Source organism: Leucopleurus acutus (genome assembly GCF_964270905.1).
Source record: "Leucopleurus acutus genome assembly, chromosome: 2".
NCBI lineage: Eukaryota > Metazoa > Chordata > Mammalia > Artiodactyla > Delphinidae > Leucopleurus > Leucopleurus acutus.
This window is the reverse complement of record NC_139143.1, coordinates 46,188,059-46,476,416: the sequence shown is the minus strand read 5'-3', so window position 1 is coordinate 46,476,416 and position 288,358 is coordinate 46,188,059. Positions and strand designations below refer to the sequence as shown.

The 288,358-nt window shown below is 36.5% G+C and overlaps 1 protein-coding gene across 2 annotated transcripts; it reads right to left on the bottom strand.

Moving 5' to 3' along the window:
• Positions 1–59,861: 59,861 nt before the first annotated feature.
• On the bottom strand, positions 59,862–277,144 carry SYT14 (synaptotagmin 14; the record flags this gene model as incomplete). Of its 2 annotated transcripts, XM_082832664.1 has the most annotated exons (8): positions 277,102–277,144; positions 208,988–209,152; positions 202,082–202,297; positions 132,278–132,549; positions 127,410–127,859; positions 64,022–64,211; positions 61,424–61,480; positions 59,862–60,175 (listed from the first exon to the last, which is right to left on the bottom strand). In XM_082832664.1, exons 2-8 carry the CDS (start codon positions 209,097–209,099, stop codon positions 59,862–59,864), a joined length of 1,611 nt encoding a protein of 536 aa, XP_082688790.1. In that variant the 5' UTR covers positions 209,100–209,152; positions 277,102–277,144. The 2 variants fall into 2 exon arrangements, with proteins under 2 accessions (XP_082688790.1, XP_082688791.1); XM_082832665.1 differs by lacking the exon at positions 61,424–61,480.
• Positions 277,145–288,358: the final 11,214 nt, after the last annotated feature.

Below are 288,358 nucleotides of genomic sequence, written 5' to 3'. Positions count from 1 at the left end.
GCAGTTCATTTTATCACCTACTCATTTGCCTATTCTAGAATTCTCTGACCCAGTGCTCTTATCTGCCCTGCAGCATTCCAGGACCTGAAGACACTCCCAAGATCCCCAAGCACCCAAATTGTTTCATGCTGTCCTGCCTTCATTGAAAGTCCCCAGTACCATGTTTTCATCCAGGTGGGTGCTCGTGCTCTGGACCAGCCCTCCTTTCCGCCAACGCAGATTTCCATCCATTGCCAAGGTGCTTGTCCTAAGCCGTAGTCTTCAGGTTACAAAGTATGTAAAGTTGCTCTCCAGAACCCTGTAAAGTCACTTCTTGGCAAAGCCACCCTTTCAGAAGCCAGGAACTCCTCTACTGTCTTTTTCATCCTCCATCAAAACTTGCTAAGAAACCTTCAATAATTATGTGCATTTTATATGCGAGCATTGAGCTAGGAACTGCAGGTGAGGTAGAAATGAATAAGACACTGTTCCTAGACTCAGGGAGTTGTCAGTGTAGTGAATAGCATAAGACAGGCATAAAAATAATGATACTATTTAGTAATTCAGGGAATAGTGGCTGCCATGGGAGTTCAATGGTGGGACAGATCACATCCAGCAGGGGGGCACTCCAGAAGGACTTATTGAAGAAAGCGAAATTTGAAGTTGACCTTGAAGGATAGGCTCTTAATGGGTGGAAGTGGAAAATGGATGAAAGTATTTCAAGTGGAGGAAACCATTTGAGGCACATAGGTTGGAAAGCTAAAGGCATCTTCAGACAACAGTGAGTATTCCAGTTTTACTAGAGGGGTTAAAAAAAAGCATGTGAAAGTGGAAGGTAGATGAGGCCATAAGTTAATAAACATTGAAAACCAAGATGAGTTTGATTTTAATTTAATGGGCAATGGGGAGAAATAAAGGGTTTTGAATTGGAGAATGACACAATCAAAGCCCAGCTTTAGGAAGAGTAGTGTACAGTGCAGAGTGGTGTTTCAGCAGCCCAGGTGAAGGGAAATGGGGGTCTGTGTTACAATGGGGGTCCCTGGAGAGGAGGAAGGAGACAGGTACGAGATGTTGCAGTGTTGGAATCTTTAGGATATTATCATTGATTGGTTGTGGGGAAGGGAGGAGTGAAAGATGACTCTGACGTTTCTGCTTGAGTTACCGTGTGGTTAAGTGAACCCACAACAAATGAGAAGAGGCAAGTTTGAAGAGAATAGAATGTGTTGCCTCTGCTTATGTTGCATATGAGATGTCCAACAGACAGACATCTGAATATTCTGGTCTAGCTGAGGATAGAATTTGAGAGCAAATTATAAAAATTTAGGATGATTTCAATAACTATGGAGGTGGAAGTCTTAGGACATGATGAGGTAATTGAAGACATTACAGAGAATTTAAGAGTGAAAGGCTTGGGTCAGCACCTTGAAGAATCTGATAATATTCAGAGGTTAAAATAATGTTTTGGCCTAATGTGTGACCTCTTTCAGGGATATTTGTATTTAATGGTGTACTAAGACCCTTTTGGCTTAAATTTAAAAGAAGAAATTTGGGATGGGTTGGTGGATGGGGGGGGGGTAGCAGGCAATCTTTCCTGACTATCCTGACATCACAACACAGAAGTGGTTATATGCTGTGCTTCCTCGTGTGACTGAGTCTACTGATTTGCCATCACAGGTGGAAAGGGATTTGATATTTCATCAAAGAATCTTGAGAAAATCCCTGAAAAGATGTAAATCATTGATAACAAGCTTGGAGTGTTTTCTCTCAGGGATATTTGTATTTTAATAGGAGTCTCCTAAATACCACACAAATTTTAATCAAAGTAATGAATAATTAATGACATGATTTCAGATATAACACAAGCCAATAAGTATTATTTCTGAATGGAAATCACACAACGTATATGATCCCTTGTTCAGCGTACTCTTTGGGGGCACCTATATTAGTGACTAGGTAGGAATGGTTTACAGTAAACATACCAATTATCTGTAAAGAGATGTTCTTCCAACATACTTGGTAATTTTTGCCATTTAAAAATTTCTATTAAAACACTTTTAATGCTGTGAATCTTGTATTAGCTACAAGAGTGTGGTGCTTGGGTGTACATCACCCTTACTATTCAACCCAAGTCTTCAGGAAAAAGATGCATCCACGTGAGGCATGAAAGTTGGGTGGGACCTGGATAACCAGAGATGGGGAGGGAGGAACGCCCCATGAGGATTATGGGCAAGTGCTTACATGGTGTGATCCAGGGATGAGGGACTGGACGGATAGAAGCCAACTCTAAGGTTTAAATCTTCATATTTGGAAAGATGGCAGTGCTGCTGTCGGAAGGAAGAATTATGTGAGCAAGAAATGGTCAAAGTGTGTGTGTGTGTGTGTGTGTGTGTGTGTGTGTGTGTGTATTGGGGGTGGGGTGGGTTTAAAGTTAGTACAATATGAACTTTTTACAATATTCATTTAGTAAATAAATAAATGAAAAATGGTGATATGAATACTTTCTGGGTATATCACCTTTTTCTGTTAAACTATTTTCCTTTTTTTTCTTCCAAGGAGATTTCCCCACCCATATTCCTTTCCTTCCTTTGGGATCAAGGGCCTGTACAGTTTTTTCTTGACCAAAAACTTAAACACATGTGTTCACCTGTGGCAGAGCACTGGTTCAGAAGTCTGAGTTACTGAATAAAGAGGTGCGGTGTTTCATCTAAATCCCGAAGACAGATTTTGGCGAGGCCAGGGAGAGGCTAGGTAGGGTTGCAGGAGGGGATGCAGAGCTGGCCAGCAGAGTGGACCCCAGTTAATCTTAAGCCTGAATAGAAATCTCACCACATAAACAAGGGTAGGATCCAAAATTCACAATTTTGTCATCCTTTTTAAAAAAGACATAAACCAAGGGGAATGAGACCCCAAAAGGGGGCAGTCTGTGGAGAAACTGTAGCTACTTGCAATTTGATTTCAAAATCCCTTTCCTACTTTATCTACAGATAAGTACATTGTTGTAAAACAGATAAGCTGAACATTTTATGAGGCTTAATATCAGAACAGCAGGTTATATTTATGATACTATGTCATCATATCAAGAAGCATTTATTAAGTCACTAATAATTGCATTGGCACATAGAGAATTAATACAACATGGTTCTTTCAGGGGCTTGAGGAGTTGGCAGTATTTTCTTGGACTCGCCTTTTGTCTTATACATGTGTAATTTCTAGAGGTCTTTTCATCTTGGTGCATAGCTATTCTATTTTTTTTTTTTTGCAGTTTTTAAAAGATTAAAGCCTCAGAGAAGAGTTTTGGTAGCTGACGAAGGCAAGGATGTAATCTGATTAAGTAAAATTTTAAGCTATATAAAATTATAGAGATTTAAGTGTGACCCTAATTACATTTATTAAATATTACCCAATTTGTTTTAAGTGGTATGCTGTCTCTTTACTGAATGAATCAATACTGGGTTTAAGTGAAATATGTGTGCTTTTCACAAGCATGTTTGATTTCCACAGGTCAAACATTCTATAACAGAGACTAGGAGAAGGAAATCAGTATTGTGAAGGCATAAAGCTCTAATTAGGATGAAAATGTAAGGGAAATACGTGGTTATCATTCTGCCCGTCTGTAGGCATTAGCTTGATTTCGATCTACTTCATATAATGTCCATGTACACAGTGCCAATAGAGTAAACCAACTGTATCAATAACTAGTGTCAGGAAAGGGGAATAAGGAGTCATGTTTCACCAGGGGGATAGTTGAAGACAAATTTGTCTTTGAGCATTTTGTTTTGTATTCCTAGTTTCTGAGTGATATAAAATGCATAGGCATATCAAAATTCATAACAAAAACTGCTTATGCCACCAGGAAGATGTATTTATTTTCAATAATGTAAAGGGAAAAGCATACAATTGAGGTGGAGAGAGAGAGACAGAGACAGAGAGACAGAGAGACCTGCAGCAGACATCACCTGAGTGGGAAATTACACATCCTGCACGCACACGCCCGCTCTGCACACACATGCACAGAATTCATCTCTGACAATTTAATTGTTTAATGGTAGGACTAACAAGGAATCCTTTCTAAAGTAATGGCATATAAAGGCTTCCTAGTGAACTTAATATTCCTGCTGCATTTGATGGGTGTTTCCCATTTGTGCAGTTCTGCCCTAACAGACTCCTGGCGTTTGATGGGGGGGAATCAGGAAGGGTGGCGTGTCTGTGCTCAATTGCAGAATCTGGAGAATGCCTTAGCCTGTGACCTTAGCCTCGAAAGCAATACATCCGAGGCCATGATTGGCACCAGAGCAATGGCTCCCATCAGTTGTAATGTCTTGGCTTGCAGTCTGAGGATCTGGTCTTCGTGGACTGTAGGCTGGGTGTTTTGGGCACAGGGCCCTTGCTTCTTATGTAGTTATCTGTTTTCTCTTAGCTCACTAGAACGAGGATTTGGTAGCCATTTGTGCTGAGTTTCAGGACGCCGGTTTGACCAGTCTTCCAGATAATGAAATGCATGATGTCTCAGATGCTAGGGTTTGAATCCTCATCCTGAGCTGCAGTCTCTTCTCCTCATATTTCCTTATGGTTCAGCCTGGCTCATTTAGGCGCTTTAATTGGATCCCTGGGTGGCCTTCCTGTTACAGCAGTGTACACAACACAGATGCTCTGCGAGAGGAATAACTGTGTCTCAAGAAGCATAAAGTTCTCAAAGCAGACCCTAAAATGTTCTCATTCTGTAGCTTCCATTCTTAAATCAATACATTTTACATTTATTACTCTGGTTATTTAACTTCGAAAAAAAGTTTCATTGCCTACACCAGAGAAACCCGGTGGTGGTGGTGGAGATAGAGTTTGACAACAATAGAGAAGCTGGTTTGTTGTGGAGCAGCGGTTGCCCTTTGGTTGTGGACTGGGTCCCAGGCTGCCTGCTTCTCTCCCCGAAGGTCTGTGTCTTTCAGTCTAGGAAAAAGCTTAGTAGGCAGAGTTGAAAATGACAGACTATTTTAAACACACGCTTTATATCCCACAGTTCTGGTTCTTACTTCTATTATCATTACTTATTCATAGACTTTTATTCCCAAATATCATTACCCTTTACAGTAATAGGATCAGCAAAGCGACCACTTAAAACAAAATAAACACACACAGGAATCCGAGGCACAGAAACATTTCCCCCCTTTTCTCCAGCTTTCTTCCTCTCTCTGACTACCTGGGGGAGAAGCAGTTCTTACCAGGCACTAAGAAGCTCTGCTGCTTCAGAAATACCAATGTAATGGGGGCTTGGCAGTGGGAAATGATATGAGGCCTCCAGCAGTCTAAGGGAGCAGCAGAGAGGTAATGAAATCAGAAAAAAAAAAAAAAAAGAGAGAGAAAGAAAGGAGTGGAGGAAGGTGGAAATCAGGAAGAAAACTAAGAAGAATATACAGTGTGCATCCCTTAAACTCAATTTCAGCAGAGGAAAATCCCCCTAAAACAGATCCCATTTAATTTAGAGCGACTCTAAAGTGGGATCACTTACTTATTCCTTGTATAGTAAGAATAACCACAGTACACTGAGGGCCTACTACATGCTCAATGCTTTCTGTATGTTATTTGATTTGTACAGCTGTTAATAGCGGGTGTGATTATCTCCATCTTACAGTTAAGGAAACTGAGGTTTAGAAAGGTCAAGTGACTTGTCTAAAGTTGTATGCCTCAATCTGGTGGGCCCAGAGCATACATTTAGATTTTATGAGTCTAAAACTGCTCACTAGAGTTTTTTCATCCCGACTCCCACTATGTTATATTGCATTCTATTTTATTCAGTCATTTGTCTCTCCACTCATATATTTATTTACATATATACCAACTTGTTCCAGGAAAGATTTAAGATGGTGTAAAGGCCTTGGAGCTACACACATATCTAGGCAGCTTGCACGTGGTGAGGACATTCTACTTATTTGTTGATTGAGCTGTAGAACATCAACTGTCAAGAGTTCAGAATTCTCTCACTGTGGAGTTCCCTTCCTTTTTTATCTTTAAAAGTAGGCCAGCCAGAAACCCATCTGTGCAGGATGGCTTGGGCCCAGAAACTGAGCTAACTAATCTCCCCAAATCTCCTCTACGTCTATGCTTCTATAAAGGACTAGATTAACATGCTGTATGGGAACTATTTTTTTTTCTTTAGTAATTAATTACAGAGATGTAAAAATTGAGTTGTTAGAAGGAAAAAAGAGTAACTTTACCATGATGTAACCTGACAAAAACTACTTCAACCAGGTGATCAAGGTCAACATTAAAAGTGTTAAATCACGCTGATAGTAGGTACCCTTGATATGATGTGATAAAAATGAAACTTTATCTCTGTAGTCTTCCGCCCCCAAACTCATCGCTACCGTCCAATCATGAAAAAATATCAGACAGATCCCAACTGAGGGATTCTAAAACTGCCTCACCAGTATTCCTTGAAACTGTCAAGGTCATCAAACACGAGGAAAGTCTAAAAAACTATCACAGTCAAGCGGAGCCTAAGGAGACAGGATGACTAAATGTAGTGTGCTGTCCTGGATCAGGAAAGGACATTAAGTAGACACTAAAGAAATCTGATTAAATGATGGACTTCAGTTAATTGTAATGTATCCGTGTGAATTCATTCATTGTAATAATGTACCACACTGACGTAAGTGTCAATAATAGGGGAAACTAAGTGCAGGAACTCTTTGTACTATCTTCTCATTTTTTGGTAAATCTGTAACTTCTAAAAAACAAAATCTATAAAAATACTTTCACACGCACACGCACGTAAATTGACCAAGATTTTTGGGAGAAGAAATGGTATGAGTAGAAGTAGAATATATGTCCCTGTCCTGAAAGCCTAACCCAATAATCAGGATGGGTGTTTCTTGGATTTTTATGACTGACTTTTTTGTTTTAATTTATTTATTTTATTTTTGGCTGCGTTGGGTCTTCATTGCTGCATGTGGGCTTTCTCTAGTTATGGCAAGCGGGGGCTACTCTTTGTTGTGGTGCACGGGCTTCTGATTGCAGTGGCTTCTCTTGTTGCGGAGCACAGGCTCTAGGCACGCAGGCTCAGTAGTTGTGTCTCATGGGCTCTAGGGTGCAGGATCAGTAGTTGTAGCGCACGGGCTTAGTTGCTCCGCAGCATGTGGGATCTTCCCGGACCAGGGATCGAACCTGTGTCCCCTGCATTGGCAGGCAGATTCTTAACCCCTGCACCACCAGGGAAGCCCTATGACTGGCTTTTGAATAACTGAAGATAGGATCAAGCTGCTAAGGAAGGTCCACTCAGTTCCTGGTTCCCAGCAGATAATCCTTGTTGAATGAATAAATGCCACTGCCACTTACACTTCATGAAGGAGCTTTTCTGGCTCTAGGATGCATATAGCTTAGCTTGCTTGGGTTCCAGACCTTCCAATGATGGTACCCTGCACCCCAGTCCAACATGTAGCTACTCCAAGGTCTCTGTCTCATTCTTCACAATCCAGCAAGAGTTGTTGAACCACTCCAGAAACCAGTCAAATAACTATTTCCATTCAAAACTCTAATACCACATCCTGTTTGGCTTACTATTTACTGGGGACATCCAAGGTCTCATATGTAGCAGTGCCAGTTACATTGTCACCAGTAGGAATCACAACCTTTTGCATATCACAGTACAGTTGTTGCAGATATATCAATTTCAATCTTTGAAATTGTGGTAGTTATTAGGTTTGCTACTGTATATTGATATTTAATGCATTAATAAAAAGCCCATGTATCACCGTATCAAACATTTTAAAATATTTTTATTTTTGATAATTGTATTTTAATATAATTGGTTTCCTTTGTAATCATATGGTGATTCTAAAATGCAATTAAAAACATTTTTCTGCGAAGGGGTCCAAAGGCTTCTGCAAATTCCCTAAGAGGCTCATGGCACAAAAAGATTAACACTTGATGTAATGGAATAAACACTCATGAGTCCTAAACTGCGTAGTCTCCATCAAGTCCTTTGACCTCTAGGTTCCTCATTTTTCTGACCGGTTCCCACCTTGGGGGAAAAATTGAGCAGATGAAATATTTTTAACAAATAGGGAGATGCTTGTAAATTGCGAACCCATGTACATATAAGGAATCATTGTTATTATTGTTATGTATGTTTGGCCATTAGATAAAAATGACTTTTTATTGAGGTTTTAAATGCAGTTCATTGCTAGGAATACTTCTCAACCAGTGATTTAGGCCATGCTTACATGAGTAAAGTGAAATGGAAAATTGATTCAATTCTCTGGATAATAATTCATACTAATAGTTTCCTACGTTTGCCTGCAACATCCAGATAATCAAAGAAAATGTGATTTTAACTTGAATTATCAGCATAGCTATATCACAATCCTCAACTCTTCTTTGAATGTATAGACTCAAGTGCCAGAATTGAAGTTCTTAATTCTAAGAGGAATAGAATCTTTTCAGGCCTTTATTATAGAGATACTCCAGTTGTGCACATTGAGATAGACCATGTGTTCTAAAGACATAAGTGGTTGACTGCACTGAAACACGTATATATCATTAATTAGAAATTTCTTCTGTGTTAGGCAACATTTTCAGTTCCATTTGTTTTCACAGATCCCTAAACCACTTGAACTTCTGTGTAATGCATATGTCTCAGGACAGTGTTGTCCAGTTAGAACCACAGTATTTTGCCATCAGAGAATATTTTAAATGGAAAGGCAGGCTTACTCTTGCCTTACAGTGTATAGATATTAAGCATTCTACACACAACTATGTGCATTCATCTTTTAAGAAAACTTACAAATGAAATGTAAACTGACAGGAATTGGATTAGGTAGAAAATCAAATAAAGAATGCAACTGGAAAGTCGTAATGATCTGATACCTTCCACCCCTGATGTAAAAATAAATGCATTTGTTCAGTTTAAAGAAATCAGTAATTACATTTTCTTCCTCTGCTATCTCACCCCCCTCCCCAGCTTCTCATACACAACTATACAAATGTAACTCTAAAAAGGAATCTAATTCAGTTGATGATGCATTTGTGTTGTGAAGATACACTATACCTATATTGACTCTTTGGAAAAGATTTGCAACAAAAAGAAAATCATCTGGGAATTAGACCTTCACTTAATAGAGAAAGCATATTACATACCGTGCTAGTTTGCCAGGGCGGCCATAATGAAGTAACACCAATTGCGTGGCTTAAGCAATTGAAATTTAATTTCTTACAGTTCTAGAGGCTAGAAGTCTAGATCAAGGTGTTGGCAGGGTTCGTTCCTTCTGAGGACTGTGAGGGAGAATCTGTTCCATACTAAGCCCTTAGCTTCTGGCGGTTGGCTGGCAATCGTTAGCATTCCTTGGCTTTTAGAAGCATCACCAAGGTCTCTGCCTTCATCCTGACAAGGCATTCTCACTATGTGTGTGTCTCTATGTCCAAATGTCCTCTTTTAATAAGGACACCAGTTATGATGGATTAGGGCCCACTCTAATGACCTCACCTTCACTACTTATATCTGGAATGACCATATTTTCAAATAAGGCCACATTCTGAGATACTGGGGGTTAGGACTTCAACCTATGAATGCTGGTGGGAGGGACACAATTCAACCCATAACATACAATGGAGTGTTCAATATATATCTGACACATTGAACTGAAGCATAATATACTTGTGAAGAGCTAGAGGGGCATGTACTTGGGAGGAGACACCTCTCAAAACCTCTGATGATAGTGTAACCATGTATATATCTTAGCAGCCAAAGTAATCCAAATCTCTATCCTTCCTTAAAGTAACTTCTAGCAGCTATTCTTAGTTTTAATTCTGACGTATCTGTAACACCAAAGAATGAACACATGGAATTTTTCCAGAAATGTATTTGAATGTTCCACCATCCTCCATAACATACGTATGTTTTCTAATACATACAAAGAAGATTTCCATGAGTTCCACCTGGGTAATCTTGACTCTCTACTGTAAAGATGGGTCATGCTTACACTGTAGTTTCTCATTCTCTCAGGAACATATTGGTTTTGACTATCATACAATTTGAGGAGGGTGTCCTTACTGCCTAAGGACTTTATGTTCCTGAGTATATGTCCAAAGCAGTGAGATAGACCCTGGGTAAGTCTTTGGTTGAAATAATTTGAAGGAATGTGTTTAACCCAGACTTAAGTTCCAAATCAAACTTAAGGAAGAACTTTCCCTTTACTACTTATTTTTCCCCCAATTTCTATTGAAGATACTTATATACATAGCTTAAAATGTCAAAATTCTGTAAGTCTTATAACTAAAATTGACAATCCCTATCCCACCTGTCCCCATCCCAAATTATTACTACCCAGAAACAACCCCTGCTAACACTTTTAGGTCTTTCTTTTGGTATTTACCTTCATATTTCTGAATAGCATTTTTATAATGTTTCTTCCTCGTGTTTTTCATTTTGATTATCATTTATCATTGATTTCTGTGTAAGAAGGGGCTTTAATACTCTCATATCTCTTTTTATTCTTCCCTCTGCTCACTTCATCTTCCTACTACATGAGTTGGCCAAAAAGTTCGTTCGGGCTTTTCCGTAAGATGTTACAGAAAAACCCAAACAAACTTTTTGGCCAACCCAATAGTTATATCGTGATTTTTGGTTAGCTGAATATTTGTTTAGATTCTTAGGACTATGTAAATACTTTGCATAACTAGCCATGTAGCGAACCTTCTTTGTAAAATAGTTTTTTTTTTCCCTCTTGTATTAATAATTGTCAGGGTTGGGTTTCTTTCTTTCTTCCTTCCTTCTTTCCTTCCTTCCTTCCTTTCTTTCTTTCTCTCTTTTGCTTAGTTTTTGATATATCTATCATTAATTCACCTCCAAACTCACTGCCAGAGCATAAATTCCTTTCAATAGTTCATCAGTAGTTCAAACCTTTTTCTTTTTTCTTTTCTTTTCTTTCCTTTCCTTTCCTTCCTTCCTCCGCTTTACACCCCCCTCCCTCAAGCGCTCCCCCGACTCTTCTCTCTCTCTCACACACACACACACGCGCGTGCGCGCACACGCACACACACACTTTCTGTCTTGATGCATCCCTCCTGGAGCCCTGTATCTTCCTGCTCCAATCAGAGATCCTGATTGCTCCCTAGGCTGCTGCCTTTAGCTGTCATTCTGGGTCTTTCATGATCATCCTTCTGGGATTCCCTTTACCTCATTCCTGTGATCAATCCCCTATCTCTTGTTTCTTGGATTTCATATATTCTTCTTTCCTAATTTACTTTCTTTTGGGGGATCACATTTTTAGTAGCTTCCTGAGAAAAGTCACTTGGGAGGTAAATATTCTGAGACGTTGTGTGGCAGTTATCAATTACTGCCTCTCGGCTCCATTGTCCTTCTTTATGGAAGTAGAGGTGGACCTTGTGAACATGTCTCCTTTTCCAGCAGTGTTAGGTTCAGTCAATAACCAGGTTCTGGAAAGACATTGCAAGGCATGGCAGAGGAAAGGGCTTCTCCTTCTAGGTCCCACGTGCAGCTGCCAACAGGTGTGCAGGGAACTCAGTGGCTCTTGCCCTCCAACAAGTTTCTCCACTCACCTCCAGTGAGTTCCTCCAGTTCTCCAACAAGTGACTTCTAGTGAGCCACCTCCCGCTTGCTCCAGTGGGTGGTCTCCTGCACACTGGCTGCAGTTCACCCCACCCCAGAGGGCAGCTTCCTGTGGACCAGCTGTGGCCCACGGTACCCTAGTGAATATCTCCACCAACTAATGGGTCTCACCAGCGCCCTCTATGATGAGGTCTGAATCTCAGCCTTAGGGAGAGGAGGCTCTTCTGAGTTTATTCCTTCCTTGGTTTGGGGTACTCTGCCTCAGCCCTAGAAGAAGTAACTGCAGCCTACACCTGATACTCCTGTATGCTTTAGGGTTCTATTTCAAGGGATCTATTTTTCTTTTTTTTTAAATTGAAGTATAGTTGATTTACAGTGCTGTTAGTTTCAGGTGTACAGCACAGTGATTCAGTTATATATATATATATATATATATATATATATATATATACATATATATATATTCTTTTTCCAATTCTTTTCCCGTATAGGTTATTACAAAATATTCAGTATAGTTCCCTGTGCTATACAGTTGGTCCTTGTTGGTTATTTATTTTACATATAGCAATGTATATATGTTAATCCCAAACTCCTAATTTATCCCTCCTCCCCTAGGGTTCTTTCTTTTCTTTTCTTTTCTTTTTTGTGTATTTTTTGTGTTTTTTTACCACATTTATTAGTTAAGCATCTTCTACTAATTAATAATTCTTCATAATAAATTTTCCTTGTTCCAGTCAGAATACCCACTTGGCACATCTAAAAATGTCTTTATCCTCTTATTTGATTACTTGGTTAGGTAGAGAATTCTGGGTTGAAAAGAATTTTCCTTAGAATTTTGAATACTGTTACATTTTTTCTACTTTCCATTGTTATTATGGAGAAGTTTGATGCTCTTCAGCTTCCTCATCTCTTGTATAGGATAGTTTGAAAAATCTGTGGAAGCTTTTAGGATCTTATCTTTATTACCAGGGTTCTGAAATTTTATGACATATCATGGCACGGTAGGGTGTAGGGCATAATCCGAAAACTCATGTCATTGAGTTCTAGGACATTCTCTTGGATTATTTCTATAATAACACCCTCCTCTTCATTTTCTCTACTCATTATTTCCAGAATACCTATTACATGGATTATTGGTTAGTCCAGACTGGTCCTCTAATTTTCCCTCTCTTATTCCACCTCTGCCTTTTTTTTCGTTCTGTGAGAGTAATTCAGCTCTATCTCACAATCTGTCTCCGCTATTGTGTGTCTTACTTAAGGACTGAGGCACTAAGAAACTGTATTCAAGCCCTTGCGTGAGTGGTGATGATGCTTCTGGAATGGTGATCTTCATCACAGGGTGACCGGGGTGGACAGTGTCATAAGTATCCTCTGCAGTCAGTATCTGTGAGTCTCTCGGGTTGGTCAATTTTCCCAGAGAAGAATCTTTCCATTTTCTGCTTGTGGGTATCAGCCTGAATGCCAGCATTCTTGGGCATCAGATTAAAGAAAGGCAATGAGATTCTCACCTTTCATATGCAGACTTTCATTACCAGCAGTGTATCCCTGTCTTTGGCTTCCTGATGTCCTATGTCCTGAGCCACCTGGTGCAGCTCCTTCAGAGATTAAACCAGTCTTCTACTGGGATGTTGAAAAGGTAGTCACTATGTGAGGTAGAAGAAGGGATTTGAGAGCTTTATTTCCTACACAGATTTACCCTGTCCTGTTTTTAGCCCCACCTGACCAGCACTTTGAGGTGTATGATACCCATAATTTCTGAGCCTTTTTGAGGTTCTGTGGAGTTCATTGTTTTGATTCTGCGTAATCCTACTTTGTCTCGCTGCTGGTTTAAATTTCAGCATTCTTTTATCTAATAAGTCATTTACCACTCATCTATTTACTTTCCAAATTCTAACATGTTATGCTGTCATATCCTTTCTCTTTCTCATGGCCTTTCTTGGTTTATGTCTTTTAAGAAATCTATTTCATGTCGTGAGGTTCTGGAAGGAAGTGGAGGTAAATATATGTGCTTAATCTGTCATGTATGATCAGAAGTCTCTTTTGCTTCTTAAAGCTCCATTCTAGGACTTCTCTGGTGGCACAGTGATTAAAAATCCGCCTGCCAATGCAGGGGCATGGGTTCGAGCACTGGTCCGGGAAGATCCTACATGCCACAGAGCAACTAAGCCCGTGCACCGCAACTACTGACCCTGCACTCTAGAGCCCATTAGCCACAACTACTGAAACCCACATGCCTAGAGCCCATAGTCCGCAACAAGAGAAGCCACTGCAATGAGAAGTCCACGCCACAACTAAAGCCCGCACGCAGCAACAAAGACCCAACGCAGCCAAACATAAATAAATAAAATAAATAAATTTATTTTTAAAAAAGCTTCATTCTAAGAGATATGGAATAGGAAAAAAGTTCTCCCATTAGGCCTCTGGGTTGACCTAGATGAAAAGGCCACATTTTCTAAATGCAAAGCTTACTACTGGGAGAACAGAAAATTTGAATCAGGATATCCTACATGAATATAGACCTTTCAGACCGCAAGCATCAACATTTCCAGCATATTAGAAATTTACTAAATTAATAGATTAAAAAATACATTCAAGATTAATAGATTAAAAATATAATCAAGATGGCCAAAATTAAAAGCAGTCTATACATTCCACGATAACATGCTTCTTGATATGAATGGACTGGATAATCTATCCCAAATCTCAAAAGATAATTGGAAGCAGAAAGTTATGCCCTTCATGTATCTAAATTGGTTTGCAACCTAAATTATTTATAAAAGAGAAAATTAACTAATTAATTTCTTTCTTTCTTAATATTCTCCATGTTTAGAGATTTTCTATCTATTGTCACTTCTCTAAAATTTCAGAGAAAGAGAGAAAGGGGTTTGGTAGAGATGAGCAGAGGGGAACAGGTTACAAGCTGTAGTAGGTGACCACTTGGACCTTTATATTCATTCATCAGCAAATTTATACTCATCAGCCACCAGAAATGTGTGAAAACAATGTATGAAAATGTCTGCTTCTCCTCACTCTCACCGATAATCTAAAATAATTTAAAATTCCTTGATTCTTTGTATTTAAAATGTTTTTTTCTCTGTACATTAGTAATAGATATAATAATTTTGAAGAATTTAAACCAATGTAGTCTTAAATTTCTTTTAAAAATGTGAAGCTCACTGGATGATGTCTTTACTCACTGAATCAGTATTTCATTGTTTTAGAGAGAGGGCAGATACCAGCTAGAAAAACAAAGTTATTGTTCAGTTCTGACTGCCATTTTTTTTTTTTTTTTTGCAACTGAATAAGAGAAAAGTCTTAAAAGCCAGGCTTGGTTTAGAGAGAAAATGTCAAGCCTTCCCTTTACTTACCAAAACCAAAGCTCAAAGATCTGAACATAAAGTTCTGCATAAGAGAACTTGGAATATGAAATAAAGCAACACCTCCTTGCCTGGAGAGGAAGTGGATGGCATTTCCAGCTGAAGGATGGAGTGGGTGGAAGGAGGAAGATTCAGAAGGCGCAAGATTAGGGTGGAGAAACCAGGAGATTCCTGAGAAAGGATCCGGCAATCATACTCCTGTGCTTAAGGGTGAGGGTGTGCATGTGAGATCAGAGAAACTTCAGATGGATTGAGGGAGACTCTGGTAATATCTAAGCTTGCACTTTGTGCTGTGAAGGATAAGGCTTAATCTATTCCCACTTGAGAATAAATAAGGAACATCATCTGCAAATAAGTGACACCTTGCAACTTGGTCTTCTATTCACAAACTGCTATTTTAATAATAATAATAGGTAATTATAAAAGCTCTTTTTATGGGTTGGACACTGCTAAGTATACTACATGGATTATCTCATTGTTGTTTCACAGTAGTCCTAAAAGAGACACTATTTCACTGAGGGGCAGTGGAGTTTAAAGATAAGTACCTTGCCCACGATGACTTGTTAGTAAGTGGTGGAAACAAGATAGGGACCAAGCTCTGGCTCTCCAAGCTCTGAATCCCTCTGCAGTGCAGCCTCTCTCCTGTGCCCCTCCTCTTCCCTTCCACCCTCCCAAAAAGGCTTTCTGCTCTCCTCAACCTCTCCCCAAACAAAAGAGGCTACGCTCTATAACCACCCATATTAGTTCAGAGTTTGACTAACTGCAGTGTACTTGAGACTCATTCACACTAAACTGTTACCTCAAACAGACACTTAGTTATTTTTTAACTTTATTGAGGTATCTTCTACATATTGTAAAACTCACTCATTGTAAGTGTCCAATTCAGCAATATTTAGTAAGCTTACTGAGCTGTGCAGCCATCCCTATAATCCAGTTTTAGAATATTTTCTTCACCACCTCAAATTCTCTTATGTCCATTTACAGTATATCCCTGTAGTCACCCTCAACCCCAGACAACCACTAATCTACTTTCTGTCTCTATAGATTTGCCTTTTCAAGACATTTCATATAAATGAAAGCATACAGTATGTGGTCTTCTGTGTTTAGCTTCTTTTACTTAGCATAGCATTTTTGAGATGCTGTGGTAGGCATCAACTCATTCTCTTTTATCACGGAATAGTATTCCATTCTGTGGATATACTGCATTTTGCTTATGTGTTTGCTAGACCTCCACTGGACATTTGGGTTGTTTCCAGTTTTTGGCTATTATGAATAATGCTGCTGTGAACACTTGCATGCTGGCCTTTGTGCAGACATATGTTTCCATGTCCCTTGAATAGGTATCCAGGAGTAGAATTGCTGGGTCATATGGTAAGTTTATGGTTAACTTTTTAAGAAACAGCTAGTTGCATTTTAAGCCTCATCTCTGAATGTGAATTTCAAGTCTTTTCCCTCAGTTAAAGGAATTTCAACCATCAGTAAGCAATGGGAACTCTGATTTCATTCTCTCTCTTTTTAAAATAATTTTAGGGGCTTCCCTGGTGGCACAGTGGTTGAGAGTCTGCCTGCCGATGCAGGGGACATGGGTCCGGGAAGATCCCACATGCCGCGGAGCGGCTGGGCCCGTGAGCCATGGCCGCTGAGCCTGCACGTCCAGAGCCTGTGCTCCACAACGGGAGAGGCCACAGCAGTGAGAGGCCCGTGTACCGCAAAATAATAATAATAATAATAATTTTAAAAACACATTTATTTATTTATTTTTGGCTGCGTTAGGTCTTCATTGCTGTGTGCGGGCCTTCTCCAGCTGTGGTGAGCAGGGGCCACTCTTTGCCGCGATGCATGGGCTTCTCATTGCGGTGGCTTCTCTTGTTGCAGAGCACGGGCTCTAGGCATGTGGGTCTCAGTAGTCGTATGTGGGCTCAGCAGCTGTGGCTCAGGGGCTCTAGAGCGCAGGCTCAGTAGTTCTGGTGCACGGGCCCCGTTGCTCTGTAGCATCTAGGATCTTCCCGGACCAGGGCACGAACTTGTGTCCCCTGCATTGGCAGGCGGATTCTTAACCACTGTGCCACCAGGGAAGTCCCTGACTTCATTCTTCTTTTTTTTTTTTTTTAAGGTTTTCAAAATAACATTTATTTCTTAAAAGTTAACGTGTGCATAATAGGAAACCAAAGAACACAAGAAGCCTGACTTCATTCTTTAAGGATGCTTTGCAGAGTGCCCCGGGCCCTCACTGAAGACAGCCGTGGCTCCCTGTGCCACACAGCTCCTCCCTACTTGGGGTCAACTGTTGAAGGCTCCTGAGGTCAAGCCTCGTTGTCATGGGGACTGCAGAGATCTCCTGCAAGGGCTGGTGCTCTACAAGAGATCCACCAGGAAGTCTCTTCCTTCTAGACAAACTGGCAGTCTACAGACTGAATTCAGCCTACAGATATGTATTGTTGGCCTACACAAAGTTTTAAAAATTAGAGTGTTTATAGATTGGTCATATATTCTTCACTTTACCTGCATTTCTTATCACTTCCCATTGACTTACACAAGAACAAAGTTGGAGGACTCACACTATCTGATTTCAAGACCCGCCATCAAGCTATAGTAGTCAAGACTCTGGTATTTGGTGAAAGAATGGACATATGGATAAATGGAACAGAATAGAGAGTCCAGAAATAGACCTGCTTTCTGCAGTCAATTGATATTTGACAGAGATGCCAAGGCAACTTAATACAGAAAAGACAGTCTTTTTAAGAAACAGCGCTAGAAATTCGACACCCATATGCAAAAGAAACCCCACAAAAACTAAACAAAACAAAACTAAATACCTCTGCTCTTCAAAAACACTGTTAAGAGAATGAAAAGAAAGTCACAGACTGAGATAAAATATTTGCAAAACACTTACCTCCTAAAGGACTGGTAACCACATTACAAACATAAAGAACTTTAAAACACAATAATAAAAAACCAAACAACCCAATGTGAAAATGGGCGAAGTGTTTAAACATATACCACACCAAAGAAGATATACAGATGGCAAATAAGTACATGTAAAGATGCTCAATACTACCGGTCATTAGGGAAATGCAAATTCACATCACAGTGTGTTACCGTTACACATCTAATAGGTGTGTAACATAGGTAATGGCTAACATTAAAAACCAAAATAAAAACTTCTTTTAATAACAAATACTGACAAGGATGCAAAGCACCTTGACCTTTCATACATTGCTAGTGGGAATGAGAAATGTTAACAAGCTTTGTGGACAACAGTTTGGCAGTTAATAAACTGTTAATAAAGTTAAGCATATACTTCCTGTAAGATTCAGAAGTCCCACTCCAAGGTACTTACCCAAGAGACATAGAAACTTATGTTCACACACACAAAATTGTGTATGAATGCTTATAGCTGTTTTATTTATAATCGCCCCAAACTGGGAACAAACCAAATGCTCGTCCACTGGAAATGGGTACGGAAACTGGTACACCCACACTGTGGAAGAGTATTCAGCCATTAAAAGGAACCGACTGCAGATAAACAGGACAACATCAGTGAATCTCAAATGCATTACGCTAAGTGAAGGAAACCAGCCTCAAAAGGTTTAACACTGTACAAGTCCATTTATGTGAGGTTCTTAAAAAGGCAAAACACAGAAAAAAGATTAGTGCACTGGTGGGTTGAACTTGGGGGAAGAGGTTGAATAGAAAGAAGCATGAGGAAACTTCTGGGGAGAGGGAGATGCTCTGTATCTTGGGTGTGGTGGTGGTGATGGACTGTGAATGTTTGTCAAAACTCACAGGACTGTACACTGTACACTAAACATGACGAATTCTACTGCATGTAAATTATTCGCCAATGAACCTGAATGCAATATAGGACTACTTTCAACTTTAGCATTTATAAGATAGTAACCTAATGGTTCCAGGTAACATTACCATATGGAGAAAGTCTCTCTCTTTTTTGGATTAATTATTAAGTTTTCAATATGAGAAGATGAAGGTTACCAAAGTTAGCTTGTATAAAAGATGCTTACAATTGTAGAGTATCTCTCTAGCATGAATCTAAATAACGCTTTTCCATTCATATTTATAGGCATGCTCACATTTTTACGTCCCTAATATAGCTGTTAAGAATGTGAAATCTTCCCAGTTTCCACTTCAGCCATGAGCATTTTTCATTAGCGTTTTCTGGTGTGCAAGCAGTATAAATTTTGTTGCGTCACTTTACACCTTTTGTTATTTCTGACTGCACCATGTGCAAATCACGTTTAATTTTGTTTGCCCAGAAGAACAACGAAATGCTCTACATATATAAATGTTTTTACTATTCACCCTTCACACTCTTATAGTAACATAAGAGCCTTAATGCACTTCTGTCCTCTGAGGAAGCTTGTGGTAAAACAGGAGAAACATTATGAATAATTAAAAATATGATATTTACTCCAGGAGGAAGATGAATCTTTGAAAAAAATCTCTGCCAGCAGAAAGCCTCACAATCAGGTACCATATCCTGATAAATAAATTGCTAGTCTTTTCAGGTGTCAAGGTATTTCACAGTCAGATACTAATGAGATAAAGATGCTCAGCTTGATCATTAGGGGGAGAAGAATAAGGATTGAGTTGCTTCTTGTTAATTCTTATCATTCTTCATTATTAGCTAACAAGTAGGTACCAGATGCTTACCTATGTGCCCAAACTAGAGTTATAAAAAGATAAGGAGGATTCTAGGTTGAAGAATTAATTCTGAGAGATTCCATTTCAAAATATTCAGAACTTAGGATATTAATTTTTCTTCATTATAGAGATCTGATGTCTTTTGTGTGATTGGCCAATGGCCCCATTATTCTTTTGTATATTATTACAGAAAAATCTCACTTTTCTCTAGGTAAGGAACACGATCAATTGAAGAAAAAAGTATTCTCTTAGTCAACCTGGCCAATAAATGGATACAGTAATTGGCTTGAACTCAATAGATTTGGGATCCAGCTGCACTGTGACATTAACCAGCTGTGTGGCTTTGGACAAGTGACTTCACCTATCTGGGTCCTGTACAATGATGCAGTTGAATTTGATAATCTCTAAAATCAACTATTGTTCTAAAATTATTGCTGATTCTGCATTCAATGTCAATATTCAAATTGTTTGAATATGATGTATAAGCCTATATTAAATACAATTAAGTCCTTGATAATTCAGAATGTATTTGAAAACAATGCAAACTTTAGAGTTGTCATTATGAACGCCTAGCAAAATTCTGGTTAAATAGAAGTTTCAGACTAATGAAAATACTTATTAGATTGGCTTTTGCAAGCATTTTACACAAATATAAAATTCTAATTGTAATGAGAAATTTACCCTCATTTCAATAAAACAAAGCCAAATTTTGAAATTAACCAAGAAAGAAAGGGATATAAATCCTCTATACATGGGTTGAGGAAGTTCACATATAACATTCTGACAATTATCAGCCAGTCCAAACTCTCTCACTAGTGTGAAAGGCAAATTATCAGCTAGTGTTTATGAAAAAATTCATACAAGAGAGAACTTTCTTTTTTTAAAAAAAGTATTTATTTTTTGGCTGCATCGGGTCTTAGTTGTGGCGCACAGGCTTAGTTGCCCCACAGAATGTGGGATCTTAGTTCCCCGAACCGGCGCCCCCTGCACTGCAAGATGTATTCTTAAGCACTGGACCACCAGGGAAGTCCCAGAGAGAACTTCCTGATGGGCTCTAGGTAGGCATCTGCAATGCATTCTATGTGGATTTTATTATAATTGACTGATTTAGAAGCCAACATATTAATTTAAAAAAGGATACAGTTGGGCTTCCCTGGTGGCGCAGTGGTTGAGAGTCCGCCTGCCGATGCAGGGGACACGGGTTCGTGCCCCGGTCCAGGAAGGTCCCACATGCTGCAGAGCGGCTGGGCCCGTGAGCCATGGCCGCTGAGCCTGCGCGTCCGGAGCCTGCGCGTCCGGAGCCTGTGCTCCGCAGCGGGAGAAGCCACAACAGTGAGAAGCCCACGTACCGCAGAAAAACAAACCAAAAAAACAGTTAACCTCTTTTAATATGATTATGTGAACTGAAATCTGTGATTCTGTAGACAAAGACCAGGTTGAAATTCACATCTCTTTCCCTCATTTCTTCCTTCATTCCAGCCTTCCTTCACTAAACCTGTATTGAATGGTTATCATACCAGACTCTGTAGCTGTGAGATAAGTCAAAAACATATAAAACAAAAATCCCTGTCCTTAAGGAAGGTCACAATCTATCAGGCAAAACATATTTTGATAATTATAAAGTGATGTGACAATTTAGTGATAGAAATATGTATATAGGCTGTGAGGGGAGAATTTACTTACCTTGGCACTGTCTCTCTCTCTCTCTCTCTCACACACACACACACACACACACACACACACACACACACACACACACACACATATTTGTGTGACATGACCATTCCACATCAAATTTTAAAGAAAAACTTTGAACCACTCTGAAGCATTTTCAGAGCACTAGGTTTACACACAAATAACACCATTCTCATTGGTTTTTTTTTTAAATTTATTTATTTATGGTTGCGTTGGGTCTTCGTTGCAGCACGCCATCTTTCTCTAGTGGCAGTGAGTGGGAGCTACTCTTCATTGCAATGTGCGGGCTTCTTACTGCGATGGCTTCTCTCGTTGCCGGGCTCTAGGTGCGCGGGCTTCAGTAGTGGTAGCATGCGGGCTCAGTAGTTGTGGCTCGCGGGCTCCAGAGCGCAGGCTCAGTAGTTGTGGCACACGGGCTTAGTTACTCCGCGGCATGTGGGATCTTCCCGGACCAGGGATCGAACCTGTGTCCCCTGCATTGGCAGGCAGATTCTTAACCACTGCACCACCAGGGAAGTCCCCATTCTCATTGTTTTTGAAAGCAGGTACAAGAGTCCATACTTAAAAAAAAAATTACTATACTTTTGTAGTCGCTATCAGTAGGAGAAATCAGAAGTAATAAAACCACATTTAAAAACAATCTTAGATGGAATGGCCATCTTGTTTTGGTGAAAATGAAGAGAGGCAGGCATTTTTCATATATTTCTGGCTAGGAGTAAAAATTGGTGCAACCTTTCTGGAGGGCAATATGGCACGATTTATCAGAAGGTGTAAAAATGTGCATACCTACTTCCAGCAAATTTATCCTAAGAAAATAACTGAGTATGAATGCAAAGATTCAGCTCTAAGTGCATACACATTTAGGATTGTTTTGTCATTTTGTTGAATTGACCCTTCTGTCAGTATGTAATGTCCAGCTTTATTTCTAAAGACTGTGGGAGAAATAAGATTCTCAGTGGAGGGATACAAATAAATCAATTCCTGTTGTAAGAAGTGGAAACCTGGAAAAATATGTTCTTTAACTTACAGTTAAAAACAGTTGCATGGATTCTGCTTGAGCCAGAGCAGGTACCTGTTAGTGATAACGTATATTTGTAGAAATAGCTTCCTATTATCAAAAGTCTGAGAGGCATGACTTCTAATTAGTCACAAAACAAAAGTAAACTTTACACATTGTTCATAATCATATTAAGGGTTTATTGTTTCTGTAAAATTCGCATGACTTGTTATCCCATTGGATAAATTTTATTGCCTTCCTATGGCTTTGTGCTTTTTCTTAATATCATTTTAGAGCATCCCTTTGAATTTATATTATAGCATTTAAAAATGATTAGAACTAAATAACTAAGCAGAATGCCAAACACAAAATAGAGAAACTAAGCTACATTGCCTTCTTTAGACCAACTCTTCCCTACCCAATTATCCAGATATTTTGATGAGAATTAATAGAATTCAAGCTTGTGCTGACACCTTGTGTCTAAATATATTTGAGCGACGTTTTGCCAAGTTAAAAGAATACGAATATGAAAACTAATGTATAGCTGTATCTGCTTCACCATTTCAATGGTCTGCATTTTTCTTAATTATAGTCAATCACCCATTTCACTTTCCACTTGCTATTTTTTTTGGGGGGGGCTGCATTGGGTCTTCATTGCTGTGCGTGGGCTGTCTCTAGTTGCAGTGAGCGGGGGCTACTCTTTGTTGTGGTGCGCGGGCTTCTCACTGCAGTGGCTTCTCTTGTTGCAGAGCACCGGCTCTAGGTGCGCAGGCTTCAGTATTTGTGGCTCGAGGGCTCAGTAGTTGTGGCTCATAGGCTCTAGAGTGCAGGCTCAGTAGTTGTGGTGCACAGCATGCTTAGTTGCTCTGTGTCATGTGGGATCTGCCCCGGCCAGGGATCGAACTGTGTCCCCTGCATTGGCAGGCAGATGCTTAAACACTGCACCACCAGGGAAATCCCATTTGCTATTATTTGACATTGCAATATATACAAATGTTCATATTCCAAGTAATGAAATCATGTTATAAAAGTAGATCTCTTTCAAACAAAGATGGCTGCAAATTCTCTGCTGTTCTTTCCATTAACAGGTGGAATCTAATTTCACTCCCATTAAATCTGGGCTGGCTATAGTGATTTGCTTGACAGATACAATGTGGCAAAAGTGACCTTCAAGGACCTTTGAGGCTATGTCATGAGAAGCCTTGCAGCTTCCTCCTGGGCCACAGTACACTCATTCTTGGAGCTCTGCGCTACCACTTTTAAAGGTCTGACTCGCAACGCTGTAAGGACACCCAAGCCAGCTCCTACTTTGTTATAGTTTCCAGCCATTCAAGTCCTACCTGCTGAGGCCTCAGACATCCGGAGTAGAGATTAACCCTCCCCACTGTTCTGTGTCTGAATTCCAACCCACGGATTCATGAGCAAAACAAATGATTGTTATCTTGAGTAGCTGCACAGCGTTGATAACTGAAACAGAATTTGGTGCCAAGAATGGGTTGCTTGTAACATTGGTTTGGGACTGGGTGGTGTGTGGAAACTGGAAGGGCCTCAGGAAACTCTTCGTAAGGCCTTGAAGGACGATGAGGAAAATGTTATCAGAAGCGGGAGGAAAGGACACACGCGTTCTGTCCTGGTAGAACAGTTAGCCAAACTGTTGCCTGTGGTAATGTGGGAAAGAGAGATCGTGAGCTTCTGGCTGTATAGATCTCCAGGTAGAATCCTCAAAGTGCTACTTGGCTTTTCCTAGTTACTTATTATAAAATACGAGAAGTGAAGGAAAAAATTAAAGATGGAACTGTTCAATTTTTGAGAATCTAGAGAACCTATTAAGGTGTCAGGACATTTTTTGTTTTTTTAGTATGAACTCAATACATATTTATTGAATATTTGAATAATAGTATGATTTTCAACTCACTTGAAAAATGTCTTCTTTTTTTTTTAACATCTTTATTGGAGTATAATTGCTTTACAATTGTATGTTAGTTTGTGCTTTGTAACAAAGTGAATCAGCTATACATATACATATATCCCCATATCTCCTCCTTCTTGCGTCTCCCTCTCACCCTCCCTTATCCCACCCCTCTAGGTGGTACAAAGCACCGAGCTGATTTCCCTGTGCTATGTGGCTGCTTCCCACTAGCTATCTATTTTACATTTGGTAGTATGTATAAGTCCATACCACTCTCTCACTTCGTCCCAGCTTACCCTTTCTCCTCCCCAAGTCCTCAAGTCCATTGTCTACATCTGCGTCTTTATTCCTGTCCTGCCCCTAGGTTCTTCAGAACCACTTTTTTTTTTTAGATTCCATATATATGTGTTAGCATACTGTATTTGTTTTTCTCTTTCTGACTTACTTCACTCTGTATGACAGACTCTAGGTCCATCTACCTCACTACAAATAACTCAATTTCATTTCTTTTTATGACTGAGTAATATTCCATTGTATATATGTGCCACATCTTCTTTATCCATTCATCTGTCGATGGACACTTAGGTTGCTTCCATGTCCTGGCTACGGTAAATAGAACTGCAATGAACACTGTGGTATATGACTCTTTTTGAATTATGGTTTTCTCAGGATATACGCCCAGTAGTGGGATTGCTGGGTCATATGGTAGTTCTATTTGTAGTTTTTTAAGGAACCTCCATACTGTTCTCCACAGTGGCTGTATCAATTTACATTCCCACCAACAGTGCAAGAGGGTTCCCTTTTCTCCAAACCTCTCCAGCATTTACTGTTTGTAGATTTTTTGATGATGGCCATTCGGACTGGTGTGAGATGATACCTCCTTGTAGTTATGATTTGCATTTCTCTAATGACTAGTGATGTTGAGCATCCTTTCATGTGTTTGTTGGCAATCTGTCTGTCTTCTTTGGAGAAATGTCTATTTAGGTCTTCTGCTCATTTTTGGATTCGGTTGTTTGTTTTTTGGATATTGAGCTTCATGAGCTGCTTGTAAATTTTGGAGATTAATCCTTTGTCAGTTGATTCACTTGCAAATATTTTCTCCCATTCTGAGGGTTGTCTTTTTGTCTTGTTAATGGTTTCCTTTGTTGTGCAAAAGCTTTTAAGTTTCATTAGGTCCCATTTGTTTATTTTTGTTTTTATTTCCCTTTCTCTAGGAGGTGGGTCAAAAAGGATCTTGCTGTGATTTATGTCATAGAGTGTTCTGCCTATGTTTTCCTCTAAAAGTTTGATAGTGTCTGGCCTTACATTTAGGTCTTTAACCCATTTTGAGTTTATTTTTGTGTATGGTGTTAGGGAGTGTTCTAATTTCATTCTTTTACATGTATCTGTCCAGTTTTCCCGCCACCACTTATTGAAGAGGCTGTCTTATCTCCATTGTATATTCTTGCCTCCTTTATCAGAGATAAGGTGACCATATGTGTGTGGGTTTATCTGTGGGCTTTCTATCCTGTTCCATTGATCTATATTTCTGTTTTTGTGCCAGTACCATACTGTCTGGATTACTGTAGCTTTGTAGTATAGTCTGAAGTCAGGGAGCCTGATTCCTCTAGCTCCATTTTTCTTTCTCAAAATCGCTTTGGCTATTCGGGGTCTTTTGTGTTTCCATACAAATTGTGAAATTTTTTGCTCTAGTTCTGTGAAAAATGCCATTGGTAGTTTGACAGGGATTGCCTTGAATCTGTAGATAGCTTTCGGTAGTATAGTCATTTTCACAATGCTGATTCTTCCAATCCAAGAACATGGTATATCTCTCCAACTTTTTTATCAGCTTTATTTTCTTTCATCAGTGTCTTATAATTTTATGCATACAGCTCTTTTGTCTCCTTAGGTAAATTTATTCCTAGGTATTTTATTCTTTTTGTTGCAATGGTAAATGGGAGTGTTTCCTTAATTTCTCTTTCAGATTTTTTCATCATTAGTGTATAGGAATGTAAGAGATTTCTGTGCATTAATTTTTATTCTGCTACTTTACAAAATTCATTGATTAGCTCTAGTAATAATTTTCTGGTTGCATCTTTAGGATTCTCTATGTATAGTATCATGTATAGTTGCAGGTTTGTAGTTCCCGTTGTTTTTGGTGTCTGCCCCCAGTGGCTAAGGTTGGTTCAGTGGGTTGTGTAGACTTCCTGGTGGAGGGGACTGGTGCCTGTGTTCTGGTGGATGAGGCTGGATCTTGTCTTTCTGGTGGGCAGAACCACATACGGTGGTATGTTTTGGTGCGTCTGTGACCTTATTATGATTTTAGGCAGCCTCTCTGCTAATGGGTGGGGTTGTGTTCCTGTCTTGCTAGTTGTTTGGCGTAAGGTGTCCAGTACTGTATCTCGCTGGTCATTGAGTGGACCTGGGTCTTAGCCTTGAGGTGGAGATCTCTGGGAGTGCTTTTGCCATTTGATATTACGTGGAACCGGGAGGTCTCTGGTGGACCAATGTTCTGAACTCGGCTCTCTCACCTCAGATGCACAGGCCTGACACCTGGCCAGAAGACCCTGTCAGACCAAGACCCTGTCAGCCACATGGCTCAGAAGAAAAGGGAGAAAAAAGAAAGAAAGAAAGTAAAAAATAATAAAATAAAATAAAGTTATTAAAAAATTATTAAAAATTAAAAAGTCATTAAAAAAAACAACCAAACCAATAAACAAATCCAACAATGATAACAAGCACTAAAAACTATACAAAAAAAAACAAACAAAAAGATGGGCAGACAGAACCCTAGGACAAATGGTAAAAGCAAAGCTATGCAGACAAACTCACACAAAGAAGCATAGACATACACACCCACAGAAAGAGAAAAAAGAAAAAAAATATATCTTTTGGGAAGTCTGAGGTCTTCTGCCAGCATTCAGTCGGTGTTCTGTAGGAGTTGTTCCACATGTAGATGTATTTCTGATGTATTTGTGGGGAGGAAGGTGATCTCCACGTCCTATTCCTCTGCCACCTTGAAGGTCTCCCATTTTTGGGTTTGAAATAAAACTGTGTTATCCCCAGATTCTTTCAGCAAAAGTTCTCAGTGTAAGAAATGACTTCAGAGAAAATGAACTCTTGATATGGATCTGGATGGATTTCACAATTACTGTGAACCAGTGACTATTAGGAGCCTTTTATTCCAAACTTCTCTGTTTTGAATGGCAGTGTTAACTGTAGTTACCTTACAGCAGATAACTTGTATCTTTATTTCCCAAGTCTTCAGATTCATACGAACTGTATTTAAGGAATGGCACCCAGGTGCTTCATCCTGATTTACACGATGAGATGCTAGGCTTTGGGTCAGTGCTGAAATGGGATGAGAGTTTCGGGAGCCTTGGGAGGGGGTAAGTGTATTTTGCATGTACAATGATTGTAAATACTGTGGCCAGAGGACAAACTATGGGAGATTGAAGATGGCTATGAATTCCTTACTACTGCCTCCACTGAGAGGCGGAGTCTATTTCCTTCTTCTTGAATCTAGCCTGGTCCTAGAGACTCACTTGACTGATAGAAAGTGGCGGAAGTGATGTTCTGGGACCTTTTGAGGCTAGGTCATAAGAAGACTTGCAGCTTCCTCCCAGGCCTCTTAATGACACTTGTCTTGGAGCCCTGACTGCCATGTAAGAAGTCTGAAAACGCAGAGGCTGTCATGCTTTGAGGATGCTCAAGCTAGCCATGTGGAAAGGCTGTGTGCAGAGAGAGAGACGAGGGGTGGGGGAGGTCGTGGGAGCTCCCGACTTTGGGGTCATCCCAGCTAAGACCTTCAGACATCATGGAGCACAGATGAGCCATTCCCTCTGTGCCTTGTCCCAATTCCTGACCACAGACTTATGAGCAAGATAAATGATTTTTTTGTTATAAGGCATTAAATCAGGGAGTTGTTTTTTATTTAACAATAATTAAGACATCCCCCTTTGCGCTTAGGGATGCCACAGCCATTTCCTGGGATCCAGACTTGGTTTGGTCCTACCTCAGTTCATCAGAAATGTTATTTTATTCCTAAGCCTCATTGGATGGCAGTTACATTCTTGCCACTTCCCCTCTCAAGGGGATGCCTCAGTCCATGCGTAAATCAATGGATGCAAAGCACTTCAGTGGAAGTTAAGCTGACTGAATCTACACTTTAGTACCTACGAAGTTGGCTCAGTTCCAAAAAGATTCTAGTAGTGACAAGGGTTAAAGAGAAGTTCCTGCCCAAATAAAATGTCCTGCTAGAAACAAACATATTTAATGAACACATAACTGGACTGAAACATTTTGAAAACAATATTCAATATATAACAAATATAGTTTAGTTCTACAATAAACATTAAAGCCAGGTAACATTTTCTAGACCTCCAGAGAACACACATTCATTCAAAGCCTGAAGATGCTTGAGAGTAAACTCTGCACCTGAAATTTTCCCAGGTGACATCAGGGTTTGGCCTCACATTCAGGCTACTTCAGAAGAAACATTTAAAGTGTTTTCAGAGGAAGGAACCAGAAAGGGTAATTCTCCCAAGTTGAGAGGAATTGATGCATAGATCCAGTCAAGGGTTATGCCGTTGGCCCTAGAGGTAAATCTAATTGATCTTTGAGGTTGTCTTGGTATGCATCTATGAGGCCTGAAAATCTGTATTTTTAACACTTCTCCCTCCCCAGGTGATTCTCAAGCACATGGAAGTCTGAGGCCCACTGATTTAAGAACTGTGATGCCTGAGGTTTTTTCCTATGCCCCCCGTCTACCACCTGACCTCCCAAATGCCCTTCGAGACATTTCACTCTGTTGCTGTCAAAGAGAGACCCATTTAGAACAAAATCAAATGCAAGGAGAGAATCAGAAATACCTTTACTGGTAACAAAATGATTAGATTTGTAGTGACAATGAGCAGGTAGATGACCATCCACTAATGGGTTTCAAGAAATAAAGACTAAAAAGCCTTGGATGGTCCAAACAATTTTTCTTTCTTTTTTATGCCTCAAGCGCTAGGCACGTGTCTCTAGTTTCTAGTGCATTTGGCATTATTTCAGTGAGCATTTCATTTTCATACCATGAACCCCAATTTGACATCTTGAAATATAGCCCTGTAACTCACATATTATTTCACCCAAGGGTTTTTATGGAAGATAACTTCTTCACTTAATATTAATATTGCTGCATTCAGAGCCCAAGTCAATCCAATTTGGCAGGTATTTTATTTCAAAACTATCATATAGAGCAATTTCCCCTTCAAGAAATTTTACTCTGTTGCTGTCAAAGAGAGATCCATTTAGAACAAAATCAAAATCAAAATGAAGGAGGGAATCAGAAATTATTGGGAGCAAAATGATTGTGTTTGTAGTGGCAATGAGAAGGCAATGACAAACCTCCACTAACAGTTTTCAAGAAATACAGACTCAGGGCTTCCCTGGTGGCGCAGTGGTTGAGAATCCACCTGCCAATGCAGGGGACATGGGTTCGTGCCCCGGTCCGAGAAGATCCCACACGCCGCTGAGCCTGCGCGTCTGGAGACTGTGCTCCGCAATGGGAGAGGCCGCAGCAGTGAGAGGCCTGCGTACTGCCAAAAAAAAAAAGAAAGAAATACAGACTCAAAAACCTTGAATATACTTTGAATAATATGAATAACCAAATTCATTTTCACCTTTTAAGGTTTCCTATAGCCTACCAGTACAGTGTTAAAGAAGGTTTATTATCTATCACCTATCATCTATCTATCTATCTTTAATAATGATTCAAAAGAACAAATTTTATTTTAATTTTTTTTTAAAAAAGAACATAAGTGGGACTTCCCTGGTGGTCCAGTGGCTAAGACTCAATGCTCCCAATGCAGGGGGCCCAGGTTCAATCCCTGGTCAGGGAACTAGATCCCACATGCTGCAACTAAGAGTTCGCATGCGGCAACTAAAGATGCCATGTGCCGCAACTAAAAAAAGATCCCTCATGCAGCAAGGAGGATCCCGCATGCCGCAACAAAGATCCTGCATGCCACACTGCTGAATAAATAAATAAATATTAAAAAAAATAAAAAAGAACATAAGCAAGGAAGTTTCCTTTGCATTCAAAGGCTGACATTAAGATTTATGTAGTAAAATCAGTATTTATATATTACTAATTAGTATGGCTAATGTTTAAGTTTACTTTTGGCTTATAGAACAATTCAATTAATTAATCAAGATACTACAATGACTCAAAATAACATTGATGCAAATTATACTTTTAAACATCTTATTATCCTTTAAGAAGTATTTCAAGTCCCACCATCTCCATAAGGCTCTCTCTCCTTGTTCTCAATGACAAAGTAAAGTCAGTTGAAGAATCAGCATCATATGACTTGGAAAAATTAGGTTGATGCCTAAATCTAGGAGAGAAAGCTGAGGAGCTGTAGCAATCCTCCTAAAGATGGCTCACATAATGTAAATAGAAGAAAAATCTGGCAGTTTCTCTAAAGTCATACTTAAACTATTTTCTAAAACAGTATTACCCCCTGAATCTATGACTATATTTGCAAATCTGATACTCTAAAGTTTGGGTGTTTCCTTTCTTCCGCAATTAGAATAGAGCAACAGTAAATGGCGGTGAGGTCTTGGTAAGAGTTACGTGGTCCCAAGTGAAGGCTGTCATTCCAAGCATGCTTATTTGACATGTGAAGATGCAAATTTTTCTTTTAAAATCTGTTTTTAAAGAAATTTTATTGGAGGATAGTTGATTTACAATGTTGTGCTAGTTTCAGGTGTTTTAAAAGTTGAACTTGTAACTATTACTAACATGATTTAAACTGTTATACCTACACAGCAAGTATGTAGAGAAAGACACTCAAGTAAAACCTGCTAATTTTCACTAAAACATAACATATTAATCACTTTTGAGTAAGAAATTTTTTTTTATTACTCATTCTGCTTCTCTTACTTTTAAGTCAAAAGTCCTGTTCAGGGTGACTGCAATGATCCAGAATATCTGTAGCCACCCCAAGCATCTCTCTTCCTGTGCTTATTTTTCTTCTGTAGCCCTATGCCTAGAGTACTCTCCATGTGTTGAGTGTCTCAAATATAGCAGAAAGGATTATATATTAAATACTTCTCAGAGGGCTTCCCTGGTGGCGTAGTGGTTGAGAATCTGCCTGCTAATGCAGGGGACATGGGTTCGAGCCCTGGTCTGGGAAGATCCCACATGCCGCGGAGCAACTGGGCCCGTGAGCCACAACTCCTGAGCCTGAGCGTCTGGAGCCTGTGCGCCGCAACAAGAGAGGCCGCGATAGTGAGAGGCCCGCGCACCGCGATGAACAGTGGCCCCCGCTTGCCACAACTAGAGAAAGCCCTCTCACAGAAATGAAGACCCAACACAGCCATAAATAAATAAATAAATAAATAAATAAATAAATAAATAAATAAATAAATTAGAAAGCCAAGCATTTGAAGCCCTTAAAAAAAAAAAAAACTTCTCAGGGATTCCCTAAAAGCCTGCATCAGTTATGTCTTCCTTTGGATACAGAATTTAGCAAGAGATCCTACAACCAACTTTTAAAAAGCTACCTCTTGGAAGAATTAAGCATACAATTAGATTGTTACCTACTCTTGGGCTATATTCACAGAAAGTATATATTAGTTGATTTTCTTCATGGAAATGTGCTAGTGGGAAAGAAAAATTAAGCATGCTAATAATTAACCGTATCAAAGATCTCATAAAATTATTCGCAGGTTTTGGGGAGCTTGGGAAATTAACTAGTCTGCCCCTTGCCAGCAAAATTTAATTCTCTTCTTGATAGTGATAATCTAACCATTGTAATTGATAGTCGAAGTAGACAATGCATTCGATTACACATATAAACAATCTATTTTAAAGGGTTGAGTTAGAATTTGTTCAAACAGTTAGACTGTTCAAACAGCCTTTCCAGTATTTTTGTTAAAAATATTTAAAAAACTCTTTGGGTATTTGAAAGCCTCCACGATATTCTTCCCAATACCTCAGTTATAGTTCCTTGAAAATGGGTTTGATCTTCAGAAATATAAAAATATCATTTGGGACCTAGACTTGTGAATGAGATAAAGTTAAAACCATAAGTTAAAGCTAAGTAATATCCCTCAACAGTAGTGTGGCAGATTTTATTTCCCAAAGATGGCTGCCACCTCATATTATATCTCCCATATTCCCTCCATTCTCACCTGGATAGACCCGTGTAACTGTGTCAACTCACAGAGAATGGAGGAAGTGACACTATGTGCCTTCCGAGGCTAGGTCATACAAATGCCACACACTTCTGCCAGTTCTCTTGGGACACTAGTTCTTGGAACCCAGACACTATGGTGCTAGGAAACAAGAAGAATTCATGTGTAAGTGTCCTAGCTGACAGCTCATTATCGACTGAAAAGAAATTGAAGAAAATGTTATTGGGAATTGGGGAAAAATACCTTTTTTTTATAGTGGTGGAGAGTTGTCCCCAAAGTCACCTACAGTAATATGGAAAAGAGGAAATGCACCCAATGCAATCAATAATCTAGTTAAGGAGATTTGCGGGCCAAGTGTGAAACTGCCACTTGACCTCTCACTGGCTCTGGATTAGAAGAGAGATAAGAGAAAGCACGGTTAAACTTAGAAGAACCCAGGAACTGCTGGGTGCAAAAATTAAACTTTCTCATTTTCAGCCTCTCCAGATGGTAAATGACACTCAAATTAAGAAATGGCTTCTAGGAAATCAGTGGTGCTGCAGAAAAATGTGGTCTAAATATGAAGCCAAGGACATGACTGGAAATTTCTTTGTTAAGATCTCAGAAAGACAAGATGGTGTTTTATGGACCTTTTCAAATGGACAAAAAATCCTTCAAGTAGCAGCCCCACAGAGGTTCCTAGGTAGAAAAGGGCTTTTCTTAAAAGCCCTTCTACATTTAATGGCAAAGGAAGGACTGCTCAGAGGGCAGAACTCTTTTTGAACAGCAGGGTTTGGAGTGGTTATCCTCTGCCTGAACCATCATTGTAGGGAGAGTCTATGTTGAGTATAAAACTTATTTCTTTAGTTCATAGTTCTTCAGAACTCTACTCAAGGAGCTGAATTCAAGGAACTGCCCCCAAGGAGCCTCAACCACACTTAGACCTGAATGGCATGACATGATGATATCTTGGACCATCAGTGAATACCATAATGGTTAGAGGCTTAGGGCTCTTGTGGGAGGGGTTGAATATACATTGTATGTGGGAGGGATGTGAACTCTTGTGGCCAGAAGGGAGACTGTGGCAGATAGCATTATCCAAAGATGGCTATCATAATATGTTCTATCCCACACATCTTACAGTGTGACATTGACACTTATGAGTCATGAAGTCTATGTGCTATTCCATTGAACCTAGATAGAACTTTATGACTGTGATGGCCAATAGAGTATAAAGAAAGCTATGCTCTGTGATTTCTGAAACTAGGTCATAAAAATTGCCACACTCCTGCCTTGTTCTCTTGGGATGCATGTTCTTGGAGCCCAGCTGCCAGGCTGTGAGGAAGCCAAGGCCCCAGCTGAGTTCCCAGCTGACAGCCAGCATCAACCATCAGGCATGTCAGTGAGTCTTCAGATGATTCCAGCCTCTAGCCCTCAAGTGACCTCCAGCCTTTGAGTCACCCCAGTTGACGCCATGTAGAACAGGGAGAAGCTGTCCCTCCCATGCGACGGACAAAGTGCAGATTCATGAGTGAAATAAATGGCTGTCAGTTTTTTAAGCTACTTAGTTTGCAGTGGTTTGTTAGGTGGCCATAGGAAACTGGGACAGGGAGGATGGATAAACAGATTGTGGGCTATCCATATAATGGAATAGTATCCAGCCATAAAAAGGAACAAAGTGCTCATACATGCAACAACACAAGTGAATCTCAAAGCTCTTATGCTGAGCAAAAGAAGCTGGACCTGAAGAGTACATACTGCATGATTCCATTTATTTGAAATTCTAGAACAGGCAAAATTAACATAAGATGAATTCAGTAAATAGTGGTTGCTTTTAGGTGCAACTGACTAAGAAGGGATACAAGGGGACATTCTTAGTAGACGAAAATGGTTTATATCATGATAGAGGTGTAGGGTTCCAAAGGTGTATCCATTGTCAAAATTGTACAGCCAACATTGGTGTATTTCAATGTATGTGAAATTTACCTTAAAAACTAAAAAATTATAAATAAAAATTAAGTGAGAGTGGGAAGTGTGTCTGAAAATATAGATGCATTAAGAACAGCAAAATGTTGATAACTATTAAATCTGGGTGAGCAGTACATAAAAGTTCATTTTTTTCTATTCTGTTGAATTTGTATATGTTTTAAATTTCCCATAATAAAACATTAAAAAAGAGGAAAAAAAGTTCTGATTTTTCTGAAAAATGAGACTTGACTATAAAACAATGAAGTTTTTTTCTTGTATGGCCACTAGGGAGGCTCTGAAAATAATACCAAAAGAATATGTTTCTAAAATGTTTTGAATAGGCAGTATTATTTATTTAAAATTAATTTTTATTTTATATTGGAGTATAGTTAATAATGTGTTAGTTTCAGGTGATTCAGTTATACATATACATGTATCTATTCTTTTCAAATTCTTTTCCCATTTAGGTTATTATAGAATATTGAGCAGAGTTCCCTGTGCTATACGGTTGATTCTTATTGGTTATCTATTTTAAATATAGCAGTGTGTGCATGTCAATCCTAAACTCCCAATCCATCCCTCCCCCCGACACTTCCCCCCCCTGCCAAGTAACCATAGGTTCTCTCTCTAAGTCTGTGAGTCTGTTTCTGTTTTGTAAATTAGTTCATTAGTATCATTTGTTTTTTAGATTCTGCATATAAGTGATATCATATGATATTTGTCTTTCTCTGTCTGACTTACTTCACTTAGCGTGATAATCTCTAGGTCCATCCATGTTGCTGCTAATGGCATTATTTCATTTTTTTAATGGCTGAGTAATATTCCACTGTATGTATGTACCACATCTTCTTTATCCATTCCTCTGTCGATGGACATTTAGGTTGCTTCCATGTCTTGGCTATTGTAAACAGTGCTCCCAGAACATTGGGGTGCATGTATCCTTTTGAACCATGATTTTCTCTGGATATATGCCCAGGAGTGGGATTGCTGGATTATATGTTAGCTCTATTTTTAGTTTTTAAGGAATCTCCGTATTGTTCTCCATAGTGGCTGTACCAGTTTACATTCCCACCAAGAGTGTAGGAGGGTTCCCTTTTCTCCACACCCTCTCCAGCATTTATTGTTTGTAGATTTTTTGATGATGGCCTTTCAGACTGGTGTGAGGTGTGATATATCATTGTAGTTTTGATTTGCATTTCTCTTATAATTAGTGATGCTGAGCATCTTTTCATGTGCCTTTTGGCCATCTGTATGTCTTCTTTGGAGAAATGTCTATTTAGGCCTTCTGCCCATTTTTGGATTGGGTTGTTTGTTTTTTTGATACTGAGTCACATGAGCTGTTTGTAAATTTAGGAGATAAATCCCTTGTCGCTCGCATCATTTGCAAATATTTTCTCCCATTCTGTGGGTTGTCTTTTGGTTTTGTTTATGATTTCCTTTGCTGTGTGAAAGCTTTTGAGTTTGATTAAGTCCCATTTGTTTATTTTTGTTTTTATTTCCATTACTCTAGGAGACAGATCAAAAAAGATATTAGTATGATTTATGTCAAAGAGTGTTCTGCCTATGTTTTCCTCTAAGAGTTTTATAGTGTCCGGTCTTACATTTAGGTCTTTAGTCAATTTTGAGTTTATTTTTGTGTATGGTGTTAAAGAAAGGGCAGTATTATTTAAATGGATAAGTAGCATACCATGTTTTAAGACTACCAGAGCACAACGCTCAATGTAACATGTAAATATTTGTTTTAAAAATGTTTATTACTTTACATGGTTCAACATGTTACTTTAACCAGCTTACAAAATTTTCATTATTTAGTTAGTATTCACTGTCCTTCCACCTAACATCAGTTATGTCCCTCCACCATGAAACATCAGTTGTAGAAACTAGTTCCAAACAGAATAAAAAACACAAACAAAAGAAAACAAAAAGCAAAGAAAAAGAACTAGTTCCTTATAATGATCTAACTGGCAGAGGGACAACAGCAACTTAAGTAAACACAACATTAATTATGGTGGCTCTTTACAATCTAGTGTGAATTTTTAGTTGTCATTTAATTTATTTGAAATCTCTTCTAATTATTTTATACTAATCCTTTTTAGCGAATGGTAGGAGTGTTTGTTAGACACTATGCCATCTTCCAATTGGGTTTAGTTTTGCCTAAATGATTTTTAAATGTTCACCCATGTAACATATACTGCTTATACTATATACTATTGGCATATAACAAACCCCATTTATCCAGACTTCAAATAATTTGAAATTTGATGAACCACAAATTCATTTCTTCACCTCAGAGTTTTCTTTTTTAAAATTTTTTTTAAAAATTATTTTTATTTTATTTATTTATTTTTGGTTGTGTTGGGTCTTCACTGCTGCACGCAGGCTTTCTCTAGTTGTGGCGAGCGGGGGCTACTCTTTGTTGCAGTGTGCGGTCTTCTCATTGCAGTGGCTTCTCTTGTTGTGCAGCATGGGCTCTAGGCACATGGGCTTCGGTAGTTGCAGCACACAGGCTCAGTCGTTGTGGCTCACGGGCCTAGCTGCTCTGCGGCATGTGGGATCTTCCTGGACCAGGGCTCGAACCCGTGTCCCCTGCATTGGCAGGTGGATTCTTAACCACTGTGCCACCAGGGAAACCCACCTCAGACTTTTCTTCTGGGCTTTGGATCTGCACATGGAAATCTTCTCTGGGATATCCTCACAGGCATCTGAAACAAACTTACCTTCAGAGAGGCTCACCCTGTTAGTAGATAGCAACATCTTCTATCCAACTGTCCAAACCAGACATGGAGTATCTTCACATACTTCTCCCTCTCTAATCCTCCATATCTAGTCACTCACCAAGGCGTGTTCTGTCTTTTTGAGTATTTTCTCTTTTTTCCCCCTGCTATTATCCTAGTTCAAGCCCCCAACATTTCTTACCCAGATTACTGCAATGACCTATTTATAGGAGGTTGTGCTTCTAGTTTTTCCCTTTGCTCAGATGCATCCTCCAAATAGCTGCAAGAATGGTCTTAAGAATATGAAAATCTCATCGTGTTACTATCTAGCTTAACATTCTTCAGGGATTCTCCACTGCCTATCGATAAATGAAACTCTTAGCAAGGCAAACACAGACCTCTATGATCCAGTACTTGCCTGTCTCTCCAGCATTATCTTTCATCCTATCATCCTCACATGTTATGCTCCAGCCATGATCAATGATGTATGGTACTCATGAAGAAGCACGCTGCCTCTGTCTTCGTGCCTGTGTTCAATCTGCTACCTCTTCATCCCAATTCCCTACAAAATATGTACTTCTCTTTTTAGAGTGTACTCACATGTTAGATCCTTGTTGAAATGCCCCCTCCCCAGATCCCAAAGAAGAACCAACCATTATAGCAGTTGTAAGCCTGGGTACCATTTATAGACTTATAGCATTGCACTTTAACAATTTTTTGCCTTGTTTGGGTTTCAGGCCCAAGTAAAAGTGGCTTTTTTTTGATGTTCTACTTTTATCAAATAATAAGAAAAAACTAATATCATAAAATCTATAGGATAGATTCAGATTATAAATGGTTAAAGTCCTTTGACAAGTATGGATATTTCTACAAAGAAAATTTTACACACATTCAATCTGTCCCTCTCTCTCACATACTCACACATGTAGTCTGAAATCCTATCCCTTGTAAAGCTGGGATTCATAATAAATATTCTAGGGTTCTGTTTCTGATTCATTAAAACATCTCCACTGAAGTTTAACATATTTTTGTTGCTTTCAAATTCTCTGGATATCTATATGTGTGTATGATATGCAATACATGGCAGCTTCCAGTTAACAAAATGTGAAAGTAATTTGGGTGAACATCTGCATTGCATAGTTTAAGAACAAATATAGCAAAATACTGCCTAGTAGTTAAAAATAATCTCAAAATTTTTGTTTTGTTTAAACAAAACTTTTGCTTAAAAAGCCTGTAAATAATTAAAATTGAATCCTCATATGTGATTCAAAAATAAAGAAAATAAGATAAGTGGTGTAAAATGTAGGGTCATAAAGTAAGCCCTTATCATGTTCTGACCCTTGATAGATAATTAAGTAGTGGTTTAGATTTCACAGATTAAGAGGATGTTAAAATAGTAGTTCAAAAAGATCTAGAGGATGGAAAAGCTGGAAAATAGAATTTATGGAAAGTATTAGTATTATTTAGAATAAAGATGGTCGATTTAATAATGTTTCTTAAGCATATGAAGTTACTATTCTAAAGCTCATGAGTTTCTTTTCATTAAGCATGAAAAGATGGAAATAAAGAAATAAAAGTACCTAAACACTTAATAAGTAAGTGCTGGATAATCCCAGTCAAGCTGCTTAAAGCTCATAACGCTGTGCTGAGTAATGTATGGTCAGGCCACTCAAGACGGCTGTTCTCTTGTTCTCTGTACCTCCCCTACCCGACCAGTGCCTGTCTCACCTGTACCCTACTCACATGACTCACATGACTGACCTTCCTACATACATGCCCCTGCCCCAGCTAGTGACTGTTCTTATCAAAGGGGTGGTGAGGGGCGTGCCCCTCTACTGGTTTCCTTAGTAACTAATGAGCCCACCTCATGCCAATGTCAATTCCCTTATAATCTCCCCCCACCACTCATCTTCCCCCCACCCACTTCGCCCCTCCCCCCCCCCTCCTGGGAGGAAAGACTGCCACCATGCCCTCCTGCCTGTCCTCAGAAGTGTAAGCTCCCCCATCCATTAAACCACTGATATATCTGTTGCTGACTCTGGGCTCTTTCTTCGGTCTCAAAGCGGGGCAAGCACAGGCCTTATAGGCCTGTGGGGTGTAGCCCAACAGTAAGTCATATCTCCAAATGAGAAAATAAGCTCAAGTGGTTACAAACCTTTCCAAGGACTTCTGGTTTTAGCTTTAACATATAGAGCTTGGAAATTGTCACATATCCTTAAAATAAGAAAAAGCTGAACAAAGTAAAAATCAACTACATTTCTTGATTTGGAACTTAAATAACATGCTTCTAAATAACACATATGACAAAGGAGACATCTCAAGAGAAATTTTAAAAATATTTAAACTAAATGAAAATAAAAAATATACTTTATCAAAATTTGTGGGATACAGCAAAAGCATTGCTTAAAGGAAAATTTACAGCTTTAAATGCATATATTAGAAAAGAAGACAGTTCTAAAACCAGTCATCTAAGTGGACCTTAGGAAACTAGAGAAAAAAGACCAATTTAAAATTAAAGCAGGCAGAATAAAAGAAACAATAAAAATTGAGCTGAAACCTAGGAAACTGAAAACAAGAAATCAACAGAGAAAATCAACAAAACCAGAAGATGGTTTCATAAAATGTTAATGACGTTGATACACTTCTAGGCCAGGCTAGTACAGGAACAACAAAAAAGAAGACACAAATTACTAATACCAGAAATGAAAGAAGGGATATCCCTATAGATCGCATGCACATTAAATGGATAATCATGGAATATTAGTAACAACTCTGTGCCCACAAATGTGATAATTTAGATGAAATGGGCAAATTCCTTGAAAGACACAAAGTACCAAAACACACGAAAAGATGTGTGTTTCTGTGATGATCTGAATAGGGCTTAATCTGTTAAAAAATCAAAGCAGTAACTTATAACCTTCAAAAAAGAAAGCACCAGGTGCAGATGGTTTCACAGATGAACTTTAACAAACATTTATGAACCTGACATTACCCCAATACAAAAACTAGATAAGGACATTACAAAGAAGGAATCTACAGACCAATATTTGTTATAACATAGATACAAAAATGCTCAACAAAATCTTAGCAAATTGAATACAACAATATATAACAAGAATTATACACCATGCCCAAGTGATATTTGTTCCAGAAATGCAAGGCTGGATCAACATTAGAAAATTAACCAATGTAATCTACTACTTAAACAGGCTAAGGAAGAATCATGTGATCAGTATCAATTAATGCAGAAAAAGCATTCGACAAAATTCAAACCTGTTCATGATAAAAACTCTCAGCATACTAGGGGCAAAGGAGAACTTCCTCAAACTGATAAAGAATATCTACAAAAACCCTACAGCCTAACATCCTTAATGATGAGAGACCAATGCCTCCCTAAGATTGAGATCAAGGCAATGGTGTCCTCTGTCACCACTCCTACTCAACATTTTACTGGAAGTCCCAGACAATATGTAAAGAAAAAGAAATAAGATATACACATTGGGAAGAAAGAAAGAAAACTGCCTTTGTTTGCAGATGACATGATTGTCTATGTAGAAAATCCCAAAGAATTAACAAAAACAAAAACCCTTGAAACTACGAAGTGAGTATAGAAAGGTCACAGGGCACAAGATTAATATACAAGTCAATTGCTTTCCAACATATGAATAATGAACAACTGGAATTTGAAATTAAAAAGACAATGCCGTTTATAATAGCACTAAAAAGAAAAGAAGTATTAGGGACTTCCCTGGCAGTTCAGAGGTTAAGAAGTCATGCTTCCAGTGCAGGGGGCAGTGGTTTGATCCCTGGTCGGGGAATTAAGATCCTGCATGTCGCATGGTGTGGCAAAAAAAAAAAAAAAATTAGGTATAAACCTACCAAAGTATGTACAGGAGCTGTATATGGAAAGTTATAAAGTTCTGATGAAAGAAATCATCTAAAGATCTAAATAAATGAAGAAATATTTTGTCTTCCTGAATTAAAAGATTCAATATTATGAAGATGTCAATTTTTCCCAAGTTGATCTTAGGATTCAACCCAATTCCAATCAAAATTGCAATGAACTATTTTGTAGATATCGACAAACTAACATTAAAGTTTATATTGAAAGGCAAAATACCTGGACTAACCAACACAGTACTAAAGAAGAACAAAGATAAGAGTACTCACTATAGCCAATTATCAAGACTTATTACAAGTCTACACTAATCAAGACAGCATGGTATTTGTGAAAGAATGGACACACAGATCAATGGAAAAGAACAGAGCCCAGAAATAAGCCCATACTAATACAGTCAACTCATCTTTGACAAAGGAGCAAAGGCAATTCAATGGAGAAAGGATAGACTTTTCCACAAATGGTGGTAGAATAATTGTACACACAAATGCAAAAACAAACAAAAAACACTTATCATATACCTTTCAAATTGTTTTTACTCAAAATGCATCATAGATACAAATGTAAAATGCAAAACTATAAAACTTTTGGAAGAAAATAAAGGAGAAAATCAAGGTAACCATGGATTTGGCAAAAAGTTTTTAGATACAAAACTGAAAGCCTAATCCATGAAGAAAATAATAGATAAGTTTAACTTTTTAAAATTAAATACTTCTGCTCTGTGAAAGACAATGTTAAGAGAATGAAAAGACATGCCACAGACTGGGAGAAAAAATTTGCAAAACTTATTATCTGGTAAAGGATTTGTATGCAAAATATCCACAGAACCCTTAAAATTCAGCATTAAGAAAACAAACCAACCAGTTTAAAAATGGGCAAAGATCTGAACAGATACTTCATCAAAGAAAATGTACAGATGGAAACCATATACCCCATCTGTAGGGAATTGCAAATTAAAACAACAGTGAGATACCACTCCATACCTATTAGAATGACTAAAATCCAAAAAACTACCAATTGCTTGCAATGGTGTGGAGCAACAGGAACTCTCATTCACTGCTGGTGGGAATGCAAAATGCTACAGACACTTTGGAAGACAGTTTGGCGGTTTCTTACAAAGCCAAACATAGTGTTAACATACAGTCCAGCAATTGTATGCTTAGATATTTACACAGTTTTAGTTTGAAAATTTATGTCCACACAAAAACCTGCACATAAACGTTTGTAGCAGGCTTATTTAAAGTTGATAAAAACTGGAAGAAACCAAGATGTGTTTCAAAAGGTGAATGTATAAACAATAGTATATCCATACAATGAAATAATAGCCAATGATAAAAAAAATACGAGCTATCGGGCTTCCCTGGTGGCGCAGCCGTTGAGAGTCCGCCTGCTGATGCAGGGGACACGGGTTCATGCCCCGGTCCGGGAGGATCCCGCGTGCCGCGGAGCGGCTGGGCCCGTGAGCCGTGGCCGCTGAGCCTGCGCGTCCGGAGCCTGTGCTCCGCAACGGGAGAGACCACAACAGTGAGAGGCCCGCGTACCGCAAAAAAAACAAACAAACAAAAAAAACGAGCTATCAAGTCATGACAAGACATGGATGATTTTTTAACGCATATTGCTAAGTGAAAGAAGCCAGTTTGAAGAGGATATATACAATATTATTTCAATTATATGACACTCTAAAAAGAGGCCCCCCTCCAAAATGATTGTAAAAGGATCAGTAATTGCTTGAGCTTGAAGGAGAGGGTTGAATAAACACAGAATTTGTGTTCATTTAGGGTGGTGAAACTATTCTCTATGGTACCATAATGGTGGATACATGACACTGCATTTATTAAAACCTATAGAAGTTTAAAATACAAAGAATGAACCTTAATGTATGAAAATATTTAAAAATTATTTAGGAAGTCAAGGAACCCCAGGATGGAATGCAGGACGTAATAAAATGATCCAACTGTATTATGAATATATAAGACAACCTCACTGAAGGGAGTAGGGAAAGGTGCTCACCTAAGCATCTTTGAAAATGGGAGGAATTTGTAAGAAAGAATAAAGGCAAAAGAAACTACTATTCCCTAGTTGATACAGTTGTTACTCATGGGGTATGGTTTAACGCTGTACACGTATACTGGAATAGAAAAGATCCCGCAAAGGGGTGGCGAATGCTCACTGCTGGAGTGGGATTTTACAGACAAGCAAGGAGAGGAGGCTAGAATGATCCATGTGGTAATGGGTTAGAGTTGAAGACAGTATGAACTCATGTTTAGCTTAATACAGATACAGATTGTTAAATACACACATTTGTAGATATATGTATACACAGGTTAGTATACACATTATATATTTCCTGCCAGCTGAGAGGGCTTGGAACCAATGATGCCCCCGGAGCAACAAGCATACCTAGTGCTCAGATATTGGTTTCTGATACCTTTCCCTAATAACAGGAACTTCTTGGAGAAATGGCTGATTCTAGGACTGGGGCCAGAAATGTACAAGATGAGCTGAGCTTGAAGCATCTCTACAGTGCCAGAAAGTAAGGAAGTACTAGAAAGAAAGAGAGGACAAGAGGATGAAAGAAAGAACGAAAGGAAAGAAGGAAGGAAGGAAGGAAGGGAAGGGAAGCAAATAATGCACCTACAATGAAGGAGGTATGTCAAAAGGACACCGGAGCCAAATGAAAGAGTTCCCAATTGCCAAAGCTAGAACATTTTGAACAACACAATAAATAGAGTAGTATATACCCAGAGTATATCTATGAGTCTATACTGATATTAAATGATTGAATAAATGGGAGAAGAGACAAATCTCCTGTGCAGAATTCCAACTAATTTAGGTAGACACTCTGCCTTCAGGAAGGTGGAGCACAACTCCTTAAGTGTTGGTGCATAGTGACTTCCTTCCGAAGAGTACAGTATACAAAGGGAAAAAAGAATAACTTTACATTGGAGAATTACATTGGAGAAATCTGACCAACACTACCTTGGCCAGGTGATCAAAAGTCAGCATCAACAGTGATAACGCGTGTGGATAGTATGCACCCTTGATAAGATGCCCTGAAAATGGCACTTTTCCTCTGTGGTCTTCCTCCCGAAAACCCATACTCTCAGTTTACTCGCGAGAAAAACATTCGACAATGCCCGGACTGAGGGACATTCTACACAATACCTCACCAGTACTACCTGAAACTGTCAAGGTCGTCAAAAACAAGGGAAGTCTGAGAAACTGACAGGATGACTAAATGTAGTGTGGTATCCTGGATCAGGAAAGGACATTAAGTGGAAACTAAGGAAATCTGATTAAATGATGAACTCCAGTTAACTGTAATGTATCAATATGGGTTCATTAATTGTAACAAAGGTGCCACACTGATGTAAGATGTTAGTAATAGGGGAAACAGGGTGCAGGGTATGTGGGAACTCTGTATTATCGTGTTATTCTTTTTCTGTATATCTAAAACTGTTTTTTTTTTTTTGGTTGTCTCTTTAATTTTTCTTTTTTAAATTTAATTTTTATTTTATATTGGATTATAGTTGATTTACAGTGTTGTATTAGTTCCAGGTATGCAGCTAAGTGATTCAATTATACATATAGCCATTCTGTTTTCAGATTCTTTTCCCATATAGGTTATTACAGAATATTGAGTAGAGTTCCCTGTGCTATACAGTTGGTCCTTGTTGATTATCTATTTTGTATATAGTGGTGTGTATATGTTAACCCCAAATTCCTTATTTATCCTCCCCATAAAACTGTCTTAAAATAAAGTGTATTTAAAATATTAATAAGCTTAGTATTAGCTTAATATTGTTTTCCCATTAACAATTATAACTATGTCAGAAATGGAATTTTTATCAACTAATGAACCAGAGATCACAGATGGCATGGGGCTTCATAAATCAAATTTCATGGTTAGACAAGAAATTTTTTCATTTCAGGTACTAGGAAATATTTCTAAAATGTATTTGTTTTTTTTTTTTTTTTTTTTTTGCGGTACGCAGGCCTCTCACTGTTGTGGCCTCTCCCGTTGCGGAGCACAGGCTCTGGACACGCAGGCTCAGCAGCCATGGCTCACGGGCCCAGCTGCTCTGTGGCATGTGGGATCTTCCCGGACCGGGGCACAAACCCGTGTCCCCTGCATCGGCAGGCGGACTCTCAACCACTGCACCACCAGGGAAGCCCTGTATATTTTTCTAGCTTTGGTAAATTTCACACATTAAATAGCACCTTTCTGGATAATTCTATTCAACTAAAATAATTACCAAAAAAAAAAAAGAGACAAAAAACAAAAAAAGAAAACACCAAAGAATCCTCCCACCCATACCTCTCAAGATTTCAAACCTCAGTCAGAGGTTCATTAATATCAGTTATGCCCTAGACACTGTTCTAGGCACCGGGAATACAGTTGTGAACCAAATGAATAGTTTCTGTCACCACAGGACTCACATTCTAGTGAGAGGATGTGTCGGCTCTTGACTCCTGTGACTTAATCACTTTACAGCTTTGCACGAGACCCAAGACACATTTTAATCTGTATCTTTTTCCTAAATTTCAGTCCTTCATTTCCAATTCATGGACATTTCCCACAGAATGTCATTTGAAAGTCAACATAGCTGAAACCAACCCTTATAAACCCAGCTTCTTTTCTGGACTCCTTTATTTGGTGGTTCCATTCCTCACTCACCTGTTCCTCAAAAATCACTCTAATTCCATCCTCTCTCAAGCACTACCCCCATCACCACTTTCAATTAGTCATCAAGTCCCAGAGACTTTTCCTTAAACAACAGTGTCTTACCAATTTTATTATTATTATTTTTTTGGCCACGCCCTGTGGCTTACAGGACCTTAGTTCCCCGACTGGGGATTGAACCCAGGCCCTAGGAAATGAAAGCACCGAGTCCTAACCACTGGACCGCCAGGGAATTCCCTCACCAATCTCATGTTTAAAAAAATATTTATTTATTTGGCTGCGCCGGGTCCTAGTTGCGGCACGCGGGATCCTTAGCGGCTGCCTGGGGTTTTTAGTTGCGGCATGCCAGGTCTTAGTTGAGGCATGTGGACTCTTAGTTGAGACATGCGAACTCTTAGTTGTGGGCACGCACGTGGGATCTAGTTCCCTGACCAGGGATCAAACCTGGGTCCCCTGCATTGGGAGCTCCGAGTCTTAACCACTGGACCACCAGGGAAGTCCCACCAACCTCACTGAAAAAAAAAACACGTTTTTTTTTCAACTTCATTTTTAAAAAACATTCTCCATCCCCCTAAGCTAAACTGCTGGTATCACCTCATGTCTAGTTATTTAACATTTGTAAAACATCTGGATTCTAAGAATAGCTTCCTAACTGACCCCCTATTCGACGACAGTTCTTAAAACTCACTCATCTACTCTAAACCTTATCTCAAGTCCAATAGTCTCTGAACTGGATTCAAGGTGTTTTTTTGTGTGTTTGGTTGTTTTTAACAATCTGGCTCTCATCTCGTCCGTCATAATGTTTTCTGGTGTCCTTGCCTTAACTCTGCTGAGTTATCTGTTCCAGCTCGATTTCCTCCTCTCCCTTACCCTGTGGTCCTCCAATGTTCTTACTGCCTCAGTTCTGTGTCTAGGTTTGATGCCTAGGTTTTAGGCTTTCCACCCGTCACCTCATCTCATCTCTTGGGTCATAGTTTAAACCCGCTTCTCTGGTCAAGCTGGAGAGGCAAGTAATTTGAATCACTCCAGTAGCCTTAAAACCTGTTCCTCAAAATAATCTCTTCAGGTAGTGCTGGCAGGCAGTGCTCCTGAGACCCGCCTCATTCCTTGGTTTGGCTCCTGAACAATCAGCTGTCAGATACTGTCCTTCCTCACATCGTATGGAAGTTTTGTCTTTTTGGCAATGGTGACATCCAGACTTCTCTCAGTTGCTAGCTTGGAACCCATGAGCTTACCTATTAGTGTAAGGTAGGTGCTGCAGGAACAAAATAGGCCTGAAACGTAATTGATATAACAGCTCACAAACACAGATGTTTATTTCTTGCTCATGTAACACGGGAAGATGGCTGGTAGGAAGACGATCTCCAAGCAGTGGTTCAGGAACCTAGGCTCCTTTCGTCCTGCGCTCCACCATCCCCTTGGGCACTCGTAATCAGCTAATGGATGGGGAAAGAGATGATGAAGGAGGCATTTGGCCTAGAAATGACATGTACACTTCCCCTCAAATTCCAGGTGGCTAGAACTCAGTCACATAGCCACAAACATTTGCAAGAGAGGCTGAAAATATAGTCTAGTGTGTGTTGAGGAAGCGGAGAACAAAGAGTTTTTTTAAATAGCTTACATTCTCCCTAAGGGAGACAACCTCAAGTTCCACCCAGTTACTGCAGTCCTTTGAAAGTCCCATATCTCTGGTGATGCGCTCTCCTTCCCATCAAATCCAGGGATCTGGGAATTTAAAGACAAGTTACCCACCCCCAACTTCCACCAAATATACAATGTGGAGCTGGAAGTGGATAACTGCAATTAAAATTCTCATTTGAAAAGGGGAACAATGAGAAACATACAGCAGTCATTGATTCATAGCAGTGAAAACACCTACTTCCCTCCTGGTAGAGGAGTTGTGATTTGCTCTGGGCTTCTTCTCTAAGAGAAACTCCCTCATCCATCATTCTCAGTGGTTCCCTGCTTTGACTTCTGGGAAGGTTTTCCTTTTCCCTCTCATGCTATGGTTTCATTGGAAGTAGGCATTGAGAATTATTTCCTTCTTGGGGGTTATACAACTTTCATAGATTGCTTCATGAGCATGTAAGTTTACCTTTTCTTTGAAATGAGGCATCGCTTTGAAAATTTTGAACTTTGCCACATGGTTGAGTCCTTTTGTTTTCTTGTGCAGATTTAATGGGTCTTTTTAACTCAAGACCCGTTTTAGTCTAATCTTAACATTTGGGGTTCAGAAGCAGCAGACTTTTCAAACCCCTAAGGGACTTTATCTCCGGGCCCTCTCCATTCCCTCCAGTCTCTGCTGGAAGACCATTTATTTATAGCCTGAGTTGACTGCTTTCTTGTAATATCTTTTAACAACAACAAAAAAATCTCAAACACACTGTTACTCTGTCCCTTCTGTCCAATTCCCCTAAACTACAGGTTCAGCAGTCACACAGACCCCCCTTCCAAGTAAAACTCATATTGCTGCTGCATAATGAATTACAGTTTTTCAGCCTGCTGTATCTATTTCCTCTCTGCTGGCTGCTTGGCTGCTAAACCAATGTACCATATTGAAGGTTTTCATCCTCACACAACACCCACTGTAAGGTCCCAATATTTGTTTTAGTTTCAATTGTTTGCAGTAACAAATGAGTCTAAAATGTGTATGGCTCAAATACAATAGAAGTTTTTCTTCTCATTTATGTTACTGTTCCAAGGCAAATATATCTGGTTGCCTGTTTTCTGTGATGTGACTCAGTGACCCAGGATCTTTCCAACTCATGGTTCTGCCATTCCCTCGGCTCTCATTTTCCTCCGCTTCCAGCCAGTGGAAAGGGAAAGAAGGCATGGAGAGCACAAAATTGTTTCTTAAAAAGCCTCCTCGAAATTGGTGCACATCACCTTCTGCTCATATTCCATTGGTTGAGCTCAGTCACACGGCCATACCTAACTTCAAGGGAGGCCAAGAAAAAGTAAGCTAGCCATATGACCAAGAAGAAGAGAAAACATGAATTTCGGTAGAGTGGGTATATTAAAAGTATTAAAAGTACTGTTTGGAAAGTTTCCCCTTAGATATATTTCCTTACGTCAACCGAGAATATGCTCTTATTTTTTTCCTTTTACTCACTGAGTTTGTGAGATCCTTCTAAAATTTGTTCCCATTTATTTGGCATTTACTTATGTAGAAGCCTTTAGTGTATTATACTATTACTATTTTTTCTAATACATGCATTCATTTCTTTTTATTGGAGTAAAATTGCTTTACAATGTTGTGCTAGTTTCTGCTGTACGATGAAGTTAATCAGCTGTATGTCTACATATATCCCCTCCCTTTGGGCCCCCCACTCCCCTCCTCCCCCCACATCTAGGTCGTCACAGAGCACCGAGCTGAACTCCCTGTGCTATACAGCAGGTTCCCACTAGCTATCTATTTTACACATGGTGTGTTTATGTCAAACCTAATCTCCCTGTTCGTCCCACCTTCCCCTTCCCGCCGTGTCCACATGTCCGTTCTCCACCTCTACGTCTCTATTCCTGCCCTACAAATAGGTATATTTCATTATAAAGTACTATTCAAACAAAATACTTCACATATTTTACTGAGACCTTTTATTTTTGAATTGGAAATGACTATTTTCAAATGGGAAACATCATGGAATATTTTGATAACCTATGGAAAGAAAAAAATTGACTTAAATATTACTTTGTATATTGAAGATCAAAGGAGTGATAGTCAATTTACAATTAAAACTTAATCTTAAGTATGTAACATGGTATGATGAATAACTAAATCTCTCTGTAACAATAAAAAATGATAGTTTATCGATTTGCTTGTTGTAATGCCGATGTGCCTATTTTCTGCTGGAATTGCATTTTATATCAATTGTAATTCTGTGAAAGACAAGCCGTGACTCAGACGAATATGACTTTTTTTGCGGTAAACTCATAAGCAAGTCTATTATTTTTCCTTCTTCAACCTTCAATGTCTTAATAATGGAAGCCCAACATGGGGGAAGGGGGGAATGCAGCAGCACGTACTGGGAAGGGATACAAATTCTGTAAACTTAGCTGGAGATCATGAGTCCATTTATTTTAAGCAGAAGTGTTTCATGTTTTCCTTGTGTTTAAGTAACGATGTCTCTTTTAAAAAGAAAAACCCTAAACCAGACCAATTGGGCACTGGTGTTCTACTCTTTAAAAAATTAACTTAAAAGGCTTCTGGTTATGGAACTAAGGATTCAAAGACACTCAGAGGTTAATGTAGCAACTTTAATTTCTGTCAGTTTTAGAGCACTAAAAGTTTAAACTCTTTTGAATATGGAAAATAGTACTTGTTAAGTCTGTTCTTATAAGTCTTTGTTGCTGGAAATAAAATGGACAAGGGAATGAAATATGAAAAACATCTAAATGCAAGGTCTTTGGGAAACATACAATAACTACCTAATTAAAAAAGAATTAAAAATCAACAAACTATTCTTGCCAAATAGAAAATGATTTTGTTAAACAGAATGACAATACTCATATGAATTATGACAAGTTCACATTAAATGAAAGAGGAGGCTAGATAACAGTGTATATGTATGCATACTGCAGCTAAAGATACTATGATCACTTTAAAGCTACTTACTTTTATTCCTGATTTGAAAACTTTAAAGGAGTTTATTTTAAAATGTTTAAATTTGTTTGTAGTCTATTTTCTTTGCATGTCAGATTTGACTTAGAATTAAAGAAAATAATATGACCCAAACATTTTGATAGCAATATTTTATAGCACATTTAAATAAGATTCCTTTCAAACTCAAGATCTGAATAACATCTACATATATCCACTTGATATCTGCTTATGGAACTGACATTATTTTATTTTGTGTAACAGTCACAGTAACACTTATTTGTCGATAAGAATTCAGGCTGATTTTTGTGTATCATCATCAGAGAAGTCAGATGCTTACTAATTCCAAACGAGCACTAAAATGTAAAGAGATTTCTTACAGAAAAGTGAAGAAAAGTAACTTGTAACCCACACAAAAATTTATTCTCTGGAAAATTAAACTGCCATTAAAATCTCCTTGGATTAATAATTTTAACAGTTTTTACATTGTTTACAGAGAGGTCAGCAATTTCTTTAAGTAATACAATTATACAAAAGGAAAAAGGCACCGAGACAATCGGTGTATAGATAGTAGAAAAGTTGACATGAGAAAAAAATGCAACATACAGCACATTTTCAATTACATGAAAATGGTTAGATATATGCTCATTCTATAAAATGGGTTGTTTCACACACACATCTGTTTATATTTTTAATCAAAAATGCAAATTAGTATGTGACAATAATACAACACTGTTGATAACCACACAGACGCTATATTAGTAAGATCCATTAATGGTATAGAATCACTAGAAAATATTTGGAGACAATTTAAGACCAAAGGAAATGTTAATCAGCAGTGCATTTCTTCAGGTTGTTTAATAGAGTATTTTGCTCATAGAGCATTTAAACTTCATCACGCTGTTATATACATTATTAGAAAAATAAGTAAGAAAGCTCTGTAGAAACTATACTATTAAGCTTCTTGCCTCAAAAAGAAAGAAAGAAAGAAAGAAAGAGGAAAGGAAGAAGGAAAGAAAATAAGGGAATACTGAATAAAAGATTCCACTAATTGTGTTTTCCATAAAAATTACATTATTTTGACAAATAAAACACAATGTAAGAGTACTGAGCAGTGATGACCATCATGAGTTTTAGAAAAAGAACAGATGCCAACATTTATCAAGACCCTTAAAGCCCATATAATAACTGTTTCTCATCAAGACTAATTGAACTGAAAAGTAATATTGATACATTTTCTTATTTCAAAATTCTAGTAAAAATCCAGCCAAAGTTTGGCTATCCCCTCTGTGACAGCTTTAAAGATTCCTCAAAATGGTTGCCACTATATTATTTTCACCACAAAAAGAAAACTCATCTCAATAAAATTATGTAGAAACATTATAAATTAATTTTGTAATGCAAGCTACTACTGGAAATTTTCTCTGAGTAAATTTAAAGTAATATTTATAATTGCAAAATACTGTTGGAAATGTCACCATTATTTCCTAGCTGTGTTTCAAATGACTGTTAAAATATACGTAAATACTAAGAGAGCCAATTTGTATGTAAAAGCTACCCTGGTCTCCCCTCACAAAACAAATGTGACATAGTTATAGAATGTTGTAAATATTTTCAATATTTATGCAAACAGAATGCCCCAACAAGAACAAGCACCCTCCCTGCCCAAAGCCTTCCAATGACACTATCTACTTCAGTTTTCCTTTTTAATTATGAAAGTGCCCAGTTAAGTCAACATGAACAATTTTAAAACCAGGAATTTAGAAAAGGCTTTCTCGCAAAATTTAAAATAAAAAGAATGTTCAAGCTAGAGGAGGAAGAGAGAAGACCAAAAGGAGAGAATTTACGATATAATGATCTAAAATCTCATTTCCAAGAAGTTGGCTTCCACTCCATTACAACTGAAATCATACGGAGGTATTAACGGGGTCATCTTATACCAGAGTGCTAAGATATTGATCCTTTACACTTTAGGGGTCTTTTCTGCTACTGGTGCTTATGTATTACTTTCATCAACATTAATGGGGGTTATGAACAGGAATCACTGGTAAGGACCAACCCTGAGGGTATAAAAGGTTTGGTTGTTACCGAAAATAATACCATCTGGAGGAGGTGAGCACACTCAGAAATTGACAAATGAAGTGCTGGCAAGAGGTTCACAGCCTTCAACCAGATGTAAAAGCCAAGAGAGACAATAAATCTCAGAGATAAGGGAAAAATCCCTATTTTCTCATTGAATACAATAGCCATATTTAATATTAACCGCTTAGATTTATGGAAATAAGCATTCAAGCAATACCTGAATATATAAACAAATTTCAGGTAATTATTTTTTCAGTGTATAATAGAGTATTATATTTCATCTGTTGGGTATTCATTTTAATCACAAAAAGTGTCAGGTGAGAGATCACATGTTAAAGGAAGAAACAGAAAGGTGTTAATTTTTTTCTTTTAAAAATAGTCTTGAATATTTAAAAGACAAACTCAAATATCAAACAGTCATCAGAATAATAAAAAAAGAGTGAAAAAGGACCCTGAAATAATAGGACAATTTGAGATGCAGACTGTCAAAATGACATTGAAATAACGTCAAACATCTTGCAAAACTACTGCCACATCAGTGACTTTGTTCTCATAATTAATTATTTAGAAATTTTTATGTACTAATTTTATGTACAATAAAATTATGCCATATTTTTGTTAGATTAATAATCAAATTTCCTTCTCTGCTCCCAACCCATACAACATGATATTAGGGAACTTCACACTATTCAAGATTAGGTGCACAGCAACAATAGCAACCATCACAAGAGATACAACAAACTTAATGACTAAAGAGGGTCATGCTTTGCTCTCTCTCTAGTCTCTGAGAAAACCTATCCAGTCCTCTCTACTATCCAGCACATGTGATTAAAATGAAAAAAGTCAGGGTATCACGTTTTGTTAGGAATTATGCAGCTGTGATGAACTCAGAATTCCAGCGTGAATGTACATGAATAGGACTGGGGAAAAAAGTGTGGGAGGAAGAAAGAAGGAACATTTTAAGCAAGATACATATTTGTCTATTAGGGGGAGAATAAAGCAAGATTCTTACATTCATTTTTGATAATGGACTAATAATTCAAGTTTATCAAACTCTTTCACGTTAAGATTATGTTAACCAGATTTCAAGCTATAATCGGACCAAACACAATGATACAGCAGCAGTCACAAAACAGCCTAATTCCATACCATATTATTTCAAACCTCAAATAACCTCATTTTTCAGTGGGTTAATCACAGATATTTGTTGGGAAAAATACTTTCAAAATGTAAAATACGTTCATGCAAAATATTACACCAGAGAAGGAGGTATGCCTACATTATAAATGAGGGGAAATAAGAACTCAGATGAACCTATATACGGCATTTATTTTTAGAGAAAAAGGAGGACTTGAGGCTGTTGTATTAACTTGTTACTTGAAATAAAAGACCCTAAGAAAGAGCCAAGCAATCAAGGAAATAGAGATCAGAGCAGAAGTGATAGAAACATTGCTATTTCTAGTGAAGAATCCAGGAATGAGGTTCATCTGATGAGTGTAATGACAATGAAGCCATTCAGGATGATGACAAAAGCCAAGAAAGCTTACTATACACAAGAATGAAAAATGCCACCACTTATGGCTGCCACTATACATACTTAAAGGTCAGCCTTATTTCATTTAGAATATTGACAGATGTACTAGGTAAACACCTTCCTCAGACTCTCTCTTTGCCTTGTGTCTATCATTGTAGAGACAGTTTGGAAGGAAATATTTGAAAATAATCCAAAGTAATTTTCAGGAATCATAAAACTAACATAATAGAATTTATTTATTATACCATGAAACATTTTGAAAAAGTTATCTTGAATGTGAATGCACAGGAGCTCATAATTAAGTATCACTTTTAATTTCTCATTAAATATCTTTCTCTTTAAGGCAGCACGCGCGCGCGCACACACACACACACACACACACACACACACACACACACACACATCAACAGCACTAATCCTAGTCTTAATCTTGCTCTTCTTTATCACTATCACACTTCAAGAACTAATCTATGGTTAGACAGCTGCCAATGATTCTATATAATGAGCTCAATATTCTATACCAGTGCCTCACAGACAGAATTTCCTGGGGAGCTTAATAAAATGTAGATTCTTGGGCTCCACTCCAGACCAAATGAAATAGAATCTCTGGAGGTGGGGCTTTGGAATACAAATTAAGCTCTCAAAATAATTCTTAAACACACTATAATTTGGGAACCACTGTTTTAAATTTTGCCCTTGGAGAGAATAAGTTCCTTGATGGGAGTCTAATCTGTATTTATTCTCTAAGACCCAACCCAGGGGTTATTTTCTCCAGGAAGATTTTTCTGAACTCCACATTGTACTCCTGTGCTAAAGTTATATCATTCTGTGGCTATCCCCACCTTAGCATGCAAGCTCCATTAGGGCAAAGACTTTGTCTACCCAATTTGTTATCTCTGCATTTGTAGCACTCAGAAAAATACATGGTACATAGTAGGTGCTAATGAAGACATAAATAAATCCATGCATAAGATTCATAAATATTGAGCCATATAACAGTATTATTGATTTCCTCCGTAGGGAATTTAGTTTAGTCAATATTTATAGTGTGCCTACTATGAACAAGGGGCACATAAAGATAACAAGATAAAGCATTAAGTACTACCGAGGGGAGAGACATATGTAATAAAATTAGCTGTAATCCAGTTAAACCTTAAGAAAGGGTAGAGAAGCAACTTAAATTGCAATCCGAGTGCAGAGGAAGACAAGTCTTTCCTTTCACCACTGGTATGGGCAAGATACGTGTTCATGGACACAGGCTATCCACTTCGTAGGGCAGAAAGGGGATCATGTACAATTAAAGTATTTTGGATTCCCAACAGTGGACAAGGAAGAGAACAAATTGATTAATACACTTTCAGCATATAAGTAAGTATAGGGTAAACTGGCAGAGTAAATTAATCCCCAAGTCTTTGAAAATACGTCATCTACAAAGTATGACACAAAAGTACCATCTGTGTCCCCAGAAGACAAAAAACCCCTCTAATCTTCTTTTCTTCTTTGCCTTGTATTTCTCTTTCCCAAGCTCTGTTTTTTCCTTCTCTTTTTCTAGTGCTGCCATCCAATTAAAGTGGGTGGGATTACTGAGGAATATAATGTTGTCCTGTTTTTTCTTGCAACTAGTAAAGAGGGATGCAATTGCAATATGTACAATATAGGTTTTAGAGTAATTTATGTGTGGGCTCTAATCCCAGTTCTATTATTTACTTACTGGATGACCTTAGGCAAGTCTGTTTAACCTCTATCCTGCAGTTTCTTCATCTATAAAATGTTGATAATATTATTTACCTCATACCACTGTTGTGAGAATCAAAATAATAAATTATTGTGCTAGACCTTACTAAATTATAGCGGTTACCATCATCATTATTAGACATTTTGGTGGATACAGATGATGTTTTAAAGTGAATTTAAGAAAAGTGCTCCATAGTATGTTTAACCTTGTGCTCAATATTGAGTTTGGTTGGTGATGATGATACTGATGGCCACCTCCAGTGTAGGTCACGGGTGAACTGGGGACAGTAAAATGGAAAAAAAAATGAAAACTTCTGAATAATAGCTATCAATGAGAAAAATCTCTATGAGTAGACTATCTAGTCTATGTAGGCAAATGGCAATTTCATGGAAGTGAATTTGTGTTATCGCTATTAACAGCTGGATAGAGACCTTGAAAAATTTGTTGGTGACTGCTGTTCTAGTTTCATCTAAAATTTACACTTTCAAATAGCCTATCTCTCAGTTCACTTGAAAAACTATGATATCATTTGATCTCTATCTCCATCTTAAAGAACACCCTCAGTTCTATGAACTCTTGCCCCACTGGTTCTACCTTCCTTTTGCAAGCATTGATTATGCTTCTGATTCACTAGATAAGTGAAAATGATGATGGTATCAAGAAAATGATTTAACATATAGCCCTGGGCTTCTGAACTAGACTAGATGAAAGTGCCCTACCAGGCCCTACACTTAAAACATGTATGTATTAATAAGGGTAGTTTAGATATTTTCTCACTGGTTTTTCTTTTTTAAAAATTGTGACTCAGTTTATTATTTTTGTCACTAAATACAACATTATTGAGAATTCACTGAATGCACAGTAAGAAAATACGCAAAGAGATTTCACACAAAATGCGAATAGTACAGAAGACATAAGATTACGGAAGAAAACTTCTTAAAGGTAAGAGAATATACTAAACAAATTCTTTTCTGATTTAAAATACACTTTGCGGGCTTCCCTGGTGGCGCAGTGGCTGAGAGTCCGCCTGCCCGATGCAGGGGAGGCGGGTTCGTGCCCCGGTCCGGGAAGATCCCACATGCCGCGGAGCGGCTGGGCCCGTGAGCCATGGCCGCTGAGCCTGCGCGTCCGGAGCCTGTGCTCCGCAATGGGAGAGGCCACAACAGTGAGAGGCCCGTGTACCGCAAAAAATAAATAAGTAAAAAATAAAAATAAAATAAAATATACTTTGCTTCCTGGGCAGTAATAAACAACTACATGTTGCAGCTCATTTGGGAGACAAATAAAACTTGTAATTCCATGCTCAGGAGCTCCCATGAATGCCAGTCAGTCGCTGTATTTGGACTATCTCATTTTATTATAAAACTTAGGGGATTTTAAGAGGAAAATAAGAAAGTGGGTTATCTTTCTCAAGTTTCTCAGACAACACCTGCTGCCCACCAGTGGGCCCCTATTTGCTTTAATTGCTAAGATACAATATTTTGCCTTTAAGCTTTCATGCAAATCCAAGCACACAAAAGAGCAGTAGTACCATCTCGTACGTTAGATTCAGTAGAGTGAGTGGGTCTCTTAAGCCCTATTTAATCTTTTTCTAAAATAAGAGACAAATTTGGGGGAGTAATTACTCTAAGCTGTGTCAATCCAAAGGATAAAAAGATATATATTTTGCTGTGTGTGGAGGAGAATGGCAGCAAATAGCACCCAAAACCAAATATAATTTCTAGTAAACATACGGAGGAGAAAAATAATCCATAAACTTGATAAATGCTTTTCTATTTAGTTATCTGAGAAAGCCAGGGCACCTTCACCTATACAAATACATATATATATTTGTATATACACACACACACACACACACATATACATATTGTATATATATGTTGTGTGTATAGGCATGTGTGTGTGTGTATACAGATACACATACATACACTTCATAATCTTTGAGGACTTGGCAGCTGGGGTGGAGGTAGGGTCTTTCTTGAAATATTTAAAAATTGTTGATTAAATTTTAGGCCATACCCGATTTGATATACTCAGACCAGATAAACCCCTAAGGATGTATCCAAGCACACACACACAATTCTGGGCATAGTCTGAAGAAAGACAGATTTAACAAATCACATTTAGTTAGTGTTCTTTTCCTTGCTGTAGGAGAAAGCACCAAGCTGGTCTCATATGTATTTGATTAGGCTTTGTTACAGCTACAGATAAGACTCTTTTTATTATTAGGGCGATCCCAGTTGTTAGCAATGCAGTTAGTTGTTTCAAAGCCAGAAAAGATACTTGCAGCATCAAATGCCTAAAACTAATTTCTCAGTAAAATCTACTGCCCCCCTTCCAATCTCTTTCCATAACTGTTGCTAAAAATACTTTCATGAGATATTTTGTCATTTGATTCATGTTTTAACTTTATAACCTAACTCATTTATAAAACCCTGGAAAATGCTCATTAATGTAATAATAAAAGAATAGATTTTTCCCTTTAATGCAACTCTCTAACACACATTCTTAAACCCCATGTCACCTGATACGGCATTTGTATTTTATCATATAACTCATATGTATGAATGCATAGAGCTGCCATTTTTTAAACTAAAAAATATTAGGAGTTCACTGTCCTTTTGGGTTTCTTTTAAGGCCTTTCAGTACAGCCAAGCTGAAGTAATAATATCTATGCATGGTTTTGTTGTTATGGTAATAACAAGTTCTAGCTTATAATAATACATAGTACTTAGTTGGGACTAGGGACAATGATATACCGCTTTTTAGTAATTGGTAAATAGTATGTTTCTAATTTAACTAGAAATTAGAAAGAGAAAAAAAATATTTTTAATATATAAAAAACATATTCTATTTAATAAAGTATATGCATAAAATTATATATTGGATAAGAAGCAAAATTAAAAAGAAAACAGCTTATAATATTCCTGGTAATCAGAGTTCCTAAATATAAAAACAACAAATGCCTTGCCATTTAAAAAAATTAGCACATTATACAACTTTTACATACTTCTGAGGAAATAAAGATCTTGTGACACTGTTTTGAGGAATCTAATCTTCACATTTATAAAAATTGAAGGCCTAATTTTGCAAATACAACTTTCAAGCTGTATGAGCAAATTTAACTTACATGGAAGGCACAGGATGACATCACGCTGAAGAACGTACCTGTAAATCTCAAAAAATCTAGTCACAAGTCACTAGAAACTTCTTAAGGAATCTCAGAACTGTTTTTAACATGATGTTCTGATTCACACTTAGAACTGGAGAGTCTTTAGATCACAAATACAAATTGAAGTAAGAGTGAAGAGAACTGTTTCTTATTTGAATGCTGCCTGCTTTATGCAGTGTTGGTTACTAAATACTCAGAGCAGATGATTAAAATTTTCTTTAACTTGAATTGTTTTCAATTTTCAACAGCTTATTCACTATATTTTTTTAGTTTGTAAAAAATGTATTTTCACGTTATTACAATTTTAAAGAGTCAACCATTGAAAGAGATTTTAAAGTGAAGTCCTGCTCTATTAGCTTCCTACATTGGAATACAAGAATACAGGAAGTGCTTTCAACAGAAAGTTACATGGTCTACAGTACAACCTGTCTAGAAGACTCGCAAGGGACCAGTACAGTAACTTGGTCTCTTTGGATCAGGCAAAATCAGAGGCAAATGAAGAAGTGGGCTTTTCTTAAAATAACACATAAAAAACATTCCCTTATGAAAATGAATACTTGCTTGCACTTAGACTTAGTGCTATTGAGAAGAACTGAGGCACAACAAAACTAAGTGCACAAAGGGAAAATATCTGAAATAAAATGATTTTCAATGTGATTGAAACCTTTCACCATTAGATCTGACTGACAACACTGGAGAATGCCTTTCTCATATTAAAGAACATTACAAACACCAGGGATGAGCCAGTCAAAATATGTCCTGTGTATATGTAGGGTGACCTAAAAGGGTGCTGTAACTAAAAATTCTGATTTTCAAAATCATTTATAATTTTGATTTTTCATAAAATTATTGGCTCTTTTGCTAGAGTAAAATTAACTTCAAACCAAAACGATGCTCTTAAAGCTCTGGAGGATTGTCAGTTTAAGAAAGATGAAAGTTTCTCATTTTCTCAAACAAGCTCTACTAGAGACACTTCTTTTCTTCATTTATGTCAGTATTAGATGTTCTTTCCACAGAATTTAAAGCATTTGGGTAGAATGTTAAAGATGATTCTTCAAAGAATAGATCCTCCCATGGTGACTAGGTAATAAGAGTAATGTTGTACTCAGAAATGATGCTGCCTTGAACTGCAATTGCTCATTAATCCTAGTCATCACGACTCTAGCAACGCGTGCCATCTACATACTTGCTGTCCTTTCGACTCTTTCATTTCAGTCCAGTGATTGAGTTCCTCTTCTCCAGAGCTGTTCAGACCTAAAGAAATCCAGCCTATCATCTCTTTTCTTTTCATGCTGCGTTTGTTATACACAGACAGTATGAGTGTCACATCAGAGAGTTGAAATAGGGCCACTTGAAAAACAAACGTTTCCTTGTATACTGGATTTGGCTGCCCTCTGCGGATGGATGTCTTGCATTTGGACATCTCTTGACCCATGGAATTCAGTAGAGTTAATTTAACATATGTATCTATAGAAAAAAACAACATACCACAGATATTTGAAACAAACTCAAAACGTCTTTCTTGTAACACTTGCTGAGAAGATTGTTTATACTTTATAAGGATATGGTGTATACCATGTTTAGTAGAAATCCAATAATTCCATTTTGATTAAATGATAATAAAATGTGACAAGTACAGAGAATGCTAAGTAGGCATCAAATCTTTTGGGGGTAATAATATCTTAACCTCACTATTTCTACATTAGAGTTAGAATTTAAAGGTATACCTCATAATCCTTCCTCCACCCTCCCACCCCCATCCTTGACCTCCCACTACCCGCCCTTCCCATCCCCACCCCCGTTTAGCTTCACTAAGCAGGACATCATAGCATTAATAAACACTTAGCAAGCTCAATTAGCCACAACACTGTAAAGCATTCCACTGTGTTTTCAGAGTGTAAGAATAAACAAACGAATAGAAATGAAGGCAAATGGTAAGGAGGGAAAGAGAAAGACAAGAATGCAAAGATGACATCAAAACAGCTTAGGATGAAATGTCAAAAAAATCTCTGCATGGATGTGGTTTTTAAATATATTTTTAAAACATTTAAGGGCCAATATGAAGCCAAATGCACTAAGGGCTCAAAGTTTAGCAAATCAAGTAAAACTTTCTCCTGGTTTCATGCAAGAATACATTTAATGTGCTTTTTGGATAGTTAAATACTACAGGATTCCTTTTTGGCACAATTTAATGTGAGATTTTAGGTATGGTATCTTAACTATTTTCATGAATTATAAAAAAAAAAATTGATGTGATGTTTAGTGTACCAAGTGAAACATAACAGTTCATTACCTGGTTACTTGGGAGATAAACCCTCTTTTCAAACAACTGTGTTTTCAAGTTCTTTAGACTCATGCAAATTATCTTCAGCATGTAGATCCATCATGTGTACTTCATATCAAAATTTCAATTAATTTTAATGAAAATTGCAATATTTCTCATGAAATATCTATTTCTACTTATGAGTCAAAATATAATGAATGAAAAAATAAACCTTTAATTTAAAAAGTTTTGCTAGTTTTATAGATACTCTGAATACCATCATCCATAATCAGAGATAAATTCTAAGTTAGTTTTCTTTAAAGTACCACAGATAATAAATGTGCATTTTTTTTGGAAATCAACATGGTGGACAGCTTCACTGCTGGCAAGTTTTAGGGTATTTTGTTTTTGCATGAAAAGACAACATCCAATTAGCCTCTACAGGAACTCACCTCGGATTATATAAACCTGTCCACCTATCAAGTGTTTTAGACAACAGAACAGTCCATCTGACAACAGGGGGTGGAAAGCAGTAAAAGAAATAATGACCAGATGTCAATTGTTGGGTGAAAGAGGGTCAAAGGTTAGAATTAAAGAGGAAACACTGTTCACTGGAGTGGAAGAACACAAAACTTTAGCATTTTAATTCAGGTAGAGGGTTGAAAAAAGGGTATGTTGGGTAAATTTCATGGAATGAGAATTTTTAAGGTCATTGTGTCATCTTAAACAAAAATTACACTGTTTTAAAGGGGGACACCTTTATAAGGATATTTTCTTGGTCTAAAGCACATTGAACATAGAATCATGCAAATTATCGGACCATAAAAGACTGAATAAAAGTCATTAAAGGATCATTATTATTATTATTTTTCTAAATTTTTAAGTTTATCCATGCAATATTTAACACTTCAAACACTTTTTTTTACTCCCAATGTAATATAAAATTAAGTTATGCAAAATAAAATAGAACTACCAAAATTTTTTTTCTTGAATGTTACCACTGTTCCTTTGGGATAAAAATTGGATTAGTCAGTCTATAACATAGTTCAAAATTTAGAACCTAGGTATATATGAAGGGTCACAATCTTATATACAATAGACAAACTGATAAAATTGTCATATTTTACTTTATAAATACTCTACTTCATATAATTAGTTTTAATGTTGACTTATATTTACCTACTAGTTACTTCCCAGCTAATACCATGAACTGTCCTACTACTGAAGATCTAATTCTAAAATAATGGAAATTGCTATAACCTATTCTTTAACCTGATAGATCTACTCTATGTTGTGGATGCAAATCTCTCTTAACTTGTTTATTGTCCATCCCTACCTCCACCCACCCCCTGCTTCATTTTAGTTCTGATTAGTGTTTCTCTGTTTCTATCAGAGTGGGTTCAGCAACAAGGACAGAAAGGCAAATCTGTCATTTCATTCTGCTGCTTTCTAGCATTTCGAGTTAAAGATTTGTCAAAAAATTAAACTATTAGCTAAGCAGGAATTGCAAACTGACAGCTTGTGGCTAAATGTAACCCCAAATAATAGACCATGTTCAAAAATCTTGAATCTGAATGTCTTAAGGCAGGGTGTGCACCCCTGCATTTATCACAGGCCTCTCCATGCTCCTTCTCTCTCATCTACAAATTCTGCTCATTTAAGTTACTTCCCAGTCCATTTGAGTTTGCATTCCTAGTGTGGATTAATGACGATAACCAAGTCACACTTCCAAAGCTCTTTACTCTAGTAATTGCTTTTTTCCACCCTCTGAATGTTTCCTTCTGAAAGGAAAAAGGGGACAAATAATAATTCCATCCTTTTTACGTGCCTTTATCTGATTTGAGTATCACAGTCACCCTGTGAGAAACACAACCTTAATTTTACATATAAGGAAACAGCCTTAGGGAAGTTAGGTCACTCGTCCCAGGGTAGAAATAGAAATCTAACTTTGGCCTTCTGATGTTTAATGAAGGGACAGATACATTGCATGATGTATGTAAGAAGTGAGGTTTCCAGTACTACTGAGGGTACACTAAATATATTTTTATGACTTTTCACTTTGATTGAAAAAATAATTTTTAGGGTATTTAGAAGTAAAGTTAATTCAAGGGTGGAAAAAGTTTCCCCTCCAACACTTATTTGATACTTGGAGTGAAATATTGCTTCAAGCAAGTCTGTAAGAAATTGTTAAACAAATTTAAGGTTGGCATTATTATTCAAGATTTCCTTTCAAATTTTGAGTTTAGGCCGTTATTAACAGCTTTAATTTTAGAGAAATAGAAAGAGGCTGCTACTTTCCCAGTTTATTTCCACAGATCACAATAAACAATTTTGGAGGTATACTGCATGACAATTTCTCTGTGCATAACCTATCCCCAGCCTCCTGAGCTGGGAGAGAGATAGGAGAGAGAAGAGTGAGAGGCATATAGACAGGGCAGAGGTATCTACACCATCTAGCCTTCCTTTCCTAGCATCGAGCATAAATATCAAACTATTCCTTATTCTGTTTGTCCTGGTAAAAGCAAAGCACATTCCATTTAAGAAAAGATTCTGCTGGCAGTACTGATTTATAATTTTAAAGGAGGAAAAATGTGAAGAAACAGTTTTTTCTTAAATTGTTAAGGGAGAAAAGAAGGAAAAATATAGAAGTACACACATTAGTTCATAGTACTGCATGCAGACAGGAAACATGACATCGATCTTCAGTTAAAAACAACAGCTATAAGCATTCGTCATCATATTTGTGGAGTGTTACTACCTTTAAAAAAAAACCTGTAACTTTTTCTGGCATTAGAAGATAATGGCTATGATAGGGCTAATTCATTCTGCAGACACAGAAAAAGTTAAAGTCTTGCCACCTTACAATTAATATTTTGGATTTCAGATCTTTCTACTTCCCAAATGGCTGGAAATAGAAAACATGAAACAGATTAGCTGATGATTAAACCATCATTGACTGGTTAAGACTAAATGATAGGACTGAAGCCCCTACACTGCGAGTCTCATAAGTACAGAAAACACTAGAATTAAGAAAAATATTTTTCACTCACTGGGTGGTCTGTTTGCTGCCAAGTTTTTGAAGTGGCTGCCTTTTATCACTTCTGCTGATAGTCTCCCAGTTGTGGCATTATAAAGCAGGCCAATGAGAATTTCTGGAACTGAGCCATGTTCAAGAGACTGACAGGAGGATGTACTTTCACTACAGGAGACTTCTGACGCGCTCATTTGGGAGTTACAGCCCTGCAATCAAAAATGAAATCTTTATAGTATTTTGTAAAAAAAGATATATTAATAGATACATTGGTAATGCCCTGTTTATTGGAATTAGGTAGATAAGTCATGAAAAAGGCAAGAGTTGTAAGCAAAATTCCCAAAACACTAGATTAGAAATGTTCTTAGCATATTTTAGTTCCTGGATCTCTTTTCATTATACAGCAGTCAAAGGAATGACAGGAGATGAGAAGGTCTCATAAATTCTTGCATGTTTGGATACAAATCAGAGAAGATAAATTTCTTAAACTCATAGGTGTCAATGAACTCTTTCCTGAATGTAAAAAAATTATTTAAAAGATGTATTGACCTTAAAACACGGACACAGATTCAGACTCAATTACATTAAATGTAAATGTCTTAAGTGTCCTTTAAAGACAAAGATTGGCAGACTTTGATTAAATAAACACAAAATCTGCTACTTATAAGTCAATATGTAAAACACTGATATACAGAAATTGAAAAAAAGAGGGTGGGAAAATATTTACCATGCAAATAATAACCAAAAGAAAATCAGTGTAACTATATTAGTATCAGCCAAGGTTAGCTTTAAGGCAGTAACTATTACTAGAGATAAAGAGGTACACTCAATAATGATAAAACTGCAAACTTACCAGGAAGATAAAGTAATTCCAAATTTGCATTATTGAATAACATGGGCTCAAAATAAAAGAAGCAAAAATTGCCAGAACTAGAAAGAGAAATAGGCAAATCCACAACCGGTGGGGTTGTCCACATACTCCTTTCAGTAACTGACCAAACAAGCAGGCAAATAGATACAGTAATGATGTAGAAGATTCGAATATCACAATAAGTAAAACTGACCTAATGGTAATATGCAGAACACTCCATCCTACAACTATAAAGCATACATTTTCTCAAGCATGCAGTGGAGTTTTTACAAAAATATTTATTAAAAAAGCAAACGGGAGCTTCCCTGGTGGCGCAGTGGTTGAGAGTCCGCCTGCTGTTGCAGGGGACACGGGTTTGTGCCCCGGTCCGGGAAGATCTCACATGCCGCGGAGAGGCTGGGCCCGTGAGCCATGGCCACTGAGCCTGCGCGTCCGGAGCCTGTGCTCCGCAACGGGAGGGGCCACAACGGTGGGAGGCTCGTGTACCGCAAAAAAAAAAAAAAACCGGGAACTTCCCTGGTGCCACAGTGGTTAAGAATCCGCCTGCCAATGCAGGGGACACAGGTTTGATCCCTGGTTTGAGAAGATCCCACATGCCACAGAGCAACTAAGCCTGTGAACCACACTACTGAAGTCCACGTGCCTAGAGCCCGTGCTCCACAACAAGAGGAGCGCACCGCAATGAAGAATGGCCCCCACTTGCTGCAACTAGAGAAAGCCCGCGTGCAGCAACAAAGACCCAATGCAGCCAAAAACAAACAAACAAATAAATAAATAAATTTTAAAAAGCAAACGAATTTCAAAAATGAATTTCAATGATGGAAATCATTCAGAATGTTTTTTGAATCAGCTAGAAATCCAAACTAAGTTCTAGTGAAGAAAATTCCTATAAATTTGGAAATTAAGGAAACAAATATAAATAATCCATGGGTAACTAAATGATAATGAAAATAAATTATTTGAAAAGATTAATAAAAATAGATGTTAGTCCAATTAAGAAATAAAAGAGACAAGGCACAAATGAAAAAATATCAGGAATGAAAAAAGACACTACTACATATTCTATAGGCCATGAAAAGATTTTAAAAAAATGAGTAAGAACAGCTTTCTTCCAACAAATTTTAAATTTTGACTAAATGGACATATTCCTAGAATAGTACAACTAAGCAAAGTGGACACAAGAAGAAATAGAATATCTGAACAGTCTTACTGAAGAAATTGAATTTGCAATTAAAAACCTTCCCAAAACCAACAAAATAAAACTCAAAAACTTTAGCCGGATGGCTACAATAGTGAATTCTAATTAATAATATTAGTCTTATGCAAACTCTTTCAGATAACAGGAAAAGAGGAAACACTCCCCAGTTTCCTGTAAGAAACTAGCAAAACCTTAAAACCAAAATCCGACAAGGACATTATTAAAAAATTACAGGATTTTCTCATTCATAAACTTAGATTTAAAACTCTAAATAAATGCTGAGCAAACCAAATCGAGCAACATGTAACATCATACTTAACTTTTTTTTAATGTTTCCCCTTTGAAATTGGGGATGTGACAATGACGTCAACTATTACCACTTCTAATCAGCACTGCACTGGAGATTCTAGCCAGTGAAGGTCCTAGCCTTATGAAAGGCAATAAAATGAAATAAAAGGTATAATGACTTGGACTGTCCTTATATGCATACTATATAGTTATGCACAGGTGAAATCTAATCAACTCCACAGAGGTATTACAGTCGCCTGCAAAGGTAAAATTTAAGAATCCATATATTGCTATATACCAGGAACAAATCTGAAAATAACATTTATTTCAAAATAACATTTATTACAATGTAAAATATAAAATATCTAGGAATAAGTGTACAAATGACATGCAAGGACTCTATACAGAAAACTATGACTATTATTGAGAGAAATTTAGAAGTGCTATATATACTATGTTAATGAATTATGAGGTTCAATTTTGCAATACTGTCTCCAAATTGATGGAATAAATGCAATCATAATCAAGATCTCAACAGGTTTCTTTGTGGAACTTGACAAGCTAATTCTAAAATGTATGCGGTATATATATACAATGAAATATCATTTAGTCTTAAAAAAGAAGGAAATCTGCCATATGTGAGAACATGGATGAACCTGGAGGACATTATGCTAAGTGAAATAAGTCAGTCACAGACAAATACTGTGTGGTTCCATTTATATGTGATATCTAAAATAGTCAGTCATAGGAGCAGAGAGTAGAATGGGGGTTGCTAGGGGCTGGAGGAGGGGGAAATGGAGAGTTACTGTTCAATGGGTATAAAGTTTCAGTTCTGCAAGATGATTAAGTTCCAGAGATCTGCTGTACAATATTATATCTACAGTAAACAATACTGTACACTTAAAATTTGTTAAAGGGTAGATATCATGTTAGATGTTCTTACCAGAATAAAAATAATAAAATAAATTACAAGATAGGGGGCTCTGCTCTACTGAGTATCAAAATTTATAATAAAGGTACATTATTTAAGACAATGTGATAAAACAATGTCTAAGAGACTGTTAAATAGAAAGTCCACTAAGTAATCCATGCATAATAGACAGTTAATTTACAACAAAGGTGGAACACCTCTGAAACACATATACTTCACAATTAGCTCAAATCCCAAATATGTAAAGAATACCTATAAATCAATAAGAAAAAGACAACACAATATAAAAACACTTGACAGATACTTGAATCAGCACTTTCACAAAAGAATGGTCAATAAATATGTGAAATGATGTTCAACTTCATTACTAATCAAGGAAAAGGAAATTAAAACCATGAGCTAACACTACACAACAAATAGCTGGGCTAAAACAATAGTGTGGTGAGGACACAGAGAAATGGGAAGTCTCATATTCCAATGGTTATAGTGTAAAGTGATATGTTTTTTTAAGATGTTAAAAATACACATACCATAATATCTGTCAATTCCATATATATACATCTCGATCAGGAATATGTGCAATGTTTACCAAGAGACATATGAAAGTACGTCCATAGTAGCATTATTTATAATGATTCCAAAGAGTGGAATGGATAAACAATTTGTGGTGACTTCATATAATTCAGCAACTATACTGTACATACAGTATATATACACTATACAGCAATGAAACTAATTATAACTACATTTACAAACATGATTTTGAGTGCAAAATGCTGAACCTAAAAGGATATTTAGCTGTATGGTTCCATTTATGTAAATTTCAACAACAAAAAACCAAAACAAAAACCAAATAAAGACCAGGCAAAACTAAACCATAGTATTTCAGATGTAGGAATAGGTGGTAAAACTATAAAGAGAGCAAGAAGGTGATTAATTTAAAAGTCAACTCTAGGGGTGGGGAGAGAATAGTGATTAGGAAGGACATGGGGGCTTCTGAGGGGTACTGGTAATGTTTTATTTCTTGACCTGGATGGTAGTTAGATGGGTTGTACATTTCTGCCTTTTACACTTTTCTACTATGTGTTTCGTTTCACAAGAAAAAAGGTTTAATGAAAGAATTACATGACACAAGGATACAACATATACAAATTAACAATAATAAAAATGTTTAGGACTTTCTTTGAACATTCCTAAAGGGATTCACTCCATGAGTTTAAAAAAAAAAGACAATAATACTATTTTCTATAACAAGTTTTTAGATTTAAAAATTACGGATTTAGATTTTTAGATTTAAAAAATCTAAAAATGTCTTATACAAGTCTTCAAGTTTGAATCTAGGTTGGCCTATACAAGTAATCAAGGAGAATTAATACATACTTGGTGACTGAATTAGCTCACGGGACTAATATTCAGAGGGATAAAAATCTCATATTTTCAAATCTAACTCTAAACCGTAGAGGAGAAAACCAAAAGGAAGATAAATCTTATATTCCTAAATCATGGGTACACAAAACACATAGTTTGGTATGTTTTCATGACAGTTGGAGGAGAAAACATAATTTTAGTAAGTTTCAATTAGGATATATCATCACTTATGAAAATAGTGTCAAAAACATGCTCAAGCACATTTGGTGCATTTGCTACATTAGGCTATTATACTAGCAGCATCTGTTAGAATACTGTGAAATACATTTTTCATAGTATAGCATTTTTCATATTAACCTACTGTCAGATAATAAGATGTGAATCTAATATTTTCTTATCAACACAGAGGTCATATTGCCGATTTTGCGCAACAAAGTGATGTCCCGAGAAAGTCTTGGGAAAGGTCTTTCTTGCTCCTGAGAAAAACAGCTAACTTATCTCCCTGCTTTACTGCTGCAAAAATGTCCTTGTCTCTAAGCCCAACAAAAAAAGCAAGAGTGATAAGATTCTTGGTGATCACATTCTATTTTAGTAAGCCCAGCTGAAATACAGTAGTATTTAACAGAAAAAACAAAAAACTATTGTCTGAAGAGTTCATTCTGAATTTATACCTTAGAAAAAGTGCTAATCTCATGGTCTTTCTATTGCCATCAATGTAACTGCCTATCCAGGGTTGGTATAGGTGTGGCAATCCAAGGGGATCACTGATTACAGCAAAAGCAGTATAGAATAACTATATAAATAGAGCAACTGCAGTAAAGACAAATTAAATACAGATACTATATACTCAAATGGCATCTTTCCTCCAACTATTCCTCAGGGCATGCTGCTCCATTCAGTGTGTATTCAGGAATCTCTACCTACTCTCACTGCAGACTCCATCATTAATTTATAATTGAGGCTTCCCTAGGTAGCAGTAACTGCAGGTGATTAACCCAAAGTCAAACAAATCCCAATCATAATTGGGTCTACTTAAAGGAATCGTCCCATAGGCTCCCTAAAGTAAAAGTATAACTTCCTCCCATCTAACATAATACTTTATTTCTTTTTTAATACTTCTTCTCTTTCCGCCTGAGTCCTCTGCCCTAGGGTGAAGGATTATAAGCAATTCTGTAAAAGTAGAAAAGAAAATATTTAATTTTTCAGAAAAGTGAATAAACTCTATATAATGTTTACCATAAGCAGAATTAGTACTTATGGCAGCCATTACACGTCCTTAATGGTGCTAATAGGTTAAAATCAGGTAGGAACTTGTAAATATAGAGAGAAAAAAGTAAGATTGAAAATACAACATAACTCCTAGTAAGTAAACGTATGGGGCTTTTTATTAATACTAAACTGACTCCACCTTACTTGTAACCACTTCTACTCAGTACTTTTAAGGTAAAACTGATGAACTCTACAATGATAATTATCATGAATTTGAATATTTCCTGTTGAATTTCTTTTTCACTGTGGCTAGAAGAAATTTTCTGCTTTTTAAGGTGATTTGACCCAAAATGCTTCCATTATACTTTCCTGGAAATGGAGCGATGAGGGCACTGAAGTGTAACCAGAGGGCAGCCACCTGCTGCAAACCTGGTGAGCTGCACCTCCAATAGCGGTGTTCGCTCCTTGGGGGGCCCTTCCCTAGCCCCAAGGCACTGAGTGCCTATCAGACAAGGTAAGGAGGAGATAACCAGAGGCAATTTCAGGAAGGAGAAAGCAAGAACAGCATAGCTGCTCCAAATCTTACCCCCCTTCCACTTCCACGCCCTCCCCAATCCAGTGTAAAGGACAGCCATTCTGTATTTTGGTAGTGGTAAAAACACACCCATTGACTCTAAAGGATAACTTACTGGGATGAGCAGTGGATGGGTGGATAGTTTACATTTCAGAGTGGTGTTGGAATCAGGATGCTTTTGGTTGCAAGTGACAGACAATGGCTACTGGCGGGGGAAGAAGTGGCCCTCCCAGGAAGGGTCTGCCCCAAAGCAAAAGGGTACAGAGGCCATCAACAGCTCCCAACCCAAAACACAGGAGGGACAGAAACAGAAAGCATCCAAAAGTAAGGACAGAGAGCTGGATGGTAGCAGCAAGCCCTCCTGCCATCTATGGGCCCCTGTACTTCCACTAGGATTCAGCCTGCAGAACATCGGTCTGTCTCCCTCCCTCCAGGGAAGCCTGGTGCTGAGAAGCTTCAGGCACTTAACCAAACTGCTACCAAATTTAACTGGCTTACAAGACACAGGGAATTTACTAGCTTCTGTAATATAACAGTTAATACAAGGGTAGCTTCAGGTGCTCACTGATCCAGGCTTCAACCCATGTCACTAGGAAACAGTTCTCCTCCAGTCCTTAGGCTTGTTTCCCAAATTTGGCTTTATTCTCAGGTAGACTCTTCGCTCCAAGTTGCCAGAGTTTTCAGTGGCTCTGAGTGTTGTGGGAAAGAGGAAGACATCATCCTGATTGCTCTCACCAAAACCCTAGAACTCACCAGTTAAGGCACGTGAGATCTATTTCTGGGCTTTGGAATGAAGTCACTTCATCCAAAGTACAGGAGCAAGTTGGTCTCCCAAGCAAAATCTGGACACTGTGGCCACAGAAGACATGGATGCTAGGCAGAAAAAACAGATGTCTACTACAGACCCTATTCAACTGACTTGTTTGCCCTGCTTTTTTTCCCCTTGGCCTTCAGTAAGGACTATCAACCCTGCTACTGAGGGGTTGCACCAACTGTGACTACTTGCCTCTGTCTCTTTGCTGGGTTTGGTCTGAGGGCCTTAGCCTTGCAAGAACCAAGGAAGAGGAAAAGATGGTTCAGCAAAAGGGAATGTTACTACACTCAGGGAACACAGTATACCTGATATACAGGTTAGCTAATGAAGAGTGGGAAAAAAAGTAGAAAATTCTCACTTTCTCTTTCATACAGAAAGTTGTTTCATATTAACACTGAAAACTATTGATAAGATTTAAAATACAGCAAATATTGTAAAACAAAACCAAAATCTTTTCTATTACTAATGTTTGAATATATCATCATGGAGAAATGGTCATAAAAACTCCAGCTTATCAAAATGGTCATAAAAACTCCTGCTCTTATCAAAACTCCTGCTCTGGGCTTCCCTGGTGGTGCAGTGGTTGAGAGTCCGCCTGTCGATGCAGGGGACACGGGTTCGTGCCCCGGTCCGGGAAGATCGCACATGCCGCGGAGCGGCTGGGCCCATAAGCCATGGCCACTGAGCCTGCGCATCTGGAGCCTGTGCTCTGCAACAGGAGAGGCCACAACAGTGAGAAGCCCGCGTACCGGTAAAAAAAAAAAAAAAAAACCCACAAAAAACTCCTGCTCTTATCAGAAGTTTTGCATGTATACACATGCACATATTATTTTTTGCTACATTCAATATGAACATATTTAAATTGGCATTTCTGCACACATGCTTGTGAGATTGGTTTATAAAAGTTTATAAAATTGGTTTAAAAAGTTTATAAAATTTTCCCCATGCTCTCAAACAACTACTGTGCTATATAAACTATTTCAGAGGATGAAAAGGAAAAGTACCCAGCTTCTCTTTTGAGCTGTATAATTTTGACACTAACTAGACAAGAAGACCATAAAATTATAAACCAATCTCACTTAGAAACATAGGCAGAAACCTCAAGTTAAACAATGTTAAATTGAATTCAGAAAAAAATGCACATATATATGTGTATGTGTATGTATATATATACACATTTCATCAAACATATTATTCCAGGAAAGTTATTTGTTCATTGAAGTTGGGTAAAACTTGCCTTTGAAACTCAACTATCTTTTTTCTTTCTCTTTCTTCTATGAGAATCTTTTTGACTACTGATTGAATTTCTTAATGGTAATAAGTCATTTCATGTTTTCTATTATTCCTAAATCAGTTTTTAGAAATTTATATTTCCAAAAAAATTGCTCATTTCATCTAAGTTTCCAAACTTGTTTTTCTAGAGTTATTCTCTTTATGATTCTGAAATTTCCACTGAATTGATGATTATGTCCTCCCTTTCATTTAATGTAATGTTTTTCTTTCCTGATCTATCTCCAGAGGCTTACTTAGCAGCAATTTAAAAAACCCAGCTTTTGTTTTTTAGACCTCTTTACTTTTCTTCTTTCATTAATTTCTCCTTGTTTTCCTTTTGTAACTTCCTGAGTTGAAGAATATTTAGCTCATCGATTTGCACTCTTATCTTCTTACAAATATCTTTAAGGCTATACATTTCCCTATAATATTGTTTTATCTGTACACCATAAATTTAATAGTGTTCTCATTTTGTCTGATTCTAAATATTTCTAATTTCCATTATGCTTTCTTCTCTGACCCTGAGTTCATTTAGAGAGTTTTTTGTTTGTTTGCATACCTAGATATATAGATTTGAGGGGTGGGAGGAGAACTGCCTCTTTTACCTTACCTCCTACTATTCTACTCCTCAGTCTTGAACTTCTAGCTAAATGGGCCTCCTTGCTCTTTCCTGAAGACAACACATCTACTCTGGGCTCTGGGAACTGGCTGTTCCATCTGCTTGCAATGTTCTTTCTCCAGATATGCAAGTGACTAAGCCTTCCTCTCTTCCAAGTCTCTGCCCACATGTTACATTGTCTCCAATGACCTCTTACTTAAATTACAACTCCTTTCCAACTAGCATTCTTGATCCTGTTCACTCTGTTTCTTTTACCCATAATACTTATAACCTTCTCACATACTATATATTTACTATATTTATTACCTTTACTGTACCTCAAGTCTCCCCTCCCCCGTAATGAATTAAATTCCATGCAGGTCAAAATTTATTTCTGCTTTTCACTAATGTACACCAAATAACTAGAACGATGTCCAGCATGTGGTATGTGTGTGTGCCACAGATATTTTTGAATGAATTTTTAATTTCAATCCAATGTGGTCAAAGAACAAAGTTGATATGATACTGACTCCTTGATATTTGTGGAGACTTCCTTTGTGGCCTGGCATATATATGGTTGACATTTGTAACTGTTCTACATAGGCTTACGTTTATTAAGTAGAGGTCCCACATACATACATTAAATTAAAGTGTTACTCAAATCTTTCATATCTTTGCTAGTAGTTTTCTGCTCGATCTATCTCTGCTTATTTAGATATTCTACATACTTAATAATCTCTCAGCTCACCATCACTTCTTCCATCTTATTTCTTCCTTTTGAATTCAGTGCTCTTCATACACAAGTATATGCTTTAGTAATTATCCCAGCAATGAGCTATGAGCGCTAAACTCTCCTGGTCTTTGACTGAAAATATCTGGAGTTTACCCCCTTCCTTAGCAATAATTTAGGTGGCTATAATATTCTAAGTTCATAGTTTATTTGCCTTGGCACCTTACAGATATTATGCCAATGCCGTTTGGTATTTAGGGCTGTTGAGAAGCTTTCTGTTAGACAGTTGTTGTTCCCTTTCCTTATCTTTTCTCTGTAGCTACTTTTATCATTTTGTCTTTGGTGTTTCATCCTATCACTGTAATCTTTATAGGTGTGGATTCATTTTTGATAATCCTGCCTATGAGCACCTGCACTTTTTCAACCTGATGATCTGTGTACTTCAAATGTTGCCTCTCACTTTTTCTAGTCTCTCACTCTGGAGTTTTTATAAGAAAATGTACTTAACATTCTCATTCTACCCTTCATTCTCCTTACCCTGTTATTCATATTTTTCATTGATTCTATTTTTAATGACTCTATTTTTTCATTCCAGAAGTTCCATATGGTCATTATTTAAATCTGCCTCTTTTCTAGTATTGTCTTGTTCTTTCCTTGTGGTTTCTGTTACTTCTTTTAGCTCTTTATTCATTTTAAGCATATTTATTTTATAACCTCTTTCACAGTGTTCTATTAGTTCATGTCCTAGAGATGCCAACCTATCTATCTTTTGGGTCTGCTGTCATTCATGATGGATCATTTCTTTCTGCTTATACTCTTTCTTAATGTGAGTTCATCTTCAAGGGGGATTGTTTTTTTCTGTGGGAATTATGTATTACCTAGGTTTGGCTACTTGAACAAAATAGGATGTTATGTAAGGAAAGAACTAAGAAGTAATGGGGACTGTAGACTGGTAGAAAATCAACAGTATCTATCACAACTTCATATCTAATATTTATATTCTCATTTGTTTAATAACTTTTAGAAACACTCTTATTCATCTCACAATCTTGATTTAATTTATTTGTGACCAGACTTCAGGCTACTCGCAAAAAAGTAATCAATAGACCAAATACTGTTTTATCTTACTGAAGGAAACAGAATTGAATAGAAACAAAACAGTTTTGGAAGTCAGCAGTATAAGAGTTTATTGAATGTCTACTCTGCACTAAGCACTGTTCTAGGGGAGAGATGAATTGATTTTAAGGCAGACTATGATGTCTTGAAAGGTTTATGCGAGAATACAGGTAGATGTGATAAACTCTGGGATATCAGACACTATATTCCTGAGAAGAGATTTTGAAGTAGGCCCCAAAAGGATTTCAAAAGGCACAGGGAAGGACGGGCATTCTAGACAGTGTGATGAGCTAAGGCCCAAAAGTTGATAGCACGTTTGGTAAATAAATTGATCTGGTGTAGCTGATGCTTGTGGGGAGAGGGGTGGAAAATGCAGCTCTAGGAAGTAAGGTTGAAGCCAAATTTTACTCACCTAACTAGGTGAACATGTCCATCATAAACTTACTATACTGCACTGTAACTGTTGCTCTGTCTTTCCTACTAGACTGTAAGTCTGTTGAGGGTAGAACCTTTGTTTTATTCATCTCTTATGTCCCCAAATTAGTACAGTACCTCTTGCTCAGCAAGCACTTAATAAAGATTGTTTAAGGAAAAGAATAAGTTGTGAAAAACATGAAATGCGGGGGTGAGAAAAACTGGACCTGCTCTACAAGCAGTGGAGAGGAAGAGAGGCACAGTGACCGGGGGGCAACATCTCAGGTCTGCATCTCAGAAAAATAACGTAAGGCCAAACACGCACATGACTGAGTGCTTGGGCAGAAGTCACAATTTACTTTGTTGGGCTAGTGACAGATAGGTCTTTCCTTGAGAAGCACTTGTAGTCTGTCTTTGTGTATACTTTACCTCTTGAGCAAAAAATTGCAATTTTTTTACCCTGGAGGAAAACACAGACTTTAAAAATATCTGATTTATTATGATTATAATATAATTTATTTAGAAATAAATTTATTATAATTATTACTGGAGATCTAGAAACATGTTAGAGTGGGCGTAATCATGTAAGATTTTTGTAACCTGACAGCTTTAGCACATGTTAAAACCTAGGGCTTTTGTTTCAAAATTAATGTAGCTGACTTCTCTGTCTTCTTACTGATCTATCATATTTCTGAAAACTGCAAAAGCTTTCTTTCTCTAAGGTATCTGAGTCATGGAAACATATATTGTATTGCTAATGTAGTACAGTCTCTGCACCCCAGAAATGCCCTCACATACATACCCAGGGGAGGTGTGAGCTTTTTAAAATTGGACACTAACCTAACAGAGTGCTAGAATCACAGTTATTCCCTATGCAAGTCAGTGTGTTCCAAATGTATTAAAGCTTCCCTTTAAATAATTTGTTTTGAATGAGATGATCTGAATCTGTGTTTTTAATAGAAATATAATTTTTTCTTTTTACTACTGGAAACTGAAATAGAATGATAATTGTAAAACAACAGCTGAAAATTATTACAAAATGCCTCCTAAGTTTTGGGTTATATTCTGTTATCCAAAGGCTACTGGTTTTATAACTGTGGTTAATGGAATCTATTGAATTTCATTTTTAAAATATATTTTTAACTATTTAAAAACTAAAATAATAGCTATAGATGCACATAAATGAGTATTAAGATAGGTGATACAGTGTACTTGTAAGGAAGGCAAACCTTGGAGTCAGACTACCAGGGTCTGTCAGTTATGGAATGTGACTTTAGGCAAGGTACTTAGCATCTCCATGCTTTAGTTTCTTTACCTAAAAAACACGGAATGATGGTCAACTTTCTTAGTAGTTACACCAATTGTTAACATATTAGACAACACCAGTGCATTTCTGGATTGGAGATTTAATTTTGTATTTTGGACTAAAGATTCACCTGCCATTTCTGTTTACTGAGAAGTATTTGAAGATTGCAGAGCAAGCTGTTTTTAAAAAGTTACCATTTGTAACTTCTTATCTGTGAATCAGACTTATTTTTTTGTTGTGTAATACTTAAGAAAGAAATAATATGGATTTAATTTCAGAGCTGAAGCAAGGTTAAAACATATTATCAGCAATTGTATAATTGTAAGTATCTGTGCTTTGAAGTAAGACAGTTGGTTTGCATGTAAACTATGACATTTTGCCATCTGTATGACCTTGGACATGTTTTAAAATTTCCTTGATACTCAATTTCCTTATTTATAAAAGGAAGACAGAAATAGTACTATCTCAAAAATGTTATTCTAAATTTTTTGTTCAAGAAACAGCTCCATTATTTTTGGTGTTTGATGTTATAAATAAATATTATAAGGTAAGATTTCTGTTAGTAAAATCACTTTATATATTTGGGTTACGAATAATATTTCATTAGAAATAAAGGATGTGAATGCTTGAAAAACTTGAAAAACCATGTACCACACTGTCTTTATATCCTTCTGTTTCTGAATGGTCCTTTCAAATGACCAAATTTTAAACATTATAAGACTGTGCTGCCCCCTGCTGACCCAGTTTCTCCAATATGTAATATTTTGAATCTTCTGAGAAGTCTAAACTTATACTTTAGTATTATAGTTAGGTAACCCTACAGTAGGCTGGAAGGCTATAATAATGCAGATGGTAAAATAGTGAATGTAGCACTAAATAATATATGAAATTTTTCAATTACTTAAGTACAAACAATCTGATAGTGGGAACAAATAACAGAATAATAGACTCCCAATTTGCATAATATTTAACAAATTTAGATATCGCATTCCAAGTAACCTCTACAATTGCTATTGTTTAAAGTGCTGCTGACACCTTGTGGAAAATTAGCAAAATTGGTACATTTTGGCTTAAATTAAATCTTCAGTAATTACTTCCCTGATTCTTTCACTGAATTAGCAATTTGAATTAGCAATTTGATCTTTATTTGCCCATGTTAGAATAGAATTTATATTCTGGATAGTTGCAATGCACAGAAATTATACTTTCTATGCTAGAAATCTTAGGCATCTTCTCTCTTTTAAATCTCACATATCCAACCAGACACATCTTGGTGGTTTTTCTTCCAGAAAGCATCTCAAAATTGGTTCATCCTTACTACAAAAACTTCTCTAAGAGAGTGTTATCACCTAGTAATGCAAAGAATACTTGACAAAAAATCAAAAGAGCTGAGAGCAATGCTACCTGTTACCAGCTCTAAAACTCTGGGTAACTTACCTATCCAGAGTCTCACTCTTCTCCATTATAAAATACAGATTCTTGTTCATGGTCTGTCCAGTTATAAGGTTATATGAGCTAACATCTGATAAGTGTTTTGAAAATAGACCACTACAAGAAAACTTTGTCTACAATGCAATAGCATCTTAGTTAGCTTTCCCCCATTCTGACGCTTCCTGTACACCATGATCTATGCACTCTGTCATGGGTACATGGAGTGAGAAATGGGGGATGTGGAGGATGGGGAGAGGGCAGGCAAAGGAGAAGTCTCCATGTTCAGTTAGGTCATCCTTCTGGTCCACTCAGTCTGTTACTTACTTTTGATTCTTTGAACTTTTGGCCTTGTAGCTCTCTTCTGATAATGTTATTAGATTTTACTTAATTGGATGACCATTTTGAGTCCACTTACCGCACTCTGTGTCACCAATCTCCATGCCAGGGGAAAGACATGAGACACTGGTAAACTAGATGTCCATAAAATTAGCTTTGACAGTGACATACTTCTACTCAAAAATACTTAAGAGGAGAATGGTGAAGTAAGGACCTCTGACAATCTGTTCCTCCATAAAAGCAATAAGAATACTGGCAAAAATTGTTAAAATCAATGTTTTCAGAACTGTAAATTAACCAAACGTTTGCAATGATCCAAAAAGTATTTATTCAAGAAAAGTGGCTGAAAACCAAGCTTTGGGGCATTTTAAATTTACCCTATTCCCATCTCCCTCTCCCCAGTTCCATGATAGCCTTGAAAACCAACAGCCTCACAACTATGGTAGCTGTGAAAACGAGCAGTCTAGCTGACACTGGAAGGGTAAGAAAAGGTTTGGAGCTTCTCCAAAGTCTGATTCCCAGAGAACTATCATTACTTGAGTTGTCTTTCAAGTCCCTGAAAAGCTCCATTCTCAGGCTTTGTTTTGATTTGACCTTACTTAGAGCCTGATATAGGTGTACAGTACAGCTGTATCCTTAGGATGTTTGTTGGAAACAATCAGTGGCAATTGTTTAACATCACAGCCTCACAAGAAAGCAGTAGCAACTAGGGCTAACAAGAGGTTGACAGAAAAACTTACAAGGAAAATCTTGGGAATGAGAGGTTCATAGGGGGATTCAATAAATTCCAACACATTCCTAGGAATCTAAAATCCATGCACATGTGTAAGACTATGCATATGCCTAAGAAAGACCTAAGAAGGTCATAAACTCTCATGTCTAGCTGACCTTGAGGCTTTGTGCGTGCATGGAGTGAAAGCTAAGACACAGTTGTAAACTTAACACTGGAGCACTGAAAGCATGCCCCAAGAGCAAACAAAAAAAAAACAAAAAAAAAACAACAACAGCAACAGCAGCAGCAGCAGCAACTTCCAAAGTTGAAACATTAAATTATTTTTAAATGTCCAGTTTTCAAAAAAAATTACAAGCCATGCAAAGAAATGAGGAAAATATGGCTCATACACAGGAGAAAAAGCAGTCAATAGAAACTGTCCTGAGGAATCCCAGATGTTGGACTTAACAGATAAGATTTTAAATCAGCTCTTTTAAATATATTCAAAGAACTAAAGAAAACTATGTCTAAAGAATTAAAGTATGAGAACAATGTCTCACCAAATAGAGAATATCCATAATGAGATATAAAATTTTAAAGAAATTTTGGAGTTGAAAAGCATAACTGAAATAAGAAATTCAACAGAGGGGTCAACAGCAGATTTGAATTAGCAGATTTGAAGATAAGTCAACTGAGATTATCCAGTTTTTATCCAGTCTGAGTGGAAGGAAAAATAAAATAATCAAGAAAAGGAAGAGAGCCTCAAAGACCTGTCAGACACCATCAAGTATTCCAGCATATGCATAATGGGAGTTCCAGGAGGAAAGACAGAAAGGTACAGAAAACATTTGAAGAAATAATGACTGAAGACTTCCCAAATGTGTTGAAAAACATTAATATACACATCCAAGAAGCTCAACAAATTCCAAGTAGGATAAACTAAAAGATATTCACACCAAGACACGTAGAGTCAAACTGTAGAAAGTGAAGTAGAGAGAACCTTGAAAGCAGAAAAAAAAAACCCAATTCATCTCGTACAAGGTATCCTCAATGAGATTAATAGCTGACTTCTTATCAGAAATCATGGAGGCCAGGAGAAAGTGTAATTACATATTCAAAGTGCTGAACTGAAAATCCAGTAAAACTACCCTTCAAAAATGATGGAGAAATCAATAAATTTCCAGATAAACAAAAACGGAGAGAATTCACTACTAATACACCTGACTAAAAGAAATATTAACAGGAGTCCATTAGGCTGAAATGAAGGGACACTAGACAGTAACTTGAGGCACACAAAGAAACAAAGAGCATCAGTAAAGGTAACTACATACGTAAATACAGAAGTCAGAATAAATGTATTTTAGTTTGTAACGTGGTAGGCTGATATAATGCTTCCCCTGGCCCTAAAAGGTCCACATCCTAATCTCCAGAACCTATATTTTACCTTATATGGCAAAAGAGACTGTAGATGTGATTAAGTTAAGGATCTTGAGATAGGTTATTATCCTGGATTATCTGAATGTACCCAACGTAATCACAAGGGCCCTTATAATAGGGAGGCAGAAGAACAAGAGGCAAAGAGAGAGTGAGCTATATGAAGATGCTATGCTGCTGGCTTTGAAAATGAACGGAGGGGCCATGAGCCAAGAATGCAGATGGCCTCTAGAAGTTGAAAAAAGGAAAAAAATAAAAAGCAAAAAGGATCCTTCTCTGGTGCTTCCAGAAAGAACATAGCCCTGCTGATACATTTTGGACTTCTGCCCTCCAGAACTGTAAGATAATATATTTGTGTTGTATTAAGTTTGTGGTAATTTGTTACAGCAGCAACAGGAATATAATACATAACTTATTCATAACTTATTCACTATCTAATTTAAAAGACATGGAATAACTATAAAATTTGTTGATAACTTATAATGTATAAAGATGTAATTTGTATGACAATAATAACATAAAGGAGAGGGGAACGGAACAGAGCAAAGTTTCTGTATACTATTGAAATTAAGCTGGCATTTTGAACTAGATTATTTTATATTAAGATGCGAATTGTAATCCCCAGGGAAACCACTAAGAATATAACTTAAAAAATAGAGTGAAAGAAACAACAAGGCAATTAAAATGGTATACTAGAAAATAACACAAAATATATGCTGTCTACAAGAATCATAAGTTAGAGTCAAAGATACAAATAGATGGAAAGTAAAATGACTGAAAAAAGATATACCATGCAAACAGAAACCAAGAAAGAGCTGGAGTGGCTATATTAACATCAGACAAAATAGCTATTAAGACAAAACTGATACCAGAGACAAATAACACTTCATAATTATAAAAGAGTCAATCTATCAAGAAGATATAACAATAAAATTATATATACACCCAATAACAGAACTCTAAAATATAAAGCAAAAAGTAACAGATTAAAAAGAGAAACAGACAATTCAACTGTAATAGTTGCAGCCTTCAATATCTCATTTTCAATACTGGGTAGAACAACTAGATAGATCAATAAGGAAATAAAAGACATGAACATTATAAACCAACTATATCTAAAAGATATCTACAGGACATCCTACCCAACAAAAGAACACACATTCATTTCAAGTGCACATGGAACATTTCTCTATGAATAGACCAGGATAGACCATATATTAGGTTAAAAACAAGACTCAATAAATTCAGAAAGACTGAAAATCATACAAATTATGTTCTCCAATGACAACAGAATTAAATTAGAAACCACTGACAGAAAGATTTTTTTGGAAGTTCATAATATGCAAATTAAACAACATTTTCATAAATACCCAATGGGCCAAAGATAAAACTATGAAGGAAATTAGAAAAAAAGTTTGAGATGAATAAGAAGAGAAACATACCATATCAAATCACATGGGATGCAGTGAAAACTAGCTTAGAGGGAAATTGCAGCAGACAATGTCTATATTAAAAAAAAAGAAGAAATATTTCAAATCAGTAACCTAACTTTCTACCTTAAGAAACTAGAAAAGAAAAGCAAACTAAACCTGAAGCAAAGAAAAGAAAAATGATAAAGACTGGAGTAGAAAGACTACAAAAAACAACAGAGTAAAGCAAAAAACTGAAAACTGATTCTTCAAAAAGATCAATGAAACTGACCAACTTTTAGCTACAGTGACCAAGAAAAAAGAGCACTCAAATTACTGAAGAAGGGATGAAAGAGGGGTCATCGTTACTGAACTTCCAGAAGATTATAAGGAAATATTACCTACAATTCAACAAGTTAGATAATCTAAATGAAACGGAAAAATTCCTAGAAAGACATAAACTATTGAAACTGACTCAAGGAGAAATGGAAAATCTGAACATCTATAACAAGTAAAGACTGAATTAGTAATAAAACAACAACAACAACAAAAACTTCCCACAAAGGAAAGCCCAGGCCAGAATGGCTTCACTGGTAAATTCTACCTGTTGTGGATTGAATGTGCCCTCCAAAAGATATGTATAAGTCCTAACACTTGTTACCTATGAATGTAAAGTTATTTGGAATCAGGGTCTTTGCAGATTTATTAAGATGTACGTTAAATGAGGTAAAAGAGAAGCATGGAACAAATTCTCCTGCAGAGCCCTCAGAAGGAACCAACCCTGCTAACATCTTGATTTCAAACTTCTTAGCCCCCAGATCTGTGACAGAATAAATTTCTGTTGTTTTAAGCCACACAGTTTGTTACGGCAGGCTTAGGAAACAAATACACTGCCAAATGTTTAAAAACCATTCCACATAACAGAGAAAGAGGGGGACTTCCCTGGCAGTCCAGTGGTTAAGACTTCGCCTCCAATGCAGGGGATGTGCGTTCGATCCTTGGTCAGAGAACTAAGATCCCACATGCCTCCTGGCCAAAGAACCAAGACATAAAACAGAAGCAATATTGGAACAAATTCAATAAAGACTTTAAAAATGGTCTACGTTAAAAAAAAACTAAAAAAAAAAAAAAAATAGAAAAGGAGGGAACACTTCCCAGTTCATTCCTTGAGGCCAGTAATACCAAAGCCAGGCACAGACATCACAAGGAAAGAAGCTACAGGTATATTTCTCTTATGCATATCACAAACACCCTCAGTTCACTAAAATACTACCAAACCAAATCTGAAACATATAAAAAGGATTATACACCATGACTGAGTGGAATTTATCCTAGGACTGTAACATTATTTAACATATGAAAATCAGCCAGTGCAATACATCATAATAACAGAATAAAGGACAACAACCACATGGTCATCTCAACAGATGCAGAGAAAACATGGGACAAAATCCAACATCCTTTCATGATAAAAACAGTAAACAAAGCTACGAAGAGAAGGGAACTTTCTCAACTTCATAAAGCACATATATGAAAAACCTATAGATAATATCATGCCTAAGTGTCAAAGACTGAAAGCTTTCCCCTAAGAACAGGAATAAGACAAGGATGTTTGCTTTCAACATTTCAATTCAACATTGTACTAGAGGATCTAGTCAGGGCAATTAGTAAGAAAAACAAATAAAAGGCTGTTAAAAATTATTCTGACACTTGTTAATATAGTAAGGAAAACTTTATTCAGGACTACTGCAATAGGTGTCAAGATTATCATAACTGGGGAGAGAGATAAGGCTCACCTCCAAATATAGCAAAGACAACTGAGGATTTGTAGCCAATGAGCAGAGTGAGGGGGTCAGTGAATGGAAAATTTCTAAGAAGAGACGTCAAGGGTAGGGAAATTCTTCTTAAACTGACTTAACAGCACTACTGCTTAAGGCAGGCCAAAGACTTATATATCAAAAGTGGGGGGATGAAGAACTTGACCAGATATCAAAGTGGGGGGATTCTCCCTAAACTGACTTAGCAGGATTCTTTGCTAAGACTGGCCTGGGCTGAGCTGGTTAAAGACAAGACCACGATCAAGGCAGAGTCCTAGTCAAAAAGAGGGCTCAGGGGAACCTGATTAAAATTTGGTCAAGGTGAGAGTCTCTGTTAAAGCATTCAGATTGGGGGAAAAAAAAGAAATAAAATTATTTCTATTCACAGATGACACGGTCTTGAATATAGTAAATCCTAACATACATGTTACAAAAACACACACAAAAAACATTAGAACTAATGAGTGTGTCCAAGCAAGGCTGCAGAATGTGTGATCAACATACACAAATCAAGTGTAGTTTGACATAGAGAATAGATTGTGGTTGCCAAGGAGGAGGGTAGGTGGTGAGGGGGGATGGATTGGGGGTTTGGGGTTAGCAGATGCAAACTATTATATATAGGATGGATAAACAACAAGAACCTACTGTATAGTTCCTACAGGGAACTATATTCAATATTCTGTGATAAACCATAATGGAAAAGAATATAAAAAAGAAGGTATATATATGTATAACTGAGTCACTTTGCTGTACAGCAGAAATTAACAGAACACTGTAAATCAACTATACTTCAATAAAAAAAATCAACTGTATTTTTATACACTAGTAATGAACACTCTGAAAACAAAATTAAGAAATAATTCCATTCACAAAACCATCAACAAGAATAGAAAACTTAGGAATAAATTTAAGAAAAGAAGTGTAAGACTTGTATACCAAAAGCAGTAAAACATTCTTTTGAAAGAAATTTAAAGACGACCTAAATAAATGGAAAGACATCTCATATTAATGGATTGGAAAATTTAACACTGTTAATATGCTAATACCTCCCAAAGCAATCAACAGATTCTATGCAATCCTTATCAAAATTCCAAAGGCATTTTTTTCAGAAATGGAGAAGCTGATTCTAAAATTCATGTGTAAATATGACCAACAAGGGGTTAATATCCAACATAAACAGACAGCACATACAACTCAGTATCAAAAAACCAAACAACTCCATCAAAAAATGGGCAGAAGACTTGAAAAGACATTTTTCCAAAGACATACAGAGGGCTAACAGGCACATGAAAAGATGCTCAGCATTGATAATTATTAGAAAAAGGCAAATCAAAACCACAATGAGGTATCACCTCACACCTGTCAGAATGGCCATCATCAAATGTCTACAAATAACAAATGTTGGTGAGGATGTGGAGAAAAAGGGAACCCTTGTAGCACTGTTGGTGGGATTGTAAATTGGTGCAGCCACTACAGAAAGCAGTATGGAGGTTCCTCAAAAAACTAAAAATAGAACTACCATATGATGATCCAGCACTTCCACTCCTGGGTGTGGATATATATGGAAAAAACAAAAACACTAATTTGAAAAGATAACATGCACCCCAATGTTCATAGCAGCACTCTTTAAAATAGCCAAGACATGGAAGCAACCCAAGTGCTCATCAACAGATGACTGGATTAAGAAGATGTGGTATACACACACACACACACACACTGGAATATTAGCCATAAAAAAGAATGAAATCTTGCCATTTGCAGCAATGTGGATGGACCTAGAGAATATTGTGCTTAGTGAAATAAGCCAGACAGAGAAAGACAAATACTGTATGATATCACTTATATGTGGAACCTAAAAAATAATACAAATGAATGTATATGCAAAACAGATCCACAGATATAGAAAACAAACTTGTGGTTGCCAAAGGGGAGAGAGAAGTGGGGAGAGATAAACTAGGGGTACAAGATCAACAGATACAAACTCCTATGTATAAAATAGATAAGCAACAAGGATATACTGTATAGCACAGGGAATTATAGCCATTATCTCATAATATACTATAAAGAAGTATAATCTGCAAAAATACTGAATCACTATGATTTATACCTGAAACTAAGATAATATTTAAATCAACTATACTTCAATAAAAAAGAAAATGTACCAGGACTCAGGATTCTGAACTCACTATTCTTAGTCCAATAGTCATTTACTACTAATAAACCTAAATTCCCATTCTGATTTTCAAAAATCTCTATAATTTGGCTTCATCTTAATATTCAATGTTATACTTTTTTTCCTGCACAGTTTGTAACATCAACGAGGTCCCAAAATTTCTGCCGAGGAAGACTGGGGAAAGCAATTATTGGAAGAGCACTGGTAGGATGGTGATGGGGATGCTGGTGGGAGAGTATCAACAGCTTATCAAGAAAATGAACACAGGAGCTGGAGGTTGTGTCTTACGCAATTCCCTCTCAAACATGGGGCTCACACCCTCTTCCCTGAGAGTTCACATTATTATTTGAGGTGCTTTTGGTGGGGGCTGATACAAAATTATGGAGTAAGCCCTCAAACCTGCCCATAACACTGAAAAAAATTTCCTTTTATAAAATTTGAGGCATATATTTTCAAAATCCCTGAAGCATTTTTGTGCAACACAGTTCTGTCCGAAGCTCCCGCCATCTGACTGCACCATCCTCTTCCCTCTCAGCCATGTTTTCAACTACTCATCATCTAGTAAGTCCTGCTCATTTATTGAAGATTCCCACTGGGCTCCCAGACTTACCCTTTCCCCTAACAACTTTCTGACTTAAGGGGAATCAAATTTCTACACAAAGGACCTTCTAACACCCATGGGCACTAAGGTATTTGATTTTCTCACCTATAATGATTTCTTCCTCCCAATCTCATTATTTCTTGGATCTCAGCATCATCAGAGGCTCTGTTAGCTTTTCACCAAAGTTACTAGGTAAAAATCCCAGCTGCTAAGCACATCCTCTTAGTCATCTAATTTGCTCATTCAACTACTACTCTCACAATACCACTACTTTGACTGGACCTCCATTCCCTTGATGCTAGAATTTTGTTCATCAGCCCGTTCCTGTCTGCACTTCCTCCTCCATCAAGATTCACCATTTCAATCATTCTCTTGCCTTAAACTTCCTTGCTTCTCTCTCTATTCAACATACTTAATAGGCTGGCAAAATACTAACCATGGATGAATTTAGTAACTCCTTCATTGTACTGGGGAAGTTATCACACAATGGAGTGGATTAGAACCTTGCCTGGGTCATTGTCTGGTTATATTTACAGTCTTGTTATACTTCCCTAGTAAATGTATTTTTCCTTTTTCTCAATGATTATAAATCATTCATTCTCCTAAAATAACTCAACACCATTTTTTTCCTCCGTACTTATCCTTGCTTCCTGCTACACACACACACACACACACACACACGCGCGCGCGCGCACACACACACACACACCCCATGTGGAATCTTCAATTTCCTGCCAAAATATCTACAAACTTTCTTACATCTGGATCCTCTCCTCCCTTCTTATCATTGTTATGAGGAGGAATCTCTTCTATTTCAGACCGATTTCTCCACATGTTGTCTAGATTCTATTTCCTCAAACCTTCTTAAAAATAGTGTATGTCTCTTTTCCTCTCATATCCTAAATATCTCTCTTCACTGGATTCTTCTCATCCATATTTAAATATGCCCAAGTCTCACTACTATTTTTAAAAAACTCTATTTGGATCCCAACCCCTCCTCCAGATACCCTATTCTCTCTTTCCCCCTTTTTCTTCCATGTTTTCCTCATTCAGTGTCAAACCTGGTTAAAGAGTTTGTCTACATTACCCATATCCTCAGCTCTCACTCACCCCGAGCTCATGTTCCTACCACTCCACCAAAACTACTTTCATTAAGGTCACTAGTGAGACCTGCATGTTAAATCTAATAGGTAACATTCAGTACAGCCAACTACCTTTCTTGTTTAAAACTCAATCCTTTGCTTCTGTGATACCTCCCTCTCTTTGTTTTTGTTTTCTTTTCCTATCTTTTTCTCTAGTTGTGACAGAGACTGCTAATTGTCCACAAGAATCTATTCTTCACTTCCTTTTGGGCACGCGGCTGCCACATTTTTTCAGCTTCTTTTGGAGTTATGTATGGACATGTGACTGACCTCTTGAAAATGGAATATAAGTAGAAGAGATGCATGCTACTCCTAAGCCCAGGCCTTAAGACATTGGACATGCCTCTTCTCTATCCTCTTTTCCCCTTTCTCATCACTTGGAATCTGGATGCAACTCAGACCAAGCTTTGAACAATCACAACGATGACACTGTTCCAGAGTAGGAGTTGGTAAAGAACAGTTTGTGGGCAAAATCTGGCCTGAAATCTGTTTTTCTATATCCTACAAGCTAAAAATGGACTTTATATTTTTTAAGGATTGCAAATAAATAAATAAAAGGAGAGGAAGAAGAAGAAGAGTATGTGACAGAGACCATACATGGCTGGCAAAGCCTAAAATACTGACAATCTGGCCCTTCATAGAAAAAGTCTACTGACCTCCTGTGCTAGGGGATATGTGACAGAGCAACACAATGAAAGAAACATGGACCCCTGAGGCACCACGTAGAGCGGAGGTTTCCCCTTTATGGGATCTGATTTGCAGGCATCCATCTGGGTCCACCTGTATTGCCCCTGTGGAACTTGAGGGCAGGGGAACTGATGCAAACATGTTGATGACAATGCTGCTTACAATGGAAAGCACAGTAAAGTCCTTTACTGCCAGCATCCACTAAACTGTGGCAGCCTAACTTGTCAACTAGAAGGAGGTTAAATTCTCAGCCTCTTCACAGTTAACAGTAACCTTGTTTTAAAGATTTTTCTTTTAAATAACATACAGGTTAAAAAAATCCATATGAGAATCTTTATCTTTCACTAGAGTAGTCAATTACATGTAATGTTATTACTGACACATCTATCATGTTCCTTTGTGCTTTCTATTTTTAGTAACTGTTCTGTTCTTTCCTTCCTATATATTTTTGATTTTTAAAAATCAAGTTTACTGAACGATCATTTCAGATACGAGATTAATGTAGCAATTTTAAGTGTACAGTTTAATAAAATTTGATAAATGTATACATTTTTGTGTAACCACTTCCCAACCAATATGCAGAACACTTAAGTAATCAGAAAGTGTTCTACTGTGCCTTTTCTCAATCAATTCTCCCATCCCAGACAACCGCTGATCTTATTTCTACCACTATAGACTAGTTTCCTTTTTTAAAACTTTATATACATGTAATCATATGGTATATATCTATCTTCTTTTGCTCAGCATGTTTTTGAGATCCAACCATACTGCCCTATCAGTGTTCATTAATTTCTATTATTTATTTGTATTTCATGGCATGACTAGTCAATATTTTGTGTATTCATCTGTTGATGGGCATCCGGGATGTTTCTAATTCTTGGCTAATATTGATAAAGCTTCTATGAAAAATCAGGTACAAATCTTTGTTGAAATGTTTTCATCTCTCTTGGATGAAATGAATTGTTAGGAATTGCTGGGATATATGTTAAGTGGAAGCTTAATAAGAAACAAAGTGATTGTATTATTTTACATTCCACCAGCAGTGTATGAAAGTTCCAGGTCCAACACAGCCTTAGCAACGGTTAGTAATGTTAGTCTTTTCAATTTTAGATATTCTAGTGATTGTGTAATAATATCTCTTTGGCTTTAATTTGCATTTTCGAAGACAGTTAATGATACTAAGAACTTCAATATGCTTATTGGTCAACTGCATTATTTTCTTTAGAAAAGTGTCTGTTCAAATCTGATGCCTGTGAATTATCATGCTGTTTATCTTTTTATTATTTTAAGAGTTAAAATATATACATATTCTTGATACAAGTCTTATTGTATTAGGAATATTTTCTTCTACTCTATGAATTGCCTTTTTGTCTTTCATTAACAGTGTCTTTGAAGAGCAGAAGTTTTAAAAATATTTGATAAAGCACAATTGTTTATGATAGTGCTTTCTCTGACTCAAGAAATCTTTGCTTACTCCAAGGTGCTGAAGATTTTCTACTGTTCTCTTCTGGAAGTTTTATAGGTTTTAGATTTTACATTTAGGACTATGATCCATTTCAGCTTAATTTTTACATATGGTGGAAGTTCATTTTGTTTCTGACACAGTCAGGTGTTACAAAGCCACTGGCTGAAAACCAATCATTACCTATTGCATTACTTTGACAACTTAGTTGAAAATCAATTGTATAAGTCTATTTAAGGACTTTCTATTGACCTATCTGGGTATTTAGCCAAGAGAAATAAAAACATTTCAACAAAGATTTGTACCTGAATTTTCATAGAAGTTTTATTAATATTAACCAAGAATTAGTCTATCCTTATACTAATATCATACCATCCTAATTACTGTGGCTCTGGTAGTAAATCTTGAGATCAGGAGCATAAATATTCCATCCTTTTTTTTCTTGCAAAACTGTTTTGTCCATTTTATGTCCTGCACATTTTTTTTTTTTTTTTGTGGTACGCGGGCCTCTCACTGTTGTGGCCTCTCCCGTTGTGGAGCACAGGCTCCGGACGCGCAGGCTCAGCGGCCATGGCTCACGGGCCCAGCTGCTCCGCGGCATGTGGGATCTTCCCAGACCGGGGCACGAACCTGCGTCGCCTGCATCGGCAGGCGGACTCTCAACCACTGCGCCACCAGGGAAGCCCCTGTCCTGCACATTTTAAAATAAATTTGTCACTTCTATTTTCAGCCATGATGGAGTAACAGGAACTAGATTTACTCTCATTTTAAACAAGTAAAATAACAGACAAAATGAATGTAAAAATAGTTTTTATATAATGGGCAACAGGCAGTGCAGGACAGTCTAGTTTACTGCTTGGAGAGAGTTTCTAAGCTGCAATGTAGGTAGGGAGAAATCAGAGACTGGGGTCTCTGTGAGTTGGGGACACAGTATGGAAAATTTGGGGAGGCCAAGGTAACTAAGATTTAACAGGGCAAAGTTTAGAGAGTAGAGAGCAGCAAAAAGAGGTCGTCAAAGATCCAGAAGTTTTCAAAAGATACACCTTGAATCTTCAGCTGAGTTTTGATTAGTGTACATGCATGTGAGGAAACGACTTATAGCCAAGGAGAGAGGCAATGAAAAGAACCAGGCAGAACAATTCTCAGAACTCACATAAGCCTGGGAATAATTCACACTCTGAACAGCCAAATGGAGAAAACTCGTAACATGTGGGGCATCAAGTTGAATAATTAGAAGGATAATGCCTGAGTTGTGGGGTTAAACTAGCCCTAGACTAAAGAATCTCTGGCTTTGTAAAACAAAACTTAAAAGGATCAAACTGTTTTCAAGTAACCTGACTGCATCCAAGAACAAAGCTCAAAAATATTAAAGGCAAAGAAATTCAGCATGCAACAACGGAAAATCCACGATGTCTGGCATTTAATAAAAAAACTATCAGCATGCAGAAAAGAAGGAAAATATAATCCATAATAAGGGAAAACAACCAAGTGACAGACCTAGAAATTACAGAGTTGATAGAATTTCTAAAAAAGGACATTAAAATGGCTATTATAAATGTACTCCCAGCATTCAAGACAATAGAAGAATGCGTGAGCATGTTAAGGAGAGATAAAGAAGATATAAAAGACACCCAAATTTAACTCCTAGAGATGGAAAAATACATCTGAGATGAAAAAATACACTAAACTATATTACCAATATAGACAACACTGCAGAAGAAAAGATTAATGAACCTGAAGACATAGCAATAGAAGCTATCCAAAGCAAACCAGAGAGAAAAAATAAAAATAAAAAAGAACAGAGTATCAATCAGCAAGCTGTGGGATAACTTCAAATGGTCTAATACATATGTACATGGGCCAAAATTAATATCTGAAGAAATAATCGCAAAAAATCCAAATTAAAATTAAATTAAAACTAAAAACCTCCATATAGCTCCATATAGCTCCAAGGAGTTTAACAAATACTGAGCAAAAGAATAATGAATAAAGTTATACCAAGTAATATAACAATTAGGTTGCTTAAATAAAAAGAGACAATCTTTAAAGTAGCCAGAGGGAAAAAATGACATTATATATACAGAGAAACAAAGATAAGAATTAAGGAGGCTTTTTGTCAAAAACAATGTAAGCCAGAAAAAAATGGAGCAACATTTCTAAGGACTGAAAGGAAAAAAAATAACTATCAACTTAAATGTCTACACCCAGCAAAATATCTTTCCAAAACACAGGCAAAACAGACTTTTTTGAGATGCACAGAAAGTGAAAGAGTTTGTCACCAGCAAACCATCACTATAAGAAATTTAAAAGATGTCTTCAGGCAGAAAGAAAATGATACCATATGGAAATCTGGATCTACACAAAGGAACATAAAGAGCACCAGAAATGGTAAATATGCAGGTAAACATAAAAGACCTTTTTCCCATGTTTTAAATCTCTTTAAAATGTAATTGACTTTTTAAAGCAAAACATAATAACAATGTACTGTGGCATTCATAGCACAGAAGCATAATGTATGACAACAGTAACAGAGACTAAAAGAAGAAAAATAAAATTACATTATTATATGGTTATCAGCCTGTACATGAAGTGAAAAATATTACTGCTGGTACAGTATAAGTTAAATATGTACACCATAATGACTACATCAGCCACTAAAACAACACAGTAACAACATCAAAATCAAAATAAAGAGATACAGGTAATTAAGCCAATAAAGGAGATAGAGTGAAATAACAAAATATTCAATTATTCCAAAAGAAGAAAGAACAAATGAGGAAAGGGGAACACAGAACCAATAGGCAACAAATAGCAAGATGACAGACTTAAACAGAACCAAATAAGTGATTGTAGTATTTATTTATTTATTATCTGGTTTGACAAATGACTTCAAGGCAGAAGTGGCTTTAGGGCTATGCTTATCTTTCTGGGCTCCAGTCTTTTCCCTATATTTGAACCTGGTAATTCTTCAAAATCTTATTACCTCTTAAGTGCTTAAGATATTTTTCCATGTTTCATCCAGCTTTATTCAGTTACATTTAGCGAAAGGGTTAATCTAGTTATCCTAGCCCACCATTACCAGCCACGATTACCCTTCTAATTTACAGTCTAACAATACTTTTAAATATCCCATGAAATATAAATGTGCAAAAGAGCCTGATGTTTAAAATTTCAGGATTTGTAAATTCAAAAGAAATTAAAGCCTAGAATAGAAATTAATCTTACTTGCAACATACCCATAGCAGAACTGCAAAATTTTCAAGCATCCTAAAGGTACCTTTAAAAAGTGTTTGCTAAGTTTTCAAGAAAAGACATGTCTGCTGGATAAAAGTTAGACAATATTATTTATAAAATTAATCATGATATTAATAATGAGATAATCCTAGAACTGGATGTAATTGGTATGGTCTTCAAAACCTGAATGATTAGAAGAGACAAAGAAGATCCTTATATAATGATAAAGGGGTCAATCCATCAAAAAGATGTAACAATTATAAATATCTATACACCCAACATTACAGCACCTAAATATATACAGCAAAAACAGAGGTAAAAGAAGAAATAAACAGCAATACAATAATAGCTGGGGACTTTCATACCCCACTCTCAACAATGGACAAATCATCCAGTCAGAGAATCAGCAAGGAAACAGCAGATCTGAACCACATTACAGACCATACGGACCTAAGAGACATATAGAGACCATTCTATCTAACAACTGCAGAATATACAATCTTCTCAAGTGCACATGGAACATTTTATAGGACAGACCATAGATTAGGCCCCCAAACAAGTCTTATCAAATTCAAGAAGATTGAAATCATACCAATTATCTTCTCTGACCACAATGGTATGAAAGTAGAAATCAATAACAGGAGGAAAACTAAATTCACAACTACACAGAAATTAAACAACATTCTCTTGAACAATCAATGGATCAAAGAAGAAATTAAAGGTGAAATAAAGAAGTTTCTTGGGACAAATGAAAATGGAAATACAACATACCAGAACTTATGGGATGTAGCAAAATCAGTTCTAAAAGCACAGTTCATAGCAATAAACATCTATATTAAGAAGCAAGAAAAATCATATATAAACAACCTAATTCTATGTCTTCAGGAGCTAGAAAAAGTAGCACTGAGCCCAAAGTTAGCATAAGGGAGGAAATAATAAAGATTAAAGCAGAAATAAATGAAATAGAGAACAGAAAAGTAATAGAAAAGATCAACCAAACTAGGAGTTGGTTCTGTGAAAAGAAAAAACAAAGTTGACAAACCCTTAGCTACACTAACCAAGTGAAAAAAAAAGAGGACACACTGGGCACCTAGAAGAAATGGAAAACAGACAACTTACCAAGATTGAACCAGGAAGAAATAGAAAGTTTGAACAGACCAATTACTAGTTAGGGGATTGAATCAGTAATCAAAAATCTCCCCATGAAGAAAACCCAGAACCAGATAGCTTCACTGGTGAATTTTACGAAACACTTAAAGAAGAATTAACACCAATACTTCTCAAATTCTTCCAAAAAAATTAAAAGGAAAGACTATTTCCAAACTCATTTTACGAGGTCAGCATCATCCTGATACCAAAGTTAGATGAGGACACTACTAGAAAAGGAAACTACAGGGCAATATCCTTGATGAATACAGATGTGAAAATTCTCAACAAAATACTCGCAAATCAAATTCAGCAGCACATTAAAAGAATCATTCACCATGATCAAGTGGAATTTACCCTGGGATGCAAGGATGGTTTAACGTATGCAAATCAGTCAATGTGCTACATCATATTAACAGAATGAAAGACAACAATCATATGATCGTCTCAATATACGCAGGAAAAGCATCTGACAAAATCAAACATCAATTCATGGTAAAGACTCTCAACCAATTAGGCAAAGGAGGAACATATCTCAACATAATAAAGGCCATAGAAGACAAATCCATGGCTAATATCATACTCAACAGTGGAAGTTGAAAGCTTTTCCTTTAAGATCAGGAACAAGACAAGGTAGCCACTCTCACCACTTCTATTCAACATAGTAATGAAAGTCCTAGCTAGAGCAATCAGGGAACAAAAAGAAATAAAAAGCATCAGAATTGGAACAGAAGAAATAAAACTGTCTCTATTTACAGATGATATAACTTTATATAGAGAAAATCCTAAAGACTCAATCAAAAAACATTTAGAACTAATCAAGGCATTTGGTAAAGTTGCAGGATACAACATTAACATATAAAAATCAGTAGCATTTCTGTACACGACAAACAAATATTCTGAAAAAGAAATAAAGAAATTGATCCCATTTATATAGCATCAAAAATAAATTTGAACAAGGAGGTGAAAGATCTCTACTCTGAAAACTGCAAGACACTGACCAAAGAAATCAAAGACAATACAAATAAATAAAAAGGTATCCTACGTTCATGGACTGAAAGAATTAATGTTGTTAAAATATCAATACTACCAAAAGCCATCTATAGAATCAATGCAAACCCTATCAAGATTCCAATGGCATTTTTTTACAGAAATAGAAAAAACATTCCTAAAACTTCTGTGGAATTACAAAAGACCATGAATATTGAAAGAAATCCTGAGAAAGAATAATAAAATAGGAGGCATCACACTTCTTGATTTCAAAATATACTATATAGCTATAATAATTAAAACCGTAAGGTACTGGCATAAAAACAGACAAACAGATCAATGGAACAGAATTGAGAGCCCAGAAATAAACCCAAGTATATACTAATATTTGAAAAGGGAGCTATGAATATTCAATGAGGAAAAGATAGTCTTTTCAATAAACAGTGTCATGAAAACTGGTTATTCACATGCAAACGAATGATATTTGACCCCTGTCTTACTACTCACAAAAATTAACTCAAAATATATTACAACTTAAATGTAAAATGTGAAACTGTAAAACTCCTTGATGAAAACATAGGGGAAAAGTTCCTTGACATCAGTCTTGGCAATGATTTTTTTGGGTTTGACAGCAAAGCACAGGCAACAAAAGCTAAAATCAACAAGTGGGACTATATCAAACTAAATAGCTTCTCCAGAGCAACAAAATGAAATGACAATTATAAAACGGGAGAAAATATTTGCAAACCACATATCTGATAATGGATTAATATGCAAAACATAAAAAAACTCACACAACTCAACAGCAAAAAACCAAACAATCCAATTTAAAAATGGGCAGAGGACCTGAATAGACCATTTCCCAAAGAAGATATACAAATGGCCAACAAGCACATGAAAAAGTGCTCAAAATCACTAATCATCGAGGAAATGCAAATCAAAACTACAATGAGAGGGCTTCCCTGGTGGCACAGTGGTTGGGAGTCCGCCTGCTGATGCAGGGGACACGGGTTCGTGCCCTGGTCCGGGAAGATCCCATGTGCCGCGGAGCGGCTGGGCCCATGAGCCATGGCCGCTGAGCCTGCATGTCTGGAAAAAACTATGGAAATTTGAGTCAGAAGTATCTGGGTCCAGGTTATTAACCATGTCCTTGAGTGTGTCATGCAGCCTCCCTGAGCTTCTGTTTCCTCATCTATAAAAAGGGCTCAAAAATTTCGAACGTGTATGATTATTGTAGGAATTGAAATAGACAATATATGTAGACATACAGGAAGCTCTTAATAAACAGTAGCTGCCTTTGTTATTAAAAAAAACTACAATGAGATATCACCTCACACATTTTAGAATAGATATTTTAAAAAAGACAAGAGATAACAAACACTGGCAAGGATACGGAGGAAAAGGGAAACCTACTGTGTTGCTGGTGGGAATGTAAACTGGTGCAGCCACTATGGACAACGGTATGGAGGTTCCTCAAAAAATTAAAAATAGAACTATCATGTGATCCACCAATTCCACTTCTGAAATCACTATCTTGAAGATATATTTGCACACCCATGTTCACTGCAGCACTATTCACAATGCCAAGATATGGAAACAATCTAAGTGTCCATCAACAGATGAACAGATAAATAAAATGTGATACACACACACAGCTTTAAAAATGAAGAAAATTCTAACAAAAATGAAAACAGACTCATTGATTCAAAGAACAAATGAATGGTTGACAGAAGGGAGGGAGGTGTGGGGTGAAATAGGTGAGGGGGATTAAGAGATATAAACATCCTGTTGTAAAATAAAGAAGCCACAGGGATGTAACATACAGTATAAGAAATATGGTCAATAATATTATAGTAACTTTGTATGGGGACAGATGGTTATTAGGCTTATCGTGATCATTTCATAATATATGCAAATCACCAAACATAATATTTTATTAACTATATTTCAATTTTTTATAAAAGGGAAAAAAATGAAGCAAAAGTCAGATAGACAAGCACTGTACAATCTCACTTTTATGTGGAACCTGAAAACATAAAATTCAAAGAAACATAGTAGAATGGTGGCTGCCAGGGGCTGAGAGGTGGGGGAAATGGGGAGATGTTGGCCAGAGGGTACAAAGTTTCAGTTATAAAATGAGTAAGTTCCAGGAATCTAATGTACAGCATGGTGACTATAATTAATAATACTGTATTGTGTACTTGAAAATTGCTATGGGAGTAAAGCTTTAATGTTCTCACCATAACAACAACAAAATGGTAAGTAAGTGAGGTAAAGGATGTACTAACTAACCTTATTGTGGTAAGCATTTCATACTATACATGTGTATTCAATCATTAAAATTTAAAACACCTTAAAGTTATACAATGTTATATGGAAATTATATCTCAATAAAGCTGGGGGGGGGCGTGGAAATCTCAGGAACAGTTAAGAGGTATAGTCAGACCTATAACAGTAGGGAAGATTCAGGCCAGTTACATGAGAATCCAAGAGACACCAGGGACTTGTCAGTACCACGGACAGTTCCATGCTGAACCAGTTTCTCTTAGGCTTTAATCCCAGGAGGCCAAAATTTATATCTAATTGAAATATTCTTAAGTTTATACCTGATGGTCATTTTATAGACACCTAGACAAGATAAATATCTCAATTATTTGTGACATAGAGTATAGCCATATGTTCTGTCTTAGTGGCCAATATAAGTTAGTTGCTATGATCAGCACAAGCACAATCATTATCATCGTCATTATTCCTGACCTCACTGAGGGCCTGGTAAAGTGTCATTAACTTTAAAAAAACCTATTGAGTCCAAGCAGGCTGAGGAGGGCATCCTCAGAGGAGTGGGCCAGCAGCCCAGGCAGGATGACGAGCATGTCCATGCTGGGGTGGGGCAGAAGATATGAAGTGGTCACTTAGCGTGGGGAGAAAGAATCCAGGTGGGCAGCCTGATGGTGGCTATCAGATCCTGAGCAGGATGAGGAGGTGTGGCCTAGCCTGGGGTGCAGAGGCCCCAGCAGGGTCCGGAAGACATCCTGCTGAGGGCACTGAGGTGTGAAATAGAATGGGCTGTCAGAGACTTAGCAGGGTGAGGGCACCTATTAATAGGATGGGTCAGTATGGGCTGTCAGATCCCACACGGGGTAGGGAGGCTGTTCCCACAGAAGGGTGATGCAATGCAGGGTGCCACAGCCAAGCCTAGGCAGGCTGAGAGATCCTCTACGCAGTGGTGGCAGTGGGGACGCAGACTGGTAGGGATGTCAGAGGACAAGCGTGATGAGGACTTCCATGCAGGAGGAGCAAAGAGACACAGGGATTTGAAGCCTGAGTCTGGGGAGGAGGGTAAGGGTATGGAGGATGTGATGGCTGCAGTGGAATACTGGTTACATATAAGAAGACTGATCAAATGAAGTTAATACGTTAAGGATAGTAGGAGGCTTCTCACTATCGAAGAAGGTACTTACAAATTAGAATGAACCCTGTGGCGCTGAACTGAAACTGGTCATCTCAGTGTGAATGCATGGCTTTCACTATAGACACAGAAATAAATATAAATATGTATATATACACATATATATTAATAGAATACTACTGCTTAAAAACAGAATAAATATTTCATGTCTTGTATCTATGAAAAAGCCATGAAAGATATTTAGGATAGTTTATATGGTACTAGTGTAAAATTAAAGCTTCCCAAATTTACATTTTCTTTCATATTTTATAAGTCCTACTTCTGTATTAATGAGACTATCCATATCAAAAGGGAAAATATTTTTAAAAATTATCCACGTAGAATGTTAACAGGGACCAAATGAATCGTGAAGATAATGAACTGTGGGTTCCTACCAAAAGAAAACGAAACTAAACTACTCTTATGCAAAAAATAGGTAAAAGCTGAGAGTAGTAGTGTAATGGTAGTAGCAATGCAGTGATGATGATGATATTGGCATAACTAATATTTACTGAGGGCTTACTAAGTCCCAGGTACTGTGTAGCTACTTTGCACAAATCTTAATGACACTCTCACTAATGCATTAGAACAATGATGATTTCAGTTTAAATTTATAAACACCTTGAACTTCAAATTTCCTTTCTTAAACTTTAAAATGGTAATAACAATTCTCTTATGCCACAAAACAGACTATTTGAAGATTAGCTCTGATTCAAAATTTGAATGTTATGAATAATTTAGTGACAAATGAAATAGCAAAATACGATTTTATATGTTCATTAAAATATGAATATAGAAGGATATTTCTGAGAGTCTTAATGGAACTTCATTCATAATGAATTCCCTAGCTATCAGAGTTATTTCACATGATTACTGTTGCTTTTGTACATATCCTCATAGAGCATTCAAAGCAGTTCCCAGGAAATGAAATGTTAACAGAAATAGCAATGCCTTTTATTTCACTTTTTCACGATGTGTACTATTTTGGAATAAAATTTGTAACGCTATTCTCATTCCCTACCTATGTAATTTTACAGTCTGAATTTCAGAATAGTCCAGGTGGCACTACACTATAAAGATGGCCTTGAGGACAGTTACTGGGCCCTTGGAATATTTTCCCAAATTCATGTTCCTAAAAGACCACTGAAACCCAGGAAATGCTGAATTTGTCAATTTCTGAAAAATTTAGTTCTAATATCTTCAGTGCCTCAATAAACTTTGTTTAAATAAACTGAATCCAAACAAAATCTAATCTATAATATTCTAGGTTTTATATATAGTGAATATTTTTGGTGACACAATTTTTCTTATGGCCATAAGGACTTTAATTCCCTTCAAAATGTTTTTCATCTTTTTCTGTTCTCAAAATATGTCAAGCTTCTAATGAGTCAAGGAGATAATTTTAATATTTTATAATATATCTGAAATACAAAGTTTTTAAAGAAACCAAAGGCAATGAAACTTAACAGTTACTAGTATGCATAACCATTTCTTCCTATTCAGCCTATTTCAAAATAATTTATAAAAATCTAATTCTCTTTACAAGTATTTAAAATAAAACTCTTTGTGTTAAAGGTGATTTTTAATAGTTGGTTACAATTTGAGCAGATTGTTTTGGAAAAATGTAGTATTAACAAGTCTTACAGTAGAGTTTTCTGAATGATATGGTTAGTTTCACATTAAATCTTATAGTCAGATGCAACAGATGTTTCAGAACTTGGCAATGACTTGTTTTAGTCCTCTGGCCATCCAGGAAATGATAGTGAAGAATAAGATGTGGAGATAAGATAGGTTCTATAGGGCAACGATAATCAATGCTGCTCAGGCATCTGGGTCTCCTGTAGAGTCTTTTAAAGATGCAGATACTCTGGCCCCACTCCTTTAAGTGTTTGATTCAACAGGTCTACATGGGGGCCTATTCATCTTTCCTTTAAAAACTCCCCAAGTCATACTAGTGTAATCAGGATTGAGAAGCACAATTTTTAGGATTTGGTACATAGTCAGTTAAGCATATCAGAAAGACACTGTGTGAAACACAGAACTCAAGATTCCTGAAGCGACACGCAAAAAGTATGCCTAATTCTGAGGTATTATCAAATTTTCTGAAATAGGATTTCATTGACGGTATGTCCAATCACTAAAGTTTTGGTGAATTTTATTTTCAAGGAATTGAAATAAACATTGTATCGGACATGAGTCAGTTATCTCCCTAGCATCCATTCACCACTTCCTTCCAGTAGTGAACGAACTCCTTTCCATTTCTTATCAAATGTGGTTTGGGAAGTGACCCACTGCTCAGCTCTAGGGCTAAAGCTAATCAGTGCAGCCCACCCCTGTAGCCACAGTGATTGGTTCTGAATGGGCATGTAACCTAGTGAGACACAAGAAGTTTCAACAGGGCCACTATATGAAACCTGATTATAAAGTTGACACATGGAAGACAGGGTAGTAGGGGAGTAGAAAGAGAAAGAAACCAGGACCTTAGTGATATTTGAATCACTGGATCAAGCCATGCCTGAAAGCAGACCTACTATCTGAACCTTCCCTTATTGCTCAAGCCATTTTGAGTTGGTTTGCATTCTCTTGAAACTGATAGAATCTTAACTCATGTATTTACTCAATGTAATCACTGGCTCTTCATGGGTAATTTCAGTTAATTAAATGAAGGTGTGGGATTTTCCAAAGATGAAACTTTTCTTCATATTTTTACTATCATTTCACTGACATTTCTTTATAATTCTACTTCCCTTAATTATTTTTGAATGTCCAAAGAACATACACTGCTAAATATTTGAAAATGAAACCAAAGGCAATAAAAGATGAAGAGATCTAATGAAATACAGAAAACAAATAAAAATATATCCTCTGAAGTTACCCCAAAGTATAAACCTTATATATTTTATTATTAACATTTTCTATACCAGTGGCCTTGAAATTTTAATGTATTTAATGACCACTTGGGGAATTTGTTTAAAATAAAGATTGCTAGGCTGCTTCCTAGTGATTCTGATTTTGCGGATCTGGTGTTGAGCCCCCAAATTGATGTAAATGACTGAGAGAGCTCACTGTGAGAAATTGCTTTTAAACTACATGAGAGAAGAGCGTTAGGTATTAGATTCGTTTCAGAACAAACATTTTAGATTTTAATTTTGCATTTTAAATATTCATTGTTTGGAGTGGCATTTATAATATGTATGTAAAAATATGAAACAAACCCACAGGTAAAAAAGTCTTGAGTTCTTATTAAAAGAACAATTAGGGTGAAGGGAAGAAATACTTTATATGAGGTATAAACTGTTGCTTGCTTTAACAGTATAAGACAGCTGTTCACCAGTGCATAAACTACATTTATAAATCCACCTTGAAAATAATTAGTGCTCATATATAGGATCTGATCATCAGATTTTAAATATGAAATACTGTATACTTGGAAAGAGGGGAGAAATTGAAAGGAGAAATCTTGTTTTACATATAGTCTTCCAAAAATGTACATTTATGTTAAAAGCATAAATGTGAACTCATGAACATATAAACTTGAAGCCTGCTACCAAAATCCCTGGTTGTAAGCCACAGTGAATCCTGTCGGTTGCCCACTCAACAGCCATTCCCAATCTCTTCACTTCTTGCTGGGAGAGCTCACCTCTCACTCCAAAGACTAAAATGCCAGGCACTTGCATTTCTAGTCTCTCTTGCGTGTGACCAAATCCTGGTCAATGGAATCTAAGAGGAAGTCTGCTGAGGGCCTCCACTTAGCATTGCCAACACAGCCTCACTTACACTGTTGCCTTCTCTGCTGGATTCCTCAATAGAGGATCTCCATTTCTAGACTGCTAGAGCCACTGCAATGGGTGTGAGGCTGAGAATGGGAAATATATCTGTCTTATTATCCAATGGAAATAAAGTCTAAGTGGTACTTAAGTTCCTCTAGAATCTTTTGTAATATTTATTAGCCTTAATCCAAACTTCTAAACACTGTCTAAACACTGACCAGTAAATGAACTTTTGACTTATAAATGCATACAGGAACACAGTGCATTCATTAGAGGTGTGTGTGTGGGGGGTGTGGGAAGACTACCAGTAAACACACACCTTATCACCTTTCCCATTTTAAACAGTCAAACCCCTGTTCTGAGAACCCATTCACCAAGGAACATACATCATCAAATGTCTCTACTTTTATATATGTAACACAATTTAATAAACTGTTAAATTGATCTGAGCTGTGAGATTTTAGGATAATGAGGTAACACATTTTTCAATATATTCTAGGGTACAGGATCATAAAAGATTCAGAAGTAAATGATGAGAAATATCCAAGAAATCTAACAGTTCCAAGAGGACCAAAGTTTGAAAAGAAATGGTACAGAGTAACAAAGAGGGAATCCTGCACTTTTTCATGAAATTATTTTGGTTATATTTCCTCAGTAGGATACCAGTGTTAATTATGAAAAAGCGTTTTTAGTTTTCATTTCTGGATCTGTTTTATATTACATTTTTTCCCTAAAAATCACAATCTTGACATTTTAGAGATTCTAATTATTACATCTAATAAAAACAAATTTCACGGGAGTAAAGACATTCATAATTTAAAGTTGGTTCTATCAACATTCCAAGAAAAATCCAACCCTCTTCTAGGTAAAATTTAGTCTTATGATGTACTTATGATAAAATACAGAATAACTAAAAACACAGACTGTGGAGAGACGTACTGAAATCCCCACTCTGTAATTTACTAAGTGTGTGACCCTGGGCAGTTCAGTTAACCTATCTATGCCTGTTTGCTGTAAACTGAGGCAAACAGCACCTGTTACCTATTTCAAAGGGTAACTGTCAGGATTAAATGACATCAAGTGCTTAAAACTGTACCCAGCACATGGAAGCACTATTCAAGTTGAAGAAAGTAAATGAATGTTCCTTTTCTTTAACCTCTTTTACTGGTGTAATTATTTTCAGAAATTATATGTTAAAAATTATTTTAACTAGAATCAAACCCTAGTTACAATTGACAGTGTCCTGGTACAGCACGGACTACCTAGATACAAATTTTAAAACCTGAAAATTTAAAATCTAAAATCTCAGACCTCTTATTCCAACATTAACAATAAGCCTTTACTGTGAACTGTGTCAGTCAGGGTTCAGTGAAGGAAACAGAAATCACTTCAGGTATTTTAAGAAGAAGATTTAATTCAGGAAATTAGGTGAGTACAGAATTGTGGGGAGAGCTGGAGCAGCAGGGTCCAGGCTGGTCCTGCAGGAATGACTCCTAGAACACGGAAAATCTGACTCACCAAAGAATCTACTGTACTTACCAAGAAGGTGGGGAGATACAGTATGAGTTAAAAAACATAACTATTTTAGCTTCATCAAGGGATCAGGAAGTCATCACTGCCATTGCAATTACTTCTTAGCATCCATGAAGCTGAAAACTAGCTATTAGAATGTTGCTAGAGGTAGAAAAACACCTTCCCTTGAACGTGCCTGCCTGGGGCAGCAGGAAGGTGGCCTCTGTCTCACTTTCACCTTGCAAATCTTACGTGAATGCGTTCAATTGGGGGAACCTGATTAGCATTCAGAACTCTAGGGAATCTGGGAAGTGTATTCCTCTGAAGCACAGGAAAGAAACTAGAAAAGGTTGGGAATATTTACAGATTGCCAAGCAATCAAATGTAAAACAGTGACACTGGAATAGTCAGTCACTAAAGTGCATTTTTCTCATCTGTAAAATGGGGATAAATAATGATACCCATAATAGAGTTATGATGAAGATTTAAGGAGCTAATACATACAAAACACTTCATACAGTGAAAATTACTTTCCTTTGCAATTTTGAAGGCTTAAGCTTCTAGCATCTAGCATTGTAGCTGAGAAGTCTGACGCCATTCTGATCTTCATTCATTTTTATGTGACCTGGGCCCATTTAGGATCTTCTCTTTATCCGTGGTGTTCTGAAGTTTCACAATGATGCGCCTAGTCTGGACTTTTTCATTTATTGTTCAGGTTCTTTATTGGAAACTCAAGTCCTTCAGCTTTGGCAAATTTTCTTGTATTTTAATACAACTTCCTCTCCGCTGTTTTTGGGTTTTTTTTTTATGATTCACTATTTAGTCATATGTTAAATCCTCTTAGATTGTCTAAGTCTCTATTTTTTGTCTTTACATTTACCTTTTCTACTCTATTTTTCTTTTCTATTTCTGGAGATTTCTTTTCATTTCTATCTTCTGAATAATGGATCAGCAGAATTTTTCTGTAAAGAGCCTGAGAGTAAATAATTTTGGCTTCATGAGCCGTATGATCTCAGTCACAACTACTCACTCTGCTGCTGTAGTGCAAAAGCAGCCATACACAGTATGTAAGCATATGGGCATAGCTGTATTGCAAGAAACCTTTATTCACAAAAACAGCTGGTGAGCTGGATTTGACCCACGGGCCATAGTCTGCCAATCTTCCAATCCTTGTACTGACCCGTCCAGAACATGCTTTATTTTGGCAATCATATTTGTAATTCACAAAAGCCCTTTCTTCTACAATTGTTCCTTTTTCAGAGTATTCGTCCTCTTCTAAAAAAGTGTATATGTATATAATATCTTATCAAATCTTTCTGAAAATTCTAATTTGAATTCGTTTTTAATTTTCTTCTCATCTCTACATTATGTACTCTTCCCTGAGGCTAATTTTTAAAAAAATGTTTATCTTTGGTTTTCTCTTTCCTGGTAGAGTTTTTCCCTTGGTGTCTCCTGAGCTATGATTGCCTGTTCATATTTAAGAATGCATCACCAAAGAGCTGATCGAAAACTCTATACTTTTAAACATAATTTGTTCACTGTCCATCATAAATGTGTGGGGGACCCCTAAGTATCAGCATGAGGTGGTCTTAGCTTGGACCACTGAGTTTTCCCTGAGAAGTAATGATATGATATGTATTGCCCAGCTCTAGGCACAAGTCTGCCACTATTCTTCATGCCAGATGGAGATACAACAGCGCATTTTATAGACTTTGAGAGATTCTCATTTTTAGTTCCCAGACTCACACTATCCTCCGCTGTACCTAGTATTTATGGTTTTGTGGGTCAGATTAGTTCTCTCCTGCTTCTATGTTCACTTTTCACTAGGTTCCTCCATCCACACTGTCTTCCAGACACTAATCTCTCACATCTGCTGATGCCCTCATTCCATTTCTCTTTGACCTTGTGGGTACAAATGTGCATGTGTATGTGTGTGTGTATTTAATTCTTTAACCAAGATACTATCAGTTTAGTGGATCACAGAAAGAAAAGGGAATAAGAAAAGGGAATAAACATATGTGGTTAATCCACTATGTTTAACTGTAAGAATAAACAAACCCTACATTTTCTTCTGGTAGTGTCAGTTTATGCAAACATGTTTAATATATACTAGGACTTGTCATATATTTAATTTTTTCAAGCTCAATAATATGTTTATAAATTAAGAACCTGGATTCAGAAACTGTGATAACTGGACAAGGCTAAGTATTTAGGAAAGACTTTGCTATGCAAAGTTATTACCTAAATAAGATTTAAAAGAATGTCTTGGACTTCTCTGGTGGCACTGTGGTTAAGAACCCGCCTGGCCAATGCAGGGGACATGGGTTCGAGCCCTGGTCCAGGAATATCCCACATGCCACGGAGTAACTAAGCCCGTGCGCCACAACTACTAAGCCTGCGCTCTAGAGCCCGCGAGCCACAACTACTGGAGCCCGCGTGCCCAGAGCCCATGCTCCACAACAAGAGAAGCCACTGCAATGAGAAGCCCACGCACCGCAAAGCATAGCCCCTGCTCGCCGCAATTAGAGAAAGCCCGCACATAGCAACGAAGACCCAACACAGCCAAAAATAAATAAATTAATTAAAAAAAGAGAATGTCCCAAGAGAGCAAATTTTTACACTATAAAAGCAAAACTTTATGTACAAGCTACTGACATGCAAATTATAAATAATATTAGTTAATTCTTTGTATGGACTATTGTTCACAATTATTCACTGCCCCTCACTGTTGATATCACATGACTTGCTTTAGACCAGAGGTCAGCAAACTACAGGTTTAAAACGAATGCTGCCTGTGTCCTCTTGTTTTTATGCAGCCGGCATGGTAAGAGTGGTTTTATATTTTTAAAAATGGTTCTAGGGCTTCCCTGGTGGCGCAGTGGTTGAGAGTCCGCCTGCCGATGCAGGGGACACGGTTTCGTGCCCCGGTCCGGGAAGATCCCACATGCCGTGGAGCGCCTGGGCCCGTGAGCCATGGCCGCTGAGCCTGCGCGTCCGGAGCCTGTGCTCCGCAACAGGAGAGGCCACAGCAGTGAGAGGCCCGTGTACTGCGAAAAAAAAAAAAGGTTCTGGGGGAGTGACCAAGATGGCAGAGCTGAAAGATCTTGAGCTCACCTCCTCCCACGGGCACAGAAAAATTACAACTATTTAAAAAGCAACTATCAATGAGAACAACCAAAAGACTAGCAGAAAAGATTCTCCATAACTAAAGATATAATAAAGGAACCACAATGACACAGGTAAGAGGAGTGGAGACGTGGTATCATCAAGACCCATACCCCTGGGTAAGGGACCCACAAACAAGAGAACAATTAAAACTGCAGAGGTTCTCCCCAAGAAGCAAGGGGTCTGAGACCCACATCTGGCCCCCAGCCCAGGGGCTCTGCACTGGGAAGATAAGCCCCCAGGAAATTTGGTTTTGAAGGCCAGTGGGGCTTTACTTTTGAGAGACCTAGAGGGCCGTGGGGATTAGAGACTCCACTCTTAAAGGGCGCACACAAAATCTCACACACTCTGAGACCCTGGGCAGAAGAAGTAATATGAAAGGAGCCTGGGTCAGACCCACCTGCTGGTTTTGGCAAGCCTCGTAGAGAGGCAGGATGCCTTTGGGACTCACTCTGGGGACAGAGACCCTGGCTGCAGCCATTTTTGGGAGCCTGTCCTACCACGTGGACACCGGTGCTGGCAAGCACCATTCTGGAATCCCCCCTCTAGCCTGTAAGTGCTGAGACCCGGCCCTGTCCGCCAGCTGGTCAGCACCAGTCCTGGGTCTTCCCAGGCCAAGCAGCTAGCTGGGTGGGGACACAACCTTACCTATCAGCAGGCCAGTTGCCACAGGACACCATGAGCCTCCAGCCACCCAGGGACCTAGAATCGCCCACGAAGGGTTGGGCAGCATTCCCCAGGACTCCCTAGGCCTCAGCCCCACCCATCAGTGGGCCAACACCATGGCCCTTCAGCCAGCCATGTCAAGATGCAGTCCACCCATTAGCAGGCTGGCAATACCCTGGGATGCCCTGGGCCCCAACCCTGACCACCAGCCGGCCAACACGAGCTCTGGGACACTTTGGGCCCCTTAGCCAGCTGCCCTGAGATCTGGACCTAACCACCAGTAGGTACCACCAGCTCTAGAAAACCCTGTATCCCAAAGCCAGTCATGTCAGGAATGGCCCTGCCCACTACTAGACTAACACCAGCTCTAGGATCCCTAACTCAAAAAGATATATGCATCCCTATGTTCACTGCAGCATTATTTACAATAGCAAAGATATGGAAGCAACCTAAGTGCCCATCAGTAGATGAATGGATAAAGAAGAGGTGGTACATCTACAATGGAACATTACTCAGCCATAAAAAAGGATGAAATCTTGCCATTTGCAAAACATGGATAGACCTAAAGGTATTATGCTTAGTGAAATAAGTTAGACAAAGAAAGACAAATACTGTATGATTTCACTTATATGTGAAACCTAAAAAACAAAACAAATGAACAAACATAACTAAACAGAAACATAGTCATAGATACAGAGAACAAACAGGTCGTTGCCAGAGGGAAGTGAAGTGAAGGGAGAAGAGATATCAGTGAGGAAGATTAAGAAGTACAAACCTTCAGTTACAAAAGAAATGAGTTAGGGGTATAAAATGTACAGTGTGGGGAATACAGTCAATAATTATGTAATAGTTTTGTATGGTGACAGACGGTAACTAGACTTACCCTGGTTATCATTTTGAAATGTACAGAAATATTGAATCACTATGTTGTATACCAGGAACTAACATAGGATTGTAGGTCAGTTATACTTTAAAAACAAACAAACAAGCAAACTCATAGAAAAAGAGATCAGATTTGTGGTTATCAGAGGTGGGGGTTAGAGGGAGGGGGAACTGGATGAAGGCAGTTGAAAGGTACAAACTTCCAGTTATAAGATAAATAAGTACTAGGGTGTAATGTACAACATGATAAATATAATGAACACTGCTGTATGTTATGTATGAAAGTTGTTAAGAGAGTAAACCCTAAAAGAGTTCTCATCACAAGAAAAAAGTAATTTTTTTCTATTACTTTTATCTTGTATCTATATAAGATGATGGATGTTCAATGAACCTACTATGATAATCATTTCACAATGTATGTAAGTCAAATCATTATGCTGTACACCTTAAACTTAATATAGCGCTGTATGTCCCTTGTATTTCAATAAAACTGGAAGAAAATAAACAAATAAAATAAGTTAGGTAAGGGTGAAAGCATAAAAAGAACATGTGACAGAGACCATATGTGGCCTGTGAAGCCTAAAAAAAGTTAACTTTCTGGCACTTTATAGAAAAAGTTTGCCAACCTCTGCTTTAGACCCTTGAAATGTCAGTGGAAGTAGCATGTGTCAGTTTTGGGCAGAAGCTTTAAAAGATAAGGATTAGTTTGCCATGTCCTCTATCTGACAACCAGCAAAGTTTCAGAAAGATCCTCCCCTATCAGTTTGGATCCCAGAATGAAGACGACAAGGAATAGAGCCATAACTGACCCATAATACGGACATGCAGCACAAGTGAGAAAGAAACCTTTGGTGTTTATAAGGCATTAAAAGTTTCAGGGTTTGTTATCTCAGAATAACCTAGCCTACTGCCTTATACATTTTGCTAACGTAATATGCAGTTCTCTATATGCCTGAAAATAATAAAAGTGTATTTAAATAATATTTATAATTCAGAGTTCTTAACAATTACTCAAAATATATTTCTAAAAAGCTGTATCTTAAAAACATTCAAGGATTGAATTATATTTAGTTCCTAAAAAAATTATTTTACCAGCTACTTGTACTGTTGGACTAAGCATTCTTTGTATTGTTGGATCAGAGCACTTTTGGTACAGATGAACTTATTTGCAAAGCAGAAATAGAGACACAGATGTAGACAGCAAACTTATGGATACCAAGGGGGGAAGGGAGGGTGGGATCAGTTGGGAGACTGGGATTGACAATATATACACTATTGTGTATAAAATAGATAACTAGTAAGAACCCACTGTATAGCACAGGGAACTCTATTCAGTGCTCTGTGGTGACCTAAATGGGAAGGAAATCTAAAAAAAATGGGGATATATGTATACATATGGCTGATTAACTTTACTGTACAGCAGAAACTAACAACATTGTAAAGCAACTATACTTCAATAAAAATTAATTTAAAAAAAGCACTTTTATTTTCCTCTTTTCCAGACTGCAATGTTCCTTCTGATTTTGAAACTTGAAAAAGACAATGTAAATTTTTACTTAAGAACTAGCATTTAATTCAGATCAAATTTATTCACACATGAATAAGACCCAATAAACAACATTAGTTAACATTTGTCTAATGTTATTTAATTTATAACATTTAGAGTTCCTGCTCTGTGCCAGATGATGTTCTTTACATGGATTAACTCTTTTTTTTTATCATTCCTTTTTACAAATGAAAAAAATGAGACACACAGAGGTTGAGTATTCACCCAAGAACACATAGTTAAGAAGTGGGGAACCAAGATGTGGAACCAGGGACCTCAGAACCTCTATGCTCCCAACCTCTGTGCTATACCAACCCTCCTAAATGCAAATATAAACTTGATCTTGAAAATCTAACAATTTCAGTATTAAAATTATAAATTTCCACTATCAAGTAATTTTAAGCCTTTTATGACAAACCACAAGTGAGTTAGTATAAAGAATACAGTTTTAGAACTTGAATATAGCTTAAGGGACAATGACAGCTTTCATTTCAAAGAAGAATATACCCCCCACCCCGGGTAAGCTAATATGAAAAATGTACTTATAATACATGATATTTTCTATCAACTAAATGCTATCGTATTCCTTTAAAAATGAGCCAAATTAAAGTTCAGTTTATTTTATTATTGTAGAATACGGAAATATTGAGAGATATATAACTTCGATTATATAAATTATATACTTTGATTATGTAACATGAGATAATTAAAAATCTATGTGTACCAGACTTGTCTTCACTTCCAATTAGCTCTACTAGCTCTTTTCTGCTTCAAAAGAATGTAATTAGTACTACTCTAATTATCAGTTGCCCCAAAGTGACAGACTATAAAATCAACACTGTAAGTAGGTAAGATATAGCCTATATAAACAATTCTAGGTCTAAGAGGAAAAGGGAAGACAAAAGTCATTATTTTTTGTAAGACCAGAAGATATCTTTAAACTATAAAACAATAAATAATGGCAGAATGATTAAAATATATTAAGAATATGTATTTTGGGACTTCCCTGGTGGTCCAGTGGTAAAGAATCTGCCCACCAATGCAGGGGATGCAGGTTCGATCCCTGGTCAGGGAACTAAGATCCCACGTGTTGCGGGGCAACTAAGCCCGTGCACCACAACAACTGAGCTCGCACGCCTCAATGAGAGAGCCCGCATACCACAAACTATGGAGCCCACAGGCCCTGGAGCCTGCGTGCCACAACTACAGAGCCCACGTGCTCTGGAGCCTGCATGCCACAAGTAGAGAGAGAAAACCCGCAGGCCACAACTAGAAAGAAGCCTGCGCGCCGCAACAAAAACATTCCGCGTGCTGCAACTAAGACCTGACACAGCCAAGGAAAAAAACAAAAGAATACATATTTTATTTCAGGTTCACAACTAATATTGCTAGTCTATGAAGGTTTTCACATACCTCATCTCATTTAATCATCACGACCTTGGGAAGTACTTAGGTCACGTATCCCAAGAGTATCCCAATTGCTAACATGTGTACTATGCAGAATCAGCCTTTTTTACAACAACAGCTTTGCATGCTCAACACCTAAAAATGTGTATTTCACTCAAATAGGAGTTCCCAGTAATGAATGAGCACACAGTGTACTTGCAGAGCCATGCTCATTTTCAGGGACAGAAATCATTTAAATATACCTGCTTCATATAAATAGCATCAGGAATTTATATATAAGCTTAAATGTACAATCATTTTTGACCAGAGTTGTTCCTTGCCTTGAAGAGAATAAAAGAAAATGTAACTGTCAAATAGATATTTTTTCTGGCTCATTACATGTCCCTACAGAGTCCATAAAACAAATGTGATGATGAGACAGAAAACCCACTAATAAAAGGTTTCCTTCAAGTTTAATTTTTTTAAATAAAGTTCCTCTGTCCTAGACCTGAATGCAGTATGTCTTAAGCTCATATTCTACCATAAGAACATAAATGCATCAAATGTAAAAACGGCTTCTTTTTTAAATTAAATTTCAAATTTTCCAGAAAGAAAAATGTTTTTGTAATTAGTATTTATCAGTTCTCTTTAAATTCCCACTGTATGCCTAAATAGGCATCACCCTGGAAAAGCAGCATTAAACCCCATCAACCTCAAAATAAATGTCACAGCAGATAAAACCACAACTCTTTAGGAAGGAACATCCTCAATACTCCTAATTCAGATGAAAAAACTTTAATCAATACCAATACTACTGGTTGTTTTATAAAATATATTCTGATAAAATAGATTTTCATATCTATGATTTTTCAAAATTAATATCTAGCACTTTAATGTTGTTTTTCCAATGAAGAACCTACTATTTTAAATTATCTGTCAAGACTTTAAATGTGAAAATCCTAGAATTAAGGATTTTGGTTTCGAAATACAGTTGCCCATTGGATACTACCCTGCTATTTAATATTAACACGATGAGGAGAATGACTAGGAAAAAAAAATGTTGCTTCTGTTTGGTATTTCTTTTATTTCTAAAGGGAAGGCCTCAAGGACAAGCTCACTCAATGGTATTGTTCATTAATTATCATCCATTTACGAAAAGCCTAAGATAATGAACAAGAGGCACAGTGGATACAACTATTTTATTACTGTGAAACAATCCAGAAGAAAGGGAATTGCTTGCGGTAATGTAATAAAGTGCTTCTTTAAGGTAAAATATATATATTTCTTTTTTTTTTCTTTTTTTTTTTTTTTGCGGTACGCGGGCCTCTCACTGCTGTGGCCTCTCCCGTTGCGGAGCACAGGCTCCGGATGCGCAGGCTTACCGTCCATGGCTCACGGGCCTAGCCGCTCCGCGGCATGTGGGATCTTCCCGGACTGGGGCACGAACCCGTATCCCCTGCATTGGCAGGCGGACTCTCAACCACTGCGCCACCAGGGAAGCCCGGTAAAATATATATATTTCACAGCTGTTGGTAATGATGAAGAAGGCATGTGTTCAGGATGTCCACCTTATAGATGCTCCAAAAGAATTTTAAAAATAGTGGTCAAGGGCTTCCCGGGTGGCGCAGTGGTTAAGAATCCGCCTGCCAATGCAGGGCACACAGGTTCGAGCCCTGGTCCAGGAAGATCCCACATGCCGCAGAGCAACTAAGCCTGTGCGCCACAACTACTGAGCCTGCGCTCTACAGCCCGCGAGCCACAACTACTGAAGCCCACACATCTAGAGCCCACGAGCCACAACTACTGAAGCCTGCACACCTAGAGCCTGTGCTCTGCAACAAGAGAAGCCACTGCAGTGAGAAGCCCACGTACCACAAAGAAGAGTAGCCCTTGCTCGCCGCAACTAGAGAAAGCCCGCGTGCAGCAACGAAGACCCAACACAGCCAATAAATAAATTAAAAAAAAAATCGTGGTCAATATTTAGAATTTGAATGTTATATCTCTCTCCATGGTGTTTCTTTAGAAAACACTATTTTATCCCCTCTTGCTCCATTTAATGCATTTTAATGTTCTTAATTATAGAATATGTTGCTCACCTGGACCCAAATTTACCTATCATAATCTTTACTCCACTCTAAAATGATCAAATAGTACTCTCTTTCCAAAAAACATTTTATTTCTCTCATTAGTATTATAAACAATTGATATCAGTATCTTGGAAAAATTAATTGCATAAAATAAAATAGAGCAGAAAAGGAAAATATTACCTGTAATATTTATTACACTTATACTTTACTTTTCTGGCTTTTTTTGAAAAAATAATACAAAAAAAATGAAGTATGAGTTGGTCCTTGGTAGTTTATAGTTTAGCACTTGGATGGTTCAACTAAATGAACGCCAGTTAAGATGTTTGTTGTTTTTCGTTCCCCAGACTAGATATAAAAAACAAATGATTTTAGTCACTGAAATTTTAGTTTCTCCCACTCAATTCTTCTGCATGTTCAAAACTTCTTGAGACTTAACATTTAAACTTGACTTCTTTTTAAACTAAGTTTAAACTTAACATTTAAACTAAGACTCTGATTTAAACAAAAAGCGTCCTTCTATGCTGTAATTTACCTTCTCCCTTTCACTGATTTATCTGATTAACAATTCTTCATGTGAGACTAGTTATTCCCCTCTACCAGTGATATATGTTCACTTACTTTCTCTTTGAATAACTGCCTCTAAATAGGCCTATAACTATTTAGTTTTATACTAAAGTGAGCCATGACTCACATTGCTGTTATTGTCTAGGAAACTGAACTGCATACATGCAGCTTTCTCTTTGATGTAGTCAATTTTAACTGTGATCATTAATTTATCATGAAGTATTAATTTTAAGTTGCTTTATGATGAAGTATAATCTACATTTAGAAAATGTAGATTTTTATTGACAATGGTAGTATGTGATTTGTAGCGAATATGAAAATAGATGAAGATCAGTTTTTTAAAAGACTTTTATTTTATACCAGAGTATAGTTGTTTAACAGTGTTGTCTCAGTTTTAGGTGTAAGTTTTTTTCTTTTTTTTAAAATATATATATTTATTTATTTATTTTTGGCTGTTTCCATTCAAATGGAACAATTCTCACAGAGCACCTGCTGAACATTAGTGGAAGAATTTGGATACCTAAAAGGACAAAAAAATCTCCTCACAACTGGGTAGAATGAAAGAAAAAAAGAAACGAGGAATCAATAAAGGGACCACCAACCCTGGCAGGAAGCTGAAGGTGAGGAGAGGATCCTGGAATCAGAAAAAAACCCCACAGTGCGAAATCAGCTGGGACAGAAAGCGACCTTTGGGGGATCGAAGGAGAATACAGCACACAGTCTGTGGAAGGCAGGATGAAGACTCTATCTTGACGCCAAGACCATGCTCCACCCAACTGCCTGCAGGCTCCAGTGCTGGACACCTCATGCTAAACGACTAGCAAGACAGGAACACAGCCTCACCCATCAGCAGACAGGCTGCCTAGAATCATACTAAGCTCAAAGACACCCCAAAACAAGCCACCAGACATGGCCCTGCCCATCAGAGGGAAAAGACTCAGCTCCACGCACCAGAGCACAGGTACCAGTCCCTCACCAGGAAGCCTAAACAAGCCCCTGGACCAATCTCACCAACCAAGTGGCACACAATCTCACCAACCAAGTGGCACACAAGAGAAGCAAGAGGAACTGCGACCCTGGAGCCTGTGGAAAGGAGACCGTAAACACAGTAAGTCAGACAAAATGAGATGACAGAGAAATATGTTGCAGACAAAGAAGCAAGGTGAAAACCCACAAGACCAAATAAATGAAGAGGAAATAGGCAATCTACCAGAAAAAGAATTCAGAGTAATGATAGCAAAGATGATCCAAGATCTCTGAAACAGAATGGAGGCACGGATCAAGAAGATACAAGAAATGTTTAACAAGGACCTAGAAGAACTGAAGAACAAACAGTCAGTAATGAACAACACAATAACTGAAATGAAAAATACACTAGAAGGAATCAGTAGCAGAATAACTGAGGCAGAAAAACGGATTAAGTGAGATGGAAGACAGAATGGTGGAAATCACTGCCATGGAACAGAATAAAGAAAAAAGAATGAAAAGAAATGAGGACAGTCTCAGAGACCTCTGGTCCAACATTAAATGCACCAACATTTGAATTATAGGGGTCCCAGAAGAAGAAGAGAAAGACACAGGGTCAGAGAAAATATTTCAAGAGATTATATTCGAAAACTTCCCTAACATGGGGAAGGAAATAGTCAACCAAGTCCAGGAAGCACAGAGAGTCTCATATGGGATAAATCCAAGGAGAAACACGCTGAAACACATATTAGTCAAACTAAAAAATATTAAATACATAGAAAAAATGTTAAAAGCAGCAAAGGAAGAGCAACAAATATCATACAAAGGAATCCCCATGAGGTTATCAGCTGATTTTTCAGTAGGAATGCTGCAGGCCAGAAGGGAGTGGCAGGACATACTTAAAGTGATGAAAAGAAAAAACCTACAACCAAGATTACTCTACCCATCAAGGATCTCATTCAGATTTGACGGAGAAAGCAAAAGCTTTACAGACAAGCAAAAGCTAAGAGAATTCAGCACCACCAAACCAGCTTTACAACAAATGCTAAAGGAAATTCTCTAGGCAGGAAACATAAGAGAAGAAAAAGACCTAAAAAAACAAACCTAAACAATTAAGAAAATGGTAATAGGAACATATATATCAACAATGACCTTAAATGTAAATGGATTAAATGCTTCAACCAAAAGACACAGACTAGCTGAATGGATACAAAAACAAGACCCATATATATGCTGTCTACAAGAGAACCACTTCAGACCTAAGGACACATACAGACTGAAAGTGAGGGGATGGAAAAAGATATTCCATGCAAATGGAAATCAAAAGAAAGCTGGAGTAGCAATACTCATATCAGACAAAATAGACTTTAAAATAAAAAGTATTACAAGAGACAAAGAAGGACACTATATAATGATCAAGGGATCAGTCCAAGAAGAAGATATAACAACTGTAAATATTTAGGCATCCAACACAGGAGCACCTCAACACATAGGCAAACGCTAACAGGCAAAAAAGGGGAAAGCGACAGTGACACGATAATGGGGGAATTTAACACTCCACTTACACCAATGGATAGACCATGTAGACAGAAAATAAATAAGGACACACAAGCCTTTAATGACACATTAGAAAAGACAGACTTAATTAATATTTATAGGACATTTCATCTGAAAGAAGCAGAAAACACTTTCCTCTCAAGCGCACATGGAACGTTCTCCAGGACAGATCATATCGTGGGCCACAAAACAAGCCTTGGTAAATTTAAGAAAACTGAAAGCATATCAAGAATCTTTTCCAAGCAAAATGCTATGAGAGCAGATATCAATTACAGGAAAAAAATGTAAAAAACACAAACACATGGAAGATAAACAATATGTTACTAAATAACAGAGAGATCACTGAAGAAATCAAAGAGGAAATCAAAAAATACCTAGAGGAAAATGACAATGAAAACACGACGATCCAAAACCTATGGGATGCAGCAAAAGCAGTTCTAAGAGGGAAGTTTATAGCTATACAAGCCTACCTCAAGAAACAAGAAAAATCTCAAATAAATAATCTAACCTTATACCTAAAGGAACTAGAGAAAGAAGAACAAACAAAACCCAAAGTTAGCAGAAGGAAGGAAATCATAAAGATCAGAGCAGAAATAAATGAAATAGAAAAAAGAAAACAATAGCAAATATCAATAAACTAAAAGCTGGTTCTTTGAGAAGATAAACAAAATTGATAAACCATTAGCCAGACTCAACAAGAAAAAAAGGGAGAGGACTCAAATCAATAAAGTTAGAAATGAAAAAGGACAAGTTACAATTGACACTGCAGAACACAAATGATCATAAGAGACTACTATAAGCAACTATATGCCAATAAAATGGACAACCTGGAAGAAATGGACAAGTCCTTAGAAAAGTACAACCTTCCAAGACTGAACCAAGAAGAAATAGAAAATATGAACAGACCAATCACAAGCAATTAAATTGAAACTGTGATTAAAAATCTTCCAACAAACAGAGGTCCAGGACCAGATGGCTTCAGAGGCGAATTCTAGCAAACATTTAGAGCAGAGCTAACACATATCCTTCTCAAAATCTTCCCCAAAATTGCAGAGGGTGGAACACACCCAAACTCAGTCTACAAGGCTACCACCACCCTGATACCAAAACCAAACAAAGATATCACAAAAAAAGAAAATTACACAAAAAGACACATGCACCCCAATGTTCACTGCAACACTATTTACAATAGCCAGTCACAGAAGCAACCTAAATGCCCATCGACAGATGAATGGATTAAGAAGATGTGGTACATATATACAATGGAATATTATTGAGCCATGAAGAGGAACGAAATTGGGTCATTTGTAAAGATGTGGATGGACCTAGACGCTGTCATACAGAGTGAAGTAAGTCAGAAAGAGAAAAACAAATATCGTATATTAACGCATATATGTGGAAACTAGAAAAATGGTACAAATGAACCAGTTTGCAAGGCAGAAATAAAGACACAGATGTAGAGAACAAACATATGGACACCAAGGGGGGAGAGTTGGGGGTGGTGGTGAGATTAATTGGGAGATTGGGATTGACATATATACACTAATATGTATAAAATAGATAACTAATAAGAACCTGCTGTATAAAAATAAAATTCAAAAAAAAAAAAAAAGAAAATTACAGGCCAGTATCACTGACGAACATAGACGCAAAAATGCTCAACAAAATACTAGCAAACAGAATCCAACAACACATTAAAAGGATCATACACCATGATCAAGTGGGATTTACTCCAGGGAGCAAGGATTCTTCAATATATGCAAATCAATCAATGTGATACACCATATTAATAAATTAAAGGATAGAAACCATATGATCATCTCAATAGATACAGAGAAAGCTTTCGACAAAATTCAACACCCATCTATGATTAAAAAAAACCTCCAGAAAGTAGGCACAGAGGGAACTTACCTCAACATAATAAAGGCCATATATGACAAATCCACAGCAAACATTATTCTCAACAGTGAAAAACTGAAAGTATTTCCTCTAAGATCAGAAACAAGACAAGGGTGTCCACTCTTCACTATTATTCAACATAGCTTTGGAAGTCCTAGCCACGGCAATCAGAGAAGAAAAAGAAATAAAAGGAATACAAATTGGAAAAGAAGAAGTAAAACTGTCACTGTTTGCAGATGACATGATACTATACATAGAAAATCTTCAAGACGCCACCAGAAAACTACTAGAGCTAATCAATGAATTTGGTAAAGTTGCAGGATACAAAACTATACAGAGAAATCTCTTGCATTCCTATATACTAACAACGAAAGGGCAGAAAGAAAAATTAAGGAAACAATCCCATTTACCATTGCAACAAAAAAGAATAAAATACCTAGGAATAAACCTACCTGAGGAGGCAAAAGACCTGTACTCAGAAAACTATAAAACACTGATGAAAGAAATCAAAGAAGAAATAAACAGATGGAGAGATATACCATATTTTTAGATTGGAAGAATCAATATTGTGAAAATGACTATACTACCCAAAGCAATCTACAGATTCAATGCAATCCCTATCAAATTACCAATGGCATTTTTCACAGAACTAGAACAAAAAATCGTACAATTTGTAAGAAAACAAAAAATACCCCAAATAGCCAAAGCAATCTGGAGAAAGAAAAATGGAGCTGGAAGAATCAGGCTCCCTGACTTCAGATTATACTACAAAGCTACAGTAATCAAGACAGTATGGTACTGGCACAAAAACAGAAATATAGATCAACAGAACAGGATAGAAAGCCCAGAGATAAACCCATGCACCTATGGTCACCTAATCTATGACAAAGGGGCAAAAATATACAATGGAGAAAAAGCCTCTTCAATAAGTGGTGCTGGGAAAACTGGATAGCAACATGTAAAAGAATGAAATTAAAACACTCTCTAACACCATACACAAAAATAAACTCAAAATGGATTAAAGATCTAAATGTAAGACCGAACACTATAAAATTCTTAGAGGAAAACATAGGCAGAACACTCTTTGACATAAATCACAGCAACACCTTTTTTTGACCCACCTCCTAGAGTAATGAAAATTAAAACAAAAATAAATGAATGGGACCAAATTAAACTTAAAAGCTTTTGCACAGCAGAGGAAACCATAAACAAGACAAAAAGCCCTCAGAACGGGAGAAAATATTTGCAAACGAAGTAACTGACAAAAGATTAATCTCCAAAATATAAAAACAACTCATACAGATCAATATCAAAAAAAAACCCCAAACAACCCAATCAAAAAATGAGTGGAAGAACTACATAGACATTTCTCCAAAAAAGATACACAGATGGCCAACAAACACATGAAAAGATGCTCAACGTCACTAACTATTAGAGAAATGCAAATCAAAACTACAATGAGGTATCACCTCACACCAGTCAGAATGGCCATCATCACAAAATCTACAAACAATAAATGCTGGAGAGGGTGTGGAGAAAAGGGAACCCTCTTACACTGTTGGTGGGAATGTAAATTGATACAGCCACTATGGAGAAGAGTATGGAGGTTCCTTTAAAAACTAAAAATAGAACTAGCATATGACCCAGCAATCCCACTACTGGGCATATACCCAGAGAAATCGATAATTCAAAAAGATACATGCACCCCAGTGTTTACTGCAGCATTATTTACAATAGCCAGAACATGGAAGCAACCTAAATGTCTGTTGACAGAGGAATGGATAAAGAAGATGTGGTACATCTATACAATGGAATATTATTCAGCCATAAAAAGGAACAAAATTGTGTCATTTGCTGAGACATAGATGGACCTAGAGACTGTCATACAGAGTGAAATAAGTCAGAAAGAGAAAAACAAATATTGTCTATTAATGCATATATGTGGAATCTAGAAAAATCGTAAAGATGATCTTATTTGCAGAGCAGAAATAGAGACACAGATGTAGAGAACAAACATATGGATACCAAGAGGGAAAGGGGGTGGGTGAGATGAATTGGGAGACTGGGACTGACATGTATACACTATGTATAAAATAGGTAACTAATGAGAACCTACTGTATAGCACACGGAACTCTACTCAGTGCTCTGTGGTGACCTAAATTGGAAGGAAATCCAAAAAAAGAGGCGATATATGTATACATATGGCTGATTCACTTTGCCGTACAGCAGAAACTGACACAGCAGTGTAAAGCAACTATATTCCACTTTAAAAATAAAGAAATAAAAGCCACTTGCTAATAATAGAGACTAAAGTATGATTCTTAGAGGAGCACATATTTCAATTATGTCTGAGCAATAATTTACCTCTCTTAAAAATAAAAGTAATAGTACACATATCAAACTAAATTAATTCAATCCATTAATATAAAGACAGGCTGTTTTTGAGATACAGGGATTTTAGAAATTAAAGGTGGAAAATACAAGAGTCTAAAATAAGCCCATCATTGCTGTACGTCATGAGGAAGGGTGATCACTCTTAGGAAACTTGGCATTGTACTCTTGAATGAGAAATTATGTAAGTATGTATGTCCCTAATTAGTCAATTATGAGTTAAAAATAAAGCAAATCCTGATGTGTTCTATTTAATTACCCTGAGATGCATGCTTATTGAATACCAGGTTGTAAAATATTCCTAATAGAGCTGTTTTAAGCATGGTGATACCTATCAGGGAATAATGTTATATGGAACTTACTAAGAATTTTTAAATGATTAGGTTTATCTGAACATGTTGATGAATCAATTTCCCTTATGTAACACAAACTTCCATCATGCTCCTCCTTTTCAGAATCTTTTCACTATGCCTTCTGGCCCTCCTGATCTATGATAGACTCGTCCAGAGCTTGAGTTTCTTCCCTGAACCCTCAATACCTTGCTTTACTTGAATTCCAATTCTTCCCTGAGGATATATCACCCTCTGTAGACTTCTCGTCCTGGTTATTCTCTCATACCCAAAGTGTCTCAGAGTCAAGAAGCAAAGTTCTCTGCTGCTTTGTCAAACACTGCTTCCCTAAAATTGTGGAAAAGAATAACTAATTTCCGTTAAGGCTCTTGTTATCCTGTCTTCATAGATATTCTCTCCTAGACATTTCCTCTTCATTCCCTGAACATTTTTTCTTCATTTCTTGAGAACAACGATCCTTGATTCTATCTTTTCTCACATTTCAATTGCTGCCACCATCTTTTGTGACTTCAATCAATGTCCATGTGGATAACCTATCCAAGAACCTGGCCTCTCTTGACCAACTTATCCATCTCCAGTGTCTTTACCTTTTATTCCATCTCAGCTGCCCACTCCCACCATCATACTCTGAACCCTTCTCATCACATCACATTAACTGAAAACATTCGCCTCTCTAACCACAGCCCCTTATCTTTCCATAATTCCTGCTCAACTACTACCCTCACATCTGTTCCTTGATATCCTTGGAACTTTCAGTCCACTAACCTTTCTACTTTCCCCTGCCTATCAGTCCCCTTCTAGCTTCACTTCTCTCTTTATTCCACTTAGATGTCATGGTCTACAATGAAAATAAATGGCTTGAAAATACTCGTAACATTTTTGCCTCTCTGTTCATCCCAGACCTCAATTAATAGCTATCTTCAATTAGCTCTCCTATATCTTACACTCCATATTTTACCATTTGCATTAGTATTTAAGCATGCCCAAATCTCCCCTAACCTCAGAAACATCTTTCCTGAACCCCCCCCCCCCTCTATTTTCACAGGCAAACTTGGTGGAAGAGTTGTCTACATGATTGCCACTCTAGTTTGGATTCTGACCCCTCTACCCCAGCAAAACAGGTCCCTCTAAGGCTACCCATTACTTGCATATCCTAAATTCAGTGGACAGTTTTCGGCACTCAGATTATTGGTTCCATCTGGGGCATTTGACGAAGTTGAGTATTCCTTCCTTCAAAACGTCATTCTTGGATTTTGTGATATTTTACTATCTCTTTCTTCCTACTCTACCCCACCTTTCTCCAATCTTTACATCTAGGAATTCCTGAGGATTTTCTCTTCTCACCCAAGACAATCCCACCCACTCCCATGTCTATTTCCTATAACTCTTATGTGTTCACACAGAAATGAAATATGGAGCCAGATTTAATGAACTATAGACATCTAGGCACATATTAAGTACCCTCTATCACTAAAACTTAAGTTGCAACACATTTTCTATAGGTCAGGAGTCCAAATGAGCTCAGGTGGATGTTCCACTTAGGGTCTCACAAGACTGAATAAAAGTTTCAGCTGGGCTGGGATATTATCTGGAGGCTCTGATGAAGAAATCTACTTCCAAGCTCATTCAAGTTGTTAGCCAAATTCAGTGCTTTGCAGTTGTAGGACTGAAGTCCCAATTTTCTAGCTAGACAGACTACTTTGCATAGATTATACTAATTAAGTACTGTCTATACCGGAAGGGTTCTATGTTTATGAGAGAAAGAATGAAGTTTCATTATTAATAACTCATAATGACTACATATAATATTATTAATAAATTTAATAAATTGAATAAGAAATAAAACTTGAGGGAGGAAAAGGCGAGAGGCTATTCCAGATAACTGTAATAGAGAGATTACTATATGGTACCAAAAATGCAAGTGAAGAAAGTAACTGGGGTTATACACTAGGAAAGAATGCCATACGAACAAGTTGAGTGTATGAGAAAAGTTCAACTTATGAGAGGGATATACCATGGTAGGAAGGGTAACTGACAACATTCTAACTATTGAGTATAACTTAACAACTGACTAAAGCAAGTAAATACTAAACCATATGGCTATTTCAACATTTACCAGTCAGGGTTCTTATTTGAAATCACTGGAAGCTAACTGTCTAAGCGGAACAGCAATTTATTAAAGGGACTGGTATGACTAGAGAACCAGGTTTATGGCTAAGCTTCTCAAGAGAAAACCCTAAACCCATACTGCAGAACTGACCTTGTGAGGAAATCTGCTACTGCTTCTACTGGACACTTCTATGCCAAGGTCTTTTCTTTCCTGTAATTATTATTTATTATCGTTCAGCACCAATACAATTTCTGTACCAGCAAATCTATTTCAGAATTACTGATGACTCGATATCAGATTCCTTCAACCTGATGAGAACATAATTTGAGTGCAGCATCTGCTTCTCTGTTCAGTCTGTGCTGAGGTTTCCTAGAGATGAATATGAATGGAGCGTCTAGGTAATAACATGGCTCATGCCCTAGCTACCAGTGAAACTAGGGAAGTGAATTATACAGCTTAACTTAGGGAGGTGCGACTTAGTTGGGACTTCCTCAGACATTAGAAGGTTGCTGAAAAAAGTACGAAGGAGTGAGAAAACATAATAAATGCCCACAACAAAATGTCATATGCTAAGCATACAAAACTCACCTAAAATCCATTAACTTTTCTCCCAATATATATTAGTAGAATCAGAGAATATAGTGCTGGGTAGAACCTTAGAGATCATTTGTTTTAATTCTCTCATCTTACAAACAAGAAACCTGATGCTCAAAATGATTAGATAATTTATCCAAACTGACACAACTAGTTAGTAGAAAGAACTCATGCTTTTCAACCCTTCATATATTTTCCACTGTTCACTGATCAAACTATATGCTTATCTTAATATCAAACTTAAATTTTACCCTCAAGGAAACTCAGGGCTTAGTTCTCAGAAAGTCAGTTTGGTGATACTGGTCATTTTTCTCTCAATGTATTGATTTGAGCAGTTTCTGAAAAACTAGCTGTGAAACTAAATTCTATATGCAGAATTCTAATTTTCTATTATTACCCATGAAAATGAACTGTAATTAAGCTTTGAATATGTTCTAACCATAGTCTGTAAATTTTTTAACTGGATTAAAACTTTCCCTTGCCAAAAGGCTAATATTCTTGCAAGAAGAAGAAGTAATTATTCAAAAGTTATAAGAATAAATGTTTAATTATGAAAGTACCTCTCACTCATATATTATTACATCTTACAAAATTAGAGCTAAAATCACCTAAGTAATCCACAATCACATGATTTCTCTATACAGTTAATATCAACACCTAAGCAAAGAGAACATTAGCACTACAGCACAGACAGAACACATACATTCTTTTAGTATTTTATTTTTACAAGACAGCTGATAGACAGAATTATGAGTCTTAACCTCACAACTGTCATACACTAGCTGTTTTTGACACTAGTTGTTTTTGAAACAGAAGCCAAAAACAAGCAATGAGATTTTGAGCAGGTGGAGAAAGAAAGAAGGCCAAGACAGAGCAACAATTCAACACAGGCACTAACTTTGAGAAGCATGGCAATGCAGAGGAAAAATTCTCTAAGAGCAGAAGATAAATAGTTTTGTTCAGATTTAAATGTTGTCTTAGAAGCTATCTATTTAGCACTTTTTTCTTTTTCTGAACACTCCACAGAAATTTATTGTACTGGTTGTCAGACATATAGAAATACAGAATCAAACATAAGCCAACACATGGTCCATCGACAGATGAATGGATAAAGAAGATGTGGCACATATATACAATGGAATATTATTCAGCCATAAAAAGAAACGAAATTGAGTTATTTGTAGTGAGGTGGATGGACCTAGAGTCTGTCATACAGAGTGAAGCAAGTCAGAAAGAGAAAAACAAATACCGTATGCTAACACATATATATAGAATCTAAAAAAAATAAAATAAAATAAATGGTTCTGAAGAATCTAGGGGAAGGACAGGAATAAAGACGCAGGCACAGAGAATGGACTTGAGGACACAGGGAGGGGGAAGGGTAAGCTGGGACAAAGTGAGAGAGTGGCATGGACATATATACACTGCAAAATGTAAAACAGATAGCTAGTGGGAAGCAGCTGCATAGCACAGGGAGATCAGCTCGGTGCTTTGTGACCGACCACCTAGAGGGGTGGGATAGGGAGGGTGGGAGGGAGACGCAAGAGGGAGGGGATAAGGGGGTATATGTACAGCTGATTCACTCTGTTATAAAGCAGAAACTAACACACCATTGTAAAGCAATTATACTCCAATAAAGATGTTAAAAAAAAACGAAAAAAAAAACCCATAAGCCAACACATGTGATGTAGGTGTGGATAGAAATCATTTAGTTTGACCAGAGGAAAAAAACATATTATTTTGTATGGCTTCATTTTCTTTGTGAAAAGAAGATAATTAATACAGAATTGGGAACAGATAACTCAGAGCAAATAAAGAAACACAAAATACATACCTCTTGATGATACAGTCATTCTCTTCTAATATAAATCAGGTATTTCTATATACAAGGATGCATTTTCCACAGATTAACTAGTGATCACTCAAACCAAATAATGAGAAAGTTTAAAAATCATAGCAAGAATTATAGAATATTCAATTTTATTAAAAGTTATCTTCTTCCCTCTGAAACAGTGCTTGCACTTTTTTTGCCTCTCCTCTGATAAACTGCTGATATCATTTAAAAAAGACATTTTCCCCAAACAGTAATTCTAAAATGAAATTAAAACAAGTTATCAATTTACCCAATAAAGGATAAATATTATATTAAAAACCCATAGGGATATACTATATTTATTATCACCTTTTGGTTTTTAAAGATGCTGAAATCATCTAGCTAAAATGGTATGGTTCTATTGGGAATGAAGGTCCTATAAGATCAAATGCTGCCTGGCATAAATTCAGTGAGACTCTAACCTTGCACTTATGCTTAATACACTTAAAGGCTTAAAAACAACTCTAAAATATTATACCTTTATGTTAATATATAAGTCTACTCCAAATCTGTATATTTATGTGTAAAAATGCTTCTTATTCAATTATGAGAGGAATAAATATAATTCAAAATTTATATTTCCAGCATATCACAGATTTTCTCATAATCTAAATAACTATGTGGCATAGTGTATCTCCCTGGTTTAAATAAACAGTGCAACTCTCCTGCGATTTGCAATGCCTTGCAGGACTTTAGTTAAAAACATGGAGAGAGAGATGACAGACAGACAGTGAGGGAGAGACACTTGTGTGTGATCAGCACCTGGAGGAAAAAAGAGAAAAGGGAGAATAGCTCATAGTACTAAATGGAAGTATTCTCTCAGAAACACTGCAAAATCTTTGTTTAAAAAAGAAAGAGTGGAAAGTATAACAAGGGCAGAGTTTTTTCTGAACCTTTAAAAATAATTTCATAGCAGTTCTGGAAGGATAATCAGTTATGACCTAGGCAGCAGCACAAATTCTATAAAAGCAAATAATTTCTGCAGTATATCAAATAAGATATGGGCTAGATAGCTGTTAAAGTATCACCTAGTTTTAACCTGGAAAGAAAACAATAAATTCTATAAGGAGTTCAGATGATGTCATAAGCAATCCTGTAATAAATGTTTAACAAAGGAATAAATATGTAAGACATCAGGCCAGACTCTGTGAAGATAAAATAAAATACATAAAATAAATCATACATAATCTTCAAGGGCTACTTTTACAGATGACAGAAAGTTATACCTACCTATTTAGGACCTAGATATTTTGTAGGTATGATTACTATGTAAAAAATAGGCTGAGAAAGTTGTTGGGTTGATCACAGATTTTAAAAATTGTGTATATTATATACCATGACATAAACTGTATTTGGGCTATTTGATCAGATACTCACAGAATGATTGTAAGAAGGTTCCAATATCACAGGTAATGACATTTTCCCTTGAAGATTCAGTTTTGTTAAATAAAAAATCTTTTCCCCCACAATCTTTTCTTTTTTCATGCGATGTATACCATACAGTCTAAACCGAACTGCATAATTTCCAATCATCTCAGATTCAACATGATTAAATTTGAATGTTTCTGTGAAGACAGGGCATGGTCCTCTTTGGATGCTGGTTTTTGCTCTCTGTTTCTTTATAGGTAGAAGAACAAGGTGTACTTGCCATGAGTTGCCACCTGTCCTGTTATATGTTGGGATATCTGTGACAGCTGTCACTGTTACCAGAAGCTTCTGTTCTTGTGAGTCATAGTCAAAAGTCACATCCAGTGTGCCATATTTAGCTTCTGGCTCAGGATCAAAAGGTTTAGGAAGCTGTGAAGATGATCCTTGAGCTGACATATCCTAAGAAAAGCAAATTTAAATGTTTTCAATTTTTAACTCTATTATTTAATCTAGCATGTAAATAAGTATCTGATATTTCTTTAGAAGAATGATATGAAAACTGTTTTTATTTGCTATCATAAAGAAAGTAATAATAATTAACAGCCAACTACAATCAAAAGCTACTCTATGGGGACAAAGTAATGTAAGTGGTAAGTTAAACTCAAAAACTTATTATAATAAAGACATAGAATTTAATACCCACCATCACAATTTTGAGAAAGTTGGATATACGTTTTTATCATGAGAAACGAAAATATATACTTCCATGTATATTTCTGCTCCTTTTGTAAAAAAAATTACTAAATTTGTAACATTATAAACAAAACAACTGACAACTCAATATTAGGCTGGAGAGAAAGAGAACATAAATGAAAGTATAATGCTACTGAAAAATTTGGTACCATTTTCAGATTTGTTTCAAATGTCCCCATCTGTAATAGAATGTTAACACATTTAGGCTTGAAAATCAATGGAAATGTGAAATATGAAAGTATAAACTCAAAGGCCTCAAAATACTTGCAGCCAAATATTTATTTTCCATAACACACACACACACTACTTCAATTTTTAACCAGAATTTAAAACTACGTATTATTTTCTAATACTAATTACTGTTGAAAATGGCAGAATACATATTCCAAAAGTTCAAGAAAGCATGAAACTATATATTTTAATTGTAAGGTTAAAAGAAACTGTATCTCTTTTGCCTGGAATTGTCTAAAGTTCCTGCTAGTCTAACTATCTGGAATGTAATAGGAGTTTCAGCTAGTGACTAACAGTGCCAAATTCAGCTCTCTGACTTTTCAGCTATACCACCTCACCCCTTCAAATATTTTAATAAATATTAAGTGTTTTTCATTTTAAAATGTGGGCCAATTTTATAATTTTCTGAATTTTTCTGAACTTTTATTTAATGCGTACTGTAGTAGGCAGTACTACTGACTCTTGGTCTTCCCTTTTCGCATGCCTCAAAAATAACTACCTGGGTTTTAGCCAGAAACACATTGTCTGGCAAGAAACTTTACTTTGAAGTCTTCCTTACAACTGATATAGCAATGAAACTCTGCTCTAGCCAAAGGGAGAGAAACAGAGTTCAGTATGAAACATCCAGATCAGGTTTGTAGAAAAAATTACGTGCTCTTCACTCTCTATCTCTCACTCTTCCCACAAGCAGATACACAGATAGGATGTGTGGGTCAGCTTGGACCATGTGGATTAGGACAACACCCTAGGGGACAGAAGAGTGACTAAAAAGCAGGAACTGGGCCCCTGGATGATGATGTAGAGCAAAGTCACCTACTCACCCAGGAGTATTGTTAAATGAAAGACGAACAATCTTCTGTGGTTTTGTATCTGTATTTGCCATTGCACTTGTCTGCTTGTTACAGCAGCTTAACATGTGCCTAAGTATTGCACCTACTATGTGCCAGGACATATTTTGGGTGGGAGATGCAGCAGAGAACCAAAAAGACACAAGTCTTTGACCTCATAGATCTTACATGTCTACCTACGATGACTCAATTTTGTATGGTGTATGGAAGAAAAGATGACAAGTGAAGAAGAATACTTTAGGAGTAGGAACAAACTCTCATAGAATAATTCAGTTTTTTATGCAATATGATTAGATCAGGGTAAAAATATTCTTACTCTGTTAAACTGACAGTTTAGAACAAAATGTTTTACTGCATGCTACTTCATAATTGCTAATTAAATGATTAATTCCATTAATTTATTTTTCAATTAAATATTTTCTAAAACAGTGTCATGACAGCTAAGATTTTCAAGGTAATAAAGATTTTTATACGGTCTCAGATAACTATTTCTGAATTTTGTTTCTCTTGGTGCCTCCCCTTTTTTTTTTTTCCTGGGCATTCCTTGTGAAACTGAGGGTTAAAAGGGTGGGACTTTTACAGATAAAAGCTACTATTTGTATTCTACAAACGGATAATTAGAAAATAATCCCTCTTTTCAAGGTTCTGAGTCAAAGTTTTCAATAATCTTTAGCCAGCAACAGGTCATCAATACAGTTAATGAACTCCTTGCCAGGGAATCCTTCTGAACCCTCCTCACTCCTCTCCCAGTTCAACTGTGTAGGAAGATAGGTTCTAAAATAGCTGGATCCTGGATTAAACCAATAGGAAGGTAAGAATTTTCTATTTGATAAATAATATCTATTAAAGGAATGGTAGGAAGCAAAGTAAACTTGAAAAAACACAAGAATGAGTTTTACACTAACACAGGCTATCAGCACCTAAATATTTATGTGACATGCATTTGCTGTAGTTTGAACATATTGTTTCGCTGTAGAAGACACAAAAACAAGCAGGATGGAGGAGACTCAATAAGAAGTGTGAACACAGCAAGCTTCTGAAATATGGGCAAAACTCACAGGTTCTGTTAACTACAGATAATAAGTAAGGAAGTAACTTGAGAGACACAGGCAGAATTCAGAAGATGTGGTAAATATATAAAATAACTAAGTTAATAACTTGTTAAGATATGTCAAAGACAGAATAAACAGAAAATAAGATAGAACAAATGACTATTACCTATGGAAAGGGATGGAAAGGCCAAGCTATGATCATGTCACCTCTGGGCTGACAGCTCTGTCACCCACGTGTTCTATTTAAGAAATGCAGATAAAATCTATGTCTATTTAGTAGACTAACTGCAAGTTTTACTTGTGGCCAGGAGTACTTGCTCCTGCATCTCTCCCATAAAACAAGTATGTGTTTTTGGCCCCTGGCACCCTTGTTCGAATCTCAACTTTTGTCCTTGTTACCGTGCCGTAATTAGGGAATGCTGATGGAGCAGAAAGAGTAAGACTGAACATAAGGACATTATATAAACCAGGATTCACACGGTGTTTGTTGTCTTGCCACCTGTACCTAAGGGCATCCTATCCTAAGTGTGTTCTCCTACCTTATCTTGCTCCTCTTTCTTCTTGCTTTATATTTGAAATAGCTTAAAACACACATACACACATGCATGCACACACTCACACAAGTGTAACCTGAGCATCTTAATTTGGTCTGTGAGTCCTCTGGGATAGCTTGCCTGGTGGTGTACTTGGAGGGTACCAATACTTCAAAGTAATTTCGCACACAATGATTCAAGTCAAGAGGGTCAATAGAGCGTAGTTGTTAAGACCACTGTTTTTGCAGTCAGGCAGACCTGGCTTTGAATTACAGTTCTACTGTTTAAGAGCTACTTATACCTGGGCAACTTGCTTAATTCTCTGAGTCTTAATGTTTTCATTTCTAAAATGGAAATAACAACTTTCTGAAGATGAGGTTGTTAGAGTTAAATGAGCTATGTAAAGCTTATAGAAAAGTTATTGGCACAATTGGTGATAGCTATTATTATTGTTGTTAGTTCTACAATCCAGGTTTCACTGTTTATGTGCTGGCTATCTATATAGTTTGTAAATCTATAAAATAGTAATAATATTAGAAATAGTAGAAGAGTAGTAACAGATAAAAAGTGTTCCTAGAAATTATATAAGAAAAACTTTGAGGAAATTCTATTCAGAGCTGTACTTTCATTATTTAATTTTGGCAGTAGATAAAAATTCACCTAGTAAGAACACTGACACACTGCAGTATCATGAAATGTTGCCTGGGACAAAAGTTGTAAAAACTTGCCATCTGGAAAAAAAGGAAACCTAAAAGTAAATACTGCCTAATGAAAACCTCTAGATTACCTTTATAGATTTTATCATCATTGAAAGATTAAAACAAATCCCTTTTAGAACATGGGAAGACTTCAAAAGTATAACACACCTATTTTTGTTGTTGTTTTCACATTTTTTGCTCCAAAAAAAGGAGATAACTTAAAACACAACCAACCAACCTCTCTGAATGCATGATGCCATGAATTCAAATTTCATTAGTAAAGCTGAGCATCACTTATCCCTTCCATATTCCATGGTATGGAAATGCAGACATTATTCTGAAAGGCTTGTAAAACATTAAAGGGCCACCTCCCAATAGTAAAAATATCCAAATAAAATAATTTAAAAAATAAACACAAACATAAATAGGAACCTTAAGATAAAAGAAATGGGTAATTCCAGAATGTTTTATGTAAAATGTTAAAAAAAATTTTTTTTAAACCCCTACTGAGGTTGAACCCTGAGGCAAGATACTTCTCAATATCTTGCATATTGCTCTCATTTTTATCTACCTGTCCTCTTTTGAAAGGGAGTTGAAGGTTGGGACAGCCCTGAAAAGTCTGCTGGATAAAAACAGAAACTGGTACCATAAGCCATAAAGGACAAGATAGTGATAAAACCTTCTGACCAAGAGGATAAGCACAGGATTATTATTATCTTCCAAATAACATTCATTTAAAAAATTCTATGTGCTTTTACTTACTTCAGGGCTCAGGACTGCAGTGCTGTCACTTGGAACATCTTCTTCATATCCTTTATTATGAAAACTTTCTATTTCATGACCTGTGCTTCCTTCACTTGGACACTTGTTATATGAGCATCTTGGACTGTTGCTGCAGTGGGAAAATTCACATTTACTGTCCCCAATTTCTGAGGGTGTACATGAGAGATGGGGAGAACCACTGTCATCCTGATATGGTGGTGGCTGCAATTCATCCAGTGGGGGTGTTCTTCTCATTCTCTGAATGCAGTTTCCTGATAATGATTAAGAATCTGGTCACTGTTTCCAATTAGCCTCGACATGCAGTACAGTCCACAATAATTGTAATAACTTAAAAAAACTGGATTAAGATTCTGTGGCAAAGTAACTACTAGATTTACTAATGAGTTGTCTTCTTCCCTAGTTCAGATGCAGAAATCAAATAATCTGGTTTCCCATTCCTCTCCTCCTGCATAATAAGATCAGGAAAAATAAAAGTTATATAACGAGACCCTGTTTTATACTATAAAAATGGGAGAGCAAAAAATACTAGTGAAATTGATGACTTATTTAGGTCTTTCTTTCAAAACAATCCTAGAGCATACAAACTTCATTTATTCCCTTATGATCTGTGACCTATCTAGCCACAATAGTAAAAGTATGGTAGGTGAAACAAATATAAACCTCATTTATTGTCTTCAACTACTGAGATGAACTTAAACTAGCATTCACCTTAGCAGAGTCGGAAACTATTTTCCCACATCTATCCTAGATCCAGAATCCTGGAATGGGTTCACTCTGAATGGAGGCCTAATTCCCCCATCCCCAGCAAAGCCTGGAGTCTGCATTCCACCCCGCCTGCATTATAAAGAGGCCACACCCTGCTCCACCACACCCCGAATCTGTATTCCTTCTAAAGTACGGCTCCACCTTGTCCATAGCGCGCATCTCCACCTCCAGCAGTTAATCCGAAACTACATTTTCTTCCTCTCTTAAATTATGCTTTTAACTTTTACCGTAATGATGTATCTAAATAACTGAGAATAAACATGTCAGTGAACAGGATAGAGGTGGGGACAGGAGGGTATGTAAGGAAATAGAGTTCAGTATACAACTGAGGAATAGCGAAGTCTGTGTAGATAAATCCTGGACACAATAACAGATATTAAATTTAAACACTGCTCATTTCTTCCTTTAATGGACTGTGACTCTCCTTTCTCAAAAGGGACTCTGAAAAAAGGTAGTTTGTATTGTAATTCTTATAATGGAGTTCAGTTCAAATGTTCAATAGGTCTTCTGTTCTTCCTTAGAAAAACTTTACATAAGAACTATAAAACTCATTGAAAAATTACTACAATGTCTGGTTCAAATGAAAAATATTGAACTTAGCATAGATTTACATATTTGCTCAGAAGCCCTAATTTTGTAAAAAGAAATTAAATGTCTCACCTACTGAGTCTAACATACCCACTTTAGAAAACATAAGCACAAAGTAGAAAAGTTAATGACTTAATATAGTTGAAGCTAAATTGGAGAAGATAGAATAGATTAAATAGATGGATTGCAAATAGTAGCTAATAAAACACAATAAACCAGATTTCAGAACAGGGCTTCCAGGAAAACTTTTGTTTTCCTGACAAAAGCAGGCAGACTCAACTGGCATGCCCCTTTTGTCCACTGGCCTTTCCCCCTCCTCCTGCTTGGAGGTGCTGCACTCATCTTGTAACCATGAAGTAACAAGCATGAGAATGAAAACTAAGAATAATGAAGAAGCACCTGAAAAATCACTAAGTAGCTATCTCCAAACTTCTTGATGCCTGAGACAAATAAATCCCTCTTTGTTAACAAAAACAGGGACTTCCCTGGCAGTCCAGTGGTTAAGACTCTGCGCTTCCACTGCAGGGGGCATGGATTCGATCCCTGGTCTGGGAACTAAGATCCCACATGCCTCGCAGCATGGCCAAAAAACAAAACAAAACCTGATATTTGAATTTTCTGTTGTTTCTAAATATATTCTCTACTGATAGTTTTTAAATCACTAAAACAACATCTTCTCTCCCTTTAAAATGTATATTTAATCAGCCATTGAATTATAAGTTAAATTGTAATATCTAAATACTTACTGTACCATGAAGTCAATCAAAAAATTCCCAATGTAGTGGTTCTAAGAATCAGCATGCCATCTTTTCCTTTACCTTAATTTTTTCAAAAAGAGAGATGATCTTTCCAAGAAGTCTCTCAGCATATTACCCCACAGATCTCACTGGACAGAACTGGGTCACATGTCTATTTCTAAACCCATCTGTAGTAGGGGGAATGTGATTACCATAAATGGTTTAGATTAATCAGAAGCCATCAAATTGAAGCTGGGGATGGGATCCATTTCACTGTTCATATCTATATGGAAAAGAGTAGATGCCACTCACCAAGAAAAAAAAAGAGAGAAGACTCAAATTAGAAATGAAAGAAGAGAAATTACAATTGATACCACATATAAAAAGGATCATAAGAGATTAGTATGAAAAATTATATACCAACAAATTGGACAACCTGGAAGAAATGGATAAATTCCAAGAAACATACAATCTACCAAGACCGAATCATGAAGAAATAGAAAATCTGAACAAACCAATTACTAGTAAGGATATTGAATCAGTAATCAACTTCCCAACAAACAAAAGTCCAGGATCAGATGGCTTCGCTGGTGAATTCTATCAAACATTTAAAGAAGAACTAATACCAGTCCTTCTCAAACTCTTATAAAACACAGGTGAGGAGGGAACACTGGCAAACTCGTTTTACGAGGCCAGCATTACCTAAAGCCAGACAAGGACACTACAAACAAAGAAAATTATAGGCCACTATTCCTGATGAATACAGATGCAAAAGTCCTCAAGAAAATATTAACAAACTGAATTCAAGAATATATTAGGAGGATCATACATCATAATCAAGTAGGAGTTATTCCAGGGGATGGTTCAACATATGGAAACCAATCAATGTAATAAAAAACATTAACAAAGTGAAATATAAAAATAATATGATCATTTCAATAGATACAGAAAAAGCATTTGGTGAAATTCAACATACATTCATGATAAAAACCCTCAACAAACTGGGTACAGAGGGAACATACATCAACATAATAAAATCCATATATGAAAAGCCCACAGCTAACATCATACTCAACAGTGAAAAGCTGAAAGCTTTTCCTCTAAGACTGGGAACAAGACAAGGATGCTGATTCTCACTGCTTTTATTCAACATGGTCCTGGAAGTCCTAGCTACAGCAATTAGGCAAGAAAAAAAAAAGACATCCAAATTGGAAAGGAAGAAGTAAAACTGTCTCTATTTGCAGATGACATAATATTATATATAGAAAACCATCAGGAGTCCACCAAAAAACTGTTAGAGCTAATAAACATAATCAGTAAAGTTGGTGGATACAAAATCAATATAAAAAAATCAGTTGTGTTTTTATCAACTAACAATGAATTATCATAAAAAGAAATTAAGGGGAAAAAAATCCCATTTACAATTGCATTAAAAAGAATAAAATACCAAGGAATAAATTTAACCAAGGAGGTGAAAAGACCTGTACACTAAAAACCGTAAGACACTGATGAAAGGAGTTGAAGACACAAATAAAAATGGAAAGATATTCTGTGCTCATGGATTGGAAGAATATTGTTAAAATGTTCATACTACCCAAAGCAATCTACAGATTCAATGCAATCGCTATCAATATTCCAATGGCATTTTTTCCATAGAAATAGAATAAAAAATTCTAAAATTTGTATGGAAACACAGAAGGTTCCAAATAGCCAAAGCAATTTTGAAAAAGAAGAAGAAAGCTGGCGGTATCACACATTCTGATTTGAAAGTGTATTACAAAGCTATAGTAATCAAAACAGTATGGTATTGGCAAAAGAGCAGACACATAGATAAAGAGAACAGAATAGAGAGCCCATAAATAAACCCACACATGTACGGTCAATTAATTTATGACATAGGAACCAAGAATATACAATGGGGAGAGGACAGTCTCTTCAATATATGGTGGTGGGAAAACTGAAGGGCCACATGCAAAATAATGAAATTGAACTACTGTCTGACCTCATATACATAAATCAACTTAAAACATAAGACCTGAAACCATAAAACTCCTAGAAGAAAACATAGTGGGTAAGCTCCTTGACATTGTTCTTAATATTTTAGATCTGACACCAAAAGCAAAGGCAACAAAAGCAAAAATAAACAAGTAGGATTACGTCAAACTAAACAGCTTCTGCACTGCAAACAATCAACAAAATTAAAAGGCGACCTACAGAATGGTGGAAAATATTTGCAAATCATATATCTGATACGGTGTTAATATCCAAAATACATAAAGAACTCACACAACTCAGTGAAAAAACAATCTGATTAAAAAATGGGTTGAGAAACTAAAAAATGTCTTTGGTTAAAAACTTTCTTTTTCTAGAAGATATCCAAATGGCCAATAGGTACAAGAAAAGGTGTTCAAACCATTAATCATCAGAGAAATGCAAATCAACCACAATGAGATATCAACTCACACCTATCAGAATGGTTATTATCAAAAAGACAAGAGATAACAAGTGCTGGCTAGGATGTGGAGAAAAGGGAATCCTTGTGCACTGTTGGTAGGAGTGTGAACTGTTGAAGCTACTATGGAAAACAATATGGAGATTCCTCAGAAAAATTAAAAATAGAACTACCATATGATCCAGCATTTCCACTTCTGGGTATTTATCTGAAGGAAATGAAATCACTATCTTGAAAAGATATGTGCACTCCCATATTCACTGAAGTATTATTTATAATAGCTAAGACATGGAAACAACTTAAGTGTCCATCAGCGAATGAATGGATAAAGATAATGTGGTATATACACACAACAGACTATTATTCAGCCATAAAAATGAAGGAAATCCTACCATTTGTGACAACAGGGATGGACGTTGAGGACATTGTGCTAAGTGAAATAAGTCAGAAAGAGAAAGATAAATACCGTATGATGTCACTTATATCTAAAAAAAACCGAATTCATAGATACGGAGAACAGTGGTTGTTGGCAAAAAAAAGGCAGGGATGAGGGTGGGGGGGAAAGGGTGAAGGTGGTCAAAAGGTACAAACTTCCAGTTATAAGATAAATAAGTCCTGGGGATGTAATGTATAGCACAGGGACTACAGTTACTACTACTGTATTGTATATTTAAAATTTGTTGAGAGTAGAATAAAAGTAGATAAAAGTTCTTATCAGAAGAAAAAATTTGTAACTACGTGAAGTGACCGATGTTAACTAAACTTACTGTGATAATCATTTTGCAATATTTACATATATCAAACCAGTATGTTGTACACCTTGGAATAATACAAAGTTGTATGTCAATTAAACCTCAATAAAACTGGGAAAAGTAAAAAATGACTCAATATTTCTGTTCCAAAATACACTAATGGGAGTATAAAAATACACACACATTAAACAAAACAAAACAAAAAAGTAGATGCCTAAAGATTCCAGGAAGGAGAAAGATAAAGGATCCTTGCCCTCCTTATACATCAGTCTGGCAGTTGATTTCAGTTTTCATTTTTATTAAAATATCTTCTCTTTCTGTATCTCTTTTTCCACTTTAATAATCCTTCTCTGAACTTTTTATGTGGACAGCACGATACAATTTCTGTCTGGTGATTATGTTATACCTTACTTCCTTTGGTTTACTTTTAATATATCAGGTCCCTGCCTAGTTGCCACCAACTATGGGACTTACACAGCTGAGCTCCAGTCGTCTGGCTCTTATTTAGATTTAGTGTAAATGTGCTCCAAAGACCAAGGCACAAGTTACTCCAAAGAAGTTTAGTGATATTTAAAGGTGCTAAGTAGGTTCCATGGGTAGACTTCAATACTGTTTCTGGATTTGAGAGAGACAATTTTAAAGCTGTGAATTGGAATATATAAAATATTTGGAACATATAAATGATATATATATATATAATATACATAAACATTGGAATATATAAATTGTATATATGTAGGTTTATATAATTATATATTATTGTATAAATCCTCAAAGCTTTGAAAATAATATTAACACACTTCTCTTTCCTTTTCAGTTTACTCTTGCACTTTACTTTTCAAAGTGAAGAACACCAAATGTATCTGGAATCTAAATTTCATAAAAAAGATAGTTATGAGGATTTCTCCTTTTTTAACTTTTGCAATAATATCTTTTTTCTCTAGTTGATAACTGCTTTATATTGTCTATACAGTGTAATAACTAAGAGTTGGCTTAAAATGAATTGCTATTGCAAACATTTTAAGACAATTGTTTTTATAAAATAACACAAGTTATGTCGGAGTTGTTATATTACACTGTAAACATCCAGCCTTGGGAAGAAATTTTTTGTGGGACTATCAAACACCAAAATGATGATGATGCCCTACTATTACTTTATCCCTCATTTTACAACCAAATTTCATACCCTATTTTATGGAAATGATATATCCATAAAAGGGTTCATGCATGAATATATTTTAAGCATTTTAATTTTCCATTTGCATATTGCACGGTACCTACAAAACAAGACAAAGTACCTTCCTACTCTAGAAAAAAGCAGGATGCATGCATATCAGGAATATGACCTGTAGTTCTTAACATCATGTTTTAAGACAGTGGTTTTCAGAGTTTGGGAACTGCAACTCTAAAAAGTGGTGAATGTTCAACATCTGTAGAATTCATATTTCTTTTCAAATGCCTGGGGAAACTTGCCAAAATTGATCATATACTGGGTAATAAATTAAGGCTCAACACACTTCTCAAAACTGGAAGTGTAAAAAGGATGTTATCTAACCACAGTGGAATTAAACTAGAAATCACAATCAAAAATATAACTAAAAAATCTATAGATATCTAGATAAAATAACAAGAAATTAAGATGAACTTCTAAATTGCCAATGGATTAAAAAAGAAATCATAATAGAAATTAGAAAACATATTGAAAATAATGATATTAAAAATAATCCACAGAAATACTTGTGGAAAAGTGAGAAAGCAGTAGTGTATATATAGACATATAAACACTACCAAATGTAAAATAGATAGCTAGTGGGAAGCAGTCGCGTAGCACAGGGAGATCAGCTCAGTGCTTTGTGACCAGCTAGAAGGGTGGGATAGGGAGGGTGGGAGGGAGGGAGATGCAAGAGGGAAGAGGTATGGGAACATATGTATATGTATAGCTGATTCACTTTGTTATAAAGCAGAAACTAACAACAACAAAAAAAGAAATACTTGTGGAATGTGGCTAAGAAGGATATTTACAGGCTTAAATGCATATGCCAGGGAGGGCAGGGGAGAGAGGAAGGCTGAAAACAATGATCTAAGTACCCATTTCAAGACGTTAAAAATTTAAAAAACATACAAGTGAAACTCAAACAAAGTAGGAGGAATGAAATTAGGAGAAGAAATCAAAAAGAGAAAACACGCATACGATAGAAAGCATCAGCAAACCAAAATAAAATTCACTGAGAACACTAATAAAATTAATAAGCTGCTAGAAGAGACTAGTCAGGAACAAAAGAGAGATGGCATAAATTATTAATATCAAGAGTAAAACGGAAGACATCATTTCAAATCCTTTAGACATTAAAAAGATAGCAAGCTTTCCCTTTGTTCTTCCCTTTTTGGAAATTTATCAGTTCTAAAGCTCTTCAGTGGGGCAGAGGCAGGCAGTGGTCTGCCCTGGTGGTGGCACAAGAAGCCGCAGTGGCCCGGAGCCGTATGTCAGAGCACAAGTCGGGTGAGGAGGGCCTTCATTCAGGGAGAGGCCAGAAGTGAGATGTCAGAGCACAAGGAGGGCAAAGAGGACATCCATACATGGGGCAGCACCATGCAGCATGATGGAACCCAATCTGGATGAGAAAGGCCCAGCATAGGGAACCAGAGCCTCAGCAGGATAAGAAGGTTCCCCATGGACAGGAAGCCTAGTCTGGGGCAACAGAGCCCAAACAGAGTGAGGAGTATGTCTACACCGAGGGAAGGGGAGCCAGAGCCTGAGTAGGATCAGAGCCACGGAGGGGGCACTGGTGTGGGCTGTCAAGCCCAGGAAGGCTGAGGAGGGCATCCACACAAACAGGTGGCCTGACACAGGCAAACCAGAACCTCAGCTGGATGGGGAGGGTATCCACGTGGGAGGAGAGCCTAGAGTGCGCTGTCTGAGTCCAAGTGGGAAAAGGGGAAGTCCTGCAGTATGGGGTCAGAACCCAAGCAGGAAGTCAGAGCTTAGGTAGGATGATGAGGACATTCAATGTCGGGCAAGCTGGCCTGGGCTGTCAGAGTCCATCTTCTGAGGGTTACAAGGACATCCAGGAGTGGAAAAGGCTGTATGTGATACTGGAACGTAAATGGGGTGAAAGGGGGGGATGTGTGCAGAGTGATGGGGAGTGGTGTGGTGGTGATTAAACAATATATAATGGTTAATGCGAGCCAGTTCTTTCAGTGTTTGAAAAGGGAGTTACAAATATGGAAAGGGAAGACACTAGAATAAACTCTGTGGTGTTGGATTAGAATGAAAAGATATCAGTGTGAACTCAGGTTGTCAGTAATAGGTAGAACTATAGTGTAAATATGCATATAATGTGTGTACACACACACACATTCCTGAGTATACTAGCTCTATCCACTGAGAGGGCTTAAGAACAACACTTTGATAGCAATGAGCATACCTATTGCCCAGATCTTGGCTTTTCAATCAGTTCTTCACTAAAAGGAACCACGACTCCATGAAGAAATGGCTAATTCCAGGGCTGAGAAAAGGAAAATACAAGACAAGCCTAGACAAGCTTCTTGTGTTGAGAGTTAAGGACACACTCAAAGAATGATGGGGTCGTGTCAAAAGGACAAAGAAACCAGCTTGAAGGGGTTCACACTGACTAAATCCCACTAACAATTTGAGCTTCAAAATAAATAATTATAGTAACCGATTATCAGACATTGAGAAAAAGAGGAAACCACGAATCCATCTGGATATAAATATAAGAATAAACTGAAAGAATTTTGAGAAATACGTCATTTATGTAGTTAGAAATACATTCTGACAAAGGACTTAATTATCAAGAGTAACTTAGTAGAGAAGCCTGGTACACACCTCCTTAATGACGAGATCAAACTGAACGTTCTGAGTAACGGGATAAATCAAAATTGTGCATTACCTGATAAGACGCAATGAGAAGAATATGGTACCGCTTCCAGCTAGAGATGCATAACCTGAATCTAGTTGTGATGAATATCAGACAAACTCAGATATTCTAAAAAACAAGTGTAATCTCCAAAAGGGAATGACCAAAGAACTGTGCTAGACCAAGGGAGACTAACAAGACATGGTAACTAAATGCAAGGCATGATTTTGAACTAGATCCTTTTATAATGCACATTATTTGGACAACTGTTGACCTTGAGTGGGCTCCGAGAATTAAATGCTAAAAATATATCAGTATTAATGTCTTACTTTTGATGGCTGGATTACAGTTATGTAAGAGAATATTCCTACTTGTAAAAAATATACACTAATGTATTTAGCGGTAAAGAAGCATCAGATCAGCAAGCCATTTACCCTCAAATGACTCAAGGTGGTAAAAAGGACTGTAAAGTTGTTCTATAAATGCAAGATGGATTTAACATTAGCAAATTAATCTATCAAATTCACTGCATTTAAAGAATAAAAGTTAAAAGTAATGTGATAATTGTAACAGATTTTGGTTTTTTTTACTTATCCAGCTTTAATAATTATTGAAAATTGTACCACTGTATTTCATTTACACCTTCCATTTTCCACACACATCCTTTCTGGATTATTTTAAAGTAAAGATTTTAAAAAGCATTTGATGAAATTAATTATCCACTCATGATAAAAAATCTCTGTGCAAACAAGGAATAGAAGGCAATTTCTTTTAACTCATAAAGGGTATCTTTGAAAGTCTTATAGCAAACAACAAATTTACTGGTGAAATGTTGAAAACTTTACCTCTGAGATCAGGAATGAGACAAAGTTGCCTTTTATCACCACCTCTATTCAACAATGTACTGGAGGTCCTAGCCAGTGTAATAAGGTGAGAAAAAGAAGATGTAAAGGGATTGGAAAGAAAGAAAGAAAACTGTCACTACTCGTAGATGATGACTGTGATATAGAAATCACAAAATAATTTAGAGATAAGCTATTAGAGTTAGTAAGCATATTTAGTAAGGACACTGGATACAAGATTAATATTTTAAAAATCAATTGAATCTCTACATACACACAATGAACAATTAGAAAGTGAAATTTAAAACCAATTCCACATATAATAGCATCAGATAATATCAAATATCTAAGAGTAAATTTCAGAAATCACCTTGCTTCTCTTTTTCCAGTTCTTGGGTTTACAGTTAGAATGTGTACTCTGAGCAACTGGCAGAATCCACACTTTGGCTTTCCAAGCAGCTGTCTATATGTTACAGGAAGGGACAATTGGAAACACTGCAGTTTCCTTTCTCCAGCAACAAGACATCCCAAGGGAAAAGCAGAGATTAGTCTCAGTCAGAGACTTGAGAATTGCAGGTTTGGTGACTGCCTTCACTAGTTTGGCCTCTACAAAAATTAACAGGCTTGAAAATTAATGGCAGATTATCATAAAGTTAATTAGAGGATGACTTAGCTGGAGCTGCCACTCCAGATGGAGCCTCCTTACTGAGCAAATTAACACAGCCTTGGTATTTGATATGTAGCTTTAATTTAGCAAATGCTTTTCCCTTCATAATAATCCAGAGAGAGCAAAAGCAACAGGTTATTTACATACGGTAAGGACAGATACGTCTACTGCCCTGCTTCAGGGAAACATAATAAAATATTCTTGCTCTATGCCGTGATCCGCTTTTGCAGAGACTTTGGCTGCCTCCACATTCCACGCTCCATCTCCTTGATCCTGCTCTAGAAGATAGCAATCTATTAGGATTTGTAAGAGTAGAAGAGTTGACAGATGAAGTTTCTTGGTAAATATACATGTGTAACAGAAGTGAGGACTAAATCTTAAGAAAACACAGGGCTTGCCTCCTCAATGAAGTTCTTGAGGATCCAGGGTATGCTAGACTATTCCTCCCAAAGTCAAAGAGAATTTGATACCCCTTGTCTGCCTCCCACTAAGAAGGAGACAAAAAGTTCGTTTGGCCGCTTTAAACTTTGAGAGCAGCATGTTCCATAATTGAGTGCATAGCTCTGATCCATTTATAAGGTAAAATAAAAAGCTATTAGCTTTGAGTAGCACCCAGAGCAAGTTAAGTCTCTCCAGATGATCTGGGTACAGTAGCATAAGCTCTACACATGACCTTTAAGACTCAGCAAACCAAATGGTCTTCAAATGTCTGCAGTAGGTCATGATGCTTAAAAGTATCATTGAGAAGTTCTGATGGTAGAATTGCATTGGAGACCTTTAGATATTTTTAATTATGATGTTTTCGTACCTCCAAACACATTTTATTAGACGACAGAGTTCAGATTATTTTTGCACCATGCCTTGAAACCCTAATCTTTCTTACTTTATTTCCCTGGTAGCTTGAAATAATTCCTGATTCAAACCATACTTCGCATGTAGCTACTGACTTTCTAACAGTACAATCTTACTCAGCACATCTACTTTCTGAGTCAAAAATCAATTCATTGCCTCTCATTTCTTGACTCTTAGGTTTTGATAAAAGATCATACTCACTTCCACAAGTGAAATGAAAAGTGGTTTGTTGTTGAGAAACAGCTCCTGACCAAATATTAGTGTCAAACAGAGACTAACTGGAAGATCAAGGGACACCAGGTAGCAACGTGATCCAACCTGTCCAGTATGAAGCAGATCGCATGTGATCACCTAGCTATTGAGTTACGAATGTCAAGCTGTACTCCACCATCAAGGGGAATTGGCAGATCTTGCATGAGGACTAAGTAGGCTCTGAAGGTACAGGGAGGTATAATAGTTACTCCTGCCGTAGCTTGCTTCACCTGCATGCACAGTCTCAAAGTATGCTATGACTACTTAACTGAGGGTTAAAAAATTATGTCTAATGATATGCCCCAAACCAGCAGAACTGGAATTTTCTGGTATTATATAGGATTATAATCTTTATAATCTTTCAGAGGTGGCCCTGAAAGATAAGAAAAAAGGAAACTCTTCTCAGTGGATAGAATTTGTAGCAGTCCGTTTGGTTTTCAGCTTTGCTTAGAATAAGAGTTGGCCTCAATTAGTGGGTCCGGCCGGATGTAAGAACTTAGGAGAAGAAAGACTGGAAGACCTAGAATGGCTCTTGTGCCTGAAAATATTTACATTTCCAATACAGTTTAAAACACAAATATGCAGCAGATAACATGATTTCTAAAATTTAACCTCACACATTCGAATTCTTTCCCAGATTGAAAGAACTTACAAATTCTTTCCCAGATTGAAAGAACTTACAAGTTTCTAAGTTGTATAACAACTGCATTACTTTACTTTTTTGCTCTGCTCCTTAGATTGGAATTCCTAGTTTCACCCAATAGGATTTAAAATATAAACATTTCACATTAACTCTCTCCTAGCCTTCTCAGTTGTATTCATCACCTACCCCCCAAATGTATCCACCCTCCCCCCAAATACACACATCCATGCATGTAGATTAGCCTAAGTGTTCCTACTAAATACTTCTACAACACACTTTGCTTCTATCGTGTACACTGTATTGTATTTATCTGTTCAGATATTATGAACTGTGAGCTCCCTGAGAGAGCAGGTACTGTCTCTTTTACCTTTGTACCTGCAGTGCGTAGCAACACAAAGCTTGAAACACAGTATATTACCTTAAACATTTTTGTTGATTAATGGGCAAAATAATTGTTGCAGAGGGATCTCAATGTGACCCAAACCTAACTGGCAAGGCAGTGAGACTTCTGGGTTTACAGACCATGAACTCAAACTGTATTTTCTGTTTTAACATTAAGGAAATAAAAGAATTGCCGATATTACAAGATGTCACTAACTGTCCAACATTTTAGAACTCTTCTAATTAAAGCATGTCACATTATTTCTGTGAACAAGAACTAGAGTCTAAGCAGGCCAAAACAGTCATCTGAGCTGAGGAGGCAGCTGAAGTGTGAAGTTTGAAGTGAAGGATTTGAGGCAGCTGAAGTGGCTGGAAATTGTGGGGCAGGGCACTGAAAAGGAGAAAGCTGTGCAGAGAACGGGGCCTCCAAAGTCTGTGTGGAGGACCCCAATGAGTCTGTGACCAAGAGTTAGCTGTACATGTGCAAAGACGGAGCACCCAAGGCTTACCAGGTAGCAGTAACAGAGGTATCAGAAGTCAATCAGTGCTAGGGGGAATTCAGAGTGCCTTCCCATAATGGTTAGTTAGAGGATTACAATTAAGTCCTCCATTTAAAAAATCCTCTTTATTGTGGTATGATTTGTAGGCAATAAAATCCAGCCGTTTTGATGTAACCTTCAATGAGTTTTGACAAATGCATATAGTTCTGTAACCACCACCACAAAGGAGATATAGAATGTCTCCATTCCCCTAAAGTTTTCTCATGTCCCTTGGTCTCCCACAAGTTTTGCCACAGGCCAACCACTGATCTGCTTTCCTTCACTATAGTTATGCCTTTTACAGGATATCATATAAATAGACTCACACAGTATATAGTCCTTCGTATCTGGCATCTTTTACTTCCTGTAAATGCTTCTGAGGTTCAACTATGTTTTTGCGTCTATCAGAAGTTTGTTACTTTTTGTTAATCTGTATTCTACTGTAGGGATACAATTTGTCTTTCCAAACTGTTTCCCAATTGGCTCTACCATTTTGCATTCAAACTGCAATGCATAGGAGTTCCATTTATTCCACATCCTCACCAATATTTGGTACTGATAGTCTTTTAAATTTTAAGCATTTCACTGGCTGTGTAGTGATATCTCATTGTGGTTTTAGTTTGTGTTTCCCTAAATGACTAATGATTTGAGCACCTTTTCATGCATTTATTGCAAACGAGAAATTCATTACCAAGAGAGAAAAAGTACTGAATCTCTGAATATAATTGTGAATTTCTGTTTCTCCTTTGCAATACATTTAAAATATTTTGTCCAAGTCTGTGGCTTGCCTCTTCATTTTATTAATAGTATCTTTTGAAGAGCAAAAGTTTTAATGTAGTCACAGTCATTCCAATTTTCTTCTATGATTCATGCCTTTTGATTCCTATCAATGAAATCTTTGCATAATGCAAAGTCACAAAGATTATCTATGTCTTCTCTAGTAATTAAATAAGTTTTACCATTTACATTTATGACCTATCTAGAATTAATTTTTGTGTATGGTGTGAAGCAAGGATTGGTGTTTATTATTTTTTCCATATGGATATCCAGTTGTTCCTAAACGACTTACTGAAAGACTTTTTTCCTCATTGAATTACCTGGGCACCTTGTTGAAAATAATTGTCATATATGTGTGAGTCTGCATTCTAGACTCTTCTGTTTCACTTAATTATATGTCTATCCTTGTGCCAATACCACACTTCCTTGATTACTGTGGCTTTACACTAAATCCTGAGATCAGGTAGTGTAAGCCCTTTAACTTTGCTCTTCTTTTCCACAACAGTTTTGACTATTCTACGCCCCTTTCATTTCCATAAATATTTTAGTCTGTCATATGCTACAAATAAAAAAAGGCCTGGTGGAATTTTAATGGAGATCATATTTAATCTACAGATCAATTTGGGGAGAATAAACATCTTCACAATATTGAATCTTCCAATCAATTAACATGCTATACCACTACATTTAATTCTTGTTTACAGTCTCTTAACAATGTTTTGTAGTTTTCAGTGTCTTGCTTATTACTCTTATTCCTAAGGATTCGGTTTTATGATACTACTATAAATGATATTGTTTTAAAAATCATATTTCCCAATTGTTTTTGCTAATATATAGAAATACATTTGATATTTGTATATTGACCTGATATCCTAAAAATTCCTTGTAAATTTCTTAGAAATTTCTATATAATCATATCATCTGCAAGTAAAGATAGTTTGACGACTTCTTCCTTTCCAAGCTCTATGACTTTTTTTCCCCTTGCCTTATTGTTCTAGCTAGACTCTCAATTAAAAACACTAAATAGAAGTAGTGAGAGTGGAAATTCTTGTCATATACTGGATTTTACCAAAAAAAAAAAAAAAGCATTCAATATTTCACCACTAAATATTATTAGCCTTGTGGGATTTTAAAATTTTGTTATTTTTTAGAGCCTGTAATCAGAGATTGAAAACGTTTGATGGAAGGGTTTTATCATGAATCGAAGTTAAATATAGTCAAAAACATTTCTCCATCAAGTGTATTTGGCTACTTCTGAGTGGATGTTCTATCAATGTCAACAACAAAAAAAAAAACTGGTTGATTTTGTGGCTGAAGTCTTCTGCATCCTTATTGATTTTCAGTCTACTTCTCTTATTCATTACCGAGAGAAGTACTGAATCTCTGAATATAATATAATTGTGAATTTCTGTTCCTCCTTTGCTTCAAGTTTATTGAAGCTGTTATTTAGGATTATTATGTCTTCTTGATGAATTGACTCAAATTCTTGTGGAAATGTCCCTTTTATCCCTGATAATAATACTTATTCTAAAGTCTTCTTTGATATTAATACAGCCTTCTCAGCTTCCTCTGAATTCATGTTTGCATGGTAGGTATATCATTTTTTTCTATCCTTTAACTTCTAAATTATCTATGCCTTTATATTTACATTAGGTTTCTCATACACAATATATGTTTGAATATTGCTTTTAAAAAACTCATCTGACAATATTTGCCTTTTAATTGGCATATTTAAATCATTTAGATTTAGCGTAATTATCAAAATCAAGGACTAACAAGCTTTCTCTAACAGACCACACAAAATAAATATTTTAGACTTTGTAGGCCACATATAGTGTCTACCACACATTCTCTGTGTGTGTTTAATAATACTTTAAAACTGGAAAAATCTGGTATATACATACAAGAGAATATTATTCAGCCATAAAAAGGGATGATGTACAGCAGAAACTAACACAACATTGTAAAGCAACTATACTCCAGTAAAAATTAATTTAAAAAAACCTGATAATACCAAATGCTGGTGAGGGTGTGGAGCAACAAGAACTCTCATTCATTGCTGGTGGGACTGCAAAATGGCTACAATCGTTTTAGTTGACAATTCCTTACAAAGCTGAACATAGTCTTACCTTACAATCCAGCAACTGCGCTCCTAGATAGTTACCCAATTGAGTTGAAAATGTATGTCTGTGCAAAAATCTGTGCATGAATGTTTATATCAGCTTTATTCATAATCACCCAAAACTGGAAGCCATCAATATGTCTTCAGTAAGTGAATGGATAAACAAACTATGGTACATCTATACAATGTAATATTATTTAGTTATAAAAAGAAAGGAGCTATCAAGCCATGAAAAGACATGGAGGAACCTTAAATGCATATTGGTAAGTGAAAGAAGCCAGTCTGAAAAGGCTACATACTGTTGATTTCAACTTTATGACATTTTGGAACAGACAAAACTATAGAGACAATAAAAATATCATTGGTTGCCAAGGATTCCAAGGGAGGGAGGTATGACACGAATAGGTTGAACACAGAATTTTCAGGGTGCTGACACTATTCTGTATAAAACTAATGGTGGATACATGTTATTATGCATTTTTCAAAACCCCTATAACTGTACAACACAAAGAACAAAACAATGTAATTATTGACTATAGTTAATAATAATGTTTCAATATTGGCTCATTTATTTTAACAAATGTACCACACTAATACAAGATATTAATAATAGGTCAAACTTTGTGTGGGAATAAAGGGTTAAGGGGTGGAAGTGGGGTAAGTATATGGAATTCTATGTGCTATCAGCTCAATTATTCTATAAATCTAAAAATATTTTTAAAAAAGGGATGAAATTCTGATATTTGCTACAACATGAAAGAATCTTGAAGACATTATGTTAAGTGAAATAAACCAGACAAAAGAAGGACAAATATTGTATGTTTCCACTTTTATGAGTTACTTACCGTTGTCAGCTCATAGAGACAGAAAAGATAATGGTGATTGGCAGGATCTTGGGGGATGGGCAATGGAGAGTTACAGTTTAATGGGTACAGAGTTTCAGTTTGGGAAGATGAAAAGGTATGGATGGTGGTGATGGTGATGTGAATTTACTTAGTGTCACTGAACTGTACGCTTAAAACGTTTAAAATGGTAAATTTTGTTACATATATTTTTCATAATTAAGAAAAAAGTAAAAGTCATTTTTAGCTTACAGGCCATACAAAAACAGGCTGCATGCCAAATTTGGTTCATGGGGAATAGTTTGTCAATACCTCATCTATATAGTTAAGTACAAATCTACCCTCCTGTAATTTGTTTTTTATTTGCCCTAACTATTCTTTGTTCGTTTTTCTTCCTTTTCTGACTTCTTTTAGATTGAGTACTTTTATAATTCAACTCTCTCACCACTATTAGCTTATTAGCCTTAAGTTTTGCTTTATTTTCCAGTGGTTCTTCTAGGATTTATACAATATATATCTTTAACTTATCACAATCTATCTTCAAATAATTTCACATATAACACAAAAATCTTACAACAGAATACTTTTCCTCCCACCTTTTGTGCTATTTTCATATATTTTTACTTCTACATACATACTTTGGGTTTACCTAGTAATCAATATTAATGAAGACCCTAAGTTACCATTAAAGATTCAATTAAACTACATATAAAATACAAATCAGAAAGATTTCCATTAAAAAAATTAAAGAATTATCATGCTTAAGGAAAGAATTCCCAGCTATCTTTGAGGAATATAGATAGCTTGGGACACATAGTATTTATATTACATTACATCAGATTACATAGTATTTATATTTATGTTACATCAGAGATGCAACAATTTATTAGAGTAGAGCTGACTTTATTTCCAAGTGCAAAGTTTAGACATTCAGTACTTTCTCAAGTGTCCAGCATATTATATGCTCCTAAAATTTTATATGTTCATGTCAATCAGCACATAAAATATGATTATCAGTAAATGGAAGTAAAAAATTAATACAACTGTATTATAAAATCCTATCTGGCAGTCCCTCCCATCAGGAAACCTCCACAAGCCTCTTAGATAGCCTTATCCACCAGAGGGCAGACAGGAGAAGCAAGAAGAACTACAATCCTGCAGCCTGTGGAACAAAAACCACATTCATAGAAAGACAGACAAGATGAAAAGGCAGAGCGCTATGTCCCAGATGAAGCAACAAGATAAAACCCCAGAAAAACAACTAAATGAAGTGGAGATAGGCAACCTTCCAGAAAAAGAATTCAAAATAATGATAGTGAAGATGATCCAGAACCTTGGAAAAACAATGGAGGCAAAGATTGAGAAGATGTAAGAAATGTTTAACGAAGACCTAGAAGAATTAAAGAACAAACAAACAGAGATGAACAATACAATAACTGAAATGAAAAATACACTAGAAGGAATCAATAGCAGAATAACTGAGGCAGAAGAACAGATAAGTGACCTGGAAGACAGAATAGTGGAATTCACTGCTGCGGAACAGAACAAAGAAAAAAGAATGAAAACAAATGAAGACAGCCTAAGAGACCTGTGGGACAACATTAAACGCGACAACATTCGCATTATAGCAGTCCCACAAGGAGAAGCGAGAGAGAGAAAGGACCCGAGAAAATATTTGAAGAGATTATAGTCGAAAACTTCCCTAACATGGGAAAGGAAATAGCCACCCAAGCCCAGGAAGCGCAGAGAGTGCCATACAGGATAAAACCAAGGAGAAACACGCCGAGACACAAGGTAATCAAATTGGCAAAAATTAAAGACAAAGAAAAATTACTGAAAGCAGCAAGGGAAAAACGACAAATAACATACAAGGGAACTCCCATAAGGTTAACAGTTGATTTCTCAGCAGAAACTCTACAAGCCAGAAGGGAGTGGCATGATATACTTAAAGTGATGAAAGGGAAGAACGTACAACCAAGATTATTCTACCCAGCATGGATCTCATTCAGATTCGATGGAGAAATCAAAAGTTTTACAGACAAGCAAAACTAAGAGAATTCAGCACCACCAAACCAGCTCTACAACAAATGCTAAAAGAACTTCTCTAAGTGGGAAACACAAGAGAACAAAAGGACGTACAAAAACAAACCCCAAACAATTAAGAAAAAGGTAACAGGAACATACATACAATTACCTTAAATGTGAATGGATTAAGTGCTCCAACCAAATGACACAGGCTTTCTGAATGGATACAAAAACAAGACCCATATATATGCTGTCTACAAGAGACCCACTTCAGACCTAGGGACACATACAGACTGAAAGTGAGGGAATGGAAAAAGATATTCCATGCAAATGGAAATCACAAGAAAGCTGGAGTAGCAATACTCCTATCAGATAAAATAGACTTTAAAATAAAGAATGTTACAAGAGACAAGGAAGGACACTACAAAATGATCAAGGGATCAATCCAAGAAGAAGATATAACAATTATAAATAAATACGCACCCAACATAGGAGCACCTCAATACATAAGGCAACTGCTAACAGCTCTAAAAGAGGAAATTGACAGTAACACAGTAATAGTGGAGGACTTTTAACACCTCATTTACACCAATGGACAGATCATCCAAACAGAAAATTAATAAGGAAACACAAGCTTTAAATGACACAATAGACCAGATAGATTTAATTGATACTTATAGGACATTCCATCCCCAAAACAGCAGATTACCCTTTCTTCTCAAGTGCACACAGAACATTTTCCAGGATAGATCACATCTTGGGTCATAAATCAAGCCACAGTAAATTTAAGAAAATTGAAATCATATCAAGCACTTTTCTGACCACCATGCTATGAGATTAGAAATCAATTACAGGGAAAAAAACGTAAAAAACACAAACACATGGAAGCTAAGCAATGCATTACTAAATAACCCAGAGATCACTGAAGAAATCAAAGAGGAAATCAAAAATACCTACAGACAAATGACAATGAAAACACGTTGATCTAAAACCTATGGGGTGCAGCAAAAGCAGTTCTAAGAGGGAAGTCTATAGCTATACAAGCCTACCTCAAGAAACAAGAAAAATCTCAAATAAACAATCTAACATTACACCTAAAGGAACTAGAGAATGAAGAACAAACAAAGCCCAAAGTTAGTAGAAGGAAAGAAACCATAAAGATCAGAACACAAATAAGTGAAATAGAAACAAGAAAACAATAGCAAAGATCAATAAAACTAAAAGCTGGTTCTTTGAGAAGATAAACAAAATTGATAAACCATTAGCCAGACTCATCGAGAAAAAGAGGGAGAGGACTGAAATCAATAAAATTAGAAATGAAAAAGCAGAAGTTACAACAGACACTGCAGAAATACAAAGCATCCTAAGCAACTCTATGCCAATAAAATGGACAACCTGGAAGAAATGGACAAATTCTTAGAAAGGTATAACCTTCCAAGACTGAACCAGGAAGAAATAGAAAATATGAACAGACCAATCTCAAATAATGAAATGGAAACTGTGATTAAAAATCTTCCAACAAACAAAAGTCCAGGACCAGACGGCTTCACAGGCGAGCTCTACCAAACATTTAGAGAAGAGCTAACACCCATCCTTCTCAAACTCTTCCAAAAAATTGCAAAGGAAGGAAAACTCCCAAACTCATTCTATGAGGCCACCATCTCCCTGATACCAAAACCAGACAAAGATACTATAAAAACAGAAAATTACAGACCAATATCACTGATGAATATAGATGTAAAAGTCCTCAACAAAATACTAGCAAACAGAATCCAACAGCACATTAAAAGGATCATACACCATGATCAAGTGGGATTTACTCCAGGGATGCAAGGATTCTTCAATATACACAAATCAATCAACATGATACACCATATTAACAAACTGAAGAATAAAAACCATATGATCATCTCAATAGAGGCAGAAAAAGCTTTTGATAAAATTCAACACCCATTTATGATTAAAAAAAAACCTCCTGAAAGCAGACATAGAGGGAACCTGCCTCAACATAATAAAGGCCATATATGACAAACCCACAGCAAACATCATTCTCAATGGTGAAAAACTGAACGCATTTCCTCTAAGATCAGGAATGAGACAAGGATTGCCACCCTCACCACTATTATTCAACAGAGTTTTGGAAGTCCTAGCCATGGCAATCAGAGAAGAAAAAGAAGCAAAAGGAATCCAAATTGGAAAAGAAGAAGTAAAACTGTCACTGTTTGCAGATGCCATGATACTATACATAGAGAATCCTAAAGATGCCACCAGAAAACTACTAGAGCTAATCAATGAATTCGGTAAAGTTGCAGGATACAAAATTAATGCACAGAAATCTCCAAAATATATAAACAGCTCAAGATTAAAGAAACAAACAACCCAATCCAAAAATGGGCAGAAGACCTAAATAGACAGTCCTCCAAAGAAGACATAGAGATGGCCAGGAAGCACATGAAAAGCTGCTCAACATCACTAATTATTAAAGAAATGCAAATCAAAACTATAATGAGGTACCACCTCACACCAGTCAGAATGGCCATCATCAGAAAATCTACAAACAACAGATGCTGGAGAGGGTGTGGAGAAAAGGGACCCCTCTTACACTGTTGGTGGGAATGTAAATTGATACAGCCACTATGGAGAACAGTATGGAGGTTCCTTAAAAAACTAAAAATAGAATTACCATATGACCCAGCAATCCCACTACTGGGCATATTCCCAGAGAAAACCATAATTCAAAAAGACACATGCACCCCAATGTTCACTGCAGCACTATTTACAATAGCCGGGTCATGGAAGCAACCTAAATGCCTATCGACAGACAAATGGATAAAGAAGATGTAGTACATATATACAATGGAATATTACTCAGCCATAAAAAGGAATGAAATTGAGTCATTTGTAGAGATGTGGATGCATGTAGAGACTGTCATACAGAGTGAAGTAAGTCAGAAAGAGAAAAATAAATATCGTATATTAATGCATATATGTGGAACCTAGAAAATGGTACAGATGAACCAGTTTGCAGAGTAGAAATTGAGACACAGATGTAGAGAACAAACGTATAGACACCAAGGGGGGAAAGCGATGTGGGGGTAGGGGTGGTGGTGTGATGATTTGGGAGATTGGGACTGATATGTATACACTGATGTATATAAAATGGATGACTAATAAGAAAATAAATAAATAAATACACATTAAAAAAATCCTATCTGCCACATTTCCCATTGTGTTTTATTTTATTCATATAAAAGAAGATAACAGTTTTTTTACATGTGTTTTAATTTAAATCAATCAATAATCTGAAATAATAACTTTTAGCTGTTTGCCTTATTTAATGTATCAAATCAGAAAATAAAAATTTTAAGTACCATATATGCAAATAATACTAGAACACATACCAAAGATTTAATTTTAAAATCGAGCTTAAGTCTTGTTGAGTTTATATACTACATTTTTTGCTATGAATAATTTGGTGAGTAGTTGTTTTATGAAACGGAAAAGAAACCCCAATATTCTTAGAGACAAAAAAGGAGTTCAGTTCTGGCCTGTAAAATATGCATAGATTTATACTGGGTGATGTTAACAGTATAGTTTGGGGTGGGGTTGGGAGGGGGGTGGTTATATACTAATAAGGCAAGAATGAGAACTAATTAGCTTTTCCTTCTGACATAAACTGGGGATGTGATCTCAATTCTCTGAGAATGAAACAATAAGGCAGATTTCATTACCATTTTGTGTAAAAAGACTTCAGGCATTCCAAGGATTTTTATTTTTTCATTTTTTGTAATACCAAGTAACCAGACACTTCAAAAATAGATGGTTGAAATAGTAGCAATTTAGGATTATAAAGCAGTTAAGTGCTTCACAATGTTGATGTAATATGGCAATTACAGACCTTTGTAATTCAGCTAAAAGGTTTTGTTTTCTTTTTATTCATATTGAAACTATACAATAAGAATACCTCTATTTTCATAGAAAAGGGCTCATTTTTTAAAAAAAATTTCCATTAATGTTTTGACCATTGTTATGAACTCACCATTTGAAATTTATTATTTTGTAACTAAAAATAAAATGAAGCACTAAGGGGAAAAAAGGTTGTATAATGTTAGAATTTTGATTAGCAATCACAGCTGCACTAGAATTAGTTTCTATAGCAACAGGAAGAAATAATGTGTTGAACTGCAATGCAATACAAGATTATTCTTTAGATTGCAATTCAAAAGGAAATCTTTAAAGAATTTTGTCTTAAAAGAGTTATTAATCTTTTATCCACCATAATTCTCTAACAGAAAATACTTAATTATTCTAGTCTAGTTTTCCAGAATCCTATCTTAACTCATTCAAATGTAATATGTTCCAAAGAAGACTGAAAATTTAATATACCTGAACAATAAGAATTTTGGCTACTGTCTTATTTGCATTTTAAAATAAAAATGCATGGACTCATTCTTGCACATTGTGTAGATAGAAAGTATGTTTCCTATGTACACTAGAATCTATAAGAAAAAGCCTAAATAGTGCTGTTTTGAATAAACTATGTTGTAGGGATAAGAATTAAGAATGATAAGCAAACTCCACATTTGTATCAATATGAAACTAAGCCTACCTTTTATCAATGTGCACTCTCATGATCAAATTATGATTAAGAAACTATACTACCATGAGTACTCAGAGTGTACATTTCCCTTACTTTAGTAAGAAAAAAAACAATCATCATATTCAAATGCTGCCCATACTATTTCCAACACTGAAAAATATTACTTCACTGCATCTTTTCCAGTCCTAGCTATTTTTGGAAACTAATTAAAAGCATATGCCTGAACCTTTTATGTATTTTGCCCTTATAATGAGACCTATTACTGTGGCTTACTCTATCCATCTGAGTTCCAAAGTATCTTTGGAGTTACCATGGATACCAGTGACAAGCATTCTCCTACAACTGCTTTATGTGTCTCATCAAACACAAGAAAACTGACATGGCAGGAATGAAGCCATCTAGATACCATGAATTTCTAACTGTTTGTACCATTATTCATGGTGTTTTAAAAAAAAAAGAAAAAAATTTTAAGTAAACAAACCAGCTGACCAGCAAATTATTTTAAAAATCTGAGTAGACAACAAATCACTGGGCAAAAAAAAAAAGGTATTATAAAAGAAAAGGTTCAAATATTAAAATAAACTAGTACAACAGTCCATCAGTAATTCATAGGGTCCAAAGTGAAACTTAGACTTAGGTTTTGAGATCATTAGTATTGAACACTTCTAATTATGTTAAAGAAAATATCTCACAGGGACGTTCATATCATATAGCCCACAATAAAAGTTTTCAGAAGAACTCATTTATGAGAACATATACAATGCCAAAGTTAACTGCTGCCTTGTACCAAAAACACCATTGCAAAATAGAATAGAATCTGTATTATTAGGCAAAATTACCAGAAAAAATTATTTGGACAATTTCAGAAATCATCTCATTCTATCTACATTTTTTCCTTCCTTACTGTAGCAATCTAATTTTCTTAATAAGTTAAAACTTTTCACTACAGAAAACATTTTTTTAAAAAAATCAGGAATTTAAGATCAAACTCTACTTCTAACAAGAAATAATTTCAGTATCTCCTTTTGTGACCTATATTTTTAAAAAATAATATAAATACGTAAGGGGTGGTGAGGTAGACTTCCTATAGAGTTATATAATTTTACTTTTAAAGACAAATGTACATACACAGTTTCCTTCTCTTCACATGACATAACAATTTGCAAGAATTACTTTATTATGGACAGATATGTCCTTCAGTTAACGTTTAATTATTCTAAATTTTATGATTAAGAAACATCAACCTGGTAATACATATTATTCCATCTATAAGGACTTGTGATCTAGAGATCATATAGATTAAGTAAACATAAACATTGATTTACTTAAGGAAAGCTCTTGAATTTATAAGCAGCACATATAATACACAAATTCAGTCTAATACAGTGAACTCTACACACAAGTTCCAAGTCAAACCTCATACTGCTTCAGTTTCTCCATCTGTAGAGGGGGAAAGCATCTTTTGTAGTTACTGAAAGACTATGAAAGTTTCTAAATAGAAACCATAAGAACGGTTAAAGGAAATGGGATTACTTGGTTTAAATCAGAATTGGCTGAGGGAAAAATAATACATCTCTGAAATTCTTATAAGGACTCACAGGAAATATTTAATATCTGTTTTCTTTACCACTAATGACTGCAGCAAAAGTTTGTGGAAAAAATTATACTCAAACTATCCTTGTTGAATTTAGCTGAATACCAGAGAAAATGTAACCACCTGAATCAGCTTCTCTCATGATTGCCACAGGAGACCCAAAGCCATGTTCCGTTAAGAGTGGTTTGGAGAAATAACATGCAGACCCATACTGAAAAGCACTCACCTGATTTCAGCGGGCCTCTTCTGTGCTCACATATAACAAAGTGTAAAACACTTAAAACAGAGCAATTCCAAGTTTACCTATCTTTCTCTTTCAGAAAAAGGTAAATGTGTTTATTTTGGTACCTATTTTGTGCTAGGCACTACACAAGGTACTGAAACTCCATTGGCCCCCAGAAGAAAACCTAATTTGCTTTTATGTCAGAGATAAGAAGAAAAGATAAAGAACATTGAACAGGGAGGGAGGAAATCTGGGTTTGAAACTATGCTACTAAGAAGCTAAGTAAGCATATAAACTCTGGGTCTGTGTGCATAAAATGAAGAAAATGAGTTTATAATTTAAAAGATCTTTACAATTAAAAAAAACGATCCTTGCAATTTTAACTATTATGAATCCATAACATTTAACAGTTCCATTTTGGAATTGGAATAAAATAAGAAATTAATTAAAGTGAAAATTACTAAAGATGTGATGAAGAGAGAACTAGACTAGACTTCTACTTTCTTGAAGTCTATTTGCTCAAACCTACTTTTTGCTTTTGATAGTTGATATGTAGACCTTCCTGCATAACTCCATAGCTCTCAAGATCCTATCTGGCTTCGCGATTCTACAAATAAATGGATGGTGATTGCACAATGCAAAAGGAGGTGGAAAGCATGTCAAGAAAGGTTACAGGTAAAGATTAAAAGAGGAAAAGAATAAAAAACGCTTTGCCCTCCTGAGAAGAAGACGTTTATACCAAGTAATATAAGTGACTGTTACATTTTTCAGACATTTTACATTAATATTATGCTAGATCTCAGAAGTAATATCCTCTTTTTTGAGGATATTTCTATAGACACAGATGCCATCAAATAAAAATCACATCAGGATAAAGGCAAAAAGGAGAAGAAAAAGCAGCATAGAGGGACTTCCCTGGTGGCCCAGTGGTAAAGAATCTGCCTTACAATGCAGGGGGGATGAGGGTTCAATCTCTTGTCAGGGAACTAATATCCCACATGCCACGGGGCAACTAAGCCTGCGCGCCACAACTACTGAGCTCGCGTGCCTCAACTTGAGCCCATGTGTTGCAAACTACAGAGCCCACGCTCTCTGGAACCCGCGCACCACAACTACAGAGCCCACGCACCCTGGCGCCCACATGCCACAACTAGAGAGAGAAAACCCGCACGTCACAACTAGAGGTAAGCCCGCACGCCACAACGAAGAACCCACGCTGCAACAAAAGATCCAGCATGGCTCAATGAAGATCCCTCATACCACAACTAAGTGCAGACACAGCCAAAAATAAATTAAATGAATAATAAAGAAATCTTAAAAAAAAAAAAAGCAGCATAGAAAAAGTGGAGTGAATAGAGCAAAATAACACGGCAGAAATAAATTCAAACATGTGAATAACTGTAATAAGTTTTGTAATAAATATATAGGAAATATATAATACTATATATAATATATGTAACATAATAGTTTTTGAGCCCCTCCTCCAAAAGGTATAAAAATAAAAAGATAAAGATAGTTAATACAAAATAATGATAGATGGGATGATTTACCAGAACATATAAAGTTATAAACGTAAGTCCCTGAAAACATAACTTTAAAATAATTAAGGAAAAACTGACAGAATTCCAAGAGAAAAAACGGATAATAATAATAGTGAAAGATATAACACATCTCTCTCAATGATTGAAAGGTAAAGCAGATACACATTAGATAAATGAAAAATCAAAACCACAGTGAGATAAGATATTACCTCACATCTGTCAGAATGGCTATCATGGAAAAGACCACAAATTACAATTGCTAGTGAGGATGTGGAGAAAAGGGAACCCCGGTACACTGTTGGTGGGAATGTCAACTGGTGCAGCCATGATGGAAAACACTACAGATATTCCTCAAAAAACTCAAAAGAGAACTACCATATGATGCAGCAATTCTACTCCTGGGTATATATCCAAAGAAAATGAAAACACTAATTCAAAAAGATACATGCAGCCCAATGTTCATAGCAGCATTATTTACAATAGCCAGGATATGGGAGCAACCTAAGCCATCCATCAACAGATGACTGGCTTAAGAAGATGTTTTATTTATATATATATAAATATATATTTTTGTTTTATATGTATATAATATATATATTTTTTATTTTATATGATATTTTATATAACAGAATATTACTCAGCCATAAAAAACAACTATTTGCAACAAGATGGATGGACCTAGAGAATATTATGCTAATGAAATAAGTCAGAGAAAGACAAATACTGTATGTTATCACTTACATGTGGAATCTAAAAAATAAAATAAACAAATGTATATAACAAAATGGAAACAGACTCACAAATATAGAGTACAAATTATTGGTTACCAGCGGGGAGTGGGAAGGGGGTAAGGTCAAGTTAGGAGTACAGGATTAAGAGATACAAACTACTATGTGTAAAATAGATAAGCAACAAAGATATATTGTACATCACAGGGAAAAACAGCCATTGTTTTGTAATAATGTGAAATGGAGTATAACCTATAAAAATACTGAATCATTATGTTGTACAGCTGAAACTAACATAATATTGAAAATGAACTATACTTCAATTTAAAAAAAGGTAAAGCAGAAAAATATTTAGGAAGGATACAGCATTTTGAACACAGTAAGTCTGACTAGAGGACACTCATAGAAACTTGCAGCCAAGAATTAAAGAATACATATTCCTTTGATGGAGATATTGAACATTGACAACCTTTCCCCTCCTCCAAAAAAAAATATATTAACCATAAAAAGCAAGTTTTAACATATTGCAAGAGTCAATATCACATAGATTCTGTTATCTGATCACAACGTAATTACTTAGAACTCACAAACGAGATTTTTTAAAAGTTCAATGTATTTGGAAATCCTCTTTTTTTAAAAAATTAATTTTTGTTGGAGTATAGTTGCTTTACAATGTTGTGTTAGTTTCTACTGTACAGCAAAATGAATCAGCCACATACATATACATATATACCCTCCCTTTTGGACTTCCTTCCTGTTCAGGTCACCACAGTGCATTATGTAGAGTTCCCTGTGCTATACAGTATGTTCTCATTAACTACCTATTTCATACATAGTATCAATAGTGTATATGTGTCAATCCCAATCTCCCAATTCCTCCCACCTGCCGCTTTCCCCCTTGGTATCCATACAAAATCTTCTGTAAGTTTGAATATTTTTTTAAACTTCAAAATAACTTATGAACTAAAACAGAAATCATGACAGAAATTAAGGAAATCATAGAAACAAATGTAAATGAATATATTATGTACTAAAATGTGTGATACAGTTAAAGTAGTAAAGAGATGTATATCCTTAATTGCAATATGTTAGAAAACAAAAAAGACAAGGATAATAAAGTTTTCAGCTCAAGAAGTTAAAGAAAGGATTAAGTCCAAAGAAAATAGGGAAAAAAAGGAAATAGTAAAAAACACAGAATAAATAAAATTTTAAAATATATTCAACAGAGAAGATTGCTAAAAACCCAAACCAAGTTCCTTGAAAAAACTAAGGAAAAAAATAACCCTTTGGGCCAAAATAAGAATACTATGAATAACTTTATAAGCATAATTTGAAAATGTATAAAAATAAAACAGAATTCCTGGGAAAATATAATTTACCAAAACTGATTGAAGAAAAAAGAACCCAATTATGCCTACAACATTTAAGTATTGAATCAATAAAAAATCTACCCACAAAAAACTTATAAGGTACAAATGATTTTACAGATTGATTCTACCAAACATTTAAAAAACAGATACTCAATTTTATATAATGTTCTAAGGAAATGGGAAAGAGGAAATAACTTAAAATTCATTTTGTGAACCTTGATTCTAGAACTCAACAAAGGGCAATATGAGAAGGGAAAAGTTTATAGTAAGTTCCTTTAGGAACATAGCTGTAAAAATCCCAAGGGAAACAAAACAACAATAAACCAAATATAGTATGACAATTTGATTCTATCTCAAGAATGCAAGGTTGGTTTATCATAGGAATACCTTTTAAATATAATTTATAACATAAACAGATTAAAAGTTAAAAACTATGTAACCTTGTAAAATCAGAAAATGCAACTGATAAAGTTAAACATCAATTTATGACTAAATAATTAGTCTTAGAAAACTGGGAACAGAAGGGTTATCCTTAAGTTATACTTAACTCAGTAAATAATATCTTCTATATACCTACAGCAAATATAACAAAAGGAAAACATTAGAAGAAATCCCTTGAAAACAGGATCGAGAAGCATTTGTTAGCATTCAACACTGTACAGGAGTTCCTAGCCAGAGCTAGAGGCAAATTATTACAAATTATTAGAAACAATGAACAAAGATGCTGGATAAAATAGCTTTTCTAATAATTGCCTATACAGTCTTGTTCCTCTTCTAGGCAAACAATCGTACTTCCCAGAAATGCCTATCTTATTTCTTCCTTTCAAATTTTTACAAATTTCATTTCTTTTTCTGTCCTATCTGTTCTTTCTAGGAACTCCACCACAATGCTGAATGCCATCTACTAGACTGCCAAAAATGCAGAAGTCTGGCAAGGACAAGTGTTGCTGAACATATAAAAGATCAGCTGCAAGGCTTACACACTGTGAACGGAGGGTAAATTTTTAAAATATGTCAAAAATGCATGGGAATGATAAATACCAAGTTATAGACTACAAAGGTATATATACAGAAGTCTTCAAATCTATCCAAGGTTTCATCTCTTTAAAAAAAATTCTTGGAATATAATAAAATGTTAGAATCTAAAAAAACTAGAGAATGTGTGCATCATTATGAAATTATCTGTACTTATTTGTATGCTTAAAATATTTAATTTAAAAATAAATTATTAGGAGACCAACTTCTGGTTGACAATATAAGGAGCTCTACTCATCTGCTCTCCAGCGAAACTGGTGAAAACTATAAAGAAAATTTTTTTATTTTAATCTCTGGAAACAAACAGCAAATGAAGAAACATCTATTCAAGAATATCTATGAAAATTCGCAAAGAAAGACAAGAGTCTGTAGTACTTGATCCAAGACTGCTCCCCTCCCTTACCCCTCCCAGTTTAGCGAGGCAGAGACTACTCCAGATAGCTGCAGCCAAGAACAAAGGTTCCATCTCCCCTCAGCCCCAGATGGAGGGCTCTTGCCAAGGAGGAGCAAAGTATCAGCATTTTTCATCCTGTTTCCAGTGTTGCTGTGGCTAAGTCCCAAGCAAGTGCAATTGAGAGATGGGGCTCCCTTCTTCTGCCCAGCCCCCAACCGTGGAATGCAGGGTTCTAACCCTGGCCATGGCATGCTGAGAATACTGCAGCTCTCATCACCTTTGTCCAGGCTGGTGAGGCAGAGTTCCACACCAGGAGAGAGAAGTCAAAAAGAACTTCAGGCTGCTGCCTCCCCACAGTGAGCACTCAGCTCCTAGAGCAGAAGTGTCAGTCAGAGAGAAGCCTGCCATTGTCCCCACCCCCATTCTCCACTTCCCAAGTCCTGGCTCAGAGTACAGCCAGGGGTTGAAACAGGTCATAAAATCTACCTAGCTCCTAATCTAATCTCAAAAGACCTGACTTCTTTGCAACAAAGAGTGAAGAACTTCAAGCCTAAAGGTGCTCTCAAAAATAGAGGAGGTTGTGGTAAAAGACAATGAGGAGGTTTAGATCCAATAAGGATACAGGCTAAACTGTAGGCCAGCTATTTTGCAGGCAGGAACAGGGGACTGAGACAACTGAGAGAAGCCTTCCTAAGGTCAGAAAAAAAAATCAAACACTGACCTCAGAAACTGTTCCTTCCAAGGAGGTAGACATTGACCGGATTAGTTTACAGAGCAATTTATGACTCAGGGCATTTTTGAACAAGCAGATCCTTTTTTTTTGCGGTACGCGGGCTTCTCATTGTTGTGGCCTCTCCCGTTGCAGAGCACAGGCTCCGGATGCGCAGGCTCAGCGGCCATGGCTCACGGGCCTAGCCGCTTCGCAGCATGTGGGATCCTCCCGGACCGGGGCACGAACCTGTGTCCCCTGCATCGGTAGGCGGACTCTCAACCACTGCGCCACCAGGGAAGCCCCGACTCAGGGCATTTTTAAAAGTACCAGAGCAATCAGCTGGAAGTTAATGGAGTGTAACAGCTGGGTGTGGCCAGGGAAAGAGAGAAAGAGAGCCTTACTGAAACCACTGTTAACCCAGGGTGACTGTGGGCCTTCCCCAAAGTTGTGGTTTAACATCAGAGCTGAACCCCGTGGCAGAGAAACAAACTTCATGAAAACAACCCAGGCAGTCACTAAACAAGAAAATAAGCAAATAGCAATAACAAGCCCCCAGCATGGGGGGCATCAGTACATAGAGTTGTTATATTATATAAAATGCCCCGTTTTCAACAACAGAAAGTTATGAGGCATTCAAAGAAACAGGAAAGTATGAATCACACACTAGAAAAAAAGAAAAAAAAAAAGGCAACCGAAACTGTCTGTGAGAAACACCATTTATCACAAAGATGTTAAAGTAGCCATTAAAAAGTCACAGAATTGAAGGAAACCATGATTAAAGAAATAAAGGAAGGTATGATCAGAATGTTGCATCTAATACAGAATATCATTAAAGAGGAGAAATTATAAAAAACAACCAAATGGAAATTATGGAGCTGAAAATTACAGTAACTGAAATAAACATTGCATTGGAAGGGTTCCACAGTAGATATGAACTGGCAGAAGAAAGAATAAGTGAACGTGAGCTATATACATACGGATTTTACAAGCCCAGGAACCAGGAGAAAAAAGAATGTAGAAAAATGAAGAGAGTTTTAAAGTGGATCACCATTAAGCACACCAACTACAAGAAATGTGAATATCAGAAGGAGAGCAAAAAAAAAAGCAGAAAAATAGTCCAAGATTTAATGTCAAAGAACTCCCCACATTTACTGAAAAACAGTAACTTACACATTCAGGAAGTACAACAAACTCCAAACAGGATGAAGGCAGAGAAACACAGACATATCATAGTAAAAATGCTGAAAGTCAAAAACAAGGAGAAAATCTTGCAAGCTAGCCCAAGAAAAATGACTCCTCACATATAAAGGAATCCAATAAAATTAACAGCTGACTTCTCAGCAATAACATGGAAGGCAATGGGATAGAATATTCAATACGATCAAAAAAAAAAAAAAAGAAAGAAAAAACTGTCAACCAGGAATTCTATATCCAGCAAAGTTAGCTTTTAAAAATGAAGGCAAAATAAAGACTTTTCCAGATAAACAGAAACTGAATCTGCTGCTGGCAGATTCACCTTATAAAAAAATACTAAAGGAAGTTCTTCAGGCTGAAAGCCAGTGACCCCAGGTGGTAATTCCAATCCATAAGGAAATATATGATGGTAAAGGTAATTAATTATAAAAGACAATAGAAATGTGTATTTTCTCCTTATTCTCTTAACTTATTTAAAAAGCAATTGTATGAAATAATATGTATATAGTATATTGTTGGGCCTATAATACATAGAAATGTAATATGTATGTAATATATTTACTAGTAACAGCACAAAGTGTGGTAGGTGGAAGTAAAACTATATTGGCTAAGGAAATGACTACAATGGTAAAGTAATAATTTGTTAACAATGCATTCTTCAAGTTGTAAAATTAATGGTATAATACGTATAATAATAATGCAACATAAAAGGGGAAAAGGAACAGAGCTAAGAGTAATGTTTCTATATATCACTGGAGTTAAGCTAATAAATTTGAAGCTGATTTGGAAAAGTTAAGAGGTATATGGTAAACCCTTAGGCAAACAAACAAACAAAACAACCTCAAATAATACAATGAAAAAGTAATTAAAGAAATTAAAATGCTACATTATAAACATCCCCATCAGGCAAAAGAAAGTATTAAAGGAGGAGCAGAGAAACAAAAAAGACTTGGGGTATGAAGGAAAACAAAATAAAATGGCAGATATAATTCTAATTGTATCAAATAATATTAAGTGTGAATGGATTAAACAATCCCATCAAAAGGTACAGATTGTCAGTCTGGATTTAGAAAAACATGATCAACTATATGCTGTCTACAGAAGACACACGTTAGATTAAAAGATATAAATAAAATGAAATTAAAGAGTTAGAAAAAGATATATTTTGCAAAACAAACCACAAGAAAGCAGGAGTGGCTATCCCGATAGCAGAAAAATAGTCTTTAAAACAAACAAAAAAAATTGTTAACTAGAGATAAAGAAGGACATTTTATAATAATAAAAGGGTCAATCCAGCAGAAATATATAAAAAATTATATACATAGAAGCACCTAGTAATGACAGAGCACCAAAATAAATGAAGTAAAAACTGACAGAACCAAGTAATTTTACTTCTAGGTATATACCCAGAAGAATTGAAAGCAAGGACTCAAACAGGTATTGGTACACCAATGTTCACCAGCAGTATTATTCACAGTAGCCAAAAAGTAGAAGCAACCCAGGTGTTCACTGATGAATGAACTGATAAACAAAAGTGGTGTACACACACACACACACACACACACACACATATACACAGTGGAATACTATTCAGCCATAAAAAGGAATGAAGTTCTGATACATAATACAACATGGGAGAATCTCAAAAACACTAGGCTAAGTGAAATAAGCCAGACACAAAAATAGTAATACTTTATGGTTCTACTTCTATGGGGTAAATTTTCTGCTATGTATGTTTTACCATAATAACAAAATTAATTTAAAAATATTTCACTAGGGCTTCCCTGGTGGCACAGTGGTTGAGAGTCCGCCTGCCGATGCAGGGGACACGGGTTCGTGCCCCGGTCCGGGAAGATCCCACATGCCGCGGAGCGGCTGGGCCCGTGAGCCATGGCCGCTGAGCCTGCGCGTCCGGAGCCTGTGCTCCGCAACGGGAGAGGCCACAACAGTGAGAGGCCCGTGTACCGCAAAAAAAAAAAAAAAATTTCACTAGAGTGAGAGAGTTAAAATCCAGCTTTCAAGTGACTAGAAATAATAGCTGGTAAAGATATGAACACATTGTTAACTAGCTTTTAAAGGGAATTTATAAGGAAAGGAAAGAGGGTGTTAGCACAGAGTAACTCAAAAGATTAGAAAGATATTATCTTAAGTTGATTTTTTAAAAATACTTTAAGAAAAAACACAGAAGAAGAAAATTAGAAGGATGGACACCATTTATGTAGGAAGACCTAGGAATGTTTAAGAACAGAAGGAAGTGAATAATAGAAAGAATTAAGTTGTATAATAAAAAACGATAAGTGATTGCTGATAACTGATTCTAGCTGAGGTCATACGCAGAAAGTAGCAAAAGCATAGGAAAATTTGACCTGTAGTAGAGATGATAGAAAAAATAAAAAGATTTTGAAGTGGAAAGAAGGGGCACTGAAAAACTTCACATTGGTAATTAAAATCAGTGTTAAAAAGAAACCCAATCAAAATAGCATGTGAATTGTTCTAAAGTTCATCTGGAAAAATTAATGTACAAGAATAACCAGAAAAAAATTTGACAAAGAATAATATAATGTTACAGAATATCATTAGACACTGTAATAGAGGAAGTAATTGAACAGAATAAAGTTCAGAAATAGACACAAGTCCAAAAAGAAATTTAGTGTACGTCAAATCAGTAGTTAAAATATTACATTGTTCAGTAAATAATGTAATAATAAATGGCTAGTAATTTGGAAAAGAAAAAAGCTAGATCTCCACTTCAGTCATTATATCAAAAGAAATCCCAGCTGGATCAAAGATTTACAGGTAAAAAGTGACACCATAAAAATACTAGAAGAAAACATACAAAAAATTTCCAAACCTCAAAATATGAAAGGTCTTTCTAAACCTAACATAAAATCCAGAAGCCAAAAGTAAAAAGACTAAAAAATCTTAACATAACATTAAAATTCTGGGTTAGAAAATCAGTATCAATAATATTAAAAAAACCAACTACAAAAATATTTATTAACAAACAACTAGGGCTAATTTTCTTAATATCCATAGGTTCTTATCAATAATATTAATGCAAAAGAAAAATGGGTCAAATTTACCAACACTAACTCACAAACAAATATATTAATACATACATATGTAATACAAGCACATAAACTTCAGAAGTGAAAACATTTAATATCAAACTCTAGAACTAGCAATTCTTTTCACAATTTAAGAGCGATTATAGCTTTAGAGGAAACTTATATTTAGAAATGTAAAATAAAATATAGATGTCAAAGATATGGACCATAATTAGAATTGACTGTTTTTTCCCAATTTCCATGGAAATGAAACATACAGGATTTTAAGAGGCTAGAATGTCACATTTCATTTGTAAACTACAATGTTTAGTTATACCCATTGCAATTCCAGAATTCAAAATGCACATGCTTGTGGTAAAGTGCTATAACTAGCAACAAAAAGCTTCCTGACTTTTTCTTTTAAAGCACACACACACACACACACACACAGAGAGACACAACATTGTAAAGCACCTATAACCCAATTAAAAAAAAAAAACAACCCTTCAAAGAGTCAAAAAAAAAAAAAACCCACACATGTAGGAAATGGCATGCCTAAGCAATCAACTCATAATCTGTGAAAGGTAATCCTTATTCACTTGCACATTACTGCGTTTTTGTTTTCTACTGTCAAAAGTTCAACAAATTAGAAAAAAAATTACTGACCTAGTACACTTATCAGATAACATATTTTATATTTATAAAATACAAAACAAGTTATTATATTGGCAGTCAACCATTTGCAGAGATCATCCCTGTATAGTTTTACACTGTAAAAATCAAATATCCAAATATGCACTTGGTTATTAGTTCTATTTTTAACCTGCCACTCATATACTGTCATGTACTTAAAATTCAGAACATGTTTACATTATCCATCCAGCAGGCTAATGCAACCGCACACCAGACAGTCATGCATAATTCAAATCAATATCCTCAGGCTTGCAAATCTAAGTCAAAGCTGCCTTTAAAAAAGCTAGGGTGTGACTTTAACATGAATAAAGTATATCTAATTTTTCTTTTTATGTGACAAATTGATACTTTCTGCAATGGAATGCCAAAAATGCAAAGCCACTGTATAATAGATCTTTACACTATTGAATAAAGAGATAATTGAAAAAATAAATAAGGCACTACAGTAGTCTTAGAAAATTAATTCTAAATAGTGAAAGAGAGAAAGTTGAACACGAGTCAAATAGCAAAGCTCACAATATAACAATAGATTATATGAAGTTTTGCCAACAACCAGAACATACATAAAATTACAAAATCAGGGATCTAAGTTATACTGTGAATTGGGAGTTCTTTTTACACTTAAATTCAGATTATGGTTTTAATATCAGTAAAGTTGATTTCATTTAAATTTCTTAAATAAAAACTACTAAATTTCTATAACTAGTAATATGTGTAGAAATGGCCTAGGTCTAGAAAGGCTTGATTCTATTTAAGAATTTAAATTGGGGTTCATCAGCTAAGTATGTCAAGAGATAGCCCTGAATATCTACAATACCAGACTCTAGTCTCTGTCACCTCACAGTGGCTATTTGCTTTTTAAAAAATAAAATATGAAGATAACTGGGTCTTAATCTATAAAGGTCTATTTTTGAGGCTACTAAAAATATAACTGTATCTAACAATAACTTGAAATGTGACACATAATTGATGCGCTTCTGGACTAAAATTCTCATAAACAAGAATAAATGTATATATTTTGATAGTTTTTCCTCCTCGAAGCTTCAAATTTGACTCGTCACTTAAAGAAACCCTCCAGATATGAACGACAACCTTGCCTGGGCAACTCAACTTAATTATAAAAATTTCCTATTAGTGCTATTCAGTATTACAGACATACCAAACACAATATCCTCTACCATGACAGTCCATTAATATCAAGGTACAGTAATATGAAGGATGAAATTAATGGGATGGTGAGAAAGGATTCAATGGTATCTGAGATAATGAAAAAAAAGATTAAATGGCAGGCCTTTGGGAAATACAGTAAAGGCATGGAAGTCCTTTCAATGAAGACAGAATCTAGTTCACTTACACAGAATATATCTTTTCAGTTTTCTTGCACAGATGGAAAATTTAAACAAAATTTCAGATGACAGTGGATAAATCAAAGATATCCTCATTGATTAAGACCTGAATTTAATTAGGAGCTTATAGATAGCACTATTAGCCACACCAGTCCAAGAACTATTCTGTAAGAAAGTAGCAGGAAAAAAGTTTTAGAGTAATTCAACAACCAATTAACGCTAGAGAAACTGATGCACAGAAATTCAAAATTACAATAGCAATAGCAAGTGGAAAACTGCCCTAAAAAGATGGAAGTTCGCTATCACCTAGCCAGAACAGTGGCATGGACCATGGACCAAAATTTTTTTCCTTCCTTTAGAGGATATTTCCCTTTCAATTTCTGTATTTCTTGCCCACAACTACAACCATGTAATGTTTTTAAAGCTCTCCAAAGATAAATTATTAGCTCAGTTTTCTTCCTTTATTTACAAACCTACTTTGGACAATATTTGTCGTATAGCACCAAAGAGCAGAGTATTTTCATATTAATTTGGACATAGCGGCTACTAGTCAACAAACAAGAACTAAAAGAATGATTACAGACTATAAACTGCATACATAAATAATTTATTTTTCACAACTCACTTTACCTATTATACTGGAAATTATGAGGGCAATAAAATGAAATTTTAACAGTTCTGCTTAGGAACACAGGACCTCAGAATGTGAGAAATGGAATGAACCTTAGGTCATATTGCTCAACCCTATCATTTCCGCAAAAGGAAGCAGAGAGAGCCTGTGACATGCCCAAAGTTAACAGTTTATAGGAAGGGCAGGGTGAGAAGCCATATCTACCACTTAAGGGCTGCTGAGTACACACCTGTACAACCATACATGGTGGCTCGAACCATTTATCTTAAGCAGGTTTAAGCAAAAAACAAAATAATGAAGTTGCATATGAAGTTTTAACAGTAATATAGATATGGCAAAGGCCAAAGCTAGACTACAGCTAAGATGCAGATACAGCTCATATATGGAATTAGATGACACGCTTATCCCCCAACTTCCCACCTCCCACTTCACATCCCCACATTTCTCCACTCTCCACTCCCTGTTGAGCTACCTGCACCCACTGATTTATATTCAGGGACGAGAAGCCTCCCGGAAAACATCTTAAGCTAAGACTACATGCCAGTGTGTCTGGGCTATTAAAGAGTGAAGTGAATGAGACAATCAAAATTTCTGAGAGGAGCAATGGGAAGGAGATACCTGTCACAGAAAATCACTCTAAGCTTTAGAGCCTGGAGTTAGAGAAAAGAGGAGACCCCCATGCAAGGCGATGAACCCATCAGGCCAAACTACTGTGGCCAGGTATTCACACTCTGGGAAGAAAACATGCTGTGCATGAACTGAAAGAAGAGCCTCTTTAGACCCTGTTAACACTTTGGAGCTCACAACTTGGCCAGGATTCCCCAAACTAAGCATAATGCAAAAAGATAATTCTTTTTCTCGCTTGCAAAAGAATGCTGAGCCGTCATGTCTCAGGGATTACTGAGTGTCATGGTGGTAGAGACCAACTAGTACAGTTAAAAGCAGTGCTGACAATGTGTTTTGGGGGGCAGAAGAAAGAAGATCGGTTTAGAGCAACGGAGGTAAAAAGGGAGTAGTAAATGGCACCCCTTGAGAATGCCCTAAAATAGTTGAAGGAATGGGAAATGCAAGAGATTAGAGTGTCTGTATGCACAGGTAAAGCTGGTATTACTAAAATTTGACCATTAATGCTAATGTGATCCTATTCATGTCCACATGACAGAGAAACTTGGCAATATTTGAGATGGATACACACATACACACACACACATTCTCTCATTCAGGTTAGCAGGAATGAGTTTATCAACACTTAAATATTAAATTCATTGCCAAGTTACTAAATATTATATACTCTATAACTCTAATATTGGATTTAATTAATTACAGAAAAACATAAAAAGCTGGGTTTTCATTATATACTATATACATTTGTATTTATTATGTATGTTTTAAATACATGAAAGCTGAGTCCAACTGATTCTAAATATGTAAGCAGTGTTTTAAACATTCTCAATTCAGTAGACCATAGCATGAAGTAGCACATTTTTTTTCTCTGACCTCTATCTTTCAGTGGTATGATACTGAATTTCCCCATACTGACCTTAATTTGGTCTTAGGGCAAAGTTCATACATTCCCAGTCACTTTCTGCTTGTAAGAAATCTCAAGCTAGTAGAATTTAAAAACTCCATTCCCAGGTCTAACTCAAATCTAATCTAATCTCTATAAGTTTTCTAATTTGTAAAATAGTTAATAACAGTTAATAGTTAACAGCTCACAGAGCTGTTGAAAGAGTAAATGAATTAATACAAGTAAAGAGCTTAAAACAGCACCTTTTACACAGTAAGCACTACACAAGTATTAGCTTTTATTACTCCCTCCCACAGATGTTGACTAAGCTTGTGCTCACAGAACCTTGAGTGGGGGACAAAGGATAGTCTGCACTTTCAATCCTCCTTCTACTCCAGCACTTTGGTACCTTAATTCTGGGACATGTTCTTCCCCTTATTCTCCCAACTCTAATTATTATGATGTGTTGAAGAGGGAAAATGGCAGAAACTGCTAGGACTGCCTTACTGGCTGCCTGTAGGTGGTAGGGAACCCCAAACCTCACCAGAGTTCTGACCAGCTGTGGCAGCTTTTGCTGATGTGGTGGTTTCTTCCTAGGTGATGCACATAATTCACTTAGGTGATGTTCAGCCTCACCTCAGCCTCCCCAGAATAGGGCAGCCGTGTCTTCCCTCCCCTGTGGTCAGCAGCCCATGCCCCTAGTCCCCTTATTAGGTAGGGCAACTTCTAGCTTGTTGGTTGCCTGATCAGTCCCATGACTATGCTCTCTCTGACTTTCCATGCTCCTTCTCATGAAGCTTTGAAGACATCTCCATGCCTTCCAAGAATTTTAAGTGCCCAGTGAGAGGTGGAATGGGAAAAGAGCTGTTAATATACCATCTTCAAACTTTCAAACTCCAACTCTCTCTTTTCCTTTCTCAGTCTTCTATCTGATACGGAATGGGAGTGGAGATGTGGGAGTTGGAATATTTGGGGGTAATAGAATCAGTCTGGGCTTACCTCGTAATAAATACTCAGGGGAGTTTCTGACTCAGACTGTCAGTTGGCTCTAGATTTAGGACAGGGTGTGCGGAATGTAGTCGTATCATGTCCTCAATCCATCTTTGGGCCCTGACTTACCAATTACAGTATAACAGATGTCTCAATAAAAGTCCCATTAAACATCCTGATCTAGGGATAAACTATCATCCCCAAACATCACTGTAACTTGTTGCAGCATAGGTCCTGATATACAAACTAAGAAGATTAAATGCCTATGTGAGAGCAGACAGGGACACAAAGTATAGATATTCTATATATTCTGAAGGATGATCCTCTTTACCTCTAAACAGTCAAAAGGAATCTACATATACAAAGGAGAATTCTGTTGCCAAGGTACAGGGAAGTAGGAGTATAGCTGTCAAATATGAATGATTTATCATTCCATTCTGTGGGCAAATCAAGATGAATGCAAAAGGAGAAAGAGCGTAAAGCACATTAAAGCATCACACTCAAAAGTCCAAATATGCAAATAATTAACGAAATTAATGTTTCATGGTAATGAGGGAAAAAGATTTTAATTGGGAAAATCAGGTTCATGATTTTGTTTCAGTTAAATAAAAAAAATTACTGATTTATTAAATTTGGACCCTGTGAGCGCTATGTGACAAACTGGAATTCACACTGTAGTGAAGTGAAATAAATTATCATATGTAAGTAACAAAAGAACAACCCAAAGTAATATAATCAAGAGCTACAGAAATTCTGAGAATAAAAGATCGATGTGTGGGAGTGTTAGTATGAAAGCTTCATGGCAGGAGCTGGCCTTAACTTTTGCTTTGAAATATAGAGCTAACTAGGTAGAAAGAGACTATGATATTCCAAATTTGGGTACAATATCAACAAAGGTACAAAATCAGGAAAAAGCATGATGACCACAGGAAACAATAACCAACCGAAGGAGGTGTTTAGCAACAGGAGAACAAGGAAAGCCTCATTTAGATATTTATACTGCCTCAGGCTCAAATTTGTCTTCAATCTTTTGATTTCAACTATCAGTACTACTAACTAATGCCTTTCAGAAAAAAACCTTCTAGGTACAGAAACCTATGCTCAAATAAAATCTAACTTATTTAAACCAATAAGAGATGAGGAGCTAGATCTCCATCTCCCCATTTTCATTTCCCACCCCTCATTTGATCTCACTCCTAGAGCAAACTACTCCTAAGGATCCACAGGACCCAGCCAAGGGGCACAAGTTTAAAATTATTGTGGGATATTTGGGGCGTCTCAACTAGCTTTAGTTGGTCCAATTCTCATCTGATTTCACACTCCTTAGATTCCTTTATACGTGGTTTTACTGCAAGCTCTTGAGAGACATCAGCTCCATTAGTCTAAATGTTGGAAATATTTAAGTCAGTACAGCTTTTGTTAACACTGTCATTGAATGTACTTGAAAGAACATAAACTTATGAAAATAAAGCTTTGGGTCTAATTTATATCAATATTTTAAGTGATTTTAAAATAGGCAAACTTTGCGTCTACCTGTATAATTAAAGAACTTTCACCAAAATCCTGGTTAGTTATAGGCAAAAGAGCAAAGTCCTTTTAAAATATAGCATCAAAAATCTTAATTACATGGTGTTTCTAAATGTTCTCTAAGAAGAGAGACATCCTTGTTTAGAGGTAGTTTCTAAAAGGTTTGTCAGAGGTGAAGTGAAAATGGTAACTGAGAATTAATTTTAAATTAATTTAAATTTTAACTATCTAACCAGTAACTATAACTGGAATTAACTTTTTGGATGGGAGATAATTCTGTTTTTAAGAGTAACATTCTGAAAGGAAAAAAATGGGATACTTTTGCTTTCTTGACTAATAAAACATCAGTGAAAAGCCAGCTGTTCCCATTTCTGTAGATAGTTCCAAGTTTATGAACTCAGTTTTTTCAATAAATTATACTCACAAAAGCTAACTGTGTTACACCGATAATAATAATCAAAGACGGATTCGAATTAAGTTTGTTCACACTGTATTCATTTCCTGACTCATATGACTAAGTTAGAATATGATGAGAAACAAACCAATTCACTCCACAGAACTCCAGAAAGGCTCAGGTACTATGGAAGGTGGTAGGGGAGGTGTTTGCCAAAAACAAAGAAAGGCAGATAAAAGCTTCATGATAAGGAATTAGCATCCCGACCTCAAACTGCATCCTCCATACTAAGCATCCACATACCCAATTAAGGGACATCGACATAGGCACAGGAAGAAGAGGGAGAGTCATCATACTGAAAACAGAGAATAAGTGAAAATCTGTATGATGATTGGCAAGACACTTAGCTGCCTATTATTACTCAGTTCCTAGAGAGCTGGCAGTCAAGCATCTACCACATGCCTACCAAAAGAAGGGTGATGGAGGATTCTTCTGAAAAACTGAATGGCCAGGACTTCCCTGGTGGCACAGTGGTTAAGAATCAGCCTGTCAATGCAGGGGACACAGGTTCAAGTCCTGGTCCGGGAAGATCCCACATGCCACGGAGCAACTAAGCCCATGCACCACAACTCCTGAGCCCGCGAGCCACAACTACTGAGCCTGCATGCCACAACTACTGAGCCTGCACGCTAGAGCCCATGCTCCACAAGAGAAGCCACCACAATAAGAAGCCCACACACCGCAACAAAGAGTAGCCCCCTCTCGCCGCAACTAGAGAAAGGCCGTGAGCAGCAACGAAGACCCAATGCAGCCAAAACTAAATTAATTAATTAATTTTAAAAAATAAAAGTTATTATTAAAAAAGAAACCTGAATGGCCTCAGAAACTAGTTATAATTAAGTTGTGCTCAAGGTACATCATTATAAAATTGTACAATATAAGAGAAAGAGAATATGCTGAAATTTCCAGAGAAAATAAGTCATCGAAAAATGACTGAGAATCAAAATGGAATAGGCTTCTTACAGCAACATTGTAAATGTGAAGACAATAGAGCAATGTCTTCAAAATCCTAAGGGAAAATGATTTCTAAAGTAGCATTAAATATCTGGCCAAACCATCCATCACTTAGGAAGTTAAAATAAAGGTAAGTGCAACATTTCAAAAAGCTCACATTCAATACAACATTTCTCTGGAAGCTACTGGAAGATATATTCTACACCAAAATGAGAAAGTAAACCAGAAGACTGCTGATTTTTTATGTACTTATCTACATGAATTAGTTTTATAAAAACTAAAAGGTGTTCTGATAGTAAGACCAGGGTTAGAATAATGGCTAATGGCTTTAGGTTTTAATGAGTTTGATACCAGAAGTTGAACATTTAAGCACTCATTCTGTAGACATAATCCACAAAATTGCCTAATGAACGCTAGAAATTGTTACATTTAGCTACCTGACAAGATTCCTATTGTTGCTGAAGTAAACCATAAAAATTTCTTGCCTGAATAGTTAACTTATCTTCCTACCTCCAATTTCTCAGATCTCTAATCCATTCTTCATAGACTTTGCAGTGCTTTCTTCCTAGAACAAATGTCAGGTCATGTAATGCTCCTATTTAAAAATCTTACAATGGCTCTTCATCACTGAAAAGAAAGTTTAAGTTGCTTAGCCCAGCAGCGAAGACCTAAATGACCTATACCAACAACTTTTCAGTCTCATATTTTACTACTACCAGCAACTCATGACCATTTGCCGCTGCTCAGACTCAGGAGAAAGAAGTTCATTTTCTCTTAAAAACTATTTTTCTACATATGCATAGCATAGCAGGCATTCAAAAAAATACCGTGGCATAAATCAGTAATTCACTGTAGTAAAAGAGCAAAGAAGGATTAAGTAAATAATGGATTATATGTATGGATACCAAATTTCCATGCTTTGGTATAATTTGGCCTTCTTTGATCTGGACTATGTCTTTATGTGTAAATAAATGAAGGGAGAAAGTCTGCAGCCATGTAGCAGATTCTGTATAAAATTATAATACTGGAAGTTGTAAAAAAATGTAGAGAATACAGCAGAATGACCTTGACATTTAATGTCACACCTAAAACTTAAAGGTAACACATTATGGATTGAGATTTTTTAAAAGGAAAACTTTTAACCTTTTAATAGACAGGTGGAACTTTTTATTAATTAATATACCTCTTTAATTTCCTGTGAGCAATCTGTTGAATGGACCCCTAACCATTCACAATGCTTCCTGCCTGGTAACTCTTTATTATTTATTAAATTGCCTACGAATGCCATTGTTTCTGTGCTTAGGAAGCTTTTAATATCTAAAATTGGTTCTAAACAGTTTACCATGGGGGAAAAAGCACCCAAGAGCCTGAATATACTAAAAGTTCTATAATTAAGAGTTCAAATAAACTGCTCTTAAAGAGTAACTTAACAGATAAGAGCTTGAAAAGAATTCAATAAGTCATTGTTAGTACTTTGAGTATTCCTGATAGATTTCAGTTCAGAATACAAACCAAGAAATTTGACTGTGTATATATATATATATATATATACGTGTGTTTGTGTGTGTGTGAAAAAAGGCCCAGAAGTTACCATATATAACAGCCAATAAGAAAGTTCAATAATCTGTTAAAAACAACTAAAATATACTTAGTAGTCTCAACCATATTAAGTATAAAGGAAACAAAGTAACAGATATAAGGCTGATTAGTCTTCAAAGAAACTTGATATTAATATTGTATAGACAGTAGTCTGACCCACAGACATAGAAAACAAACTTATGGTTACCAAAGGGGAAAGGGAGGGAGGGATAAATTAGGAGTTTGGGATTAACATATAAACACTACTATATATAAAATAGATAACCAACAAGGACCTACTGTAGCACAGGAAACTGTACTCAATATTTTGTAATAACCTATAAGGGAAAAGAATCAGAAAAAGAATATATATGTGTGTGTGTGTGTGTGTGTGTGTGTGTGTGTGTGTATATAAATACTGAATAACTTTGCTGTATACTTGAAACTAACATAACATTGTAAGTCAACCATACTTCAATTAAAAAAAATTTTTTTTAAATAAAAAAATTTTTAAAAAGTAGTCTGAAAGATATTTCCCCGATATGTAGGAGACTGGTTGACTATGCTATATACTTATTCAGGTGTACTCTGCAGGTGTAAAAAGAAGGAAGATGATCTCTATGACCTAGTAATTTCCTAGATATACTAAGTAACAAGAGGAAGATGCAAAATAAAAAATTTTATATATATACATACATATACATACACACACGTGCGTATGTATATATATGTATACTACCTTTTATATAACAATGGGGAAATAATAAAATACACACTCTTATTTCTGCAAAAACAAAAACAAAACCATAGGAAGGATATACTAGAAACTAATGAAAGTGGTTACATACTTGGGCCCACCACTTACTAGGTGTACGATGTTAACGTAATTTTACAGCTTCCTCATCTGTAAAATGGGGATGATGTTACTATTTAACATATAGAGATGTTGAGAAGATTAAATGCATTAAACATAAAGATCTTAGCTTACTTACTGGAAACCACACGAAGACTTGCATGTGACTTCATAATAGCATTATTTGCAATAGTCAAAAACTGAAAATGCACTAAATGTTCATCAACCAATGAATGTATACAGAATATGTGGTATATCTATACAATGAAACAGGACTCAGTAATAGAAAGGAACAAACTACCGACACATCAACATCAAGAGATAAAACTCAAAAACATTATGTTAAGTGAAAGAAGCCAGACACAAGAGACTACACGTTGTATGCTTTCATTTATATGTAACGTCCAGAATAGGCAAACTTACAGAAAGTAGATTAGCAATTGCCTGAGACTAAGGGTGAGAATAGTGATTAACTGTAAGAGTGCATGAGAGATCTTTTTGGAGAATAAAAATGTTCCAGAAATAATTTAAGGTGATAGCTGTACCATTCGGTATAAAGTTACTTTAAAAATCACTGAATTACACACTTGAAATGAGTAAATTTTATATGTAAAATAATCTCAATAAAGCTGATTTTAAAAAATACTTACTAAACAATGTATTCAATAAATGAGTAATTACTATTAAAATAAATCAAGTAATTTTTTTTTTACTGTGTAATTTATATTATCAAATAAGACACAAAAGAATGTATTTCCCAAGGACAAATAGACCATACAATAAAATTTGCAAAATATTTGAGGATTAATTAGAAGATGATAATTTTCTAAAAATTTAGAAGTTCTAAAGTCACTGGGAAATGTTCTACCTATAATACAAACAAAGAAAAATATTCCCATAAAGACTTAGAAAATCTAGTTTCTGGGTTTTTTTGTTTTTCTTTTTTTTGCGGTATGCGGGCCTCTCACTGTTGTGGCCTCTCCCGTTGCGGAGCACAGGCTCCGGACGTGCAGGCTCAGCGGCCATGGCTCACGGGCCCAGCCGATCCGCGGCATGTGGGATCTTCCCGGACCAGGGCACGAACCTGTGTCCCCTGCATCGGCAGGCGGGCTCTCGACCACTGCGCCACCAGGGAAGCCCTAGTTTCTGTTTTAATATAATGATTTTACTTATTTATTATTAATATTTCATTTGATTTCATATACACAGAGTCTACTAGTTATTACTGATAAATGCACCTCCAAAATGTTATCTCCAAGTGCTATTCTATTTAAAAGTTTTCCTTCTTTTAACAGCTTCATTGAGGTATAACTGATACACAAAAACTGCACATATTCAACATACACAATTTGATGAGTTTGGACATGTGCATTCACCCATGAAACCATCGCCATAATCAAGGTAATAAACATATCCATCACCTCCAGATGTTTCTTTGTGCTCTCCGTTTTTAAAAAATATGTGGGTTTTGTGTGTGTGTGTGTGTGACTGGTGAGAACACAATAGGAGATCTTAAATTTTTATTACAAGGGTAGATCTCATCCAAATGCTATCCTAAACCAGAGTTCAGAAAGATGAGGAGTTTTGTTTCATTTGGTAAAAACCCTTCTTGTTTATTCATGTAACTACAATTACATCAGAGACATGAAATGGCTTGAGGAAGGTTTTTTCCAAGCCTTCATCTCATAGGAAGGAATATTCCTTCACAGATGCTGGTAGCATTATTCTGTTTTTAAAGTTTGTTTTAACTGAATGCAAAAAAACCCACACATACAAAAACACACAGAATATGTCCTCCCTTAAAGTATGCTAAACTTACAAAATTTAAAATGTATTAATTGGAAATGTAACATTCTGAAATAAATAAACTTCAAATTAAACGCATTCAAAGCACCTCATATGTACAGAAATCTTATTAATTTGGGAAAAGCATTTACTTTATATTTAGCATTATTCTGAATAAACAGATCTTCATTTGACAAGGTTTTGTCAAATACATTAGGAAAATATTTTGTGGATTAATTCACACTGATGAAATTAACTTCCACAATTTTCACTGTATTAGAAACTTTCAACTGAATGTGTGCAGCACTGAATGCTTCTATTATTTTAAAATCTAAATACATGTGAAAATTTTATACATATATATATTCAATAAGAATATATAGTATTATTAAAGAGACTTAGGACTTCCCTGGTGGCACAGTGGTTAAGAATCCACCTGCCATTGCAGGGGTTTCAGCCCTGGTCCGGGAACATCCCACATGCTGTGGAGCAACTAAGTCTGTGAGTCACAACTACTGAGCCTGCCCTCTAGAGCCCGTGAGAAACAACTACTGAGCCCGTGTGCCGCAACTACTGAAGCCCGTGTGCCTAGAGCCCGTGCTCCGCAACAAGAGAAGCCACCACGATGAGAAGCCCGCGCACTGCAACGAAGAGTAGCCCCCATCTGCCACGACTAGAGAAAGCCCGCGTGCAGCAACAAAGACCCAACGCAGCCAAAAATAAATAAATTTATGAACAAAATAAAAATCAAAAAATAAAGAGAATCACTTTCTGAAAATTCCAAGGGAGGGGAAAACTTTTAAGACACTTTAATCCTTTGAATAAAAATGTCTGAGCAGGAAGATATCTTTAATATCAACACTATTAGATCCAAAAAGAATAAATCCATCACATTTGCTGGAGGAAGCACCCTGACAAGTTCTGAAACTGAAACAAAAGATTCTTATGCCCTTGATTCACTAAAACATTGTCTCAAGCAATAGAAGTTTTCCACAAAAGGATAGATGCCAGCAATGGCTTAAATGGGGGAAAAATTGAGGTGAAATTTCTAAAGGTTCTCAAAATTTAATGAAACTCAATACAGAGCCTCAGATAGTAAAACACAAGGGTCTCCACATACATTTCTGTATTAGTTAGCAACAGAAACCAACTAGAGCTACCGTAGGCTAGAGATATAAATGTATATGAAAAAGGATGTATGTCACATGATCCAAGAAACGACTGAAAAACTAAGCCTTTAAAATGGGGCATGAACCAGGATCCCTCTAGGGACCCAAAAGTGGAAGTTGACGCACCTTCTCTTTAGAACGCTGGATCAATCAACCACAGCCACAGGGGTACGGTCATGAAATACAGATGTAACTGCTGGGGCTCCACCCCTAGAAATTAGAGATAGTCCTCAGAGAAGGGGGAACTATTTTAAACTGAGATGCCAATACAAAGGAGTATAATATTTTACATGATTTTTTTTTAAAAAGCATACTCCATTTGTCCACATTACTGAAATTCACTGTGTCAATATTATCCTAATCAAAAATCTGGAATAGTCTGCGAGGCAGATTTGATTATAGTGTAGTATATAATAAATAGGCATCATTAAAATAGAGTCCCTTGGTTTTTTTTTTTTAACATCTTTATTGGAGTACAATTGCTTTACAATGGTGTGTTAGTTTCTGCTTTACAACAAAATGAATCAGTTATATATATGCATATGTTCCCATATCTCTTCTCTCTTGTGTCTCCCTCCCTCCCACCCTCCCTATCCCACCCCTCCAGGCGGTCACAAAGCACCGAGCTGATCTGCCTGTGCTATGCGGCTGCTTCCCACTAGCTATCTACCTTACGTTTGGTAGTGTATATATGTCCATGCCTCTCTCTCGCCCTATCACAGCTTACCCTTCCCCCTCCCCATATCCTCAAGTCCGTTCTCCAATAGGTCTGTGTCTTTATTCCTGTCTTTCCCCTAGGTTCTTCATGACATTTTTTCTTAAATTCCATATATATGTGTTAGCATACAGTATTTGTCTTTCTATTTCTGACTTACTTCACTCTGTATGACAGACTCTAGTTCTATCCACCTCACTACAAATAGTTCAATTTCGTTTCTTTCTTTGGCTGAGTAATATCCATTGTATATATGTGCCACATCTTCTTTATCCATTCATCCGATGATGGGCACTTAGGTTGTTTCCATCTCCGGGCTATGAAATGAACATGAGAGCTGCAATGAACTTGATACATGACTCTTTTTGAATTATGGTTTTCTCAGGGTATATGCCCAGTAGTGGGATTGCTGGGTCATATGGTAGTTCTATTTGTAGTTTTTTAAGGAACCTCCATACTGTTCTCCACAGTGGCTGTATCAATTTACATTCCCACCAACAGTGCAAGAGGGTTCCCTTTTCTCCACACCCTCTCCAGCATTTATTGTTTCTAGATTTTTTGATGATGGCCATTCTGACTGGTATGAGATGATATCTCATTGTAGTTTTGATTTGCATTTCTCTAATGATTAATGATGTTGAGCATTCTTTCATGTGTTTGTTGGCAGTCCATATATCTTCTTTGGAGAAATGTCTATTTACGTCTTCTGCCCATTTTTGGATTGGGTTGTTTGTTTTTTGTTATTAAGCTGCATGAGCTGCTTATAAATTTTGGAGATTAATCCTTTGTCAGTTGCTTCATTTGCAAATATTTTCTCCCATTCTGAGGGTTGTCTTTTCGTCTTGTTTATGGTTTCCTTTGCTGTGCAAAAGGTTTGAAGTTTCATTAGGTCCCATTTGTTTATTTTTGTTTTTCTTTCCATTTCTCTAGGAGGTGGGTCAAAAAGGATCTTGCTGTGATCTATGTCATAGAGTGTCCTGCCTATGTTTTCCTCTAAGAGTTTGATAATTTCTGGCCTTACATTTAGGTCTTTAATCCATTTTGAGCTTATTTTTGTGTATGGTGTTAGGGAGTGATCTAATCTCATACTTTTACATGTACCTGTCCAGTTTTCCCAGCACCACTTATTGGAGAGGCTGTCCTTTCTCCACTGTACATTCCTGCCTCCTTTATCAAAGATAAGGTGACCATATGTGTGTGGGTTTATCTCTGGGCTTTCTATCCTATTCCATTGATCTATATTTCTGTTTTTTGTGCCAGTACCATACTGTCTTGATTACTGTAGCTTTGTAGTATAGTCTGAAGTCAGGGAGCCTGATTCCTCCAGCTCCGTTTTTCGTTCTCAAGATTGCTTTGGCTATTCGGGGTCTTTTGTGTTTCCATACAAATTGTGAAATTTTTTGTTCTAGTTCTGTGAAAAATGCCAGTGGTAGTTTGATAGGGATTGCACTGAATCTGTAGATTGCTTTGGGTAGTAAAGTCATTTTCACAATGTTGATTCTTCCAATCCAAGAACATGGTATATTTCTCCATCTATTTGTATTTGTCTTTAATTTCTTTCATCAGTGTCTTATAATTTTCTGCATACAGGTCTTTTGTCTCCTTAGGTAGGTTTATTCCTAGATAGTTTATTCTTTTTGTTGCAATGGTAAATGGGAGTGTTTTCTTGATTTCACTTTCAGATTTTTCATCATTAGTGTATAGGAATGCCAGAGATTTCTGTGCATTAATTTTGTATCCTGCTACTTGTTTTAAATACCATGTATACAGTTATGATTCCCAAATTCATATTTCTAGCCCAGATCTTTCCTTGCAGAAAGGAAATGTATGTATTCAGATACATACAGTGAACTATAAAATTGATATTTTAAGTGGATATCTCAAATTGTCTTAACATGTCCACAAAATCCTAATTTTTATCCTAGTTTTTCTCATACCATCCTCACTGATCAACCGAAAACCCAGGAATCTACCCTAGATTTCTCACTTTCTGTCACCCCCCATATTGAATTGAAAGTTCGTCGATCTTCATAACAAAATATGTCTCAAATCTCCCTATTTCTATCCCCACTGCTACTACTGCAGGTGATAACTATGATATGCCCTTTGGATTACAGTAACATCTTCCTACCAACCTAACTTTCTCTGTATGGTTAAGCTAACTGAATACACAACTAAGTTCCTTTGTTTTACTGTACTTTTGGTTTTTAGGGTGTGTTTTTAAATTTAATTCTGTTTTATAATTATGTAAAACAAGGCTTTCCAGAGAAGTCTAGTTTCCATCCCTGTCCCCTCTACCCCATTCCCTCCTTCCATCCCTCCCTTCCTTGCAGGGAACTATTTGTTAAAGTTCTTGTTTTCCCTTCCATTATTTTTAAATATAAGCAAATACAAACATATTCTCCCTTTCTCACATTAAGGGTAGTATAGTACACACATTTTTCTGGACCTTGCTTTTTTTCCCCACTTAATATATGCTGGAGATCTCTCAATAGCAGTGTAAATATTAAGCATTCATATATTGCCTACACACATATACTACCCCTAGGAAATAATTTTTGGTAAATTATTGGGCTTTACCTATTTCACTAGTAATCAAACCATGATCAGCGATCAGCTCAGGGCTGACATTCACCATATAGTACCAGTATAGCTTCAGTTTCGTCATCTGGAAACTTCCTTTAGGCTGGTTGTTGTCTAGCAAGTAGCCACCCCAAGTTCCATCTCCTGGACACCATAGGGACTCTAGAAGGTTAACCTAAGGCCTCCTATCTGGCTACCTCAGAAGCCCTGGGTAAAGGATGCCTTAGCACCCACCCAGCAGTGATCCAGGCCCTATCCTGACATGTTCCCACAGACACTACAGGAGGAGACACTATTGGCACTGGCCCTCCAGCAAACGAATGCTCAATGTCCATCTGGTCTACCCAAGTTATAGCTACCTGCTGCCTGTCTACATCCCCTCATGCAGCTCCTTATGGTAACTACAGCCGCTATAGGACTGGCTCTGAAAGATCTAAGGATGGCAGAGGAGTAGGTGGTAATGGAAGTCACTGCAGGCATCATCTTGGTATTGCACTGCAAACATTCCTGTAATGGGACAGAGATCACGGTAGGCTGGCAATATGAAGCTGGGGAGATGCCCAGGACAGGGAACCCCTTCCTAATATTCTTCTGAGTTTCACACACTCATTGAATGCCTACCCAACACTGGCATAATAATATTAATTTCATTACTAAAAATGAGAGTTAACCTTTACCTATCAGTTGTCCAGTGACTGGCACTGTTATAAACAAATATTAGCTTGTTTTGGTATTATATTTATTAGCATCACATCTGTTTACCAGATAAGAAAATATTAGCACAGAGAGGAAGATGGCAGAGTCAGGATTCAAACCTGGGCAGCTCAGAAACAAAGCGCCCAAGTTCACCTCTTTCTTTTTCTTTCTCTCTCATCTATCTTGATGGATTAAATTCAACTTTATTAAATATAGCATTCCAATAAATTATTTTTGTGCATTTAGTGTTTCTAGAGATAGTGAATATATTAAAAATATGTCAGTATTATGCAGACTAGAAAACATTTTCATATAATTTTTTAGTTCAGCAGAAGCTGATATAGGATTCTGTATCATAAATAACATTACTATTAAGAGAAAGTTTCTAGTTATTAAGATAAATCAACTAATGACTACAAATTTAATGGGAAAATAACTGGAAGAGTTTGAGATAGTTCCCAATGTCAAATAATGGCTCAGAAAAGCATATCATTTAGCTGGTAATAGCAGCAAACAGAAGATCATAGCAACAATATCTAAAAACAATTAAATGAGTATGAAAGTACTAGAATAACTTGATAGTTTTTCCTATAACTTATACCCTTTGGTAATTAGTTTTATAATAGAAAAACTTTAATTTAGGTAGAGAATAAAATGACTATATTCAATTTTTATTTCCTCTTGATTAATATATTAGTTTATATTACCATACCAGTTGTTAAATATTTTTAACATCACCATTTCTGAGTCACTACAATGCCCTCACAAATGTACTGCACCTTGAATTGTTTTTGGCACTATACAAAACATGAACATGCACAAATCACATCCAGATGCCTTATTAAAAACATAAGCACAGGGCTTCCCTGGTGGCGCAGTGTTTGAGAGTCCGCCTGCCGATGCAGGGGACACGGGTTCGTGCCCCGGTCCAGGAAGATCCCACATGCCGCGGAGCGGCTGGGCCCGTGAGCCATGGCCGCTGAGCCTGCGCGTCTGGAGCCTGTGCTCCGCAACGGGAGAGGCCACAACAGTGAGAGGCCCGTGTACCGCAAAAAAAAAAACAACACACAGAAAACATAATCACAGAGTGAAAAAAGCTCCTCTGAGCAGTGCAATTCAAGTCAGTATCTTGAAGGAACAGAGAATGTCAAAGAACACGGTAGAAAAGAAGTCAAATTTTAGGAATTATTAAGAACAACCTTATTCATAAGGAAAAATAAGAAACAGACTAAATGTCAGTAATTGGAAATTACTAAATAAATATGGTACATCCATGTAGTAATATATTATACAATTTGTATATTTGATGTCATAGAAGTATACATATTGGCAAGGAAAACTATATTTTTGAGTCGAACAAAAGCAGATTACTACACACTGTGTAAAATAGAAGCCATTTTGATTTAAAAATACACATGCAAAGAGAAATATCTATAAAAGGATACATGAAAATGAAAGTAATAGTTTTGTGATGGTGGGAATATGAGTAACTTCTATTCGTTCATCTGTAACTTCTGATTTTTTCAATAATGAACATGTATTACTTACACAATAAAAACAGCAATATTAAGAACTTATTTAGGTGTAAAAGTTATGTAAAAAGACAGAGGTATTTCAGTGGAGAGGTTCAGGGCATCAGATCTGAGGACAGATGACTGTATTTGAATCCTGGCTCCCTCACACAGTTGCTGTACAACCTCAGACAAGTTACTCGGCCTCACTGTGCTTAGTGTCCCCATCTGCAAAATATGGACACTGATGGCATTTGTCTCTTAGGATTATTGTGAAAATTAAGAGAGTTAATTTATGTAAAGTGTTTAGAATAGTGTTTACTATAGTGTAATCATTCAATATATTATAACTAATGTAATTTATGGAACTGCAATTAATCTTTTGTCAATGTAGTAAAAATACAGATTTTTAGACTTCAAAAATACTTTAATCTATCATCTTGAAAAAGCTGTTCATTATGAAATTTTAAAAGATTTAGTTTATAAATATTTTCCTCATAGATAATTGATGCTTAATTAAATTTATACTTAAAGAAGCATTACCAAAGTTACCAATGACCAAAATCCCATAGTATGTTTTTCTCTTAACTACTAAGACAAGGCACAATAACTAAAAGATGGTTTAAATTGTAAAAAGAAAAGAACTTTCTTCGTAACTGTCTAGGCCTTAAATAACTACCATACGAATTCTCAAAATCCATTTAAATTACCTTAGTTTCAGTTGACGGTATTTCTGAACACCTCAGAGACTTAAATATAACCATATGTTCTAAGAAAATCGTTATCCTTTGAGTAGATATCAAGCAAAAGGAAAGAGATATGCCAAAGCATCAAAACACCTCTCAGCTTCTCAATGTAATTTTGAATTCACGCATCAGAGATTTCAATGTAATTTATTTTCTCAAAGGCAGCAAGTCTCCAAAGGAGAGCCCCACATCAAGACTGCTTAGATGAGAGATTTTTCAGAATTTTAAAATTAAAATAGAACCTCAATTTCATTTCACCAAAAACTGATAATTAAGTTGATATTTTCCTCTTTGAAACAGCTCAGTAATTATTCAACATGAATGGAGCAGGAGTATGCCATGATGTATGATTTGTATAGTTATATGTCTGATTCCACTTTCACAGTCTATCCCCATTGCCCAATAAAAGTTTGCATTCACTCAGGTCTCTTTTCCCTTTCCTTCTGAAATTCAAACCATGATTAATATCTGCCCAAACATGGGACGGGTAAGACATAGCCTTCTGACATTATCATATAAACAATCTGGTTCATGCTTTCGTGGTCATAACTGTCTTCCTTATTCTTCCCTTAACTTCATATTCTATCTTTTGTTATAGCAGAAACTGGAAAGAAAGGATATTTGAATGATCTCTCCTCACACTGAGGTTTAGTTTCAAGACAAACTCTTTAAAAAAGAAAGTGCTAAAATTTCAGAAGTGTTGTGAACAAGTTTAGAGGACATGTAAATAAATTTAGTGCAAATGCCTAGTTAAGTCTGTACCACACTCAACGTGCAGAATGAGAAACTTGGAAGAGCAAACTGGGAAAACAGTATAGGGAAATCAATCAATTTCTAATTATTGTCTTCACGATAAAGTTTTTAATAAGAAACCAACACAACACCGATATATTCTTCAGTTCCAGTATTCATTTATAACTATTTACATTCTTTCTCAGTGATGGATTTTTAACTAAGCAGTACAGAGTCAGAATCACTTCTGAAAAAATGAGAGAAAGATATATGAGGAGTTAACATCATAAATAGACAATTATGATTTCATGTTTTAATGCTCTGATTAGGTTTTCCTTTCCCCCTTTTTCCTGTTTAACTTCTTTTGTTTTAGATAGACAAGTGATAATTTAGAAACTTCTACCTATAATGAATCTTCCACGGGTGCACTAACTGTAAATTAATTTAGATTAACTCTTTGAGATATAAACCCACCCTAAGAAAATTACTTAATGGCTTTAATCAGATTACATTAGGCACGAAGGGATAGGAGGAAAGGTGTATTTAAAACCAGAAGATTCGGGACTTCCCTAGTGGTGCAGTAGTTAAGAATCCACCTACCAATGCAGGGGACACGGGTTGGATCCCTGGTCCGGGAAGATCCCACATGACGCGGAACTAAGCCCGTGAGCCACAACTGCTGAGCCTGTGTGCCACAACTACTGAAGCCCGTGTGCCTGGAGCCCGTGCTCCACAACAGGAGAGGCCACCGTAAGGAGAACCCTGCGCACCACAGTGAAGAGTTGCCCCACTTGCCACAACTACAGAAACTACACGTTGCCCGTGTGCAGCAACAAAGACCCAACGCAACCAAAAATGAATAAATAAATAAAATTGATTCTTTAAAAAAAACAAAACAAAAACAGAAGACTCAGTCCCTGGTCTAAAGAAGTTCAGAGTCTAATGAGGAAAAATTCTGATCTTATCCAGCTGTTCCGTTAACTGATATTTCCTGACTTCCTTTTACTATCTACTTTACTCCTCTTCCCACAAGGAAAAAGGTACATTAATGTAAGTTTAAAAACACACAAAAGTATACTTTCTTCGAACAGTTTATATGTATATGTAAAGTGTGAAAACAAGGACCAGAAGCATATATACCAGTTATAATGGTTGCCTCTGAGAAAGGGTGAAGGGATCAAGATAAGGGAACATTTAGCTTTCAGGTTAAATTTTTTTAAATTATAGTTGATTTACAATATTGTGTCAGTTCCACATGTACAGCAGAGTGATTGAGTTATATACACATATATTTTTTTCAGATTCTTTTCCATTATAGGTTATTAAAAGAAATCGAACATAGCTCCCTATTTTATACAGTAAATCCTTATTGCTTATCTATTTTATGAACAGTGGTTTGTATCTGTTAATCCCAAACCGCTAATTTATCCCTCCCCACCACACTCCCTTTCCCCTTTGGTAACCATAAGTTAGTTTTCTATGTCTGTGGGTCTCTTTCTGTTTTGCATACAGATTCATTTGTATTATTTTTTAGATTCTGAAATATAAATGATATCATATTTGTCTTTGTCTGACTTACTTCACTCAGTATGATATTCTCTAGATTCATCCATGTTGCTACAAATGGCAATATTTCATTCTTTATTATGGCTAAGTAATACTCCATTTGATAGACAGACAGACAGACAGATAGATACCACATCTTTGTAAGCCAATTGTCTATTGATAGGTTGGGGTTTTTTTGACATCTTTATTGGAGTATAATTGCTTTACAATGGTGTGTTAGTTTCTGCTTTATAACAAAGTGAATCAGTTATACATATATATATATGTTCCCATATCTCTTCCCTCTTGTGTCTCCCTCCCTCCCACCCTCCCTATCCCACCCCTCTAGGTGGTCACAAAGCACTGAGCTGATCTCGCTGTGCTATGCGGCTGCTTCCCACTAGCTATACTGATAGGTTCTTGGGTTGTTTCCATGTCGTGTTTCCATGTCGTGTTTACTATTGTAAACAGTGCTGCTATGAACATGGCGGTGCCTGTATATTTTCAAATTAGTTTTTGTCTTTTCCAGATATATGCCCAGAAATAGGATTGCTGGATCATATGGTAGCTCTATTTTTAGTTTTTTAAGAAACCTCCATTGGGACTGACATATATACACTAGTATGTATAAAACAGATAACTAATTTTTAAAAAAACAATTAAAAAAAAAAGAAACCTCCATACTGTTTTCCATAGTGGCTGTACCAACTTACATTCCCACCAACAGTATAGGAGAGTTCCCCCCCTTTTTTTTATTGGAGTATAGGTGCTTTACAAACCCCTCCTTTTTTTTTTTTTGGCTATGCTGCACAGGCTTGCGGAATCTTAATTCCCCAACCAAGGATTGAACCCAGGCCCTCGGCAGTGAAAGTGTGGAGTCCTAACCACTGGACCACCAGGGAATTCCCCATTTGTAGACTTTTTGATGCTAGCCATTCTGACAGGTGTGAAGTGATACCTCATTGTGGTTTTGATTTGCATTTCTCTAATAATTAACAATGCTGAGCATCTTTTCATGTGCCTGTGGGCCATTCTGTATGTCTTCTTTGGAGAGAAGTCTATTTAGGTCTTCTGCCCATTTTTTGATTAGATTGTTTTTCTGATATTGAGTTGTATGAGCCGTTTATATATTTTGGAAATTAAGCCCTTGTTGGTTGTATTACTTGAAAATATTTTCTCCCATTCCATAGGTTTGTCTTTTTGTATTGTTGATCATTTCCTTTGCTATGCAAAAGCTTTTAAGTTTGATTAGGTCCCATTTATTTATTTTTGCTTTTATTTCTGTTGCTTGCAAGATTGATCTAAGAAAATATTGCTACAATTTATGTCAGAGAATGTTTCCCCTATGTTCTCTTCTAGGAGTTTTATGGTGTCATATCTTATATATAGGTCTTTAAACAATTTTGAGTTTATTTTTCTATATGGTGTGAGGGAGTGGTCTAATTTTATTGATTTACATGTAGCTGTCCAGCTTTCCCAACACCACTTGCTGAAGAGACTGTCTTTTCTCCATTGCATATTCTTGTCTCCTTTGTTGTAGATTAACTGACCACAGGTGTGTGGGTTTATTTCTGGGCTCTCTATGCTGTTCCACTGATCTATAATATATGTCTGTTTGGGGGCCAATATCACACTGTTTTGATTACTGTAGCTTTGTAGTCTTGTCTGAAGTCTGAGAAGGCTATGCCTCCAGCTTTGTTCTTTTTCCTCAGGATTGCTTTGGCAATTCTGGGTCTTTTGTGATTCCATATAAATTTTAGGATTATTTGTTCCAGTTCTGTGAAAAATGTTATGGGTAATTTGATAGGGATCGCATTAAATCTGTAGATTGCTTTGGGTAGTATGGCCATTTTAACAATATTAATTATTCCAATCCAAAAGCATGGGATATCTTTCCATTCCTTTGAATCCTCTTCAGTTTCCTTTATCAATGTTTTATAGTTTTCAGCATATAGGTCTCTCCTCCTTGGTTAAGTTTACTCCTAGGTATTTTTTCTGACATGATTTTAAACTGGATTGGTTTTTTACTTTCTTTTTGATATTTCATTGTTAAAGAAATGCAACAGATTTCTGTATGTTAATCTTGTATCCTGCTACCTTGCTGAATCCATTTATTCGTTCTAATAGTTTTTGTATGAAGTCTTTAGGATTCTCTATATAGAGTATCATATCGTCTGCACATAGTGACAGTTTTACCTCCTCCCTTCCAATTTGGATACCTTTTACTACTTTTTTTTTGTCTGATCGCTGTGGCTAGGATTTCCAATACTATGTTGAATAGAAGTGGTGAGAGTGGGCATCCTTGACTTGTTCCAGAATTCAGCAGGAAGGCTTGCAGCTTTTCACCACTGAGTATTATGTTGGCTGTTGGGTTTGCTGTAAATGGCTTTAATATGTTGAGATATGTTCCCTCTATACCCACTTTGGTGAAAGTTTTTGTCATGCATGGATGTTGAATTTTATCAATTGCTTTGTCTGCATCTATGGAGATGATCATATGGTTTTTGTCTTTTCTTTTGTTAATGTGGTGTATCACACTGATTTCTTTGCATATGTTGAATCATCCTTGCAAACCTGGAATGAATCCACCCTGATCATAGTGTATGATCCTTTTTATGTACTGTTGGATTTGGTTTGTTAATATTTTGTTGAGGATTTTTCGTCTATGTTCATCAAAGATACTGGCCTGTAATTTTCTTTTTTTTGTAGTGTCTTTGTCTGGTTTTAATATCAGGGTGATGGTGGCTTCACAGAATAAATTTGGGAGTTTTCCCTCCTCTTCAATCTTTTGGAATAGTTTGAGAAGGATAGGTGTAAGTTCTCCTTTTTGTTTGGTAGATTTCCCCATTGAAGCCATCTGATCCTGGATTTTTGTTTGCAGGAAGTTTTTTTTATTACAGATTCTATGTCACTTCAGTGATTGATCTGTTAAAATTATCTGTTTCTTCTTGACTCAGTTTTGGCAGGCTGTATGTTTCTAGAAATTTGTCCATTTCTTCTAAGTTGTCCAATTAGTTGGCATATAACTGTTCATAGTATTTTCTTATATATATTTTGTATTTCTGCAGTATCATTTGTTATTTTTTCCTCTTTCATTCCTTATTTTGTTTTTTTGAGTCCTATCTCTTTTCTTCTTAGTGAGCCTGACTAGAGGTTTGTCAATTTTATCTTTTCAAAAAAACAGCTCTTGGTTTTACTGATCTCTTCTATTGTTTTTTTATCTCTATTTTATTTATTTCCTCTCTGATCTTTATTTCCTTCCTTCTGCTGACATTTGGTTTCATTGTTCCTATTTTTCTAATTCTTTTAGGTGGTAGGTTAGGTTGTTTGGGATTTTTCTTGTTTCTTGAGGAACTTCCCTCTTAGAACTGTAATTGCTGCATCCCAATATGTGCTGTCATTATTGTTTGTCTCGAGGTATTTTCTGATGGCCATGTCCCGCTATGCACGTACTGACATTGGGTTCGGTCCAGACCACATCCCAGGCCCTCAGGGCTGTCTCCATGCACCTAGATGGAGTCCTCTCCCAGGGCTAACCACACGAGTTTCAGTGCCTAGCTACTACATGTACTAGCAGCCTCCCTCCCCACAGTGCATGTTTCCAGCTTGGAAGTGTGATGAGGTGGCAGCCAATAGTACTCATCCCTCTCCACCCTAACAGGTTAAATTTTTAAAAGCAAAATGTATCCAATGTATTACTACATAAAGTTTTTAAAAATATAGCCATAAAAAATTTCTGGAAAAAATACGCTAAAGTACTAATGGTGCTTGATTCTGGGTGGTATGAACATGAGTGAAAGACATTAACTTCTTAGTATTTACCATTTAAGTTCCTACCAGTCCATCACAAGGGAAGGTGTAGCATTTTATTGGTTGATTAGTTTATTATTATTATCAGAGATGCCCATATTAACAACAGTTGCCTTCTCACAGTTCCTAGAACTATACCTAAGTAACATAGTGATAGTGTTACCTTTATTACTGTTGAGACTGTTACAAAGACAACATTAGATGGAGCTTCCTAAATCTCCTATCACATATTCTAAAGCAAAGGTCTACAGTCAAGATTTCTGCCAAACATTAAAAAATAATAATAAAACTAAGGTGTAACACTGCAGGCACAGGTAGTGTGCCACTTGCATAGACCCTTATGCTCTTTGCTGTGGTATGCTTAATACAATCACATCTGCAGGTGACAGGAGACTAGTTCTAGATTTCTGTACCCAAGATAATTGGAATACTTCCCATAGGAACCAACTCCCAAAATCCTTCCCCTTATTTAAGTGATTTCCCACAATAGTCCATCATGAAGTTTTATAGTATCTCAAAAAACTAGCTCTGGCTTTTTGGAATAAGCCTAGCAGGTAAAGTAATAAATCACCAGTATTTCCTTAAGGGCTGCTCAAGTTTTCTGCTAAATACAGCAGGCATAATATGCTTCATATCTAAATTTGAGACCAAAACCCCAGATATTTCCCAGTTGTATGGTTCTTGATTTTCCTAGGTGTCCAAAGTCTTCAAGAAATTCTCTTAGAACAATGAGATAGCAATCTTGGGCATGTTAATGTACCTCTCTAAGCTGCTGCTTTTTCAAAGTTAATTAATTAAACAGATAAGTAAGTAATAAAATCAAAATATTTCTGTGAAGATAAAATTAAGTTCTATACAAAGACTTCAGCAGAGCCTGAAACACGATAAACATATATATTACTGTAGACACATTAATAAACATCCCTCTGGCTGGAGGGCTCCTTTACCATAGGGCCTTCCCACCATGCTATCCTCCAGATTTCTACTATACTCTAAAATAGTGAGGGTTTCTTCCCTGGGCTCCAAAGTTGACAGCCATGTTGGGCCTAGTCTTCAGAAATAGCTTTGAGTTTTCCATTTCCTTAAAGAGATTACCTCACAAAGTACAAACACACTTGCCTCCCTCATTAGGGACAGTTTCCTAGGAGATGTACCTTGTTGGTAAGCTTAAACTTACGGCAAATACAGATGTTCTAGTCAGTTTAAACCACCCATTATTGCCCTCAGGTAATAAGATTATTGTCAGTCCATTTGTGACTCTATGTAATGCTCCCTAAATGTATCAGAGACTGAGTTCCTATAGGATTTGCTAACAGAAACCTGTAAAGTGTCAGGTCCTATTAACTGTCAGATTGCCATTAGCATTATTCCTCCACTTCCCAGACATGCCTCAACCCCTAGCAATGGACACAGGCCATGTTCGATTTATAGTGTATCTCTCTTATTTACTCGCTTGGTTACTGAATAGTTCTTTTTAAAAGCACTGACCTGTTCTCTGGTTACAAACACTTAGAGCCTCAGTTTTGCTGCTAATGAACTGTATGATCTTAGTAAAGTTGCACGTCTCTAGGTGTCAGTTTTGTAATCAGTCAATTAAGGATATCTTTAATGTCTATGATTTAATTTCTATCATTCCACTACTAGATAAGTATCTCAGACAAAAAAAATTATGAAAGATATATATAGATTTACCATGGAAAACACAGCAATCCCACCAGCTTACTTTAAGACTGGAAGTGTATAAAAATAGGTTTTTAGGACCACTGTGTACGGCTGTGTAGGCTGTGCACTGCAATAAGTACCTGGCTGAGGGGGGTGCTTAAGTACAGTGTGCGTTGGGTCCACCAAAGCTTACACCTAGAGGAAGGACTGCCTTTTTCTTCTTACATAGGTGGTATCTGCTAACTGAGCTATATTCTCATGATGAACTGTTTGCTCAAAGGTGGTACTGCTTTCTAATTCATCCACCCAGCAGGCTATGCCTTTACCTAAATTGCACAAAGACATCTCATTTTACAGGTCACAGGTGGCCTGCAAAAGTAGAACTATAAAAGAATTCTACACTACTAGTAACAATTGATCTCATCACATAAAAAGATCTCCAAAACACAAAGATGCAGGAAAAGTCTTCAAGATCAATTTCTCCCCAAATTGGTCATACTTAGAGTGCAGACACACACACACACACACACACACACACACATACACAAAATAAAGAATTCTTCAGAGGAGAAATGTTCACGAACAAAAACCTGAAGTCAAAGAAAAGGCTTATCAAAAATCTAAATAAACCATGTAATATAAATAACTTTTACTATTTTAAGACTAAAAATTTTTGTGTCAAAGGCATCTGGAAAATACAGACACAATTTTTTTATACTTACCCTCTTCACACAGAAATTGTGAAAATCAATAGAAACAATATAAAGCAGTTAAAATACACTTAAAGAAAATATAAACAAAGAATTTATTACTAAGTACTAAATTATTTTAAAAGTAACATTTAAATAAAAGGAATAAAGAAATGTGTTTTAATGACCCTAATTTTAAGAAAACATCAAAATCAATAGCATGGAGCTTGTGAAGTAGCCATAGAAAGAGAGTGGCAAGTGTGTGCGTGTGTATATATATGGGTTACATGTACCCTTAAGACATAAGTGATGCTGGAAATTATTTTTAATAGCATTTAAAATTAACTCACCAAAAAAAATAACATCATATGATTTTTAATAATATAGCTATTCCGCCATATGTAAATATAGCTTGGTAATCTCTATGGTGAACTGAGAATGAAAAGCTATAAATAACAAAGACATTCTAATAATTTTACACTAAGTTTGTTTATATAAAATCTAATAGGCTTCTCCTATCTAATATAAAAATGGGAAGTACGAAATAGCACGAATGGAATTTCAAAGGTTGTTCTATCTTACCAACTTAAACAAGATATCACAACCTACTATCTAACTCTTAGGCCTTTTTAAAATAAGAGGATTATCAGAAAATCTGCTTAATTTTAAGAACAACAAAGTAAAATAAATTAAAATTGTGAACAAAGAAATTTGAAAAATTATTTTAATGTTTATTTTTCCTAGAAAAATTTCTTATAGATATTATCCCCTTTTGTATTCCAAAAAATGGAAGATTAACATGGCCACCTAGAGGAGAAAATATGATCAACAAATAGAGGCCATAATATTTTCTTACTTTTTCTACAGTATCTGTATTTCAGATTTATAATATATAAACTGCTCTAAAGGACCCAACTGAAGGGGTTAATTATGAATGAGACTTAGGGAGGACACTAAAGCAGCAGTGATGACCAAACAGAAGCTAAAGCATCATTCATTTTTGCAGTGGACTTGACAAGTACAGCCTTTATAAACTTACTGTGTGACCTTAGGTTAAAAATTACTTATTTGAGTTAAAATCTCCTCTCACTTCTGTAAAATGGAAATAATCTTATCTACCACAGTGTGTTGCAGTGAAGCCTAAGTATAACAATGTGTACAGAAACTATCAGAGTCAGGCACACAGTAGGAGCTCAATGAATGGTAGTTCTCCCTACTTGATCAGAAAGCTCTCTTGCACTGGTCCTCCTAATCCCTATCCAGGCCCTCCCTGACCCTCTCTACTCTTGTAGATATTTCCAATATTGGCTGTTCCAAAGCTTCTCTACTGGAATTATTCAGAGATTGAGAAATGGGGTAATGGTTCTTTACCAGCCCTAATGAGGTAACAATATGTCATGTAAAAAATGTACATATAAAAATATTTTTCCTTCTACCTTATAATTCCCTTTAGTCACCTCAACCCACATTAGTCAAGTGTTACCTTCATAAACCTGCAGAATAGTATGCAGAACAAAGGGTCAGAGCAGTAAAGAGAAGCATAACCTACTCTACCGATCCCCTTCCTTGTACCTCAGGAGAATGAACCAAATCCTATAAGAGAACTATACTCAGTAGCCCTCTTAGGTGACCAGACATGAAGTGAGCAGTACTTCTCCTGAGTCAACTATGCAGAGGCACAACCACCTGGCAGAGACTCAAATGTGTATTAGAAACAAATCCCCATCCTTCCCAAATATATACCAGAGGAGGGTTACTATTGTTGGGTTGGAGGGAGAAGGTGAACCCCTTCAACTACCTCTCAAGATTCTTGACTCTGAAAGTTGATAAGAGAACAAGTGGTATGAAAGTGCAGGCAGCAAATGTACACTCTCTTCCACTTATTCTCTCCTAACCACCTTCAATCTCATGTATGATTCTACACTACTAAAATGTACACTGAAAGTAACTGATCATCTTCTACTGGACAAAGGGGCTTGTCTGAATTCTCATCCTCCCCAGTTTCTCTGTGGTGTAGCATTCAAAACTCTCCTTCCGTGTCTGATGAAATGCAACATTCTCCTGGTTCTCCACTTCATGGTTGTTACTTTCTCTTCTCTGTTTAAGTGACATCCTTAATTCTCTGTTAATGAAAGGAAATGACTCTCTTATCTTTTCTCTCCATACATTCTCCCTCAACAATTTAATCCCTTCCCTTGGTTCCTATTCTCTAAGTATATACAATCTGAAAAAAACCTTCTCCCAAACTCCATTCATGATTTCAAGATCCACAGCCATTTCCAGTTGCCTAAATATTCTGCCTTACCATATACACAAAACCACTTTTATCTTCCACCCCAACCCACCATCCAAGAAAAAACCATCCCTCTCTGGATTTCTTATTTATATTAATGACCTCATCATTTTCCTAGTCATACTTGCTGGAAACTAGTGTCATCTTTGACACTTCCTTCCTTCTTTCTAATGTTCCAAATACATTTAGTTCCTAAATCCAGTAAATTGCACCTCTGTAATGTCTCTCCTATCCTCCTATATTCCTCTTGCCACTACTTCAATTCAGATTTTTACCATTTCCCACATAGATGACTCCAAAGACCTCCTTTATTGGTGTCTTTTCCTATAGCCTTCCTGTTGCTACATTACTCTTTCTAAAGCACATCTCTGGTCATGGTTCCTTGGTGAAAAACTTTTAGTGAGTTTTCACTGGTTAACAAATTAAATCCAAACTTCTACTCAGTGAGGCACTCCAGGCTTTACACCTCACCTCTTTCCTTTTTATTTTACATATATGTGTGTGTGTGTGTGTATGTGTGTGTGTGTGTGTGTGTGTGTCTGTGTGTATATACTAATATACAGTATATATACTGATATACTGATACATATATATATATATATACTTATATACACACAGACACACACACACACACACATACACACACATACACCTATGTTAGAGCCAAGAGGACTTTTCTCTTGTCCTAAAATAGTCCCTACATTTTACCACTGCGTACTCTGGCGTTTATGAACTTCCCTCTATCTAAAATACCTCTGCTTATTCTTTTCAACTTTATACCCATTCTTCAAAGCTGAACCCAATTGCCATTTTCATGGATGTTCTCTCACATCTTCCCCAATGGATGGTAATTCACTCCCTTCCTTAAAACCTTTTAGCATTTTATACGTACTTCTGCATCTTTGCCTGTGGGCATGTTCAGAACTTACTATCACTTGAAATTGCTTTTCTCTAAAATCTGGAGCTCTGAAATCTCCCTCTCTAATCAAGTTTTCCTATTCTTCCCTGACTCCACTGATTGCTGTTGAGTGTATTTTGCACTCACAGCAATCTTTGATTTTTCAATTAGCAATAATCTATGATACAAAAAACTATCCTCCTAGTCTACTGTTATCTTACATTACCACTTGTTCATCTCCCCATCCTAAATCCCAATGACAGTATTTTAACAACAAGGATATCCACCTCTACCTGGATATTCCACAGACACCTCAAATTCAGTATGACTGAAACTAAATTATCTCCCTCCCACAAACTTACTTCTCTTATGCTTTCTAAACTAATTAAACAATCTTAATTCCTTACTCATTGCATATGTTCAGTCACTCACCAGGATATACTGAGACCATCCCTCAATCTACAAATTCTTTGTCCCTCAATTAACATTGCTAATGAGGATCTCATCACTGTTTATCTAACCAGTCCTTTTGCCTCCAGTAGTTCCTACCTCCAATTCATCTTCTATTACAGTAGTTAAATAATCCTTCTTAAACACACTGACCTAAAAGTGCCACACTATCCAGCTTAAAAACCTTCCAGGGTTCTACATTCCCTATAAGACAACATCCAAACTCCTGAGCATGGCATTCAGCACAGATCCTAGCTTAAAGACACTGAAACACACTGTCTTCTGCTTTCCTGCAATCACTATTACATAGTGGTTGAACAGTTCTCCCTCAAGTCTAGTTCACCTATCCCGTGAAGGCTGCATCATACATCAGACTTCCCCTTTCGCCACCTCCCAAACAAAGTCTCAGTCCTCCTCTGTATTTCTACATTACGTTGTTCATGTAACTAGCAGACCTCTTAACACACTACATTACACATGTACTCACTGGTCATCCTCCTCCAGTCTGTGGGCTCTTTAAAACAAGCTTGTTTTTATTCATCTTTACATCCACAGGATCTAGTATGGCACATAAAAAAACTTTCAACAAATGTTTATGAAATAAATAATTTCAGAATGCCTAAAATCAATCTACCCTGGGTGCTTTATCAAATGATTTAGGGTAGAAATGGTAGAAAAGTACAAGTGGGTCCTAAATATATAGGTGAAATGAAATGAGAGGGTGATTCCAGAGGTGAGGGCAGGAACAGAGAGCCACTGAGATTATGCTTCTCTCTTCACCCCTTTTCCCACAGATTGTTGAGCCACGCGAGAATAACAGGACTACAAGGAAGAAGCAATCAAGCCAGCAGAGAGGCAGAAGAAGGAGTGAGCAGGGAAAAATAAAACCCTAAACTGAAGCTGCAGAAAGGGAAGTGTCTAGGGTCACAGACTACACACTCAGGGCTTGCCAGCAGCTACTCACTATCATCACCATCAATGCTTCACCACCCATAACTATGACTACCATTTACTGATCACTTACCTATCACGCACCAGACACTATGCTAAAAACACCACACATACCATTTAATGTCCATGACAACCCTATCAGCAAGGTATTATTCACACTTAGAGACAATGAAACAAACCTAGAAACTATCAAGTACACTGCCCAAGGTTTCGCCACTAATATGGTAAGTCACAGGGCCAGAATGTGAACAAGGATCAGGCTTCAAGACCCATTCTCTTTCTGCTCTACTATTCATGAGCCAGGGTTTACATTATTTAGTTATCTTTGTAAGCACATGTCTTATTTTCTCTAGTACTAAGAAAGGTAATTTTGAGGGTAGAGTCCATGTCTAATATTTTTTATTTCTTTCCTAGCATCTCATAATGAGCCTTCCATATTTGATTAATTTCTTACTGTACTATGTACTAGCAGAAATAAAAGGGAGATATATCAATCTTTAGTTAGCACGAAGCCAAATACAAAAATTTAACTCCTTTGACAACTGTATGTGCCAGAGTAAGTCATCAATAGTAATAGGCCCCAAAACACAGCTACAATATTAAGGTTAGTTTGTGTTTGATATAATAATAAAAATGCTATTTAAAATATATTGCTCTTTTCTTCATATCTGGGTATAAATATAATAATTACTAGGAGTAGTCACACATTGTATCAATCACACAAACAACTTACTTAGATGTGGAAATAAAAATGCTTTAGGTAATGGTAAAACCTTTTTTATTTCTCTTTTAGAAAGATATAAAAACACTTGAGAGTGGACCTGTATCTTCTACATAGGTTGACTTCTAATGTCAATGTCAGCACATGAGGCAAAAATCAACAGGGGACAAAAAAATCCTTGAAAATTCCTTAAATTTCCCTTAAAGTCTCGTACTATACAGTACTGGCTCTCAATAAATCTATCTCAGACAGTTTTTCCTCCTACATGGAAGAGATCACCACTCCTTCCGCTTCATGCCACATGAAGTATCTGGCTCATGTTAGGGTCCATACTGAATGAAAAAGCATTCATTTACACACTAGAATCATATTCAACACTGTGAGATTCTTAGACCATATCAGTTCCTGTAACAGGTATTTAGGAACTGATTCCATCTGAGACAACAGCAGATTCACACTTCCCATCTCACGATTGCTAGGCATATGTTCATTATGAAAAGAGAGCTAGAATTACCACTGTATTTAAATTATTTGGTGTTTTGTTTTTGGGTGTTTTTGGTTTTAGTTTTGGTTTTTGGCTTGAGCCCAAAGATTTGAATTTGAATAAATTATATTCCCAGAAATGTGACCCTACCATATATGCTATCTCTTATTTATTGTACAACCACAGACACCTAGAGTTTTAGAAACAAATAATCAAATACTATAGTGTAAAAAAAAACCAAAACTTAACCTATCTTACCTTCATCTATTGATGCTTCGCTACTGTATCCATCATACTCTGCAGAGAGAGGGCTATATTTCTGTCTTGTTTCCCAAGTATAGCTCTTTTGTCTAGCATCTGCCAATGGTAGTCTGGAATTGTGTGTTCTGGATAAGGCCTCATGATATTTACCCAGTGCTTCATCTTCACTTTCAGAGGATGAACCATGCTCATCTTTGTCAATGTAGGAATTATCTATTTGGAACGACAAGGAGAACAGATCAAAATATAACGCAACAAAATGTAGCGAATTTGCTATAGTTACATACATGTTACATGCTTATATATGTATCACATATATTCATACACAGACAAATATATATATATAAACATATATATACACATACACACAATCTGAATTTTCAGCTTTAGAAAAATAGTTTTTCATTTAAGAAGCCCAAGCTTTAGATTTTTATGTTTTAATAGAAAAAACTGACTTGTATATTTGAATTATATAAATAATATTAGTCATAGGGATTTTCCAACCACGGTACAGGTAAACAGAGTCATAAGGCTCTCCATCTTACACAATTATTTTTAAAGCATCAGCAGCACACAAAGGAAGTTATAAGTATTGCCAATACATATGGACCTGATTCAAATAATTCATGCTACAAGAGACGTTTTTGGTTATCATCTTAGTCAAAATTTTCGTAACTGATGACGCTCAGTGTTAGAAGCAGAACAAAGAAATGGACAGACATACACTATCGATGGAATTATAAATGGTACAACTTTTCTAGAGAGCAATCTGGCTATACATATCAAACTTTCTGATCTGCATAGTCTTTGACCCATTTCTAGGAATTTACCAATTCCATTTCTAAGAATTCAGCCTAAGAAAATAATTAACAAGTGAGCAATGATATGTATTTGAGACAATTTACTACACTGTGTTTAACAGCAAAGGAAAACAAAAATAAAATATGAGCTAAATGTGCATCACTGAGCCTTGGTTAAGTAAATTATGATACATCTATGCAATGATATACTATACAGTCATTAAAAATGAGGAGGTGGACTTACAAGTACTCACAGGGAAAGAATAACTACCACATCATGTTAAGAGAAAAGAGAAGCTTTTCTCATGTTAAGAGAAAAGAGAAGAAAAGAGATTAACATACGTATGCCTACATGCAACATATACACACATACATGCAGTATAAGTTTACACGTACATACAAAAACGTCTGGAAGCATATACACCAAGCTTAACACATTATCTGTGAAAGGCAGACTTACTATGAAAATTCTACTTGAATATACCCAAATTTCAAATAAATTTTTCAGAAGGTAAATTAATTAATTTTATATTATTTTTAAAAGCACTAGTGGGGCTTCCCTGGTGGCGCAGTGGTTGGGGGTCCGCCTGCTGATGCAGGGGACGCAGGTTCATGCCCCGGTCCGGGAGGATCCCACGTGCCACGGAGTGGCTGGGCCCGTGAGCCATGGCCGCTGAGCCTGCGCGTCCGGAGCCTGTGCTCCGCAGTGGGAGAGGCCACAGCGGTGAGAGGCCCGTGTACCGCAAAAAAAAAAAAAAAAAAAAAGCACTAGTTATTACCATTTTTTAAGGTAAAAATTTTGAAACTGCATCATGTTGAGATTCATTTAGACCATGATGCAACCTTCTCAGAATTATAAAACAACTCTAGAAGGATAAAGAGACCATAGCAGTCAGAATTTATTAGTTCAGTCTAGATATTTCTCTCATTATACTCAGCTAAGATCATCTGCAGTAGACAAATCAATGTTTGAAATTCAGGTGGGGAAACACAGAATGAGTAATTTTAAAATATGGGATAGAAACTGAATGTTTACAGTTAGAAGTAAGGGAGCTTGGACGTCACTAGTCTAAGTCCTGCTTTTTAATTCAGCAAAATAAAACCATCAAAGGGTGAAACTATGACTGATGTTATATTCTGCACTGTCCAATTTAGTAGTCACCAACCACATGCAGCTATTTAAACTAAGTAGAAATAATAAAATTTAAAATCTAGTTCTCCAGTGCTACTAACCACGTTTCAAGTGCTCAATAGCTACATGCAGACAGTGGTTACTGTATGAAGCAATATAGATATGTAGAACTTTTCCATCATTGCAGAAAGTTCTATTGGACAGAGATGGCATCTGCTGAGATGGCAGATCTAGTCTAGAACCTAGGCATTCTGACTCCCAGGGTTTAGCACTTGTGGGATACCATGGTGGTGGTCTTAAGGCGGCAGGAGAGTTCTGAGGAGGGTAACTAGAAATTCACCTACTACAAAATATTACCTAAAGTAGCCCTGCATTCAGGAACAGAGAAGGAAACTCTTCTTCCTCTTATTATACCTTGTAAGCTCTGTCAGAACCTAGGACACAGGTACTAGCAACCTTATAGTTCAGCTAATGAAGGGACAATCCATATGGGTCAAATGATTTTCAAAACGATTTTAGAACATAACATGTTTCGGTTTAGTGCTGACTATAATCTAGAATACTTCAGAAATATTTGATTTCTTTTAGGTAGCAGCATGTTTCTTAATGAAAACAAATCAAGACAAAATTTAAAATTCTGTATTGTTACTGCAGTATTTATTACTAGCATCCATTCTACTGTTATTTTATGAATAAAATAATATGTAAACTATTCTTCTTAATTTTATTTCTCTTTTAATTTTTGCTACTTCAAGTAATAAGGCTACCAAAAAAACACTGAATCTGACATTCAAAAAACTGCTACAAGAATAGACTTCAAAATGGAGGTATTTCCAAAACTTGGCATTCCTTTTTAATCAGCTCATCCATCCTGGATCAGCCTCTATTATATCATTTAAAAAACATTCATATAATTGATAAATAGCAGACCCTATTATGCACAAAGTCATGTAGCAGAACTGAAACAGTCTTCTTCATTTCTACTGCTACTCAGTATTTTGGTTATTTTATGAGAATGTAAATATACGTAAAAATTCTGTATGTATCTTTTATAAATAAAAGCCAGTGTACTTCTGGCCTTGTGATCAGATCAGCAATTAATGAAAATGACTAAAGGATAACCAGGTGTACTAACTAGCGATATGAAGCAATTCTGCAACCAAAACCAAGTAACTGTCAGCTAATTGTTTTAAAAATTGTTACAAATATTGTGGATGAAAACTATAACTGCTTAGTTGGAATCTTAATTCTACATAGAGAACTCATGAATAATAATAGGTTGTTCATGTATACACATTGGAAACATGTCATATAAAACTCTTAATGTATGGCTAAATGAATAGATCCATATCCTGAAGCATGTTATTCAATAAGATAAAAATCTATTGCTCTCAAGGAAAAACATAAAACGTTTGGTACATTCTTACTAGGAAAGATGTGAAGAGCAACACGGTATAAAGGGCTTAAGGGTTGGTTACAAAAATATAAAATTTTTAAATCTAACTGCAGCACACCAAATAAATTCCAATTAAAGTATGCACACTACTTAAGAAAACCACAGAATTTCTGATTGAAAAATAAATGGGCATTAAGTAAAATTAAGGCCCTTAAAATTGGCCAAATAATGCAGGGACCAGGGGCAGTAACTAAATTAGAGATATACAAGTAACATGAATGCTTTTGAAATGACTGTGAGAAAAAACTGTATGACTTTAAAAATGTCTCCCAGTAAGAGGATTCAAGAGTCTTAAATTAGATATACAGACATGTATAGAAAAATTTAGAAATTTGGATGTTTTCCTAACATAAAAAATCAAGAGAAAATTTTATCACTCAAACTCACATTAGGAGACCTCACCTTTTTCTGGTATTATCTCAGAATATTTTTCATCTTTACTCTTTGCTGTTTCTTTTTTGGCAGAAATGGCTTCGTTTTTCTTTGTTTTTATGTCTCCTTTCACTTTGTAGTATTTTGTTGGATTTATTTGTTCTTTGATTTTCCATAACACTTACCTTTAGAATTAGTTGATGCTGCTGGATGTATGTCTTTTTTCTTAATGGATTTCTGTATCATATGTCTATTGCTTTCCAAAATACCTTTTGGAGAACATTCATTTCCTGAACACTTATTCCCTTTGGATCCTTTACTTTTAGTATGTTTTTCAGCCTTCTTTAAATAATTTTCTTGCATTTCTTGAAATCTTACCTCCTTTAGGTCATGCTTACCATTATTGGAAATTCCTAATCCATATTTTCTACATCTGTCAGTACTTTCAAGTTCTTGACAAGTAGATCCAGCCCTTGCATACTGCTTGCTAACTGATATCCTACCATCACTCATCTGGCCTTTCAAAGAAGAATCACCAGCAGTATCGGTTTCTTGATATTTTGATAGTGTCTGTTGCCTATTATTAATATGTTTAAATACTCCTTCTTCATTCATTCCTTGATCTTGCTTTTGTGAAACTGAAGTATTATAGCTATTTATTCGATTTGCTTGGTGCTCTAAATCGAATTGTGTTTTCTGACAATTAGTGTTTTTAGAGACTTCTGGTAACGTGGTATTTTCTCGTTTAGAAGTATCTACAGCTTCTGTTGCTGCAGGGCTTTCCTCTTCTGGGCGGAAGCCACTTATCATACTTGCTACCTGTTCAGCAACCGAGTCAGTGAAAGCATAGCTGACTTCCCCCACAGCAGTGGTCAAATCTTCCACAGCATTACTGATTGTGTCCACCAGAGAGGACACTGAAGGCAGATTCTGCTGAAAATTTTTGAAAAATGCCATTTTCTAACTCCTTGTTCCTAAAAGGTGCAAAAATGGAATTTTCTCTTCTCAAAAAATCAACCACTTTCAAGTCTGAATTTAACATTTACTTAAATGGTGCTATTCATTAGCCCAATATCAGTATTTCACATTGTATCTTTTAATTTTTCTGTAAATGCTTATGCAATGGAAGAAATATGTTGCAGTAAAGACGCTTCAAAAAAAAATCAAACCACTTGGTTTAAACGTAATGACTTTTTCCCACTCCACAGCTATCATAACAGCAGCAAGACAATATTTTCCCCTCAAATACTATTGAGTTTTTATTCTATACCTGCAAGAAGAAGTATAAAAAGGATTTTTATTATGTACTTTTTAGTTTATTTATTAATAGTCTACGTATGGGAACTACCCTATCTTATTAACAAAGTACCAATATCATTTCAAAATAAAAAATATATTAAGGGTTTCCCCTATATATTCCCCTAAATATATATTTGTTTACATATCTAAACAATTTTGCATAGAGGTTAGAATAGGGAAGAGCAGAGGGTGAACATTTGCAGAGTTGCTATTACATGTAAGGCATTGTGATTCACAAATTTTATCTTACTTGATCTTACAATAACTCTAGGAGGTAAATATTATTATTCTTATTTAATAAGTGAATAAGAAACAGCCTCAGAAAAATTAATAAGGTCCCCGAGACCTTTCCAATGGATCCTCAAGGTCAAAACTATTTTTACAATAAGAGTAAGAGAATATGTAACTTTTCACTTTCATTCACTCACAAATGAGCACTTGGATTTTCCAGAGGCCATATGACAGACTGAATGCAGAAGCAGATGTGAGAATCCAGTTGCTTCCTTCTTCTGTGCCAGTCATTAAAGAGATTTGCAATGTAAAACAAAGTCACTCTTCTCACCAAACTTTTTTTTTTTTGGTTTTAGAAAATATATAGTTTTTAAAATTAATACATTTATATTAACATGTAATAGGCTTATTGTTGGGTACTTTAAAATAAATCGATAAAAAATATTTTAAAATTTTCTTAGCCTTTAACTTCTAATTTGGTACATACCAATAGCTATAACTCACATAAACAAAAGCTCTTTGGGGTCCTCAATAATTTTTAAGAGTGTAAAGGGTAAAAGCATTTTTACCAAAAATGCTAAAACACAGAATTACTGGAGGCTGCTAAAAGAGGTATCTTTAACCAGTTCATTCTACACAAATGATGAAAAAACAGGACTGAAGTGACGTATGAGAAACATTAAACTTGATCAAACCAAAACCACATAAAGTACTATAGTTTCCTAATGCAAAAGCTGCGTGATGTAATTCGATAATAAGATTTTCATAAACAATGAAGCTATCACTTTTTAAGTTATCAGAAATAAGAGAAAAGCACCTCTTCAACATATATTCATGGACAAGAAAAGCAAGGTTTCTCTTCTATTGTTCCTTACAATTCTTCTCAATTAATGTCTTACTTTTACAATTTTCAACTTACTCCTGCTATCATTTACATAAGCCAGTCTTTGGAAATAGCAAATAAAGAACTCTTGTAATTATTTTAAAATATAAAATGTTTTCATAAGAGAAAGAACAGTTTCACAGCCCTCATCTTTCCTGCTATCTAGTAACACTAAGTCATATAATATGCCTGGGGTGCCAAGGGAAGGAGAGGAACACTAATTTTCATAATCAGACTTTATACACTAAGTTATCAGGGAAAACCACATTCTCCAAACAATAAAATTATCCATCACTGAGAATTCAACAGCATGTAAAGATAAAGGGTGAATACTTTCAAAAGCCTTCTAGGGACATGGGAAAAAAGCTCTCTAGGGAACTATTTGGACAATGGATTAAAACATAAAATGTAATAAGATATATCCTTCTTCTTAAAGCATATGTGTTCATATAACAGGCTCAAAAGCATACCTTATATTTGAAAAATAAAAGTGTCATTCAATGATGGTATACAATTCATCTTTATGCACTATGATAGCAATTCATGGGCAATAAAAAGATAACTGAACATAATTTACTTAATACATCTTTTACTCTCAGAATAGTGGCTCAAGGTTAGTTTACTACATGTCAAAATCAAGCTTTTTATTTTACACATATTTTTTTAAAGAAAGTAATAAATAGTACAGACAGAAAGACCAAACAAGGGAAAGCAGCAATATGATACTTACAAATTTTATCTTGTGAATTCTTCTTTGTACTGTATCCTGAACCAAGATCTGGAAACCCGCCAACATTTTCAAAACAGAACTTCTTATTAATATAGAGAAAAAGGAGCAGCATCAAGATAATAAACACCCCAACAGCTGACAAAAATCCAACTGCCTCTGGAGATACTAGAGGGGAAAAAAAGTCACAGCTGTAAGCATTTATTCTTCTTCAAGTTACAAACAAGAAGGAAACCCCTATAAATGTGTTAGATTACTGCCTTATTTGAATTATATTTAAAAAGTTTCATAGTTCACAACATTTCAGTTTATAAGAAAAACAAATTGCACAGTTTAATGAGTTGTTCAATTTATTCAAGAGTATTAAAATCTTCTAAAACTTTCCCTATAAATTATGTGGGTACAATCTTAAAAGACGAGTCTATAAAAGAGGCAGTTATCATATGTTTAAAAGAGGCAGTTATCATATGTTTAAGTCCATTGAAAAGTATTACAAAAATTTTAAAACAAGAATTAGAAAAACTTATTTCCCAAGCACAGGTCTATCACTTAATCGAATTTATGAGAATGTATATTCTTCTTCTTATCTCTAAAAGCTTCAATGGCCTTTTTTTATTAAACAAACTCTGGACTTCCTCACATTGAAAGCTGTAGCCTCTCTTTTCAATATTACACTCCAATCAAATGATTCCACTCACTGCCTCAGAATCAGCTATGTGCATTACCCCATGCCTGGTTTTTGTTTGCCCTCTTCCCCTTGCCTGGAGTGACCAAGTGTCCTCTCTACCAAATCCCACTCATTCATTCAACCAACAAATATTTTTGGAGCAGCAGCCATATACCATGCATTATCACATACCATTTCCTGTCTTCCTTGAACAGTCTAGTGAAGGCAGTTACAACATGGTGCAATAAAGGTTATGATTGGGGAAGAACAAGGACTATGAGAACTATAGAAATACTTAACCCAGTGTTGAAGGATCAAGTAAGCTTTTCTGAAAGTAATGGCTGCTGTGATTATATTTTAAGCATTATTAAGAATTAGCCAAGATAACACTATTCCAGGCAGAAGAAACAGCATGTGTATATAGAGACAGGAGATCATGATATATTCCAGAAACTCCATGAAACTTTGTTATGATGAACTACCAGGTTCTCAAGAGAATCTGATCTCAAGAGAATACATGAAATCACCCAGGGAGATTTGGTAGAGTGAGAACAGACAAAACCTTCTCCAACTTCTCCAATCCTCAGCAATCTCTTTTCTTTCAACTTCTGCATTATCTCTCTACACCAGTCATTTGGAGTTAAACAGGAACTAAATTTTTCTATCACCAGTGCCTTCCATATAATACTCAACTATTAGTTGAGAATGAATCTTAAGCCTCAAATATCCCCTACTCTTTCTTCCTCCACTGCTCAAGCAGCAACTGTCATCTCCTTCAAGATTTTTCTTTCAATCAGAAGAGCCATGACAATTAGCATCTAACTCATTTGTTAAAAATGAAGTCACCCACCAGTCAATGATGAGTGCTTTAATCTCCTAGCTTTTCGTTATTTGTGAAAGCCAGGCATCCAGGTGTAGAACTGATATGACATTACAGCCTATTCAAAGCTGGCTCAGTAATATTGTCACAGAGGATGGAGCAGAGAATGTAAGGGAGGGACGATGAGGGTGAGGGAGAAGGTGGCAGGAATGGTAAGAGTGCTGCCTGAATATGAAGCTGGTGTTGAGGACCAGATCCTGCTACCAAAAACAACAAGTTATGCCCAGACATTAGCCATGTATAATTGCTTTACAATGTTGCATTAGTTTCTGCTATATAACAAAGTGAATCAGCTATATGTATACATATATCCCCATATCCCCTTCCTCTTGCATCTCCCTCCCACCCTCCCTATCCCACCCTTCTAGGTGGTCACAAAGCACCGACCTGATCTCCCTGTGCTATGCAGCAGCTTCCCACTAGCTATCTATTTTACATTTGGTAGTGTATATATGTCAGTGCTACTCTCTCACTTCTTCCCAGCTTACCCTTCCCCCTCCCCACGTCCTCAAGTCCATTCTCTACATCTGCATCTTTATTCCTGTTCTGCCCCTAGGTTGTTCAGAACCATTTTTTTTTAGATTCCATATATATATGTTAGCCTACGGTATTTGTTTTTCTTTTTCTTATTTACTTCACTCTGCATGACAGACTCTAGGTCCATCCACCTCACTACAAATAACTCAATTTCGTTTCCTTTTATGGCTGAGTAATATTCCATTGTATATATGTGCCACATCTTCTCTATCCATTCATCTGTCAATGGACACTTAGGTTGCTTCCATGTCCTGGCTATTGTAAACAGTGCTGCAATGAACGTCGTGGTACACGTCTCTTTTTGAATTACGGTTTTATCAGGGTTATATGCCCAGTAGTGGGATTGCTGGGTCATATGGTAGTTCTATTTGTAGTTTTTAAGGAGCTGTTCTCCATAGAGGCTGTATCAATTTACACTCCCACCAACAGTGCAAGAGGGTTCCCTTTTCTCCACACCCTCTCCAGCATTTATTGTTTGTAGATATTTTGATGCTGGCCATTCTGATGAGTGTGAGGTGATACTTCATTGTAGTTTTGATTTGCATTTCTCTAATGATCAGTGATGTTGAGCATCCTTTCATATGTTTGTTGGCAATCTGTATATCTTCTTTGGAGAAATGTCTTTCTAGGTTTTCTGTCCATTTTTGGATTGGTTTGTTTGTTTTTTCATATTCAGCTCCTTGTATATTTTGGAGATTAATCCTTTGTCAGTTGCTTCGTTGGCAAATATTTTCTCCCATTCTGAGGGTTGTCTTTTCATCTTGTTTATGGTTTCCTTTGCTGTGCAAAAGCTTTTAAGTTTCATTAGGTCCCATTTGTTTATTTTTGTTTTTATTTCCATTTCTCTAGGAGGTGGGTAAAAAAGGATTTTGCTGTGATTTATGTCACAGATTGTTCTACCTATGTTTTCCTCTAAGAGTTTTATAGTGTCTGAACTTATATTCAGATCTTTAATCCACTTTGAGTTTATTTTTGTGTATGGTGTTAGGTAGTGTTCTAATTTCATTCTTTTACATGTAGCTGTCCAGTTTTCCCAGCACCACTTATTGAAGAGGCCGTCTTTTCTCCATTGTATAATCTTGCTTCCTTTATCAGAGATAAGGTGACCATATGTGCACGGGTTTATCTCTGTGCTTTCTATCGTGTTCCATTGATCTATATTTCTGTTTTTGTGCCAGTACCACACTGTCTTGATTATTGTAGCTTTGTAGTATAGTCTAAGTCAGGTAGCCTGATTCCTCCAGCTCCGTTTTTCTTTCTCAAGATTGCTTTGGCTATTCAGGGTCTTTTGTGTTTCCATACAAATTGTGATCTTTTTGTTCTAGTTCTGTGAAAAATGCCATTGGTAGTTTGATAGGGATTGCACTGAATCTGTAGATTGCTTTGGGTAGTATAGTCATTTTCACAATATTGATTCTTCCAATCCAAGAACATGGTATATCTCTCCATCTGTTTGTATTGTCTTTTAATTTCTTTCATCAGTGTCTTATAGTTTTCAGCAGACAGGTCTTTTGTCTCCTTAGGTAGGTTTATTCCTAGGTATTTTATTCTTTCTGTTGCAGTGGTAAATGGGAATGTTTCCTTAATTTCTCTTTCGGATTTTTCATCATTAGTATATAGGAATGAAAGAGATTTCTGTGCATTAATTTTGTATCCTGCTACTTTACCAAATTCATTGATTGGCTGTAGTAGTTTTCTGGTAGCATCTTTAGGATTCTCTGTATAGTGGCATGTTATCTGCAAACAGTGACAGCTTTGCTTGTTCTTTTCCAATTTGGATTCCTTTTATTTCTTTTTCTTCTGATTGCTGTGGCTAAAACTTCCAAAACTGTTGAATAAGAGTGGCAAGAGTGGACATCCTTGCCTTGTTCCTGATCTTAAAGGAAATGCTTTCAGTTTTTCACCATTGAGAATGATATTTGCTGTGGGTTTGTCATATGTGGCCTTTATTATATTGAAGTAGGTTCCCTCTCTACCTACTTTCTGGAGAGGTTTTATCATAAATGGGTGTTGAATTTTGTCAAAAGCCTTTTCTGCATCTATTGAGATGATCATATGGTTTTTATCCTTCAGTTTTTAATATGGTGTATCACATTGATCGATTTGTGTATATTGAAGAATCCTTACATTCCAGGGATAAACCCCACTTGATCATGGTGTATGATCCTTTTAATGTGCTGTTGGAATCTGTTTGCTAGTATTTTGTTGAAGATTTTTGCATCTATGTTCATCAATGATATTGGCCTGTAGTTTTCTTTTTTTGTGACATTTTTGTCTGGTTTTGTTATCAGAGTGATGGTGGCCTCAATGAATGAGTTTGGGAGTGTTCCTACCTATTTGGAAGAGTTTGAGAAGGACAGATGTTAGCTCTTCTCTGTTTGACAGAATTCACCTGTGAAGCCGTCTGGCCCTGGGCTTTTATTTGTTGGAAGATTTTTAATCACAGATTCAATTTTAGTGCTTGTGATTGGCCTGTTTATATTTTCTACTTCTTCCTGGTTCAGTCTCAGAAGGTTGTGCTTTTCTAAGAATTTGTCCATTTCTTCCAGGTTGTCCATTTTATTGGCATATAGTTACTTGTAGTAATCTCTCATGATCCTTTGTATTTCTGCAGTGTCAGTTGTTACTTCTCCTTTTTCATTTCTAATTCTGTTGATTTGAGTCTTCTCCCTTTTTTTCTTGATGAGTCTGGCTAATGGTTTATCAATTTTGTTTATCTTCTCAAAGAACCAGCTTTTAGTTTTATTGAGCTTTGCTATCATTTCCTTCATTTCTTTTCATTTTCTTCTGATCTAATCTTTACGATTTCTTTCCTTCTGCTAACTTTGGGGTATTTTTATTCTTCTTTTTCTAACTACTTTAGGTGTAAGGTTAGGTTGTCTATTTGAGATTTTTCCTGTTTCTTGATGTAGGAGTGTATTGCTATAAAATTCCCTCTTAGAACTGCTTTTGCTGCATCCCACAGGTTTTGGGTCGTTGTGTTTTCATTGTCATTTGTTTCTAGGTATTTTTTTATTTCCTCTTTGATTTCTTCAGTGACCTCTTGGTTATTTAGCAGCATATTGTTTAGCCTCCATGTGTTTGTATTTTTTACAGATTTTTTCCTGTAATTGATGTCTCATAGTGTTGTGCTCAGAAAAGATGCTTGATATGATTTCAATTTTCTTAAATTTACCAAGGCTTGATTTGTGACCCAAGATATGATCTATCCTGGAGAATGTTCCAAGAGCACTTGAGAAGCAAGTATATTCTCTTGTTTTTGGGTGGAATGTCCTATAAATACCAATTAAGTCCATCTTGTCTAATGTGTCATTTAAAGCTTGTGTTTCCTTATTTATTTTCATTTTGGATGATCCGGCCATTGGTAAAAGTGGGGTGTTAAAGTCACCTGCTATGATTGTGTTACTGTTGATTTCCCCTTTTATGGCTGTTAGCATTTGCCTAATTGAGGTGCTCCTATGTTGGGTGCCTAAATATTTACAATTGTTATATCTTCTTCTGGGACTGATCCCTTGATCATTATGTAGTGTCCTTCTTTGTATTTGTAATAGTCTATTTTAAGGTCTGTTTTATCTGATATGAGAATTGCTACTCCAGCTTTCTTTTGATTGCCATTTGCATGGAACATCTTTTTCCATCCCTTCACTTTCAGTCTGTATGTGTCCCTAGGTCTGAAGTGGGTCGCTTCTGGACAGCATATATACGGGACTTGTTTTTGTATCCATTCAGCCAGTCTATATCTTTTGGTTAGAGCATTTAATTCATTTACATTTAAGGTAATTATTGATATGTATGTTCCTATTACCATTTTCTTAATTGTTTTGGGTTTGTTATTGTAGGTCTTTTCCTTCTCTTGTGTTTCTTGCCTACAGAAATTCCTCTAGCATTTGTTGTAATGCTGGTTTGGTGTTGCTGAACTCTTAGCTTTTGCTTGTCTGTAAAGGTTTTAATTTCTCCATCAAATCTGAATGAGATCCTTGCTGGGTAGAGTAATCTTGGTTGTAGGTTTTTCCCTTTCATCACTTTAAATATGTCCTGCCCCTCCCTTCTGGCTTGCAGAGTTTCTGCTGAAAGATCAGCTGTTAACCTTATGGGGATTCCGTTGTATGTTATTTGTTGCTTTTCCTTTGCTGCTTTTAGTATTTTTTCTTTGTATTTAATTTTTGATAGGTTGATTAATATGTGTCTTGGTGTTTTTCTCCTTGGGTTTATCCTGTATGGGACTCTCTGTGCTTCCTGGATTTGATTGACTTGTTCCTCTCCCATGTTAGGGAAGTTTTCAACTATTATCTCTTCAAATATTTTCTCAGACCCTTTCTTTTTCTCTTCTTCTTCTGGCACCCCCATAATTCGAATGTTGGTGCATTTAATGTTTTCCCAGCAGTCTCTAAGACTGTCCTCAATTCTTTTCATTCTTTTTTCTATATTCTGCTCTGCGGTAGTTATTTCCACTATTTTATCTTCCAGGTCACTTATCCATTCTTCTGCCTCAGTTATTCTTCTATTGATTCCTTCTAGAGAATTTTTAACTTCATTTATTGTGCTGCTCATCATTGGTTGTTTGCTCTTTAGTTCTTCTAGGTCCTTGTTAAACGTTTCTCGTATTTCCTCCATTCTATTTCCAAGATTTTGGATATCTTTACTATCATTACTCTGAATTCTTTTTCAGGTAGACTGCTTATTTCCTCTTCACTTGTTTGGTCTGGTGGGTTTTTACCTTGCTCCTTCATCTGCTGCATATTTCTCTGTCTTCTCATTTTGTTTAACTTACTGTGTTTGGGGTCTCCTTTACGCATGCTGCGGTTTCATAGTTCCCGTTGTTTTTGGTGTCTGCCGTCAGTGGGTGAGGTTGGTTCAGTGGCTTGTGTAGGTTTCCTCGTGGCCTGTGTTCTGGTGTGTCAGGCTGGATCTTGTCTTTGGCGTGGGCAGGGCCGCATCCGGTGGTGTGTTTTGGGATACCTGTGAACTTAGTATGATCTTAGGCAGCCTCTCTGCTAATGGGTGGGGTTGTGTTCCTGTCTTGCTAGTTGTTTGGCATGGGGCGTCCAGCACTGGAGCTTGCTGGCCATTGGGTGTAGCTGGGTCTTAGCACTGAGACAGAGATCTCTGGGAGATCTCTCACTAATTGATATTATGTGGGGCTGGGAGGTCTCTGGTGGTCCAATGTCCTGAACTTGGCTCTCCCACCTCAGAGGCTCAGGCCTGACACCAGGTGGGAGGACCAAGACCCTGTTGGCTACATGGAATTATCAAGATAGTGGTCATTGGCAAGTGAAACCACAAGAGAAGAGGCCCGTGTTATGCCTGGTCCTGTTGAGCAATTTTCAGACCTCAGCTCATTCTGGCAACAGGGCGACTGGGTCAGTGACATGAAGCAGGACGGGGTAAATGAGGCGGGCGGCGCTCAGCCGGTACGCAGCCCGAGGGGCCCAGTCGAAGCCCTCGGGGAAGTCCGACAGCAGCCAGGACTCCAGCCTCCTGTGGCTGCAGCCTCTTTGGGCTGCCTCCCGTGTCAAGTCACTCTCACTCCTGCTTTGGCAGCTGTGCTTTTACCCTGAGCTTCCTGACGAGGCGAGCGCTCCCTGAGGCGACGCATGAAAAGCACAGGCCACGCTCAGAGTCTATGTCTTTACTGCTCATACTGCTTCTCCTGTTTTCCTTCTCTCTTTCCCTTCTTGTCTCTTCCTATGCCTTGCCTTAATCCTTATTTCTGTATTCCTCCTTCATTTCTCTCCTCTCCTCCCACTTTTAAATTTAACCTAGGGAGAAAGGTCAACTATAAACAAGTATAATATAGCAAGCACTATAATAGAAGTATAGAATATAAAGTACTACTGAAACACAAGAAGGAATTCTACCTGGCAAAGTTTGTAACACTTCAGAAAGGAGATGACACTTGGGTAGGGTATGAAAGATTACTAGAAACTCTTAAAAGTGTAAAGGGCAGATGAAAGAGCATGATCCAAAACGAGAAACAGTGTGCATGGAATTCTATCATCACTAATGGGCAACATTCTTGGCTGTCTTATTTACCTCTGTATCCTCCAAGCACCTAGCACCACCAGCTGACATTATACAAATATTTGTAAATGCACGAATGAATGTGTGTTCAGGAAAGACCAAGAATATACCAGAACGGCTATGACTGCAAATGAAAGCAAGGTCCAAACTGTCAAAGAACCTTGAATACCATCCTACATATTTTGTACTTGTAGAACAATATTGCTTAAAACAATAGAAAACCTGGAAAATAGCAGGGAGTGAATGGCGGCAAAATATGAGGACTAAGCAATAGCAGTGGTGGCAGAGAAGAGGGGTGACTTTGTTCAGGGAAAATTGATAATAACCCAGTCAATTAATGTAGAAGATGAGGATAAAGAGAAGTTGAAAATAATTCTAAAGTTTCTGGCTTGAGTGAATGGGTGAATTAGTAACAGCATTTACCAAAATGAAAAAAATACGAGAGGAAAGGCAGGTGGTTTAGGACATGGGAGCTAAGACAGCAGTAGGAGAGAAGCAGGTACCGAGTTTAGGTTTTGACATATTAGCAATGTCAGTGGACTACTTCACTGTGGATGCCTAGTAAACAGAGGGAAACATGCGGATAATGCTCTGATGAAGGTCAGGTTCGTTATAAAAGAGTTGGGAGTTTTCCCCTTTGCTCATCCAATTGCATGTCAAAGACATCACTGACTAAATACAAACCAAACTGGCAGATGATAGGTACTAGGCTTTAATGGTAAATCTCTTACTTTACAAGTTTTTAGATAAATATATACTGTGAAATTTGAACAAACTACGAAAAGAATCTTTTCTCACTAAGAAAAGGTGAAAGATGCCTTATACTTACAAGGCAAATATACTACTAAGGTAAATATACTATACAACTCCTTTTTTATCCATTGCTTAACTAAATGCCCATTATCTACATTTCATTGAAAACATTTTGTATTTAAAATATTAAAACAGTAATGTAATTGTACAAAAGAAATAGTTTTCTAATAGAAAATATTAAAAAGCTTCAGACTTTTATTTTTCATCCTTATCTCAGGATTGAAATAGCATTTATGATTTCAAATGAGATAATACCAGAAGTTGATCAGTAACAGTTCTAGGTATAAAAACATTTGATAAACCCCACCTGTCCATAAAACTATAATAGAAAAATACACCGAAATTACCCTAAAGATATGAATGCTATACACCATCAAAAAAGTTAAATAAAATTACACTAACTCAGATCTCACAAATATAAAATATATTTTCATTCAGTGTAAGATGGAATTTACTCCAAACTCTTATTTATACTGTAAATCTGCTTATAAAGCCATTTGACATATTTCTAAGATTATGATTAATTTATCTATAGATAAATCTACTCTTTTCAAACATTCTAGATCATCCACTGCAAGCAAGTAAATGCTATTTAAAAATGTATATTACCTCTTAAGGAGAACCTCCAAAATCTCTAACAGCGCACAGTTAAACTGTTTAGCTTAATATTACAGATTTGAAGAAATAAATTTGTTGAATCAAATTTAGAGTTAGTTAATAAGTCAAAATTCACTGATGTATTGTTTTCTCATATCCAAATTTTTAAAACTTTAATGTAAACAATAAAACCAAGACCAACAAATAACAAAATTAACAATATCAAACATTTAAAGAGTGCTTAATATTTGCTAAGGGCTGTTTTAGGAAGTGCACTACGAGCATTATCTAACTGAATCCTCACTACAACCTAATTTTTCAGATATGGGTACTGAGGCTCAATAAGAATACGTAGAATTTTCCAGATCTTAAAATTATTATTCAGTGACAAAATCTTGATATGAATACAGGCACGCCGATTCCTGCTCCCAAAATGTTAAACACTAATCCTTACTGCTTCCTCTTTGCCAGGCACTGTCATAATCTCTTTCATTTTAAAATGTAATGCTCAAAACAATTCTGTGATAGGTAAATACTATATATTATCTTAGTCTTTAGATGAGTAAACTGAGGCCCAAAGAGTAATACATTTGTCCAAAGTCACAAATCTAGGAAATGGTAGAACCTGGATTTAAACCCTGACATTTTGACTCCAGAGTCCATGGTCTTAAACACCAAGTAACACTACTGCTTTCTTATATGTCAACCTGCAGTATAAAAAACAAGGGAAAGCCATGCGATCAAATAATATAGCTTAGTACATATATTATGAGAAAACATTTCATGGTTTAGCTTTTTATATACATTGAAATACAGCAACTGATTTCAGCTTTCTCAAAATAAATATATAAATCATAAAACTGGCATCAAAATATTTTCTATTCAAGATACTTTTCAAAATATTCTAAAATTAACTTTAGAACTTGGCTTAGAAGCCAAGATAAATACCATATACTTATTATTATACGCCATGTTTGAAAAGCTAATAAAATAAATAAAAATTTAAAAACAAAAAGTATTTTATAGAACAATAAGCTTGATATGTATTAGTAATGCTCAATAAAAATACAAGGAAAGTGTCTGTGAACTATATGATTCTCTATATGAAGTATCTAAAGACTACACTGAAAAGTCAAGAAGCATACAAGATATATTTCACCAGAAAATACAGTTTAGCTTGTCCAAGATTAATAATTATTTATGCTAGGTAGATGGAAATGGCTTTAGTAGTTATCTGTACTATATACTTAGAAATGAATATATATATTTATAAAAGATAAACTAAAAAATACCACTTTTTGTCAAAATTCAAGCTTCAATAATAATAGTAAAATTCATTTTAATTTCTATTGATAAAATGGTCATGGAAACAAAAATATTACAATCTTATAAAATAAAAGCAATATCAAATCTATTTTGACTTTGAAAGTATTGTAGAATTTACTTAAATTCTACTTTCTGTTGTCACAAAAGAACATTTTCTATGTAAAGTTAATGAGAAAAACACAAAGATATACAGAAATATAATTATAAGGAAGGTATTTATTTATTAAGCCAACATATTTTCAATATAAACTTATTTATATAATAATATTCTTCTCTAAATAAATTTGTGTCAAAACAAATTAACCATAAATTACAAAATAAATATTACAAAACTATTTTATCCATTATATTTTAAATGCAAAATTAAACAAGGAGTATCTATGATTCTTATAATTCTTTAAAAAAGAAGGATAAAAAGAAACAACTTACAATTTGCATTATAAGGTCTGTATTGCTGATTTGTTCTACTGGGCAGGAAACACTAGTCCTCTAAAGTCATGGAGACTTTAATAATTCATTTAATAGATGCAATTCTATCTCTTGAACAAAATGGGAACTACAAAAGAAGTCAACTTTCATTTTAAAAGAAATACTTGCTTCCTATTTAATAAGGCCTAAATATTTTTCACATATTTTAATCAGAAAAAATCCACAATTTATTTTGCTCTGGTTTGGACATAAAATAGAGAATTTATCAGAGATTCCAAGAAACAATGTGGGAATATAAAAGATTAATTTGATATGTTTTATTTAAATTTCCTTTTGTAACATCTCAGTTACTTCCACAAATGAAAACTTACGTGAAATTTTTATATTATAAATGATGCAAAACTGGAAGAATGACATATAAATCAAAGAAAAGAATAATACATATCTATCAGTATAATACTAGATTTTATTAAAAAACAATCAGGATAAAAATGTTTACTCATAAGTGATATAATTCACTGCTGAGTAATTTAAAGGGACAATGGGGGTGGGGGAGGAGGCACAGATGGCAGTGATGTGGGACACTGACTAAGATCTTAGTCTTAGTCAGTGTCTGTCTGTCTCCCCTGGGAGACAGTTACCTGACAAGGTTGATAAAATAGATGCTACCCAACTTGTTTCAAACGTCAAACCATCAATAAATTAAACTATGTTTCCTATAAGTAAGTAGTAAATTGAAATTTCATTCAAATATCGTAACAGCAGCAGAAAATACTAAATCTTGAAATTGAAATTTCATTCAAATATCGTAACAGCAGAAAATACTAAATCTTGAAAAAAATTGAAAAAAAACCTCAAACATTAAGTATGAAACACCAAATATATATTTAAACCTTACACTTTAGACTTGATAATAATATACTTACTATACTTATGATAATATATTTAAAGCAAATACTTACTAATTAATAATTAATAAAGCTCTGTCTCTAGGAGAGATTTGTCTTCAAGGGCAGTCTTGATTGAGGCTTCGGAATTATAATTCCAATGAAGTTTAGACTAAGGAAAACTTTTTTCCTGGTGAATCACCCAATAGCAAAGCATAGTCATTCTTTTAAACAACAAATTAGGGTTCCCTGCTTCAAATTTTTTGTCTATTCAATGTATATGAATTTCTCCAAAATTATCTGAATGTCAAGTGGTATGGGCAAAAGATGAGGCCACTTCTTCCTCTACTTTACTTTTCCAATGATTATTTGCCCATCCCTTTCAGTAAGATCCTCATTAGTAAGATTTTGAAAATTCAACACCAACTGCAGGAGAATCTTCTAGTTAAAGCCAATTTGTGATGTCAAACAGTTTCAGATATGCTTCTTTCAGATTTTAATTCTGAACCATTAAATTCTGATAAATACAAACAAAAGTTTCTTTCAAACCTAAGACCTTCCTCCTATATTTTAATATTATATCAACTAGTTCTCTTCTTTAAAAATTTTTTTGGCTTTATATATCTTTTCCAACTTTACTGAGGCATAGTTGACAACAGAAAACTGTATATATTTAAGGTAGAATTGTGAAATAATCACCAGGATCAAGCTAATTAATATATCCATCACCTCACATAGTTATCATTTTTGTGGGTGTGTTTAGTGAGAGCACTTACGAATTATTCTCTTAGCAAATGTCAGGTATACAATATAGCATCATTAATTTTAGTCACGTTGTTGTACATTAGATCTCCAGAACTGATTCATCTTGTATAAATGAAACTTTGTACCCCCCTCCACCAACATCTTCCCATTTCCTCCTCCCCCCAGCCCTGGCAACCACCATTCTACTCTATGAGTTTAAGTGTTTTAGACTGCACATTTAAGTGAGGTCATGCAGTATATGTCCTTCTGCATCTGGCTTATTTTACTTAGCATAATAATGTCCTCTAGGTTCATCTATATTGTCACAAATGGCAAGATTTCTTTCTTTGTTAAGGGTGAAAAATATCTCATTGTACATATACACATTTTATTTATCCATTCATCCATTGATGGACATTTAGGTTGTTTCTATATCTTGGCTGTTGTAAATAATGGCTGAAATGAACATGGAAGTGCAGATGCCTCTTAGAGATTTTGGTTTCACTTGCTTTGTATATATACCCAGACATGGTGGATCATATGGTAGTTGTATTTTTACTTTTTGAGGAACTTTCACTCTTCCATAATGTCGGTACCAATTTACATTCCCACCAACAGTGTGCAAGGGTTCCCTTTTCTCCATATCCTCTTCAATACTTGTTATCTTTTGTCTTTCTGATAAAGGTCATTCTAATATGTGTGAACTGATATCTTGTTGTTTTCATTTGCATTAATGACGTTGAGCATCTTTACCTATATACCTGTTGGCCATTTGTATGTTTTCTTTTGAACATTTTTGAAGCAGGTTATTTGCTTTGTTTTCTTTTGTTTGTCCTTGTTATTTTTTTTTTTTTTGCTATTGAGTTGTATAAGTACCTTATATATTTCATTTTTTAATTGAACTATAGTTGATATACAGTATTATATTAGTTATTAACTCTTTATCAGATACATGGTTTGCAAATATTTTCTCCCACTCCATAGGAAGCCTTTTCACTTTGTTGATGGTTTCCTTGCCATGCAGTTTTTAAATGTGATGCAATCCCACTGGTCTACTTTTGTTTTCACCGCTTGTGCTTTTGATGTCAGATCCAAAAAATGCTTTCCCAGACCAATGTCAAGAAGCTTTTTCCCTATGTTTTCTTCTAGTAGTTTTATTGTTTCAAGTCCTACATTTAAGTGTTTAATCCATTTTAAGTTGATTTTTGCATATGGTGTGAGATAAGAGCCTAATTTCATTCTTCTGCATATGGATATCCAGTTTTCCTAACACCATTACTGAAGAGATTATCGTTCACCTCTGTGTGATCTCAGCACCCTCATGGAAGAATTGTAGATGCATGAATTTATTTCTGGGTTCTCTGTTCTTTCCACTGGTCTATATGTCTTATTTTATGCTAGTACCATAGTTTTTTGATTACTGTAGCTTTGTAATGTATTTTGAAATCAGGAAGTGTGATGTTTCCAGCTTTGTTCTTCTAACTCAAAATTGCTTTAGCTATTTGAGTTTTTTTTGTGATTCCATACAAAGTTTAGGACTGGTTTTTTTTCTATTTCTGTAAAGAATGCCATTGGGATCATGATAAGGATTGCACTGAACCTATAGTTCACTTTGGGTAACGTGGGCATTTTAACAATATTAATTTTTCTAATTCATGAACAGAAGACATCTTTCCATTTATCTGTGTCTTCTTCAATTTCCATCATCAATGTTCTGTTTTCAGTGTACAGTGTTTCATCTCTTTGGCTTTTATTCCTAAGTTTTTAATTATTTTAGTTGCTATTGTGAATAGGATTGTCTTTAGGGTTTTCTATGTATATGAACATGACAATGTCATCTACAAACATAATTTTACTTCTTCCTTTCAAATTTGAACGCCTTTTATTTCTTTTTCTTATCTAACTGCTATGGCTGGGGCTTCCACTACTACGTTGAAAAGAATTGGTGGATTGGGAATTCTTCCCTTGTACCCTGCACCAGATCTTAGAAGGAAAGTTTTCATTTTTTTCCCCCCACTTATCATAGTAAGTGGGCTTTTCATATATGGCCTTTATCACATTGAAATAAGTATCTTCTATGTTAATTTTGTTGAGAGTTTTAATTATGAATGGATATTGAGTTTGTTAGACGCTTTTTCTGCATTTATTGAGATCATCACATGGTTCTTTCCTTCCATTTTGTTAATGTGTTGTAGTAAATTGATTGATTTGTGTATGTTAAATCACCCCTGCATGCCAGGGATAAATCTCAATTGGTAGTGTTCCAGTGCATGTGAAAAAACTGTGAGCCAGGATCTAAGGCATGAAGACAGTGGCACCAGGCTGGGGAGGGGTGGAAGGAGGATATGGTAGCTCCAGCCTGGAAGTGGGGCGGAGCAAAAAGGTGGCTCTAGCCCCCATACAGGTATTGCAGCAACTCTACTCCTGGGCAGTGGGGTGAAGGAGACAGTGGTGGTGACTCCAAGGAGACTCAGTGGGTGGATTCCAGGCAACTCCATCAGCTGAGGTCAGTTTTGACAAAGATCGTGGAGGTCCTCAGTGGGTGAAAGCTGCAAGTGTCCACAGCAGTGGGGAGGGCCACTAGGCTCCTCAGTGGCAGTGGCAATAGCTGGAAGAGTCTTGCTGCTTGTCTCTCCCCCCGAGGCGAGGTCATGCCAATGGTATCTTTCTTGGTGTCAAGCTGTAGTGGACTTGGAGATGGAGTGATTCAGGTAAAATGCTTTTTATACTTTTCTATGAAACTATTCTCAGTTTTTATGTTCCACTGGATAGCTCCAGTTGCTTCACTATACTCCAGAGCTGTCCTAGAGCTATTTTCATTGGTAGTTAGTTGATTATTCATTGTTTTTGTGGGGGGACAAGTGTTGGGACCGCCTAATCTGTTATCTTGCTGACATCACTCTACTTCTCTTCCTGAAGTGATTAAAACATCCTTTGCTCACCCTAAAAAAAAATCTTTCTTTAGCACTAAACTTGATCCATTTTGGGAAGACACAACCTTTGCTGAAAATAAGGCATATGGATTTACTGTGTCTGAACACGTATGTGTGCAATCAAAAGTGCATCTACCTTAACAGCATATCATGTTTTCTTCTTACCACTAAACAGGTCCAGCACACTTTATTTAGTGGTGATAAAAGCTCAACATCATATTGCATTCCTACTTCAATACAGCAATTTGAAATTTAAAGACTATTTACCTGAATTCCCAACACATATTGAATAAAAATGTGGAGCTCCATTTGCAAAGTTATGCCTTTCTACCTTTTTTGTTGATATAACATACCAGATATAATGAAAGCTAAAATATTTGACATTTTAAAGAAAAATTACTCTGAGAGCTTTGCAAACAGCTCTAATACATCCCCTCTGATTTCAGCTACAGTTAGCATTACTGAACAAGCAAGGTAGTGTTGGAGCAGAATCAAATAGGAAACAGTTTGAGTCTTGGTACTTAGAGGCTGTGAATACGATTTTTAAATATTAAAATAGGGACTAATTAAAAATGTTTTAAAAATAAAGAATGGTTCTGTAAGTTAACCAAATCACCTGTAACAAAATCAGCATTAATCACACAGCTGAAGAAAGAATATGTCAATCAAAAAGAGAAGAGATAAGCAATGGAATGATGAAACTAAGAGGAATAAAATCTGGTGGTGTACCATGACACATCTTTCAGTAATGTCTATTTTAGTTAGAGATTTAGGGAGATATTATATAATTTAGCTAGTAAGTAAACTTTTTTATATTTTAAATGAACAAAATACAAAACTAAATAATAAAATTTGCGGAAATTTAAAAAATAAAATTCAAAATGATGAAACTTTAATACTTTTAGTGGGTATCTTTATGTACCCATGGGGACAAATGTTCTTTTTTCTGTCAGTGTAAATGCCTGAGAAGTACTAAATTGTATCTTAATTTATTCAATAAATACTAAGAAATAGAAATGAAAGCCTGAATAAGACAAATGTGGTCCCTGAACCCAGAGGCTTAATAAAGTACTACAGGGGCACCTAACCTTGGCTTGGGAGATAGAGACTTCCCGAAGGAACTGACTCCTAAACTGAAATATGAAGATTCTAGAGTAAGAAAGAAGAAACAAAGCAAAGAGAAAGAATAGTATTTATAGTATTTAAAAAAAAAGCCCACAGGAAAGAGACAATGACATATTAAGAGAATAGAATAAAAAGTGTAAAGTACCAAGAGATAAAGCTGGATAGTAAGCAAGGGCAAAATCATGAAAGACCTTGTAAAGACTGTTGAGGAGTTTGAACTTTAGCCTGAAAGCAACAGGGGCTCTATAAAGTATTTTAAGCATGGAAGTGATAAGTTCACTCTGGTGTAGAAATAAAGATGGGAGTGGACTAGTAAAAGACATTTTGTAATTTCAGTAATCCAAGCAAAAAATGGTGATACCTGACATGTTAGGTGCCTCAACTGAACAGGCTAGAAGAAAGAGGTACTTCTTGGAGCCTACCTTTCAGGCTGTCTCAAATATATAAACTGGTAAAACACATATATAAGGACCTATATTAATTTTTAAATACTTTTCCTATACTTGCTCCATTAATGCTTCTATTTCCAATGACAGAGAACGTCCAATCCATGGCATTATATCACACTCATCTAACAAAATATAAATTACTTATAGATTTTGTGAATGCATATAAAAGTTGGCAAGCCATTCACATGCTTTGACAAGTGATCTTTCTTCTATGAATATCAACTGATATTCAAGTAAATGAAATATAGTCTGTGGGTTAAATGCCAAATGCTATTATTTTTTAAAGACAACCATGGCAGATACATGAGAAATTATTAGTACAAGTTATCAAAATACCAAGTTTCAATTATCTAGAAAGACATGTGACACCAAGGAACAATCTTTATGTCTCGGTGAAATATGTCAGGATAACTTGTTAATTTCTTTCTGTGAAAGAATGACTAGTTATGTAGACAAGGAAAACACATACGATGTCTAGCTTTCTTGGGAAAAGCTCACAATTTTCTCTAAAATGAAATTTCAATTTCATCTACAAACTTACAGACAGGATCTAGGTTCTAGATGAAGGTCTGAAACTCCAACAAGTAAGTCACTAGGCTTCATGGCAGGCCATACCACTTAGGCTATCTCTCAGGCGAGCACTGATATTAGAGCCAGTTTTGCCTTGTGCCAACCTCTCTAGTTGATCATAATTGCCCTAATTGGTGACTAGGTCTAATGTCAAAGAGGCCATATAAGTCACTCCCTCCCTAACTGAATATTCTCTTTTTCTGGCCCAGCAAACTAAAGTCAGGGAATAGCAAATAGCTGTGGCCATGACTGAGGGTTGAGATATGGATATGGATAGAGAGAGAAAGAATGAATCTACACAAAAGGATGTAAGATTACATCTAAAACTCAATGATTCATAATCAGCTTAAAAAGAATCATTCTATAAAACTGTAACTTAATACCTTTACCAATAACCTGAATGAAGGAACTGAGAATATGGTCATTAATTCTGTAGAAGATGCTAGGAACACTAGGTTGGGCATGGTGGCTAATTCATTAAAAGAAAGATACATGAGGAACCTCAATATATTAAAGAAATAAGACATCAAAACAAAATAAAGTTCAATACAGATAATGGCAAGTTACTATCCCACCAGGGGCCAAACGCTGATAAAGGTTAATGAAAATGTTGGCTTAAAATGTGCTAGGAAAAAATGTAAAATAACGGTATAACACAAGTAAGATGAAATCAGCAGTGTAAAGTTTCTAACAAGTGAAAACTAAGTCTTCTGTTATGCTATTAGATTCTTATTAACGCAGTATGGTCTCCAATTTCAAAATACAACCGAGAACAATAAAAAGGTTCACAGAGAAATAATTAAATTCACTAAATATCTATTAAAAGTTCTTATGCCAAAGGTGAAATTACTTTGCACTGTGGAAGAAATGACAAAAGGTGTTGAAGGTTTTAGTATATACAGAACAGTTAGACCACATAATACAGAACTCTAAGATTAGAAAATATAGAAAATGATGTGTAATGATACTCAAAAACTTGATTAGAGAAATAACTATTTAACTGTGAGGATTAAGAACTAAAACAGGCTATCAAGAAAGGCTGGAGGAATATAAAAGTTAGAGCATTGAGATTAGCAATTTGCTTGAGAGAAAGGCTAAGAACATCCTGTTTTAAACAAGTCCCAAATGGCTAAAGTTAGTGTGATGAAGATATTTAGAAAGTTCATATTCATAAAGGAATTTTGAGACCTTTCAAAAACAGGGATATAAATTAGTATTGATAGATGATAATTATAATGCTGAATATAATTGTATAAAAATGTTAAGGTAAATCCAGAAACTCAGAAAAGTTGTAAAAGAAGGGTAAAGGATGGATTTGGAGAGTATGTTACAGCAAGGACTAAGTCAAAACAGCAGAAGAAAATAAACAGAAAAAGCATTTGTTAGAAACAATCTAAATGTCCATCAATAGATGAATGGGGGACTTCCCTGGTGCTGCAGTGGTTAAGAATCTGCCTGCCAACGCAGGGGACACGGGTTTGAGCCCTGGTCCGGGAAGACCCCACATGCCGCCGAGCAACTAAGCCCGTGAGCCACAACTATGGAGCCTGTGCTCTAGAGCCTGCGAGCCACAACTACTGAGCCCGTGTGCTACAACTACTGAAGCCCGCACAACTAGAGCCCGTGCTCTGCAACAAGAGAAGCCAGCGCAATGAGAAGCCCGTGCACCGCAACGAAGAGTAGCCCCTGCTCGCCCCAACTAGAGAAAGCTCGCGCACAGCAACAATGACCTAACACAGCCAAAACTAATAGATAAATAAAAATAAATTAATTTTGAAAAATTATTTTAAAAAGAGCATTTGTAAATGAAACTAAGAAAACAGTATTAACAAAGAAAAGTGATATTTGTAAAGATCAGGCAATGTTTAATAAATGTTGGAAGGCAAAGTCTTTGCTGGTGCAAGTAAAGACCTAAAGGTCAGGTCAGAGTCTATTACAATTCTGACCATTAAAGAAGGGGAATCAACTCCTCCTGTCTCACATTCTTTCCTCTTTTATTAAGTCTCCCACCTTCAGTCTTGGCGAGTGTGACAGCCAAGCCTCTTTAAATTGCTTGAAAACTACTTCCTATGTTTTTACTCCTCTCAACACATAAAAAAATACATATTCTTCCACTTAGCCTTTAGTTTCAAAGCAGTGAAAAATTCCTAAAGGAAAAAAATTTTCTGAGAACTAGATTTCAATTAACTTTGATACTTATTAGAATATTCGTTTGGACAAATCACCATCTTTTAGTTAAATGGATGGCTTAAGTCAATTATTAATGAGGTTTACTACATCATTCCCCTAGATCTTTTAGAGTGAAAATATCAAAAGATCAAGGAGATGAGGGTAATTCCTTTGAATGTTTTATATGCAAATAGCCTTTTACACTTAAAAGAGGGGTATCAGAGCTCCTACAAATCACTGAAATAGAAACAGCTTTTACTAACTGTCAAGATAAATTGCCGATTACTCCCTATAAATCAGGAAGGATAATTTCTAAGACAGAGTTGCTTATTCATAATAAGTGTTACGTTTCCAATATGCCCCAGCCCTTTTTTTCACTCCAGTTTTTCCCACATACTTGGTTGAACCGCCCTTCTGTCTCCCTTCTCTCTTCACTTGACCTTGCCAATTCAAATCTCTTACCTTTCACGACCCTGCTCAGATGTGGACTTCTCCAGAAAACCCAATAGGACTTTAAGGATGAGTAAGAGGCTCTAAATGTATGTTCCCATGGTGCCTGAACATGTCTCTTTCATAGGACTTATCACAATGGATCATAACTGCCAGTTTATTTGTCTCCCTCTGCCAAAAGATAGCTCCATAAAGACAGGGACTTTAAAATACATCACTGTTTCCCTTCCTAATGCCTAGCACAGGACCTAGAATATGGTAGGCATTCATTAAGCATTTGTTTTAGGAATGAGGAATAACTGTTTCATAAAAAATTTATAATCTACACTCAAAAATATTCACATTTTACTTACAAATTCTAACACCACTAAGGCATATCACGTAATGGACTAAAGGGAGCAAGTTAAGAAGCACTTGCTAGCAACTGATTGGCCAGCAAGCAGCGTTCCATAATAGCATTATCTTTGACAAGTTCATCACTGTCTAACGTCTTGTCTTCACTTTTAGAAGTCCAAGACTTGTCTTTATTAGGGCCTAGAAGATCTATATGAGGAATAAAAATAAATTTTGGCATAGAAATGATCAATCCATCTTTCAGATTCTGCTGCACAGTAGCCACATTCAAATGGGAGAGGATATATGAACCACTTTTAAAATTTACACTGGAGAAAACTCTTTTACAATAACAGGACAACCATCATCCTGGTATTAGGGTACCTGAAAAGCTGAAACAGTAATTAAAAAGTTGCCTGATGGGCACAGAATAAAAACCTGTCTGGTGATGCTCTATCAGACATCAAGAATTATTTTAAAAGTTTAATAATTAAAATGAGGTGATACTGACATAGGGATTGACAATAGACCAATAGTACAGGATAGATAGGCCAGAAATAGACATATGCATATATGGATTCTGACGTATGACTAAGATGGCTGCAGACCAGTGGAGGGGGAACATCTTCTCAATATACTGTGCTGGGAAAACCAGGAATAGGGGGAAATGAATTTACATACAAGCCAATTCCACATGGATTACAGATCCAAATGTGAAAAGCTTTGTATTTTTTTTTTAAATTAAAAAGACTTGTCTTCACAATTAGAAGACAAGTCTTTGTACTTTACCAGGGTAAAGAAGCATTTCTTATTAACAAGACACAGCAAGAACAAAAACTACAAAGAAAATGACTACATTAAAAATTAGAATTTCTAGTCATCAGTAGATACCATAAAATGAATAAGCACACCAAAGAATGGGATAATACATTTGTAACACATATAAGGGGGAAAACACTCATACCTAAAATATATAAAGAATGCCTATAAATTAATTTCATATATACATAAAATCAGGAAAGGTGCACGGGAACTTCTAAAGAATAGCAGCATTCGACTTCTTTCCTGGGTAGTAGTTACATAGGTGTTGACTCTAAAACACTATTTTTTAATGTTTATAATGCTTCAAATTAAAAAAGAACTAATATTATGGATAGTCCTTAGGGGCAGTTTACCTAGGTTATGGTGATACCTGATAAATCATTCCAGCTCTGCAAGAGCTCTTATCTGGACTACCTACTTTCAATCCTGTCCCTCTTAGTCTATCCTCACCACAGGATCCAGAATGAGCCCTTCAAAATATAAATCGGAACTAGCTATCCTCTGCTCAAAATGTCCCCATGGTTCCCCATCTCCTACCTGATCTGGCTCTCTATTACTCCTCTGATCTCATCTCCTACTGCTTCCGGACTAGCTCATTCTACTCCAGCTACACAGGCCACTATGATGTTCCTCAAATATTAGCCAGGTTTTTTTTTGCCTGGTTGCTCCCTCTGCTTAGATGGCATTTTCCCAAATTGTCACACAGCTAATTCTTTCACCTTCTTCAAGTCTTTGCTCCAATGTTACCTTCTTAATGAGAACTATTTTGTCCATCCTACTTAAAAATGCAACCCATTATCAAACTTTCCTCTCCTTTTCCCTAGTCCACTTTCCATATCTATTTTCAAAAGTACCAAATAATTTATTAATTTTGTTAATTGTTTATTACTGCTCTTGCACTACTAGAATGCAAGCTCCAAAAAGGCAAGAAACCGGCTGACCTTCAGATATGTGACAATAAATGCTTATATTTATAAGAGATTTAGAATGGATTGCTCTGTAGCATTACCGCAGTGATAGCTTGATCTCCATGTTCATGAACATAAAATGTAAAAAATGATTATCAAAAACAAAATCCAGAAAGACTTGGAGAAATATATCAAGACGAAGTTAGATTTATCCCCCAAATGCAAACATGATGGAACATTAGAAAATCAACTGATATTATTCATCCCACTAACAAAGTAAAAAAGAAAACACAAGATCATTTCAATAGAGGTAAAAAATTCATTAAGAAAATCCAACATCCGTCTATAACATAAAAAAGAAAGAACTCAGTAAATTCAGAATGGAGGGAAACTTCCTTAGCTTGACAAAGAGAATCTACCAAAAATGAACAGAAAACAAAATTAAAGGTAAGACATTACAACACAAAAGCACTCACTTTAAAATGAGGAAGACAGCAAAGCTGCCAACTTATCACTGCAAATTTTCATAACTGAAATGAAGGTCTTAGGTTATCTCAGATTCAAAACAATGTTCGATTTCTAGTCCCAATGAAAACAAGAGTCACTGATCTTAAATTTCTGATATCTCATCTCCTGTATTTTCACAAATATCTTGAAAATAAAACTTCATTACTTGGAGGCTAGTGAAAACATAATTGTCTTAAATGCTGTATTTTTAATCGCAAGAGGATGAAAATTATGAAGCATTCCATTGAAGAAGTTTTTAAAAGAAGGCATAAAATAGCCAGAAAGAAAGCAGTAGGAAGAAATAATAGATAAAAGCATGAATTACTAAAATTAGGTAAAAATAGTAAAGAATCTAAGAACTTTTTCTTAGATTTGGTGGGGGTGGAGGAGAACTAAAATAAAATATACACACCTTTAGCAAGTCTAATCAATAATTACAATAAAACTAACACTAATTTAAGTCTTACTATACCATATTTTACAGGTAGTATTTCATTCATATTCCATAACCCTTGAAGAAAAGTTAACTGAAACTTGATAAACTGAATAATTTCAAATTCACAGAGTTGTAAGTGGTGGAGTCAAGATTCAAACAAAGATTTTTTTTAACTCAAATCTCATCATCTGAACCAATATATCATTTACAAATACAGAATACTATATACGAGAACAGGGATATAACCATAGGTAGAGATGATATTTAAATTTTTAAAGGCAAATACTTTGTACACTTCAGCACAGATACATTCCCAAACAGCTACAAAATTAGCATAAAATAAAAATGTGTAAGTACAAAAGAATTACCTTAAATAAAACTCCTAGGCCCAAAAAGATTTATAAGTAAGTTTTCAAATATGTTCTAGGACACAAGATAAAAAGCTTTAAGTTCATTTTTCAAAGCTAGCATCATTCTGACATCAAAATCTGACAAAAAATATTTTGTATGAAACAAATTATAAAGTAGGGGGTGAAAACTCAAATACATTCAGAGTTAAGTAAGCAAAATAAATGTGTAAATCTAGTTGGAAAAAAGATTATGATTAGCAAGAATTACAAAGAAAAAAAGAGAAGACTCAAATTACCAGCATCAGGAATGAAACAGAATATCACTATGTATCCTGCAGATATCAAAAGAATAATAAAGGCATGCCACAAACAACCTTACACACATAAATTTGACAATTTGGTGCAATGGACCAATTCCTCAAACTGTATGAACTATCCAATATAAAATAGATAATTTAAATAGCCCTAAAACTATGAAAAAATTTGATTCATGATTTAAAAACTACTGAAAAAAAAATTTTCAGGCCCAGAAAAACTTGGAGTAGAAAACTCTACCGGTCGTCTCAGAGCTTCTGTGCGGGGTCCACAAAGCTCAAGTGTGGCGCACGGCCCTTTCACAAGAGGAACGCTGGTCTGAAGGGCTGATGTGTGGCCTCAGCACGCAACCCCTGCTATGAGCAAGTGAAAATAGACCAAGCACAAATGGAAAAAAAGGAGGCCACTCCTTCAAGACTGGGAGAGGTGGCTGTTCCACCTAATGCATAGAAACCAACACAGAGAATCAAGCAAAATGAAGAAACAGAGGAATGCATTTCAAACAAAAGAACAAGATAAAACCTTAGGGAAAAAACCTTAATGAGAAAGAAAGAAAATTGTCCATGAGGATATAGCTACTTATTGGATACACCAGAAATACATCTACACGTGGAACAACTCCTACAGAACACCTACTGAACGCTGGCAGAAGACCTCAGACCTCCCAAAAGGCAAGAAACTCCCCACGTACCTGGGTAGGGCAAAAGAAAAAAGAAAAAACAGAGACAAAAGAATAGGGACGGGACCTGCACCAGTGGGAGGGAGCTGTGAAGAAGGAAAGGTTTCCACACACTAGGAAGCCCCTTCGCGGGTGGCAGAGGGGGGAAGCTTCGGGGCCGCAGACTAGAGCACAGCAACAGGGGTGCGGAGGGCAAAGCAGAGAGATTCCCGCACAGAGAGGATCGGTGCCGACCGGCACTCACCAGCCCAAGAGGCTTGTCTGCTCACCCGCCGGGGCAGGCGGGGCTGGAAGCCGAGGCTCAGGCTTCGGTCAGAGAGCAGGGAGAGGACTGGTGCTGGCAGCGTGAATACAGCCTGCGGCGGGTTAGTGCACCACGGCTAGCCGGGAGGGAGTCCAGGGAAAAGGCTGGACCTGCCAAAGAGGCAAGAGACTTTTTCTTCCCTCTTTGTTTCCTGGTGCGCGAGGAGAGGGGATTAAGAGCGCTGCTTAAAGGAGCTCCAGAGATGAGCGCGAGCCGCGGCTAACAGCGCAGAGCCCAGAGACGGGCATGAGACGCTAAGGCTGCTGCTGCCGCCACCAAGAAGCCTGTGTGCGAGCACAGGTCACTATCCCCACCACCCCTCCCGGGAGCCTGTGCAGCCCGCCACTGCCAGGGTCCCGGGATCCAGGGACAACTTCCCTGGGAGAACGCACGGTGTGCCTCAGGCTGGTGCAACGTCCCGCCAGCCTCTGCCGCCGCAGGCTCGCCCCACATCCGCACCCCTCGCTCCCCACGGCCTGAGTGAGCCAGAGCCCCCGAAGCAGTTGCTCCTTTAACCCTGTCCTGTCTGAGTGAAGAACAGACGCCCTCCGGCATCCTACAAGCAGAGGCGGGGCCAAATCCAAAGTTGAGCCCGGGAGCTGTGCAAACAAAGTAGAGAAAGGGAAATCTCTCCCAGCAGCCTCAGAAGCAGCGGATTAAATCTCCACAATCAACTTGATGTACCCTGCATCTGTGGAATACATGAATAGACAACGAATAATCCCAAATTGAGGAGGTGGACTCTGAGAGCAAGATTTATTATTTTTTCCCCTTTTCCTCTTTTTGTGAGTGTGTATGTGTATGCTTCTGTGTGAGATTTTGTCTGTATAGCTTTGCTTTCACCATTTGTCCTAGGGTTCTATCCGTCCGTTTTGTTTCTTTAAAAAAATTTTTTTTCTTAATAATTATTTTTTATTTCAATAACTTTATTTTATCCCCCTCCTTCCTTCCTTCCTTCCTTCCTTTCACTTTTTCTCCCTTTTATTCTGAGCCGTGTGGATGAAAGGCTCTTGGTGCTGCAGCCAGGAGTCAGTGCTGTGCTTCTGAGGTGGGAGATCCAACTTCAGGACAATGGGCCACAAAAGACCTCCCAGCTCCACATAATATCAAACGGCGAAAATCTCCCAGAGATCTCCATCTCAACACCAGCACCCAGCTTCACTCAACGACCAGCAAGCTACAGTGCTGGACACCCTATGCCAAACAACTAGCAAGACAGGAACACAACCCCACCCATTAGCAGAGAGGCTGCCTAAAATCATAACAAGGCCACAGACACCCCAAAACACACCACCAGACGTGGACCTGCCCACTAGAAAGACAAGATCCAGCCTCATCCACCAGAACACAGGCACTAGTCCCCTCCACCAGGAAGCCTACACAACCCACTGAACCAACTTTAGCCACTGGGGACAGACACCAAAAACAACGGGAACTATGAACCTGCAGCCTGCAAAGAGGAGACCCCAAATACAGTAAGATAAGCAAAATGAGAAGACAGAAAAACACACAGCAGATGAAGAAGCAAGGTAAAAACCCACCAGACCTAACAAATGAAGAGGAAATAGGCAGTCTACCTGAAAAAGAATTCAGAATAATAATAGTAAAGATGATCCAAAATCTTGGAAATAGAATAGAGAAAATGCAAGAAACATTTAACAAGGACCTAGAAGAAATAAAGATGAAACAAGCAATGATGAACAACACAATAAATGAAATTAAAAATACTCTAGAAGGGATCAATAGCAGAATAACTGAGGCAGAAGAATGGATAAGTGACCTGGAAGATAAAATAGTGGAAATAACTACTGCAGAGCAGAATAAAGAAAAAAGAATGAAAAGAAATGAAGACAGCCTAAGAGACCTCTGGGACAACATTAAACGCAATAATATTCACATTATAGGGGTCCCACAAGGAGAAGCGAGAGAGAAAGGACCCGAGAAAATATTTGAGGAGATTATAGACGAAAACTTCCCTAACATGGGAAAGGAAATAGCCACCCAAGTCCAGGAAGCGCAGAGAGCCCCATACAGGATAAACCCAAGGAGAAACACACCAAGACACATAGTAATCAAATTGGCAAAAATTAAAGACAAAGAAAATTATTGAAAGCAGCAAGGGAAAAATGACAAATAACATACAAGGGAACTCCCATAAGGTTAACAGCTCATTTCTCAGCAGAAACTCTACAAGCCAGAAGGGAGTGGCAAGACATATTTAAAGTGATAAAAGGGAAGAACCTACAACCAAGATTACTCTACCTGGCAAGGATCTCATTCAGATGGAGAAATCTGAAAGCTTAACAGACAAGCAAAACCTAAGAGAATTCAGCACCACCAAACCAGCTCTACAACAAAGGCTAAAGGAATGTCTCTAAGTGGGAAACACAAGAGAAGAAAAAGACCTGCAAAAACAAACCCAAAACAATTGAGAAAATGATCATAGGAACATACATATCGATAATTGCCTTAAACGTGAATGGATTAAATGCTCCAACCAAAAGACACAGGCTTGCTGAATGGATACAGAAACAAGACCCATATATATGCTGTCTACAAGAGACCCACTTCAGACCTAGGGACACATACAGACTGAAAGTGAGGGGATGAAAAATGAAATGAAATATTCCATGCAAATGGAAATCCAAAGAAAGCTGGAGTAGCAATACTCATATGAGATAAAATAGACTTTAAAATAAAGAATGTTAGAAGAGACAAGGAAGGACACTACATAATGATCAAGGGATCAATCCAAGAAAAAGATATAACATTTATAAATATATATGCACCCAACACAGGAAGGAGCACCTCAATACATAAGGCAACTGCTAACAGCTCTAAAAGAGGAAATCGACAGTAACACAGTAATAGTGGGGGACTTTAACACCTCACACCAATGGACAGATCATCCAAACAAAAAATTAATAAGGAAACACAAGCTTTAAATGACACAATACACTAGACAGATTTAATTGATATTTATAGGACATTCTATCCAAAAACAGCAGATTACACTTTCTTCTCAAGTGTGCATGAATGAATATTCTCCAGGATAGATCACATCTTGGGTCACAAATCAAGCCTCAGTAAATTTAAGAAAAGTGAAATCATATCAAGCATCTTTTCTGACCACAATGTCATGAGGTTAGAAATCAATTACAGGGAAAAAAACATAAAAAACACAAACACATGGAGGCTAAACAATACGTTACTAAATAACAAAGAGATCACTGAATAACTCAAAGAGGAAATCAAAAAATATCTAGAGACAAATGACAATGAAAACATGATGATCCAAAACGTATGGGATGCAGCAAAAGCAGTTCTAAGAGGGAAGTTTATAGCAATACAGTCCTACCTCAAGAAAAAACAAACATCTCAAATAAACAATCTCACCTTACACCTAAACTAGTCAGAGAAAGAAGAATAAAAAAAAAAAACCCAAAGTTAGCAGAAGGAAAGAAATCATAAAGATCAGATCAGAAAAAAATGAAAAGAAATGAAGGAAATCACAGCAAACATCAATAAAACTAAAAGCTGGTTCTTTGAGAAGATACACAAAATTGATAAACCTTTAGCCACACTCATCAAGAAAAAAAGGGAGAAGACTCAAATAATCAGAATTAGAAATGAAAAAGGAGAAGTTACAACAGACACCACAGAAATACAAAGCATCCTAATAGACTACTACAAGCAACTCTATGCCAATAAAATGGACAACCTGGAAGAAATGGACAAATTCTTAGAAAGGTAAAACCTTCCAAGACTGAACCAGGAAGAAACAGAAAATATGAACAGACCAATCACAAGTAATGAAATTGAAACTGTGATTAAAAATCTTCCAAGAAGTAAAAGTCCAGGACCAAATGGCTTCACAGGTGAATTCTATCAAACATTTAGAGAAGAGCTAACACCTATCCCTCTCAAACTCTTCCAAAATACGGCAGAGGGAGGAACACTCCCAAACTCATTCTATGAGGCCACCATAACCCTGATACCAAAAGCAGACAAAGATACTACAAAAAAAGAAAATTACAGACCAATTTCACTGATGAATATAGATGCAAAAATCCTCAACAAAATACTAGCAAACAGAATCCAACAACACATTAAAAGGATCATACAGGGCTTCCCTGGTGGCGCAGTGGTTGAGAGTCCGCCTGCCGATGCAGTGGACACGGGTTCGTGCCCCGGTCCGGGAAGATCCCACATGCTGCGGAGTGACTGGGCCTGTGGGTCATGGCCGCTGAGCCTGTGTGCCCAGAGCCTGTGCTCCACAACGGGAGAGGCCACAACAGTGAGAGGCCCGCATACCGCAAAAAAAAAAAAGGGAATACAGGGGACTTCCCTGGCGGTCCAGTGGGTAAGTCTCCACACTCCCAATGCAGGGGGCCTGGGTTCAAACCCTTGTTGGGGAACTAGATCCCGCATACATGCCGCAGCTAACAGTTTGCATGCCGCAACTAAAGATCCTGTATGCCACAACGAAGATCCCACGTGCTGCAACTAAGACCCAGCAGAGCCAAAATAAATTAATTAATTAATAATAAAAAATAATAATTTTTTTTATAAAAGGGAATACAGAACAATTTCCAAAATAAGGAAGACAGCGGTTCCATGATAAAATATATTTAGGAAAAACTGGATTAGGACTTCTAGAGCCCTCAAAATGCTAATTCTCCAACCTTAGCCACCTCCATGCCAGCCCCTGGAGTGACTCCACAGAATCTCTAAGAATCTGGAGCAACACTTAAAAACTGCCAATCTCTTCTATCGTTCTCACATTCTGGATATATTTTATAAAATGTAAATAGAGAGTGAAGGAGGGAAGAAGACTGAATTATGTTACAATAGTAGTGAACTTCCACAAGGCGTTAATTTCTAAGTACATATTGGGACCAGGAAGAGGGAACAAGAACTATATAAGATAGCAGATGGAAAGATTTGCAAACTTGACATGCTTATTAAAATTGGTTTTACATGCAAAATTTATACTGAATAAAATTTAAAATATGTAAATTGCACACATATGCTTTTATATGTGATGACAAATCATACTGATGTAGTTGAATTTTAAAGATACTATAAACTGAAATGAAAATACACATATATCTTAGTGTTTAAATAAAAAATGTACCTTGGACATTAAAAGCACCAAAGATTTCAGTGTTAAATTTACTCAGCATAGAACAAACTGCTGAGCATTATGCTATTTACCAAACAGATTTTCACATTAGCCATTAGATGGCACCGTATATCTACGAGATAACATAACTGTACACTAAACTCTAATTTTCCCCCATGTGTTTAAAAAGTATTATAAAATATATCTAACTTTTAAGTAAATATGATACATGTTATCTTCTATCATTGCTAAATTTTAAGTTTTCAAGTGAAGAAAAATAATATAAGCAATTACCTTGGTATCACCCTTTCTGGAACATTACAATTTAAAATAAGTAATTCAGGATATGGGGATGTATGTATACATATAACTGATTCACTTTGTTATACAGCAGAAGCTAACACAACATTGTAAAGCAATTATACTCCAATAAAGATGTTAAAAAATAAAAATAAAAGAATTAGAAATGTGACATGTTATATTCTCTTTTCATTATGTAATAAAACTGGAAAATACACAAATTTTAAAATTAAAAAAATAATAAGACAAATAAGTAATTCCATTCAGAAATCAAGCTGGAATGTTCTAAAACAACTGTTCAAAAGTTAAATGTCAGGTGGCTAGAGAATGTCTTCCCTTAAGATAAATAGAAGATAAAACTAATTTTCTACCTTAATATTTTTTTACTTCTTTTCATTCATAAATCTACACTGTCCAATTTCTAATTCTTCTGAATAATCAAATTTCTATCTACTGTTCTTAACTAAATTTCATCATATCTTATTCTCTAATCCAGGACTCTCTCAATGCATATCAATTTAAAGTGTAGCTTCCATACAACCCAGCAATCCCACTACTGGGCATATACCCTGAGAAAACCATAATTCAAGAAGAGTCATGTACCACAGTGTTCATTGCAGCACTATTTACAATAGCCAGGACGTGGAAGCAACCTAAGTGTCCACTGACAGATGAATGGATAAAGAAGATGTGGCACATATATACAATGAAATATTACTCGGCCATAAAAAGAAAGGAAATTGAGTTATTTATAGTGAGGTGGATGGACCTAGAGTCTGTCATACAGGGTGAAGTAAGTCAGAAAGAGAAAAACAAACACCGTATGCTAACACATATATATGGCATCTAAAAAAAAGAAATGGTTCTGAAGAACCTAGGGACAGGACAGGAATAAAGACGCAGACATAGAGAATGGACTTGAGGACACAGGGAGGGGGAAGGGTAAGCTAGGACAGAGTGAGAGAGTGGCACTGACATATATACACTACCAAATGTAAAACAGATAGCTAGTGGGAAGCAGCTGCATAGCACAGGGAGATCAGCTCGGTGCTTTGTGACCACCTAGAGGGGTGGGATAGGGAGGGTGGGATGGACACACAAGAGGGAGAGGATGGGGGATATATGTATATGTATAGCTGATTCACTTTGTTATACAGCAGAAACTAACACACCATTGTAAAGCGATTATACTCCAACAAAGATGTTAAATATATATATTTATATATTTATATATATATATAAAATCCAAGAAGCCATATTTATGTAGAAACATGAAGGGTATGAAAGTGTGGTTATAGAGCAGGCTTTTTCGATAAATACCTAACTAATTTGTAAGATGATAAGCATGTGCAGCCTACTCCTGGTTGCCTGGTTACTAGGGCTAAGATAGGGAAGATAATCCATCCTTGCTACTATCATGGAAGGCATTTTTTAAAATCACTTAACAAAGCTTGAATTGGCTTTTCAACTTCTTTTTCTTTGCTTTGGTCATCTGGGCATAAAGTGGAATTTGATTTAATTTTGTGCAAGATCAATAGAAGATAGCTCTCAAATGTTTACGAAATTCTTATTGATTGTTCTGAATATCAAATACCACCTGTTTAAAGTCATCATATCAGAATTGAAATATCTGTTCCTAGAGTAATTTAAAATCTCATTTAGTGTGAAAGAACTTAGACATATACTTGTTTAATTTTCTTTCAATTAAGCCATTATATAATTGAATCTCACCAGAACTACTGGATTATGTTACATTTGAATAAATTGAAAGAGCTTATTTAAAAAATAATAAAATAAAATAAAGTGTAGCTTCCAGGACTCCCCTGGTGGCGTAGTGGTTAAGAATCCACCTGCCAAAACAGGGGACACAGGTTCAATCCCTGGTCCGGGAAGATCCCACCTGCCGCAGAGCAACTAAGCCCGTGCGCCACAACTACTGAGCCTGTGCTCTGGAGCCCATGAGCCACAACTACTGAGCCTGCATGCCACAACTACTGAAGCCTGCACGCCTAGAGCCCACGCTCCGCAACAAGAGAAGCCACCACAATGAGCAGCTCGCGCACTGCAACAAAGAGGAGCCCCCGCCTCGCCACAACTAGAGAAAGCCTGAGCACAGCAACAATGACCCAACACAGCAAAAAAAAAAAGTGTAGTTTCCTAGTCTCTATCCTGATATCCTCTGCTCCAGATGTATGTATCAACTATTTAGATACCAAAAAATGGCCCTATTCTGATCATCACTTTTTCGAATTCCAATTTAAGATAGAGTAACAGGGATAAGATTTATCCTACTACCTGAAAACACTAAAACATGAGACAAAATATATGAAATAATGGCACCAAGACACTGGACACAGGCAAGAAAGGGCAGTGATCACTGAGGGAAAAAAAAAGAGATTATTATTTTCCAAGCTTATCCTAGAGAAAGTTTCCAGGCTGCAGCAAAGAGAAAGGGAACCCAAGCAGAGCCCAGTGGTCTCCCTGAGCTGAGATGAGCGTGGGGATAAAACGAAGCTATGGAGGCTAGAGTTTGCCTGGTTGAGTACCAGAGAATAGAAAGCTGTGCAGAGAAAGAAGTCCAGAAAGCCACACTGAGGCACCCATGAGTATACAGCTGAGTATTGCTCAAGACTTTCATGTGAGAAAACCACCAGAGTCTGGGAAAAGAATCCTGCAAAAGAATTAAAGAGAAGAGTGATCAAATATCACACAGCACAGAAACAGTGTCTATTCTCAAGTCCAAAATGAAAAATACCGAACCTTATGGGGCACTGATTATAATACTACAATATCTTGCTCAAAAGTGAGGAAAAGTTAACTCTAGAGTAAACCAGGGTATGATCCCACCGAACAATATTAAAAGCAAGACCAAAAGGAACAAACTGTTTCCAAGTAACAACCTATTACAGAACAAAGGTCAAAAAATAAACAAAATAGCCAACACAACAAGGAAAACTTCAAAACGTCTGGAATCCAATAAAAAATAATTAGGCATGCAAAGAAGAGGAGTGAAAATTAGAAAAAATAAAACAATCAAAACTGACTCAGAAAGGTGACAGAATTAGTAGACAAGGATACATGGTTATAGGTAATTTTGCCGTAAGCATCTTTGCTGTATATGTCTTTGCTACATATCAACATAAATATTTTCACCACATAACTAATTGGTCATGAGGTAATTTTGCCATAAAGGATAAAATAACAACAAAAAAGGACGTTTAAAAGGACATAACGAAACATAAAAATTAATAAATTAAAAAGACTATAGCAAAATAAAAAAATGTTGAATACATTTAAAACGTGTAAAAAAAATTCATAGCAATACTATATGAAAAACTGATTTTATTTTATGAGTTGTAACAAGCACTGTTTCCAAGTCTTTCATTCACAGCATTTTATACCTTTTTTTCCTTCTTAATACACCTCCTTGTTTGGCACTGCACTTGTACTTTTTCAATACAATTTCTTTCTTCATTAAGAGAGATATCAGTTTCCAAATACTAGGATGCAAACCTATAAACTGAGCTTTGAATTTCCTGTGAAAGCCTTCTACACCAGGGCTCCCCAACCCGGGCCACACAGTAGGAGGTGAGTAGGGGGTGGGCAAACAAAGCTTCATCTGCCGCTCCCCATTGCTCCCCATCGCTCACATCACCACCTGAACCATCCCCCCACCCCTTGTCTGTGGAAAAACTGTCTTCCACGAAACTGGTCCCTGGTGCCATAAAGGTTGGGGACCGCTGTTCTACACTGTTGTTTGTCCTTGGTATGCTGTCACATGTCTGTTGATAGACACTGCAAACTTCTATGGGAAATGTGAGTTCATCTCTGAACCTTCAAATTGCTAAAGGACTTGAGAAATAATACATTATTTTCTAGTATATTATGCAATCTGGCTTTACACTCTCTAATTTCACACTTCCAGTAAGTTTTATCACCATATTTTCTATCAACTCAATATACGTAGTTGTTATCATGCACTATTTTAAGACCACATGCCTACTGGTCACTGTATAGACCATTATGAGGGCTAAGATTTGTGTAATATAAAAATGGGTGCAGTGTGTCAATGGAGAAATGAAACCAAACTGTCAACGAGTTATTTTATCTTTTACGGTAAAACTGCCTTACACCCAAATAGTTAGGTGAAAATGCTTGCAGCAAAGATGGTTAAAGCAAAAATACCAGACACAGATACTAACAGTTATTATGATGTATCCCATGGGTTCAAAAAGCTAGAGGAAAGACTGAATGTGTTAAGAAGCATGGATATACATTTTTAAAAACCTAAATCAATCTTCTAAAGATGAAAACTATAAGATTGGAGGTAAAAAGATTAACAGCAGATTAAATATAACAAAATAAAACATTAGTCAACTTGAAGACAAACCAATAGAAAGCATCTGAATAAAACAGAAAGAAAAAAGATGGAGAAAATGAACAGAAAGGCAGTAAACTGTGAGACAACTTCAGGTGCACAAATACATACGTATATAATTAGAGTCCATAAAAAAGAGGCCAGAGAAGGGAGAACTAAGAAAACATTTGAAAATATGAAGTTCAAAATTTTTACAAATTTAATGAAAATGACAAACTAAAGAAGCTGATTGAACCCAAGTATAAGAATCATGAACAAAAAAAAAAAAAAAAAGAATCATGAACAAAACTACAAAAAGGAGTATGATACTCAAATTGCTTAAAAAGTTATTAAGGTAAAATCTTGGGCTTCCCTGGTGGCCCAGTGGTTGAGAGTCTGCCTGCTGATGCAGGGGACATGGGTTTGTGCCCCGGTCCGGGAAGATCCCACATGCCGCGGAGCGGCTGGGCCCGTGAGCCGTGGCCACTGAGCCTGCGTGTCCGCAGCCTGTGCTCCATAACGGGAGAGGCCACAACAGTGAAAGGCCCGCGTACTGCAAAAAAAAAAAAAAAAAAAAAAAAAAAAAATCCATCTATATGCTGAAACTATATACAACAGATTTACTTTAAATACAAACACACAAAGGTAAAAAGTTGTAAAAGATATTTCATGCAATAGTTACCAGAAGAGAACTGAGGTGGCTACATTATTATTAAAGACAGACTTTAAGACAGAAAAGGGTCACAAAAACAAATATTATATTAAAATAAAAGATTGAATAGAACAAAAATATGTAAGAATTGGAAACATATACACACCTAACAACAGGGCCCCTAAATATATGAAGACAAAATTGAAATAACTGAAGGGAGAAATAGTCTACAACAAGAGTTGGAGACGTCAATATACCATTTTCAATATAGAACATCTAGAGAGAAGATCAGTAAGGACATAAGGGACTTGAACAACACTATAAACCAATTAGACCTATCTTATCAAACCTATATAGAATATTCTACCCAACATGGGAGAATACACACTCTTTTCAAGTGCATATATAATAGTCCCCCATGACAGGCCATAAATCAAGTCTTATTAAATTTAAAAAGACTGAAATCATACAATCGATCTATTCTTGACCACAGTGAAATGAAACTAGAAATCAGAAACAGAAGGAAAACTGGAAAATACACAAATAAGTGAAAATTAACACACTTTTAAACAAACAATTGTTTAAGAAGAAATCAAAAGGGCTAGGAATAAACCTACCTAAGTAGAAAAAAGACCTGTATGCAGAAAATTATAAGACACTGATGAAAGAAATTAAAGATGATACAAATAGATGGAGAGATATACCATGTTCTTGGATTGGAAGAATCAACATTGTGAAAATGACTCTACTACCCAAAGCAATCTACAGATTCAATGCAATCCCTATCAAACTACCACTGGCATTTTTCACAGAACTAGAACAAAAAATTTCACAATTTGTATGGAAACACAAAAGACCCCGAATAGCCAAAGCAATCTTGAGAACGAAAAACAGAGCTGGAGGAATCTGGCTCCCTGACTTCAGACTATACTACAAAGCTACAGTAATCAAGACAGTATGGTACTGGCACAAAAACAGAAAGATAAATCAATGGAACCGGATAGAAAGCCCACAGATAAACCCATGCACATATGGTCACCTTATCTTTGATAAAGGAGGCAGGAATGTACAGTGGAGAAAGGACAGCCTCTTCAATAAGTGGTGCTGGGAAAACTGGACAGGTACATGTAAAAGTATGAAATTAGATCACTCCCTAACACCATACACAAAAATAAGCTCAAAATGGATCAGAGACCTAAATGTAAGGCCAGAAACTATCAAACTCTTAGAAGAAAACATAGGCAGGACATTCTATGACATAAATCACAGCAAGATCCTTTTTGACCCACCTCCTAGAGAAATGGAAATAAAAACAAAAATAAACTAATGGGACCTCATGAAACTTCAAAGCTTTCGCACAGCAAAGGAAACCATAAACAAGATGAAAAGACAACCCTCAGAATGGGAGAAAATATTTGCAAATGAAGCAACTGACAAAGGATTAATCTCCAAAATTTATATGCACCTCATGCAGCTTAATAACAAAAAAACAAACAACCCAATCCAAAAATGGGCAGAAGACCTAAATAGACATGTCTCCAAAGAAGATATACAGACTGCCAACAAACACATGAAAGAATGCTCAACATCACTAATCATTAGAGAAATGCAAATCAAAACTACAATGAGATATCATCTCACACCAGACAGAATGGCCATCATCAAAAAATCTAGAAACAATAAATGCTGGAGAGGGTGTGGAGAAAAGGGAACCCTCTTGCACTGTTGGTGGGAATGTAAATTGATACAGCCACTGTGAAGAACAGTATGGAGGTTCCTTAAAAAACTACAAATAGATCTACCATATGACCCAGCAATCCCACTACTGGGCATATACCCTGAGAAAACCATAATTCAAAAAGAGTCATGTACCAAAATGTTCATTGCAGCACTATTTACAATAGCCCGGAGATGGAAACAACCTAAGTGTCCATCATCAGATGAATGGATAAGGAAGATGTGGCACATATATACAATGGAATATTACTCAGCCATAAAAAGAAACGAAATGGAGCTATTTGTAATGAGGTGGATAGACCCAGAGTCTGTCATACAGAGTGAAGTAAGTCAGAAAGAGAAAGACAAATACCGTATGCTAACACATATATATGGAATTTAAGAAAAAAAATGTCATGAAGAACCTAGGGGTAAGACAGGAATAAAGACACAGACCTACTAGAGAATGGACTTGAGGATATGGGGAGGGGGAAGGGTAAGCTGTGTCAAAGCGAGAGAGAGGCATGGACATATATACGCTACCAAACGTAAGGTAGATGGCTAGTGGGAAGCAGCCGCATAGCACAGGGAGATTAGCTCGGTGCTTTGTGATCGCCTGGAGGGATGGGATAGGGAGGGTGCGAGGGAGGGAGACACAAGAGGGAAGAGATATGGGAACATATGTATATATATAACTGATTCATTCTGTTGTAAAGCAGAAACTAACACACCATTGTAAAGCAATTATACCCCAATAAAGATGTTAAAAAAAAAAAAAAGAAAGAAATCAAAAGGGAAATTAGAAAATACCCTGAGATGAATAAAAACAGAAACACAACATATCAAAACTTATGGGATGTAGCAAAAGCAGTGCTAAGAGGAAAAGTTCTAACACATACATTAAAAAGATCTCAAATCAATAACCTTAATTTCCATCTTAATACACTGGGAAAAGAAGAGCAAATTAAACCCAAAGCTATCAGAAGAAATGAAATGATAAAGATTACAGTGGAGATAAACAAAATAGATAATGACGAACAACAGAGAAAAATGAATGAAACCAAAAGGTGGTTGCTTGCAAACATCAACAAAATTGACATACCTTTAACTAGATTGAGGAAGAAAAGGAGAGATGGCTCAAATTACTAAAATCAGAGAGTGGGGACATTACTACCAACATTACAGAAACAGAAAGAATTATAAGAAAATATTAGAAACAACTGTACATCAACTTGCCTAATGTAGATGAAATGAATAAATTCCTAGAAACACACAAACTACCTGACTTAAAAAGAAACAGAAAATGTGAATAAATCTATGAGAGTGAATCAGTAACTCAAAAGCCTCCTAACAAAGAAAAACCAAGGACCACATGGCTTCTCTGGTGGATTCTAGCAAACATTTAAAGAAGAATTAATACCAAACTTTCTCACACTTATACAAAAAACAGAAAAGGAGGGGGACTTCCCTTGTAGCCCAGTGGTTAAGAATCCGCCTGCCAATGCAGGGGACACGGGTTCGAGCCCTGGTCGAGGAAGATCCCACATGCCGCAGAGCAACTAAACTACTGTTTAGTTCCTGTGCACCACAACTACTGAGCCTGTGCTCTAGAGCCCGTGAGCCACAACTACTGAGCCCGTGTGCCACAACTACTGAAGCCCGCAGGCTCTTAAGGTCCATGCTCCACAACAAAGAGAAGCCACTGCAATGAGAAGCCCAAGCACCACAACAAAGAGTAGCCCCCGCTCACCACAACTAGAGAAAGCCCACACACAGCAACGAAGACCCAATGCAGCCAAAAATAAATTAATTAATTAATTAATTATTTTTTAAAAAAAGAAAAGGAGGGAACACTTCCTAACTCATTATATGAGGCCAGCATTAACCTGATACCAAAGTGACACAAACATACTACAATAAAAGAAAGCCACAGGCAGACAGTCCTTAAAAATATACATGCAAAAATCCTCAACAATATACTAGCAAACTAAGTTCAGCAGCATATTAAAAGTATTCTGCACTATAACCAAGTAGGATTTATTCCAGGAATGCAAGAGTTGTTCAACATCCATCAATGTAATACGCGTCATTTGTAGAACGAAGGAGGGAAAAAAAGTGATCATCTCTCTGTTGATGCAGAAAAAGCATTTGATATAATACAACATGCTTTCATAATTTAAAAAAGTCTCAATAAACCAGGAATAGAAAGGATCTTTCTCAAAATGGCAAAAGCAATATATGAATAACACACAGCTAGCATCATAGTCAATGGTAAAAGACTGAGAGCTTACTCTCTAAGATCAGGAACAAGACAAAGATGCCTGCTTTTGCCACTTCAATTCATTATCATACTGGAACATCTAGCCAGAACAATTAGCTAAGAAAAAAGAAATAAAAGGCATCCAAATTGGAAAGGAAGAAGAAAACTTATCTCTGTTCACAGATAATATAAGCTTATATGAATAAAACCCTAAAAAACACACCAAAAACAATAAATATTCAAAAAAATAAATAAATTCAGCAAAGCTGAAGGGTACAAATTAACGCAAAAAATCATCTGCATTTCTATACATTAGGAATCAATAACCTGAAAAGGAAGTTAAGAAAATAATTCCATTTAGAAAAGCATCAAAAATAATAAAACACTTAGGAATAAATTTAACCAAAAAACCACAGGACGTATACACTGAAAACCACAAAATTTTGGTGAATGAAATTTTAAAAGATGGAAATAAATGGAAAGACATCCATTGTTCATGGATTGAAAGTTAATATTGAGGTAACAATACTACATAAAGCAAGCTAGAGAATCAATGAAATCTCTATCAAAAGCCCAACTGGGAGGGGGTGGGAGATCAAGATGGTAGAGTAGAAAGATCCTGAACTCATCTCCCTCCCCCCATGAGCACATCAAAATTACAACTATTTACAGAACAACTATCTATGAGAATGACCTGAATACAAGCAGAAAAGATTTTCCACAACTGAAGATATAAACAAGGAGCTACAACAAGACAGGTAGGAGGGATAGAGACACAGTCCAGTCAGAACCCACACATCAGGGCTGACAACCCCAAAACAGAAAGGATATCACAACTGCAGAGGTCCTCCCTGAGGAGCAAGTGTTCTGAGCCAGCCCCAGAGTCCTGCACCAAGAAAATGAGCCCCCAGAATATCTGGTTTTGAAACCCAGCACGACTCACATTCAGGATAGCTGGGGGCTATAGAAAACAGAGACTACTCTTAAAGGGCACAGAAGCAGTAGTTTGAAGGGCACCTGCATCAGACCCACTTGCTAATCTTTGAAAGCAGTCATGCATTGCCAGGACACACAGCCAGCCTCAAGGGGAGCCTGCTCTACCCACTAGGAGGCCCAAAACAGTTGCACACTGCCAGGCTGCAGAGCCAGTCACACAGGGAGCCTGCTCAACCTACCAGGGGGCCAACAGTACTCAGTCCAGCTTCAACAGAAGGGTGCATGCTGCCCACATAGAGGACACCACTGGAGAATCCAGCTCTGATGGCCAGAGGGGAGCACATTGCTAAGCCCCATAGGACACTCCCACATAATGCCACTTCTCCAAAACTGGGACATGTAAAACACCTACTGATATACAAAAATAAACACAGAGAATTAGGCAAAATGAGGAGACAGTGGAATATGTTCCAAATGAAAAAATAAGAAAAAAACTTCAAAGAAAAGAACTAACTGAAATGGAGATAAGCAATTTCCCTGATAAAGAGTTCAAGGTAATGATTATAAAGATACTTGTCAACCTTGAGAGAAGAACTGATGAACAGAGAAAATTTCAACAAAAAATTAGAAAATATAAAAAAGAACCAATCAGTGCTGAAGAACATAATAACTGAAATGAAAAATATACTAGAAGGAATCAACAGTAGATTAGATGATACAGAAGAATGGATCAGGAATCTGGAAGACAGAGTACTGGAAATCAAGCTGAACAGAAAAAAGACATTAAAAGAAATGAAAGATAGCTGAAGAGAACTTAGAGACAACATCAAGTGTATTAACATTCACATTATAAGGTCCCAGAAGGAGGTGGGAGGAACAGAGAACACACCTGAGAAAAAAAGTAGCTAAAAACTCCCCTAGACTGGAGAATGAAACATATCAGGTCCAGGAAGCACAGAGAGTTGCAAACAGCATGAATACAAACAGGTCCACACTAAGACACATTATAATTAAAATGTCAAAAATTAAAAATAAAGAGAGAATCTTAAAAGCAGTAAGAGAAAAGCAACTAGTTGTATGCAAGGGGAACTTATATAAGAATATCAGCTAACTTTCAGCAGAAACTTTATAGGCCAGAGGGAGTGCCATGATATATTCAAAGTGCTGAAAGGAAGAAAACCTACAACCAAGAAAACTCTATCTGGCATTGTTATCATTCAGAATTGAAGAAGAGATGAACAGTTTTACAGACAACAAAAAGCTAAAAGAGTTCATCACCACCAAACCAGCCTTACAAGAAATTCTAAAGTGACTTCTCTAAGCAGGATAAAAAAAGTCCACAACTACAAATAAACAAATGATGGAAGGAAAAATCTCACTGGTAAAAGCAAACATACAGTAAAGGTAGTTGATCAATCACATGCAAACCTAGTAAGAAAGGTTAAAAGACAAAAGTAGTAAAATAATCTATACATACAATAAATATTCAAAGGATACACCAGATAAAAAGATGTAAAATATGACATCAAAAACATAAAAAGTGGGGTGGGAGAGTAAAAACGTAGGGCTGTCAGAATGCATCTGAACTTAAGAGATCATCAACTTAAAACAGACACCTATAGATAAATAGAGTGTTATATATGAGCCTCATGGCAACCACAAACCTAAAACCAATGACAGATAAACAAAAAATAAAGAGAAAAATCCAAACATATCACTAAAGACAGTCATCAAATTACAAAGGAAGAGAGCAAGACAAGAAGAATGAAATAAAGAAAAGGCATAAAAACAACAAGAAAGCAATTAACAAAAGGGCAGGGCTTCCCTGGTGGAGCAGTGGTTAAGAATCCGCCTGCCAATGCAGGGGACACGGGTTTGAGCCCTGGTCCGGGAAGATCCCACATGCCGTGGAGCAACTAAGCCTGTGCACCACAACTACTGAGCCTGCGCTCTAGAGCCCACGAGCCACAACTACTGAAGCCCGCGTGCCGCAACTACTGAAGCCCATGCGCCTAGAGCCCGTGCTCCGCAACAAGAGAAGCCACTGTAACGAGAAGCCCGCGCACCGCAATGAAGAGTAGCCCCCGCTTGCTGCGACTACAGAAAGCCCACACACAGCAACAAAGACCCAACGCAGCCAAAATTAATAAAAGAATTTTTTTAAAAAAAGGGCACTAAGTACACACCTATCAATAATTATGCTAGTTGTAAATGGATTAAATGCTCCAATCAAAAGACAAAGAGTGGCTAAATGGACAGAAAAACAAGACCCATATATATGCTGTCTACAGGAGACTCAGTTCAGATCTAAAAACACACATAGATAAAAGTGAGGGGATGGAAAAACACATTCTATGCAAATGGAAATAAAAAGAAAGATGAGGGTTTCCCTGGTGGCGCAGTGGTTGAGAGTCTGCCTGCCGATGCAGGGGACATGGGTTTGTGCCCCGGTCCGGGAAGATCCCACATGCCGCGGAGCGGCTAGGCCCACGAGCCATGGCCGCTGAGCCTGCGCGTCCGGAGCCTGTGCTCCGCGATGGGAGAGGCCACAACAGTGAGAGGTCTACGTACCGCCCAAAAAGAAAAACAAAGAAAGATGAGGTAGCAATACTTAGACAAATACCGTCTTTAAAACAAAGACTGTAACAAAAAAAAAAAAAAGAAGAAAGGCCTTACATAATGATAATGGGATCAATCCAACAAAATATAACGCTTGTAAATATATATGCTCCCAACATAAGAGTATTTAAATAGAGGAAATATTAACAAATATAAAGGGAGAAAATGACAGTAACACAATAATAGTAGGGGACTTTAACATCCCAGTTAAATCAATGGACAGATCATCTGAACAGAAAATCAATAAAAATCCACTGGCCTTAAATGACACCTTAAACCAGATAGATACATAGAACATTCCATCCAAAAGCAATAGGATACATATTCTTTTCAATGTGTGAATATGGAACACACTCCAAGATAGATCACATGCTAGGCCACAAAACAGGTCTCAATAAATCTAAGATGATTGATATAATATCAACTATCTTTTCTGACTTCAACACTATGAAACTAGAAATCAACTACAAGGAGAACACTGGAAACAAAAACACACACCAGGAATATAAACAATATGCTACTAAACAACCAGTGTGTCACTGAATAAATCAAAGAAGAAATTTAAAAACACCTGGAAACAAAGGAAAATGGAAACACAACATTCCAAAATCTATGGGACACAGCAAAAGCAGTTCTACAAGGGAAATTTATAGTGAAACAGGCCTACCTCAGGAACCAAGGAAAATCTCAAATAACTTAAACTTATACCTAAAGGAACTAGAAAAAGAACAAATAAACCTGAAGTTAATCTAAGGAAGGAAATATTAAAGATCAAAGCATAAATCAATGAAATTGAGACTAAAAACAAAAATAGAAAAGATCAATGAAACTAAGAGCTGGTTTTTTGAAAGATAAATGAAACTGATAAACCTTTAACCAGACTCATCAAAAAAAAAAAAGAGAGAGGTCCCAAATCAATAAAATCAGAAACAAAAGAAGAGAAGTTACAACCGACAGCAAAGAAATACAAAGAATCATAAGAGATTACTAAAAACAATTATACATCAACCAATAGGACAACCTAAAAGAAATGAATTCCTAGAAATGTATAACCTTACAAGACTGAATCAGGAAGAAATAGATAATATGAACAGGCCAATTACCAGTAATGAAATTGGATCAGTAATCAAAACTTACCCAAGAAACGAAAGTCCAGGAGCAGAAAAATTCACAGGTGACTTTTACCAAACATTTAAAGAAGTGTTAACATCTATTCTTCTGAAACTACTACAAAAAATTCAGAGAAAGGAATGCTTCCAAACTCATTCTACAAGGCCAGCATCACTGTGATACCAAAATGAAACAAAGACACAACAAAAAAGAAAATTATAGGCCAGTATCACTGATGAACACAGATGCAACAACCCTCAACAAAATATTAGCAAACCAACACTCAACGATAAGTTTAAAGGATCACACACCATGATCAAGTAACATTTATCCCAGGGATGCAAGAATGATTCATTTTCTGTAAATCAATCAGTGTGATACACACACTGACAAAATGAAGAATAAAAACCACATGATCATCTCAATAGATGCAGAAAAAGGTTGTGACAAAATTAAACATCCATTCATGATAAAAACTCAAGAAAGTGGGTATAGAGGCCATATATGACAAACCTACAGCCAACATCATATGCAACAGTGGAAGACTGAAAGCATTTCTTCTAAGATCAGGAATAAGGTAAGGATGCCCACTCTCACCACTTTTATTCAACATAGTAGTAGAAGTCCTCGCCACGGCAATCAGACAAAAAGAAATAAAAGGAATCCAAAGTGGAAAAAAAGAAGTAAAACTGTCACTGTTTGCAGACGGCATGATACTTCATGTAGAAAATCCTCAAGATGCCACCAAAAAACTATTAGAACTAATAAATGAATTCAGTAAAATTGCAGGATACAAAATTAATATGCAGAAATCTGTTGCATTTCTATACACTAACAAGTATCAGAAAGAGGAATTAAGAATACAATCTCATTTACAATTGCATCAAAAAGAATAAAATACCTAGGAATAAATCAAACCAAGAAGGTAAAAACATCTACTCAGAAAACTATACGACACTGACAAATGAAACCGAAGAAGACACAAACAAATGGAAAGATATACCATGCTTAGGGATCAGAAGAATATTGTTAAAACGTCCATACTACACAAGGCAATCTACTGTGGTTCCAGAAAAGACAAATCAATAAAAGAAAATTTAAAAATCTAACTACAGAAACTGACCCATGTATATATAATTTAGTTTATAATAACAGAGGTATATCGCATTAGCAAGGATGAATTATTCAACAACTAGTATTTTTATAACTGGTTAGTTAATCAGAGATAAATGTTAAGCTGGATCCTTCCTTCACACTAAAATAACTTGCAAGTTAATTAAAGACTTAAATGTTTAAAGATGCCCACATTTTACAGTACTTAGAGATTCACTGAGTTGAAAACTGAATTCTTTAGGGAAATCATCTCCAAACATAAGCCATATTCACCACCTGTATCACTCTCACTCTGTGGACATATTTCTTAAAAGTCTGTTTGTGGTAATCTAACTCTGGGGGTTGAAAGGTGGAAAAGAGGGACTTCCCTGGTGGCACAGTGGTTAAGAATCCGTCTGTCAATGCAGGGGACACGGGTTCGAGCCCTGGTCCAGGAAGATCCCACATGCCGCAGAGCAACTAAGCCCGTGCACCACAACAACTGAGCCTGCACTCTGGAGCCCACGAGCCACAACTACTGAGCCAGCATGCCACAACTACTGAAGCCCAAGCACCTAGAACCCGTCCTCTGCAACAAGAGAAGCCACCGCAATGAGAAGCCCATGCACCGCAATGAAGGGTAGCTCCCGCTCGCCACAACTAGAGAAAGCCTGAGTGCAGCAACGAAGACCCAACGCAGCCAAAAATAAATAAATTTTAAAAAAAAAAGGTGGAAAAGATGAAGCATATTTCAGCTGATGTATGGAAACTTTCCTCTGTAGATATTTTCCCTCCTCTTGAAAATGGTCGTAAGGCAGCATAAATAACCAGAAAATTAAATTTATTGCTCAAAGAACCCAGCCATATATATCTCTTTGTATATGAAGTTCATATAAATAAAAATGTACTTAAGCCAATGTTAATTAGTATACATCCCACTCTTTTGTCTGGGTCTTAGGATGAAATAGATCCATAAGAACAACAACAAAAATCTCCCTTCTCCCCTACCCTGCTTCTGATGGGGAAAAAAACCTTAGGAGAGAGAAATCAAAACTAAATTGATAATGGAAGCATTATTATTATTGATAATGGCAGTAGTGGTTGGTATGTATGACATCAATTGTCAGGGTGACATCGAGAATCCATCCCTAATCCTCTTCTCTGAAGGGTTAAAAAAAAAAAAAAAAAGGATGGGTAGTATACCCTGGACATCTCCACTTTAAATCAGTGAGACATCTGTCCTGAGCCAAAGTATGCCTAGAACTCTTCCCTTGGACTAAGGGCTGGGCAGTTAAAAACATTCTGGTTCTTCTGCCCTAGTGCCTATAAATAACTTCCTTTCCTTTTTCAGGGTTAGTTATCAAAGAGTGTATATAACATAGCTGAATAATGCATATTGGCTTAGGAAAAATGGAAAGAGCCTTTAACTTTATGAAGTTGGTCCACAGATGTCATTCTGCAAAACACCTTAGTTTTACACTCACAAAACTCCAACTAACACAGGCTTTAGAAAAAGAAATAAGAGGATAAGACAGTAAGTGGTACTTTCAGACAGAAGTATTTCAGAGAAAGAAAGGACCTGGTGAGGTATAGGACTGGCTCTCACACAGTGTTCATCATGAGTGTGCTCTCCATTTTTATGACAATGACTCCAGATTCTTGTACTCCTGTGACCTTCACAATACATTCTTTCCCCTTAAGTCCTGAACTTCAACCTCCCCCTTCAGCTGCTGAGGGGCTGCTTTACTCACTTAATGCTGATATTAACTTACAGCAGCCTCAATTTGGAATATAAAACTAAAAATAGCAAGCATGTGTCAATGCAGCAAGCTCTCTTCCCTCTGGGTGCACATAAACCTCTCATTAAGAAGTTCAAGGAAGCTGAGAATGAATCAAAGAAAATACAGCTCCATGATTTCCACCTTCTATTAAATTGTAAGTGAAACTGTCATTTTAATTATAGTAGCAAAAGCCCTATTCTTCGTTACCATCAAGGCTGTATAAATTCACAACCTAATTGAAAATTCTTGAGCCAGGAAAAAAAAAAAAAACCTTAAACCTTAACATGTACTTCAACACAATAGCTACAAAAATCTATTCGTCCCCTCAACTCAAGAATATCTCTTGGGCTTCCCTGGTGGCGCAGTGGCTGAGAGTCTGCCTGTCGATGCAGGGGACACGGGTTCGTGCCCCGGTCCGGGAGGATCCCACGTGCCGCGGAGTGGCTGGGCCCGTGAGCCATGCCACTGAGCCTGCGTGTCCGGAGCCTGTGCTCCGCAACAGGAGAGGCCACAACGGTGAGAGGCCCGCGTACCGCAAAAAAAGAATATCTCTCATTAGCACTACCTAGAAGTCACTGAGCTGTACTGAAAGGGAAAGACAGCTATCCTAAGTGCCAGAAAAAATGAAAATAGTATAAATAGGGAGAACTATATTATGACTCTAGATATTTTTAAAAGATAAATTCAAACTAAATTACATGTTAGGAAAAGGAGCACATTATTTATAACATACTGTTTAGTCACAATAAAGAAACAGAGGAATAAAACATAATTACGATTTTTACGTAACTTTTAGTATTTCACATTTGAGTGCTGATTTAACAATATATGAAGGATGATTTTACTGGATTTGCATAGAAATTGAACATAGAGATCTGCTTATATGCCAACATCCAAGATTAGTGGTCAGAATTTTCCATACTAGGAGCCACTTCCTTATTCAGAGATCAGCAAAGTGTTTCCTATATACATATTCCATCATTTAAATGAATTCCTAAAACATTTTGGAAGACTCATGTTAGTGAACTCACTAGTAGCTCTCATACGCTCAAAATGCTGAATGTCAAACCACTAAAAGAATGAGCCGTAGAAACTATCAGAACATACCTTCCAGATTCATACACACAGAATACATCTGACCCATTGCTAAGAGTCTGCAAGTTCCAAGAGCTGTCACTACCCCCTTAAGTAAGATAATAATATGCATATGCCAACTCACTGGCTACAAATGCTTTCATGTGCTTTGTTTTATCCAGTCCTCATAAAAGTCTTGTGAGTTAAGTTCAGAAAACATTAATTGTATCACCATTTAATATATAAGGAAACTGAGACTCAAAAAAATTAGTGACTTATTCAATTGTCCAGCCTGGATAAAGCAAATTGGGAAATTTAAGCCATGTCTCCTGAATCCAAAATGTGGATTATTTCTACTAAACACTAGCTCTTCTAAATACTAGAAAGAAGAAAAAGTACTTTTTATTGTTCTTTTACTCTGGATCGTTAGAACTACAAAAGGTTTGAAGTGTGGTCACTAACCAAAAAATTCCTACCCTACTCCAGCACCCCAAAAGTCACAATACAGTTCTATAACTTTGCAAATTCTAGATTCAAAATTATTACCTACATTTTCAGATACTTATCCAACGTTTCCCCAAAAAGAGATAGCTAAAAACACCAGTAAAAGCGGGAAATGGAAATGCTCAGACTGCACTGAAGGGGAAAGAGGAGGAAAGAGAACAAATCTGTCCACGAGCTGAAAAGGAGGATCTGAGGGCACAGGCAGGAAAGGATGGAAACCTAATTGGATTATCATTTATCCACAAAGCAGTAGCATCCAACTCAAAGGAAAAAGCACAGAACATACAGAAACGCTCCTTTAATTGTCAAAAAGCTGGGGAAGGCAGCACCACGCCCAGCTTCCCCTCCTAGCTCTATTTACTATAATCACTCTAGCTATTGTCTACAAATTCTCTTTCTCTCTTATACCTTGTACTCTCTTCACAACTGTTATCAGGACAAGAAACTATCAAAATTGAATGGATAGAAGATATTCTCTAATCCAGCCCCATAACTTGTAACTCTACCGTTACCAAACACAACCCTGTCAACACTCATATAAGGCTCTTCTGTCAGGTGGGTGATAACTACTCCCCCTAAGATGTTAACTGATGAGGTTTACTTTATTATTCAGGATCATATTTGGAAGAAACCATAAAGGTCGGGGTCATCTAGACTAGTGATGAGCAGCACACAAAGAACCACACAGGTGACCACTTAGCTTCAAGACAGTCTTTGATTCAAACGGGTTAAAAGATTAGAAAGCTGATCTCTGTTACTATTTCTCAACTGTGACCAGTCGTTTACATTTTACTGGCTTACCTAAGTGATTTTCTTCTAGTTAAGGAAAAATATAGCAGATAATAAATCTGAACATCTATACATTTTCCCCATGGAAAATAAAGCCATTTTCATTTTTAAAGAGAAAAATTCACCACTGATACCTCCTATTCTCTAGCCACTAATACAAGAATTATTTTCTACAATTTCCTAAACAGCTTGTCATTTGTGTTAGTATATTATATGTTGATTTGTGAATACTAATTAAACTCAACTCAGTAATGCTATAAAGATAGATTTAATATATAGAAAATACTATATTCAAGACCATAGAGAGAGTCCTTTAACATAAAACTATCACTTTCCAGGCTAATATGACTTGGACATATTAACACACATATTCACCTGTGTAAGGCATAGCATTCTTAATTATGAGTTCATAAAAGACATAAACGATCTAAAGTAATAAACATCAAAGGAACATAATTTCAAGTGATGCAAACTTTTGCACAGAGTGGCCAATAAGACTAAAATTAGTTAAAAAAAAGACTAAAATTACACTGTATAAGCAGTTTATTTTTTTGGGATAAAATACAAATATCACAAAAGCAACCATTTTAAAGTATATAATTCATTGGTTTCTAGCATATTCACAGAGTTGTGTAATCATCACCACTATCTAATTCCAGAACATTTTCATCACTCCTCAAGAAAACCCCATACCCATTAGCAATACCTCCCCATTCCTCCTTCCTCCCAGCCCTGGCAAGCACTGATCTACTTTCCGTATATTTTTCTATGTATTTATCTATTCTGGACATTTTATATGAATGGAATCATACGTGGCTTTTTGTGTCTGGCTTCTTTTCACTTAGCATAATGTTTTCAAGATGTGTCCATGTTGTGGCTTGCATCAATATTTTATTCCTTTTTATGTGTGAATAATATTCCACTGTATGGATATACCAATTTTGTTTAATCCATTCATCAGCTGATGCATATTTGGGTTGTTTCTACTGTTTTGGCTATTATGAAAAATGCTGCTATGAACATACATGTACAAGCTTTATATGAACATATATTTTCAATTCCCTTGAATATACGCCTAGGAGTGGAATTGCCAGGTCATCTAATAACTACAGTTGTCCCTCAGTATCCATGGGGGATTGGTTTCAGGACCTGCTGTGAATGCCAAAATCCAATGATGCTGAAGTCCACAGTGAGCCCACTGTAACCACGATTCTGCATCTATGGATTCAGAAAACCATCAATCATGTATTAAGTTCACCATCTGAAGTTGGTTGAATCCACAGATGCAGAACCCACAGATGTGGGGTGTCGACTGTACATTTATTGAAAAAATCTGCATATAAGTGAACCTGTGCAGTTCAAACCCATGTTGTTCAAAAATCAACCGTATATGTTTAACTTTTTGAAGAATTTCAAACTGTTTTCTAAAGTGGTTGCACCATTTGACATTCTCACCAGCAATACATGAAGATTCCAATTTCTCCACATCTGACCAACGCTTGCTACTGTCCATTTTTAAGATCATTCTTAGTCAAGCATTTGGAAGTGGACAACAGAGAATCCTTATAGAATTCTATTTTGTTTATTTTTCCCTAGAAGCTGCCAAAGAAATAAAGAGTATAACTGAAAAGGAGTAAATAAAACTGTCATTATTTGCAGGTGATATAACTGTCTACATAGAAAACCCAAAATATCTATAGAAATATTAAAACAGTTTAGCAATAAGACTGGATATAAAATCAATATACAAAAATTTATTGCATTTCTATTATCAGATTTCTTTTACCACAGCAACAAAAAAATATGAGATTTCTAAACATAAATCTAACAAAAATTATGCAAGATCTTTATAGAGAAATTTTTAAAACTTTATTGAAAGGCATTAAACAAATGCAAAGATACACCATGTTCAAGACAAGAAGTTAAACTCCATATTTATGTAAAAATTCAATGTAATTCTCATTAAAATTTCAAAAGGGCTTTTTGAGAAACTGGACAAACTGATTCTGAAATTTATACAAAAAAATCAAAGGCCCAGCAATAATCATGACACCACTGAAAAATAAAGAGAAAAAGAATCTGCCCTAATAGATAAGAATCACAAAGCTCTAATAATTAGTGAAGTAAAGGAATAGATAAGTGTTTATTAATGGAACAGTGGGAAATATTTGGAACACGTAGTAAATTGTGTGAGAACTCTATAAAGAAAAAATGAAATTAGGTTCCTACCTCAACCATGTAAAAAAATTAATTTCATCTGTTTTAATGACTTAAATATGACTTTAAGGTTTAAAAGGTAAGACTTTAAACTTTTGAAAGTAATATATTATTTCCCCCCCAAAGTCTCAAAGAGTGCTAAAGAGAGAAAAGGAGAAAGAATGAAAAAAGAATATTTAGAAGTCAGACTAAATTAATATTAAAATTTTTGCTCAAAGACCATAGACATTTCTGAGTATCTGCAAAAAATGGAAGCTGCCTAGCTCCATGCCTCCCAATTTGTCCTCCCCAAACTATACAAAACCGGAAGTAAAAAGTAAATCTATATAAAAGCCATGTCCTCAGAATAACTTGAATACAGAGAATACTGAAACCTCAAAATAACTGTTAGTAAAAAGACAAAACTTAACAAATCATAGGGCACAATCTCTCACATCCCTACCCCAGCTCCAACCCCACTGAAAGGCTTTGTCATGAGCAAAGAAAAAGAAAAACTGCTGAGAAGACAGAAGGGAGAAGACGACAAGGGGGCCAAAGGCTGACCTAAAACTACAGTCAGAGAAATAAGCCCACCCTAAATCTGAAAATATAAAAAATAAATAAATAATTGAGTAGATTAGAGCACAGGGAAGGAACCTCAAAGTATCAATACATGGGAGCTGACAAGGCAAGCATGATTTAAACCGGTGGTCTGGTGGTCTTTGTAACTCAATTCCTGGAGCAGAAAAAGGCAAGAAGGGAGAAGGCCCTTTGGCAACTGGGTGGAGATGAGGAAAAGCAGCAAAATGGGATAGAGTCCAGCAAAGACCAAAGAATCACAAAATCAGAGGATTCAGAACCCCTTCTCTGCCAAAACAAAATACAACAAAAGACCCTTATTCTATCTGTCCATTTCAATCTCCTCTTCTACTTAGCCTGAAATTCTCTCACTGAAGTCACACCTTTAAAGTACACAGCTACATCTAGAGGGAATTTACCCAGATGATTACCCTTAACATAAACAGAACATGTAAGACTTGGAAAAAGTAGGCACATTAGAGTGGATTCATTGATAACTGGGAGAATGTAGCTCACTGTACTTCTTGGGCTCACTGGTTCATTAACATTTCCCAGTCTGTTTTGAGGTTAGATGTAGCCATGACTGAATTACTGACAAGGGATATGAATCTGAGGGAATGTGCACTGCTGCCAGGCCTAGTCCATAATCATCTCCTAGGCATAATCCTCCTTTCCCTTCCCTCTCCCACAGCCCCTGCTTGATGCAGATGAATGCAGCAACCTCCAAAACTACACAATGAAGGTGCCAGAGCCGCAAGACAGAAGACTGGATCCCTGAATCACTGCTCAGGAGTGTGATGTAGCAACCTGATACACCTCATTTAGACAAGTGAGAAATAAACCTTTATCATATTCAAGTCATTGTTTGTTCGGGTTTGCTTCACACAGCAGCTAACAATACCTTAAATAATACAATATGCTTACTAATTACTTCCTAAGGAAGCAGAAAAACATTAACTAATGACATAAGATACAGAAGAGATATATGTCAACATGGAGGGAAGAGTAGTGGCAGAAGTAAAATGTTAATGACAGAGAAATCAGCAAGGATTCTGAGCTCTGGTTAATGAGGAGTTGAGGTGGGTACCTGAAAAGTGTACAATAAAAAGAGAGGGGTATCTTAAGTGGAGAGGTGAAGCTGTACAAAAAAGGAAATATAATTTTATTGTGTAATAAGCCTTTACTGCAAACATTATTGATCATAAAAATGTAAATTCTGAAAACGAAAACTGAAATACAACTATACAGCGGAAATGGGATGTGGACAACTGCATGAAGACGATGAAATAATATTATTTTCATAGTGATTAAAATTATTGAATTTATTGTTATTTACTTTTACTGACTGGTTTTACTCAATAAATGTACTCACATTCACTTAACATGTATTAACTAGTTTAATCCTCACAACAACACACAAGGAAGACAATACTGTTATCCCATTTCATAGATGAGGAGAGTGAGATACATAAGGTTACCCACCTAAGGTCAAACAGTTAATAAGTGGCATAAAGACAGTATTAGAACCCATGAGTCTTGATTCTAGAACCATATACCTAACCAATATGCTAATCCACCAGAACTAACTCTTTACCTACAAGAGCAGGAAAACAGCAGATGCCTAAATATTTTCAAAAGCAAGAAACAGAGACACTTTATTCAGAATATGAAGGTAAGGAGGAAAAAAGACAGCTAAAAGGGTTAAGAGCCTTTGCCTCTGAGAGTAGGTTGGGTGAAAAGGATGGAAGGGCTAAGAGAATGCTCTTATTCACAATGTAAGAAGCATTACTTTGATTTATAATCAGAGCTTTAACTTTTAAAGAAAAGAGATAATTAAGACAAATGTTACATACATCGTAATTTTGCTTGAATTCAGACTTGCTGCAGCTTCCCTTTTAAAAGTGGATCTAACACAAACCAACACCACAAGTTCCTTTGTAACAGAACACTTTAAGGTGAAATTCAACTATACCATTCCTATTCACTTAGTATACAAACTATGGCTTGTTACCTTGTCGACTCTTTAATTGTCAAAATCCCAACCCCTAGAAGAACCACTAAATTAAAACTGACTGAGAACATTTATTCCTGCATGATGCTTTTAGTTGAGAAAATTAAACAATTATCCCTGGCAGAATGCAAGACAACCATTAAGTGTGTGTTTTAAAATTAATTCCAAAGATAACAAATTCATTAAGATAATAAACTATTCATGTTCAACAACTACAACATAAACATCTTTTTAATGTTTACATGCAAATCTGTATTCACATTAATCCTGTATTTGGTCTTCTCTTCTCTATCTAAACTCACTTCCCGGGTGATCTCAATTAGCCTCACTGCTTTAAATACCACGTACCCCCAAATTTATCTCCTACTCTGACCTTTCTCCTGATCTCCAGATATCCAACTAACTGCCTTCCTGATATCTACGATAAATAGGCACCTCAGAGCTAACGTGCCCAAGACAGAGTTCCTGATTTCTGTGCATCGTCACCCCTGCCCCAGCAGCTCCTCCCTCAGTCTTTCCCATTTCACTTAATAGCACCACCGTTCAGAAGTGATGCCAAAACCTCTTAGTCTTCCTCCCTTACCCTTCCGCCCCCTGCCCATATTAATCTTTCAAGTTTTGTCAATTCTACCTGTAAAACACGTCCTAAATCTAAGCATTTCTCAACTTCTCCACAACTAACGTCATAACCCAAGCCCCATCATTTCTTACCTAGACTATTTCAACAGCTTCCTATCTGGTCTCCTTACTTCCACGTTTAACCCCCTACAGATCATGTATTACCAACAAATCACATCCCTCCCCTGCTTAAAACCCTCTTTTAGCACCCTATTGTGTTTCAAACTAAGCACAAACCCCTTACTATGGCCTATAAGTCCATACAGGATCTGGATACCATCTATCTCTCCTATCTTATTTTGTGAGACTTTCCACACTCACTTACTCACTCACTACTTTTCCAGCCATACTTCTTTCAACATCTTGGACATGACAAGCCTTGTTTCCACCTGAGAACACTTGCATTCCCTGTTCTCTAACTATGACCTTCCCTGACCTTCACACTCCAGCTCCTTCTCATCATGTAGATATCAGCTTAAACGTTATCTCCTCAGAGTCCTGTCCACACACACACACACACACACACACAAACACACACTTTCTCTCTCTCTCTCTCTCTCTCTCTCTCTCACTCACCATTGTGTTTGTTCTTAATAGCATTTATGGTTAGCTAGAATAATCCCATTTGTTTATTGTCTGTTTCCCATCAGCCCCAAGAATATAAGCTACAGGAGAGCGGGTAAGTTGTCTTATTCACCACAATATCTCCAGTACCTAGAACAGGACCTGGCACTTAACCACTTGCTGAACAAATTAAATATACAAGAATACATAGACACACAAGAGGAAGGTAACACAAGAAATTCAATCCCCTACCTACATAACCAGCAGGCCTTCTATAGGCTTTTGGTTTCCATCAACTACACAAGGAGAAAGCTGACATGTGGACCTCTAAAACTGGATCCCTGCCTGCCACTGCTACCTCTTTCATGGCACTGCAACCCATAAACTCACACCATCTCTTCCACCAAAGAGCAAAATGCTACTGGAGGATAGAAGACATAATAAAATAGCAATAGAAGCCAACTCAAAAAGGAAAAAGAAAGGAAGAAAAGCCAGCCCTTGTCTGCAACTCTAGGACCTTAGACTCAGGGGTTGGTGAGACAGAGACGGAGAGGTTACAGTGCCACACAACCGGTAGGACCATATTACTAATATGGCCTTTCCCTTCAGATTTTAGACTGTTTTATTCACCCTAAGTCAAGAAAGGGATGAGAATACCCAGGGAGGCTTGGGTCTCCTCTACACATGGAGAAAAAATAGGGACAATGCCAAGCAACTTACAGTAAAACTATAGTACAGATGCAGTTTTTCTTTAGTGTCCTCTATTTAGATTGCCCTTGGCATCTATGACCTACCCATCCTGGACAACGTCCTAGACTGTCCCACTTCTGCTTTTCACCCATCTACCCAACCCCTTCTCCACAAGGTCCTGGGTATCATGCCTTCAGGTCCATAATTTCCCACTTTCCACAATTAAAGTGAAATATCTGATACACTATGGTAATATGTTTAGATTCAAATGCTAGAGGACCAAGGAATAACTCTCCATCTTCTCTACCCACATAATACATTTTGAAATGAATTTCTAAAGATCAGATAGACTCTAATTATAGCAAATGTCAGGAGATGAGAGACCATGGGATACTGATAGGAAAAACATTTCAGATGAAGCAGGTTCTTCCAGTGTCCTTTAAATCATACCATGCAAACATTTATATACTTTATAGACAGAAGTTAAAGAGATACTCAACCTCTCTTATAGGAGAAATGAAAATCTGAATGACGCAGAACTACAATTTTTTACTTACCAGATTAACAAAAAAATCCACAAGTTTAAGATACACTCTGTTGACAGAGCTGTGAATTCATATATTTCTGGTGGGAATGCAAAATGGTACAATGTATAAGGACAAGAATTTTGCAATTTCTATACAATCGTGTAAGAATTACTCTTTGACTCAGCAATCGCATTTTTAAGATAAATCTACTTAAAAACAGACCACTAATAACAAATGTACAACAGTATTCATTGCGACATTATGCCAACAGCAAAAATATTAAAACAAAGCAATTTCCACTGGTAGGAAATTAGTTAAATAGATTATTGTATGTTCACAGAATAGGGCACAATGCAGCCAGGAAGAGGACTAAGAGAGATCTCTACCTACTAATTTGAATTCAACTCTATGATGTAAAGTTAGGTTTTTTTTACAAAAGCAAGATATAAAACAATATACATATATTTCACCTTTTGTAGAAAAAAAGTTATACATTTCTTACATTTACCATATATATGTATCACATATTTTTCTATATTATTTATAGACAATTAAATCCAGAATGTGGGACATTCTAAAATCTACGAAGTTGGTCTCTTAAGAAGTATGCATAGCTGCAGCAAACATAGAAAATGAATATAATTGTTGAATTTAGGTGAGGAGTCTACATGGGTTCACTATTTTATTACCTTTTCTGTATGTTTGAAATTTTTCATGATTAAAAAAAGAAAAATGTAACTTGAGATATATTAATACCCCTTAATGGCTTCCCACTTCATTTACAGTAATGTCAGAATACTTTCATGACCTACAAGACCCTATACAACCTAGACCTCTATTTATTACTTGTCTGGCTTTATCTATTCCTTTCTCTGTTACTCTGTTCCAGCCACACACTGGCCTTCTTTCTGTTCTTCAGGCAAGCCAAGCACACTCCTGCCTCAGGGTCTTTACACTTGTTCCTTCTGCCTGGAATGCTCTTCCCTCAGATATTGGCATGGCTTACTTCTTTCACTCTAATCATTCTCAATCTTCTCAATAAGGCCTTCCGTGAACACCCTAAATTCCTGAAGAGATAAGCCGCAAGCCCTATTCCCTTTCCATGATTTATCTTTCTCCATGTCACTTATCACTGCCTAATATAGTGTACACATTACTTAATTATTATTAGTCTCCTTCCCCTAGAAAATAAGCTCCATGAGGGCAGCCATTTCTATGTTCTCTACTCCTAGCACCTTTAACAGCACCTGGCACACATACATTAGTAAAATTTAAAAATATATCAGAAGTCATTATGTAGTTTGAATTCTAACTTTCATTGCCCATATGCAGTGCAAACAGCATCTCCCATTTTGTGGCTTGCTTTTTTTCCCCTCTGCTTACAGTATCTCTTATGGTACAAAAGTTTTAAATTTAAAAATGGTACAATTTATCAATCTTTTCCTTCTGGGTTCTGCTTTCTGTGACTCAAGAACTTGTTTTCCACACTGAAATCATATTGTATACCAAATATTCTCCTAAAAGTTTTAAAGTTAATCCAAATAGAACTTTAGTTTAAAGCATGAGGTACAGACCAACTTTTTTCCCCCATATGGATAACCATTTGTCCCAGCATCATTTAATAAGTATCCAACCTTACACCACTGAGTTGTGATATCACCTTTTACATAAATTTCCATGTAAATGAGTATCTCTTTCTGTTCTCTCTATAGTGTCTGATTAGACTATTTGTCTGTATCTGGGCCAATTCCATACTATCTTAATTACAGTAACTTTGCAACCAGCTCTGGGTATCAGCAGGACAAATCCCTGAAGCAGAGATGGCTAACTGCCTCCAATATCCATTCTCTCTCTCCTCCTTTTAGTTATGGAATCAACCTCTGGATTTTGCTTGTTCTGCTCTGGACTATTCTAAGCTTCCCTTGCAGCTAGACATGAACACATGACTAAGTTCTGGCCACTTACATGTGAGTGAAAATTATGTGTTTGCAACTCCTGAATCACATCCTAAAAAAGAGCTACCTTCTCCCTTTCCCTGTTGGGGGATTGCCATGTAGACATGGTAACTTCAAACATCCCAAGGAAGACAACATCTAAAAGACATCAAAGCAAGACAGAAGGAACTCATCAAGTATAATCACCTAATTCCATCCTGCCTATCAGCTTGGACTTTTACATGAGACAGAAGTAAACCTTTCTTGTTTAGCCACTTGGTCTCTGAGAAGCAACCAAGTGAGTATCTTATTAATACATATCCACCACACACCCACGTTCCTTACCTGAAAGCTAACTTAGTTCCTCTTGACTATTTGCTCTATCATATACATTTAAGAATTAACTTGTCCACTCCCTGAAAATTCCTGATGGGATTTAGATTAGAACTGCACTGAATTCATAGATTAATTTGGGGAGTACTGCCAATTTAAACATACTGCTGATTTTTACCCATAAAAATTATATATCTCTTCATTTACATTTCTTCTTTTAAGTCTGTATATAAACCTTTTTAGTTTTCTGCATAAAAGCCATACACAACTTTTGTTCATTTTGTTCCTGGATATTTAGAGATTTCATAATACTCTAAAAGAGATCTTTTGTTGCATTTTCTAATTGTTTGTTGCCTATTATACAGGAATGTAACTGATTTTTATATAATGATCTTGTACTGATCAAATTTACTGAACTCTTATTCTATTAATTTGATTATAGAGTCTTCTGGATTTCCGATACTGATTATCAACATCACCTATGAATACTATTAGCATTATCCCTTCCTTTTTAATCTTATACTTTGTGTTTCTTCATCATGGCTTACCATACTGGCTAAGATCTCCAGCATGATGCTGGATAGCAACATTCATGCTTCTAATGCTTCATCGTTAATATTTAGTTTATTATCTATTTTTGACAGATACCCTTCATTAGGTTAAAGAAGTTTCTTTCTATTCCTAGTTTAAGAGCTTTTATTATAAATGAGTAATACATTTTATCAAATGCTTTTTCTGCTTCTACTGAGGTGCTCACATGATTAACATGGTAAACTGTATCAGTAGATTCCCATGCAACATTTTGAGATGAACCAACTTGTCATACATCTGTATGTTTTCTTCCTCAAAACATTGCTGGGTTTGGTTTGCTAATTCTTATATTCATATTTCTAAGTAAGATTAGCATGTATTTCCCTCTTGCACACTGTACTAGTCTGAATGAGTATTGAGGTTATATTCTAGTCTCATGAAGTAATCTGGGGTAATGTTCCATTTTTCTTAGTCTCTGAAACAGTTTTAATAAGACTGGGTTCCTTTTTTCTTTGAAGGTTGGAAAGTAGTTGCCAGAAAAAATCATTAGTGATTAATTCAACTTCTCTATGAGTTTAAATTATATTTTTCGCTGAAATTGTCCATTTCATCTATGACTTCAGTTTTGCTATCAAAAAGTCATTAACACTTTTAGGATTTTTGAAAGCTCACTAGTAACTGCAATTATATCCCCTCTTACAAGCCTAATATTATTTACATGTTGCTTCTGTCTGATTGTTTTAATTATCAATGCTGGAGATATTTCTATTTCATAAGCCTTTTCAAATTACTAGCATTTTGCATACCAATGTTTTCTTAGGTCAGTCTCCCAAATAAAAACAAAAATAAACAAATGGGACCTAACCAAACTTACAAGCTTTTGCACAGCAAAGGAAACCATTAAAAAAAAAAAAGAAAAGACAACCTACAGAATGGGAGAAAATATTTGCAAATGATGCAACAGACAGGGGCTTAATCTCCAAGATATACAAACAGCTCATACAACTCAACAACAAAAAAGCAAATAATCCAATCAAAAAATGGGCAGAAGACCTTAACAGACATTTCTCCAAAGAAGACATACAGATAGCCAGTAGGCACATGAAAAGATGCTCAACACTGTTAATTATTACAGAAATGCGTATCAAAACCACAGTGAGGTATCAGCTCACACCTGTCAAAATGGCTAGCATCAAAAAGACTACAAATAATAAATAGTGGAGGGGGTGTGGAGAAAAGAGAACCCTCCTATAATGCTGGTGGGAATGTAAATTGGTACAGCCACTATGGAAAACAGTATGGAGGTTCCTCAGAAAACTAAAAATAGAATTACCATATGATCAGCAATCCCATTCCTGGGCACATATCTGGACAAAACTGTAATTCAACAAGATACATGCACCCCTATGTTCACAGCAGCACTATTCCCAATAGCCAAAACATGGAAACAACCTAAATGTCCATTGACAAATGAATGGATAAAGAAGATGTGGTACATATATACAATGGAATACTACTCAGCCGTAAAAAAGAATGAAATAATGCCATTTGCAGCAAAATGGATGCAATCAGAGATTATCATACTAAATGTGAAGTCAGTCAGAAAGAGAAAGACAAATACCATATGATATCACTTATATGTGGAATCCAAAATATGGCACAAATGAACCTATCTACAAAACAAAAACAGATTCATAGACATAGAGAACAGACTTGTGGTTGCCAAGAGGGGGTGGGAAGGGAGAGGAAAGGACTGGGAGTTTGGGGTTGGTAGATGCAAACTATTACATTTAGAATGGATAAACAACAAGGTCCTAATGTATACCACAGGGAACTATATTCAATATCCTGTGATAAACCATAATGGAAAAGAATATTCAAAAAAAGAATGTAAAAGTAAATAAATAAATTTATATTAAAAGCTAAAAAAAAGCAAGTACTAGCATTTCGGCTCTCTTGATCCTCTTACTGTAACTGTTTCTATTTCATTAATTCTCTTTTACCCTTAGTGTTTCCTTCTTTCAACTTTCTCTGAACTTATGAGATAGCTCTAACTTCTTGCACTGAATACTAATCTCATAAGTTTTCATTCTCTTCTAACTTAGGCATGTAAGGTTTTTTGATTTTCTTAAAAATGGCCCAAAATTCTTTGGCACTACTCCCATTAAGAAGTAGGGCCTATGTCTCCTCCCTTTGAATGTTGGCAGGCTTGTAAATGCTTATGCCAATGTGGCAGAAGTGGCACCATGTGCGTACTTCTAAGATTAGATCATAAAAAAGTGATACATCATCTACCTTATCTGTTAGATCTATGACCACCATGTGAGAAGCCACTAAATATATCTACAGCTCTCATTTTCAGCTCCTGCTATTTTTTAATAACAACTTTATGAGATAAAGTTCACATACCATAAATTATATCCTTTTGAAGTGTACAGTTCAGTGGTTTTTAGTATATTCATAGAGCTGTGCAACCATTACTACTGTCTAATTTCAGAACATTTTCATCACTCCAAAAAGAAACTCTGTACCCATCAGTAGTCACTCCATTCCCTCTTTCCCCCAGCCCCTTGCAACCACTAATCTATTTTCTGTCTCTTTGGATTCACCTACTCTAGACACTTCATATAAACTGAATCATACAATACGTGATTCACATAAATAGAATCATACATATTTTATGTCTATCTTCTTTTACTTATAATGTTTTCAAGGTGTATCCATGCTGTAGCATAATCAATATCTCATTCCTTTTTAGTGCTGAATAATATTCCATTGTATGGATATACCACATTTGTTTATCCATTCATCAGTTCATGGACATTTAGGCTGCTTTACTGTTTGATTCTTATGAATAAGGACATTACGACTATTACTATACAGGTTTTTGTGTAAACATGTTCTCAATTCTCTTGGGTATGTACCTAGAAATAAAATTTCTGGATTATCTGGTAACTCTATTTTTTTTTTTTTTTTTTTTGCGGTACGCGGGCCTCTCACTGTTGTGGCCTCTCCCATTGCGGAGCACAGGCTCCGGGCGCGCAGGCTCAGCGGCCATGGCTCACGGGCCCAGCCGCTCCGCGGCACGTGGGATCTTCCCAGACCGGGACACGAACCCGCGTCCCCTGCATCGGCAGGCGGACTCCCAACCACTGCGCCACCAGGGAAGCCCTGGTAACTCTATTTTTAACTTTTTGAGGAAGTGCCGAACTGTTTTCCAAAGTGGCTGCACCATTTTACAATCCCACCAGGAATGTATGAGGTTCCATAACCTCATAATAATCATTATAATAAAATTTTATTTAATGATTAATAATAATTCATCAACATTTATTATTGTCTTTTTGGTATTAGCCATCCTAGTGGGGGTGAAATGGCATCTCAGTGTGCTCTTTATTTGCATTTCCCTAATAACCTTCTACACTGTTAAACCCTGAGCGTTCCCTAACTTTTCTGTGGGCTCAAAAACACATTTAAAGGTATGTTTGCTATATTTTCTCTAGCAGTTTCGGGTGTTTTACAGCAGAAATTTTTATATTATCAAGTTCAAAATATCGCTGAAAAAAAGAAATCCCTGTTTCTTTAACCAGTCATTACATTTAGAATTTTGCTTGCATAAAGAAAGTATATAATAAATACCTTGTAACTAACTAGTAGGCATCAGATTAAATTATTCAGGATCAATTCAGCCAAATGCACTTCAATCATTCATTTATTAACTCCAATAACATCTATCATATGTCCTGTGCTCTTTCAGGCACTGGGGATAGAGCACTCAACAAGTCCGTCAACACTAATGCCCTCTTAGAGCTTTTATCGTAATGGAGGAGACATACAGCTCCTCCCCCCAAAGTTAATAACTATTTAGGTGATAACTGCCAATTAAAATAGATGTTATTAAATAAGGAGGGTGATATCATTGAGATTAAGAATAAAAAAGGATGAGGGGGCGACTTAAGACTTATGTCAGTAGGGAATGTGTGACTGCAAAGGAAAGAACTAGAGGAATCAGTCATTCAAAGAGCTGGTGTGGGAGAACATTACATGGATCAACAGAGGCAGAGTTCAAAGTGAAATGCCTTGAACTGGAGGAAGGGTCCACAGGCCAAGGAAGGCAGATCATGGTCCCAAGAAGATGGAAAGGTTGAGGAAACAGATTCTCCCCTCAAGCCTCCAGAAGAAATGTCTGCCCTCAGCCCAGTGGAACTGACTTTGGACTTTCACCTCCAGAACTGTAAGAGCATAAATTTGTGTTGTTTTAGCCACCAAAAGTTGTGGCCAATTATTACAGCAACTGAAGGAAACCAACACAGATTTCGGTAACTGAAAGTGGGGTGCCACTAAAACAAATACCTAACCATGAGGAAGTTAGGTATTTGTTATGATTAAGTAATTGAAATTAAGTAATGGGAAGAAGTTTGAAGAATTTTGAGGGGCACAACTGAAAAAGCCTAAATTGCCTTGAACGGACTTTTAGTAGAAATATGGATGTTAATGACCCTGGTAGTGAGGACTCAGAAGAAAATGAGGAGCGTGGTACAGAAAATTCGTATCGTATTAGATCTAGAATACCTAAATAGTCATAAACAGACCACTGGCAGAAATATAAATGTTAAAGGTGCTACTGGTGAGAGCGCAGAAGGAAATGAAGAACATAAGAACATGTTATTGGAAACTGGAGGAAAGGAGGTGCTTGTTACAGAAAGCTTAGCTAAATCGTGTCCCACAATTATATGGAAAGTAGAACTTGTAAACAACAAACTTGGATATTTAGCTGAGGAGATTTCCAAGCAAAGTGCTGAAGGTGCAGCCTGGGTTTCTTCATGCTGCTTATGGTTAAATTTGAGAGGAACGAGATAAAGTGAGGGAAGAACTGTTAAGCAAAAAGGAACCAGTACTTGATGATTTGGAAAATCCTCAGCCTACCCAGATTGTAAATTATGCTAAAATCAGGGATTCAATGTTAAGAAAGTGTGTTCTGGAGACAAAGCCAAAGTGTGGCTAGACAACCTTTTGCCCATGCCTCAAAATGAACAAAAGGTCACAACGTTCAGTGACACAGAGGGCTCTCGGAAGAGATTAGACATGTGACTCATGGATCTCCTCAGCCGTCCCGGCAGAAGCCAAAAACAGAGATGGAATCATCCAGGAAAGACATGTGGAGGGGGGTCTTGTCTTATGGAAGGAACCCACATAACGAACAGAGAAGACTCACGAGAATCTTTCCTGAGACTGTTATACCAGCAGAACACCACCACCTCAGACTGAAAGGGACAAGAGCGGACAAAATGAAAGAAGACAAACAGACCAAAATTCTACAGACAGGAAACAGGCTGATAAAAATACTCAGGTGCAGATATACACCACCTTTCCTGAAAAAGGAAGGAGGACTCCAAGGGTAGAGTCTTAAGTTCTGAGAGTGGAGCCTCAGACCTCAGGGCCAAGAGCAACAGAGTATTATTTCCAGGCCTTGAAACCGAATATATTTTTCCCAATTGGATTTCAAAACTGCTTGGTAGCAGTGACTCCTCTCTTCTCTCCATTTTACCACCTTTGGGGTGGAAATGTCTGTAACTGTTATCCTGTTCCATCATTGTATTTGAAGTACAGGTAACATATTTGCTAGTTTCACATGTCTAGAGATGGAGAGGAATTCTGAACCAGGATGGATCATAGCCAGTGTTTCACCCATACCTGATGTAAATGATTTAGATGATGTGACTTCTGAGTTGATGAAATTTAGATGACATTTTGAGGATTTACAGATGAGACTTCTGAGTTGATGTTATAACATAAGGCTTTGTAGATCAGGGTAAGGCACTCTGATTTTATTCTAGGTATAGCGGGAATCCACAGAAGAATTCCAATCAGCAAAGTGATGTGACCTGATTCCAATGTAAACATTTAAATGTAAACATTTAAAAGGATCACTGAAAGGAGATAAGAGTGTAAGTAAGGGAACTGTTAGAAAACCATTACAGTAGTGTGAGCAAGAGAAGATAAGGACACAGACTATGATGATAACAGCAGGAAGGAAAAAAGAGGATAGATTCAAAATATATTTTGAAAGTAGAATTGACAAAACTTGCTAATAATAATAAATTAAATACAGAAGATAAAAGAAAGAGAGAAATATGATGATTCTTAAGTTGGGACTTGAGCAACTGGGTAGACTGTTCTGTTTATTAGCTGAGATGGACAAGAGTGAGGAAGGTATAGATTCACGTGAGAAAATCGAGATTTGCATTTTAGACACGCCAAGTTTTTATTCTAACAGACATCCAGATAGAAATATCAAGTAAGTAGTTTGATATAAGAGCAGGAAGCTCAAGGACAGCTCAGAGCCAGATTTATAAATCTGTATGGCATTTAAAACAACAGAACCAAATAAAATTAAACAGAAAGAATAGATGGAAAGACGAAGCAAGCCCAGGACCCAACTCTGGTATGTTCCAACATTTACAGGTCTGACGGAGAGAAGCCAGCAAAGGAGACAGAGAACAGCCAAACAGGTAAAAACAAGTTGAACATAATGTTAGAGATGTCATCTTGCCAGAACCATTGATACTAATTACAATTATTCCACTTGATATAACCTTCATAGGCTCTACTCTTTGAAAGTCCAGTTTAAAATGCAAAAGCTTTAGGGACTTCCCTGGTGGCCCAGTGGTTAAGACTCCGTGCTTCCAATGCAGAGGCGCAGGTTCAATACCTAGTTGAGGAACTAAGATTCCACATGTCACGCAGTGCAGCCAAAAAAAAAAAATTTTTTTTAATTTTTTTAAATAAAAAATAAAATGCAAAAGCTTTAGCTCTGAGCATTCATTTTTAAAATATTCAAATACTTATGGAACTTCCACTAGAAGAGGACACTGAATGCTGAGGGGATACACATAGATTCAGAGACTTTTCCATTGCATAGCTGCACTGTGACGATTTTTAAAATTTTAATCACAGATTTTAAATTCTTTAGGAAATTGGAACAAGTGAACAAGCTGGACTAATACAGAGAAATCTGGGCAAGGCATGGTCGGAGAACCACCTGGATACGAATGGAGATGGCAATAAAGAACAGCAAGAAGAGCCATAATAAAAAGGTGTGTGTTCAGATCATCATCTGTCACTACCTACACTATTTTCTCCATTGTAGCTTTCTGTTCCCCTTGTAGCCACGAAAAGCCCTCCACACATTTTATTTTCCTCCCCTCTAGCTATCTCTACTCTTGTCCTGATTCTCTCTTCATCTGACCACAGTTTTATAGTTTTTGATTTCAACTGATTTGTACGGTGCCTTTTCCTGTCCAAGTAAGTTCTGTGTTTTAAAAAGTTTTCCTGGGACAAGGTAGTAACTATAAAATTATCTAAAACATTTGAGCAAATATGGATTAATATGTTATAGTTGAAGACTAAAAATGTTTACATAGACAAAGAAAACAACATATAATTTGTCCCCTCTCTCCCCCATCTCCACAATCCTAAATTTGAGATTTCAGGGAACTGACTTCAATTTTCTCTTTTGTGGTACCAGACATATAGATAGATTACACTTTAATACAGGAAGGAGACAATTTTTAAATGAACAGCAATCAAAGGCAGTGACACATAGACAAACTAGCATGATTACGCCAAATTCACCTAAAAAAGAATTAAAAACCTTTTACTCAACTCTAAAGAAGCTGAGGCTTTTCAGACCTGTTGAAGACTTCCTAAAAGTATGCTGACATTCCCTGGTATGTCAATCATACCCACGTACCACAAATACTGACATCGTCTCAAACCTCCTTAGGGTGAAATGTTAGGGCAAGGAGTGCTGCTAGCTGGCCAGACTCAGGAGGGCCAACTCGGTTTTCAAGAAAGACGTAAGAAAAGGAAAGTCCCCCAAGTTTAAAAAGAGAAAAGAGTAGTACATTTATGAAGATTTCTTCCCCTGACCTCCCCTTGCTTCACACCCTGTCACAGGTGTGACTGCTTAGGAGTGTGGGGACTCCCAAGGTTTTCCTGATTCTTCCAAATCTAGAGAATACCTGATTCCTTGCCTCCCACCTAATAACTGAATTACCTTTCCTGGGGCCACCTTGTTCAACCACCCAGTTGCCAGGTGGCTCCTTCTAAGGAAGCATAGACAGTTGTTGGTGTCAAAAGATGTTGTGGTCTTTGGACATGTTCCCGATTTGAATTTCAACCAACTCCTCACATCTCTCTGATGGGGTACAGTAATAGAACAGAAGTCAATGGGAGATCAGCATGCACTCAGATTCCAGATTCTGAAAGGGAACAAAAATCATACCCTCCATTCTTTGCCTCTTCACCACATCTGATAACCAATATGCTAGAAACCAGGCTTTATCAGCCCATGAAAACTAAATATAAAGTAACAACTCTCGATAACCACATAATAAGCAGTATGTACTTGATGAATGGTTAAGTCTACAATACAAATAACAAACGATAATATTTATTAAATTTTATACTCTGTAAGTCCAAATTATCTGCCATTGTAATACAATGTATCATACACTGTGAAGTGTTCATTTTGTATTTAAATATCCATGCAGAGCACTGACTCACCTTTTCTAATACAGATAAGTTCATGTACTCCACAGGTTCTTTCTCCACCTGTTAAGAAAATTTTTGTTAGAAATTAAAACCAGATCATAACCTGAGTTTGACTGTTACAAAGACTGTTACAATGTTTCAAATTAGCTTCTAGAAATGGGCTCATAAAAACGTTTCCTAATTCTTCTCTTTAAACTTACCTATACAAATATGATAAATCTGATACGCAGAATCTTCCTGAACCCATAAATCAAGGTCTTATAAAGTCCTGGAATAAGGAAGCTCCACTCGAGTATTTTATTTCAAATGGCAAGCTTCTCAAGAGCGGAAATCATAGCACCATTTCCTAAGCACCTCTTTACATCATCTAGAAGGAAACGATGCAAGGAAGACCCACTTTTGTATCTGAGCCTTAATATATACAGGTAAGTTATCATGGAAGGGTCAACTCCTTAAAGGCACTATTTGCATTTTATCACATATACTCATATTGTGATCTTTCCCCATTCTCCACCTACCCACTCTTATAAATCTATAAGACAAATTTTATAAGTACTATGATGATAAAACTGACAAATTTAACCAAAATATACTTTATCTTAATCATTATCAAAAATTACATTCGCTATCATAAGAGTAATGTTACTTGTTACCATAAAAATAGGTATTTCCTTCACTCTGAAACATAGTGCCACTACCTGAAATGAATGTAAGCTGAATAAAATTCTGTAGTGTTCTATACATGCATAACCTTATAATTATGCTGAAAATTATGTTTAAGCTTTGCATAATAAAAATATTAAATAATTTCATCATCTTACCTCATTATAGAAGCTTATTATGAACAGTTACTTTATAAGAAACAGAAATAGCTTACAGCAATAACATGAGAAATAAAAACCATGATATCCACGAAAAAAAAAGTAGGTCATCCAGGAAGCAAGCTAAAAAACTAGAAAACAGTATTTCTATCACTAAAGTAGGTTAGAGCTACATTCTAACTTGGCTGTAACAATGCCGTTGCTTCTTTATTATCAACAATACAGACTAATCACTGTTATCAGGAAGACAGACTTAGCAAGAAACACGTAACATAAAGTTATGATTATAAAAGAATTATTATTCAGCAAACCTCAGTATAAACACAGTGAAACCTTATCAACTGGAATATTACCAATGAGTAATCACTGATCGGTTGCTGAAGGGGTAGAATGAACTATACCTATATACCACCTTATCTTTAAAAGTGAGAAACTAGTCAAATGGCAGGAAGGGGAATATTTACCAAATTTTAAGAAGAAACTACTTTCAAGGAATTTAGAAGAACCACATAATAACAACATAACTATAATGTATATTGACACCATCACTGATGTTTTCATAGGCTACTTAGAAACAGTTCTTACATAGTCATTAAGACCTATTCTCCAGATGGTAACACTTATAACTTAGTTTGAGTCATGTACTTAATTCATGTAACAAGCCTGCACTTTTTAAAGCCTGTAATTGAAACTAGACTTCCGCATATGTAATATAAATTTGTTAGGTTTTACTCTCACACCTAATCTTCACTATAACTGCATCATTTTTACAAGGCTCAGTATTAACAATAACAAAAACTACTGTAGTCTAAACTTTTCTCAAAACTGCAAATGACAATGAAAGCTAACTCCCACTTTTAAAAGTACTCAATTTATCTATATCAAATGAAAGAATTTTATAAATAAAAAGTCAAATAATTACTATATTTTAAATTTATAGTCAATTGACAATTACATTTGCCAAAGTATGCACAAAAATCACATAATTAGGAAAAGCAACTAATATTGAGCTCTACTCTTCTCGATATTTGTTCTGAAAATTCTAACCAACAAGTGAGATTTCACTGATGTACATGTCTAACTCAAGAGCAATCACTCTTATTACTGAAATTAAAAGGAATATTAAAAATAGGTAAATGTCAGACAATAAAGTAAAATTTGGGAGGGGAAAACTTACTTTTAAAAGTACAAAAGAGGAAACACAAAAAGTTAAATAAACATTATTATCAAACAATAAAATCAATATTCTTTTTATCCTCAACCCTTCCTAAGATGAGAAAGAGAGTAAGGAAAAAAATATGCATTGCATAGGTTAAATGTATATTTTTAAGGTACATGTTTGGGAATCAAAAGGCTTCAACACTTCTTCAATCTGAGATACAGTGAACTATGTACAAATTTTATGCCTTTTTCAAAACTTTCTAAAAGTAATCTGAAAAGTTTACAAGAGAAACGTCAGATTTGTAAGCAAAAGGCAAGTCACAGCAGGCATATCCTGACTTAGATATGGTGGTAATCTGAAAGTGGTTTACTGATTTTAAGAGTGTAATGCACAAGCAGAATGATTACTGACTTTTTAAACTTCAGCTTTTTGAGGTATAACCGACATAAAAAATTTTAAGATATGTAAAGTGTATATCATGGTGATAATCAAGTATGTATATCCAATACACAGGGGAATCATTATTTTTTGTTCTTACTGAGATAAACTGCCATAGAACACAGTTTAAGGTGTACAACGTGTTGATCTGATACTCTCACATACTGCCATAAGACTTTAGTGTAAGCTAATACCTCTATCGTGTCACATGATTATCTTTTCTTTTTTGTGGTGGGAACAATTAAGATCTAGTCTCTTAGCGACTTTGAAGTTTATACACATTATTACACTATGCTGTGCATTAGATCTCCAGGACTTATTTATCAACTGGTTGTGAGTTGCCCTTATACAACATCTCCCCATTTCCCCACCCTCCAGCCCCTGGTAACCACCCTTCTATTCTGTTTTTATTTTATGAGTTCAGCTTTTTCAGAATCTACACATAAGTGTTATCATATGTTTGTCTTCCTCTGACTTGGCATAATGCCTGTAAGGTCCATTCATTTTGTCACAAATGGAAGGATTTCCTTCTTACCCATAGCTAAATAACATTCCACTGTATGTATACATATACATGTGTGTGCATATGTGTGCGTGTGTATCTCAAATCTTCTTTAGCCATTCATCTGCTGACAGACACTTAGGCTGTTTCCAATCTTGGCTATTGTGAATAATGCTACAATAATCATGGCAGTGCATGCATTTCTTCGATATACTGTTTTCATTTCCTTTGGATATCTACCCAGGAGTGGGACTGCTGGATCATATAGTAGTTCTATTTGTAATTTTCTGAGGAAACTCCATATTGTTTTCTGTAATGGCTGAACCAATTTGAAGGAACGATTATTTACATAATCAATTAGTCAATCTCTTCAGAGTAAGATGAGTTTTCCACTAAAATGAATAGTCAAAATGAACTCATATAAATATAATTTTTCACATACCAAATTTACTTCAAAGACATTATAATAAAGACCTGGAAATCATATTAAAATGACTGAATATAAAATGACTAAAATTCAGAAATAAATTTGTCTTGTTCATTATAGATAAACAAACCAAGGCACTAAAGGTTAAGTGATGTTGCCCAGTCACTAGCTGTCACTATTTAATTGTCAGAAAAAAGTAATCGGAATACTAGGTTTAATAGAGTGAAAAAGTAAACATTGATATTTCTTCATTTTTATGAAAATTATTATATTGTTTTCTAATTCTTTAAGGTAATTTAAATAAAAGTGAATTTCTCAAAACTATTTTTAGAGATAATACTAGCATTGTCTTGAAATAATCATCTCAGCAACATGGAAATGGGAAACAGAAATTGACAAGCTTAGTCAAAGTTACCATCTTTTCCCTCAGGCAAACCCATGTAGGAGCATAATATAAACTAATCCTCTACAATTGGAATAAGTCAGGGTACAAGAGGACATAGATGTGTGTGGGTTCACACATGTGTGCTGTGAATGCGTGCATGTGTATGTTTGTATATGAATGTGCACATACTTAAAAGTGTGCCTGGGAACCAGCAATTCGCTTTAGAGGGGAAGGGATAGATATTATAAAGTATGTATGTACTTTTCACATGTCTACAGAAGGAAAATATGTAGTGATGTTATATTCCCATCAAAATACGCCCAGGTATACAAAAACGAAATTAAACCCAAACATTTGGTTCCTTTAAAATGAAACTTTTTTAAAACTGACTTTATTTTTTCCGCCACTTTTACTTTGACCATTAGCCTAAATCACTACAATTTACAGCTTCTATTCTTCTATCAATTTCTTCTAAGTCAAACACTGCAAGACTACTTTAGAACTATCTTAAATTCCTTCTCATCTAAAGATTTCTCTCCAAAAAACATGCATTAAAGTAGCCACAGCCTTTTAATTCATGTCTAGCTCACATTAATAAATTATTATAGCTAATTCTTCAGCAGATACCTATATTTCCATAATAGGCATAAAACTTTAAATATTTCCTATTAATGTTGCCAACTCCTCCCAACCAACTTAACCCATTTAGACTACAGTCCCTAATCTCTAGACACTTTTTAATTTCTCCCTATTTAAGTCATTCAAGGAATAACACCAATTTTAGTCCCCAGTGTTGTCCCAGTGTTGTGAAAGATCATGGTTTGCACAGCATAGTAAATACAGTTTTTCTTTTGAGCCATACAAGTTCCTATAAATTTATTCAATAATTTTTCTAACAGGTATAAGTTTTACCTTATAAAGTAAATTTACTGTTCACAAACGTAATCCATTTTTCCCACTTTTGACCACTCAATTCAGTTTTTTTGTTAATTATGTTTTTGACTCTTAGAAGCTCATTATTACCATAAAACCTTGAAGAAGTATATGCTCACAAGAAGGTAGTCTACTTAATTTTCTATTTAACTGAGAATACCTTTTTTTCCCACTACTGCACCAGATCATTTTTTAAAGCTACTAATATTCATTATTGCATCAGTAAGCTCAGAATACTGAACATAATTTAATATTTCATTAAAATCCTCCATCTTTTGACGACTCAATATCAATTCTAATAACAGCCCTAAAATGTGAAAATAGGAAACTACTGAATACACATATCGATCCTAAAAGTTTGTTTTTAAATAAATTCCTAATAACAGCTTGCTGTGTTGTCACTATTTCTTCCTCCTAAAAAGTGAAAAATCAGGGATTCCAATTTGTTAGGTTTCAATTAAAATTTTTACTACATATACATATAAAATATGTGAATATTCATTTTACTCAAAAACTTGGAATGTTTTTATTTACAGTAGTTTGATCAGCCTTATGTTATCTCTACATGCATGTTCACATTAAGTATTAACAAGTGAGGATCTGGGGAGGGTGGAGGTAAGAATGAACGTCAGCTGAATGGAAATCAAATCCATGAAGACAATCTACTCTACTACTACACACACACTATGGACAAACATTATAGTCATTTTAAAGAAAGCAACAATGCCAACAGTATTACTCAACAAATTGTATAAATAAGCCAATACTTGATTCTCTCTGCTTTCCACACTGGCATACACTGTTGCATTCTAATACTACTTAAAATTTCAAAAAGTGAAATGCTCCTTAATACAGATATTTCTCTAGTGTTCCCTACTTTTTTCTAATTTTGTTTAATGAGTTAGAAAAGGAACCTAAAATAAACTGTAAATTACTCAAAAGTACTGTGAACAAATCTACCTAATATACAAACATGTCATAAATCTCTGTGAAATATTAGAAATTTTATTCCTGCCGAAAGCCAAAGGATCTCTTCTAGGAACATCACTGCTTAAACTGAACTCTAAATCTTCCAAATATAAACTGTTCAGTAAATTGCCTTAGTCAGCCACAGACTGACAGGTAGGACTTTCTAATTATATTATCCCCTGTATACATTGTAATGATATAGCTTTAACAATAGAATGGAAAGAAGGAAAGGAGTGTGATGTTCTCCCTCAAGACTAATAATACATGTTTGTATTGTTTTTTTTAAATTGGTCCTTTATTTATTTTATTTTTTTTTTTGGCTGTGCAGCATGCAGGATCTTAGCTCCCTGACCAAGGATTGAACCCATGTCCCCTGCAGTGGAAGCACGGAGTCTTAACCACTGGACTGCCAGGGAAGTCCTGTATTGGGTTTTTTAATTCCACATTTCAAATGGCTTTGTGTTTTTTTGGGGTTTTTTTTTTTGCGGTACGCGGGCCTCTCACCGCTGCGGCCTCTCCCGTTGCGGAGCACAGGCTCCAGACGCGCAGGCTCAGCGGCCATGGCTCACGCGCCCAGCCGCTCTGCGGCACGTGGGATCCTCCCAGACCGGGGCACGAACCCGCGCCCCCTGCATCAGCAGGCGGACCCCCAACCACTGCGCCACCAGGAAAGCCCTCAAATGGCTTTTGAAAGCCCAAATTATGTCTTGGAAATTTTAAGAGTCACAACAAATCTTCAAGAGCATCTCAAAATTGTACTAATGACTTAAAAAATATATGTGAAAGTGTGTGATAAACTGTAAGATGCATTATGAACAAAAAATGAGTATAGGGCTTCCCTAGTGGCGCAGTGGTTGAGAGTCCGCCTGCCGATGCAGGGGACGCGGGTTCGTGCCCCGGTCCGGGAAGATCCCACATGCCGCGGAGCGGCTGGGCCCGTGAGCCATGGCCGTTGAGCCTGCGCGTCCGGAGCCTGTGCTCCGTAACGGGAGAGGTCAAAACAGTGAGAGGCCCGCGTACCGCAAAAAAAAATTAAATTAAATTAAAACGTGAGTATACACACACAGATTCTCTAATTTACCCTTCTTTCACAATTTTTAAAAATGCTACTCACAGATGTTAAGTACTTAAAGTTAATATATAGCAAGTTAACAATAAAGGTGAATATTTTTACTTCAGCAAAACATTCTGCAAGGAGTCTTATGATAATCTTATGGAAGAGACAGAAAAATACGGACTGGATGAAAGAAGGGTATAGGCCAGATCACTAAAGACTAGCTTTATCTTGAGGTTTTTAAATAATTCAGATTCGAAGTTTACAAAGATAACTAGCAACTGTTTGAAAAATGGATTGGAATGAATCTTAAAGACTGGAGATGACAAGTGAGGAAACTAATACAAGTCTCTTAATGACAGATAAGGGAAAACCTAAAATGTAAGCACTAAACATCATCAGTTAATTTGAGATGTAGGCGTGGTACGACTTGGTAATCAACAGGATGTGGGGAGTGAATTATAAGACAGGGTTGATTTCCAGCTTTGTAATTCAGGTGTCTGGTTCTTTAAGAATGCTACTCAGATGGTAAATTTGCATGGAGTGGGGAGCATGGAGGCTGGACTCAGTAGCTGTGACGGCAACTTTAGTTTAGGACATTTTGAATGTCCCAAGCTAAACATTCTGAATTGCTGTGAAACATCTAAGATATGTAGCTACTATCTGGAAATGTAAGTTAGGAAAACCACGCGTACTTTTAAGTTATTAATAATGGATTTTAAATGTATTGCTCCAGAAAGCAGAACTAGGATGAGGAGATAGATAGGAGTTACTAAATGGAAGCTATTTGGTCAAATACATCTGGGCAAGGGATGCAACCCATGAAGATAATGCAGAGAAGTCCATTATAACAATTCAAGAAACATGTTGAGTACATACTATTTTCAGATACTGTACAAAATCTAATGAATAAAAACCAAATAAACGTTCTTCTCTAGGCATTTACAGTCAGACTGGGGAGACAAATTTATAAATAAGTGATTCCAACATTATTCTTTATACACATTGCAATTACAGCAGTGTGTATAAAGCAGAGTGAGAATAGGGTTGAGAATGGAAACACAGAAAACATTAGATTAGGGAGATAAACAGAAGGCTGAGAAGTAAGTAATCAAGAGAGGAAGAGAAAACTTCAAAAAACAGGAAATAGTCAACAATGTCAGACTGACAGAGGCCAACATTAGAAGAGTTAATATGCCAGGTAACAATTACAGATCTTGATAGGCGAGGCTGGACCAATGATTCCCAACCTGGTATCACCCACCAAACCTCTAGGGTAACAATAAGGATCTGTAAACTACCCAATATTTCAATATGCTTTTTAAAAATTGTACCTTAACCTAAGATAGGGCTAACTTCTTCACCTCTGACTGGAATTATATTAGCTCAGAGGGGTAACACCATCATGTTATATTTGTCTGAAGTCCTGATTAACAGTTATCTGTCTGATTGATAAAAAGAGGAAATAAATGATTAATTGCTATTGTAAAATAAGGGTTTTCCAAAAAGAAGGAAATAAAAGTAACCCTTAGTACTTAAAAGTCTAAACTAGGGACTTCCCTGGCGGTCCAGAGGTTAAGACTCTGGCACTTCCAATGCAGGGGGCACGGGTTCAATCCTTGGTCGGGGAACTAAGATCCCATATGCCATGTGGCACGACCGAAAAAAAAAATTAAAGTGCTAAAACGATGGAGCAGGACAAATAAGAGTATGCTTAACAGATACAAATAATCTGTTCTTCAAATCAAAACACTGGTTAGCCATGCAAGGGACTGAAGACACATGACTTGAAAGTAGTCCAGGTGAAAGAGACTGTAATTTTGGTTGATTACAACCTCATCCTGAGTCAACATGAAGTTCCAAAAAGGCTATTCTTTTTTTTTTTTTTTTTTTTTTTTTTTTTTTGCCATACGCGGGCCTCTCACTGTTGTGGCCTCTCCCATTGCGGAGCACAGGCTCTGGACGCGCAGGCTCAGCGGCCATGGCTCACGGGCCCAGCCGCTTCGCGGCATGTGGGATCTTCCCAGACTGGGGCACGAACCCATGTCCCCTGCATCGGCAGGCGGACTCTCAACCACTGCGCCACCAGGGAAGCCCCCAAAAAGGCTATTCTAATATTAAGCTACATTAATAGGATTATGCCCAAGTCAAGGAGTGATACAACAGTTTTAATGTACGATATTCAACAAAACATCTGGAATGGAGTGGCCCACTACCACATTTCAAACATATAACTACAGACCATCCAGAGGAAGAGTTAAATATTTTGTCTAGAAAAGAAAATGCTCAGGAGATGTCTTCAAATGGTAGAAGTGATGTCATATACACAGAGAATAGTGAACTTTTAATATATTGCTCTAGAAAGCAGAACTAGGATGAGTGGATAGATAGAAGTTACTAAATGGAAGATTTTTGGTCAAAACAAAGACCTTACGAACTATAAGAATTATAGTTCCGCATTGGCATATTGGTTCAATGAACTCATTATCATTGAATATTTTTATATAAAAGGATGATTCATCTCTTGGTGTTCAGACTATATTGTAATCGCATGGTTAAAATTATCTGTCTCCCCCAACAGAACACGTACTCCTTGAGGGAAGAAATGTGGTTTTATTCATCTTTACGGCCCCACAGAGTCTAGCACAGAATGCTGAGTACAGCTATGGCTCAGTAAGTCTACGGAATTAACAGGTGAATGAAGGCACTGCATGTTTTAACAGCCACTTCTTTGGGAAGGTGGGATGAGATGCTCCCTTTGGCCCCTAAAATTCTAAGATGTCCATAGTATAAAGCCCTCATCCAGAGCTCATTCTATTTCATAACATAGCATGGGGTGATGTGTATAAGTAATCTGCTTTAGTATGTGATAAACAGCAAGCCATCTTACCTGACATCTTTATTTGAAATGCTAGTATTAACTAGTTTCCTTGCCAAACTAGAAGAGACAATTCCTGACCTTAAACAAATGCTTAAGTATGAAAATATTAATCAAGAGTATCTCAAGCACAGAAGAATCTCTTGAATAGGGAAAGCAAAAATCTTGTTCTTTAAACATACAAGTAGTAATAGGCAGAGCAAAATGCCATCAGCTGACTTAAAAAAGGAATCGATCACATTTAACTACAGGGAGGCGGGGGAGAAGGGAAGGATCAATCGAGAAAAAGGGGGGAAACTGGAAAATTTTTAAAGAAATTACAAGTTATAGGATCATATCTGGATACTATCTGGCTGATTCTTCCTCGCCTTCTGCAACAACGTTTTTATCTTTACCAAGTCGTAAGAAATTCTACTACAAAGTGGTTGCGGAAATAAAGTACAAAACATAAATTAGTGTATTCGGTTTCTTGATTTTAAACCTCTAGTAAAAAGCATAGTAAGGAAAAGTTTGAAAGTACCGCTCTGGATAACAAGAATATCAAAGATTATTGGTAGATCTTATTCCCAGTGCCCTCTATCACTTTAGCTAAAGCAGACACTTGAAACTGTTTGAATGTGTGTCTTGCGTATAACAGGTAATCAATCTCTTAAATAAGATAAATGTAAACACACAACTAAAACAATTCTGGAGCTGGCAAAGATGTATGCCACTAGGGATTGGTCACCAAGATGGGAAGTGCTTTGAAAAGTTTTACTTAGGAGGAACACATAAAATTTAGCCTAGTGATGGTATTGCTGTAGGGGCCTTGCACATCTGTATAGATGCATACAAACACACAGGGAAATTTTACAAACTACTTTCATTGTTTGTATTAAGGTAAGAGTTAGACAGGGGCTGAAAGATGATGCAGACGTTCACATAAATCCGAGACGAGTTATATTAATTTTCAAAATATCTTCCTTAAAAACAAAACAAAACAAAAGGCAAAATATAGACACTTCATCCCAGTTACATGTTTTTGGAAGAAGAGAAAAATACACTCTAGTGCCAACTATGTACCTTATCTAGGAACTTAATTTATTAAGCTACTTTTTTGAAAATATGAGTATTCATGGCACTATAACACTTAAAGGACTGATATATATGCAGGATTCTAAGCGTGTGCGTTTGTTGTAAAGATGTATTTATACCTCTTTCGTAGAGAAAAACCAGTTTTGAGTGTTAGGGGGAAAAAACACTTGAGAAGGAAATAAACCTCACTTCAAATTTCCTGGTCCCCTACAACAGCAATCAAAAGGGGAACGGACAGAGTGTACAGCCCAGCAACGGCTCCACAGTAGGGACTGAGAAGGGTTAGGACCGGGACAGCAAAACTGGGCTCCCAGTTTGGTAGGAAGGCGGATATTGTGGGAGGATGGCTTGCTGAGGCGAGGTCAATGGAAGGGGGTACACCCTGCGGTCCCTCGCTCCCCCAGCCCGTCCCGCCGCGTCGGCAGGGCCGCACCGGAGCCCCACTCCGCGCAGCCAAGAGGAGGCAGCGGCCCTGGCACCATACCTGTCAGCCGGACCAGCTCCTCCCCGCGCCGGGCCACGGACCGAGGCCGACGGAACAGCCAGGGCCGGAGAGAGTCGGGAGGACCCGCGGCGCCGCTCCGCCCACCCGCCTCCCGGGACGCATTCGGGGACCTTGCGCCTCC